Source organism: Anser anser (assembly GCF_964211835.1).
Source record: "Anser anser genome assembly, chromosome: 1".
Taxonomy (NCBI): domain Eukaryota; kingdom Metazoa; phylum Chordata; class Aves; order Anseriformes; family Anatidae; genus Anser; species Anser anser.
The window spans coordinates 62,182,431-62,423,421 of record NC_139720.1 but is presented as its reverse complement, the minus strand read 5'-3'; the positions used below and the strand labels follow the sequence as shown (position 1 = coordinate 62,423,421).

At 40.6% G+C, this 240,991-nt stretch overlaps 1 protein-coding gene across 3 annotated transcripts; it reads right to left on the bottom strand.

Moving 5' to 3' along the window:
- Positions 1 to 22,595: 22,595 nt before the first annotated feature.
- DGKI (diacylglycerol kinase iota) lies at positions 22,596 to 234,937 on the bottom strand. 3 transcript variants are annotated; one of them, XM_083801009.1, is made up of 34 exons: positions 234,752 to 234,937; positions 160,227 to 160,335; positions 149,751 to 149,846; positions 146,368 to 146,442; positions 143,642 to 143,698; positions 141,993 to 142,058; positions 138,102 to 138,173; positions 137,447 to 137,563; positions 131,909 to 132,004; positions 131,530 to 131,604; positions 130,728 to 130,823; positions 129,643 to 129,725; positions 127,333 to 127,393; positions 123,636 to 123,749; positions 122,909 to 123,046; positions 121,662 to 121,740; positions 117,920 to 117,975; positions 117,402 to 117,464; positions 117,108 to 117,181; positions 115,534 to 115,645; positions 112,412 to 112,611; positions 97,267 to 97,367; positions 83,852 to 83,931; positions 81,984 to 82,028; positions 76,617 to 76,686; positions 75,084 to 75,124; positions 73,324 to 73,451; positions 72,627 to 72,752; positions 52,611 to 52,636; positions 38,730 to 38,767; positions 37,026 to 37,146; positions 29,679 to 29,715; positions 27,787 to 27,886; positions 22,596 to 26,327 (listed from the first exon to the last, which is right to left on the bottom strand). In XM_083801009.1, the coding sequence occupies exons 1-34, from the start codon at positions 234,934 to 234,936 to the stop codon at positions 26,211 to 26,213; spliced, it is 3,054 nt and encodes a 1,017-aa protein (XP_083657135.1). In that variant the 5' UTR covers position 234,937; the 3' UTR covers positions 22,596 to 26,210. The 3 variants fall into 3 exon arrangements, with proteins under 3 accessions (XP_083657135.1, XP_083657133.1, XP_083657134.1); XM_083801007.1 differs by lacking the exon at positions 131,909 to 132,004; XM_083801008.1 differs by lacking the exons at positions 131,909 to 132,004; positions 234,752 to 234,937 and adding an exon at positions 197,299 to 202,617.
- Between the last annotated feature and the right edge of the window lie 6,054 nt (positions 234,938 to 240,991).

Below are 240,991 nucleotides of genomic sequence, written 5' to 3'. Positions count from 1 at the left end.
TGATCTCAGGAGCATAATTTGTCCATTGAATTTTAGAAGCATTGGCAATCTTTGACCAAACCTGCTTGCAGCTTTTCTCCATGCCTAGTTTTCCATAGCTCAGAAATTAATTTTCTGATGCTAAGTTTACATGCACTGAAATTAGTTTTGTGTGATATGGCTTGGCTCTTGACTCAAAGGCTAAACTAAAACTGCAGATGAGATTAACACTGCTGCTCAGGGAACAAATGGTCTGAAGCACCTAAGAATAAAAAAGAAAGTATCTCGGTCTTTGATCGACAAACAGCAAAGTGTCTTTTAATATTAGTATTATTTCTGTCTCAATAGCACCTTGAGGCTTAACCAAAGTTTCCGGTGCAATAAGCACTGTCCAAATGTAGAAAGATATTCTTTACCCTAAACTGCCCAGTGTTTGATGCCTTTGAAATTAATGGAGTACAACACTTGAATTTCATGACTGAAACTTTGCTATTGAGAGAGAACTTGTGAAGACAGAAGGAGGTTAGACAGTCGGTCAAGACAACAATTTTGGAAGGACCGGTGTAACTTCTTTTGCCAAGAAAAAGCTATCAACTGTATGTTAATCACTGCCTCAAAGGTGCCTGTTGTACTGGTTCCCAGTGGAAAAGAACAGGACAGCATGAAGGGATTGATAGAAGACAAGTCATGACCATTCAATTGCCACAGGGATATTTTCCTTATTGAAAGAACTGTGAAGTTGGAGAGGTTTACCTCAAGAAGTTCTCTGCTGTTTTGTTTCTCCTGACTTTCTTTTTTTTTTTTTTTTTTCAGCCAGGGCTTTTTCCTACATGATCTTTGAAACAACAGCCTAATCTAAGCTTCTTGTAACGTACAGAAAAATCCATACAGAAAAAAAAGTCTTTTATTATTATTTTCCTGGTCTGGATGCACAGATAACCTAGAAAGGAGAATTGCTTGCAGACTGTAAGTGTCTTTAACATCCTCAATGTTTGTTTACAGCTGCTGGCTCCAAAACAGCAAAAAACAAGTGAAGAATGGACCAGCAGCTGTGGAAGTCAAAAAAGCACTTTCATGTATCCCCTTTGCTTCCCAAAACTATAGCCTAATGAGCTGAATTTCCTTTTAAAAAGGAAAGATGAGGGCTAGGAGTATAAGAAGTTATAGAAGGACTTATTATTCATGCCACATGTAAGTGCTCTTGTAAGCAATCCAAAAGTATTGGATCCCAAATATTTCTATCTGTAAATGTTCAAGGCAGTTTTGGAGAAAGAAGCTCACAACATGAGATGCGATTTGTGCCAAATTTAGAAAGATCCTCATAATAAATTTCCTGTTACTGAGGTTTTGTTGTTGTTTTTGTTTATTTTTTCTTCCTTTGCAAAGTAGTGAACAATTCTATCCTCTGAAACTGTTTTTTTTTGTTTTGTTTTGCTTTGTTTTCTGTACTTTCAGTCAATCGTTTCACCAGCAACCTGAAGGAGACACTTGGATCTTGTCATCTTCTAACAGGAGTTTAGCACTTCCTTTCTAAGATGCCCTTGAAAAATTCTGACTCCAAAACTACAAAGTCAGTAATTTTCTCCCAAGAAGTGCTTCACTGGTTTTGGTCCCACAGCTGAGTAGAAGGAGGCTGCGCTTTTCAAAAAGCAAACAAAACCACTTGTGCACCAGTTAAAAGCTCAGCTTGGCCTGAGCTTGCTTTGTTTGTTTCACAAACACTGTAAGTATCAATTTCTTTCTCCAGCCCTCTCTAGCCATCAGCAACAGCAGCTCCAGGAAGATGTAATGTGATTCCAGGAAAACAAAATAGAGAACTGGAGAACAGCTTAAAGATTTTTTCACCTTTTGCTCCATTGTTGTTCCCAAGCTATTGAGCTGCCAAACCCTGGCAACTGAGTGCCCCGCATCCCTATTCCTCCGCTAAGATCAGATTTCCATTAGTGATACTGAATTATTTAGTGAATGCATCAAACATGGAAATCAACCACTTCTGAGCTGTGTTCCTTCTCACTCCATCTTTCATTTCAAGTCCACACAATGGCAGGCTTATTGTCACAGGGACTATCAACCCTATAATTAGAGTGGAAAAATCCATGGAGTTCAAAAATAATAATTCATACTTCATTCTCTAGTATAGGTTCTCTAGTATATTAAAAATCAGTTTTCCCAGATATATGCAGAAGAAGGCAAACAGAGAATGTGAACCCAGAAGAGCTATTTTTTCATGCACAAATGCTAAAATCTTTAGATATTTTAAAATAATAAGTCACTGTCCCAGGACTCGGTCTTATGCTTCAGTCACCAAACCATGAATACATGTTGCAACTTTACACATTTGACTGATTCTATTTTCTACAATGGGATTAAAGGTCTTGTGCTCAAAATTATTCATGTGCATATATCTGCATGTTGCAGTTTGAAACCCACAGACATAATGCAACACAGCAGGCCTTTCCAGACCCCAGCATTTAAAAGAATGCCATTCGTAAGTTGGGTCCTCTCACTATTTTCTTCTTTTGTGTTGGCAGTCCTGGGAATGGAAGTCCTACATATCCAGGATTTGAAATCCATTAGGTAGGTAGGTAGGTAGGTAGGTAGGTAGGTAGATAGATAATCATAGCTCTGGTAAAGAAATTGATGCTATGAGTAGATAGACTAGCACTTTTTCTTTTTTCTCATATTTAAATGAACATGCTCATTCCAATTAGTTTTACAGTTTGGGGAGAAGTATGAAACATAACATAACAAAATGGCATTTTATTTTGAAGGGCTGAGTAAAAGCTACTTTTTTCTTTTTTTTTTCTTTGTCACTGTATTTTGGAGTTAAAAAAAAAAAGTCTAAGCAAAATGCATAAACAAAATGTTCTTCCATTGAAATAGAACAAATAAAATTGACATTTTGATTTGGTTTCTAACAAATTGAATGCAAATTTCCTTTTCAATTTATCTCAGGAAAAACTTGATTTGCAAGTGTCTATTTTTTCTCAAGACACTATGTACCCATATGCCTAAGTTCTCTAGGAAAGGACTGGCTTTAGAAGTAGTGAAGGTAGTATTCATTACCCCACCAAATCAGTCCTTAATGCTTCTTTATGACAGTCAGCAAGCATTGTTCATAGTACTAAAGAGCCTTCCACTGGGCACTGAACTGAGACAGTCAATTTTATTCTCAGTGACAAGCTAGTGGTAACAAATTTCAGGCACTAACTACACATTGAACAAGTGATTTATAAATTAAAAAAAAAATAATAATAATAAAAAACTGCTATAATCATTTGCCTATAAGCTCAGTCATAACATGCAACTATTTTCCAGTTAAAAGTAAAACTACACTAATCAAATTTTTATATACAAAATCAATACCATTTCATTCAAAGTTTATACAATTTAAATAAATATTTCTTAATATATTCCTTTAGAAATTAATTACTCCTTCTGCGGGGAGATACCATTAGGCACGCCCTGAATTTACAGCTCTGAGCTGAATCTTTGAACAAAGAATTCTGCTTATAAAAATGTTCTCTTACCTTTTAAAATGATTTGTTTGTCAATTTGTAAAGGGTTCATCTGTGTAATTATGATTATGCTAAACTTCACATTTAAAGACTTAAGTGGTTTTGAAAAGTTTTCCTTATGTGCAATCAAATGATGAGATGTTCTCCTTCAGTGCAAGTGTCGAACAGACAGCTAAATCCTTGATTATGAAATTTAGTGAAATCACAGCAATAAAAAAGGAACACTGAGAATTTAATATCGACAACTAATTATCAAACATGCTCAGAAATACCATTATCAAGACTGGTTTATAGCTGGTACGTTTATTCTGCTGCAAATATCTTCCACGACTATACTGGTTCAGCCTCAGTTCACAGTTTAGCTTATCAGCTTACTATTTCAATGGATATAGTAAAAGCTTGCATATATTAACTGAGATTTTTGTCTTCAGTTTAGCTAGTAGCACTCACTGGAGTAAAGTCAAGCCTGTACAGACTGAAACTAACAGTCTTTAAGTAGCAGCAGCTCATCCATAAAGTAGGACATAATAAAAGTGGGGCCCTAAAAATGGTTGCTGCTGAGGATGATGGGGTCACAGAGCTATTCAAGTGCCAGCTTGGTAGCTAGATGTTTTCATAAGAATAAAATAAAAACTGAATTCATTTTAAGGTTAAGTAGTACCCTCTCCATGCTACCATTTTAGAAATAATTCTGGCAAAATGGGAAATTTAGGAGATATGTAATGTATAGACATAGACACACACATAATGAGTAACCAACATAAAGGTCTATTGTCAGAAATACAGAAACTGGAAAATGAACACCATTATCCTGCGCATGTGCATACCATATTAGTTAATATAATGGCCATGATTTTCCTCCATAAGAACAAAATTAGGTACATCTGTTCTTAACTTACTGGCAATTTCTTGCTTGAGATTTGAGCCAGTTGCATGGCCCTAATAAAGCACAATACATCTTTGATGGAAACTCCTGTGGGATGCTGTTGGCTTCAACGTCACCTTGATCTTGATCTAGGTTTTCGTGGTGGTTCTACCCAGCTGGGCAGCTGAACTCCACCACAACCGGTCTTTCAATCCCCCTCCTTCTGCAATGACCTTGGTGTCTGCAGGGCTGTTTCTGTCTACATTTTCTCACTCCTCTCTCCCAGCTGCTGTTGCACAGCAGTTTTTTTCCCCCTTTCTTAAATCTGCTCTCTCAGAGGCGCAAACATCGCTTACTGGCTTGGCTCTGCCCAGCAGCAGGCCCCTTTGGAGAAGGCTGAAACTGGCCCTTATCTAACATGGGGCAGCTTCTGGACCCTTCTCACAGAGGCCACCCCTGCGGCCCCCTACTACCAAAACATTGCCACACAAACCCAATACAGTTTTCACACTCAAGAGTTTAACAAAACATGGCATCATCATCCATAGACCTAAACCTGATTGTTATATAAAAAAAATGAATACATTAAAATCCTTTAGCACCCACATTAAAAAAATCATATTGATGTCAAATTATGGGGACTACTGTGGCTAAATGAAATGTGCTTTTCCCCAGAGACCTAGTTCTCAACATTATGTGATTGCATTAGACATGCATTTTTTAATAGCAAAAAATGAACAAGAGAACAATGGAGAGGAAGTCCTTGTTATTCCACTCCCACTTTTAAAGGAAAAGTTTGAAAATATAAATGTTAAATGGCTGTTAAAAATTCCAAAGTTAATGAAAATGTTCAATGTGTGTTAAAATCTGTAACATAGACATATAGATACACATATAACATATAAAACAAACATATGATGTAATATAACGTAACGATATGATAAACATATAAACGTTAAAATTTGGAAGCCTTACTTTTTTCACATTTTAAATCTGAATTGTCAATATAGTGAGAAAGACCTAACAAAATAGCCATACTTACATTCTATATTGGTTTCTTCTGGTTTCTCCTCCAGCATATTTTGCAATTCAGTGGTTCTTTCTTCATATCAGAAATGAGAAGGGGACAGAACACAAGGAAGGTATCTTCCTGTGCAGTATAAATTCATACATCTCTCTAAAGGTCCTGATTTTAGGCTCATTTTGACAAAACTACTATAGCTATTTCCAGTAATTGTTTTGTCCATATTAGTCATTTTTGGAGTGAAACTATGGAGATTTTAAAAGGAACTGGGTCTGATCAAACATTTTTGGTTCTACTTCAAGAAGTAGGAACAATCTGTGTAACTGTACAAAATCTATGGCTGTACTCATATTTGGGCTCATTATTACTACTAAGAAATGGGTATAAAGTAGGGTTTCATACTCAGTCTTCTAAGATCTATCAGGGATTTTATACCTTTTGATGACCCTGAAATCTTTTAGTGTTATATATGCAATGTTTAAAACAAAGGAACACAATCTTAGCTAAGATCTGTAGTTCCTTTTGTTCTATTTTTAGTATTAATGATAATTAGTATACTACATTATTGATGAAATTATATTAATAGGCTTGTAGAACGTAAGAGGATAGAGGAAGTTGTACCTCAGTAGCAATATTCTTTTTTTCTTTTTTCTTTTTTTTTTTAATTTGCTTTTCAACACTATAAGAGATTGCATATACTTTTACTTCAGAATTGTTTTTGCCTCCCTAAGCTATTTATTTTCCAATTACTCAGGCTAAACACTGTGATATAGCAAAGTAGACCTTTCAAAACAGTCAGATTGAGCTCCTTCATGCTTTCTGCATCTCTACGCTCTTCAGCATTCTTCCCTGCTCACTTTAAATATCTTGCATCCTCCTCTTTGCCTGAATGATACGTACAAGATCCTATTAGGACGGTGTAAATAATGCATATGTAGAAATTGCACCATCATGAAGGAGTTGAAAGCAGTAACATCGCAAGATTTATGATTGGAACCACTGTTAGCTGCCTGAAGATGGTATAATATATAATGAAATGTTCACAATATTTAAAAAATGTTCCTGCGCCTGGTATAATTTACCTACTTACATTTGCTCCATCATTTGTTTTTAGGAAATAGAAAACATGAGACTTCAATGAGGAGCTTGTACGTGTCAATGACCTTGCAGCACTGTTGTTGTCTGAACTCTTTCTTTATTAACATATTTTAGATTTTGATTAACTTTTTTGTCTGTGTTTGTGTGTGTGACATCTGTTTTGTTTCAGCTGTCTGGGGTAGGAAATGAGAAACACTTTAATTGTTGGCTTGCCTGTCTTTACTCTAGCATCTACAGGTACCATTCATTTTTCAGTTGAAATATTGTTTTGGAATGTTGTAAAATGATACTCCCCATAAGTCTCAAATTGTTCCTACAATGTTGGTCAAAAAACTGAGACACCTAATTTTGAAGCATAGTCATTGGACCAGGTCACGAGTGTAATTCAATGCTCTTTATATAATGTTTTTCCCTTGGTTGTTCTGATGATGAAAGAAGTGCTGGGAATTTATGAACTTGTTTAGCAAGTGTGTTTTCTGTGTTTTTTATTATTCATGAAATTGAAAAGTGAAGATGGGAGAGGTCCCTGCAAACTGATACACTACCTGATCTGGCCAGGAAAAAGTCATCCTTCATGGAGACCTGGTTTATTAATAGGAATAATATTTTTTTATTCAATCCTACACAAACCCTCACAGCTGGAGTTTTCTCTGCAGCCAACACTCAGCTTCATTTTATAAGAAACACCCAGGTCATACTACAGGCAGAGTACACAGACACACATTCAAACTCTTCTCGTCATGGTGCCTATTCTCACCTCTGATTTGCCCCATTGACATAATAAGCCAGCTGCATAAGTGAGTAAGAAAAATTGCCTAACACTTTGCTAGAAAAATTGATCTAGGAAAGGGGCTTACGGTAAGTTTTACTGGGTTTATTGTTACTGAAGAAAAAAAAAAAAACACCATGGAAATTCATTGGAATTTACACCTTCTTGGGCTGGGGTAAGAATGCGTTCAGAATACTTCAAGATCGCAGCTGCTCAGACTCACTGATCATCAAGCTATCACCCAAGTGTCACAAAAATGCTATTTATTTAAACTCTCCTCTGACTACAACTTTTCAAAATTCAGGTCTCACCCACTAAGATTATTGAATGGAATTTGAGAGAGGCCAGCAATAGCATTTTAAAATTCAGGTGCCTTGTTACTTGGGACATTTGAGAACAGGAAGAGCATTGTATCTGGAGCCACTTTGGAATCCAGATTGCTGTTAAGCTCAGGCTGTCTGAAAAATGAAGACAAATTAAAGAAAATGGAAAGTGATTTCCTGTTCCCTGTGTGCAGAATTACTTCACCAATATTGTGAAAACTATAATATTCATAACTGCAAAAGTTGTTAACCAAATGTCTTCCAAACTGATGAGGTTTCACTGAGATGTAGGAACATCTCATTAATACTTAAGATGTGGGACAAGACTGAATTTCTATTTTTGATGACAATTCCATTGCCAAATTTTGGAATATGACTTCTGTAATATATTTCTTAAATTAGCATATAAAGCAGAGTAAATTAGCCATTTCTGCTCAAGATTTGTTTCTCTATGGAGGATGGTAAATTATTTTTTATTGTTTTGATTGATACTTTGGGACTGCAGCTAAGAATGGATATATTTATTTCAAGAAGAGGTTGATAGATTGAAACTTTTTTTTTTAAAGGCTTAGAACAGAAATTTTACCTGAAGAATAATTAATTTTATCTAATTCTTATTAATAATGGTAGAATATTTCATCTGAAAATCTATAGATTCATCAATATTTTCATCCATATTTTGATGGTAAAACTGATGGTTAAGAAAAGATTAATCCAGCATTTGTTTTCTTTAAATTAGTAAGTGAAACAAATGAGTCTAAGTTCAAGCCGCTGGATGCTAGCTTGCATGTGTGTATATGTGTAGGATACTAACTGGATTCTCCCTACCACCAGTTTCAATCCATACTTTGTGCCTGCTCTGATCCCATGACAAACAGCAGTAGCACAGCTTGCTCTTTTGTCTTGTGGTTACACCAGACCTCATCAGACTTCTTTATTTTATGGATACACAAGTAAACACTGGTGACTGAATGACTGTGGTGTCTGAGACCTGAGTTAGATTGCTGAACTATGTCTACAGTGTTAGGTGGAGTGGTGTCATGATCAGAAACCTACACCTAATAGCCTTGTAGAAGAAAGGTGAAGAATGAATTACCTGCTTGTCTGGAAATTGCTCTTGCTTCTTCCAGGCAAACAAACGGCTTCTCCAAGGCCACAGTAAGGCAAGCATGAATGCAGCTGTACCCCGGAGCAGATCATTTTTTAATTGTTGTGCTCAGCTCACACTGAGATAAAACCATTTTTTTGTTGTTCTTGGCAGGTACACTGGTGTTTGAACTTGTGGGGTAAGCAACTCCATCTTATTCTATGGACTGACAGAGAACATCAGACTCAGGCTAGGCTCCATAGTGCATTATGCTCCCTTTAAAAGGGAGAAGAAAACAAAACAAAACAGAAAACATTCCCCTATCTATTGTTTTAGGGTCTCAGAATCAGACTTTTGCCTTGTGTAAATGCGTATCAATGGAAAGAATGTGGAAGGCTGCAGGCTGTCCCCTCCTTCTCCTCCTAGTTTCCCACTTAAAGGCCCAACAGATTCAAGAAGAACAAATCTGTTTCCTATTTTCTGCACAATAGGGATGCAACTTTTAGCTACAGGGAAAGGAAGGGAAAAGAAAAAAAAAAGAAAAAGAAAAGGACACAAAACAAAGTGCATAAGTTCATGAAACAAGCCTGGGCACAAGAGAGACTGCAGCAACTAGAAAACTCAATAGGAGACATATACTGCAATAAAATTTGCCAGATGTGAGGTTAAAGAAGTGGGAGACAGGGGACTTGCAGGCCTGCTGTTTTTTCTAACAGTGGTTTCCTGGGTGCCTTTAAGTAAATGAAAGAAACTTCTTGTTAGAGGGCTGTGGTGCTTTCAGTTCCTGATATGGAAGTCCCATACATTTAGTGTTGCCTCAGATTACCAAAGTGGGGGCAATAACAGCCCATTTGTCAATTCACGTTCCCAGCTCTTCACAAGTATTCTTTTTTTTTTTTCCCCGCCTTTTGCTTTTTGTTTTTATATAACACCAAGGAAAGCCTTGATCTAAATAAGGGTCCTAAACAACAATATGACCCCAAACACCCTGACCAAACTTCGAAGTTAACCCTGGTTTGAGTTGGACCAGATGTCCAACCCAACATAAATTATCCTGTGGTTCTGTGTTGCTGCAATAGAAATTCAGTGCATTTTAATAAGCAAACAGGTTGGTCATGAAAGTCTGCACATTGTCAAACTGCAGCTCAGGGAACCAGACAGCTTGCTACAGTTCCTAAAGCCATCTTGCTGGAAATTACTCACAGTGACTCCCACATTCATCTTGGGTTCAGCAGGCTCATATATCTGTGTATGGTTGGTGAACAATAACCCACCTCTCCAATCAAATAGGAGATGCAGTTAAGCCTATTGCTGATGTTAGATAACAAGAAACAGCAAAGACAATTCACGAAGGCAATCAGTCACCCAATGAGAGCTAGCCCTTTCCTTCTAACTTAGCTTAATTTCCTTTTATGACAAGATTACCCATCTAGTCAAGCAAGGGAAGCTAGCAGACATAATCATTTTGGATTTGCAAGTCCCTTCCAACTTGGGATATTCTATGACCCTATGATTCTCCTCAAAATAACCAGTAGAGTCACTCAGAAATGGAAAGGCTTTGTGCAACTCTCCCAGTAGTGGTAGAACTGGAAACCTCAAGAAAAATATTTACCCCTTGTAATTAAGGATCTCTGCTGTATTCAGCAGAAGGGGATACTGCATGCATTGCCTGTGAGGAAACAGACACTGGAGAACACACTGAATTTGTAGCATCCATCTCCTCTCCCATTGAAACAATCCATCAAGCGTGGATTAAATGCTGTGGCTACAGAACTTAAAGTGAGCTTTCTTTCCAGTTGAACAGAAAAAAATATCTCTTGCTGTATGTCCAAAGAAGGCCCATAGTCACCGGCTTTTGTTTGCTTGTGTTGTTTCTGAACTAGTGAGGATACATGGCAAAGGGCTACAAAAACTAAATGCCCCACATTGGTTAGAGTAGATGTGAAGCAGAAATAGGGAGGTTTGATATGTCTGGGTAAGACAGAAAGGCAGTTCTGAGACAATTATAAATAAGCATCTCAGCCTGGAAGCAGAAAGTTCATTTCTGACATCAAAAAGCTCCAACTCCCCAGGTATTAGGTAGAAAAAAAAAAAAGAAAAAAAAAAAGCTAAAGAACAAAAAATAAGAATTGCCTTTGTTAGTGCAATGATATTTCTGAACCCCCAGGTTTCTGAATCCAAGGCCATCACATACATACCACAAATTTTATAGATGTCATTTATGTCTGAGTTGCAACAACAAAAAAGGCTGACATTCAGAAGTATTCATGAGTCTGTATTTTGGAAAAACTAATATCAGTGTTTGCTAATTTAAAAAAAAAAAAAAGATTGCTGGCTTTTAAAATCAGAATACAGAAAAATTATAAAAATTATAGAAGCTAACCACTTTCAAACATGAGAATGTTAGAAGATATTAATATGCCAAATCAAACAACAACCGACAAACCTAATTACCCCTTATTCTCCTTTCCCCACATAAGCACACAGATGCCTAACTTCCAGCTACAAGTCTGACCTCCCTCATTATCAAAGGGAAAAAAAATCCAAAATGAGCTGCAGAGCACTGCAATACTCCGGAGGAGATCACTTTTTAGAAATGAGCACTACAAACACAAGTCAGATTGACTGGAAATCTAGTGTCAGAATTTCAGGCTGACTTGTGGAGTCATGCACTTATGCAGCTACAGACATACTGCTCATATGGTTTTATATTAGGGGACATTTGTTTCTGTCTACAAGCTTAAATCTACAATCTACAAACTGTCTAGTGGTTTATTGTAACTCAATTTTGGTTATATCTGTGAGCATATTCCAAATTTCCATCCCTCACTGCAACATTAGGTCATGGATAACTGAAAATTAAAAGCTCAAGTGACTGAGAAGACTGCAAAGAACTTTTAATAGCTGTATGACACTGAGAAACTGTTGGTTACTGAGTGACCCTTTATTCTGCTATCAACTCATTCAGCTGGACACGATTATATCTGTTCTTCCATCTTACATTTGGTGCAAGGCAGAATGGAGAAACAAGGAGAACGAGAAAACAGCCAGAATAATGACTCTCAAAAGTATATATGGAGCCTTGCGACCCACTATTACCTACTTACGAGAGGATACTGAGACCCATTAGCAAAATGCAGGTACTCCTGGAGATAAATATATATTCATCCATGGAATAAGAAAGACCAGAGCTTGTTAGAACATCATTAGTTCTGCCAGCAAAGAAATGGATGTGATACATGCACACATTAACAGAAGTAGGCAGGTAATCATATGCTATTTCTAGAGAACACAATCCTCAGGATGCTAGCTAAATATGTCAGCAACAAAACCACCAAATTTTAGACACAAAATATTAGTCTGAATCACACAATAGCTTTGTTTGGCTTGTTCAGACTGGATAGGGTTACAGGAGCCAAAATACCATTCAGAGCTACCTGTTTAGTCTTACTATTTCATTTTTAAATCTCTTCTTCATTCTCCTATCACCTTTAAAAAACAAAGGAACAAAAATAACCCTCCATCTACTATGTGTCCTCAACCTTTTGTCCAGGATAAAAGAAATATGCACCTAAATTGATCCATACCCACCCCTCAGTGAGAAGCCTTCTACTTCCCTGTAACTTTGACAGAATGCTGCATCCCAAAACCAAATACATCTCAAATGACAGTGAATTACCCCATACAGTTCCCTCTCAAGCAATTAGATGCTTTGGTAGCAAATGCAGAACAGATTAGGCTGCCGACAAACGTTCCTCTGCTCTTAGTACTACTGCTTTCTGTTAGCTCCCTCATTAGATAGCAAATTGATTAGAGATATTAAGCAGGGAGTGCTTCACCTGGTTTCCTATCAAGCTACAGATTGTCCATCAGAGTTTAGGTCCCAGTGGGTAGCTCCTGTTTCAGGTCCACAGGATACAAAATCTTTATTTTTCTGGGTCTTGGGATTCACAGCTCACTTTCCTACCTGCAGGATTGCTTGCCTTAATGAACGAGAGCAGCAGCACCCCTCATCCTTGTTTCTTTTTTTTTTTTTTTTTTAATTTCTCTGGTAGTAACCATGCAGTTGGCACACTCATAGTTAAACACTTGTCACTACAGTCAGTCCCTCACAAATACAAATGTGCACCTAGTGCCACGTAAGATTATAGATGGATGGATCAGAACGAGAAAAAGGGAGCAGCTCTGAAAGTTCCCCTGCCCTGTGATATGCCTGCTGTGAACTAATACGGCTTCAAATGTAATACCCATCTATCAATATCAACACTTCAACATGAAAATATGAGAGCCAACACCTTGAAATTATGGGACCACTTCCAATATTTACCTATTTTTAAACTTAACAACCTTGGCAACCTCTCTTAACAAGCACCACTACCTAGTTTAAAAGATCCCTTGCGAGAGGGAACAGCAGTTTAACTGCAGGGAAATACTGAAGTCACTTGGCTGAAGTGAAACTGCAGAGATGGGTTTTTGTTGTTGTTGCTGTTGTTTTTGTGTTGGTTTTGTTGTTTTTTTCCCAAAGCAAATGGTTCTCATCAGGATTCTTTCTTTTTTTCTCCTGAGAATGGCTTTTTTTTTCCATTGTAGTTGCATTCCTACTATGAGAGGCACAGATTTTTAAAGAAACCGTTAAAAAAAAATTACATTTCAGATGTAAAGGAAGGAGGGAATTCTCCACTTAAGAAAGTGCATGAGAAAGATATTTTTATATGTGTGTATGTGCATATGTTTATATGGATACATATATATATTTCTACAGCTTTATGAAAGATTTTTGTAGGGTAAGTTGTCTAGAAACCAGCTCTGAAGCAGCTAAAACAGCTGAACTGATGAGGAACGAGGGCAAATTACAATATATGAGTGAAGCAAGAGTTGGGCTCTCTTCAGAGCTGCATCCACATTCAAGAATTTGGGGTGCAAAGATTGTATGTGAAGCTGTACTGTCATTCTTTTAAAGGCAGGCCAAGCAGCTCTGCCTGCAGGTGGTGGAACACCTCCAGATGTTGCTGTAAGGGCAGCTCTGAGCACATCAGAGAGCACCTCTTCTCCGCAGGCATTCCCAGAGAGCAGCTGGCAGCCATTTGGCACAGCTCGTTACGGCAGAGTACCCCAGAGGAGCTAGTGCTTTGTACCGCAGCACTTATAAATGCCAAAGCTGTGCTTAGTACTGCTTTCATGCTGTGCAGAAAGGCCCAGCATAACCCACAACCAGACCAAATCCTTCGCTAGCTCCAGCCAGCCCTGTACAAGCAAAACATTTAGTCTTCTTAGCACCATTATTATTAATAATAATATTCTTAGGCTGTCTGAGACAGCAGGAAAAGGGCGTTTAAGATATCTTTTAACAGAGACGAGCACACAGCTGGCTGCTGGGAGCAGTGGTGAACATCAAAGGGCCTGGGGCAGAGGCAGGGGCCAGAACCATGTGCGAGGGAGGTGTATTTGTGGCAGGCCCTGTACCAGGCAGACGGGGCAGGGGAAACACCACAAAATGATTCAGGAATATGGTTTCAGGATGGGAGAGTGACGACAAGGGAACTGTGGGGAAGTATCACGCTGCACAGGAGAGGCCACAAGGATCTCGGTGCCTGAAACAGCACGGAAGCTCACGAGTGGGGCAGGCAGGGCAGCTGCTGAAGAAGGCGAGAGAGCAGGCAACGGACATGACAGAAATTTCGTCAGCCACACACAGCTGGGCAGAAACAAATGGCGCCATTATGTGCTCATGGGTTAGTCCGAAACAGCATTAAACCAAGAACCTAAACTAAACTGGGGAGTGAATCAGTGGGTGCACTGGCGAAATGCTCTTGGAAAGCATAGATATGGCCCTGAGGTGACCTATATGCCTGTGTTACAGTCCTGCTGGTCGCTGCTGGATCTCTCCTGCTAACAATTTGAGCATACTAAGGGACTGAGAAGATTTAACCCTTTTTGCTACCCCGAGTCTAAAGCTGGCCTACCCAAAGGCCTACCGCTCCCTTCCCATCCACTCCCCCCCGAAACACACACACAGAATTTTAACCCTTGCATCCCTTTCTTCCACTGCCCCTAACTCCTCACAGCTTTTGAGTCATGCCGGTTTTACAGCTCTGCCAGAAGCAGCAGCCCAGTTCTGCTGGCAAATAACAGAAGGAAACTCAGCCCAGCCACGGCATGCGCTTCTTCACTTTTATTCTGTACATTTCCACACAAGTCACAATACAGAAAAAGTGTCCAAAAGGAACAGTAACCGGCTCTTTCACTGCATACAGATTTCCTTCTTCCCCCTGTTTAAAATCTCCTTGTTTAGCAACACAGTGATCAAGATACTTCATATAAAGAGGAAATGCAAGAAAATCGGGGAAGAAAATACTTTCTTACTTTGTTAAAAAAAAAAAAAAAAAAAAAAAAAACTCCCCCTTCCCATGTCCTCCTTCACTGCTGGTTACCTGGACCCTAATTCTCTGTTAAATGTAGCTTCATTTCATGGGTGCTGCTGTGCGCCTCGGATTCCTTTTGCCAGCTGGCAGCCTCATGATGCACAGCTCCGGGGCATTATGCATGGGGTCAGACAGCATAAAAGAGCCCTTTGTGATGTTATTACTACTCCTGGAACAGATGTAGGTTCAGATAATAGGATAAGTACAAATACTGGAACTCTGGATGCCCATGAAATGTTGGCTGAATATGTGCATTTATTATTTTGCTTTACTATTCTGTGTAGGGGACTAAACACGTTATGGATTGGTCCAGATTCTGACCTCTGTCACACCTTGGTTCATCTGGACTGAATTCAGATCAGGATCTGTATTTTATCCTCTACCATCTCAAGGAAGCAGCAAGTGAGCATCCATTATACAGTCTGATGGAAAAAGCCTTTCCATCATGAGCGTGTTCATCAGCATCTCTCGTGACCACAACTCCTTTGATAAACCACAGTCTTAGCCTTGTTTTTGCAAGTGACATCCCCAGCTCTCTAGCTCTTCACTGACTCTTGTCCTTGTTCATCAGTTTTAATCTCTCACTTGCGGATGGCCAGAGCAGACACCAGTGTGAAGGCCAGAGAGTCTTCTCCCTCAGATGTTTGGCTTCCTTCCCTAGAAACATTTTGCATCAACAGACCTCGGTGGTGATTTTTGGGTTGTTGGAAAAGCTACTATGATACCTCCATGGTAGAACAGAGGCAACAGAGAGAGGTATTTTCTGAGACAAGCCCTCACAAATGAAACCCACTCTGCTCGATGAACTCAATATGATGGTATACAACTACTCTAAAATTCAGCAAAAAATCCTCTGGAGAAAGGGCAACCACCTGAATGCTTTTCTTGACTAGACATGTCACCTGAGGTTAAAAAAAAAAATAGTAGTTAAAACATGGAAATTTAGAATAAAAAGTGCGAATTAGCTCATTAGAAACTTGCCATCCTCCAGCACTCTTTACTATCTCAATTAAGTCAACTCAGCTAAAAAGCATGGGACTGCGCCACTCCCACCTTTCTTCAGGAATGATTCCAGATGAAGCTGGATATTAAGTGGGAGCAACATTACTAGGCACAATGAGAAACTGATGAATGGTGAATATAGAGAAGTTTTGGCCATGCAAAGCAAACCACCTTACTTGAACGTGTGGTTGGGATTGGTGGTGACATCATGCCTGTTATACAGAAAAGGAAACTGAGGCACAGCAAGGCTAAACAACTTGCGCAATAGAGACTCAAAGACAGTGGCAGGAGTGAAACCTCAGCCCCTTGATTTGTTACCCTCTGCCCTATTCCTTTAACCACAGTACCTCTGGTAAGATATGCTGATTAATTATGACACACAGTGTTTTCCTATTCTGTGACATGTTCATGTGACACATGGTTAGACTTGTAAACTACCATAAGATGGTAGCATATCATTAAACGTAGTGATCAATTTTTGTATAACCTTTATGTTTTGTAATAAAATAAGAGGTCGATTCTTGCTCAGAATAAATCCCCACTGAGCTAGCAGTGACAGCCTCATAAACCATCTCCAGCCCTTATGTACCTTGCATTTTCATTAGCATGCACTTGCAGCCTGATGAGTATTTTTATCCATAAGAAAATAATCTTTCCCCAGAACGCATCATGGTTGTTCCCAGTGAGAGGCTACAAAGCCATAGCTGTTGTAAGAGCTGTGCAGAAGAAAAGTGGCAATAACAGTGGCACAGAGGAAGGCCTGTAGTTTGTAGCAAAATGTTCTGCTCACTGACTCAGAGAGGACACTGAAACCTCCATGGACTGCCAGAAGGTTTGCGTGGGAGATGCAGAACACAAGTCCTCAGTTACAACATTTTCTAGATTTTCCCAAATCATTCACAGACTCCTGTTTCTAAAAAACTGGCTGCATCCAAAATGACTGGCACAGGGCTTACAGCACAAAATAATACAGATAGAAGAAAAATAACCTTCATTTCCCACTGTGAAAGCACACTTCACCTTGCAGAGCCTTCTAGAGAGATGCTGGCAGTCATTCTCCCCGTTCCCCTCCCCAGTGTACTGCAGGCCAGTGGCCAAGTCAAGCAACTCCCAAACCCATCTGGGGAGGGATTTTAACCCTTAATTATTTTGCTTTCCAGTGGAGTTGCAGGACGTGGAGCATATGCAGTCCTCAGTGTGAGGTCAGCTGGATGGCACCCATTACAAAGGGCTGTCCAGTGCTGGCTGCTGTGTGAGGAAATGGGTAGGAAACACCACCACCACCGGAGCTGCTGCCCTGTTCTAGCACTAGTAAGAGAAATACGCTTGATGAGAAGAGCTTGGAAGAGCCCTTAAGAAAGGAAGGCAGCTCCTACAGGCTTAACAATGTCCACATGTATTTTACATTCTCCCTGGCTCGTGGTACAGTGCTTAGTATACGTAGCCGCCAAAGAGGTGCTGCTTTTGCCAGTAAGATGATATATGGATTTTTCTGCACATCAGCCACCCCCTTTCCCTAGATCTGTGAGGTGCAGCACTGAGCTAGAGGGATGCAAAGTTCCCAGGGGCTTCTTCAGGCTTTGAAGGCTCAGCCACTTATTTTCTTTTCTCCCAAAGCTGTTGTGTGATCAAAGGAGGCAGATGGAAGAGAATCACTCTGCAGTGACATGCAAACGGAACAACAACAAAAACAAAAAAACCTGATAAGCCTTTGCCATCTCCCTGTGATTTTTCTGAGATGCAAGCTGAGCACAAAACAGTGTGGCAGCAAGGCCAGCCATTTCACACCAGAGACCAGCACGCTCGCTTGCCAATTGGAAGCAGCTGCCACTTCTTGCAAGCACGTCACAGAGCAGTATGGTCACATTTGCCTGGGCAAAGATTATTTAACAGAAAAAAAAATGGTAAAGAGGAGGAACATGACAGTAGACAACCTCCACCCTCCCCCCAAAAAAAGACTTTTTTTCCCCTCTTGATATTAAAACTAAGCCTGGAAATGTCATAATCAACCCCTCAGGTGTGAAATGCCCAAGCCCATCATGCTTCACATCTGCTTAATCCTGGCACATTACAGTTACCCTCAGAGGTGCCTTTAGTGCTGCATGTCTGACTCACTGCTGGCACAGCAGAATTTTAGTATTCCTACCCATGGTTGGGTGTGGTCAGAGGACATCCAGCCATCTGTGACACTGGTCAAGCAAAAGTGTCCCAGAGGCAAACAACTGAGCAGGGTTTTGACCTTTCCATCAAAAATCAGGATAACATGAGTTAAGGAAAAGAGCAGTGATCAAAGAAACAAAGACTTCAGTGAAAAGGGACTGAAAAGGACAAAGTAGGAAAAAAAAAAGCAAAGAGCATTCAAGATGATTTTAAATCAAATTTAAATAAAATTATGTTCCATTTCCTTCCTGCCATTAGCTGCCAGCAAGCTCACTTCTTTTCTTAGCTTTGACATGAACGTACTTCTCCCTCATGTCATGGAGATAGGGACACTATTACAATGGTGGCAAGACCACAGGAAAAAAAACAACCCACAGCTGCACCCACCTCCTATTAAAGCAAACATAACTAACAACAGTTATCCCATTCTGATCAAGAAAAAAAAATGGTGAAGAGGTCTGAAATGGAGAACAGTAGAGAGAAGACAGTAATTTGCTTTGTGGCTTGTAGTAGTCATGTCTTTTGTCACGATGTGGCCTTGTTTACATTAATTTGCAAGCAAAACCTTTGATATGGCTAAGGAAAAGGGAGAGGTGATGTGCATCACTTAGGGCTCTTGTATCACCTCACGAGGCCTCAAGACTTGCAAACAGAACAGTGAGTCCCAGAAGCTTGTGTGGTGATCCTAGCGGGGGCAGGAACAAGATGCCCCCTGCATATGGATGACATAAATATTGGGAGCAGTGAGCTTGGAGAAGAAATAGCCCCTTCTCACATTATTAAAAGTGGATAAATCTAATTATGGTGCAAAATTGCTCATTACAGTGATCTTCAACAACTAGCACTGCAACTCTGCCCAGAAAATAGCAACGACTATGGAATCCATTCTGTAGGGTCCCCATTCCCAAGGTTGAACTTAGTTTTACTTTTCTAATCTTGCCTTCTTTCATTTACTGTGTGAATAGCATACAATAATAATAATTAAAAAAGAGAGAGAGAGAGAGAGAGAGAGAGAGAAAAGAAAAAAAAGGAAAGGGAAGGAAAGGAAAGGGGAAGGGGAAGGGAAAATCCTAGAAAAGGCAAACTATCCATTAGAGCTGAATTAGCCAAGTAGAAATTGTTCATGTCTGTTGAATCATGCTCAAAACCTTCTTGAGTTTCTCCTCCATACCTACAAACCTAACTGGTTCCTACAGTTCCGAGACAGGACCCGCATTCCTGAATACCTGTAGGAACAGGGGCTGCCTTCTCCCTTTGCTTGGCCACAGGCTTGAGGGAAAAAAGTGATAATTGAAGGTCGTTAAGACAGTTGGAATCAGAAGGCCATTTTTCTCACTAAAATAAAGGGTAAGGCTAAGAAATGAATTGCGGCTGTGTTTCATGCATTAGCAGTTAGCTAATTGCTGCAGCACTTGTCATAATGGAGCACCAGATTGGCACCACACACACTTTGCTGAGTGGTAGGTTACACATCAAGCATCCTCCTAGACAGGGACTAATTGAAGAGCCAGGTGTTACACTCTGCCCGCAAAAGGAGGCTGGTCTAGATGAAGCAATTACATATGTAGTAACTGTATTGCTAAAACAAATAGTGCTTATTTCTTGCATGTCAAATTGCTACGGCTTCTGTGTGCTTTGTATATGAAAGCTGGAGCTGTTAGCATACTTGGGAACTCTGAAATAGTATTCCCAAATCAGAGTTCCGTTTCCAGTAGATGAGGGCAAAATAATATAAACCACTTTCTGAAGATTGTCTGTCATTTGCTCTCGCAGGTATTCACCTTTTGTATGTCTGTGTCAAGAGAATCACTGCTGCCTTAGATTCCCCAAATCTCCTCCACATAAGGGAGGCAGGATCATAAACTGAATGCTTTTAAAGGGCTAAGCATAAAATTCTTTCCAGAATTATAGATGTGTTTATGTCAAAACCTGCTTTTGTTGCAAGGCACCCCCCTGCTTAGACGTCTTAGAAGAAGACGTGCTCCATCAGAATGAGGAGTTTTAAAACAAGCTGCTTGTCTTCCCCACTCCCTAGGTAACTGGATACATGTGTACTGCATAGGATATATTGTCTTTAAAAAAATAAAAATCTGGGAAACAAGAAACTGCAGCTGAGATTGGAATGTGGCACCTTATAAATAAGGCAGGAGACAAGATGCACTCTGATGGCTGAACACAGTAAGGTTATTCAGCTCTAAGCCTGCCTAATCACTGAAGTCAAATGTAATGAAGTTACTGGCATGATCAAGGCCTGAGGCCTTGAGGGAGGAATTTTCCCCCTTTGCAGTAGCGGCACCATAGGCAGGCCAGGAAATCCCTTGGCCAAAGTGGGGGGCACTGCGCCAGCACACAAGTAGGAGCGGCAAGAGAATGCTGCTGTCTGTGGGCACCGTCCTGTTCAGGGGTGCTGGAAACGTGCTGGGGAGAGAAAGGGGGGGACCTGAGCTCTGGTACCTACAGAGGGCCTCAGGCAAGGCAGCTGGGAGCAGTACGGTGCCCCATGGCACAGCTTGGAGTACACTTAGCCACAGTCCCTGCTTTGACTGTCGGGTAGCTCATCCCTCCCAAGCCAACTTTGAAAGAGAACAGTAAGGGAGAAACTTCCCAGGTACCTAGCCCCCTTTTGGGCAGCCTAAGCCAAGCTGATGCAGTCTGTTGGCATTGGTAATGCCTCAGCAAATGCTGGGACATGCTGGCCCTTCTATATAATCTGTTTGCCCTGAGTGCTGGGTGCAGGGCCAGGTTATAACTCCTCTTGAAGCATTTCCACAGTGCAGCCATGCTCTGCCTCTGGCACTTCCAAAGGGAGTTAGAGCTCGAGGCCCATTCTCCACATAAAATTCAGGTCTTCATCAATATGCTGGCAAGTCACTTTTGGCACATTACTGAGTCTCCATTGCAATCAACTAATCTTGGCAGGCAGCTCTGGGATTTAAAAGCTGTAGCTATCCATTACTAAGAAAAATAGTTGTCTGCATTGTTGCTAAGAAAGCAAAATGAAAAGATGAGTACCACCACAGCGAACCCTGTAACACTATGTCTTGTAGCTTCACAAATATCCAGAAAGGCACACATTTATGGTAAGCTCTTTTAAAGACTGCTGAAATAACTGAAGATACTCACATTTGATTCTTTAGATTAATTAGGAAGCAAACAACCCAATATTGTTTTGGCTCAGATTCAGTCAGGAAAATAAAAGGAGGAAATAATGTCTGATGAATGGAAAAAAATAGATATAACGGAGAAAGAAATGTCACTTTCAACATGGTAGAAGAGCTGTTATACAGAAATTTAAACTCCATTCTTACAAAGTACTCCTCCATGGATATTAAGTCTGATGGAAAAGAAGCAAAAAATGGGGGAGAGAAAATTACACACTCAGATGGATCTGCATGAGAACTGCTCCCCTTTTGGAGTACATGAAATGCAAGAACAGAATTGTCCTTGGAGTGATTGCAATGCATTCATGTTTCCAGCACATCCATAAATTTCTTAAGTACCATTAAACACCTGCAAGATTAAGGCTACTTAAGGCTACCAATGTACCTTATACCAATGTACCTTGCCCATTTCATAGCTTTTGCCCAGACAGATCTTCTCCACATGTTCTTGACAAACTGGAACACATAAACGCACCCCATAGTAGGTATCTGGGATGGCTGAAAGGAAGATAGCTACCTTCCGGGTGAGGTTGGTGTTAGTGATTTTCATTACCATGCATGTCACTGTCACAGAAAAATAATAATTAAAAAAAAAAAAAAAGACAAAAATGAGCAAAAGACAAAAAATACTGCTAAAACAGAACTTCCACTTCCATACCACCAGAAAAAAAAAATGTATATATATATATATATATATATTCATCTACAACAGCTTCAGCTCTGCAAATACAACTGGGAAGATCAATGGCAACAAACATTAGTTTTGTTCTATTTTCTTTGTGCTTATGGTGCTTCTATGTGACGGTCCTTACGTAGCAGGGGACATCTCATGTAGTCAGAAATCCAGGCTACAGCACCATGAGTGGAGACTGAGCAATTCCATGTCTGCTGGGGAAAAGCAAGGGTGACAGGTGTCAGTAAAAACATCTACAGACATCTTAAAGTGCAAAACCATGGACAAGCCATCATATGAAATGGTGAAAGAGCCACTGGAGTCTGAGGCACATTTTGTAAGCCAGTGCAAATATTTGACTTGAACTCCTGTCTTATATGAGTCATTCAGACTCACACCTCACACTATTGAAGGATGCTATAATTAGTGAGAAATGTATGACACTATCATGCCTCGGAACACATAAATATATTTCTAGCATTGAAGCGTGAAATAATAAAAGTAACTGATGCTATTAAATAACAAAAGTAAGTTTATTTTATCAACATTATAAATACTTTATTTCCCTCCATTTAACTCCGGAATGAGATAGTCAAACCAGTACAATGGAACAATTCAGGAGCTCCTCAGTTCTACTGAAAAGGGTCCCCTTTAATAACAAATTAAAATGGAAAATGACATTTTGTCAGTACGGCGACCTCAGTAGCTGAGCATCCCTAGGTACTTTGTCATTCAAATGGCACAGTTCTAAAAGTGTGCATGAGTCTATATATATGCATACTGATATTCATAAATATACATATATATAGCAATATGCACACATAAATAGACACAGCCACAGACACTTTTAGTAAATCAAAATGTTTTACATGTAATTTAAGTGGGCTTCCAGCTGCACGCTGAAATCTGGGCCCTGCACAGTGTAGGCACAATGATACTGTACTAAGCTAAATCCCCAGTGCTCAAGAGATTCAATATGTATGTGTCACTGTTAACTGCTGCAGAGCCACTTGTGGTGGCTGTCCAAAACTGAGAATACAGTAGCACTGGGGAAGGAGTAGGAAATAACCCTGCAGTATCCTGGCCCCAAACTCCATCCCTTAGTGAACCACGCTCTGATATCCCTGGCTGTGTGTGAGCCATCACAGAAAAAAATGTGCGTGCTCTGTTATCTACACATACAATAGATTGCCAGTATCTATGCATTACTTGTGCAGTGCTTTGGGACACCTTGAATATTAAAAGGCACTACATACAGCCGGCTTCTCTCCTATCTCCAGTGCTGGGGTTCAATTTTCATCACACGGTAACTGCCGCCTATCACATACACACAGCAGGAAGCTTTCCAGAGGCATGACCACTTCACTCTGATCATAGCATGGCACTCCAGCTGCCAGGGAAGAAAGCATGCCAGGCTCTCATCTGTGCTCCAGCTCCTCTCAGCAGCCCGAATGGCACCAAGGAGTTCAGGAAATCTGACCATTCCTGAAAAGCTGCTCCAGAGCCAGCCCCTGCTATAGACTCCCCCCAGGAAAGAGGGACGCATCACTGAGGAAAGGAATACTGGGGATGGCGAGGGACCGGACCTGGCTCCATCATAACAATTCGCACATGGCCTCTGGAGGCTACCTGTGATCAGAGCAAGCCTTTATTGTTCCACCTTCTTCATGGGACTTCAGGACGAGGGAGCTGCAAGGTGCTCACTCAGCATCCTCAGCTTAGGCCCCAATCTGGCCTCAGCACAGGACAGAATCCAGCCCCTGGTATCTTTGAAGCTTCCTCAGTTTCTCACACCAGTAAAACAGCAAAAAGATACAACTGATACTAATATCATTCATATTTTTAGTCAAATATATAGAAATATTACAGTGTTGTCTTTCCTCACAGCTGGGAAATGATGCAAGGCCTACTATGAAACCACAGCATGAGTATCTTCCTTATGCAAGTTTCACATACACAAAAATTATACTCTGATGTTTTAACATTTGCCAAATTCTGTTCTAATATGTACACCTTTGCCACAAGCCCCTGGATTATTATCAAGGGAAGGAATTTGGCTTTCATATTTTATTTTTTAAACAAGAAAGGTAAAGATAGAAAATAAGACAAAATACATTTCATGTCACCATTGATCTATAGATTACAAATATATATAGTTTCCTTCCAGAGGAAGAAATACTAAAGAAATATTTTGCTCATATCAAATGAACTTTTGAAAACTGAAAAAAAAAATAATATATATATATATATTTTAGCTCTTCCCTTTCTGCCACAACAATCTCTCTTGTCAAGAAAGAAAGGAGGAGAAAAAGGGAGGGAGGAAGGGAGGAAGGAAAGGAGGGAGGGAGGGAGGAAGGAAAAAGAGAGAATGAGAGAAGAAAGAGAGAGAAGAAAAAAGAAAAAAATGAAAAAAAAATGAAAAAAATGAAAAAAGAAAAAAAAGAAAAAAGGAAAAAGGAAAACGGAAAAAAAAAAAAGAAAAGAAAAAGGAAGCAGGAAGGAAAGAAGGGAGGGAGGGAGGGAGGAAAAGAAAAAGGAAGGAATCTCATTCATTTCATTTTTACAACTGCTACTGAGGAAGAAGAAAAACTTATCTGAATAATGACCTGAGTTTTTTCCATGGTTTCCTAATTGGATGTAATCCTGATGATCACCATCTAATGGAGATCTTCCCCTAGCAATGCATGTGAAACCAAACACCACTGGATCTTTCAAAACAAAGAGCAAAGCAAAATTCAAAAATCTATTGCAAGAATTATGCCAAAAGTGGGCCATGAGGATCTTCATAAGAACTGAGCAAAGTGGAAGCTCTGCTATTTCTGGCAGCTGAATTGTCTTTAGTGATTGAAAACCTGAAGGTGAACATTTTGCGTATGTCTGTGTATGTCTGCTTTTTCTTCTTTTGTGGTTATAATCTTTGAGGTAAGACAGAGAACAGACGAGTACAGTAGACACAACTGGCCTTTATAGTGGCTAAGCAAGTTTAAGTTTCCAAGTCTATAGTAAGTAATGAGGCAAAGAGCTGCTGCCTGTCCTTCTCCGGGGGGAGAGCCTCTTTTTAAAACTTTGTTCCCCATCCCTTAGGGAATCAGGTAGTTTACAGGCTCAGCCAGAGGAGGTTTTCCTATTCCCAATATGACCAGGGCAGTGCCTGTTCATTTGTTCATGGCTGACAGATAGCCTTCCAGGTTTCCTCTCCCCATCGTAAAACCCATCTTGCCAGAAGTAAAAAATAGCTATCAGCTTTTAGATAGGTCTGAAACCTGAGCAAACCCAGTTGGTCGTTATAAGCTCAACGGTGATGCAAGAAACCTTAGGGGTAGATTTCTGCTCTGTCATACAATGCTTTATATCCCTTATAACTCCTTTCCATTCAAACGCCTGTCTCATGAGGATACCATAACCACATACCCAGCAACAATGAGGAGGTTAGATTTTGTTACTGCTGTAAATTTAACTGTGTCCCACACCCTAGAAAACAAGGCAATAGGCAGAATTCTCTCCAACAGTGAGAAAACTCCCCAGTGATTGAACACTGAGGAAGCAGCTTCTGATGGGACAGTGAGAGAGGGAACACAGCAGGTAAAAATGTTTTTTCGTAAGGGCATCCAGAGCTCCTCAAAATTTTTGCTACTGCCTGACCATTTGTGAAAACACAGAGATAACAGGTATTATTTAACTGATGACAAGTGAGATGAATGGGAGAATTAAAGGTATGCAGGAAAATGTAGGGATGAAGGAGGGCCTGGCTTGGTGTTTTAATGTCCCAGTTAGCTTGGTTCCCCCACACCAACTTCTCTTTTTTTTTTTCTTGTTTTTTTTAATAAATTGTACAGATGAACATGGGAGAAGTTCATGCTACTTGCTGGAAGCAATAAAGGTAAATTTCCGTGGCCCATGGATTCCACAGACCTTTGAGTGTCCCACCTCATCCATCATGGGCTAACTTATGGAACCTAACTGTTCCGTGGCAAGACTCAGTAGCCCTTAGAAACTGGTGGCATGTCCTCAGATATTTTCCACAAGAGCAAGAGACGCATTGATTCCATCAGCTTCTTCCTCACACGATGCCCAAGTGCTCAGGTGCAGCCTTGCTATTTCCAAGGATCCTCTTTGCCGTTTTCAGACATCAGACTGCTGTCTCCAGATCCTCATGGGGAACCATTTGGTAGTTCTGTCGACTCTCCAGGTAGGAGGCCAGGTCTGGGTCACCAGCTTGCTGAGCCCTGTCACGAGGGGTCTTACCCTAAAACAAAGAAACATGAAGAAAAAGTCTTGTGCCAAGATATTTAGAACAGATGAAAGTGCAACCCAGAGAAATTACTACAGGAAGTACAGAAGGACATCTGGAGAATTTACTTATTTATCCAATAAATAAGGTGTCCAATAAATTGATGTCAAGTTTTTCTGCGGAAGTCATGAGATTCTGAAGATTTTCAAAATCTTTGTGTGGTTTAGGACAAATAATTCAGCTCTGTAAGGACATGCTATTTGATACATCACACAGAAGGACTCACATGCTGAAAGGATCTGAGTTTTCATTCAAGGGCTACAGTCCCTCTGTGAATGAATATAATGCATGGTACTGTAGATAACACTTGAAAAGCATACTTCACAGACTACACACAATTTTACTAAGGATGTGGAGAGTGAGATTCCTAACATTAGAGATGAGCTCAATGTGGTTCATTCTGTCTCATGTCAAATTTTTTCATTTTTCAGTGCATCATTTTGCTATTCTGTTATCTCAGCTACCTTAAGATTACTGTAGAATTGGATAGTCTTGATCATAAACCATCAAAAATATTGAAAACACATTAATTTATCTCCACAAAACCATTCTTGCTTCCTGGATTTCTGTATAGATGAAAATTAACAAGTCAGAAGCCACTTATCTGGATTTCAGATGTTGCAGAAATTATCTTTTACAATGTATAGTACTCTCATATGAAAAAGTGATGATCTCTCTCTGGTTTATAGGCTACTCCATACAGCATAACATGGAATTTTTTGTCTTGTTGCAGTGAAACTGCTTCTTACTCAGAGAATCACAGAATCACTCTAGAACCCAGACATCCAACCAACTCTCAGATACTGCTCACAGGTCTCTTATGTTTAGAAATGCCAGAGGGGCAGCTTCTGTACCATGTTCCCAAGTGATCAGATTGTTGTATTGACAGGCTATTCCTAGGATTTATTTTTTCCCCAGACATCTTCCTCTGCTAAGCATACATGGAGAGAGGGTTGTGGTTAGCTTTGCATTAATGAACACGGGGGCAAGTGAGGGCAGTAGAAGATGGTTAGCCATCCTCACAAAGCAAGTCAGCCACAACAATCAAGCCTCACAGACACTATGCAATCAAAAACCAAGACTCCCCCAGGTGGTCCCTGCCCACAGGCCTCTCTTTTGACCACACAGGAGAAGGATGCTGCTGTGCCATGGAGATGCCTCATTCACACCCAACGCACTGAATAGTTTGAGGCCAGGCTCTCACTATAGTGAAGATGACCCATGTTGGGGACTGAACTGAAGTCTCTTGTACTTGTTTCAATCAATACAGTTTTCTAAATAAAAATAGCTTGCGTAAAAAAGAGCTGCTCTTGGCACACACAAGGAAGCCTCAATCATGCACACAGCAGGGACGGATGCTGATCAGTCTCGCTTGGCTGCAGTGTTTTATAACTGGTCGACTGGGATGGGTTACCTTGGAGTCCGTCTTTCTCAGCGAGGCTCCCGCATCCACCAGGAGCTGGCAGATGGCACGATGGCGTTGGCAGGCCGCCTTATGTAACGCCGTCTCACCCCTAGACCAAAGTACAGAAACCAGCAGTGAGATGCATCACACCAATGTACATTTATGAAGTATGAAGTGCAGTGAATAGATGATGTATTTCTGCAAAGTTGCATTTTGCCGGCAGAGGTGGACTTGTACCCTCTCTCCCTTAGCATCTACATCCTCTGATTCAGTAAGAAAGCTTGTAATGTGCAAATTGCAGATGGAGAACTTCCGAAGAGTAGGAAAGAAACATGCAGATTTTTTGTATTCAGAGGGCTGAACATCACATTCCCATCCAACCGGCAGTTCTGTTAACTGCTGCAAAGGCAAATCAGAGACCTTATTTCACAGTAGGCTAAACTGTAACAGCATTTTTTTTCTTCCTACTATTTCTTACCTGAGCCTCTTTCTTGGAGGCATACTAGAAAAATCATGCCCATCAAAGCCATGACAGCTACTTTTGCTGCCCCGGTTCTGACACCTGGCTCTCATGGATATATGAGAGGAGTTTTGTGGTTTTATTCTCTACCATTGGACTAGTAAGCTACTGGTGAAGCTTGAACACGTTATTCAAAACAGAAGGCTGTGTATTGGGTGCAGATTTATTGCAAAGCTCCTCAACTCAGGCCGGAGCTACATGTAACAGGATTCTGAGACTGACTGTGCTAACAAGGTTAAGCTTTGACTAGAAAGAAGAGGAGGTATGCTTTGCGTGGGCTGAAAGAGGTGTCCATAAGACTAGTGTCAAACAAGAACAGCTGTTATATATCCCCTAAGATAACAAATGACAAGAATTGCCTTTAGTAGGGCAGATCTTGCACATACCTGACCAGAAAGGAATTTCAGTCTCAATCCTTGACAGGGCAAGTTGAAATATTAATAGGCAACATTGCAATGAATCTCCCTCTGCTGCATGAGAGAATGGGGTGCTACCTGATTTCACACTGAGGATCAAAAGACAAATTCATGCTGGCAGATACGGCTCGAACCTTCCCTTTTCAAGAGTTAGGAGTAGAGGAACCTTTGTAAAGGGAAGACCTCACAGCTTTCACTTGAACTTTATTTCAGTGTCTGTGCTATTACAACTGCATGAGGAGAAGCAGGCAGTCCATCTAGACTCCATCACCCCTGTGATGTGTCCACCCACAGACCCTGTGCAGAACCTTACTGGCATTCTTCAGTAGCTAAGGACAACTGTGAGATGGGGAATTACAGGTTAAACCCCTATGAGAAAGGCTGTTTTGTTTCCCACATATTCCATATGCTTTCCAGGATTATTCATGGATCCCTCCCATAGTCTTTGTGATATCATGATTGTACAACAAGATATTGAACAGTTGGGAATTGGAAAGTAAAGGCTTTTTAAGTAATATCAGAGATGACTGAGGTTCTAAGTACTTGAGAGAAATCTTTGCACAAGCTGTGGCCATTTAGGACAGCTAAGGCAGAGCATTCTGGATGAACCAAAAAGGGACTAAAGAAAAGGCACTGAGCAAGAAAAGTTACGTCTTGACTTTGGAATTAATTCTTCATGTTGGTCCCTCAGCTACTAGATTCTGGAAACACTGAAGCACAATGCGGGACTTGTATCTCTCTAGAAAGACTAATGAGGAATGGGAAGCAATAGAGAGGAAAACCTTTTTGGAGCTCAAGAAACATTTGTTTTAGGCCAGAAAGCCACATGTGTTGCTGCTGTTGTTTGCGTTTGGGGGGGTTATGATGGATTGTTTGTTTTTGAAGAGATGTGCCATTATGAAAAATGAGAGAGGTCTGCTACTGTAACACATGTATTGTGAGGAGGTAGGGTAGATTGTACTTACGTTTCGCTGTCTGCCATGTCCAGCAATTCAGATGGACCTGCAAAAGACAGTCAAGTATGTCAGGTAGCATTTGTTTGCATAACTTTAGGAGCACGACTATCAGGAGAAAATATTCAGTGCAAATCTGTAAAAGAAACCAACTGAAAGCTCAGTTAGCACAAATATGCTAAACTTCAAGGTAATGTTTGCACAAGCCCTTGCACTAGCAAAATTCTGAATGCACAGTCACTGCTGGAGTTTCAGCGTCAGAGAGAAGCAGCCTCTAAATTATACTGGGAATGAATATTCATGGATTTTATTTTCTCACTCTTCACCTTGCTCAATTAAGTGGTTCACATAAGTACAGCGCATTGAAAATGCTGATATACTGGAAACCCTGATATATAACAAGTTAAAATCTATTGTTAGCATTAGACAGAAAATGTCATTAGGAAGTTGAAATTAGCCAAATTCTGTCGTGAATGACATCCCTGCGCTACTTCATTTAATAGCACTATACAGAATGTAGATCAGGGTGGAATATTCCCAGCGGTCTTTATATTGATATGCAAATCCTGTACTCTACTGGTCAGCAATGATCAGGAAAGTAAGATTAAGAAAAATAGAAAAGATTTTTGTTAAGTTGGACAAAATAATTAATTTACATTAATGTCCTTTTGTTCTTGATATTCACTTCAGGCAGATGTTTATAGCAGTAAATTCCATCATTGAATCACAGTGATATGGAAAAGCTAGGATCTGAATTGCATTTGAAACAAGAAGTACTTTTCCCTTTGCAGCTTGTGTTATTATTCTCCTCTCCACTGCTCTGGAGCATACCGCCAGATGGTATGGGGCAGTTAGCAAGGGGAACAGTGAAACTTTATAGGAATTTTACTTCCTGTTCATGAATATTTCTCTTCATCACACTTTGACTTTCAAACACAAGGGTCCTCGAGCTTACAGCAAATCTCACCTGAAACTGAGGAATTTCACACTATTTACTTACAAAGGCCTACACACAACTTCTCTTCACTTATTTCGCTGAACATGTGTTGAAGTGGATCAGTGCTGTCTGTCTCTCTCTCACTCCTTTTACAACATATACAGGCAGTATTGTCGGGTGAGCTGGCTGCCATGGCTCCTGGAACTGCAGATAGCTCCTTACCTTCATACTCCACCATTCTGTGAAAGAGGTGGTCAAAAAAACTAGCATGCTTAGTCCCCAGGGCACAGTGCACCTGCATGCCTACTATGGCAGTTCTCCAAGCTCATTAGTCTCTCTCCTTTTTTAAAACACAGTGCATTCTAAAGAAAATCACATTGTTCAAAAATAAATGTGATTCCCCATGGCTTACTACAACACCACATCCCAGAGGTGGGTAACAAGGAATGACCTGCAGTGTTAAGTTAATAATAGTCTATTTCTGTTCACAGATGGGACAATGAAGGTTGTGATGCAATGGTGGAGCACGGTGTCTGGACTGGCTGCATTGGACATAGAGGTACTTACCCTGGTAAGTGGAGGAAAACAGAAAAAAAGGGTTAAAACATTAGGCGTAGAGTGGGAGATAAGTTAGAAGAACATGATCTGAGAGGACAGAAGAGCTGGAGCAGAGTAGGTCTGGTGAGAGGGAAAACCAAGGATAAAGGAAAACTGGTCAGGAACAGGAAGAAACAGCAACACTAGGTCAGAGGAACCGAGTGCTGAGGACTGAGTGGGCTGTCCGTGAGTACAAACCCAAGCAGGTGCCACGTAAAAAGAGGGCTCTCCAGCAAACTGTTCCAAATAAAGCATCTCATGGGAGCAACCCAGTTCCATCCCAGACATACTTAAGGACTAGATATTTGGGTTACTCAATTTGCAGCAACATCCAGAATTCGTTCATTTCATTCCCTCTGCTCTATCTCTGAAATTAGATGGTTCCAACTCACACACAGTCTGATCTGTGCCCCGCACTTCTTTATTTTATTTTCGCTTGTGCTTCTCTTAAACCATCTCACGCCCTCCTCCTAATTCCCTTTCCCCTCTCTTTTGGACCTCATTTTTACATCAGTCTCCCTGGCGCTGCCAACCGACCATTCCAAATCCCCCTCTGCCCTGGGACAAAAGCTGCACAGATGTGGGAAGGGCTGGCACTGGGAAAGCTAACGGCACTGTCATCCTGACCCAGCAGGGAGGCGGCTGTTTTACTCTAGGACAAGAGGCAAAGAAAGAAAAGGGGACCAAGGCGCAGAGAGAGAGAGGACAAAATAACCCCATAGAAATCCGGAAGGGAAATGCATGAGTGAGATTTCTATCAAGGAAAACAGCAGGGGGGGAAATAAAAACAAAAGATAGAAATGTGTGGAGAGGTGGAGGGAGAAAAAAAAAAAAAAGAGAGAGAAAGAGAGAGACTTGGGGACTAAAGAATGGCAGGATGGGGACGCGGGGGGAGAAGTTCGCATGAAAGGAGCTGAAAAGCATGACGCACTGAGGGGAAGCCCAGCTGAGATCACTTTCATTCCTTAACATCTCCGATAGACTGTCTGTGTAGAATTATTAACTTTCTTCCTTCTCTCCTTCTGCCCTCTTTCACTCCACCAAAGCCCCTCTCCAGTTTCTCAGGAGGCAGAGAAGCCTAAGCTGGGGATGGGAGGAGGGAAGGGAAGGAGACGCTCAAAAGCAGCTGCCCTTTAGCTGAGCTCACTACAACATAAAAGAGAGGCAAAATGACCATATTTCTGAGGCATTTCCAAAATATACAGCACCATGCGGTACAAAAGGCCTCCAGGCCTGCAGCACACCCTGCTCTCTCTAATGGAGGTGGTTACAGCTACCCCCAGGAGACCCACAGCTATTAACCCCTGCCAGTCCCTTGTCCTGTCAGTCCCTCCATGGTAGAACCGAGGAAGAAGTGAATTTACTTTAAACAGCAATGTCTTCCATTAGCAGCATTTCTGGGTGTTTATCTGTCAAAAACCTCTTTGGTCAATAATTTGATTAAGGTTTTTATCTGTGGGACAAAAATGTATTTGGTTCCTTACAGTCGAAGAGGGAATATTTTTAAAATAGCAGTAATATGAAAAGGCAGAACTATTTCACGTCTTCCCCCAACTCTGCACTCCTCATTTTTACCTGATGTGAAGATTAATAGTGTCTGTTTTGTACTACTAGTGTCTTTTGGCTTTGAATTTCCACTGTAACATGGAGTGTAGTCTGATTATGGGATCATAGCTTCCATTTGAACAGTCTCTCACCCATGTTAACCTCAAATTTGGTAAATTTAGAAAGTAAAATAGACTATTTTATACCTTGTGCCTTCTAGGAAAACGGAGCTGTTTTCTACTTAGGCCCCTCACAAATGTCCTCCCACCATAAAACACTCTGAAAATCTAGAGATAGTAGTGAATGTCAGGCATACTCACTCTCCTACAGTGTTACTTTCTGATGGCTATCCAAATTTTGTCCCTGACATACATCTCTGTCACAGAAGAATTTGCTTTCCAGTCATAACAAAAAAGTAACAAAAGCATCTTCTTGCTTACTGGAGGATGCTGTCCAGTGGAGCAAGGACATTGAGATCTGAGGTCACAGAAATGTTCAGGATGAGATGCTCTACTAACTGACTATTCCACTAGAAGTTTCCAACACAAAATCCTAAGCAACTGTAATTAACTTTCCTCTATTCTGTTTAAAACTAATAGAGAATTCTTGCTTGTCTTTTGAGCCTCTAGAGAAGAAGAGAAAAGAAGGAGAAGATAAACCTTGGATTGTTTGTCTTGAATAATGGTTATAAATTATAAATAGTTCAGAACTGGCAGATGAAGATTCCAAGCCAAGTTTGATTCCAAATACAGATGTTGATTTAGGAGATCGTTTTTCTAACTGAGCTTCTTAAGCCTTCCCTCCTTCTGATTGTGTTAAGCAAGTAAATAGTTAACTCTTTTATAATGTGTAAGCATTGGGTTGTGAGACAGTTGCTGACTGCAGCCATAAGCAGATGTGGTTCTGATACCTACTGAGTTTGGCCCTCAGTTTCTTGCTAAGTGTTTCTTAGCCTAGCTACAGACAGATCTTAAAAGGTGACCTTCCCAATACAAGCAAAGGACCCCTGATTTATGAAGGCCCTCTTGAACAACATTTAGGTCTGTGTTTCTGCCCTTTGTACACAAAGGATAAAGAGAAACTGTTTTGCAGGAACAGCAACCAGCATGACCATTCCTGCAGCAGTAAGCAGCTGTCATTCCACCACCTACTACATCGGTGCTTCAGCTTCTATTCCAGGCTTGTGCTAGTCCTCTGATAAGTATCTGGCAACACTGCACAGCGGTCTGTGTGACTCATCTCTGCTTTTTTCTAACTTGCGAAGGGTTATTTTCCTCCCCTTTAACATCTGAAATCATTCTGATCGAGATCACAGAATAACCTCTTGTATTAATTCCCCTGCATGTTTGCAGAAGGCGTAAAGCCATCACCAAAAAGGACAGCCTCAACATCACAACACCATTTTTCCTCCTTCATAAACCCAGTCTTATGGATGTGGTGTGTTTGTTGGGGAAGGGGGGGGAGAGAATTTCCCACCCCTTTACCACATTTAATTCATGCCAGTAGCTTCGCACTAGGTAGTTAAAACTCTTGGTATGGTGGGTTTTGTCTTGCTGCTTTTGTTACTTTAAAATATATTCAGAAGGTTTTCCCTGTGATTAATAATAGATTTTCTGTGCTGTGTGCTGGAGGGTATTTTGCTGTGGAACTCCCATTAATGTTAATAATCTCCAGCCATGTATGGAAAGCAGACAAACTATGGGGGAAGTACGAGTGGGCAGAGGTAATTGCCAGAACAAGAGTAAGATCCATTTTTATCAGGGGTGGGTATCAGCAGAAATGAGAAGCTAGATAAAGGGAAAGACTCGGATATTAGTAGCGCTGGATTGGGTCTCATACACTAATTAATGTTGAGAAGATGCCAGGTGCCAGAGAACGCAACAGAAAAACAAGGATATTATGATGATGATGATTCAGCAAGAGAGCTCATTTGTGACTGAGAAGTACCCAGGGTAGAAATGAGTTTCATTAATTGCTTGGTAGGGGAAGAGAGAAGGCCTCTATTAGAGTATTGTCCCATGCACTCTCTGATCCCTAGAGTATGTTAAACAAACAATGCATTTGGAGAAGCCCAGAAGACATATGTCTGGAAAGCCGCAAAAGCTTCCTGCCATCCCTGGGGATAGAGGGGGGAGAGAGGAACTGAGCTGACATTTGCTCAACCTTCTGGTCTGTCTTTGTCTAGCAGTCCAAAATCCCTCACATTTCTCTATTCACTTCAAAAATTCCCATGGATATCCTACTCACATCCTTACCAGCTTAAATGATCTCATTCTAAACCTTCACCAAAGGAATGGTAACTGGGTCAGTTTGTAAACTAAGGCATGTGAACCTAAAAAAAATCCCGGAGAGGCATCCACGACAGTGAAGTGTCACAGGTCGTGTGCACTGAGAGAAGAAACCAGAAACAGTAAAACAATGTATGTGTAATTACACCTATTTACTGAACTTAGAGGCACATATATGAACTGTGACTAATGGGATAATCCAGAGGAGTTAAGAGGTAGAGTTAGTAATACTAGTTAGTAATATTAAGACTTCTTACAACTTGCGAGAAAAACAGCTAATATTTAGATATAAGGCCAACTACACATATCTACTCTTATGGAGGTATCTACACATAAAAAAGGGCAATTCAGATCCCCCTCAGCCAAATGTCTGGGACATAGTTCAGTTGCACACACTTTGTTGTTGTTGTTGTTGTTTTGTGCCATTTGATCTCTTGAACGGCAAGCCTCGGTTTGCATTTGCAATGACAGGGATGTTTTCCTGGCCTCCAGCTACCAGTCCAGAAGGATATGTGCCTTCGACAGGCCTTGTATGTTACCTTGCAGACCCATGCAGATGTCCTGGATGTTCAGGGGCAAATTACGTTAGACAGTTATGTTTAGCTAAATGAATGAAGCACACAGGTAGCTGTAATCTGGGTCACTTGCTGGGCTCCAGTGTCTACTTTGCCTAGGATCTCCCTTTAGCTACTCAGACTAGAAGAGTGCTCTGTTAAAGAAGCTCTTCTCATTTCCATCTGACACTGAAAGAAGATAGGTCTTCGCTAGTACCTCTATCATACAAGGACAAATGAACTAGATCTCTCTTGACAGTATGGGAACTTAGACCTATAGACTACGTGACACCTGTATGTAAGCACCTAAATGTTAGGAGTCAAACTGAAGCTAAATCCCACCCCAATTAAAACAAATATTAACAGATGGATTATTGCCTCTTCCTTTACTATGAGGAGTGGTTTTTTTCTCCTCTCTGTACAGTTTCTGTGGTAACTTTCAAGCATTAGCTAACACATTCCATTTGTCAGAGACGGTCTCTGTGTTTAGTGCTAAGACTTCTGATGAATTAATATATCTGATTGTGACACCCAAAAGTCAAAATAGCCATTGATATTTTGGAGAGGGATGAGAGAATACTTACAAGAATGTTTAAAGGACTCAGAATCATATCCTGCAGAACAAGAGGATGATCACTGGACTGTAGCTCTGCATTCAGAGCAGTAACACTGTTATTGTCTGTATCTGTATCATTTTCCAGCAACCACTGAACAAGATTACTGCAGTTCCAACAGGCAGAGACTCTACGGGGTGTACTACTGCCTCAAACATATGCACACACACAAATTGTTGTATAGCCCTTATAAGCATGCCTGCAATCCCATTACTGACAAAAATAAAGAGTCCAAAGGTAAAAAGGAACATGGCAAGATCATAGACTACAAATATATATACTTAAAATAGAGATCATAATTTTTGTTACGAATCTTGAATTTAACCGAGACATAATATTGGAAGGTTGGAGAGGAAACAAGTCAAATTTAGTCAAATGCACGGTTTCCTAAGCAGAGTATTATTAAATACTGAAATAATATCAATGATAGCAGGGGCTCTCCATCGCTGTAAATGTTTTAATAGAGATTAGATGCTTTCTACAACAGATGCTCTAATTGAAAAACAAATTAGTTCAGAGGAGTCCCATGCCAGAGATCAAGCTAGAGCATCACCCTGGGTCTTCACAGCCTTACAACTGATGCAACTGTGCAAATACCTATTCTCCTCAAAAAGCATAATTACTCTAGTTTCCCTTTATCTGGAGTCATCGCTGCCATTGCTAATACATTCCAAGCCTCTTGCTCACACATGCTGCAGATGGGCATTTGGCTGAGGGTGACCACAAGGAGTGCGGGCACTCCCAGCCATGCTGTGCTGTGCAATTTTACCTACTGACACTTGGCTGAAGTACAGCTCTCTGTGGGTTTGCCCACTGTGACTCACCATGCTCCAGGATATATTTCACAATCTCGCCGTGCCCAGTCTTGGCAGCATGGTGCAGCAAGGAGCCATGGTCGGGTCCTTGGATTAACAAATTGGCTCCTTTTTTACAGCATTCGATGAACTTGAAAAAACAAATAAACAAACAAACAAAAAAAATGCACACACAGAGAGAAAAATATGACAAGGAAGGAGAAGCAGAAAAATAAATATGCAGGCAAATAATTTTTTCATTTTTGTAGGAAATCAGTACAACAATGCAATGCAATGCGATGAAATATAATATTACTTTCAAGTCAGCTTTTAGGCCTCAATGAAAAATATCTGAAACTGGAAGTATTGACAACTATATGGGTTAATAAGACCAGGTCATATTTCCTGAATAATGAGGCACTGCTGCTCTACAAGCAGTGAGTTACTGCTTGCTAGCAATGCTTACAAACCCATGCTCAGTGAAGTTGTTGGGATATTTAAAAATATACATATTTGATAGGAAATGTTGGTTCATCTGCTGAAAATTCCATTTTTTTTCCTCACTAAGGGAGGCATACCCAAGGCAAACACTTTCTGAATAAACCAGAAAACTCAGAAATCCACAGGGAGCTGGAGTTGAGCTGCCCCAGATCTCCCTTCTCACACACTCTACCTTGTCCAGGGCCCTCTGAGGGGGAAACACTATCCAGGGTAAGAAGGGACAGGGAACACCCACTGGTTAGCTCTCAGAATTGCTGCAGACTCTGGGGGGGCTTCCAGTACAGATTAATGCAGAAAAGAGGGAGCAGCTTGTCACCGTGGGGCAATATTTATGATGTAAAACATGTGAATGAAGGCAAGAAATTTCCCTGTCAAAGCAAACGTGGGCAAAAAGCTTTCAAGAAGCAGAAACCGGACAATATTTTTATGACTGCTTGCTTGAGGAATGCTCCCTAGGTTCTGCAGCCACCACAGCCGAGGAGGAGGTATGGAAGGTGCACCTGCAGGCAAAGAGTTGGCCTAACAGCGCTGTCATTTTTACAAATGGCTCCAAGCTGGCTTTTCCCAGATAATATTGCAATCATTAATCACAGCCTTCATCCAAATTCTGGAGCACGTTTGCAAACCCTGACTTGGCTACTGAAAAACACAGCCTGAATAAATGTCAGACTTTGGGAACAAAACTTTTTAACACGGGTGCCTTTTCCTCCCAAAGCAGGGTACCAAAAACTGACAGTACCAAGATACTATCCATTTTGAGATGTCCATCAGACCATAAGACACTAAACTGAGTTTCACTCTACCTGATCCTGTCACTACGTAGGAAGAAGTTAAGATGCCTCTAACAACTCTAGTGACTTGGCCACCAATATCACTACAATAAAATATCATTTACTGTGTAAGGCTGCACCAGATCTACCCGGTTCAGTGCTGCCTCTGCTAGTAGAGTAATTTCCCTGTTAGTAACTGACACATTGCTCCATACAGTGCACTATGGATCCTAGGCTGAAAGGTGCTGCCTAACACCAGATCCTATTCACTCGAATTTCACACCTCACCTGACTGATGTGTTCCCCTAATATTCAAGGTTTCCTGGAAAGGCTGTAAAATGGCATTTGCCAGCAGTCCCTACAGCAGTCTATTTATGTTCTGAGCAGAGGTGTGACATAATTTACAGTATATCAGACCTGCAAATAGCTGTGAAAACATGTACACTCAGTGCTCTGTGCTTACCTTCAGCAGATCACCAGCTATGACTGCCTGTAAAAGTGCTGTAAAAGACAAACAGAAAACTAATGTTAGGCAGAAAGTATTCTGCATATAGCTTCACAGCTGAGAACATAGCTCACAGTATGTCTGGATTAAGACAAATGCCTCAATCCACTTGTGCACTCATATACTACCAAAATTGAAGAGGACCGTGGACTGACACGTGGGGAAGGCAGAAGGAAGATTGCCCATGTTGCCCAATGCTATATGGTTATCAAGGCAGTGTTTCCAATGCTGCCCTGGAACTTCATGCTTCTGTCTGAATTATTGCCTTGAAGCACTTTAGGGAATTTTCAACAGTGTTCACAGGGTGGGCCCGCGGCCCTGGCACCTGAGCCTTAATTGAGGACATCCATGTCAAACACGAGGAACCTGAAAGTCCATTCATAGTGATGGTGAAGTGGTCAGTCAGTGTCAAATACAGAGTCCCAAGTCACAGATGACTGAGGGGCAAAATAGAGCTTTCTTAATATTTATTTGTATTACAAGAACACGTTGATGTGCCACCTGACAGCAAGTCCCACCAGCTGGGTAGGCAGGGTCAAACACAGAACGGGAGTCAGCCCCCACCCTTTGTAATGTAAAGGGACGCAGAAGGAAAGAGAGACAAAGAGAGGAAAAGTAAACAAGGGCTCACAGCAAGGCAGGGCAGAGCTGTGAATAGAGCCCAGGTCTACTCACTGCCAATACCTGTTTGTCCCAAGTCCAGGAGAAAGAAGTTGGGCAAGAGCCTGGGACTCTGTATTGCTCTGGGTATAGGCTGCACTCAGGTAGTAACGCTACTGGTAGAAAGCAAGTAACCACCTTTTTTTCTCCTTCTTGCTATCATAATATTTATAGTAAAAACAATTATGACTAGTCTTTCTGGGAAAGCAGTTATTTGGTTTGCTGATGCAAAGAAGAAGGTGCAAAGAAAGCTTTAAACATTTGCCTCAGTTCATAACTTTTCAAGTGTGCCTAACTCCATTTCTACCCTCAAGTCTAGGCAGCGCAATCAAGTGAAGCATTTGCTCAAGTATCATCCTTGATAAAGGTGCCAAAAACTCAAGTAGGGAGGAACAAGGGGGAAAGAAAGCCATGGTATAGACTTGCCCCTGAAAAATAACACACAGGAACTGCACAGTGTGAATTTCATGAGGAGCTTGTTACAGCTCCATAAGTGACACCACATCCAAGCTAAACACTGCAGAAGAAGGGTATGCAAAGACGACTCAACAAATGTCCTTCTTTGAAAATACCTGGAGTTGTGTGTGGCTTTCAGTGGCCTCAGCAATGCCTAATGCCCTGGTTTCACAGCAATGGGAAAAGAAAAAACCCAGTCCAGCTAATTTCTGATTCAGGAAAGCAGGAGCTGCAATCACAGGTTATTCTTGTAACATTGGATTTTGGGCTGTTTTACAGTGATCATAAGTTAAACTAAGTCCTGTAAATCCCCTGGCATCTGTTGGGGGCTAGGGCACACTGCTTTTAGGAATGGAAAAACACAAACATCAGCAGGTAAGATAATGAACTGGAAAAATACATAAACATCTTTTCCTCAGATTTCATTTTCAGTGGGATACAGCTTTTTTTTTTTTTTTAGCTTTTTTTTTTTTTCTTTCCCAGCATTTCTAATACTGGCTCTGCACAAATTAATACAAGAGCAGAATGTGGCCCTTGCACCATTCATTTCATCTTTTTCCACCTTAAACACAGATCGGATCTCAGAGATACTGTTATTGGGTGGGCTGCTGCAGTCTAGGATTGTATAATTATTCTGCTCTCCTCACATGTGTAGAAGTCAAATGAATTGGTGACATCAGCTTTTCATTGCTATCTATATCCAGTATTTTAAGACACAGTTGCCCTGAAACTACTTGTTAAGAGACAAAGATGCACTTTTTCATGCAAACCAGAGCTGCTAGTTAAGGTTAGAGCTCAGAAAAGACAGGAATGAGATCTAGAAAATTATGAAGTCAAAACAAAAGCCTAACAATCTTCTACATTGAGTACTCATAATCAGAGGTTGGTCTGGTGATATTAGGATAAAACAGCTCTAAAACACATGCAATAAAATGAAACCAATCTTTTCCTATATTTTCTAAGCATCCAATCCAGCAAAGCATTTAGGCAGGTACTTAGCTTTGAGCTAATCACATTCTTGTCACCAAGCCTACCTTCAAACTTAATTTTAAGTGCTTTGTTAGAGTAGAGCCTATTGCATAAATGAATACATTACAGAGCAACAAAACCAACAGGCATAACAAGTAGATTAGACTACTGCAAAATAAGCCACAACACTGGAAGACTTGGAAGCTATTGAACTAGAAATGGGGAAAGGTTTTTCAGAACACTAACCCCAATAAATTCAGATGGGACTGCTGGGCATATTCAGGAGGAGGGTGAAGATAGCAAAAATCACCTGATTGTAAAAGAAGTGGTTAAAACAAGCAAGCAGATGGTATTGACAAGAGAGTTGAATGAGAAATTGGACAAAAACATTGTTAACATGCAATGCCAGGCTACCTTAAAATTAGAAACATTAAAATAAGAATGGTTTTATTTCTTCTGAGCAACACTGCACCACTCATGTAATATATAACATGAATTATGCAATTGTTTTATATCATAACGTACCTTCAGGTCTTAAGAAAGTCTCAAAAATTACTTGATTTAATAAATATTTAAATCAAGTCTTTTTTTTTTTCTCAGCTTTTCCTGAGACAAGCGTTTGTCATGACTAATAGAAATGTTTTATTAACTTTTTCATTTATTTAGCAAGCAGATTTATTGGTGATGAAATGTGTCAGCTTGACAAGACTGGAGACTCAAGTGTTCTGTCTATATAACTAGGAATCACTCAACCTGTCGTAGTGCTACACACCCTGGGCTGCCTTCTCAGCAAAGTTCAACCCTCTGTACCAGTACACCCCTACAGACAGCCTCTATCCCATCTCTTCAGCTTCACCAACCACTCTGCTGAAACAGCCAGCAAATGTAAATCACTGAGTGGGGTGATGGATCTTGACAGAGACACCTTACCTGATAGGATATGGACAGACAGAAATTCAGATTATGTGGGTAACAGCTGCTAGAGAGCAGCAACTTGGGGTGAATTTTGATACCTGGTTCTAACCACCTCTCTGGGCCAACTTACAAAAGGTGCTGCATTAAAAATAAAAACATAACGAAACATACATTTGACTCATAAATTAAATATTGAACCGTTACAAGTGAATAATGCACTAACAGGAAAAAAAAAAAAGCCAGGTTAAAAAGGCTGCTAATTGAATTCTGGTAATTCTGCAAACTAGTGCAGCTTGAGAAACAAAAATCACCTACCAGCACATCCACATAATAATATATTTCCTGTGGTATGTCTCGTTCATGCTATTTCCATGTTAGCACACACTGTTTCTATTGGAAACAGCTATTTTTATTTCCTATTCTAAAAATAAATTTTAAGGTCACAGAGTTGTAATAAACATTTTTGTTTCCTATTCATAGAATTAACCTACAGAGCCACAGTTGCTCCCTGGTTCTGCGTATGTGTTGGCAGCATTACAACTTAGCACTGCAAAACCAGTCATTAAACATTGGGAAGATAACAAAGGAGTGAAGTATTTGTACTCAGTAACTTCAGATGCTCTGAGATACCTAGAGGAAGCTGGTCTCACAGAGCTGCCTGGATAGCCAGAAGAGAAGTAATCCTTCAGGGAAAGCAACTGGGAACTCCTGCAATAGCTCCTGTTGTGCATCACCCTCCACAGACAATAGAAGTTTTATGGGAAATGACCTCCCAGCTTGCAGTACCTAAATTAAGAGCTGAAATGAGACAGTGAGGGGATCCTTCAGGAGTGCATTATCCCAGGAGACATGCCTGATCACCTGCAAAAACGGCCAAGAATGGGCAAAATGGGGCATCCTCCTTTTAAGTACTCCTTAAAATGAGGATGATACTCCTGGTACCAGACAATGCTCAGGATATTTAGCAAGTTAGATAAATAATCGTTAGTGAGACTGTGATACCATAAACATCTTCCAGATTTTAACAGTCATACTGCACACTTGATTTGACCCTTCCCTGATCATAGTTGCAACTGCTGAAATCGTACAAACTAAGCCCCAGTGAATACTGATAAAACCGTGTGGCTTCTTTGAAGCTATCACCATCTCCAGGGAATTCTTCAGTGAGGGTGTAAGGCGTGTCACTGGAGGGAGCAGAATTATTGAAAACTGCTTTAAAGTATGAGTACCACACAAAGGAGTTGTCACGTCCATGAATAAAATGCTGCCAATTTGAGGTATATGAATTAAATACACCGTGTGAGAGCAAAGTATTATTTATGATAATACATCTTAAAATGGGTTAAAAAATAGGAGGCTAAGCATGCATCTGAACAGTGTATAATAATAAATAAGGAATCATGCATTTAAGCACATGGGAAATTCTGTTGGGATTTACCTACTATAACTCCAACATGTAACACAGTTAGGGCTGATAAAATCGTTAGCTCTTTCAAAAGACACATAAGATAGCTGATGATCTGAAGGGATCAGGACCTTCCAGAAACTTCAGTCAGACAGTGCCTACAACTATCCATTTCATTCTAAGACACAGAACGTGGAATTAATATACCATCCACATTGTAGTACTGGGTATTTCTTTCTGGTTAGAGGCAGCTAATAAATATATTAGATGTTAGGGCTTTTCTGTCAATCCCCCTGAGTATGAATCTTAGTGTGCAACACCACTTCCTGCTAGATTTGCTCAAGGGAACTCTTAAGGATGACCTCCTCAAATACTGCCTCACTCAAACCTTGCTGAGATTATAATGATAAAGAAACTGCAGCAGAAGGTGACATCATCAAATTTCTTGACAGTTATTAAACCTAACTTGGCCTATCATTAGCTTCCAGAACATTTCCAGCTCTTTATTACTGTAGAAGATTGTGAAATTCATAGAACCAGAAATTTAAAGTAATTACTGTTTTACACATTGAGAAGTTAAAACCAGACCCAGACTAGAAGGGTGTTCTTTTTACACAGCTGGATTCTTCTGAGCTATTAAGGATCAGCAATACAAAAATGATAAGAAAACAAGCTCTTATTCTTAACTTCACACTAGTTTCATAGAAATCAATAATAACTTCTATTTTAATCACTCAAAAAGCTAAGCTCTCAAGTGAGCGTGAAGTCTATATAGATTATCATTCAGAAATGCATTGTTTTCTCTATAAAACAACAATTTCCTTGTAACAGCTTTGTACAATCCAGTAAAGATCAAATCTAATACAAAAAAGTGACAGTAACATAACTTTCCTAGAAATGTACAGAACTGACCCTTTTTCTACTCTAGCCACAATCTTCAACCCTGACTGGCAGAAGGTGGTCTGTGGACTACTTGCTTTCCAAAATGACTATAAAAACCAAGCATCTAAATTATACAGCAGAGCATACACATGACATATCTGAAGGGTCTGCCAGTCCCATAGACAGTTTTTAGGGATCCACAGCAAAGAAAGGTTGAAAAACTCTGCATTTGAGTTTTTACAAGCCAGTTACTTTATCCTAATATTTAATCTGCTTTTAAATTTACAGGGGGAAGGAAAAAAAAAAAACTTTAAAATATGTTTGCCAAATTATCTACAAAATGGAGAAATTAAATTAAAAAATTAATAATGCTTTGTTGGAATGACTGCAAGCTTGCAGGTCTTTGATTTATAGAAAGTCTCAAGTCTTACCAAAGCTGATGATGCTTAAACATTTCTCTTTGAAGCTAAGCTGAGTGGAAAGAGCAATTAAATGTTTGTTCATGTATTTTATGCACCTGCAAGTACTGGAAGCAACTACTGGAGATAACGAAAAAGAAAAGTAAATGGAAAAAAAGCCTTGTTGGTGGAGGGGTTTCCTAGATGCTGAGAAAAACAAACAAAAACAAAAACACACAGAAATAAACAGCTCTACATGGTTATGAGAGTCAAAAGACTAGCAAACTAAAATGTCCACAACAAAGCAAAATGTCCACTAGAAAGACTTGCTTGAACTTCTGCACAAGAAAATAACCTCTATATTCACTGAAACAGGACTTTGCATTAAGCAGCTGTCTGACTCTTACAACCAAATTTTCGTCAGCTGGGCCAAAAACCTGCACCAAGCCCTAGTAAGGGATGCCCAGTGATTTTGGAACCTATCATTACACTGGTGCGCAACAGAATGACTTTTTTCTTACCGCTGCATATAGGAAAAGCTGTGTTCAGGCGAAAAATGACCACTTTCATGAGAACACACTGTAAAATCTGCCACGGGAATCTGCCTGAACATAAAGCTGAGTAATGGTGTTTCATAGCAAGACTTTTGGGTGTATCTGTCGGTGATAACCTTGATCTTGTTTTCTTTTTATGCTGATTTTTACCTTCACATTGAACTAAAGCTCACATATTCCAGCAGGAAAAAAAAAAAAAAATCTTGCACCAAGCAGAAGAATATTTTTCTGTCGTTTTTGAACTCTGACAGTTTTGATGCTGAGCAAAAATATGGTTACCATACCAGCCTCACGTTTCAATACTTGAGAAAGAAGCTCCATTATAACCAAACGGGATATTTTGGCAGGGAATTTGATTGCCTGTAAGCCCAAAGACACATCAGCTTTTAAAGGTATTTATAACTAAAAATAATAATAATTAAAAAAAAAAAAACTCTCACTATCCCTTTTGAAAAGTTTATTCCTTACCAAAGGAGCAGTGTGGCATGGGGACTGGGAAGAGGCAAAGGTTTCTTGACTTCCTAGAGGAGTTATACCTCAGCCTAAAGACTGTTTAAAAACCATGATGGAAATAAGACAGGAAAAATATATAGAATTTAGTGATTTCTTGCCTAGGACACAGTGTTTCACATGCTGACTACAGCAAAGATTGATTGATTTTGAAACTTTACAAAACGTATCTGTTTGCTGCCACTATACAGTACCCAAAAGAAACTGATGGTAAACAAGATTTCCCCACAGGATTTCAGCTTTGGGAAAGGCTTAGGCTTCTTAGAGAATCTGAGAGTTTCAGCGCTGGTGTAGGTTGCTCACAAGAGCAGTGCTGTGAGGCACTATTTCCATGAAAGAAAACCAGATAAAGAGCCCGAGAGTTCAAAATCTTCCCAAGAGACCAAGAAAACACAATGCAGCAACCTGCTGCAACCAAAAGCTCAAAAGCACATCAGCTGAACAGCAGCCAGACAGCAGAAGTCTGACGACTATTCAGCAAGGGGAATATTATGAAGGCCTTCACACAGCATCTCCAGCTAATCCATCTGCACAAGGAAAAACGTGTGCATAAGCATATAGTCTCCTGTGGTTTAAGAGACACCTTTGAAGCATGCTGGACACCTGAATAAGTCATACTTCAATAACATTTATTTCTAGGATTGCACAAAGAGTTAGAAAGTCCTTCTAAACATTTTGGGTTGTCATTTAGCTACAGCAGTACCGCATCCTGTGCAAATCCAAAGGAGAGAACTGACACAGTTTTAACTGCAGCTGTTTGGGAATAAAACAAAAAACTTATCATGCAAAAACCATCCATTACTCAGGTGGTTATAAATATGCATTAAAAACCTTTTCCTTTTAAGAATTTTAGATTTAAACAACACACAGTATCAAAACACTGTTTAGAGAGAAAAAAAAAATAACCACACACAAGCTTGCTGAAGGAAAAGAAAGGCCAAATTCTCACTTACACAGAAGTTCCTTCATAAAACTCTGGAAGGATAAAGAGGCTTTTAAGCAGATGTAAATTACACTCAAGCTGTCTTTAAGGCCCCATTTGCACTGTCAGCCTAGTTTAAAGGTAATTTGATGCCAATTAGAGTCCACCCTGAATTGTTTATGTGGCATTGGTGCTGAGCTAAGAGTGCAATTGAAAGTTAGGAATGGAAGTATTCAAACCCTAATGCTGAACTTTTCCTGCAAGACCATTTCAACCAGTTTTACAAAGGGAAAGGATGACCATAAGGAAAAAGGACTTCCTTTATAAATGGTCCAAAAAACCAAAGAGCAGTTGCAGATAAACTAAGTACCATCTGGCAGGCATCATGACTTTTTTTTTTCTTTTTCCCATCCACCATTTTTATTTTTAAGCCAAGACAGGAACAATTACTGTCATTTTCAGGAGTGATGTGGTGGAAGAAAATGTCTCTGATCAAGCAAGAACACTGGGCAGGGAGACTTTGGCCGACTAATGCAGCCACTTTATCAGCGGAGTTGTATTACTTTGGCAGGAAGGGAGTTCTAGGTAAAATGATTAAGCAGTGATTTATTTTTTTATTTAAAAATAAGAAAGGGTAACAAAAAAGGAAGAGTGTAGGTCATGCTACCCATGCTATCCCTCCCCCTTCCCTAACTTGGTGGACCATTCCTATCACAGGCTCTCCCATTGCAATCCCTTCAGGTTTTTGCCGCTGCAAGGCTGGCTGAAGTGCCTTTGCCTAGGAATATCTAAGTAACTCATCTTCAGCAAATAGGTCTTCATAATAGGACTAAATAATCTGAAAGTCAATTCAAGCATTTACTTGCTGGAGGAGGCTTTGGGTGGGTGGAGGGAATTGTTTTCCTCTTTTACATTAATACGGTTATCCAACCACAAACAGCATCACTGCCTCCACCAGGAACAAAAACCAGGAGTGAAGTACATTGCAAGGTTACCCAGGGCTTCTGCTTGAAAACAGGTGCCCTGATCCAGACAACACTTTCATTGCTCCTACTTCCTTCTAAGAGGAAAGGAATAAAGACAGTGGCCATCTGGAAAGAAACATTTCCCAGTTTTCCTCTACTAGTCATTCAGATGCCTACATCTGCCAAACCTCTCCCTCCCAGCTGCCTACTGATCCCTCAGCCTGCTTAGATATAACAGGAGCTGGGGTGTGGGCACCTTTTAAAGATTTCAGACTAAGAGGATCTCCCTCATCCCTAGAGGAGTGGTTTGACAGAACACTTTCTCTTGCTCTAGGTGCCATGGCTTTACATCGATCCCACCCTCTGCTGAGCTGAGAAGTGAATGAACAAATTCAGAGCAGATCCCCACACAACTGTTGGCTCAGCTGGCCACAGACAGACTTTCAAAACACTGTCCAGGAGGGCTTTCTTCCCAAAGTGGCTAATTAATCAAAATAAATACCTGCAGTCAGGACCCCCACACACAGCACTGTCTTTGATTTGCTCAGTGAAAGCATTCCAAGACATCTTAATATGTTGCTAGGTAAGTGGCTGCAACATCACTCTGAAGAATATAGCTTCTCAGTTGGAGCTGTGCAAAACCATCACTCTCTTTTGATGGAATAGAGTGTATAAAACAGAGGTGCCTTTTTTTTTTTTTTTTTGATGATTCTACCAGCACTGAGAGGTTTAGGTTCCTCTGGAGTTATCTGCTCTTCCTTTTATTCAGGACAGCAGGATATTTAAAAAATAAGAAACACAAAAGACTCCTGAAAAGACTGTTCTTTTGCAGACTATGACTAGCAAAACTAGTGGTCAGTAACTCCAAAAATAAGAAAGGATATTGACAGTGTGAAGGCCAGCTTCCTAAGGTTTCCAGGGAGAACAGGAAATCCCCATGTGCCAGCAAGTGTTCTCAGCTCATGTTCTTTTCTGAGACTCCCACAGCCTTCTCCTTTTTCCACAGGTTCAGACTTCTCCTTAATGGGGCAGACAGTACTGGAGTACACTCCATAATGCACAGCACATCCTGCCTCAAAGGGAGAAGTTCATATTGGTCAGCAAAGCATTTTCCTGTATGGAATGGAGATGCCACCACCTTCTATACACACACTTGATCACTCCCTTCCTTATAATTCATACAGCAGCTCTCTTCATCCAGAGGGGCATCCAGAGACAGACTTGTATCTCCCACCCCAAGCTTCCAGTCTGAAATTATGCCAAGCAATCCCTGTGGAAAATTCCTTTAAAAATGTTAATTTGAAGGTCACCATTTAACCCCCCCTTCACTTCTAATGTACCCCTGGCTCTGCAGAAATGCCTCCTAAGGATAAGATATCCAGACTGGATTACTATCATAAAAGCATTCCCTGACAGAATCTGACAGATCTTTGGGTGTCTCCATTTTTCTTTTCAAGAAGAAAATCACTCTTCATCTTCACCCATTGTGGCATATTATGACAATGTAATAACCAACTGTCTCCAAAATATCTCCTTTGAATATATTTGCCTCTTGCCTTAATTTCTCACTTGTGCCGTACTCCCTCATGAATTTGGAATCTAATGCAGCAAAAAGATATTAAGTTTAACATAGCAGAGCTTGCTAGAAATTATGCTGATGCAACATAAACCTATCTGCTAGAAGAAAAGGCAAAAAGCTCAGTTTCATGGGCTTCCACCCTAAGCTCCTCTCTAAACTACTATGCTTTGAATTTTACTTAGCTAGTTCCGTTTTGTCAGACAATTAGGGAATTTGGGGTTAGCTTTTCTATCTGGTCTTTTTGTGTTTTGGTGTTTTGTTTTGTTTTAAAAAGAAAGTAGATGAATTTCATTCTTTAAATGCTCATTTCCTAAATACCTGTACCAAAGACAAAGACAAAAACCTTCTCAAAATCTTTAAGAGATTTTGTTTGTTTGCTTTTGAGGCTTGGGATTTTCTATTAGCACTGTTTCCCTTTCTGTGGCAATTAAAGTGGTTCTGTTTTGTAGCTGATAAAGGTGCCTTTAACACGTGTCCACAACAAGGAGCATTGTGCACTGTTACAATTGTTCAATAGATGCCCAGTCCCAGACAGATGGTGCTTTATCCTCACCCTCTCCTCAATACAGCACAATGCGTTGTCCTGTCAGGGATTAATGGAAGAGACACTCACATAAGATGCTAATTCTGGTAGCAACTCTGTTACTACACTACAGATGCTGAAACTACTGCTTACAACTAACATGGGAAGCAGGTGCTGAACACTGAACATTGAGAAACCAAAGTGAGGAGCACAATGCAAGAACCTGTTCACAATGCAACCAGAAGATCATGGACAAGGAGAAAGAGACATTTGAAAAGGAAGACAAGGAAGATGGGAAAGAAAAACACAGAAACAGTAGGGAGAAAAAAAAAAAAAAAAAGTACTGCAGATTAAAGAAGAAAAAACAAAGACCAGGAAGAACCAAATGGGAAGTTAATGTAAAAGATCCAACACAACAGAGAAAGTGTCTTTTCTCAGTAATGGCCAACACATCACACCATCAGTAAATCAGCACTAGAAAAGTGCCTCGTAATAGGGAAAAACAGATGAAAGAAAGTGATGCCACTGAGGTAGATTATTCTATGGTTGGATTTTAACCCGCTGTACACCCCAAAGCAATACTGGCTTATAAATCAACTTATAAATGTTTAACATGTTGAATAGGCACACAGTTGAGTACTGGTTATTAATGAAAATAAAAGCCCTAATAGTGATTCTTGGATCCCTACTCCAAGAAAAATATGCCAGTAAAAGTGTGCATAAACACTGCAAAATGCAGACAGTTCAGAGAGAAATTTTCAGCTCTGTTGTGGATTAGCTCATTTTGTGCTTAGATAGATTTCAGATCAAAGACTAATTTGAAATGCTTCCTCAGTTATGCTTAAAGTGGGCTGAGAAGCACCTAGGCTCAAATCAGCTTGTGCTACAGCACATCTGTCATGTTTTCCTTTTGGTATTGTGCTCATTTACCATGGTCTGCATGTGGCACAGCGGGGCAGAGGAAATCCAAGGTATTGGACCTCTCTTTCTGAAAAAATCATTGGGGCATGGGAAATCTCTTGTGTCTGAGAGACGTTCTTACATATTTAAATGTTTGACAAATCTAGCCAGATATGTCACAGTCATGAAACAAAAATTCGAATAACTAGCACTATCCCATCAGTAATTGGTCAAGGAGACACTGGCCTTTCATCCTACACTTCAGAGAAAGTTTCTTATAGCAGAAAGGGAAGAGTGAGAAAGAGGAGGCTACTCTGAGATGTTTATCAAGCCTGAAAAGCCAGACCCTGGCAGCAGATGGTAGATGAAAAACAGGAAGATTTTGAGAAAGAATAGAACAGCATAAAAATACTGGAAAGAAGGAATGCATTAAGATAGTAGAAAATACTGAGGTTTAAAGATATAGTGGGAAATACAATCTACATTGTCTGTTGCTCCATTAATAGATAAAAAATAAGCAATAGAATAAATAGAAGGGAAATGGAAAAGCAAGAGCAGTCTATCGCTAACAAGCTTATCCACTAAGAAGAAGATTAAGTCCTGATCTTGAAACAGTATAATAAACTGTAATGTTTCCAAATTTATTCTGAGGGCTAGAGAAATGGTAAATACTGTTAACATCTCACAAGTCTCTAGCACTTTGTATTAAAAAGATATGGTCATGCTAAAAAGCAGATGAACTATTAAATAAGAAAGCTACCTTTCGCTCACAAAGTCAGTGTGCTGCAAATCACTGGAAGTAGAGTGAGCAGCAAAGTCAAACTGCATGCATCTGCCATTCTGTTCTTGTCAGGGGATCCACCGCTATCAGGCAGTAGGAATGGGCTAGATGGATCTTTGGTCTAACTTCTTTGTCCATTTCTATAGCTTTCTTTACTAAGAAATAACATGTCAAGGAGATAGAAGAGAATTTATTAATGATGGTATGTTTGACAGCCAGTATACTGGATTAAAAAGGTCTTGGTTGAAGCCAAGGACAATGTAGGTCAATACCTAACTAGTAACCCCCCACTCCAAGCAAACATACATCAGTTACACTCTGTAGCATCTCTTGAGTCCCACAAAACCTGAATTAGTATTTTTATTGCTCACTTGTGTAGCACTCCACACATTTCCAGGCTCAGACTCCCCTTACATCCTCATATGCAATTGTCTTTGCTATTTCACATCTGGACCTTTCTTGAGTAATGTTTATTGTATTGTCTGGAAATTTTGCTGATTTTGTAACTGTATAAAATTTGGATGCCAGAAAAAAAAAAAAAAAAAGATATTTCTTTTGCAGTCCAAAATAATATTACAGATTCAGAGCTACATAATGAACTTTCCCCTCTCAATTTCAGTCTCCTTTTGCTTTTTTTTTCCCCATTCCTTGTGCAACTCTGCCAGTGTGATTCCCTCCTGACTTGCAGTATGCCTCTGGACTTCAGTATCAACACCACCTTACTTTAATGTCCTCTAAAGGGATATATGTACAACCTAGCTCTAAGAACGTAAGTTGGTCAAGTTATTAACCAGCTAGTCACTGCATTCTTCCTCTTTAGTCCATAGGGAAAGATTAAATCCTTCAGCCTTCTTCAGAACAAGCACATTACCATAACCTGCAACTCTTGAAACCTGAAAATCTCTATGACTCTTGCTACTCAAGCAATGATATTTTTACATGTAGAAGCTCCAAGCTGTGCTAAATTCCATACCCTGCTACCAATTTTATTTTTGAGGTAACCCAAGATAACTTAGGTTCAAGCCTTTAAAGCATAATCCACTCTCCTCTGTTACAAAAGTGCTGTCCTGGGAGCCATAAGAGATCAGTTCATCTTCGCTAAAACCATGTATTGTCCTTTAAGTCCACACACAACTTTCCATAGGTTCTCTGTGCAGTCATGTGAATAAATTGCAAACACTTTCAGTGGTTCAGGTTGCTTGAGCAAGATTCATTTTACAAATAACTCAGCATAGCATTAGCTTCTGCCAGGTCCAGCTAAATGAACAAGAACTTCATGTCTAGGTGTGAACGTTTGAGCAACATTGAACTTTCATTTTTATAAAGTCATTTTTGCCCAACATAACTGTGTTAAAACAGTTTCCTAGGTAGTCATTAATCTCATTTTTAATGTTATTTGTATACATAAAACAGATCTTACCTTGATCTTCTGAAGAGACTGGTGACCTGAAATAAAAAAAAAAAAAAAAAGAAAAAAAAAGTCCAATCAAACTTTGGCATGAAAAGGTCACAAAGAAGGTTCAAATCGTACTGTAGGGAATTGGATATGGAGGAATTGAAAGGTTTTATTCTTGGGCTTAGTTAGAAGGAAGGACTGGAAGGCAGCTAACAAAAAATATGCAGAAAAATGCAAAGATGTTCTCTAGCAGCAGGTCCTGCAGACCGGAGTAGCCATATTGAATCATGTTCATAAGACCATAGTCTCACTATTAAGCACTCAAGCCAATAGTTTCTTTTGGATACATGGCAAAGAACTTACCTACTACTGTTACTGTCAAAAATAGCTGATGTTACCTGTTGAGAAAGTCCCGATCCCCCAGAGATTATCAAAGGGACCATAATTAAGTGCGAGCCAGGAGGAAACCTCATGGCTAGAGGTGGTGGAGGAAATAATAGCCTTAGAGGAAATTGCAGTTACTAAGGAGGCCATTTCTCTTACTACTCATAATTAATGAATTCATAATAATAATAAGCCAATGCTGCTTTCACAAAGGCAACAGAAATGGACAAATAAAAAAAAAAAACAACACTCTCTGGACAGATGTAAATGCCATAAAAATAAACTCAACAGCACCAACACAAGAGTTAGAGGATACCCTACCAGTGACTTAAGCCTCTGACAATACTCCAAGAGCAAGGGGTTATAAAACATGAGGGACATCTCAGTGCTCCAGCTGATAAACAGAAGGTCCCCACTGAATTTCAGGGATCTGTATCACAGTTCCTCTCACTAAAGAACTCACTCCTCATCGTACTGCCCAACATCCATGGCAAAAAGAACATAAAGAGGTGCAAACTATTGGCCCTTCATTTTTGCCTTTGCTGTAGTAGCTTGGCTCAGAAAAATGGGGCTAATTGTACAGCCAAATCTGGGATATGCCTTGGTCATCGAGACTCAGCTTGACAACACAGTGGATTGGACCATTGCCTCAGCGCCTCCCTGACGATTTTCAACTGCATATATAGTCTTCCCACACACGTAACAAGAAGTTTGTTCCTGCAGTGAATGGAACAACTCATGCTTCCTTTCCAAGATATATTTAATTCTGCACCAATGTACAAAACTAACAAATTACTAAAAATTTAAAAAAGTTAGAGTTGTCAACAAATAGATCAAAGCTGGCATCTGAAAATCACCTAGAGAAGGGAGAAGGGAAAATACACAAGGAACAAAAGGGGAAAGAAAATACATATATTTAACTGAGTCAGCGGGGGATAGAGAGAAAGCAAAGGGTTGGAAATCCTGGATTTAGAGGAACAGAGGAGCTGGAGAAGGAGTCTTGATCTTATTCCATAACAGGGATTTGAAAGGTAAGGTTGAAGGATCATAGGACATCAGAAACAGATATGCACATATGTGGATGGAAAGAAAAGATGGAAAGAAAAAAAAATAAGCTTTCCTAATGAGGTATGCAGAATTTTATTTTTAAAAGATAAAATTGCAGAGAAAGAGATGAAAGAGTTACAGCATGGCTGGAGCAACGGTCACTGTGAAAGGAAAAATGTGATTACCTAATTAAGATTCTGACTGTGCTAGAAGCCAATGTATCTGTATGGATCAGAATTAATTAATTCACTACTCCCATTAAATCCTCTCACTACTGCTGCACATCATAACCATGTTTCCCACTCTGTTGCCAACCAAACCAGCTATGCCCTTCAACTTCAGCCATGTCTCTGGAAATATGGTAGGAATGCAGGTAACCCAGGGGATTAGTAGGCATCACTAGGACTCTCACAGCTTTAATCAGCAAGCCAAGCCTCGGCAGAAGCCCTTATGAGGGTCAAAACTCAAAACACAGATTTTCCTACAAGGTTACACCATGCAGAATGGGCCATATCAAAAGGTGTAATGTTTAGGTTCTTAAAGATATTTTTACATTCAGGAGTCATGCCAGGGTCCTTAGCTCACACATCCTGACACTAGACCCATTTCTAACACAGTATCCCACAGTATCTGAGGAATTTAGTCCTTCATTTCATTTCTTAATTGCACAGTTTCATCACCTTTTAGATCTTTGTGTGAAACAATAAAATAAACTAAACAGTTGGATTATCCTATAATTTAGATCATCATTATGTATGGTAAACTAGATGTCACTTGCTCCTTAAAAAATAAAGAAGAGATACTATCGCAATAGCATGACTATCTCCATTAAAACATTGAAGTGAGAAATGAAAAATATGTTTGTGCACATTTAATGTGCCCAAAATTAGAATGTATTTTACAAAATAGTAATCCCATTTAGTAGATCTTCTGATCCTTTTTTGCATTCCTTGAACTTAGTGGTTAAACAGTGAGTAATCTAACAGTTACTACTGTCGCTACTAGCGGTGTTTTCATTTGAAAAGCTTCATCAAGCATCTTTTCCATAGGCTGGTATCCTGAGAAAATAAGGTTTATGCACACACCAAGGTGCTCTGATTATGTGTGTATATCTCTGCCTCAACCTAATAAAATTTGAGCCAGTTGGCTGATTTAATCTATCGTTAACAGAGGGGGCAGAGAGCCAATTACTGCTTTCACACGGAAATGCAATAGCATGAGCTCAAACTTTCTGAGGTAGCTGTGAAGACACAAAGAGAGGTTCTGAATATCTCAGCCACAGGAAAGCCTCAACAAGAGCTTCCACAATGTGTGATACCAAAGGATGAACCACAATAAACTAGGCTTCCTTTATTCCACTACTCACAGAAAGAGTATTTTGGCAAAGAATAAGGCAGACTTTCAACACTCTCCTACAATTTCAGGCCATGCATTTAAGCAGGAGGAGAGATTTTTCCAAAGCATTCAAGCACTGGCCTAACTACGCCAAGGGGAGTCTTGCTTGTAACTCTAGCATAAGGAAGTGAGGCTGCTGAGTCCTTTTAGGGTCCAGGCTGATAGTGTTGGGCACTTCATGCACTGTCTGGGCTACCCCATGCTTATGACAGGGAGGAAGGAAAGAAAGGAAGCCTAATGACCTGCTCTAAACCACATCCACTCACTCCACAGTCACAGGGGGCTTGCCTGACAGCAAAAAATCTGGTGGATGCTCATATTTCCGGTCACACATCTTTCTTTCCGTTCTTTAAGAAGTGTGAGGGATATACTGTGGCAGCAATGGTCACCAAATGGGTGTCCTGAGAAGGGTGGATTCTCAGCTGCTAATGTACACATAGTAAACATCTAGCTGACCTCTGGCAGCTGCCCTCTGAGTATGATTTTAGTTGTTTTACAGTCATAAAGAGTCAAGTTATCATTCTCACAACTTCCATGTCGTAAAAAAGTAGAGAAAAGTCAGTGATATTTCAGAAGAACTAATATGCTGTCAAGATGTGTGCCCCTACCTGGATAAATACACTTTGCCAAATGGAATCGAGAAGAAATTCCATTTGTTTTTTTTTTTAAAAAAAAAAAAGAAAAAAACGCACAAACAAAAAACAGGAAAGGGATCAGGCACTGCAATATCCTTATCCATTATATATATATATATATATATATATATCTCCTTAGCCATTTCAGAACAGAATTGCTTTTTTTTTTTCGTAACAACAGTTACTTGTTTGTGCTCTTACCTTCTGGAAATGTAACTTGCAGAAAATTAACAGTGCTGCCAAAATTAGCTTTTAGGCTCATCACCCCACCACCCCATCCTTCTGCAAAAGAAAGTAAAAAGGATAGAATGTCTATGGCTGGCTACATTTTCAGAACTGTGACATTTTTCTACCAACAATGAACTTTCACACACTTAAGTGTGAAAGGGAAGCCCAATTTCTAACATTTTCACAAAAAGGTAATGATTTGACTTCTCCCCTGCCCTGAGTTGGCAGAAGCTTTATGAAGAGCTATTGCTTTAGTAAGTAGCTAGACAAATTTTACTGTGATGATAAGAAAGCGGATGAGAAGAGAGGAGGACGGAAAGCATGTTACCACCTCCATTTTCTTTACACGCTGTTTGTACCCCTCCTTTTGCTACAGGTCCTGCAATGGCATTCTCTTCCTGTTGCAGAGTAGCAAGTTCTGCTCAGAAGAGATATCAGCATTTGCAAGCCTCGGTCTGCAATGGAAGCTGCACTTTGCCTGCTCCACCATTCCTTAAGCAAAAAAAGCAGTACTTCCTGTTCGTACATGAGATGTGTAAAGCTCTCCCAGTAAATATTTAGCAACGCACAAAAAAGCCTGAATAACAATGTAAAAAGCCCCCTAATCATACATTCATGAGATGCTTCCAGGAAATCGGAAGACTTATGGTACTGAAGGCATGAGATGTGCCCACCTAAAACAGCACTGTACTTCAGAGTTCAGGGTCTGATCCAAAGTACACTGGAATCATTCCACTCTTACAGGCTTGGGATCAATTGCTGGCAAAACTCTAATCCCCAGTATAGCCAAGACAGCCTTCAGCATCATGCAAGCCTTCCCCAAACAGCCAAACACTTGCAGCTGTTTCCCAGTGCACTCTCCAATGTGCAAGCACAAGATTTATTCAGCACTAGAGGGTTGGAAGAGGGAATATTCATTTCCAAGGAAGGCAGGGCAGGGACTGTCACAATTTAGAGCCTAGTCAACCAAGGCTTAAGAACCTAGAGAAACACAGCCAGCCTCCAGCAGATGAATTCTAACAAAATTGCAGGAACTGGGTACATTATTCATGAAGACAAAAGCCTCTGGAGAAACAAACCCAGAGCTGATGTAAAGCAGCTATTTTAATCAATAAACCTGTAGCAGAAACCATCTGCACCAGGTCTATTTAAAACCAGCCATTTAGAATTTAAAGGCCAAATAACAATCCATGCGCAGCAGTTCTGCTGGGTTTTATGACCATTCCTCTTTTTCCCTGCTAAAGCAATGTATTTCTGCAAACTTTCTCATTCACTCTGACAATACCTGCCTGTGAGCAACGGAGGGGAAGAGCTTTTAGATTAAATCCACTCCTCCTCATTTTTTGAGTACACCTCTTTGGAACTGACAGTGGCATCCCTGTGGCACTTATTCACATATTCTCCAATTGTAATGAAAGAAAAGTTTTAGCACATTAAGTATTTTTCAAATAAACGTGAAGAAACACCCTCATTCACCACTCTGCATCAATCCCTCTGGGACTGGCAAGTTCCCTGCAGCCCTTGCTGCAGATGGTTCCTTGTGTCTTACTGGCAGAAAAGCAGAACTGCTTGCTTTCCTGATCCCTCATCATTTCCTACTTGGAGAGGCCCAGTAAGAGTTAAATATAGTGTTCAGCCTGGACACCACTATTTTGTTCGATGGCACTTAATGGAAAATACAAGTCTAGGAATTACTGAGAGCTTCCCCATCTTTCCACTTTCAACCTACACATGCCCAATTCTGAGTGACCCTGCCAGGCTGAAGGAATGGGTTAGCAAGTCCAACAAAGGCAGATGCAAACCCATGCGAAAAGGCAGGCTAGGGGCCTACCAGCTGGAAAATAGCTTTTCAGAAAAGGGCGTATGATGTTAGATGACCACAAATTGAATGTCAATCAACAACGTGATCTCATGACAGTGGAGGCCAACTGCATACTGTGCTGTACTTGCAAGAGCATAGACGTAAGGTAGATGGAAAGGACTTTTCCCCTCTACTCAGTACTTGTGAGACTGCATCAGGTGTATTGTGCTTAGTCTGGAGCTTCCCAGAACAAGACAGACATTGACAAACTGGAGTGAGTATCACAAAGATGGTGAGGGCATATGAGGAGAGGCTGAGGGAGCTGGAGTCATTCAGTAAAAGAAGAGAAGGCTCAGGGGAAATCTTATTGCTGCCTTCAGCTATCTAATGGGAAAGTATAAAGAAGCCAGAGCATTCTTGAAGTAAGAAGGAGGAGGAAAAACAGGATGAAAAACAACAGTCACAAGTTGAAACATGGGAAATTCAGAATGGATAATAGGAAAAAAAAAAAAAAAAAAAAGTTATCATGCAGATGACCAAAGAGGGGAACAGGTTGTGCAAAGAGACTGTTGAATCTCCAGCCTTGCAGACATTCAAAACTCAGCCGGACAATGCTTTGAACATCTTCGTCTATAACTGGACTTATTTCAAGCAGGGGTGTACATTAGATGACCTTCAGAGGTCCTTTCCAACCTATTTTTTTCAGCAACCTTATAAATCTCACTACAAGGCTTTCTTCTACTGTTAACCCAGCTTTCCTGTCATTCTCTTCTCTCAAATATTTCTCACAGGCAATAGCAACACTGTCTCTCACACGAGGGAAAAAGCTGACCAGCAATGCTCCCCAAATCTAAAAAATTCCATACAAGTTTTTTATTAGTTTGCAGAAATCTGTTCAGACATACCCTGTTAATCGGTACCAACAGCCTGGAGAGTCTAATTTTTTTCTAATTCTGATAAAGACAAAGATCAGCATACCATTTTTTCTGGTGTCTCTGTAGCTTCTTCCTGCAGCCTCAGTCTATACCTGCACATAAACTGCTGCCTCAGGCTGTTCATAAGCAGCCCAACATGCAGGAGTGTAGTCTGGTGCTTCTTACGAAAATGAAGAGAGCTCTGATGTATTCCTTATTGTGTCTCAGACATATCTGCCCCTTAAACATTCTATATCTTGTCTCACTACTAGCCATATTTTTACCTCTTAGCATTTACTGTATTTCTCTGTCCACTGTAAAATACTTTGAATGAAGGTGTGGAGCACCACAATGCTGCTATACCTGAAATTGTACTGACACCCAGAGGAGTGTCCTGGGAATTGCTGCTTGACAAAGGAATAAAAAATTCTCAGAACAAAATGTTAACCCAAGTGGGGAGGGAAGGGAAGGGAAGGGAAGGGAAGGGAAGGGAAGGGAAGGGAAGGGAAGGGAAGGGAAGGGAAGGGAAGGGAAGGGAAGGGAAGGGAAGGGAAGGGAAGGGAAGGGAAGGGAAGGGAAGGGAAGGGAAGGGAAGGGAAGGGAAGGGAAGGGAAGGGAAGGGAAGGGAAGGGAAGGGAAGGGAAGGGAAGGGAAGGGAAGGGAAGGGAAGGGAAGGGAAGGGAAGGGAAGGGAAGGGAAGGGAAGGGAAGGGAAGTTCTAACGTTCATATTAGAATAGAACGCTTTACCTTGGAATCACTGTCAAAACATAACTTAAGAAAGCTGTGTTGCATCCATGGAGAAGAAGGCATTTCCAGATGACCAGCATGATCACTTTAGGGTGATCCAGGTGATTTTTTTGTTTGTTTTGTTTTAATACTTGGCTCCTGTTTCTCTCACCACCACATGACACCAAAGTATCTCAGGGGAATATAAGACATTCAGTTTTAAGAAGTCTGATCCAAACCTCTTTGAATAGGTATTCTTCCATTTCCAGACTTGAACTAGATATTTAAAATTTTCACTGGCCTACTCTGAAAATTGTTGAACAAATCCGGGGGGGAGGGGGGGGGTGCGTGTAGAGACTGGAGGAGGAGAGGCAAAAGAAAGGCAGTGGCTGATGTGGTACTAACCCTAAAAAAATAAAGTGAGATCTAGACAGATCATGCAATATTCAGTTGTAATGACAGACTGTTAAGGAACTGGCTGCTGGATATAAGCACCACCTTAACTTCCTACATGAAATTAAAAAATAAAAAAATAAAAAATGTTAAGAGCAAGCAGGTAGCAAAACATCTGACTTCCTTTCTCAGTAACCAATCTGTGTACTTTTACATTTCTCAGGAAAAGAATAACCCAAATGTCATTTTTTGTGACTTTAACTTTTTGTTTAACACAAAGAAACAATTGGTTTTTGGTAACTGCAAAGCCATGCCAGCCACACTGCTGGCACATTAGGTATACCCTGATTAAGAAGTCACATCCCCAGTTTTGCCCTGAGGTTGGATAAAGGCAAAGCACAACAGCAGCTTGGTATCCTGAGACACCATCCAAATAATCTCAGGCCAGCTTTGGTTTCTAAACAGCTTAGAAACTGCCCTAAGTGGTGTGTTTATTACCTCAAAGCAAACCAGTGACTCCTGGTAAATTGCCTTTAGTGGTTTTGGGAGAAGGGAGACTGAAACATAGGAATCCTTTAGAAAAAGGTTCTTGCAATAATGTTCATAAGTAAGTGGCCTGATTTTCACAAGTGCAAAGCATTAAGGAAACCTCACTTGTTTACCATTAATTTAAAAAAAAAAAAAATCACTTCATTTAATGCACATAACGCACAAGTCTTTCTATAATCCTAGGCAGAGCAGAATTGCTGAGCTCTTTGCACTCCTGCTATGGGATAAATAATGAAGAATAAAACTTTGTAATGGGAGTTTCATATATGGTTTTGTGCTACACTTTTAGAGGCCTGGCAGAGAAACAAGAATCTAGGAGTCAGGGTTATACTGGCTCTAAGCCACCTCTGGCTCTCTGGTTTCAGCTCTTGGCATAATTTAGCCAGGTCCATCTGTGTCTGCTTGCTCATGGGCATCAACGCTGCCAGGAACCGCAGCAAGGCTGTGTGCTACAGCCCCGCTCCTCATGTATTTCCCTCCCAAACACACACCGCTGTGCCAGAACTGCTAAATGCTCACTCAGTCTCAGCTCCTGAGACAAAGCTGTGGGTTTTAGTGCTCCTTTCCCAGCACAGAGGGGCAGCAGGCAAGCAGGGACAACTTTTCTCCCTCTCGCCTTGAATGTTTTCCAGATGTCAGAATTTTCTCCTCTTGCCCAAGATACCCTTCATGAGGCTATTCAAGAACAGACAGTGTCTTCTACATTGTGACATATAAGCCTGCAGCCAGGGACCTAGAACATGCACCCAAGACATGGAAGAATAAGGGCAGTAATGCCAAGACACCCAGTCTAGAGAAAGGGCTTCCTCATCCTCAGCAATTTCCAGACAAACTGGAGAGTCTCTCCCCAGCCCAAGCATGCTAAACCCAGGCCATATTAACAAGTAGTTTCTTTTTCCACAAAGCAACATTTTTCCACAGAAATAAACCTCCAACACACACACAACTACATCAAGCAAAAACAGATCACCAAAATATTTTTCAAGCAGCCCTAGTGAAAAAAAAATCACTTTTAGTTCAAGAGTCAAGTGAATATTCATGTCAAAATATTGCTCTCAGCCTCATCAAAATACTCTGAATTTTGTGTGTCCAAAACACTAAATTGCAAACCTCAAACAATGACCTATTTTCATATGACTGTGCTTAGCCTCTAACTTTTTCTGCATAGTATTTTGACACTTGCCTTTCCAGTTTCCAGGCACAGCTGAAATTAAAACATGTAGATATCTAAAGTGTTAGAGAAAGTTGGCAAAAGTTTAACTTTTAGGAGTGTAACACCGTCAACTCAAAGTAGTGCTTCTGTGTGATGATTTAGAGCAGCTTTTTGGTTTGGTTGGGGTTTTTTGTTGGTTTTGTTTTATTTTGTTTGTTTTACAATATTATGTTTCTATTCTCTTTGCAAGCCTGTTAAGCCAGAACTTAAGAATATGAATAGGAAATCAATAAACACAGTCTGAATTCAAATTATGAGATGTCCTAGTGTGAAAGATTGGACACACTATGTATTTAAATGCATGTGTTACGTATGTACAGAACTATGCATCATACCCATGCCCTGAAGCTCTTAAAGCTTATTAGCCTTGGCTTTGATAAAGCTTAGTACTGAATGAGAGCACATTAAGAACTGGTGTCCTCTCCAAACAGATGGCTGATCCTTATGGCAGGGACAGAGAACAGGGACACAAGCTTGCTGCTCCTCTGAAATGCTCAGAAAACTAAGACCTGGATGTTGGTGGGTTTTGCTGGGGTTTTTTTTTTTTTTTGGTCTTACTTAAACTCTTACAAATAAAGAACAAGTATACACAAATACACACATACATGTTACCTAAGACAACAAGGTTCACTTCTTTTCCAGTGTTTATTGGACTGGAAGCTTGCAATGCCGGAGGATATTTATCCTATATTTATCAGAGTACTTAAAGCAAGCCCAGAAGAATACAGGCTCCCTTTCTGTCAATCATCCTGTATTACACAAGTAAACCCAGCTAGCCCTTCTTCCAGTGCCTGTAATGTCACTGGGGGCCCTGGGTCTGCTATTTCCACTCCATAAAGCCAAAGAGAGGGATATTCATATCCCACAGTGGCATCATCAGCTCCACTCTCTCCTCTACCCATCTCTTGCCAGTTACAGTTATCACATGCCTGACATTTGCAGGAAAGCAGTAGGCCTTAAAGATCAAATTATCAGATGTCATTTTCTTTTACCCAGCCAAACAGAAAACAATTGTACAAGAAGTGACTGCCTTGATATGTTCCCTTGTCTTCCATGCTATACAGCTGCTTTACTTCTCAGCATAGATTTTGCTTCTCACTCCAGGGACTAAACTAAGCAAGCAAGAATGGAAGAAAAAAAAAAAAGGGGGGGGGGGGGGGGGGAAGAGTTGTAATGAGAAAAGAGAAAAAAAGAAAAAAGAAAAAAGAAAGAACTTTTCTACTTTGGCCTTAGCAGTCAGCCAGAGAGCAAAAACAGATTTATAGCTGTTATGGTAAACAATTTAAAACTGAGGCACCCAGCTATCTGTACTCTGTCAACATCAATTTCATCCTTTAAATACACTCCAAAACTTCCATTCCACTTTGAAAACTCATTTCCCTTGCCTTATATACTGGAAATATTTGGTAAGTGTTTTCAAGCTAGATGGCAGTTGACTTTCTCAACATCCAGTAGGTAGGTCCCTTTGTCAAGCACCTGCGTATTCTGTTGCTTCAAGTCATAAAAGAAGAAGAGAACTGGACTGCTTGCATTTCTCTTTCGGAAAGTGGCTTGCCAGTCTAGAAGCAAGATCTCTCTAAGAAGCCAATTTGTAGTCTCATGGTGCATAGGAACACTTTGCATGTCACTGTCTGCCAAAATAACATGTTAGCAGGATGAATATCCTCAGCATCTCAGTTGAGATGCTACAAAATCATTAAGAGCCCTCATTCTGAGGGCTCAGGGGCAGGTGGGCGGGAATAGAGGAAGCTCAAATCCCACCCCATCCACTCTGGGGAACTACATCCTGAACAATAGAATTATTTGATAATAAGTACTGACGAGAGGAAAAAACATCCTACAGGATACAGTACAGGATGTACTCTATTTCTACCACATACTGAAGGGGCAGAAACACAAACCCACCTCTTCAGATGTGCCTGCTGTTGTTGAAACCCCTTAGAGTTGAAAGGGTTGCTAAGTTGAAAGGTTGCTAAGGTTGAAAAACCTTAGCAATTCAGCATCTCAACAGCACAGGCTGGAGACTTAATTCTGGAAGAAAAAATAAGCTCTATTTGCATTGCACTCACATGTACAAATAAGGTCAGACACATGTAAATCAAAATCAAATTCTAGTTTCTTCCTTTTCTAATTACACCTAACAAGAGCAGAAGCAAAAGACAATGTCCTAAAGCTCAGTATTCCTGGGAAAGGGGTTGTCAGGATGATGTGTCTAGGTTCTGTAAGTACCAAATACTAACGACTGTTGAAGACATTTTAGTAAGTAAAAAACATGTTTTTCTACACAGCACAAGTTCTCTGTAGATAAAGTTAAATTTTGGCAGTAGTGACATCAAAATCTTATTAATTAATAGGAGAAGTGGTGACTAAAGAAGGTCTTCCATGGATTCAATCACTTAACAGAGACAGCAGAAGTTGCTAAAAGTTCATATTAAACAATTTTCAGAATCATCTGATTTTCACTGTTTGTGGAGGTTCTCTCAGGTCTAGTGGGTGCAATAACTGTAGAGGTATGGTTCATCCCCTGATATAGCAGAGAAGGTATGTGGTAACTAGTTTCCTAGTCCTGTAACTGTATCTTCAGATGTCAGAGCAAAATGCCACGATTTCCTCATGCCCAGAACTGTCACCAGATTAGTAACATCATGGCCAAGGTCGTGCAAAGCCTCTTGAATCCTGAGTTGAAAATGACTCTTCTCAGGTTTAGCCTCACATGCGCCATCTGTGTGAGATACACCCGGGATACACCAAAAACATATATTTTGCAGGCCAGTCTTTGGAAAGATATTTTGGTGATAATATTCCTCTCCATCCCCCATGATTTTAAGCATTTCTTTTCTCTCTAAACTGTGTTCTTTTCTTCTGCAGTTTGGTCAAGGTATAGTTGACTGTATTCAGACACGTCTAGGAATCCCTCATCCTGACTATGATAGGGATGAGTATCACTACAACTAGATACATTTCCCAGGGAAAGTGGACATGAATTAATTAACAAGGTGGGAGAGGCTCAAGACTAACTTATGAATTAACGTTTTTCCAGGTTTAAGTCTTATTTCCAGTTTCATGACATGCCATTTAAGAAATTCATCTATACCCTGTATCTACAGCTGGATATGATCAAGCTTGCTGTACAAGCAGCACTTGAAGGAAAAAGAAAATTTCTTCTGGAAAAACTGTAAGAGCTGGACAATCAAATTAGCTTCCAGATAGTAATGGATACCAGCAGCAGCAGGTGTCCTTAAAGAAACTTTTGAAATCCCGCAGGCTACAAAGCAGCACTTCACTAAGCAAGATTTTTATTTGCTGTCAATCTGGAAGGAGTACGAATTTTACTGGGAAGTATTTCTATCCACAGTTCTACAGTTTCCAGATTGTTCTTATATACAGTGACTGTACCACAAAATAAAAATAACTATCCTGTTTTTGAGAATCTCTTTACTGAACTGATTATACAAAGAAAATAAGAGATTCAAGCAATTTCAGGCAGGCCTTGATTTTAAAAACATAGGGATGTCACATAGAAAACACACTCCTTTTTGTAAGCCAAATTCCACCATTTTAAGAGCCTTGCTATTTGTCAGGATGGAAAAAAAAATATCTTGATGGCAAGAAATGAAGCTTCAAAACAAATTATTCAAGTAATGCCACAATTCTATGGATTTCCATTGCTACATAGTAAGTTTTTTAAAGAATGTGAAAGGGCAGGAATATTTCTTCTCAGAACCACAGGCACCTATCATCACAGAAGAATTCCAAAGGAAAGCAATAATTGTTCCTTTTTTCCAACTGAAAATCTCCAGAGACAATGAAGAAGGCAAAAATATTGAAGTATATGGAGAGAATAAATATTCACATCAGGAGCATAAAGTACTTGAAATTCACTATTCACCATGTCTGGGTGCAAGAACATAGAACAATTAACAGGTGCCTTCTTTGTCAGGAAAGTCTCCAGAAATGGGGGCAATGGAAGATTTACAAGAGCAACTGAAGAAAAGATATCCTAATGATGAATAACTTTTAGCTTCCACCAGGAATTTAGGCAAGATTTTAGCTATTGTGACTGCACCACACTGACAGTAGTGAGAGCTTTCAAAATACAGGACCAGACCCCACATTCAGATACATCAATTTTTACTGCTCAGTCTTACTGAGGGAACTTACTTTCACTCAAACAATTTCTTACCCATTTGCTACATTCTTATAATTACATTTTTTTTTTTGCATTCTTCAAAGTACTTTCCTATTTAACCCACATATACCTTTCCCTGAACCATTCTCAGTTCTCTCTACAACATTTTTCCTTTTCTTTTAGTCCTCATCTTTCCTTTCACTAACACTTTTCATTTTCAATATCACTATCCTAGCAAGAGGTGGAGAGCTGATTTAAGCACACCTTTTTCATGTTCCATCTTAAGGTAATAAGAATGATGCCTGACAAGCTATTTGTAAAAGTGTCTAGACAACAGAAGAAAAAGGAAATGGAGCTGAGCACAAACAGACACTGCATTTCATTATATTCTAATTCTATTATAAGGACTACATGAGCATACAGTGAAAGTGAGATATGATCTATACCATCACTCAAATAAGGTTTCACTGAAAGCAATCACTACTCATGTAGCATCACCTGGGACTTTAAACAATAGAAGAGTCATTTGTACAGTTGTACACAAACGTGCATTTTACTCTTATGGCTTTAGCCTGTAAACTAAGTATCAAAACTCACCAGGACAGACTTCTTTGATTGTTTAAGAGCTGATGCGGAGTTTTCCAGTGCAAGAGTTTTGGGGAAACACTTGAATTTTTCTGTCCTTCACCAACCTTTAAATGTTCACTATCACTAGGCAGCTCCTGCACAATACATTCAAATGCAAGTGAACTCTTTATATTTTCCTAACTTTCACCAGATGAGAATTCCTTTTCCTTTCTGCATGCAAGCTTGTATCCCAAATGCTCTTTTCACCTTGTACCACATGAAAATTTCCCTAAAAAACAAACAAACAAAAAAAAACCAACAACAACAACGACGACGACAACAACAAAACTTGTAATGTCTGTACAGTCACACTGATTTCCTGGGCAATGATCTGATTCTTGTGGTTGAGTTAAAACACTTGGCATTTAGCCTTTTTCTTCTTCCCTCTCAGGAACTTGGTTATTATTGCCTCATAAAGCAGTGCCTGGGTGGTATTACTAGCTAATTAATGTCTATTTAGTGTAAAGGTCTTCCAGCCCCTTTAGCTGCTTTTTCTTCCTTTCCCTGACAGGGCCAGATGGCACTCTGGCCAACCTTCATCCACCCTTCACGAGCCATGCACTCAATTCAGACAATGAATCTAGCAGCTTTGGAACTCATTCCCTTCACATGTGTTAGGTGGGCAGGTGCTAGAGGAGTGGTTGTTACTGCTCCAAACAATAGGTAAATGAGTGACTTCACTTAAAAGACATAGGTTAAACATCTACCAAGGAATAATCACCTTTTCATTTTTGTATGCTGTTGTGTTAGTTGTTTTTATTTTCTATCTTTCATCATATAACAGGATGACAAACAACATACCTACAAAAAGAAATACATGTTCAACAATGAAACAGGCAACAGGGCAACAGGCTCTAAGGCAATGATTATGCCCACCTCACCATACCATTTGATCACAGGATAAATTAGGATGATGAACCCACTCATGTTCAAACAAAGAGTCCAATTACATGCTTCTGTGAAGCCAGCCCAGAGTACTTGGCTTTTTTCAAGATCAAGCACCAGTAATCCAAGTAACTGTCTTCCCCTTAGTGTTGTATGCACCTTTCACGCTGATTTGATGTTCTTATTAAGATATGATCTGCCCCAGCTCCAGATTACTGCATCAAGATGCTAATTTTCATGTCCTTTACATTCCACAAATTGGTCACACATCAAAGAGCCTTCAGAAAGGGTAAGGGAAGGAGGAACAAAACATAAAATATCATTAACCAAATGCCATCTGAAAATTAATTAGCATGAAGCTCACCTGATTAAAAGTGTAAATAATTTTCTCTCAGAAAACCACTGCCTCAAAAACATTACAGACGAATTGTTTTTTACCCCAAAAGTTTGTGATCAGAAACAATTCCAAATATCATCATTATTTTTAGATAACATATTCTCTTCTCTGCTTTCATTGAATTAAGTCATTTAAGGCATCTCTGTATTAGTAGACTTTGTCTTTTTATCTACATTCCTCACTTCTCAGAAAGCATTATTACATCTTAAAGAAATTAAATATATATAATAAATTAAATTTAGGTTAAATATATATATAACAGTGCCAGAGACACTCCAAGCAGCCTGCAGCCATGCTATGATCAGCTGTGGTCTAATCTGCTTTCAACATCTGAGGAGTGTCATTCCCGATTCATGTTTCAAAGACAAATGACTACTGAGAAAACAGCCCTAGCTGGTCAACTGAATGACGCCTTCTCTCACTGCAAGTCCCATGTCACTTGCCCTAGTGACAGGATATAGGGTCTCACACGTTGAGCTGGAGGTGCTGTGCAATATTTCAGGCCAAACATAAAACACTGGACACAGATGACCTTCAAAGGGTCCATGAGAACTCCATGGGTGGGAGGAGGCATCTCCTTCATGCTCTGCCATATTCCTTTTTAGGGAACTGTACTCCAACTGGTTAGGATCCTCTCTGCAAATTTTATTCGAAAAAAAAATAATCCGAAAGGACAAACCTCTGAGCTGCTTTCAGCTACCAAAAATATAAAAGAACTTTCTAAGCTTTTGCTTTAAAATGCCAGGTTATAAATGTTTGACTTTCCAACATAAGTTTGGTTGGAAAGTCAAATGCTTGGTTGGAAAATCAAATACTCAGAAGCTTGGAAATACCAGAGCTCATGTCATCTAAGCATCATGCTCCAGCCCTGTTGCACTCATACATTATGACAACCTTTAATTACATTGCCACATGCTACTTTCTTCTATTGGACTCTTGCTTTGATGTTTAAAAAGACCTGCTTAATATCCTTTTGTATTCTGTATATGCAGCACACAGCCTCAAGGTTCATTTATCCCACACTACCAAAACTGTGCACAGAATGTAAAATGATTAATTTTCTCCTAAGCATCTCTGACAGAGTCTCCCCATAATATCCAAGTTTCTTGTGACTGTGAAATTTACCCTCACTGTGTTCCTCTAAGGTGAGGTTGCAACATTATCTGTATTCCGCAGGTGGGAAAATGAGAGTCGGAAGAAAGAAGGCACAAACTTCCCATTAATTTTAGTAACACAACCTAAGGCACACAGAAAGCATATTACTCAGTTTCTAGTCCTTCGCTCTGTTTCAAAGTCTCCTTGCAATGGCCTCCCAACCTACTTCATAGCAGACATGCATAAAATGAGGAGCCTGTTGTTACTGGCCATTTGTGAAGTTTTTTTTTAAATCTGCGTCAGTCAGAAATTCTGTGGAGGAAACTGAGGAGAGAAACCAGTCCTCCAGAGTAGCTTTCAGCTGCCTCAAGTGTAATATCTTGCTTTCTCCACTGCAATCCTCTGCTTCATTTACAATACATCTTTCAGCTTTGCAGCAAATGAGGCAGTGTCTAAACATACTTCAGAGCTTGCCCACCTGAATAACGAATAATCTGCATCAGCTCAGAACTCTAGATTGTGGAGAGAAACAGCCACCATGTTCCTAGCCTGTCTCCTTCTCTTATCTATCCGCACCCCATGTTCTCCTCTTTTTGGTTTTCATTTCCCATTGTGATTTCGTCTGTTCTTTGCTTTCTCTGCTTCTCTCCAACAGCCCCGAGCCTGCACAGCAGTCTGTCCCTTCTCATATGTTGCAGTCCAAAGTCCCTGCAGGCTGACATTTTCTCCTTCACTTCCTTTTCCCATTCAGTGTCATCAGCCTTTTCCTCCTGTTCCCTCTTTCTCTCCCCCAGACATCTGACTGTGCCCTGTGCTCCTCCATGGCTACTTCCCATCCCCTAACCCTATTTCCCAAGTTGCTGCATACACTCCTTTTTTATTTTTTTTTCTACTCCTTCTTTTGGATTTTTCGTCCTCTTTTCCCTGCTCCTCCATACACCTTTCCCAACCTATCCCCATTTGACCAAGATTGTTCCTCCTGGCTTTTTCCTTCCTGCTGGAGATCAGCAGCACAGTGCCCCTCCTCAGCTTCTGTGGGCCTCCTGCAGCCAGGAGTAAGCACAGAGAGACCCCGCTCAAAACCTCCCTGAGCCATGTACAGACACAAATTTTTGAAAACAGAGCTCCTGAATCTGAGGTGTCTCCAACAGGCATCAACAGCCTCAGGGCAAACTCAGGAGCACAAGACAGCAAAAGGCATTTCCTCAGTATAATGGGGATACTTTTAAATGTAAAGCCTCAAAAACTTCACTGCACTAAGAGCACTAAAACTTCTCAGGAAACAGTTTCTGGATTTACTTAATTTACAGAAAGTAATTTAAAGCAATACATTTTCCCCAAATCTTGTCTTCAGAAACTACTGACTTTTGTTAAACTTTAAACTAGAAGAAAAAGAGAAAGAATTGAAGACTGAGTCTTACCATGAAAAAAAAAAATCAGCCAAAACAATTACAGTTTAGAGAAGCTTTCAAGGAAACAGTGCCTTACAGTAAACAGTGACAGGTACACTTTACTCTGGGCAATGCTACTTTGCTGATAATGAATAAACCTACCAGATAAACATAATTGTTCCAGCTAAACAAACATTTCCAGTCACACTGGCATAAATAAAATCATTTCTTTCATCAATTAGAAGCAAGTCCACGTGTTGTCACCATCTCTCCACACTGCCTAGAAGTGTCTAGGCATCATTTTTCCCCCAGCTTTGCAAGATCCAAATTTCAGGTTGTCCATTCCTATCTGTTAAAAAGTGCACCTGAGTTCGCTATCCCTAGCACAAAAACAAGAACTGATCCAGAATTCCCCCAGAGTAATGGGGGAAACCCTGGTGAGCATTTTCTGTCAGTGAAACTGCAGATCACCGTTCCTTTCCTCTAAAACTTCTCCTTTCAACAGCATCCATTTTGCTGGGAAGTTTCTGGTTTGTAGCCATGCAGCTACAAATTCCCATCCACACTATCTGCCCTGAAGCAGTACTCAGCAGGCACCGTGCAGCCTCAGTTTATGCACATCTGAGACAGAACACCTGGTTTTGAAAATCTAAAGCTGAAGGACCAAAAAGCTGAGAACCACTTCTAAAATGGGCTAGACGAATTAGAGGTACTCTTACACAAAATCTGAACAAAGCAAACAGGATCACAGAGTCCATTGCCCATCTTTTGAACTTTAAAACTTTTCCTCTCCTAGAACAATAGTTTTATTCCAACTGGAGTTTTTATAATTTATTATTCCTTAAGAAATATTTTTAAAACATACTAGTGTAGAAACTGATGCTCATTTTACTGAGTCTTTGGTGAAGACACAATTTTGTATATCTTATCAAAAGGACAAAGCTGCACATTTTATTTAAACATTTAATGGCCTAAGATAACATTACATTAAAAGCTATTTTACAAACATCTTGCTCAAGAGCTTTCATCATGGCCATGGCAGCCAAAAGGGCCAAGCATACCCTGGGGTGCTTCAGGCACAGCGTTGCTAGCCAGTTGAGAGAAGTGACTGGCCTGCTGTACTCTGCCTTGGTGCAGCCTCATCTCGACTGCTGTGTGAAGTTCTGGGTGCCCCAACATAAGAAGGACATAAAACTATTAGCATCCAAAGGAGGACTACAGAGATGGTGAAAGGTCTATGAGGAGTCGCTGAGTGGCTGAGGTCCCTTGGTTTGTTCAGCCCAGAGCAGAGGAGGCCGAGGGGATGCCTCATGGCGGCCTGCAGCTTCCTCACGAGGGGAGCGGAGGGGCAGGCGCTGAGCTCTGCTCTCTGGGGACAGCGACAGGACACGAGGGAATGGCATGGAGCTGGGACAGGGGAGGGTTAGGCTAGCTGTTAGGGAAAGGTTCTGCACTGAGAGGTTGGTCAGGCATTACAACAGGCTCCCCAGGGCAGTGGTCATGGCACTGAGCCCGACGGAGTTCAAGGAATGTTTGGACAGTGCTCTCAGACATGTGGCTTGATTTTTGGGTGGTCCTGCGTGGAGCCAGGAGTTGGACTCAATGATCCTTGTGGGCCCCTTCTAACTAGGGATATTCTATGTCTATCAGCAGCAAAACCACTCTTTAGTCATAGAATCACAGAATATCTGAGTTGGAAGGGACCCACAAGGATCATTGAGCCCAACTCCAGTCATCCTATACCTGCAATGATATCACTGGCTAAAGACAATATGAAAAATATTGCCTACAGCTTTGAAAGTAAGCAGTAATTGTAGAGGTTTCTGCTTTTGCATGTTGCATCAGAACTACCTTAACGGTGAGTGCATCAGTCTTTTTCATTACCAATTGCTGTGAAGGTTCCTGCTGGAACATCAGATATCCTAAAATAATGTATTTACTTTTGGAAACATGGATGTACATTTTTAAGAGAGTGGAGTGACACAGAGGGGGGGGAAATAAAAATAAAAAATAAAAAATAAAATAAACAAAAACACAGAAAAAATACCAAAGGCAAGAACATATAATAATGGAGAAAGAGGATGAAACAGAAGTGAGAAGAAGAGAGAAGAAGTAGAATGACTTCTCTTATTTTGGCATGTCAGCACAACTCAATAAGCTTAAAGAAGCCACTAGTCTGTGGTGATGGTGACAGCGTGTCATCAAGCAGAGAAATGCAGAGGGCTCTTACTGCAGCATATGGGTCTGGCTGGCGTCCTTTTGTTTGTCGGGTACCTCGTAGTGCGGGGAAATCTTGCCGAGGCCACTGTCGCTCAGCATCCTCTTTCGAACCGCAGGGTTCCACCGATCTGATATTCTAGGGAGGGAAAAATGAAGAGAAAGGCATTCAACTCCAGAATTTACTTTGCGTGCTCCACTTTGAAGCTCTTTTATGTCTGTTTGTCCCCACCATTTTTCAGCCCACAGCAAGCTAGCTTAGCTAAATTCACTGTGAGTACAAGACTCTTCCTACAGAAGAACAGGAACATTTCTGGTCTGCCCAGAGGACGAGAAGAAAGACGTTCCACCACCATTCTGACGCTCAAAGGACTTCATGGACTTATATACTGGTATCAAAGCCTTGACCATGCAGAGAACAGGTTTGTAACTTGTTAGATACAGATTTATGCCAGGGGCATATATGCTCAGAGGGTGCGAGGACATTGAAAGGTGCTGAAGATACCTCTTTAGTCCTGCTGTTTGCTTCAGGATGTGTAATAGAGTAGATGTTACTCCGCTGTCCTTCTGTCATTACCATTGCTGCACCTGATCCTTTCCCCAAGTCCCCACCCTTTCCCATAACTCCCACCCCCTTCAGAAAAGGGGACCAGAAAAGAAATGCCCAACTCTAACATGGCTGCTGAAGGCCAGATTCTAGCACCACTCACCCAGAGGCCTGCTCCACTACCAGATCAGGCATTCCGGGTGGCGTCCCCCCCTGCTGTGACATTACCAGCTCTGGGTCCAGAATAAAAATCTCGTCCTGCGAAATTTCCGTCACAAAGTGCAAATGTTCCTGTCGGAGTGATATAAGGAACAGATAACGAACCTGTGGCATCACTGGTCAAACAGAAAGCCCAACTGGCTATAGGAAACCTGGTGGTAGATCAGTCTGAAGAGCATTCATGTGACTCTGTGTGTGTATTTATTTAAGTGCATACATATACACACACAATAATAGCAATGCTACTGAGGTTGTAAATAAGCAATTCTTAGATTTTAAACAAAACTAGATTCCCAACCATCAAGCTTCACATTCGCAGCAACACTTAAAAGACTGTTGCTCAGTGACTCAGGTCCTGTCAACGCCATTCAACTGAAAACTGGACGTCTACCCAAAAAGCTGAGGTTTGCATTTCCAAATGAGGACCATCATCTAAGGTCTGCCCTCAGCTGACATCTGACAGTATTTTTCATAGTTTGCAGGTATTTTCTCAACCCTCAATTGCTTGTATATTCTGTTTTTGCATCTCCATTACCAAAGCTCTCTTTCTCAATCCCTCTTTTTTGTTATTGACACAGAAGTCCCATTGTCTTTCAAAAACACTGTGTGAGTAGGCCTGTCTAAGTAGGTGGATGGACAGGAAACTTCCGACATTTCGTGCACAGGGACCATAACATAGTATTGGTCTTTTGCCCACAGAAACATAGGGCGATGAAGTAGGAGGGGAGGATAACAATTTGTACAGAGTCAGAATTAAAGAAATGCAGAATAAACCAAACAGAATGACACTGTCCAGTTTAACCTGTAGCAGCATCTCCTTCATCTTTGCTTTACAAATGTTAAAGCACAACTTCATCAAAGCATGTATATGACTGTGTGCAAAGGCCCTTGGTGGCTATATGCAGACACTGAACCTGGGACCTCTGAGCTAAAGTCACAGCTTCTTCTGTTGAAATAAACCACCAGCTGCATATGTCCATATAATTCAAAAACTGCTTACATAGTTCTTAAGGGGACCAGGTGCAAATTACCAATAGGTGAAGCAACAGTTTACACTTAATGCTGAGCCACTAATTGATCTGTTCTGGCTACAAACCAGAAACACCAAAAGCTTTTTTGCTTTTGCAAAAACTTTTGCAAAAGCTTTTTTTTTTTGCAAAAAAAAAAAATTTCAGTGTCTTTCAGAAAATAAATTCAGATTGGCAGATCTACACCACAGGTTTGAATCTAATGAAACTACATGCTGCTTTGGGTTTCCTTGGGCATATCTGATACAGCTCAGTTCATCATTCTCAACTGGTAACATCGCATTAATTTCCACAGCTATTTCATGTCACACAAAGGATCAGGACTTCTGGTGACCAAAAACATTAGTGAAAAGATAAAATCAAATAAGCTAGTGTCACACAGATACCCTTAGTAAGACTTGATAAGAATGACAAATGTAGAAAATCCTGATTTGTATATCAGGTTGGCAGTTAAATAGAAAAGCACACCATCAGAAGATATAAATCTTCAGTGAGCTCAGTGAAATGATGTGAATTATATCAACTAAAAAAAGGCCCAGAAGTTTTTCTCTGATTTTCACAAGACATCAGCAGCATTCTAGAATACACGAGAACAATGGCAGATAATTCATTTTAAGCTGCATGTGGCATAGCTTTAAAAAAGATTTATAGAAACAGTAACCAAATAGAGATTTACCTGAGATCTGTCAATGCGGTAAAAACGATCAGCAGAAGTTGCTGCAAGGAAGACAAACAAGAAAGCAGCAGTGAAGCAAGTGGTCTGAGCAGGACTGCATGAACAAGATGGGCTGAACTGACATCAGCACCATGTAAAGACAATCTCTGTGTCAGTGAAGTGACATGGGTGTCATAAGAATATAATTTGATTAATTCATTATTTCCATATTTCTACCCCATTAAATGATGAATTTAAATGTTGGGCTTAACAAAACAATATTCACTGGAACTACTGACTTGAAATAAATAGTTAAAAATGCAAGAAAATTAGGTTTCAGGCATATAAGAAGACTTAATTACATTAAAATATGTGACAGAAAGAGCTACATTCTTCCAATGACAGTAGAGCAAGCACATCATAAAATTGATAGGTCTAATAGTATTAATTCCAATTTTGAATCTAAAAATAAACTGTAATATGCTTGGGACATCTTTGTAAATCAAATGCTCAAATATTCCACCTGAATTACCAATACACTCAGGAAAATTTATTCTGCTCATGAAAAACACATGTACAGAAGGGAGAATCACTAAAGTCCTAATATGAATCTTGGCACTGCCAAATAATCTCTATTGATAAAAACAGAAGTACTTTATCTCCTACAATACGCTTCATCAGATGCATTTTTTATTGTTGTTTTGTTTCTGCTTTGCATTTAGTTTGGCCAGTGAAATCACAGATTTGCTCATTCTGGGCTTTTGACACAGCAGTGCAGTAATACAGCATTGTCATTTTTGGCTTTGCTAGGGAATATCAAATACCTAAAGACAAAAACTGAATGCATCTACCCAACCAGCTTTCTCTGAGAACCAAACAGATCCTAAATGCATGTTTTATCAATTTCCCTCATGAGCGACAAGGAAAAGTGATTAGAAACCATCAAGGAGAAACTGGTTTTGTTTAGAACAATAAAAAATCAGTCACCACATGCTGAAGCTTCTGCAAAAGCAGATGCCATCCATTTTAGCTGCTAATTCTAGTGTTCTGGAGCCTGATGTAGAGCCCAGTTAAGCTGTCTGCTTTGGCAAAGTTTGGGTCAAATATAAGAGTTACACGACGTGCACTCTTACGGGGAGGGGAACACTTTTCCATCACCTAAACACTGCAGTACTTACACAGAAAAGAGAATGAAGAACACTGTCTTGCTGACAGCAGTGTGCTGCCACAACCATCTGCACTATGAGTCCAGGTACCGCCACGTGATAAGTGCTGCATCACAGCATAGACACTAATAACACAAATCCCAAGCCACACATGGAAGAACACACCTCCTGGGGGCAACAATGCTACAGAAGACATTTTGATTGCTAAATGAAGTCCCTGTTTCATTTTTCAGAGGAGAAAGGGGGGCTCACAGCTCCGTTTTCAACTGTTCAGCAAAGCAAGAAGGAAAGCTACCCCTTTGTGATGGTACTCTTAGATGTGTTATCCTTCACATCTGCATCAGAAGCAAGCACTATGCTAGGCACAACAGAAGGGAAATGCACTTACCATCTAGGAAGCACCATCTAGGAGAGAGCCTCTGAACAGAAAGCACTCTTGGGAAAGAGCTTTCTTGGTCCTGGATAGGGCAGGGAAATGACATAAAAAAAAAAAAAAAAATTCTTAAAAGGACTATTTCCTAGCCTCCACTTTTTTATTTTTCTCTACTGATATCACACAATTTGCAATACCTGCATAACTCAAATTCACTGGATATGTTCCACACTGACATCAAGGTTCTAATGTATTATAACAATTGCTATAATTAATGTATATAACATAATGTATTATAATAACTGTTATAATTGTTATAATTATATTTAATGTATTATAACAAATTTAATGTATTATAACAAGAGAGCAAACAATTTACTCTTTGTAAAGAAACTTCAACTACATCCTCAGCTATCTTCCCTTCAGCTCAGCAATACCAAAAAGTGTTGCATCAAAACTAGCCTTCTCAGTTGTCTACAGCTCCCTTTGTTTGTAGGGACAGGAAAACAGAGGGAGGTGAAAGAGAAGGTCAAAGATACACATCAGTAACAAACAACAGCTATGAACTCTAATTACTATGCTTGTTTGATGTGTGCCTGTCATTTTCCTTTATGCCAGAGCAGTGTTTTTACACCGTTTCCCACCTCTGTCAATCTGCCACTCAAAGCAATTGCCCACTTTGCTTGTTCCTAGTATGTCCCAAATGCACATCAGGGTGAAAAAAAAAATTATTCTCCGCATACAAAATACAGACAGTGCAGGCATGGGGACCACCATCAGCCAAGACAGCAGACATCCTGCATCAACTTGTTCCCATTCTGGCTAAAAAGACCTGCCCCTTGGGAACCAAGGAACATTACTTCAAGAACCAAACCAAATGGCTGGGGAGGAACAAAGGACTTCAGACAGCCTGCCCCTTGCTTTCTCAGCTCTCACTGAGCTGGAGACAAAAGGGATCTCAGAAAGGAGAAGGTGGCCATGGCTCTGTGCCATGCTGCCAGTGGATGGCCAGCTAACTTCCTAAAGCCACTGGAACACAACATCGAAACACAAACAGATTTGCACAGGACAAAACACAACAGCACAGGTTGTGGGCACCCACCCAAAATTTGCATAGAGCCAGATTCTATTCTTATTTACATCTTAGGCAGTAAAATTAGCACACCTGCAAATGATGTAAATTCAGGCACATACTGGCTCAAGATCAAAGTTTATTCTTCCTGAAGACAACAGGCTGTGGACGGGTATGCCAATGCACAAGGCAAGAAAATGAAAAGTGGAAGCAACGGGGAGGAAAAGTACCGCTATGCACAGAAAGCACAGGATGTGTGTATCCATATATATTCATAACATAGAGATGTGACCACAGACGAGGATACAATGAGAGCTCACTAGGATTTGCCAGAATATCATACAGAAGCCCACCACCTTTCTTGTCTGCAGGATGCAGGACAAAAAATTTTTGTATTGGAAATTGTACAGCTATATCTGGTGAGTAATCTTTTGAGGGTCTAGCATCAGAAAGTAAAGGCTGGCTAAAGGAGCAAGTTCCAAAAACAGATTTCAAACAATCGTGGGCTTTCAGCCAGCCTTCTGACAATGGGACTATGAACTCTTAACCACTAGCATAACACAGAAATCCACCCTACTGCTCGTGCCTCAAAGTTACCACTCCAGTCCGAACTACAGCAGACTTTTAGAAAGACATCTAGCCTAGGTGACAGACTCCAAGGGACACAAAACCCACCAATCCCTCAGGCAGCTGGCATCATGTCCATGGTTTGAAGGAGGAAAGTGAGACTGCTTTGCATACAAGAGGGAAATTGTAGAAACACCACCACAGAAAATGAAAGTTTACGGTACATCATACACATCCAACACACCTGGAACATTCATACAGATTCTCAAAGGTTTGAATTATTTTATATGTTTTACTCTGTTTTTACTGCCTGTTTTCTCATCATTTTCTTCATCAAAAAACCCTAGAAGTATTAGTTATTTCTCGTCAACTTATCTTACATTTTGCAAATCTGACATATTCCTAATCCATTTCTAATCCAAACTGCCATGCATCAGAAAAAGTTAAGAAAAAAAATAAAGAATATATCCAGAGAAAAATGGGTGTTTCATTGTCTCACTTCCCCAGGCTGCCCAGTCATGAGTAAGTAAGACTGAGAGGAAGAAGCCCATTGCTTTCTTCAACCTGAGGAAAATCTCAGAGAATACTGAAGGAAGTTGTCATTTCCATTTGAGTGGATAAAAAGATTTCTAAACTGATTACAGAGCAAATGATGCCCTCATGTGTCAAGAGACAGACCTCACTCTTTGATTTACATAAAGGTATCTGACACATTTTCAGCCATCTGAGGAAAAAAAAAAAAAAAAGAGGTTATGTTGATGTTGTATGGATACACACGAGTTTTTGGTTTCCCTATATTCCCGGTCAGCAGAGTGTCTGCATGCGCTAAGTATTGTTTTCAGGCAGCTGTGATGACAATTAGCACTTTAAATTTTGATAGATACTCATTTCACAGCCAGGTGAACTGATCTCAGTGCCTGGCATAATGCCATTGCAAAATGTTAACAATTTTATCTGGTATCATTACAGGTTTTGTATGATTCATCTTATTAGCTTCTGCCACTGGAATTGACTGAAACCTCCTATTATTGCCTTTCCTTTCTGGTTATCCAGGACAGAAAAGCAAAGACAGCTCCAGACAGCTCATGTGGCTTCTTCTCAGTGCCCTAGAATTTGGAGCTTGGCTATTGTCCTGGCAACAGATCTTGTCTGCAACGTTACTGCAGCATCTTAAAGATTTTGCTCAAGTAAAAAAAAAAAAAAAAAAAAAAAAAAGCCTTCTGATTCTTGATACCTGCATCTATAGCCACCCTGACAAAAATCAAACTTCAGTTGTGTCCCATATTTAGACTCACAGATTTTATTTGATCCCTTAAACATTGCCCTAATGTACTGGTTTTGTCTCCAACTTCTGTGCATTACAGGAGAGATGAAGAGGACGGCATAAAACTCAACAACATGAACTATTTCTGCAGATATGGACCAAAAAACATATCTCAGTGGTTGAAACATCAGATTTTAATCACACTTATTTCTTTCTCTAGTATGGGTTTACTGAGCTGTGGGATTTAGGTCTACTTCTATCACAGTCGAGTATAATGTGTGAGAATCAAGGACTTTCTGAAATCCACTACATTTGCTAACTTCAATATATCTAAATGCATGAAGCTGTATGTGTCTTAATATTTACCCCACTATTTGAGTAAAGGTTTGGGCTGGGATACAAAGGAAAGAAGAAAGAAAGCACCCAAAAATAATGATGCATATGAAAATGATAGATGATACGAACAGGAGACATGAGTAAAGGATTTCATAGCTGGCAGAATACATAATGATGGGAAAATGAAGATGGTGATAATGCTGGTAAATGTAAACTCCAGTCACGAACTGCATAGGCTCTTTTGACGAATCTGTTCCAGCTCAAAAGCAGAACTAGCTTGGGAAGTCTCAGGCCCATGAGAATAATATTTCGTATACATTTAGCTTGTTACAGAAAGAAAGAAGAATGAAGAACAACTCTAGCATCATTTTTCTCATTTGCACTCAGGCTTGCTGATATTGTTTTTGCTGACTCCACATGTGTTAAGCTGCAGAGGAATCACACAAGAAAACCATGTTTATGAGACCTAAAACAACCCACGACACCTTATTAGTGAGATAAGACAGTTTCATCAACTCAAGAACATTTTCATACCCTTTATCCCCTTCTGTAATTTATAGAGAGATGCCAGCAAATGCAGAAAAAACTTCAAATTGACCTAGCAAGACAGTTTGTAGAAACGACCTGCTGAGAATAAAGTAGTGTTTGAAGAATTCAGGATAAACAAGTACTGGAGACAAAACACAGAAGGGGTGCATTCAAAATGCGGCATCATAAAAAATTGATAGAAAGTTAGGGATTTCACACTGATGTGCACTAGAGGAAATGGCTGGGCAATTAATTTATATACTGCTGTAACTGCAGAGGTTAGAGCCAAGTATGGGGCTGATTTCTGACATTTCATTCTCTGTTTTGGCCCTCACCATATGCACAGATTTAGTTCTTTATTTTACCTCAGGCAGTTTCCTACACATGGAACAGTCAGCAGCCACTCAGGTTAATTTATAGGCAGTGGAACAGAATAATACATGCTGGTTTATTAGGCAATTCACTAGACAATAATGTTGTGCTAAAACTCAGTTCCAGGGCAATGATTGACACAAATGTCAAAAATATGAGGTTAAAGTTGGATGCAGAAATGCAGAAACAAACCATGAACTGGTATGAAAAAGACAACTTTAGAAAAACATGCCAAATCTGCGTTTTCTCATAGTGTCTTCCTGGGTTCAGCACATTTACTGGAAGTCCTGCCAAACTGGAATTCTGTATCACCCAGGTAATCATTAAACCCTGAGAAATCATCTACAGTTTCACCACTATGCATTCCTATCCACTGGATCTCTGCATGTTTTCTCAGTGAACACATTCCTGCTGATCCCAACAAGACTTCCATTGTTAAACCTAGGAAAAGGCTATCAACACCATGCAAGCTTAAGTCTTGTGGTCCCAGGCACTGTGTCAACTGACCATTGTTTGTGTCAAGTCTCTGCGCTAATGTCAAGTTAGCTTGGGAGTCAGTAGAGAGAGTCTAAATTAGTTTATTCCCAAATAAAGCATTGTGCAGTGCAATATTTTACTGAGAGTAATATGTGCTCTTGAACAATGTTTCCAACTATAAAGCCAAGTTCTGTACTGTATAAACTGTAGAATATAGCTGTAAAACACACAAAGAACACAATTTTGAAAACTAGCCACCTAGAAATAGAATGTCATCCCATACAAAAGACAGATTTGTGTTCAGGATGGATCAAAAAATTACTCTGAAGATTATGTTAAATGAGAGGTAGATGACTGTGGTGCACAGAATCATTAGAGGTTAGGCCTTCTAGTACACCTCTTTTCTCAGTGGTAGACATTATTTCTACGTCTATGCAATATAACATGTTGTTCCATTTCTCAGAGAAACAATTTTACTTTTGTCATTTGTCCCAAAGCACACATTTTCCCAATCACTTCAAGAGGCAAGGCACATCATGTTGTGCTAATTTTAAAGATTCCATAAGGTTGCAAGGAAAAGGATTGTCCTAGGGAAACCAGAATGAACTTCCATCATTCGGGGGTAAGTGATAATCGAAAATTCCTCTAACACGTTTTCTCATAAAAAGAAAATCTGGGTTCAAATGCAGAGTGCAGTTCACATTGTTAAGTGTCTTTTTTCTTTTTCTTTTTTTTTCTCATTTAATAAAAAGAAATTTCATCTTACCTGGTAGTGAACTCTCTGTGTAGTAGAAGATACCGACTGTAGGTCCTAGTAGGAGGATGAAAGACGTGCCAATGATGAAAAAGTTATTTGCAGTTCTGCTATATGAAGTGGTTGGGCAAACACCGTAAAATAATTTTGCAAGTATTTCTCACTGTTTTTAAGGGCATTGAACAAATACCAAAGAATAGCAGGTATAGAAAGCTCACTTAAAGCTTAGATTTGCATGCATTTGGTCAAAAAAAAAAAAAAAAGATGCCTACAAAAACTTATACAGAGGTTATGTTAATGGATCTTTACCATATCATAGATGTATTTGTTCCATAAAAACTATCTAAATTTAAAAATATCAGCAGCAAAATGAAATAAAAAAAAGCTATAAGCCCTAAATCTTTTTTTTTGCAAATATTTCTGAGCAATTAATACACTAAAGAAAACCACTGGATATTCTCCCTGTTTTAAGACAACCTCATGCCAGAGAGGTCATATCAGAATGACTGTGCTGCTTAGCAGACTTCAGGAATCTAATTTATTTTGACAGGTATTTTGTCATACAATTTTAGCTTATGATATAGCCTACCAAAAACCTGGCCTACAGGCTATAGCTCCCTAGTTGGCATGCAAGTTGGCAGAGTGCAGAAGGCCTTGGCACCTCCATTCCCAGCATATGGGACTGAGCCAAATCAAGCCAAATAAATAAATAAATAAGACCCTTGCAAAAGGCTGGAGAAACACAATTCCTCCACAACAACTGTGGGTAATTCATTTTCTAGCCATGCTTCCTCCATCGCTGCAGAACCACTCTCCATCAAATACTGTCCATATTAGGCTGTTCTGAACACAGTCAGAGATCACATGTCATTTGTAATCTGCTGTGAACACCATCCCAATTATTTTATTGTATTTTTCCATCGTCAGATACCTTAAGTATACATTGCTTTACAGTAAGTTTTTATGCCCAATAATAGTCATAAATCAGGTCTGAAATGCAAAAAAGGTGAAAACCTGTAGTCAGATACAATGGTCCATATTCTGGATGCAAGTGGCAGTTTCAAAATCACAGCAAATTCAGTGCCTCTCAAGTAGTTTAGGGGGAGAAATGAGATCCATAGCTCCCATGTCAATTGGAACAGCTATTTAGAAACCCATGTAAAGTCCTCACACTTGAAAATGGTTTTGAAAGATATCAGTAAAAGATTAAGAAACAGTGAGAGGTACTATGCTTATGAAAATACATCAGCTTTATCACTAATGCATACACATTTAAAATTACTCAGGTAATGGGGTATTTGGATTCTCCTTTTTCCATACTGTATTGTAGAATGAACTCTCTTATGGCACAACATTCAAGATGATAAAAGCAACATTGTTTTTAGTTTATCAGCATACATTTCTGTATATTTGGAAATTTCAGATTGATACCTAGTGTTGGTGTCTCTGTTTACTCCATAGCAGTGTTAGAGAATTACATTTTCATAATTAGATCCATTCAAATACTATGATATTTATCCTCACAAAACACACTTTCTAATCACAATTTTGCTTAGAAATGTGTATAATTTCAGCAATGTACATGAAGAATCCTAGTATTTTGTTCATGTTCAAGCAGAAGTAGACACAATAATCCATGTCAATTCTGCTATCATTTAAATGGTTTCAGTGTGATCTATTATTTCCTGTTCAGGAAATGATGTTCAGTGTTACTCATCTTTTTTTTAGCATATCATAACTCTAAGTTTTGCTTTCAGCAGTAGGCAAACTGCAGTACTCTCAATACAAGGTTGTTGCAACTATTAGACCTCTGCACGCGGGACTAGAAGAAGCAGAGCACAGATTAATAAATGACACTTAAATTCACAAAAAAAAATCACCTCTTGAAGACGGTCAATGTACATCCGACAGGTCTCCAAGTCACAATCTCCTCGTACAACTATAATTCCTAAGGGGATAGCTGGGAAAGCAAAAACAAAGAAAAAATGTCCTTAAATGAGGTCTGTTGCACTTTAAAAGAAGATTTGCAATATGTTTTGTTGTTGTTGTTGCTTTTAATATCCTTACTAAATCTCTTTGTTATCTATATCTTAACAGTCACTTAAAAACAGGAACATAATATTCATCATTATGATGAAAAATATCATTAGTCTTACCCATTTGTAATTATCAAAGATTCTGGCTTTCAACTGCTTTTCATCCTGAAGAAGCTAAAGCAGATTCAGTTAAATTTTGTACTTCATTGTCTAATGTGAACATCAATTATTTAATGCAAAGAAAAGAACACACTGCAGAACCAGAGTTCAGGGAGGTGTTCTTGTGCATTCAAATATGAGTGAAATTTCATTTTCAAAACTTAAAATTCTACAGAAATGATTCAAAGTATTGAAAAATAAGAAAAAAATACTTAGATGGTTAAAAAATAAATATATTCTCTAATTTATTTTTAAATTCTACTAGGATTTTGTTGTAAACAGTATTCTTTGGATTTCCTCTTTATTCTCCAGCAGATCTGTCCTGGAACTGCATCAACTAATATGAAAGAATAGGGCTGCTTCTGTTTTCCAGCCTGAGCTTGTTTATTTGTTGACATAAGTAAGGTTAGAGACATACTTGTTTTATAATTATACATTTACTTATTTTGGCAGGGAAAAAAAAAAAAACAAAAAAAAACTGCAGCATGGATATTACTTCACTTCATTTTATACTAGCATTTAAGGGAAAAAAAATACTCAGACGTTATCAGCTTCAGCTTTGTATTTCCAAAGCCATGTGACAACCATAGTAAGCAGCCACAGTAAAAGTCAACCAAAGTTAAAAGGTATCCCTGAAGTCACAGCCTCACTTAAGACAAAACTATCCAGCGTTGTACTATTTTGATGTAAGGGTGCTTTTAAATCAAAACAGGTATTATTCCATCTACAAACAACATTGACACATGTCCATATTTTCTCAGGGAAAAAAAAATATGTAAAAATACAGCAAATAATTTCCCTCAGATGAAGGCAGCATTTTTAATAACATGCTTTTCACAACCATTCCATTCCTGCAGCCACTAGGAGGAAAAAAAAAAAAAAAAGAGAGAGAGAAAGAGAAAGAGAAAACATATGTGAGTCTACAAGGAAGGTATCAGGAGAGCTGCCTACCAAAATCTCATTAAATAAAAAGGAAACAAATAAGAAAATCCTCAAGCACCTGAACGCCTGAAACTGAATCTCTAAATTAGGTTCTTTTTCCTCCCTGGAGGGTCTTTAATCAAACAATGCCCCCAAACATAGGGAAGCAGCAGGAGAGAGATTTAAATCATCACATGAAGTATTCCAGAAGGAGAGAAGAATATCATCTCATAAACAATTTTGGTAACTGAATAACAAGAAGCAACTTAAGGTCACTGACAGTACTGAGGTAACTAGAAAAAATAACTGTTCTGCAGCTCCTCCTGTCATTCAAAAAAAAGTTGATTAAGAGGGACCCTGAGATACTTATCTACTGAGAAGCTTTCCATCCTGATAAGTGAACAAGACAGTGACAAGAGGTAATGGGGAATGTCTCTGTGGCTCATGTTCTTGTGGCCCACTGAGGCTGGAAGCATACAGAGAAATTTAGTGGTGTCAGGGAGGAGAGTCAGGCAGCACCTACAGCTGCCAAGGTCATTATGCGCCTTAGAGGCCAGTGCAGGACTCCAGAGATACATCACCAGTGCTGCCAGCATCATATTCAGAAGGCAATTTAAACAGCAGAACAGCTATGAGTCTGGGAAAAACAGAAACAGGAAACAAACAAACAAACAAAACACCACCAAAACAACAACAACAACAAACAGCAGGGAGGGAGAAATGAGGAAATAAGGAAGGGCTAAGCAGAAAAACTAGGAAAGAAGAGAGCTGCCTGCACGTCTCCTGAAGTAACACTGACATCTAACAATGATCCCAATCCACCTGCTCTTTTTCAGAAAGGCCAGCAGGGAACAATGCTCATTGCAACCTCTAGGGTTTTTTCATTACACAACAGAGCTTGTGAGACAAGTGGAACGAGGGTCAATTGCCGGCTGGGTTTGTTTTACGTCTGCTGACACCCTGGGTTACAGACTGATTCTCTTTGCTTAGTGTTCGCTATCAGTTAACGTGCTCTGACAGCAGACCCTTAAGCTCTTTGCAAAGAGTACTTAATGACTATCTAGTTTCAATTCAGGAGATCCCTCTGCAGCCCTTACTGAAGGAGTGTTTGTTAAGATCTTTTATAGCACTAAAAAGTGAATTGCAGCAGACATGACTACTCCTCCAACAGTTACAAAGGCACTAGGGAGCTACACCACTGTCATAAACTGTCACCACATATTTTGTCTTGTCTATCGATTCCTTCCGCCATGAAGGAGTGTATGCACTTAATGGGGACCAGAGCTTTGACCCACTGAAACGATGCAGTTAACACAGAATGGCAATCTTTAACCATCACCGTTCCTGACAGCCCAAAACAGAAGGACCTTAGAAATATTTGGAATTCTAAAGAAATACACCAAAAAAAAAATCTGAAAAGAAAGCACTAGTATGCAATACATAGTTCAGCAGTGGCACTTCTGAGCCTTTTCCGCATGACTGAAGAAGCAAGTGATAATTCACAAGTGTAATTAAATTACATCACATCTGTTCTTGGTGGCTATAGAAGAATTTTGGGTCATGTGACTTTGCTCTTAAAAAGAATTGTGTGACTTCTGCTACCTGGAAACCCGGAACAAGCACAGCCTCTGGTTTTATGGGTCAATGGCTAGCCAAGAACATTGGGTGGGTCTCAGATGGTTCCATCCCGCTTGGTTCATGCTCGCTTAAAAACCTTTTAAAATGGATAATACTACAATATAAGCCAAAATTTTGCTTGCCAAAAGTTGCTTTTGGGGAGGGTGGGTTGGGGGTTGGGAGACCCATTTGTCTTCCAGCACGTAAAATGTTTCCAGTCCTCATTTATATCATAAACCACAGTAAGCATGCACAATACATTGTGCAGACAAGATTTTCAAAACGCTTCACAATAGCTGCTGTTTGGAAACAAAAGCAAACCCTTACAATGGGATTGAAAATCTGAGATTGTTGTTCCTTCTAAATATAGGGCAACACTGTGCTACAAAGCCAAAATGGGGTAAGTTATGATGAATCAGTTAAAGGCATAAAGTTAACCTGCATGCAATGCCTGGCATTCAGTGTCATTGTGGACACTTTCATTAGGGAATAAAGGGACTCCTACCTTTTCTGAATAGCTCAGTGTGGTTGAGGATGTGAACAGTACAAAACAGTGCTGTGGGACACAGTCATTACTAGACGTGTCAGGTCAGAGGTGGGAGGGGAAGACAAAGCCTTGCACGTGTTAAGATCACAAGCGCCGCAGATCAACTTTCCCATACACCCACACACTGTCCATTCCTGTGACTACATGGATATATCCATGTGTGGGAATATGCCAAAAATATCAGATAGTCTCAGATCACAAGCCAAGCCACAGCATTCAAGTGCCAGAAATTTTTCTCCTGAGGCGCCTGCTCTTCTGGCTGCTTGCATCCAGCTCCCAGCTTCTTTGTGTTCTCTAAATGGTGAAAAGAACTTTGTCCAAGAAGCTGTGGATAAAGACTCTAGTATTGCAGTGATGAGCAGCAGTGCAAGAACCCTACGAGATGAGACAGGCATGCAGTTGCTTCATATTCTGAACCAGCACCATGGAAAGCTTTTTGTTCCTAGCAGTGCTAACCACAATCAAGTATCAGCAGGAGGAGGGTAAGGTAGGTACAGCAGTATGGCTAATGTGATGCTCTAATGACTGCAAGATTAGTAGTGATTTCCTAAGTCTTCATGAAATTAGCTATGGAATTTATAAACAAAGAAAAAATATTCCTATTAACTGTCCATTATGTTGAATACCTAAAGCTATCGACCTCTTTAATAGTACTGAGAACATAAATGGAAGAAGCCTGAAAATATTGCATACTACACCATCAAGAAAAAGTAAAATTCAATTAACTTCCCCATTTATTGTTATGAAAGGATTCAATTTGTGATCTTAACACCCACACAAATCCCAAACAAAACAGCCCCAAGACAGATCATTAAGGTAGATATGAATGCCAGGAAAACTCACTCCTATTCTGACATACCTCAAGGGGGAAAGGGAAGATTAGACATTAGACTGTAAATGTTTAATGTAGCAAATAAACGATCCTCACTACTGAAGATGTTATAAGAATGTCATTTTCCTGAGGGGTTTCCACTGATATTAGAAGTGTGTAGAACCAAGTAAGTTCTTGTGAGAGAAATCTAAAATATTCAGACACTTAATTTAAGAGGTTTGACTTTTCCAGCATGGTTTTAATACAACTAAGTTTGTACGAAAGGATTTTCTTCCCAAACAAATCTAAGCCATGTGTCTCTTCAGATCTTTTTTGTTTATTCTACGGACAGAAATTAAGCCTCCTTCGGTTGGCTTGGCTGTTTGCTAGTTTTTTTCAGCACTAGTGATTCAATTTTAAAATCCTCATATGTCAGGAAGTAAAACACAATGGAGGTAGTTACCAGACCTGTTTTAGAACATTTGAGAGGGTGGTCATCCCCTCCAGGCCGTCAGTGACTTCTCCAACACCTTGCTACACCAAGGAAGAAGACCGTGAAGAGCTTGGAATTGAAACTGGTAAGGAAGAGGTATTAGGACTAAGATCTGAAAGAGGCCTGGCTGAGCAATGCATACACATTTAGCATTAAGAACAGGAACATGAGCTGTGAGATCTGGAGAAATACACAAAGATAGACAGGAAGGATATGAGTGGGACAGGACACCAAAGAGGAAGACCAGGACTGAAAAGGTAAGAGGAAATCACACAAGGAAAGTGATAGGAAACAAAACAGAAGTGGAATATGCACAGAAAAATCTCTCAGAAAAGTCTATGCCATAAAGTCAAACTATAGCATGATTTCCTGGAAAGTCTGCAATGGAACTTAGTATTTTGTTTCTCCTGCTCCTATGGGGTCAATATATATTTATGAAATGTACTGGAATACCACCCATCTCTTCTAGGTCAAAGGAGAGCACAGCCTTACACTTGACAGTTCCCCCACTAGCTCAAAAGGCAGGAGACTGTGTTAACTGTGGATGTTGCTCTGTGTGGAATCCACTCAATGACATAAGATGTAAATTCAGTGGTTTGGGTTTATTTTTATGCTGTTGTTTCTTTAATCCAGGCAATGACATACTCTGTTAAACAAATGTTGTTACGACTACAAAGCCAACAGCTCAAATTAGAAAAAGCCAAGATTAAAGTTGCCTATTTCAAAATGTGTGTGTATACTTATTGTGCTACTGCCTTTAATTATCTGATCACATCATATTTTTTCTTCTGTTGGACTCCGGTGTCTTTCTAATCTTTGAATACATCTGTGTATGCACACATGCATGCGTGTGTACATGAGTCAAAAAGAGAAATGTAATTTATTGTACTGTCTGGACAAAGCCCACAAGGTCTCATCCAAAAAAAAAGACCGAAAAAAAGACACAAACAATGCCTTTGGCAACTTCATCTTTGTTTTTGTCATTTCTGTTTCATTTATGTGATAAATTAGCGGGTGTTTGTTCATTGTCTTTAAAAGGAATTCAGAGAATCTGCTGAGAAGATAAGGTTTTGCAATTTACGACCTGTTAAGGGGAAGACTAAGCAAGTAGATAGTGGGGAGGGGGTGTTGGATAAACATCCTTGGTAAAACAAAGACTCTGAAATACTGCTTGCTGCTTTTGCTTTTGCTACCCTTGAACACGAGCACAACGCATGATCATTGAAAGAAACAGAACGAACTGCACAGCTTCAGAAGATTCAACAAGTCCTGACAAGCTGAAACTTGGATGCTGACAAGCCGAACTTGGATGCTATAAAACGGCGACACTGAAAAGGGAAAGTTGCGTGCTGTGGTGGAGCGGAGACTCCCCAGCCGCCCAGCGCTGTTTTGCTTGTACCTGCTTACTTAATTAATAAATTATCTTCGACCAGAAAATAGCGTGGTCTCGCTTATAACAATTTACAAACATTTATCAGTGGTTTACATCTGTAAACACCAGCATGAGAATCTAGGAGCACAGAAACAGCAGTTTCCAATATTTAACTCACTGCTGACTTCTAATCCTCTTGGTTTACCATCTTTCTAGGTGACTTTAGGCAACCCATTCAACCCTCTCAGTTTCGGATCTTACTACACCACTGTGAGAGAAAAATACATGAATTAGCTAATATCTGAACAACACACATTGAGAAAGCAAAGCTGTTAGAGCAATGTGGTGACTTTTCAGCTGAGTGAAATCTAGTAGACAGTCTTTGGGCAATGTTGCCTTTTAAAGAACCTCTACAAATAAGCCACCATGTACTCTAAGACACCTCCTGACAAGTGACCATTGGTACTTACTTTACAGGGCAAAAGAGTGGGTTTGTAGCTATGCAATGCATTCCACCTACACCCATTCATATCAAATAGCCTTCCAATCTGAGCACATTTCCTTAAGTGGCTAATCAGCCTTGTCCTGGCTTCATCTGCTAGATCAGATTTCCCTCTTTAAAATAGACACCTAGTAGAAGATCCCATGTCCTCTACATTATGAGGATTCAAGATGTAAATACCAAATCCTCAGCACTGACCTCTTATTATTTATCTTGTTGCTCAAAATCATATGAAATTCTCTCCAAATTGTATTCACCCACTATATCCCTGAGCTTTAAAGAATCAGAATACATTTCATAGATCTGGGATTCTCAAACTGTGCTAAGTACACCACCGGTATAGGGAAGCCACGTTATCTCTGTATATGTACACATCTCAAATTACTCAAAATCTTGTTAGTCCATGTACTCAATAAGAACTCATCAGATGACCCCCAAACTCTCAGATAACCTACAGAAATTGAAGGCAGTGACATATGCAACATAGATATTTGGCTAGATATAGTAGGTAAGGGACAGATTACTGGAGAAGAAATAAGAATCTGAGGTTGATGTCACATCATGTTACCCTCCATCCCTACACACACACACACACACACACACAAAGCAAGGAGGTAAAAGAGAAAGCTATTTAATTTACTGTGCCATTTTATTCCAGAGGAGATAAGGAATGGCTGGTTCTGTGTTAAAGATGGTGGTGTGAGAGACTCAGAGCTGTCACAGAGCTGAGACTTATTTCTGATACTGATGCCACTGTGGTTGAGTGTGATTCCCTCTTAGTGGTGTTGAGCTACTAAGATGGGATCTGCAGGGCTACAGTATGCAAAACATGTAAAGGGCACTAAGAACTGACAGGTTATATTAAAAAATAAAAACAAAAAATATAAAAAATAAATAAATAACATCGTGTGCATTTACTGCTGCTGGTGAGCTAATTCACCCCTCCATCTTCATGGTGTAAATCTACAGCAATGTTGCTAGGAAGGACAAAGAAGGTGTGAGGACCTCTTGAGCACTAATTAATTTATGGATGTGCTTGGTTTCAATAATTAATTTCTGCATATACTTCCATTGTCAAGAATTTCTTAGTGGAAATGGAATGGGGAAAATTGGGTATCATAAACAGAAAGATTTTGCCTTTTTAAGAACAATTGTCTTGTTCCCCCATGTTCAGACGGTTGTGCTTAGTGGTGTGGTCTAGTTGGAGGCCTGTAGCTAGTAGTGTCCCCCAGGGGTCAGTACTGGGTCCAGTATTGTTCAACTTAGTCATTAACCACAAGGATGATGGAGCAGAGTGCACCCTCAGCAAGTTTGCTGATGACACAAAGCTTGGAGGAGTGGCTGACACCCCAGAGGGCTGTGCTGCCATTCAGAGGGACCTCAACAGGCTGGAGGGTTAGGCTGAGAGGAACCTCATGAAGTTCAACAAGGGCAAGTGCAGTGTCCTGCACCTTGGTAGGAATAACCCCAAGCACTGGTACAGGCTGGAGGGTGACTTGCTGAAGTGCAGCTCTGCAGAGAGGGACATGGGAGTCCTGGTGGACAGCAGGCTGACCATGAGACAGCAGTGGGCCCTTGTGGCCAAGAAGGCCAACGGTATCCTGAGCTGCATTCAGAAGAGTGTTGCCAGCAGGTCAAGGGAGGTGATCCTCCCCCTCTACTCAGCCCTGGTGAGGCCACACCTGGAGCATTGTGTCCAGTTCTGGGCTCCCTGGTACAAGAGGAACACAGAACTACTGGAGCGAGTCCAGAGGAGGGCTACTAAGATGCTTAGAGGGCTGGAGCACCTGTCGTACGAGGACAGGCTGAGAGAGCTGGGCCTGTTTAGCCTGGAAAAGAGAGGATTGAGGGGAGACCTCATCAATGTGTATAAATATCTGAGGGGAGGGTGTCAAGAGGATGGAGCTAGTCTCTTTTCAATTGTGCCCAGCGACAGGATGAGAAGCAACAGACAAAAACTGAAGCGCAGGAAATTCCAGCTGAATATGAGAGGGCATTTCTTTACTGTGAGGGTGACAGCACTGGAACAGGTTGCCCAGAGAGGTTGCGGAGTCTCCTTCTCTGGAAATGTTCAAAACCTGCCTGGATGCCATCCTGCGCAATGTGCTCTAGGTGTGTTCCTGCTCATCAGGGGCATTGGACTAGATGATCTTCAGAGATCCCTTCCACCTTTGGCCATTTTGTGATTCTGTGATTTATAATGCTGCTTTGGATCAACTATCATATTGGGCAGGAGGAAGTGAAACTGGTGATTAGGGTGACAAGTGCTTGGGACATATAAGGAAGGTGTTAGAGTTGACAACTACGTTTGCAGCAACAAAGAACATTATAACATAAAATGAAGAGGATATATCCCTTTCCTAAGAGAGTGCATGGAAGCATTCACCCCCTCACAGAAGGATCAATAAGCATCCCTTGTACCAGCATCAATCATCGCACAGACAATACTGAGATGCTGACAGAAGAAAGAATGAAGGAGAAGAAGAACATAGGGAGAGAAGGAAGGGGAAATTCAGAAACAGTGTCTTGGTTAAATGGCAGCTGCAGTGCTAAAAAAAAATAATAATATAGAGAGCAACAGAAGAGACCAGGCTAAGAAGAGTTTTGACCTTCAGAGGACAAAACTACATTCTTTAATTGCTCAGAAGGTTTTAAAATGAGGTGTCTACCTCCAGTACAGTGAAGATTAATCTTCATGGAACAGTTTGTATGACGAGTTGTTAGATGTCAGGAAGTACAATTTCAGATGAAGCAGCTGATAGAATCAAATCAGTATTTCAAGCAAACAAGAGGAGTGAAATGTATTTACTGTGAGTTAAAGTGATCCAGATTATTACACTGATGTCAGAGCTTTCAAAACTCTATTATGTAGACATGTGACAGGCAAAAACCATAATAGCTTCTTTGCTATTGTTCCTTCAGGGATAACAGCATGAGTCGTTATTAACTGGCTTCCTTTTCCTTTTCAGATTGCTGTGGGATTCTGGTTTAGTTTTCAAAAGATCTGGGGAGGTAGAAGTGCTTTTAATTGGTGTGGGCAGAGAATGAATGGTAAGGCACAGTATTCTGGAATTAAGTTGCAGGTGTTCTGCCAAAGCCTTGACAGATATGTAAAGTGAGTCTCTTGTGAGTATCAAGAGAGACACACATGCACCTGAGAGCTATATTTGTGCTGCAGGAAGCTACCCCTCTTAAAACAGGCCTTGAAGAAATACTGCTGTAACAAGACCCAATGTGACTGCTCTTAGAATCATAGAATCACAGAATATCCTGAGTTAGAAGGGACCCACAAAGATCATTGAGTCCAACTCCTAGCTCCACACAAGACTACATAAAAATTAAACCATATGTTTGGCAACATATTGCCCAAACGAACGCTGGCAGGCTCGGTGCCATGACCACTGCCCTGGGGAGCCTGCTGCAGTGCCTGACCAACCTCTCAGTGCAAAACCTTTTCCTGACACCCAGCCTGACCCTCCCCTGTCCCAGCTCCGTGCTGTTCCCTCAGGTCCTGTCGCTGTCCCCAGAGAGCAGAGCTCAGCGCCTGCCCCTCCACTCCCCTTGTGAGGAAGCTGCAGGCCGCCATGAGGCCTCCCCTCAGCCTGCTCTGCTCTGGGATGAACAATCCAGGTGACCTCAGCTGCTCCTCATACACCTTACTCTCTAGATGCTTCACCATCTCCATAGTCCTCCTTTGGATGCTAATAGTTTTATGTCCTTCTTATGTTGGGGCACCCATAACTGCACACAGTAGTAAAGGTGAGGCTGCACCAGTGCAGAGCAGAACAGGACAATCCCTTCCCTCAACCAGTTAGCAGTGCTGTGCCTGATGCACCCCAGAATGTGCTTGGCCCTTTTGTCTGCCAGGGCACACTGCTGACTCCTATTCAACTTGACATCAAACACAGCCCCCAGATCCCTTTCCATGAGGCTGCTCTCCAGTCTCTCATGCCCCAGTCTGTACATATACCCACTGTTGCCCCATCCCAGGTACAGAATCTGGCAGTTACTCTTGTAAAACTTCTTACTGTTGGTGATTGTCAAGCCCTCTAATTTGTTGAGTGCTCTCTGCAAGGTCTCTCTACCCTCAGGGAAGTCAACAGCTCCTCCTAACTTAGTATCATCCTCATTGTATTTTGCTAGTGCACAAATATTATCTGTTTTAATTTTTGATTAAGACTGGCAAAATTTCAATCATTAACTTGTTATGGTCATTTATTTTGGACAGCAAAACTCTTTCTCCTCAACCCACCCTGCCCATTATAGACTCCTAGGTAAAGAATGAGAGTTACTTCTTATGCCTCAGCACTCCCTCTTCCTCCTCTAACCAAATAATTTCTAGTGGCAATGCTCCATGAAAAGGTTTGCTGATGAGGACTGAGACAGCATGCTTATTCCATAGACGTGTTTAGTAAATGATAGGGACAGGCAGGCAGTGATCTATAGACTTCCCATCAGAAAGCCATTTAATATGTATCCAATTATCTATGTCAGAAATACAATTAAAATGGCTATCTGCTCTTCTTAAAAGGAACATTTATGTGATTTTCCAGCTTCCTTCCTCAAAAACTGAGGTTGTGCAGTCCTCTAGTATAATGATTCAGCTTGATGTCTGACTACATCTCAGTTCCCAGAGGAGATACAAGCATTTTGCAGTAAGTCACAGGGAAGCTGGGATCTTAGTTCTAGAACCACAGGGATTTTCCATTTTTCTGCTTCATGGAATTCAAGGAGCTGGATGAAATTCAAGGAGTTCATATTTTAAACAGTTTGATTTCTGACTGTTTAGAGAGTGCTTCTCTTCCCATACAGGATTTTCTTCAGCCATAGTTAGCATTAGCTAGGAATCTTCAAATCAAGATCAGCCTCCTGTAAACTTGTTAGTCCAGCCTTTAGGTTGAACAATTCTGATAGGACACGATAGGATTTATGTCCAGAAAAACAGACTGATGACTATCAGTGTATGCTGTGAATTGTGTGTCCTTATACAGGGCTTTCCTAATATCTGCAGAGGGTAAGGTGAGATATATTTTCTGATTTTTTTTTTGTAGGCTGGTGGGGATATTATTTGCTTTCTGATATTTTAATGTGAAAACAGTAATACGTAATAATCATTGAGACGGGTAAAGAAGGACAGACGGGAAAAACAACTTCATGAACAGAGTCAGGGAAGAATACTCTAGCCCAGCTATATTATATTATCAATCTGATCACACACGAATTTGAAAAAGATACAAAAGGACCCCCCTGAAGATGGTCTGCCAATGTATGAAAGCAACCATTTTAACTTTTGGTGTGCAAACATCTACTTTTTGAATAAAAACCTCTTAAGCACATGATCAGCAAGTGATCAAATGTGTGTATAGTCTAAAACCAAATTTGAAAGCAGCTAGATCATTCTCTGGACTTTTTCTTTTTAAAAATGTTATCATTATGGTTTTTGAAGGTGACAAATAACAAATACTTATTTACAGTTGCAGTGACAACAGTGTAAAAGGTTGTATAACTCCTGTCAGACCACATAAATGGCTCTTAAGATCTATTTAATAAATACTAAATAAACAAAATTTACATCTGTAGTGAGTTGGATGAGAATAGTTGTCCTCAGCTGGAAAGGCATAGGAAGAACCACCAAAGGAACCAGACTGTTTCCAACAGGATTGAAAACACATCTATCCAACATGGCCCTAAGGATACTCAAGGTCAAACTCTCAACTTAAACCTGAAAGAAATTCTTCTCCAGTGAGCCATAATACTCTTCTTGTTATTATTCCTCTCAGTCCAGAGATGAAGGCTTAGATTGCTTTAATTATGGCTCAAATGTACTAACAAACTTCAGAAAAGGCTGTCAGAACCTCCATTAAAATTCAAACCATTTCAGTTCTTTTGTTGGATGGAGAGCAGATGAAATGAGAGAAGAATAAGGAGGGGTGGAACTGGAGGGGTGAAAGTGAAGCAGTTTAACTATCTTCCAACAGTAAGATAAGTAAACCAATTAAAAGGAGTGTCATCCTGTAATTACCAGAGCACTCTATATTACAGAGGGAGCTGAAGCTTTGTTACACAACAAACAGTCATCCTTGTAATTTAATATGAATAATGAGCCAGATGCATGAACAAGACTCTATTAAATTGTTATCACAAGCAGACGTGTCCCTCATTGATTAATGACTGTGTGTCACCAAGGAAAGGAACTCCATTTCTAAGCATGGATCATCATCATCAGTGTTGCCAACGCAACCGTCTGTCTGCTTTTGACTTACCCCTGAATGTGGCAATTAAACCATTACATGAGGAAACAAAACAGTGATTATTTTCTTACGTGCAAAACTGAAGGCTCTTAAAGAGTAAGGGAAACCAGATTTGCTTCTCAAGATAAATGCACCTGTGCCAAACCCATGTTCAAGATCAGACTGCTCTTGCAATATGAAATTAATCATGGTCATTCATTAAGTTTCAAATTTGGTACTAATCATAAAACCTTAATAAGTTTCATATGCTAGGAGAAACCCAGTAGAATCAACAGAGAGACGCAAATAAAATAAGAGGTATGAAAAACACTTATTTTACAGCAAATGAAATCAACTTGCAGAAGGCATAGTTAAGTAAGAAAACACATGAATTCTCTGTGTATGCCCTTTATACAGGCAGTATTTATATAGACAGAATGTATATATGCATATGCACAGATCGATAGATGAACATATAGTCCACATAGGACTCACTCAAAATGTGTGCTTGACCCTGTTTTGTTTTTGTTTTGTTGTTACTGCTAATATAAGATCTATACAGAATGCTCTACCAAAAGCAGCTACAACCTAGCTTCTTCCAACTTACAAGCTTCACGCAGTTTTTCCTTGTCATAAAGTAGCCCCTCATATTCTTGCAAATTAATCCGGTTCACTCTGATCCGCAGGCGATCTGGGATGGAATGAGGACTGTAAGAAAAGAAGAAAATTTCTTAGACAAGGTTTTCCATGGAAGAACAAAGAGAAAAATAAGATATGAAGAGATTTTAATCTTCTGTGAAAGAAGAATAAGAGCAAGCCTCTTCTAAACTGGGCCAGTTCCTCCCAGGCCCATCACTGTGTTTGTACAAGATTAGGACTACCCACCGTACAAAATACCTGTTACATCCTAAATGACAAGCAAGATCAAGAAGCCCATTTGCTGGCTGTGTGGTCTGGAATTGCACGGGCTTTTCCGAGCTCTTCAGTCTCTACATAAATAGCCCTCCCTGCTGCAATCTGCCTTTTTGCACATCTCTACAGACCTATTAAAGTCAGTAAATCCATGAAGCTTTGATTCAGGATGCAGATGATTTCTTGGGACATCTCTCAGGACAATTATTTCTCTGTCCATGAGACCATCCACCCAGATCTTCAGAAGATCCTGTTTCAGCAGCTCTGTCCTGGGGAGCAGGCAACAAATGTTGCCAAGAACTGGATTTCTAAAGTAGAGTCCCATACACAAACTACAAGGGGACTTAAAAAAAAAAAAGATACCTCTTTTCTACTGATTTAGATGATTTAGATGCCTCAGCTGCCTGCATACTTTTGAAATTGCCCATGGGTTCCCATCTATAAATTTGAGTGCCCATATGTTGACAGAAAGTTGTTCTGAAGAGCTTTGTTTTGTTTTCATATTTCATCTTGCTGTTACTACTTGATTTTTTTAACCAAATGCTATGTAAATTAACTTAATCACATTTGCATTTTACAATTCTAAAGAGAGAAAGATAGCTTCTGTATTATAATTCATATATCAAAAGTCTGTCCTGGCAGGTCTGTCCCATTTAAAAGTAGATTCTTCATTTAGTGCTTCCACTGAAAGACTATTTCACTATGTTTTATTTTAGTTAATGACAGAACACCTAACATACACACAGCCTTTTAAAAGTTAGCATTCTATGCACTGTCATAGACAGAGTTACTGTTCCCTTTGTTTCAGTTTTAAAATATTTGACCTACAGCATTTGCACTTCTAGTTTAAATACCAATGAGCACAATCCACATTTTTTTTTCCTTTTTAAGCGAGCCATTTTCTTTTTGGCCTGAAAATACTGCAGATCTAACACACAGTTTGTAACCATCTCTTGGTAAAGATTTTTTTACCACTGAGATGGTAATTAGCAAATATTTCAGACTTTTCTTAACTGCATACTTTTTGTCTGTCACTTATGGACAGCTCTGTCACACAGGGGCAGATGAAAGTAAAGATTAAAAATCAAATCCCAGTATAAAAAAAAAAGCTCTACTGGCACAAGTGCTCTCAGCCTAAAAAGTGATAAAGGATAATGAATTCAGGGTGCCTTGATAATTGAAGTGTAAGACAACATGTTACAAAGAGCTGCACTCCTTCTGTTCTGAACAGGAGTTTCTGTATTAAAAATGAAAATAACCCGAAGATACATGGAAGATAACTTAGAAATCAGTAATCCTTAATAGTAGCTCTAAGACTGATGCACCCAGCAGCACATAGGCTGCCCAATGTGTTTCATTTGCTGTATGATGGGGACTGTTGTGTAAAAGCGCCCCAAGATATAGGCTCATATATAGGTTCATATTTAAGGTAAGCTTTTGCAGTTTGCTTGACAGACACCTGGGATGGTAACTTCCAGCAGAGCTTCAGGGGGCAGCCTGCTAACTCAGGTGCCATTATATTATCCTACAGATCTGTGTTCTCCACGTGCAGACTCTAAAGCTGGCTCAGCAACCCAGGGAATATTATCACACGCAAGCTGGACAGAAAGGTATGTAGATGGAAGAAGACTAAATGCAGTGAGTCTGACACTTTTTTTTTTTCTCAAAAATAACTTTAATGTCACACTGCTGGATCAGAAATGAACATAGTCTGAGGAACTGTGTTCCTTCCCTTCCAAATTATACAAAATGCAAGTTTCAGAAATAAAAATCATGGGGGATTTTATTTTTAGCCAAGAAAAGATAAGAAAATGTTTAAGTCAGGAAACATAGAAATTTAACTGCATAGTCTTTGTCTGCGGGGAAAAAAAAATAATTCATTGCACTTAGTAAGGTTCATGAAAATTACAGACTGACAGCCTTGAAAAGTGAAATCTTTTATGCACTGGTACAACATGAGAAGAAGCTATGCTGCTGCTACCACATATTATTATGAAGGTAGCTCAGTCTTCCAGCAGATACGTTTATAACCTGGGGATTATCGGTAGGTTTGGAGGAGTGACTGGTTATGAATCACCTCTTCTTTGAGCTCAGCTGGGAAGAAACAGGGTGGAGAGACAGGAGAACTCAGCAATGTCTTATTTCTCCTGTAACACTCAACCACGCTATGAAGACAGACATCATTCTTGTTATGCCCTGAATTAAGCCAAGTGTAAACCCAAACCAAAAATTGTCTCAAACTGCTGTTTTGTCTGAAACCAGAACCAAATCTATATTATTCTTCTGAAGTCTGGACTACCCAAACTGGAACTGTACTGAAAAAAAAAGAAAAAAAACCACGCCTTCCAATCCCCAGTGAAAAATAAGCATTTTACCAAAAGCTCTTACCCAAGTAGGACTTCCTTAGCCCCGGACTGGTGATGTTTGCACTCCAAACCAGAACCATGCCATATCTGTTCCCTACTCACCCTTTTCCATTTCTTCCTTGCTACACATCTCATTAGTGTGTAATGTTCAGGCCTCCCACTTCCACTCTGTGACCCCAGCACTGCTCTCCACACCAGAGGGAAAACACTTCAGTACAGGTTTAGTTCACAACGTAAGCTGCAATTGTAACTCCTAAGAGATCACTTACTCCTTTTTCTCCTTGATTAATCCTTTTTGATCACACATAGTAGATATCTGACTGATATTTGTCCTTCTACCATATGTTGTTTCCCACCAGTCTGGTTCATCCAGCACCTGCTGGCGTTCTTCACTTTGAGTGATGATTTTTTTTTAATGTGTTTTTGTGTCTCTGCAATGTCTGTGTGGGATTTACTAAGGCTGTGAAGTCTTTAGTACTTCCTACTCAAAATTTCACTTCCTCTCTTTCCACACACTGTGTCCTTTCTTGTGTTCCTTGGTGCACAGCAGGACAGGAATGTGCCGGATACAGGCAACTGTAGACAAGCTATGCTCTATTGCAAGAAATATCGGGTGAATTTCCTGGTACATCAGTGCACTGCATATCTCTGAATTAGCATCCATGATGAAGCAAGAACACTATCTTAAATGTAATGTATTACTTGAGGAGAAATAGCTCCTTTCCAGGTCAAGTGCAGGAGCATAATCAGCTGAAAAGTGTCATCAGGGTTTCCTATTTTCTTCTCCTGCTCACCACCTTTCTTCAAAGACATGGAACATTAAGATAGTACTACATAAATAAGTCGTATGTGTTGAAAGATACAACTGAACTTGCCATTTTGCCCATTTGAGAAATTCAGCTATCTTACTCATAAAAGCATAACCTCAGAAACTACAGTTTCTAGACAAAATTAGCTATTTTCAGAAACATGAGTGCTCAGAGGCCCTTTCTAAGGGGTAGAGATTGTATATACTTAGCTAAGTCCAGACACAAGTAATGCAGTCACAACTCAAATACATATAAGTACATGTATGTGTATATATGCACAAATACATACACATATGCAAAAACATTTATTCAGTGGCTTAAATCTGAACTTTTGGGTATGATTTATTTCCAAATACTCTTTTCTCCATCAGAATATAGTTGTTGGCTGACATTATACTGTCTTACTGAATTTTAGACCTATTTAAAATAGCTTTGCCTCTGAAAATTCACTCTGTGAATATTCACTCTTTGTGATATCTTACGTGTTAGAATATTGTCCTCATCAACCAGCTAATTGACTCATTCAGTCACACAACTCATGAGCTGCATACAGAGCTCTCTTAAACACAGTTGAGCAAAACACTTCCACCATAAATACTTCTGTAATCACCACAGACACTGTATAATAATCCTTACTATTATACAAATTGCACTATTCCTTTTGTTTAAACATACTGAGCATATTCAGAAACCACAAAGCTCAAGGACACAAGCGTATCTATGCAAAAGCTAATAATACAGTGCTGAATGTCACTGAAAGCAAATGTTGACATTGTATTAATAGAAACTGATGTTTCTAAATACTGCATATAATAACTTGCCCATGTGTAAGGACAGGAAGAAAAGCATTCCAGATAGAGCAGTAGAAAATTTATAAATAAATATTTACAAACTGCTGCATTGCAATTCAACCTAACATATTTAAATTTCTTGCACCTATTATTCTTCAAAATAGTGTATTACATAGTCAATGAAAAGTAATTTAAAGTACAGATGAATGAATTCCATTACTTCCTATAGAACCTGCTTAAGAACCTCGTTCCCCAAGCAGGTCAATCCACAGAATTACCTTCTAAAGGTCATATGCCCCATGGGACCATAAGTACAGATTCCGGTCAACTGAAACATTCTGTTCATTCGTGTTGATTAGCTAAAATGGTTTCCTTTAAATACAAACCTAAATATCAAAATTCTCAAAGCAGGAGCATGGATAGGCTATTTTACCATATTGAATTTTATATGATGGACTTTTGATTAACATGGACCAGAAGTGCACATTTGAGGCATTATTTAATAACAATCCAAATGAGCCTTGTAGAAAAAGCTACGCACATTAGTTCATTGAAACAAACTATAAATGATTGTATGCAGATGTTATGAAGTCTTCTCAAAATTACTCTAATTCACCCTCATCAAATATTATGTAATTTCAGTAATAAAGAATTATTTTCTTTCCTTTTCTAGCTTGCAAAGTAGCTGAAAAGTACAAGGAAATAGTATTAGTTTCTATCAAACAAATAGGATTTCATTTTTCCACAATACAGAAGATGACAGATATTGAATAATTCTTAATTTAAGGAAAATGGGATGCTTTCTGGGAGCTCTTAAAACTTGTAGACAGTCATAAAAATAGTTTTAAAAAATTAAATGTAAATAAAGCATAAAATTGTTTGCTTTAACATAAAAATGGCATAAAAATAAAAAATAGCATAAATATAAAAAATAGCATAAAAATTGTTTGCTTTAAAGCCTACTCCTCTCTGAGTAGATATTCACAGAATGGCACACCAGGGTGCACATTGGAATTGGAACCACTCTTTGTACGGGGTAGCTCTTAGAAAGTCAGTGTCATGCTGAATAAACTGTTTATAAGGTGGACTCATTTTTAACACACACACAAACCCCCATACCTGCTGCAAATTGCTTACTGTAGAAGTATGTTTGCTTCCCTCCTACACCTGAGCCATAGCATTTCTGTAATTCTAGAAATGTTGAAAAAAATAAACAAAAAAAAACACAACAAATACCTTACAAAAATGAGAAGAGCTTTTTTTTCCCCCCATTCCATTACTTGTGGTTCTAACCCACAGAAGCAGTCGCGTGTACCTATTCTGAGACTGCGAGCTGCTCTACTTCCACTCGCCGATAAAACCTACTCAGCTTTTCCTAAAGCTGTGACTTCCTTCTCTCACCCCTATTAATCATTCAGCAACTGGCAAGAGGATACCAGCCAACTCACTTGGAGCACAGCTGTTTCTCTTAAGAAACGTGTTCCTGCATCCAGTCACCCAGGAAAGAGAACACAGGCAGAGCAAGTTTAGGTCCTGCCCTAGGCGCTCCTGCACAGCAGCTGGATAACGCTTCTGCTATGTCACCAGGCTGATTCAACCGGGAAGAGGAACTTTTAAATTATGTATGCCCTAATCCACATATTAATTATTAATAAACCCTGTGAACCATTTCTTATTTTTCGTGTCTGCGTAAAGGAAATAATGATGATGATAAAAACGGTCCAACAATTCTACAATATCCAGTGACAAATTTCTGATAGGCCTTCCAGAATACAAACCACATCAAACTACCCACATACAGCTTTTAATTTGATTAGGCAAAGAGTAAAGGAAAATAAAATCTTCTCCTGCCCCTCCCTTGCAAAAACTAAACTTTAGAAAACACCATATTCCTCTGGGGCACGTTTGCAGTGACAGATTAATAAATTGCCTATCTCCTAGAGAAGAAATAAACATGCAAAACTGATTAAATGTTCCAGTGTTTAGAACAATTGGAAAAAGGAAAATAGCAACCAGAGGAGAAAAAGAAATTAACCTTACTTTTGAGATCTCATTCACAGAGCTTGCAAATGATATATTAAAAATGTGTTTTTGACAGCTTTTCTCTGCTTAAAACATAAGTACTGGCGCAACAGACCAGAATAATCTAGCTTCTTCTAATGGACAAATTTCAATACTTCAGAAAAGTCCACTGCTATTTTAAGGCAAAGCTCTTTCTGAGCTTTTTACCAAAAATATATATATAAGTTCCACCAGGGAAAGACTTTTTTTTTTTCCTTCTGTTTGATGAGTTTTATCCCAGATAAGCCAGGTTAACCCAGTTGTACTAAACCTTTTTGCCCTTTTTTACCTCACACTTGCTCCAGCAAGAGCTCAAACATTTTGCTGTGTAAAAGCTAGACCCACCCATACACTTAAAACACTTGCCCAGGTGCCATGGTGCCATGTAGAATCCCTATCTTTGTTTTCCTTAATTTCACCAGGCTAGCTGTGGTCCTCCCATGCTTTGTGCTCCCAAGCACTGTGGATTCTCCAATAGTAATGATCCCACTAAACAGGTGCCCACTTGCTAAACAGGAAAATCTGTCAAAATAAAAATGAGACTCAATTTCTGATAATTCATTTAGCAAAGAAAAGGAAGATGTATACAAGCACTTTCATCTTTAATTATGCATTTGGAGAATAGCTCACTTTGTAACACTTTCTTCCTTTTGCCTCATTTCCCCCCGATCTTCATTAGATTCTCCTTCTATAGACAATACCCATATTCAAACCAACCCACAAAGCTGACCTCTACACACAAAAATTATTCCTTTCACCCCTTTTTTATTCACATAGCCTGCATGCCATGCATACAGACTCTCTAGGCACACCCTATTGCGATCAACTCTATTAATAAAATCTCTTTACCAATAAGGCAGTGTTTGTATTTTCATTTGTGCAGATGTTGTAATTTTTTAAAAAATCACGGTATATCCACAGTGTTTATTTTGATTGTAAAAGGACTGTACAACCTTTGTGAGTCAATTTTTAAATGGTAATTTTTTTCAGAACTTCTTTGAATTAAGCACATAATGCAGATGTACTATCATATGTATATCCTCCTCATCTCTAATGAACATCCAGCTGGAAAATGCAAGTCTTTACCTTCCTTTTAAAAGAGCCCCAGTTAAAAATTCAGCACTTGTATTTACTCATGCACCCTGTACAAACATTTCAAACACATCACACTACAGTCCCACTCTCTCTGCAACAAAGACCATATGTGCCTAATAATTTTGGCTGCTTCAAGTTCCCATGCCTACACTGCTGCAGAAAACTTGGAATTTATCTAATACAAGCTGTATCTATCTCCATGACTCTGAAGAATCCGTCATGCTGTTCAGTACTAACTATAACTCAGGCTTTTTATATATTGTTCAACAAACAAACAAAAAAAAAACGCATTTGAATCTCAAAGCCATCACAACCCAAATCGAATTTCCTTGATACGTCATGGGTTCTTATTTTAATTTGTCAGACACATTAATTGGCAGCCACAATACAGAAGCATGTTTAATCTATTTTTGTTTGTTTGTCTTTTACAGATTTTAAGATACAGAATATCTTTGACTTTCAAATTAGTTTGGGACTTATGAGTCTCTCTCTCTGTCTGCCTTATCCTGAGAACTGATATCAAATGAGATATTTAAATGAACTGTATCAAAACTTGGATGTCATTTTCCAAGGGATACCCCTCAACTTGGCAAAAATCCTCCTTCTCCCAGACTTACAGCTTGGTTAATGTTCTGTGTAAGCAATAAGGCATATCTCAAGTATTCTTAAAGGCTTGCTTAGGATACTAAATCATTGATAGAGAAGTTATTTGTATTATGTTTTTATCCTCAGCTGAGTACAGCCAATATGATACGAGGGTAAGGCACACTGAATTGGAAATCATTCCTTGTTTGCAAAATAACAAAGGAGGAACTTGCAGCTTTCTGAAATGTGACCGAATCGTTGAGGTTGGACAGGACCTCTGGAGGTCATCTTGTCCAACCACCCTGCTCAGGCAGGGACACCCAGAGCCTCTAGCCCAGGACCATGCCCAAACAGCTTTTGAGTATCTCCAATGAGCAAGACTACACGACCTCTCTGGACAGCCTGTGCCAGAGTTTGATCAACCTCACAATAAAAACACTTTTCCTTATCTTCAGATGGGACCTTCTGTGTCTTAGTTTGGACCCATTGCCTCTTGTCCTGTTGCTGGAAGCCACTGAAAAGAGCCTGGTTTCATGTTCTTTACACCCTCCCTTTAGATACTTAAAGATATTGATGAATCCCCACACCAAGCCTTCTATTCTCCAGACTGAAGAGTCACAACTCTCTCAGCCTTTCTTCATAGGACAGAGGCTCCAGTCCCTTAAACATCTTTGTCACTCTTTGTTGGGTTTCCTCCAGTATGTCCATGTCTCTTGTACTGAGGAGCCCAGAACTGGACCCAGCACTCTAGGTGTGGTATCACCAGTGCTGAGTAGAAGGTAAGGATCACCACCTTTCACCTGCTGGCCGCATTCTTCCTAACACAGCTCATGACACCATTAGGACTTCTTTGTCACAAAAGCATGTTACTGGCTCATGGTGAACTGGGTGTTCATCAGGACCTTCAGGTCCCTTTCTGCAAATCTGAGATTTGCTCTAAGTATATATATATATATATATATATATATATATATTCAATCAATTTTCCACATAATCCTTGACTGGCTGAAAATTTACATTGTCTATTGCACATACCCATTTTTTAGAACAGAGAAGTGTTGGTGTTTCGTTGTTGTTTGGTTTTGTTTTTTTTGTTTTACATAATCCATTGCTTTCTTCTATGATGAAATAAGAATTATGCTTGTAATCAAGTTTCTCTGAATATTTGGATGTATAGCTCAGCAATTTACTATTTTCCATCATGCACCTCCAAGTTATTTATTTGGTAGTCCCACTTGAAAAGATATCCAGCATAAGACTGGCAAAGCAAGAAGACAAAAGGGATGTCAATAAAAAACAAAATGTTTTGGTTTTTTTTTTTGACTGAATAGTCAGAAAGTATTTCTGAAGCCAAACTATATTGCCTGAGTTGACATATTAAGTTGGGATTTTTTTTTATTTTTTTTTTAAATTGTGCATACACAGATCTTTTCATAATAAAGCGTGTTCCCATAAAGGGGATGAATTAGAAGATACACACACATAATTGTAAAAGTGCCAATTCAACATACTTAAAAATATTAGTCTTTTCAATACTGTAGCTGCAATCTAGCAAGTTACTACATGGGACTTGCTAACAATCAAAATATTATTGAGGTGGGGGGGTGTCTCCATCTTCAACGCAGCTGCAGTCAATATCATGACACTTATCGTGCTACTCCTTTGGTAGACCAGTTTTCTGTTTTAATTTCTTATCTAGAAATGTTTTATGGCTGTGTTCATACCATGTTTTTTATTTAAACCAAAGGACAAAAGCCTGTCATCTAAACTTGTCCTGTGGGTTGTACCTGGCACTTCTCAGACGTGCCTGTCGCTATGGATTTGTCTGGCAATCTGTACTCTGGGCTGAATATAGTCACAATTACCAGACCTGCCCTGCTCACTTTCCTTAGGTACTGTGCGACTGCACCTTAACTGGCTAGACCATTGCTCCACGCCTGCCATGCTGTCTCCTGGGTTCCCATTTCCCCTTTGTTATTGGATTTTACTGGCATGTCTCCTGGTTGAACAATGCACAATGTAACAGCAACAAATTGTGGAACTTCAAAGGTAGAAAAAAGCCAGATACTCACACAGTGAAGGAGTCAGGGGGAGCTGAGACTCTCCTCAGGTCAGCAGACTGCACTTTATGGATACTATAGGCAGCAGGAAATGAGTGGCCAGGTGAAAGGCAGCACAAGTGTGGACAGACAAGGAAAAAGGAAGTAGAGAGAGAGATTGGAAAGAAAGAGCAGAAGAGAAGAAAGAAAGAGAAAGACATACAACATTTAAACAGAAACAAAAGGAATGTGTCACATAAAAGTTGAATGAGAGACATGCAGAGCTCCAAGGTCACACTAAGAAGCCAAAAGCAACAGAAGACATGCAAATGGAGAAAAACACTTCTACACAGCACTTAGGAGCTTTCTAAAGACATGAACGAGGAGGACCAATGACAAGCTAGCTATACAAAGAAGACTAGGAGCCCCAGGATATGTGTTCCACAGGCACTGAAACATTTCAAGGCAGCAGACTTTGGAAGCAAGTCCAGAAATGCAAACAAACATCAAAGCCAAGATCCAAATGGATGGAATTGTCTACAAAGACTGGTTAACTTTAGTTAACTTTTAAGAAACAAAAATACCCTTACTAGAGATTTTGTATCCACAATGAAAAATTGCAGTCTCCATTCTTCTTTCATGTACCTTAGGGAAACATGCATTTTATATAAAGTGACTCCCAGGACTGACTCTTGGTGTTTATATTCAAATGGTCCCTTTGATTTCTTCAAGGATATGGAACATCATTTTACCTATAAGCTGTTCCTTCTTCTATCTCTTCTATCATGCAGACCATTCTTCCTCAACCTGAACTAAAATCTATCCTTTGGGGTTCATACAATGATCACTAACTGAAACTTACTGAGCAGCATACTAAACTGTAGTTTCCAACTAGAAAATGATTCCTGTAAAATTGAGCCATGGCTTCTCTTGTTATTCCACACACATTTTACTTTTAATTCACAAGACCACATTCCTGGCTTGATCATAGAAAACCAAGCTCTCATGTTGTCTCTTTCACAAACTACCTTCACTAATAGAGATTAAGGAATCAGAAATCAGCTGGCAAGTCTTTTTAGAGAAGGAGAGTAAGATTATTATTATTATTATTATTATTATTATTATTATTATTATTAAAAAAAAAAAAGTCTGCTGATCTGACTGTAGCAAAAACTTGCTTTTGCTGGTACATTTAGCAAACACGATGGGGAAAACCAACAGAAGAGACATATGAGAAGAAAATAAACCTGCCTTTTTTGCCACAACCTCAGTATCTGCCTTGTTTCCATCCATAACCAAATGTCAACTGCATCACCTCATTCTTGCACCTACATTCCTTGCATCTAAAAAGGTGTTTCTGGATTGTTACACTTTATTGGTTTGTTACTTATCTCTATTTTTAATGCATTGTAGGATGACAAAGAGGTTGTGTCTGCCTTTTATGTTTGAACAGCCTCCATTAGAAACAAACTAGAACAAGCATTGTAACTGTCCACCAAGCAATGACTGTCCTCCACTGTGCTCCAACTCAAAAATTTAAAATTGTCATGAGAGTACAAACTGAAAATAGGCCATCTTCTCTTGCTCAAGAGTATGTTTATAATCTGTCATATCAACAAAACTTAACTTTCCAAAAGTAAATATTGAAAAATGAATGCTTGATGAACAATAAGAAGAATTCACTATTTGCAGCAAGTAGTCCGTAATTAATTTGAAATATTTAATATACTGAGAAAGTCATTTTTTGTTTGCAGGCAATTCAGCAGTGAAAGAAAAATTAACTAACTAAATAAAATATTAATTACCAGTAATTTGCTCAGCTCAGACAAAATTCAGCACAGCATATTTACTTGTTCCCTAGTAGCTTGAACGAAGCTATTCACTCTGTTGCTGCTGTCAACAGGAAAGGCAAGCTCCTTCAGTTCAAGTAACACCACAAAAAGAAGTGTTTTTTTTTTCCTTAATTTGATTGCATAGTCACTGTTTTAATTAATTATTTTTAACAAACTAAGAAATTTTACCCTGTTCTAAAGTGCTGCTTAATTTCCCTGACACCTTGAAAAGGTCATATTATTCAGTAACAGATAAAACAGAATCAACATAGAGGAATTTCAACCCTGAAGGGTTGTGTAGAACCATGTGAGGCAATGTCTGTGCAATTATAAGGTGATAGAAGCATAAAAGTGGGAAAATGGAGGGAACAAACATGTCAAACAAGGCCCAATCCTTTTCTGCTATATACAGGTGTCCTCTGTAGGAGCATCTACACATTTCAAAGGAGAGCAACTGAAATCAGGAAGATGGGCAACTCTTACAGTCTCAGAAGAACTATGTTTCTAAAGCCTTCTTGCTCCCAAGCAAGAAAAGGATGTAATCTCTGTTCCTTCTCAGCTACAGTAAATATGGGTTCTTCAATTTTAAAATACTATTTCTCCCCAGAAACTAGAGCACATCCACAAGGCAAATGACAAACTCACTATACTCTAAACACTCTCTCCTCAAAACTCCCAGAACAAAGAAGAACATAATAAGAAAACAGAAACAAAGGGTAAGGCATCTTAAAAACCAAATCTTTTTCCATTTATGACACTGGATTAGATAAAATTGCAAAGAGCTCTCCTACTTATTCTCCTCATCTATCAATATCCTTGTGGCCAGCAATAATAGCAACTCTGAGTTACTGTGATACATGATAATTTTATAATCACTTTCCTTGCAAGGAGCCCATGAACAGCTGCCTAATAATTGAGGGAGTAGCTCCAGACCCACTTACTAATCTCAAACATATAATATTCAGATGACAGTCTTAAGAAAAAAAATAAATATGTTCAATCAGATATAAGAATTTCTAGTAGATTTTAATGGAATGAGGAGACATTCTAGCTATCAAGTTAAGAAGTGTAGATAAACATATTTAATTGAATATTTTCTCTTGTGAAATGCTGCAATACAGCCTCATAATGAATGTACTTCTTAAAATATTAAATGCCTCCTAGAGTTTAACCTTTAACATGCCATTTACTTTTTGTCACACTAGAATAAGTAATTCCTATCTCTCATTCCCCTTCCACACTTGAGAGCAACGTACATAACACACATATATAGATATATACACACCATGAGGTTCACACCATGAGGCTGAAACTAAAATAGTCAACAGATCATTTGTATTTTTCCAGAACACAGGTCTACAGAGAAGCATCTCAGGCAAATCAAAAGACTCAGATAGCAACAAAGCATGTCATCATAACTTATCCAAGTCAAGCTAAACCAGAAAAATTATCTTCTTCACAACTGGCATACACTATGACTGTATTTCCCTATGACAGTTCAAATTCAGACATCAAAATCCAAGCCTAGCCATGCTAATTATCAGATCAAATTATCAGATCAAAATACCAGGAATTTTCTTTTTTCATTTGCATTAGCTTCCATTGGTGTAGAAAGAGATGCCTCAGGATTGCTCTCTGCCCAATTTTAGCTTTCACAAATGATTGAGCTGTAGTGGCTGGATGAAATCAGGCATCACTGCTCACAGGCTATTCTTTACTCTTCAAGAGCGATGAGTATGCCTTATGCATTTTCCTGACAAACAGGAATTGCACATTACAGACACGAGGGTCTACTGAAGCTTAAAGCATCAGTCTCGGTAAGAGAACACTAAGTGCTAAACTGAATAGGAAGATGTTGAAAGTAACCAAGGAGGCCTTGATTACGTGAACAGATTGACAAACAGAATAACAAGAAGCTCTGAAGGGTTGAAGACAAAGTTTGAAGAGAAACAATATCTTTCACTACATGACACAGACCGAAAACACAGACAACCTTTAAAATACCTAAAGAGAAAAAGGTGTGTCTGAGACCTTGTTGGCTTTTTCCAACTAGATTAGTCTAATGAAAGACATTATTTCTCTTCACAAGTGTTTCCTCACTTATTCCCTGACACAGTAACACCTGCAACAACAAAATCTCTCACCCAGATCCCCAGAAAAGTGAAATCTTCAGTGCATGGATGCATAAATGAACTGCATATCCTTCATAACTTAAAACTTTTAGGTCCGTACCTCTCTATATAATGGACAGACTGTTTTGCATCACTTCAAAACTTGATGAAAAACAGCAAAGGCACTTATCCCTCATTTTTAGCACAAATGAAGACCTCCTGTATGAAAAGTATAAAAATTAGGTCTACAAAAATAACCTGAGTTATTTTATTGAGTGAACATTTTCATAGGTTAAAATGAAAATATCTTTCTTCTATTAAAATATTTCTGTAATACAAATAAATTTTAATTATGAAAAGGAAAGTTAGTCTTGTATTTTCTTCTTTGTGTGTTCCTGGTTTCCAATTGTTTTTGCTTTTCTCTGTTCATCTTTACACTACTTGTGCTACCTCCATCTCATGCTATGTATTCTTATTTTCTGATCATCATTCCTTACTCTTCCCCTAGTTGCTGGTTCCTTAATCCACCAATCTAATCTTCAATAGTACAATCTACTGCCATTGAGCACAGGAGACTAGAAGAAGAGTTCTTACTTTTAGCTAAGTCGCACTGGATTTTCTCGTTTGGGTTTCTATACTGGAGATTCCCTATAAAAGTGCAAAAATCCCTTTCCAGGACTCCAGGACTCTCTCCTTTAGCAGTCCCAGGCAGCACGCTCCCACAGTACAGACTGCAAGATGTCCTCAGTAGCTCGTTTGTGGCAATTTGTTATAGTCTCTAATGGAGCTTAAAAAGCAGGCTGATAGAGCTCAGAAAACAAACCATAAGAATTTTAAGGGCAAATAGCATAGATATGCAGAGCTGCCATAAGCCAAGAGGCATACCGCTGAGCCTACACAGACATCTCTAAATATATAACTGAAAGATACAACACCTTTCTAAAAGCAAGACAGAGGAGAACCCAGAAGGTAAAAGAACAAGAGGAAGCCAGTAAATTAATTACAATACAGTAGAAAAAAAGTTCAGGAGATGTGATTGATCTTTTTTTTCTTTTTAAATGCACTGCAACTCCAGTACATGCAAAATCTATAACTGAATACACTGGCTCAAACAGGCTTCCTGGCATAGGACATGCACATATCCAACTCACTCATTCAGCAGAGGCATAGATGTTCTCCTCTTGCTTTTCTGCACCATGTTGGCTTGGTTCCTTAATGAGATCCGAATGAGCGAGGGAGCCAAACGACAAGGTTCACCATCCACTTGCATGGGGATTGACTTGTATGTTAAAAGCGTCACCTCACGGCACTGATGCAGCCTCTCTCCGTGACCACCCACTTGGAGAGCGGCCTGGAAGGGGGAGGGAGGAAGGAGAAAAATACACCTCAAAACAGATATTTGAGTCAGTTAACAAAATCCAGAATGCACTGTTTTGCTGACAGCATGAATTACACAGCATTATATGTGTAAGACGTTCTAATAAGGGACAACGGATGTACTTTGATTCAAAAATTTAAAAGGAGGACTTAATATTTTACAAAGAAAACTGGTACACAACAAGCAGGTAAATCAGGACAGGTACTAACCGTATATGCATCACGTCTCATCACCTTGTATAAGTCAAGGATATTTTACACAAACTTACAAGATACATACACACAAATGTATATCTGTGTTCATTCCTAAGAGTTTCAATATGTGTTTTGTTGCTTTGTTTTTACACTAACAGCAATGTTACATTTTTTTTTCTCTTTGAAACTACCACCATAATTGTGTAAATCTAGGAGACAGAAGGATGATTTCCCCTTCCTGAACAGAATAGAATCCTTAATGTGAATTAGATAAATCTAAAATCCTTAATTATGAGAGGTTACGCTGCAGCTCAACATCAAGACCAGACAGGCTGAAAAGAACAAGAAGGACCTTGTTAAAAACAATTACATATAGTGTTCAAGAATTCATTCCAAAGAAATGAGACAAGAAAGGCATGGACATGAGCAGATTCTTCAAGTTTTAGGCAGACATGTTTGGGCAGAAATGTATTTTATAAGTGAGGAATATGACCATTAGCTATCAACTGTCATATGCAGAAAAAAAAATTAAATGTATTAATGCACTATTAACAGAGAGCAGCCTAAATACTAGTCAGGAACTTAGTCTGGCTCTGTGCACATCATATTGTGGAAAAAATTATAATATGATTAATAATACAGCTTATGAAGTAGTTCTCCTCATTGATCTCACAGACCTTCTTGGGCATGACCAAGCACATCTGGGAGTCCTACAGAGCAAGTCAGAATTATGTGTGTGTTCTAGAGTTACATCCTCAGCACCACAAGCAATACAGATTTGTAGATAATCAGTTTTGAACTGATTTTCCTTCAGAAAAAAATAGCAGCTCAAAGGTCCATGCTTCTTAAAAAAATATAAAATAAATAAATATTCAGGGATGAAGTGATAAAAGGTTCATTCTACAAGATCTATCATGTTAATAGAATTTTTCCTACCTGTAGGTTATTTCCCTAACTCACTAGATTGATCAAAAATAGAAGCTGTAAAAGAATCCATAATATAAACGGGCTAATGATTGCTGGTCAAAATGACCTTTTACTTTTTCTCACTTTGAAGATCTGATTTGTCTAAATATATCTTTGAGGAAACAAACAACATTATCAGAGGTATTCACTGATTAAGAACAGGGACCTGAGGATGATCAATACAAATTTGCTAAGAAGCCCAGATACCTGGCCACATTAAGTTCAAGCCTTTGGTAGATTAACACAATTATGGCGATATCTACCACTGCATATAATCATCCTCTGAAGAAACTGTCATTGTGTTTGACCACTTTGATAGTAGAACACTGGAGTACTTTTGTAACTCAGCTTTAGATCACTTTAAGGACAGCATTGACAAAAAGTTAACTGCCAATTTAAAACTGTTGGTTGAATTTTCTTTCCCTAATGGAACAAAAAGAACAATATTACTCAATTTTCACAACATTTTGGATGGCCATACGGAAGTTATTACTATTCTATTTTCAGTAAATGGATTTAGACAATTATATAAACAAGAGTCACATGGGAGTGAGAAACGGTGATGTTTCTGGATACCAGTCCTATGTTGTCCTGTTATTTGGTATATTTATGTTATGAATGTACAAGGTGATGACCTGGTACTAAGACTGATAAGGGATGCTCACTCTTATTTGTGTACATCTTCTGTAATAATACATTAGCATCACCTTAGGTACTGACTTACAGTATAAGAACGTATTTTTAATGTCTGTTTTGGTTGATAATAATTTCAATTTAATATCTGCATTGGCTAAACTTATTCTGCCAACAATATTCAGAAAATTCTGATTTTCTTAATGCATTTTTTTTTTAATTCCCCAAGTGAAAAGAAAAAAGAATGTTTTTAGGACAGTAGTACAGGCAGTCAAATAGAACCAGTTAAGTTGTCAAGAATGACCCAGACTTAAACTCAGATTCAAAATGCAGACATTGCCTTCAAAGACTGTTAAGTCCCTATACTGCAAAATAAAAGCAGGATGCAGGTCACTTCTACAACCTGACGATCAACACTGATGCAGTATATTTCTTTCAAATTGTGTCTCTCTCTTTTGCTGAGAGAATGCATATGAGAATGCAAATGAGAATGTACTCATCTGAATAGCATGCAGTTTTTCACTAAGTACCCTAACCTTCAAAAGCAGATTTTCCAAAGTATTTTGAGATAAACACTATTGTAATCTGTCAAAACAGCTGGTTTTTAGGAGAAAAATATCTGCTAAGGAAAATAATTTCATATAGTATTCCATATTTTTCTCCAGAAGCCAGTTTTAGGAAAAAAAAAAAAAAAGGAACTTTTATGTCACGGATTGAATTATACAAAAGCTAGAAAGAAACAGCAGTAATTATTTGACCATAGAACATTCCCACAGTAAAAACATGCTTATATGCTGTTTGTTTCACTGTCATGATCTTGCTGTTTAATTTGAGAGCATTTTAAAGCACTGCTAAATATGTGTAAATTAAAAGTATGCTCTTTGCAAAATATTGTTATTATTAAAAAACACTTATTTACAAACTACAGTTTTTCCCCCTCATTAAAAACCTAACAGCAGAGCATATTTTGGCCTTAGCTGAAAACACAGAACTGTGGTGTTTTTTTCAGTATTTAGAACAAATTTCTCCTCTGTAATGCTACCCACAGAATTCACTGAGTCTGGTCCCACCTTCAGGAGGGCAGCAGCTTCCATATACTCACCAGTGAGGCCATTGTGAACCCAATGACTTCAATGTAGCCATCATCATGCCGCTGAGGCTCGAAGTCTCTGTGATCTCCAGGGTTTCCCCAGGGCATTGTGCCAGCACAATACCTATAGAAAGTTTGGAAAGCAAGCTTTGAGAAAACAGTTTTCCCTGATGGGTCCTGACTATTAGCTTGACTATTGGCCTGTTCTGATCTCCTCCAGAAGAAACACTGAAACATCTGTTTCAGGATGTAGTCGAGGGACAATTAAAAGTTATGTTGACACGGAATGGACAAAAGGAGAAACCTGGTCTCTAATTTCTAAGCTGGTACAGCATCCACAAATTTAACCATCACAGTCTTCGGAGGGTTCCTCCCCAGCAGGGAAGTGGGAGAAACACTAAGCAACAGGCAACAGAGCAGCACCATTTTGTTCTCCCTATTTGCTCTGCTCTCTGCAGATCAGGAGTTGAGCTTCACTGGCACCTGTGATTTGCCTTCCTGAAATTTGCTTATCCCCTCTGCTAGGAAGGCACAGGGGTGCAGCAGCAGCCCCAGCCTCAGAGCTTTGTTGCTTCTCTCTCTGCTGGCTCATAAGCTCTGACAGCATAAGGACTGCAAAACGTTGCATGGCTTGAGGAGGCAAGGGAGAAATAAACAGGAACAGACGCAGCTGTCATATATACCTTTCCTACCATTAAAGAACAAATGTAAAAGTGATCTAAGAACAGGAGGGAGCTTCGGACAGGAGTCACCAAATATCTCCTTACAGCAAGGGCAGTGCTGGACTACCAGGTGTTTGGGCTTGCACACGGAGTAAAGAGGTAGGCTCCAAAGTGTGGGGCACAAGACAACCCATTTGAGGTGCAGGAAGAAAATATTTTTCGTACTGTTAATAAATAAAACTATTACTTCAATAGTGTTTATTTCATCTTTGTGACTTCCTTTTCTAATTTCTGTTTTTGTGTCTGTTTTATAATGTATATATTAGTATACTAATACATGTATATAAGTTGTAAATAAACATATATATTCATGCTCATTTTTTATTTATTTTTTTAACATTAGGGGTGCACAAACAAAAAGTTTTGGAGACCACTGGTCTAGAGAGCAGGAGACAGACAACTTTTAAAGATACAGACCTATTTCTATTTGGGCCACCTTCTACTATATTAAGAAAAAGCATTTATTTCAACAAATTTCATGTTTGTTTCTTGAAAAATATTGATTTTCTTTTTCCACGTCCCACACTGTTTCTAATTAGGCAGAAGACCAGTCATCTTTGTCTGGTTTACTATCTGGTTTGCAGGTTAGGCGCACAACTTTTGAAAGTAAGTTTGTTAAACAATCCTTTCTACTAATTCCATATCAAAGGATATTCAACTTTTTAAAGAATATTGCTGCACCCTGAACTCCCATCCTATTCCATGTTGCTAATTAACAGTATTATAAGCACCTAGCTCTCGGGAAAGCAGCACAGTAGCAATACACTTCCTGCACATCCACCCAACCTAGGACAACTTGCAGATATTGATTTTATTATTAATATTATTTTCTATTATAACTCCAAGCATCTGTCTTGAGCTTACCTGGGAATATTTAAAAACACTATACACTGGAACTTCAGCTCCTGGATCTTTGGAGTCAGGTCTGTACCATCACACTACAAAGCCAAAGTGACAGAGCACAGAGAAATTGCTGAATGGAGCCACAGACAAGAGAAGTGTTGCTGCTTTGTAACAGCTTTCCCAAGACTTTCCTTGGAATGTGATGCAAATGTCATGCTCAAAACTGAAAAGTAACAGAGCCATTAAACTCTCACCTCACTCTTTCTCCATTCCCCCCTCTTTCCACAATACTATGACACAATTTCCTATACTTACCACAACTTTAACGTGCTTGGATAAATCTCTTGAGCTTCTTTGCAGAAAGTCTGAAAAGGCTGCCTACAACAGAAATAACAGTAGGAATCATCATCATTGTCTCCTCTCCTCTATTTCCTCATTTCTTATCCCACCAAAGAGCTTATTACCAAATGCCATTATTTTGTCAAACCTATTCTTTCCTGATGTCAGGAAATATGATTTTTTTTAATATATATATATAAGTATATATATATAATTGTAAAAGTTATGATACTTCTCCTTTTGAAAGGTTAGCAAGAGAATGTCCTTGGGTAAAATATGATCAGTACTGTATCCAAGGGAATACTGTAATACAATCAGCACTCTCCAACAGACACGTGTGTGATTGCCAGAAAGAGTATATGTGTGTTTCTAACTTGCAGCAGGCAAAATGAATCGGTACAAACTGCTGGTGTGAGAATGGGAGGGAGAAAGGATATAGTAAAACATTCAAGAATCTAAAATAACATAATTCTGTAAAATGAATCACAACTCACCCCTGCATAAAACATTTTATTTCTAAATCGGCTATTGAATTTCTCTGGATTTGCTTCTGTGAAAAGATACAAAGGAAAAATATGAGCACCTTAATAAATTGAGTAGATTCCATTGTACTTTCAGATTTTCTATGAACATTGTAGTGCTTTCAGCACACATCACTCAGTAAAAGTATTAACATGAATACATTTTTCTCGTGTGAGGTTTCTGCATCCGTGCCATTATCTGCTATCAGATTCCAAACATTGATATTGAATTCTTCCCCCTTCCTGTACAGTGAAAATAGATGGAAACATGAGCGAAGAGGTAACAAAAAAACAACCAGCTTGCTTAGCACCTCTCAGACTATTCATCTCACGACCCCTCCGTACCATCTGTGAGACTTCTGTTTTCACCAACATAGAACAGATTTCTTTAAGAGTTATTAGAAACCTGTGAAACACTAACCCATGCTCCAAAGCAGGACTAAATTGTTAGTAAATTATGAGACGAAAAAGAAATTCTGATGCATTACAAAGAGGATATCCAGAAAGGTACTCAGGAATTGCCATCTCTACCCGAATATTCCTGCAGCAAAATATAAGTGGTTATTCCAAAACCTATTTAGAGAGCTGTTTCATTTTGATTAGACTCAAAGGAATAGGGAATTTCAGTAGTCCAGTAGTAATGCCAATGCAATGGTTAATTATTCTCACCATTAAAATAAATCTGTGGATCTTTTTTTCTTATTTTGAATGTTTCTGGCTTCTACTGCTAACCGCTAAATCTTATCATATTTCTCTGTCCATTAGATTAAAAGGCCCTCAACTATCAGATATCTTCTCCCTGAGTAAATACTTATGGGCGGTGATTAAATCTCCTCCTAACCTTCTCTCCGATAAGCTAAATGGAGCTCCTTTGATCTTCCAGTATACAGCATATTTCCCAGAATACAGGTCACTTTCATGCCTCCCTGCGGACTGCTTTCCAAGTCTGCAGCATTCAGAGATTTCAGAAGCAGTCCTTCTGATACTGTATACAGCAGTAGAACCATTCACCTACTCTTGCTCAGTGATTCTCTAGCAAAATCATCCAAGAAGTGACCTTAGTCTTTCTGGCTAAAGCAGAACACTGGTATAAACACTTCCAAATTACTTCATCTCAAATGACTATTTGTAACAACTCATCTAGTTCTCTTTGAAGTCACTACATCTCACAATATAATGCTCCATTTCATAAGAGTGAGTTACGTTGTTTCTTGTGTGATTGTCTGCCCCACTATTGTCTCATGCATATGTTCTGTTGTGTAGTCAGGGTCACCTCTTCTTAAAATTATTCATTTAATTGCGTAAGTAAATCTCATCTTTTATTCACTTACTGAGCTGACAGTTCTTTACAGAAATTCTCAGAACCCCATTCTAAGAAGTGGGTGGCTCCCAAATGCTCAAGTCCCCATGCTTCATGTTCTCTGATGTGGTTATCCCCATTGGCAGCAGCCACCAGGGTACTGACTCTTACGCAGATCTTGTGACAAATATTGACCTGAATCAAAGCCCCAGTTTGGAGCCAGCTAAACAGAAAAGGAGACTTTCTGAGGCCAGGGACGCAGCAGTCTTTAAACATACCAAACTGCTCCTACCACTGACATGGCAGATGAGCATGGGCAGGGAGGAAAGACTGTTTCTACCAAGCTGAATAGAGCCTAAAGTTGACTAGAGTGTGAGTTCCGATTGTAGAAGCAAATCACTGATTGCGTATTCAAAGCTCACTCCATCCTCACCCTTCAACATTAACAATGTCAACAGGGATGAAGTAAAATGCTTAGTCCCTGCTCCACCAGAGCATAAACATAACAAAGGGGTAAACTGTGGCTCTGGAAAGAGTTGCTACCCGGAATGCTTCCTGAAGAAGCAAAGCTTGGAGCCAACCCTCCAGGCTCAATCTCATTAGTCACAAGAAAAGTGTAGAGGTTGCCATGGAAATAGCCACAGTCACATACAGGTTCCTCTGAGACACTGCAATCACTGCTTAGTTAAAATATAACAATTGAGCAATCTCCATAGCATAAAATGGCCCAATAGCCTGAGAGTTCAAATCAATCTTAATTTATTTTGGATTTAGGTTTTCTGTGTTTTTGTTGTTGGTTTTGTTTGTTGGGGGTAGGGGGAGGGAGGAGGGGAGGGTTGATTGGTTAGTTTTTGTATGTTTGTTTTAACACTACATGTGATTACAAATTTTCCACATAAGAAACTGCATACAACCACTTGTCTTATCGGGCCAAGTGCAATGGCCATGACAGTGCTACAAGTTTTCCTGAATCCATTGACTTCTAGAGTTTCTCTGGATTTTCATGACTTGTAAAAGAGGTCAAAATCTGTTCTGCATTGCATAATTCCACATGAAACACAACAAAACCCATGCATCAACAACACCTCCAAAGCTATAAGCTTTTCTCTCCTACAACATATAGGAGTGACTTCATATTTTTTAGCATTCAGGAGGGTAAGGAAACACTAACAGAATGACTTGTGAGAGCAGGCACTAGTGCTACGAAAAACTCTTCTGTCCATACATATCCACTCACAGATAGACAGCTTTCTCTGCCAAGTATTTTTCACCCACATAAATTTTTAAAGCGCTGGCATCTCTGGAATAACATTCATTCTTTATAGGGCTCCATAATTTCATTATTAAGTAATGCCTCCATTAAGTGAGAAAGTAGCCATGCATTTCATCTGAACAGTATATTCACAGTCACATTAGCAATTCATGTTGATATGCATTCACAAAAAAAAAAAAGCATACAGCTGTCATCATTTCATTCATGTGCCCTTTTATGCCCCCTCATTATTATTCCTAAAGCTTGAAGCAGTCTTAAACATTATAAAATATGCATTAGCTCATTCCATCATGTACTCTGCTCTTTATTTAGCACGGCATTCAGGTGCTATCTTTTCATTTTGTAATGACACTGATAATATGAAAGTGAAGATAAGGGAGGCTGCTGTTCAGAGGAAAATCATGAATATGAAGCTGAAATGATCAAAAAGGGAACACAGGCAATTGGACAAGGTCTGTTTATACAAGCATGCTTGCCTAAACCATACAAATCTAACAGTTCACATCACTCCAAGGTCTACCTGTTAAGCCACATGTGGATTGGGTGGTAATAACTACCATCAGCAAGGGGACAAGCAAGATTCTGCAACAGCTCAAATTGCTGACAGTTTGAGGACTTCATTAAAGCCTTTCATTTGCTGAGATTTATTCTGGGTCTGTACCAAGTCCAATGACATTATGTTATACTCATCCATAGGTAACAGTTGTTCATTTCTAGATCAGCTATCCTCCTGCTACCCTGCTACCATCCTCACTGATCTTATCCTTTCTCCACCTTCACACTGTAGGAAACGCACCTGGCTTTTGTTCTTTCTGCTCTTATTCTGACACTTGTATGTCAGTGTAAGCTTCCTTTATAATTGTATTTGGCATCTCCTTTAAAAGGTCAAGAAATATAAAATCTCCCCATTTAGCCATTTTACTCCAGTGAATGCCATTTTTTCTTGTACTTTTTTCATTTTTAAATCACCAAATCCCTTGGAAACTCATGATACAATCATTTCCTTGCTACCTGTGGTTTGTACCTTGGGTTTGTATGTCCCAGCACTCTCTGAATTATAAGAACATAGCATTAAATTCAAATCCATTTGTAATTTATAAAATAACTGTCCAAGGTTAAGAAAAGAAAAAAGCTCCTCTTACCTCTGGATTCATGGAACTCCAGTGTAACATGTGCATCAAACCCAAGGCTGAAGTAATTATTGAAGACACTGAGTGGAAGCTATAATTGGATAATAGAAAGACGTGTAAAAATAACACAAATTAATTATTCCATGACACACCAGGCATTAACTACTTTAAATCTGGCACCTCATGAAAAACTAAGGAAATGGAATAATTCAGGGAAGTGTATGCAGAAGTTGTTCTGAAGGCTAGTAACAGCTTGTGGAAGATATTCAAATACAAAAGCCTGAAGAACACAAGCACATCTACAGAGTTTTATGATCATATAAGTGTCTTTGTAAATACATCACAAGGTTCTTCATTTATTTTCTCATTGAGATTTCCCTGAACATTGCTCCACTTAACATGTCAATACAAAGGTTTTCCTAATGGCTGGCACTTCAAGCTCAGCATGGCGAATGAAACTCAAGCTGTGTTCTTCCTGCTTCATATATAACCAGGAGCAATGCAAGTCCCAGACAAGAAGCCCTAATTCTATTGAGGACACATGAAGCAGGGAAGAACACATCTGGCCTCTTCATCATTATACTGGCCCAGCAGGGCTGTAGAGAGAGAACAATAGCATCCAACAGATAAACTGGAAATTATAACTGAGAAGAGGAAAATGGTGCACAGAATCATTTTTTGATGACAGAGACACTTTCAACATCTCCAGTCCAAATGACATACCACTACAAATGTGATCCCCTCACAAAGATTTTACTGTTCTTCAACTCTCAAGGTACACTAATGGAGATCATATGGAGACCCACACACAAAGATGTTAAATCCAAACATACACTACTCCTTGCTGAAAAGAAGGGAACAGTTGGTATCCATCAGCAGAATCCTAAGGAATATAATTCTACATCATTTTTTAGATGTGCCTCTAATGGATGGTGTTCACAGTGTTCCTTCTCCTGCCACCTCAGGTTAACTAGAGAAAAAACAGCGACCTTTTAGATAAGATGCCATGGGGGTTTTGCCAGAATTTGGTTCTTAAGATAAATGCTTGAAATCTGAAAGTATAACAACAAATATGATGGCTGATATGCATTATGGTTCACATGTCACTGGAAGCACTGACACAAGAAAAGAGCAAAAGGTGGAGATGCAACTAGAAAATTAAAAAGTTTTGGAACTTCCCCACTCATACATCTTATGGTGTATCCCAAAAATGCTCTTAAGCATACTACAGTCTCCCTGGGAAAAAAGAAGGCTCTAACCTTACGAGCCCCATCCTCCAGCTCATCCTGTGGCAAATCTGGGTTGCGCTCAACCTGGAGATTCCACCGGTCCAGCTGGACAATGGTTCCATCTTCTACATGGCACAGGATCTTGGACACTGGCTCATCCGTGTAACCCTGGCAGCGGAATGAGTGTCACCAGAATATCAGCCATGGATAGACAAAACAAAGCAAGTCATTCATCAATTACCTAGAAGACCTCCCTCCTTTCATACAGATTTAAAACAGTGGATCAAATGTTCTTTAGAACACCTCAAAATATTGCTAGATTTTGATATATAAAACATTTTGGAAAACTATTGCTTAGGAACATAAGTCTTGGACAGGCATGGTAAGACCATAATGAGAAGAAATAGAGTGTGTTTGCCCTGTGTGAAATAACTCCAGTGTGTAGTCAAGGATAAATATTGAGAAAAATAAAAGTTAAATATATGCTTAAATTATAAGTCTACCTATCATTCTCATTATTTAGCCTGAAATACCAGACAGATACATCTATGCTCCCTTTTATTACAACAATTACATCATTAATAATTCAAGCCACCAAACTGGAAACTGAACTGAGCTGTTGTGTCCAAGTGAAGCAGACCTTGCACAAAGCCCCACCAGCTATTTTAGCCAAAAGGAAGTTCCACACTACTACACCACTAAATAAGAGCAGCAAGTTGAGAACCCACATGTAAGGGTAACCCCAGTCAGTGCTTACCCCACCCCAGTTGAGGGTGCGGGCAAGGTCATTCCCAGTGCCAAGTGGAAGGACAGCCACAGGAGGCTGGGGGTTGAGCTGCAGTTCATCTAGGATGGAGAGGATCCACCCAACCTATAAAACCAGAAATGCAAAAAACTGTTAGTCATGATGATGAAAAGGGAAGCAATGAAGGAAAAATGCATGCTTTGATTGTATCCTCACCACACAAAAGGTCAAATAAAACAAAAGGGAGAAGGAAAAATAAGGATATCTGAAATTTAACTCTGCAACTGCCCCATCCAAGGTTTTGCCTTCCAGAGAGCTAGTAAAGAAGTCTTCATGAAGCTCCTGTGCAAGCAGAAGCAATAGAATGTAAACACTGGCTATTGTTAATGGCACACAGAGATTCTGAGGAAAGTCAGCAGAGAAGTTGCTATTCTTAAGAAATGATAACACGTAGAATCACACCAGGTATTTGTAAGGCTGCCTAAAAAAATTTCTCTGAAAAATATGGTAAGTTAAAATTAGTGAAGAATGATTAACAATGAATTAGGAATAATATGGACAGTTCAAGCTAAATATTTTAAATTACCCTTATGGTAAAGGAAACTAAATCTTTGAGAACTGCCAACTCAAGAGATGCTTTAGAACAGCAAGGTATCTCAGAGCATGTCCTGGAATAAAGGGTCTAGATCAGATCAAGCACTGAGGTCCAGAGGTCTCCCATTCCCTAGATGAGAGACCTTAGTGCTGAATTATTTCACTGTGACCAAAACATAATATAAATATAGATAGACAGATAGATACAGGACTTGTCTTGTTAAAAAACTATCTAAACTATAATGCTCAGGACTGAACACTGTGGGTTGGAAAAATGAGTCTGGATCTTTTGCACCATAAGCAATTTGGTTATTTTAGAAAGCTGATTCTCTCTCTTCCCCTACTCTGGACTACATAAAACTTTTCAATACAAATCTGGCCAAAAGGAACAAAGTACCATAAAATATTTTGGTTTCATTAAATGGTAATTTCCATCAGTGAAAGGAGTGTTGCTGAAAATATTCTCAAGCATTTTATGACTGAAGCTCTTGCTATAAGAAAATAGCACCATTACTTAGATTAATTCTCAAATTAAAAAAAAAAAAAGTTGAAGGAATCTGGGGTGCATTTTAAATAATGAATTAAAAAAAAAAAAAAGCAGATAAAGATAAGGAAAAAAAACGATTTTTTTTTCCTGATGCCAGTGTTCAAAGAGTTCAAAGATGCCATCTGTCCTTAAAACGTAATCTTTTAAAAAAGACATAAAACTACTGACTTCACCTGGATGGGACTTTTCCTCTTCCAGCTACTATTTCTGTGATTTCAAATAGATTCTTACCCCAAACTGGAATAAAACTGGAGCTTCCGGAACTGCAGCTAAAACATGAAGTACTGGAGAGGGAGTGGCCTGGTATTACAACCACCACCCTATTTGGTATTCTAAGGTAAATTTTTTTCCAAGTCCCTTCACAGAGAAATTTTATGTTGTATAAGTAGCATTTATCACACAATTATTTATGATAACCTACTGCCAATTGTTAGAGTGTCCATATGGGATGCAGTCCTACATTAGAGTTCATTGTCTAACGGTCATATGAATCACTTAAAACTCACAAAATTGGATGTTACCAAAGGTACTTGAGTTTATCTTAGGCACCATGGTACAACTAAGTGCAGTCCTTAATGGATTGTCAGAGGTAAGTAACCTTCCAAAAACCAATCCTCTGGTATTGAGAACAGGATACATTAGAGACCTATACAACTCCAGAACTACTTAAAGAGCCCTTTGTCATTGCCATTGACTTAATCCATACATCTGTACCTCTGTCTCCCACTGGGACAGGTAACATTACAAATACCAGCCACTTCTGTAAATGCTATAACTGATAAACTTCAAATTACTAATTTATATTTACAACATTGCTATTTAATTTGAGGTCATTTCTAAACCTTGTACAATCAAGGATGTTTTATAGTCAATGATGACAAAGAGTATCACTTCACTCTAAAAAGAAAGCTCCTGACTGCTTCGGAAGCAAAGTTTTCCACTCACACCCTCGAAACGAACAACAAGCAGCGATGATGGAAAAGTTACAATAAGTTCTGACTCACCTCAATAATGCAAGATAACATCTGGTCTCATTGAATATTCACGAAGTCCATTTGAGTCAGATTTCTCATTTCTAGATGTAATGGCTTTGGGAATAGCTAGATATTAATTTGCTTCAAACTGAGAAGCAGCAAAGGTAATAGTGGAGTGCTGCTCATACTAATGAGAAGGTGCTGCCCCCTGTTGCTTGCACTGCTCAGTGAAGAAAAAAGAGAGGATGCCAAGATTCAACATAGTTGTATTAATTTGTATTTTAATATTTTCAGAAACAAGGTTTTCCTCCTATTAAAATTCTGGCTTCCTCAGACAGCAGCTGCAAATGCTTTCAGAAACAGACTGAAAACTTCTCTTTTTTTTTTTGCAGCTATATCTTCTGCTGAAGGAATACCTCACAAGTTTCTCAAGGAGTGTTCCCAATTCAGTGACAGTAATATTTTATTGTCCCAGGTACCAGCATGATGGCACTCAAATCACATTTTTTCTTCATTCTTTCAGGGGAAGCACTAGTATTAATAACCTTTACATCTGGGGGTTTAAAAGAACCCACAGAAGCTGAACAGAAACTTCCCTCAGAAATTCAAGCAGAGAGTGGTTGAGAGCAGGATGAACTCACTTATTAAAAACAAAAACAAAAACCAAACAAAAATAAAAAAATAAAAAAATAAAATAAAAAATAAAAATAAAAAATAAACAAAAACACTGTTTAGGTGCCCTAAACATCTACTTATATATATATCCTGGCCAGCCATTGCACCTTTCAGCCAGAAATGCATTTTCCTTACTATAGGGTTATGAGTATTATCAAATGTATGTCTGGGGAACTGAGCTTCACAGAGACTAAAGGTCAGTTTTTCAACTGTTTTTTGACACTTGGTGGCACAGAGTGAGATTTATAATATTCTTAAGTACTGGTAAGATTAACACAGTTGTAATTACTTCATTATCATTCTTGGCCTCCAGGCCCCAAAACTGCAAGAGCCCATCCCCATCTGAAGGTGCCTAAATTCTTTAAAGATCAGATCCTACTCACTTACACAAGAACACATAGAAAATCAATAGCAAGGAAACTCCTGAACCTAAATCTGCCATATCCCAGGCTAGTAGTATGACCACTTCCTCACAGTGAATTTTTAAAGAAAGTGAGGAAACTTGAGGCACAGAGGAGAACCCCATTTGACTGTACTCAGACATCATGAAGACAACAGCAGAAAATTATAGAAGTTAAGATTTAATGACCCCCAGACACCGATTTAACCTGCTAGATCCTCAGATCTGTGCAAATAGTAAGAGAAGGCCAACAAATAAGGTCTTTATTTTTTAAGCTGTGCCAAATCTTTATGCATAAAGCAGATAGAACCTAGGACATTAGATATAAGAATATAGCCCCATCATTAAGCAGGCCAAATCACACAGAAAAGAGGAAAAAAATGAGTAGATTTAATAAACGTAAGGTGGAGATACAATCAAAAATGTTCGCTACAGGCACCACATGGTGGGAAACCCATGACTGTGACCACTTTCATCTCTAGGCAATGACCAAAGGGCTGCCAGGCACTGGTCACCTACCGTCCCATCCCCACCACAGGCCAGGATCCGCAGGTTTGGCACTTTTCTGTACAGCTCCAGCCTGGCCGAGGAAAGCAAAAACAAAAAAAAAGTGGAAAAAAAAAAAAGTCAACAGAACAATGTAGGTAATATTTATGCATTTTGCTGAGTGACAGTTTAACAGCCACTTATTTTTCTCTAGAATATCCATTATCAGTGGCATAGGGTGGAGTTAGAAAAATAAAATTAAAAAAATGACATGAGGCCTTCTTTCACAGTTAGACAACCCCTCCTGAGAAGTATTTTTTCTGTTTAACATGGGAACATGTAGCCTGAAAGGCCAGGTGCTCATCTCCCTCTGGAGATGATAAAACCTTCCATTGTCCTCTTATCCTAAGGCAACAAATGTAAACATTGGGGTTTTTAAACCAAACATAGTGTTTCTCATCAGAGTTTGCTGAGCTCTGTTTCTGAAGTGTTTAGAGCATGACAGCTCCTTCAACTGATAATTGTATTTCTTTAATACCACGGAAGACAATATCACCTAACAGAGCTCTTCTTTGGCTATCTGGTATAAGATACCAACAGGAAAGCCAAAAAAGGCCTGTTCTATCAGTTGCGTGAAAGAGAGGCCTAGTAAAATGTCTCCCAGTGGAGGGGATCTAATTCTCCTTTAACTCCATTACACAGCTCTGAAAACTGTAAATCTACTTTAAAGCTTCTGTACATCATGAGAAGAGTGGCAGGTGTTTCAGCAGGAAAAAATAAATAAAAATGAGTGCTTTAGAATATGAATAGCAAACATTTGGTCCATTCTCATATAGGTAAATATATGATTTTAAATGATTGGTCCTTTTGTGCTGCCCAGATTGTCAAAATATCACTGAAGAGACAGTTAAGTAAAGCAAAGATCCTTGTCTCAAACAACAAAGAAGGGTGGTCTTTTAGCAGTGAGAATCACCCCTTTAAAGACAGGTCCTCCTGAGGGACACTCATCCTTCAACCACTGCCCAGATAAGCAGCATCAGTTAGTCAGCAATCAAAGATAGTTTCATGCTGCTGTCATCTATGGAAATATAAAAGCAGCTTCACCCCTTTATAATGATCAGCCACTAGGAAATGGTCAGGCACTGTGGGATCCGCAGCCCATAGACTCTACTGAGATTTAGGCATAATGTACTGTTCAATGAACTCCCTACTTAGACTACCTGAATCTGATCAGCCATGCAATTGCCTTCAGTTGGTGCTCTGTTGTACATTTTAAAGCAGTAACTATGAACAAGATTCAAAGATGTTTTCCTAATATGTGATTTTGTGTTAAAGGATTGCCTTCTACAGGTTTGTCTTACTTCTCTTGTAGACAAAATTCTTAAAACATCCTCTATGTATCTATTTACAATATGAAGATCGTGTAACATCCTTTGTCTCTGCTTCTGTCACTTGCTGTGGGCACTCCCAAGCCATTTAACAAAAGGAACAACAATCAAAATCTGGCCAATAGAGGGTGCTCCTTGACAAATGTAAAAGATCATATCTGAACAACAGAGCTGCCATACCTCTCACACATCTATTAGAATGGTGTATATGCCATCCCCATCTTGTTTCATATGAACTACCTTTTCCTGAATAGGTATCACCCACAATACCAGAACGTCAACTCCAATTGGTTGTCTTCACACATGTATAAATGTATTTATTTAGATACATATATTTATACGTGAGGATGGAATTTGCAGACAACACAACAGAGAAAATACAATAGAAGTAACCTCCTATTTAACAGAAAACCTATTAACTTGTCATAGTCAATCACAGAATAACAAGACAATTTGAGTTTGAAGGAACCTCTAGTTCAGCTCCAGCTCAAAGCAGAGTCAACACTGAGATCAGACCATGTTTCTCAGGGTTTCATCAAGCTGGGGCTCCACATACGAAGAGAACCTGTTCCAATGGGTAACCGTCCTCACAGTGAAAAAGTCTTTCATTATATCCAGATGGATAACCTCTCATTTCAAGCATCTCTTTGGACAATTTGTACATTGTTTCTTGCCCCTCCTGCCACAGTGCTGTAAAGGGTCAGGCTCTGTCTTCTCAATAGCTTCCTCATAGGTATTTAAAGCTAGTGTTAAGACCCCCAAGCCTTGTCATTTTCATTCACATGCTGAAGCACCTTATCTGAAGTCATTTTAAGGGCTTAACTATACTCTGAAACTGATTCTGGATAACATGTATGAGCATCATTAGTTTACCAATCTATCCAAGCTAGATGTTCATCTGCTTTCCTGATATAAAAAGAATTATGGTTCACATGGTGAGTGCTTGAGAACTTACGCATCTTTTGGCCCTTCCTGAGAGAGATCAAAGACTTGGCGTGGATTCAAATACCACATAAACGTTTGGAGAATCTTGGTACCCTGGGAAAAGAGAAAAAACAAAGGAAGGGAAATTATGAATTGTATAATGATTATTAGAAATAATAGTGCTCATTATTCACTATATTTGGACTGCTTTTCCTTCCTCTGTGCTTTATAGTGCAAAAATAAACTAAGAAAAATACAAAATAAAAAGTGGTGTAGCTGATGACCCCCCAATAGAGACCCAACAATTCACGCACAATGCACATGTATACATATAAATTGAATTTAACAACACAGATCACTAACAGTTCATAAGAATAAGAACTCAGGTTCAGACCAAAGATTTATTTCCTACAGAAACCTGTTCTCCTACCTCTGACCACATGCAACTATAAACCTCTGTTATCCCACTCATCCTCAGCCTGCCAACCATGACAGCAAAAAGATGAAAAAGCTTGCAGGCAAAGTCACCATAGTGAACAGTGTCCTGCCCATCATTCAAGCAATGATGCTTCTTTGACACCCACCATCACCACCATGAACACTTATAACCATAAGCTTCTACTATCTTGTGAAGCAGGAACCAAGGACTCTGTGGGCAGTAGCTGCACCACTGCTCCCTCAACTCAGTGCAGAATGGTCAACCTTTCACTGAAATACCACCTGGTTCTTTAAGGTATAGTATAGGAACAGAAGTGATTTCTTAAATGCCATAACAATGTGGCATTTCACATTCACTGGGCTTTCCTTGTAAAATTACATCATATTTTGCATAAAAGAAGTCTTAGATACTTCACCAGGAATCTAAAATTTCTGTGGAAACATGAGTTCTGAAAACTTCCAAAATAACATTTCAGATTCCTTTCAACTTGAGACAACTGCTCATATATTCAAGTATCCTTTCTTTCCACTTCAGTAGAATTAGATGGAGGTATAAGGGGCATTCTACAGCAAGCACCTCTTCTAGGAGACTGCAATTCAGTTGCATAGAGTTCTTATTCATGACTGACTGAAAACTATTCTTATCTGCAGAAACACTGTTATTAGACTAAACTTTACCTGGTTCCCTCCACTTTTTGGATTGACAAAAACCAGCAATGGTTTCATGAGTGGAGAGGAGATAGGCTTTATCACAAATGGCCGACCTTTGTTATCCTGAGGAACAGAAGCAAGAAATAACTTTAGTAAAAGCTATGGAAAGGGTAAGTTTCACTGGCACAACATGCAGAAGACCCAAAACAGCTCTGGCAAAACTACTTTGGGTATTGGAAACAGTATAGCCATGATAATATGGTGCTCAGTTGAGACTAAATGTATCCAGCTAAGACAATTCAGTAAGAAAATAAGTAAACCTAACCATAGGACCATTAGTATGATTTTTTTCTCTGTGGCCCAACGTCAAATTTCACACAAGTAGAATATCTCCAACTGGAGATCAACCAAGGGAGAAATTATCCAACTGGACCTGCAAACCACCCCAAACTGAGACCCTTGCAGTCAATACACTCATCATGGATTTCACAACCCCATTTTTACAATCCTGTTCCACCTAATTGAACCCAAGTGTCTGAGCTGAGTCTTTCACACCCCAAGGGAATGCTGTTTCATTAGTCTGCTGGTAGTCCTGGAGTCTGCTATGTTGTTTCTTGAAAAAATTAATTCAGCAATTAAGAGACTTCTCATATGAGTTTTTGACAAAACATGTCTTTTCTCACAACAAATTCAGTAATATGGAATTTTCCAGTAAAAAAGAATATTTTTTTTAATTCTATATTTAAAAAAAAAAGAAAAAAAACTTTAAAATCTGCAATTATACATTCAAATAAAAGGAGACTGATTTTCAAAGCTCTGAAATACTTACTTCATTGCCTCTTTTGCTGGCTTTTCTTTTAAAAGATGTTCTCTTCTTTCGTCGCGTTGAAGTCTTTAATGAGTTCTATGTCAAAAAAAAAAAAAAAGAACACATGAAAAGCAAAACAAAATTGAGAAGACAGGCACAGACAGAGCCCCTTTATGAAGCTCTTCCATGCATGTCCACTTGGAGAATGATAAGAGTATTTGGCACATGCTCAAGATTTAAATCACATGCGCTGCATGCTTTACACTTCCACACCACCGTTTATGGAGAAAGCCACACACGGAGACCAGACTGGTGCTTTGGAACTGGAAACTTTCCCACGCTGTGAGGGGGGAAAAAGATCAGATGCTCCCATAGACTCACATAACACCACATGTTGTACCTGCCAACCCTCCCAATAGGGGTAGGAGACGCCCATTTCCCCTTCGGGGCTCCAGTCTCCTGCCCAATCAGGCTCGTCTCCTGGTATGGAGACCACCTGCATAAAGATGTAATAAAAAACATGATAAATGAGATATTTTTCATGTTTTTTTTTTTTTTTTAGGAAAGAAAACAACAAGTTTTAGCTCTGGCAACCACTATGACTCAACATAACGTAGGCACCATGGTGTATGATGCTGGCACTGCAGAGTCAGTTCCAGCTTGTCAAGAAGCTTGTGTGATCATCTGGTGAGGAACAATGTAAATTGTTAACATTTAAGGATTTGTGGGTTTTTTTGTTTGCTTGGTTTAAATAATATCACTGAACCACAGGAAAAAAAAATGGAAAACTGCTTGTATTTTTGCAGAAACTAAAAAAAAATGCATGAAAGCTGTTCTCCAGGCTGGCAATAGCCTACTTAATAATACTGGACCACAAAGGTCTTCCGGTTGATAAGAACATACCAAAAAAGGAATTATTGTTTTTCCTTAAAATGCAGTACCTGATATCATATCAGCAGGAAAATCTTTCCTTTTCCATATGAATGAGATTTTGTATTATAGGAAATACTGTAAATATTTCCTAAGTATTTCAACTGTTGGTCTGTGCATTACTAGGAAAGAAAGTAACACAGGAAATTAGAAGAAAGTTAATTGACTGTTTTCTGACTTCAAGAGGGAAGCAAGATCCACTCAGCTCATCCAGAAGTTAATTTCTGTCCTGATGTTATTCAAAAGTGTATCATTAATGAAAAGAAATTAATGATCAGACATCACCAAGTCTGTAAGTAGTGATATGTCCCTACTTAATCCTGTTCACTAACCAGTAATGCCATTACGTTAATAAGAAGAGTTACTAGATTCTCCCTTGGTATACCTAATACCTACTTCCAGAATTTCAAAACCCCAGTACAACACATCAGATGCAGAAGTTAGTTTTTCCTGACTTCTCTGAAATGTGGAAACATTAACAGCTATCTAACTCAAATTGCTAAAGACACTATCCTCTTCTTTTTCAACCAGACCAAGAGAAGCCTGCTGTAGAGCAAAAAGTCCCAAACTTTTTGTCACCTCCCAACTTCTCTTGTGGACATTGATGTATTCATGCCTCGTTGCTTACTGAAAATATTAAAGACAATATGGTTCAGCAAAGGAATTCCTCGGTACTTGCCCTCTTATGTCATAGTTTGAGAAACTATCTAAGAAGGCATTCTTATTCTTCCCTACTCTGATACAAAGTGATCTTGAAAACACAATAAATCATGAAGACTGCACTGACCACAGAAGTGGATGGACAGTATCACCTTCATAGTCTTTCATTGCCCTACATAAAGAGTCAGATTGAAGGTAGACAAAAGTCTTTATGTCACTATAAAGGTACAGTACATTAGCCTCAAAGGTCCAGCAGGCAGCCGCGAGCAGTAGGGTTCTTGGCCTATTTTCTCAGCTGATTTCTGCTAAACAATCCTCCCTGGCGTGGGGCAAAATAGGACAGATCAGAGATTAGTCTATCCACAGTCTTCCCAGCTATCTGCTGAAAGGTCATGGGCATATCAAGACTTTTCCTTGTGCTCCAGTCTCTCCAGGTGTAAAATTTAAAATACTTATCTTATTAGTAATGTGCAGTGAACTCTACTGGCAAATCGTAGACTGTAACTCAAGTCAGGTATTATGTCAGGAAAGTACTTAATTGTACGACTTGAAGGACTGTACATGTTAATTCGGCCTCCACAATAGATGGACTTAAGGCCAGTGAAATTCTTCTGGAAAGAGTAAAGATAGTTCAACAAAGTATTGTCTACTTTAACAAATAATGTAAAGACTGTTTAAGTGTAGCTGTCATTAAATCACATCATAGCATAACTCTTTTCTTGCCTATGGTTGGGATGGGAAGAGGCTATACAACTATATTAAGGAAAGAGTTTTAGTCTAAGCCTCTATCATAACATTTTTTGATTTCTACACTCAAAAAGCAATAACATATGTTACAACACAACTATGTTATTTTGCTTTTCTTTTTTTTTAGCATGCTTATTTGTATAGTGTTAAGAGAACCTAAATCTTTGTTATAATAATGATAACTGCACATCTATAGCAGATGAAAGGCAAGAAGCTGATCAAACATATGCAGGTTCTCTTTGCAAACATGCAGAAGAATAACAGCCAAGAGTAATCATCAGTCTTCACACATGGAACTGAAGAAATGGATGTGTACTACCTTGTCCACATAACAAGGTGATGAGTATTTTTACAAACATATAATGTTATTCAGCATAATACTTGATAGCAAGGCATACCTTTAACTGTGCACCATAAGTAAATCCTAACTTGCATCTAGAGAGGAAACCTCTCCTTTGTGGATGTCAGTTTGGCCATCTTCAAAGAGAGATTTTTGGTATTATTGCATGGTCACTATAGTTCTAAGCAAGCTTAGCTAAATGAACAGAAGAATTGGAGTCCTTGCATGGTATTGGTTGGTGTGAGGGCCACAGACTATCTTGAGCAGATCTTATGAACCTGTTCAACCTTTTCCTTTGCAACATTTCAGTCTTCATTTTCAAAGGCTTTTAACATGTTGGGCTTCAAATGATGTAAACAATTAACAGCTTCTGAGAAGGTCAATCTTAACCACCTTCTGATTGTTCACAAACCGCAGTCGGGCAAGACAGCTGCAGCCAGCAATTGAGGAAGGGAAGAAATAAACCCAGAAGTATAAAGATTCACTAACACTTTTTGAAGGTCCTTGAAGGAGGAGTAGAAGGAGAAAATACCATGTTTACTCACCTTGAACAGGAAAAATAAAATAATAAAATAAAATAAAATGGAATCTTACAGTCACTGCCTTTGCCTTCTCAAACAGAAGACAGATTGAATTCTAAGTACATCAGCCAGATGTACACCTTCTCATTGTCTTCTTTTCTCACACAGCAAAAGCATAGCTAGTCTATTCCTAGCACTAACACCACTTGGGCTACCATGCCTGACTTATAACAAAATGTGACAGGGCAATAGGGTTGACAGCTTTCACAAACTAGAAGACAGAACTGATTTGAACCCTAGGAAATCAGAGATGGTATCAAAGTGCTGCTAACACAGTACATAAATACTGGAAATCAGTAAAAGCATTACAGAAGTGGCTCACATTATGAATAAAATGAAATTGGTACCGGGAATTTTACATTTATGAAAATGGGTCATTACAGACAGGGCTACCACCTATCCCAGCACTATTTGAACCATTCGTAATATTCTTCTACTTGTAATCAATTGCTTGCAAGCAGCAAAAGCTCCCCGCTTAGAAAGTAAACGGTGTAAGCAGAGATTTTTCCTTAACCAATTACATCACCATGTTTTACTACTACAATATTGCGGGTAATCAGAGGGGGAGTGTGCTCTTTATTCAAATCCAATATCTGAAAGGTGGTGACCCATGTTGTAGCTAAGCATGGGAAAACATTTTTCAATAAAAAGAAAAAGAAAAATCAAAAATCAGGACAAGGGTTTGCTACAAAAAGCCACCTTATTTGCTTGAAATTAAAAAACAATAAAAAGGATGAAGGCACAACTAAAATCAGCTTTATGAGTAGGAAATTCATTTCAGGAGTTGCCCGTGATCAATGTGAGTAGTTAACTAGAGCTGAGAAAATAATTTATAACCAAAAGGCTTCTAGCCAAATTTATTCCAATTATGGAATACGTGAAAAACAGATTGCTCATTACACATATTTATTTACTATCTCAATTTACAAAAACTTGAATATTGTGTTTGTATTATGTGGACTGAATGCAACCATAGTGTTCACCAAACACACATATAGGGTTAAAGGGGTCACAGTACACAGAAGTAGAGCTGGCCAGAAACAGCAGGAGGGAAGAAAACTTCCTAAAATAATAATAATAATAAAATAAGAATAAAAGCAAACAAGATTTCTGCTAAAAATCTAAAGATGCATCTGAAAGATGTGTTAATATTTTCCACAGCAACAGATGCGTTCCACAAAACTAATACTGCACTGGGTATTGTTGTTCAGAAATGTTGTGGAAACTTGCCCATCCTCTGTGCTACATATCATTCCAATTCATCTAAAGCTTCAGTTATTCAAGGTAAGATTTTTGCATGCTACTGACCATGAATTTCAAGGACTTGACATATGATGGGAGGGAAAATTGGACTGAAATACTTCCTCTCCATTCATGACTCAGGCACACAGAACTAATAGACACTTTCAGTACGCCTAACATTTAAAACACGCATTTAAAGTACATTTTTCCCTATGAATTATAATTAACTAGATCAGATTTTCTTTTGAACTTTTCTGAAAAAATAATGGACTAGAAAACAAACTGTCTAAAAATATTCTAAGAAAGTCATCCTTTGGGCAACCACCAAATCAGGAGAAAATTACAAGTGCAATTTTTTTAATATAAAAATAAGAAAAATACAAAATAAAAAATGCAAATACAAGCAAAAAATTAATAGAAACCCCAAAAAATAAAATAAAATAGACAAAAATAGCTTAAAAGATTAAAGAAAGACTTCTTAATTAGTTCAAATATGGATACTATTGTTTTTGTTAGTTTATTTTCTTTTTATTAAAATTAGTATTTGTTGTTTTTAATAACCTTTTCCTGATTTTGTTTAAAAATAAAGGTAACAGTAGTGTATTGTTGGCTCACAAAAAAAAAAAGGGGGGGGTTAGTAAGCTAGAAATTATATCACAAATTCAATAATCTTCATGTTTTTGTAAGAAACTATACCAAAAAGCATATGAAAGATGCTTTTGTTCAGTGTGTGTTCGTCTGTTTCTTTTCTACCTAGAATCAAAACAACAACAACAACCACCTACTTCTTGCATGACGGGAATCTCCTTTTAATTTTTGGCCAGTTTTCTTTTGGATACCTTCTCTCCCTATTGCGTTGATTAGTGAATTAACCTCTCTAAAACATATCACATCTATTGCAAAGCTTTGAAGTCTTGTCCTTTTTACCTGCAACTAAATGAGCATGTGGGCTTACTGCTGGCATTCAGCAAGAGCTGATGTGAATAAGACATGATTGTTTAAGAGTCCTTTGATGAAAAATTCAGAAGCATGCCAGACCAGCTACAGTGAATTCTTACTGCAGTTCAAGTGAATGTTTGTTAACAGTTTTTCCCCTGTATTTGCTCAGCTCTATTTAATGGAGCATGCTTGACCTCCAACACAGTGTATTGCTTGCAGTATGCTAGCTGAAGTCACAGTTAAGAGGAACAAACCCGAGCTGCATTGCTCAGAACAAAAGTCATGTTTGCTGCTAATCATCCCAAAGAGAGAAACCTACTGATGGCTAGATGGAAGGGAAGGAGGGTACAGGTTCATAGTCACCATGGATGTATGCTGGGTATCAGGGAGAGAGACAAGGTTGAACAAGCATGCCTTAGTGGAGGACTACTGAGTGCCGAAGCCAGGCTGGCCCTGTACAGCCATACAGCTTCAGAAACAGACATCAGCATGCAGTTACCTGAGGTTTCTTCACCTTAATGATCCAGGTGGGAGGCACAATGACAGCTGCGTGAGCCCCCAGGGAACACGGCTCCTCGATGTGGTGTAGCATGAAGCAGGTGACTTTGTTATGAAACTGGAGAAGAGCAAATGAGTAGAGTCAATAAGGAGGTCACGAAAGACAAAGGCGGAGAGGAAGAAGAGAATGACACTGAGAAAACTGGACCAATGCTCCCAACTCTGTCATCCTCAAGTTCCCACCTCAAACCCCGGGAGCTTTAAGAACATAAAACTAAAGATCACCTTTCTTAGCCATGCTTTATACCAATGGGGAAAAAAAATCTCTCCTATGTAGATAAACACAGATTAAAGCTCATAAACCAGCCTGACAGTGCTAAATGTATTAAAATCCCTTTGACTCTTTGAGATGGCAGCAGCATTGTGTTGATGGTAGGTAGCCAGTGACTACACTGGGCAGCAAGACTCTTCTCCTGGAAGGATTCATGTGTTAGCCAGCTAAAATTATGGTGGTTTTGAGCGAAAGGAAAAGAAAGAGTAAAACTGGGGGTGATTCACTGAGAGAAGAAACCTTGAAAGCAGGGACAAACAGAATTAATTGCTTTGAGGCCACTCAGTGAAACTGCTACCACTTGCCCTGAGTATTGTCCACTTACCGCCAGCTTGCACCAGGAACAACTGATGGCCACAATCTCTTTACTATGGAAGGAGAACTTCTGCTGAAAGCCCTACAACAAACAGGAGAAAAAGAAATAAATTGCTCTTGACTACAACAAAATTTACAACTTGAGCTCTTGTCGGGAAACTGTGCTAGGCTAAATCAGTTCAGTGCAGTCAGATACTTTGGTCCAGCCTCAAAGCTCTTAGCCATCAAACTGATTTTGTAGGGATATAATAATAACAGAATTCATGGAGAAGGTTCTTCAGCTAGGGCATGTGCGCACTTCTCTATCTCACTCTCTCATATCCCCCCCCACCCTCCCCCCCAGTCTTTAGAGACACAAACATTTTAATGCATTTTTAAAATTGTATAGTTAAAGAGGGAAAGGAAGAAGAAGAAACAGACAAGGAATTACTATTTTAATGGGTTTCTAGAGATATGACTAAGATTCAGATTTTCTGTGGAACAGAACATTCTTTCTTTGCAGTCTTTTTTGCCCTAAATACATATATATATATTAAAAATAAAATAAATTATTTTTTTATTATTGTTATTATTTATTTTTTTAATGCACAGTTGAATCAACTACCATGTCTGTCTGGAAATGTTTCTTTTGGGAAATTAAGTTTGTTTTATTAAGCTGACTCAGATCAAAATCCTTTTAGTCAACTCAAAAAAAAAAAACAAACATTATCTAATTCAAATAAAAAAGTTATTTGTATGTATATTTTTATAGGTTTAAAGAGAAAAAAATCACCGTTATCAGCAAATACGAGATTTTGTTCCCTTACAGAGGAGTTTCATTTTGTAGAATGCTATTTCAGCAGACATATCTTTTTCCTCTAAATTCTAAGTCTGGAAAAGACCATTGGGTCAAATATACCCTTCTTGCACATAACACAGGTGACAAAGTGTAACTGGAGTTATAGCCTAAAAATTTTTGTTCACTTAAAGCTTATTTAACCTGAAAAAGAATTGATTTGGGTTAATGTTCAGCACTCCACTGAACAGTTTGTCATAGACAACTTCAATGTTAAGTCTAGATTTATTTCAAATTTGCAGTTGTCTGGAGCCTTTGTTCTTTGTCGTTTATCAGGCCTTTCTTTACCACATTAAGCAGCCCTTCAATACCCAGAATTTTCTGCCTAATTGGAAGTCTCTCTATCAGGTCAGGAGGTTATGAGTCAGTTTACTTTTTGACAAGCTGAGTACTACCCAAATCTCCCACATGCTAGTCAATATCCAAGACCCAAGGAAAAGAGTTATAGTAATCTGATTTAGTAACATCTATAAGGACATATCTTCACTGCATCCATAATTAAGGTCCCAGCTGCTGTGGAATGAGATGGATATATGCAAGATGGATACATGCAGGAAAAACGAGACTATTAGGACACTAATGGTGTGCTTGACAATGACAAACACAGCAAGGAGAAATAAACAACCAAAAACTCATCCAGAGGTACAATGCTGTTGTCAGCTGAGAGACTGAGCTACAGTCTGTCCATAAGCAGTAGCTGAGGACAGCCCTATCAATACACTGATGGGGAGGAGGTTCTCCCCATCTACCTGCTGTGCAGAAATACACATTGCAGCTAGTTCTTCTGGTGTCCCCAGAGCATATTCAAACCAGCTTGCCAATAGACCACACCACCAACATAGGACAAGTCCCTAAGCTTTTAGCTTGTGCCACTTCTGTCTAGAATTTTTTTAATCCTTACGCTGGTATCTAAGGTTTTAAGAAAAAAACTCAGAGAAACTCAAAGAGCAGGTTCTTCATAATGAAGGTGATTTAGTGTGTTCAAGTTTAGTAACAGATCATGGCTAAATGGCTTCACAAAGACAAGCCATCCAGCTGCTTCTCTCTGGGCAGATCCAATCTTCTATTCAGTACAAAAGCATTTCCAGTGCACAAGAGCAGAGTGACAGTATGTATGACAAGTGCTGAAACTGGACAAAGTACTTTATTCTTATTCACTTAGTCTAGTGCTTCGTACTGTTTCTTACAAATCTTACTCTTTTTTGTCCCAAAGTATTAAAAATAATCAGCCTCTCATGGTCATGAAATGTTTAGTTTTGTTCTGGTTTGTAACAAGCAGGAGAGAAATCCTCTCCCAAAATCTCTACTAAAAACCTAAAATTCAATACATTAATTCCACAGCCCATCAGTGATATATTTTAAACATACGGACTGACTGAGCAGCTCGTCTCGTTCTGGATGGACTGTTTTTCTTTTATTCAGTAAACCATTTGTTTTTTAGGGAGTCATAAGAGAAAATGATACAGCAATAAAAACATATTAATGATAAGTAATAATGAAACACTTTTCATCCTCAACTTGCATTACAAATGTGAACTAATTCTTCTAAAGATATATAGTTTGAAGTAAGATAATAATTATTTGAAAGCTAACTTTTCAAATAAAGGAAGTGATGAAATAAAGTGATGTGCTGGAGGTCACAGTGAGATTTGACATGGACTATCAGGTTGAAACACTGGGGGACCCCATACTCCACCAAAAATTCGCTCTTCCTCCTTTCCTCAGTGAGAGAAACTTTGTGAGAATATCAGCCTATCAGTACCTGATTAGCCCTGATTCACTGGCAATCAATTTCTGTGCAACACATGAAATTCCATGCTGTGAGTTGTTCCTGTGGAAGTAAATAGTTGTGTATACCAGAGGAAATACATTTGGAGGAAAAGAGCACCTGAATCCCCAGTTTGAACTGGTTATTACAATCTGCCTAAATAATTGGGATCAAAGCCCCCATTAATAAAGGCACTCACACACACATACACAGCACATAGGGTTCCATAGCTCCAGCGTATTTTGGCTATATCCTTTAACCTGTTTATCATGACATCTGCAGAAAAATACAATTCCTTCTGAACTTCCCCCCACCAGTAAGGACTGATAGGAATTCTAGGACAGACTGGTTACACTGGCCACATGCATGTAACCAGCACAGGTCTTAATGTGACAGACTGCAAGAACTCCATATGTAAAATGAAATCCTAATGCCTTTAGGGGAGATCCAATCTAGAAGGGCAAAGGAGGCATGCCATAAGAATGCTGCCTGTGAAGTGCCTCCTTGCAGTGTTCACGTCACTTTTTATAAAAGGGTACCATATTCGTATGGTGTGCCTTGCTGCAGCTGATAATCTACATCACTATTCAGATACAAATCTGATTTCTTCTGACTAAAGTGCCACGCCATGGAGATTAGACACAATCTTTCTTACTAGTTGATGGTAAGACGGAAACAAAAATATAATACAGTGCTAGAGAAGGGAAATCAAATCCCTGTGTTATTTAAATATCTCTCACCAAATTTCAGGGGTTCATAAAATTTCGGAAGAAATGTCCTCAGGACATAAGGCTCTTCTTACTCCTTTTTATACCTTTTTAGAAACAAACTTTTGTTTTGCCACATAGATAGTGAATGTGAAGCAGTCTCACAAATCCTAGAGTCTGCTGAGACAGAAAGAAAGCAACAGCCTTTCTTTTTCCAGAAGCCTGAAAAAATAGGCAATCACAATTTTGGTGCAGAGAATAGTACTATGAGAGCACAATATTGGCACGGGGTTGGTTTAACCAAGAAAAAAGCTCAAGGAGCCACTGCCTTCTTCCTCATCATTTTCATTGGCCAGTGCAGCGCAATGGTCCAGGTCATAACATATGCCATTCCTGCACAGATGCAACTGCCTTTTCTCTTCCCATGTGTGAATCAGGGCTGCTACCACTCAACACATCAGTCTTGTCATTTTCTGCTTAAGAGAGGCTAAGTATTTAGCAAAGAAAATATTCCATGACTGGAAGTAGCTACTGACTACCCTGAATGCATATGTGCCCAGTGTTGTGTTTGTGCTGCATGGGCAGTCTTACCTTTCCACACTGCTTACATTTCCCCTCCTGTCTCCGCCTGTGCACCCAGTGATGTCGGACAAAATTCTGCAAGAGAAGGACAAAGAAAATGTTACAGGAAGTGATGGCAGCATACATTCAAAAGGTACCATCCACGTGAAATTGATTTACAGAGATCAAAGAAAAGGTCCCTTCAGCCAAGGCAATCATTTCTGGAGTAAAATGCAGTAGTCCCCCCTTGAAAACCTCAGACACAGCCAAAACCACATGAAGAAAAAGGACAAGATAGGGTTATTTATCCATGTCAAAATGTGTCCAGAACTACTTCCTTGTTGTCCTCCTATAAAAAGAAGAAAGTATATTACATGAAGATAAGCATCACCTACATATATACTCAGCCACAACACAGGGCCTTGTTATATTCTACTTGGAAATACACCCTTAAAAGGCAAAAATATTGCAAGTCAATGCAGTTAAAGGGAAGGCAGGGAAGGAGGACCAGTCACTGAAGTAGTCTGGAGTCCTTACACCCTGGATGGCGTCAAGAGGTGGGCAAGAGAATGGAGGATGTGCAGGACTGCAGTGCTCCTTTTCTGGAGGCAAGGGTGTTAGAAGAAGCCTTACTTGTGCCCTGCTGTTATGCCAGCCTGCACAGCAGAACTCATGTGGCAGGGAACTGAGCTACCTCTGCTAAGAGCAAGCCGTGACATGATCCTACCAAAGAAAGAGGAGGAAAGTCTCTGAGTTTCCCCATCTCTGCTTTTGGGGAAGTGAACAGTGGCTCTTAAACAAGTAGCGTTCTATTTCTCCCCCATAACTAACAAAAATGAAACAGAACAACACGCAAAAGCAGTCACTTCCAAGTCTTCTTCCATACTGTGATTACTCATGGAAAAAGGGCTTCCATAGTACCAGACTGGCAACCAAAACAACTATAGCAGTTAGGGTTGTGGTTTTTTTTCCCCTCTTTAAATAAAACAAGAAAAAAAAAAAAAAACACCACCACAATCTAATGTGTAAATAAGTTTCAACAACTATCTATTCTTTTTTGGTGGTGGTGGTGGTGGTGGTGGTGGTGGTTTTGTTGTTGAGGGGTTTGGGGGTCAGGGTTTTTTATTCATTTTTTTGACCACTGACTTCTAACTCTGTAAGAGATACATAAAAATAGCTATAAAAATAGCTATAAGAACAGTAAATACCCAGTACCTTCAAGGGAGATGGACTCATACAGTAGCTGGATGCAAACCACAGGGTTTTTGAATGTTTGATACTTTGACTAACAAAAATCTTTGAACACGAGAGATGCTTGAAAAAAATAAAATTAAAAAAATGAAGGGAATGTTCAGCTGAAGCTCAGGGAAGCACAGAAAAGCCAAAATACTAATTCAAAGGTCAGAAAGAAAAATGAAATGCTACAAAAAAAAAAAATAGAGAATGGCTGAGTGAATGGGAAAAGAGACAGCAGAAAGACAAAATGGTTCCTGTCAGTATAAGTAATGCAGCAATTCAGCTAGAATTCATTTTACATTTATTCTGGGGTGAAGAACAGATCCCACAGGGAATCAATACTCTAAGACTCCTCTGAATCTAGAAGCACTGCTGCAGCTCCACACCAGGTGAATCAGCCCACAAATCAAATGAAAAGCAACCATCATTTGTCCATTACTTACCTCTCTTGGAGACCTGGAGCCCCCTTCTCGGAAAGTTGGTTTGCAGCGAAAATTAATCTGGCATTAAAATAAAGGTGTTAGAACTGGAACTGAGATGAGAGATTATTCCAATATGTTGATCTAGGCCACATTTCCAAAGTATTTGTTACTTATTATAATATTTATTTCATGAGTTGAAGAAAGTAACTTACCTGGATGTCAGAAAATCTCTTCACATGCCACAGTAATACTCCTTGCTAAATCTCTACAAAGCCCTCACCTTCATTAAAGCTACTGCTGCCTTCTCGGTTCCATTATTTAAACCATCTCTCCCTTGCCAAGACGGCAACCATTTCATCTGTGTTTTTTTTCTGAAGAATGTCATTTGCAACCAAAGTGGACTTAAGTTCTCAGAAGTTAATAGGAGCTGGAAAGCTAACTCTAAGACCTTTTTGCACATCCCTTATGCCTTCATAAGCAAAAGCTGTGCAAAAATCATCTTAGTTTACAGGAAAAAAAGTGTACATTATTCTAAATTTCTACCTTTTGTTTAGAACACTTCCCCAGTCACAAGCCATTTGGTGAATATAAAACTGCCTCATGCAGTGGTATTGTCTCCTTAAGATGGGGGAGGAAAGGCAAAAAGAGGACAACAAGAACTTCAATGGAGAGAATAAATTTTTAGGAAGTCAAAAAGAAAAAGCATAAAATAAATAATGAGGGGATCCTATAAGAAAATCCTAAATAATTTACTAGGGACTGTAGTGATAAGATAAGGGGTAATGTTTTTAAACTAATATTAAGTAGATTTAGATTAGATTTTAGAAAGAAATTCTTGCTATGGGGTGGGGAGGCACTGGAGCAGGTTGCCGAAAGAAGTCTGGAATGTCCCATCCCTAGAAGTGGCCAAGGTCAGCCTGGATGAGGCTTTGAGCAACCTGGTCTAGTGGGAGGTGTCCCTGCCTATGGTGGGGGGTTGGAACTAGATGATATTTAAAGGTCCCTTCCAACCCGAACCATTCTATGATTTTATGATCTTTTGAGAAAAGAAAATCAACAGAAATGTAAGCAGGGGAATATATAAATATATATATAAAATATATATTGAAGAAGGGAAAGAGCCAGAAGAAAAAGACAAAGGATAAGTGGAATACACTAAATTGAATGGATTCAAACTTAAGCTCGAAGAGTAAAACCTTAAGGATACTGCGCAGCCATGCTTTTGTTATGAAAGTAGAAGGATCAAGTTTCCCCAGTTTTGAACACAACCCCCTACTTCACACAGAAATAAGTTTTTATTCTCATATAATCATGGCTTTCAAAATAATAGCTCAAGGGAGAAAAAAGAAAAAAGTGAATGACATACTTATTACTTAAATCAAAGCCATAGCACAAACCATAGTCACAGCCATTTGTCTTCCTCCGTTGCTCCTCATGAGGAATTGCAATTTATCATTTCACTGCTGGGTCCTAGCAGGTTAGAAAGATCTCCATCTCTTAAATTCATTTTACTTACAACTTGGACTTTTGCAGAGAAAGCCAAACTGAAGACTAATGTACCAGTTTTAAACTCCACAGAGTTTAAGATGAATGCAAACTTAATAACCCTCTGCCAAGAGGTGAATTTTGTGTTTTCTAGAATAGCATAGACAAGCTCAACAGAATGGGTTTTATCTAAGTGCTCATTTGCTACTGCTGGCAAAGCCACTACCTTACTGGGCTATGGAGAGCCAGCATCCCTGATGATTGGAAGTCATGAAAAATTCACTGGTAACATTTTGTGCTGAAAGCATGTGCTAATGCTAATTTCACTGTGGGTAAAAGCATTGGGGGTGGAAATGGTACCTCTCCAACTTGGTATTATGGCAATCACTGTGACATTTGTCAACACAACCCCAAATACTGGGAAAATAAAAACCCTTTCCAAAGGGTTGCTGCTATAAATTTGTTTTGCATCAACTTCTTTTATGGAGAACAACACTGCAAAACATCTAGTAGTGAAAATGAAGCTCTAATGAAATCCATGGGTATATTCCCACTTGTTTCATCACACTTATCCCACCAAGAATGAAAAACAGCAGAGGGGGAGGATTCCTTTTCCACGTTCCCAGTTAGGTGTAGTGAACAAGAAACACTGATGGGAAGCCTGAACCCTGTAATCAATATTCTATAAGCACTTGGGGGCAAAGAGGGCTCCTTGAAGAAGCTGATAAGCAGAAAAGATGTTCATAGAATTAATGGCACTATAAAGGAAAAGTTTCATGTTTCGTACTTCAAAAACAAAAATTTTATTTCTGAGTCTTTGAGGAGGAAACATCATAGTCTAGTAAATACAGTGGAAAATATTCATAGTAGCACCTTATGCTGCATTGCTCATAATAAATATAGCTGTCATAAGACGAATTATTCTGGGTTTAGCTGAGGAATTTTGAAAGGCCAATTTTGCACATGGCAGGATACTGCATTTTCTAGTTTCAATTTTCAATCTAGAAATAAAGGGAAAATATCTTTAATTATAAAAATGTGAAAGCATTCCTTTTTTTTTTCCCTAACAGTTCACAGGGTTTGAAGAAATCTATTTTAAAAGATAAGCTGAATTTTTAACTCAACTTTTTAACAAATACATTGTCAAAACAGCTATGAAAACCTAATTTGGCATATGGTGTTTTCCAGACTGAAAGCTCAGTATGAGAATGAAATAAATGAGTGTTGTCTGCATCATGCTCCAGAAGATGGCAATGTCTTACCTTCTCTAACTGCTCCATGCACGCATTGTGGACCACAATCTTGCACGCAGCACACTTCCTCCGCAGAGCAGATTTCTGCAAGAGGAAAGGGAGAAGTATGTGGATGGAGGTGCACTATTCTCCGCAGGAAAAAAAAAAAGTTAGCTGTGAAACAGATGTTTTTCTCTTTATAGAATACATATTTTTTCATCTTGGTGTTCTCAGCTGTCCTGTATATTGAAAAAGGATTCTGAAGCTCTTCCAGTTAAAAATTGGACTTTGTGAAAGACAGAAGATAGTGGTACTCCAGTTTGTGAACTAACAGTACAAGGCTCATTTTAGGTAGCAGATAAGGAGGTTACAGCACAGATCATCACTCTGAAAGGAAGCAGCCTACAAAGATGATGGGCAGAGCCAGTGAAAAGAAGAGAAAAAACATACAAGCAAATCAGAGGACTCAGACCAATTAGGAAGAGCATATCATTACATGTTTATCATTCAATATTGATTTTGATGGGCTTGACCACTGCCTTGCAGAAAAAAAAATGAAGTCATCTGAGAATGATAACCTTCTCACTGAATGTTCTTAAATGTTTACGAAATGTTACAACAAGGACAAAATTCTCAACCTAATTATGATGGTTAGTTTCATTAATTTCAGTAGGGCTTTTAAAATAATTTCCATTGACTCCCATGGGCCAAAGCATATCACAGAGAAGAGAATGCATCCAGGAGAGAGAGTACATTTATTTTTTCTATTTTTTTTCATTGCATATACTCAATTTAATAAACCAGATGAAATTAATTTTATACAAATTTTAATTTACAGACCTGCACTTGAGGGACAGAAATGTTATAAACACACAGTACATCGAGACTGGTTTAAGATTTTTACATTCTTTTTTTCAAGTTAATTTAAATTTCTAATAAATTATTTCATTAGAATTTTCAGTAAATTGTAAATAAACTCAAGAAGAAGCAGGGAAAAACACAACTTTGCCTTACATTATAATCATTACAATTTTATGGAGTCTCATAATTAAATAAAAATACCTTCATTCTGTGTGCTTGCCTGTATGTTTTAATGTTTCGCCAGAAGAACCGTGGCACTATATAACTCTCCAATATTTCATGTGTTTTGTGACATGTTAACTTTCCAGTCTCCATATTTACCAAAGAGACTGAGGAATAATACACAGGAATCAATCCCTAAGATGAAAAACTGCAAAAATCAAATAAAGATCATGCCTTACAAGCAGCTACGTTTGAATATCTTGAGTATGTTGCTGGTGGCACTATGAGTAGTTACAGCCATTTATGTTGCGAGAATAGTAAAAATTCAGACTTCACCTTTTATACTACTTCTGACCTATTTGATTTATCACAAAATTTCAGCTCCATATTCCAAAGAATATGAATTAATGTTCTGTATATGCTAACATTTTCTACAAAGTCTTTTCTTTTATAGCTTAGCTCTATTTTTGGCCATTTCTCCATTAAAAGCCTCTGGTATTACATAGGACACATGTAAAAGAGCTAAGACAAAGAAAAATCTGGATAGATGTGAAAAATTCAATGTCTTCAAATGATTCCAAATGGAGAAGCATTAGCTTTTTGACAGTTCAGATTAAACCATCCACAAATAATATTAACTGCATTTCCACCTCCATCTCTCTAAACTAACAAAAGCCTTTTGCACTGTAACATGTTATAAAAACAGATACCACTTTTCCCAAAGGGAGCCAATAGTACTTAAAATAGAAAATAATCTCAGTCAGGTCAAGCAAAGGCCAGGCAATTAAAAACTGAGCAACTTTAAACTCTGCTGCTTACTAAATGTGACTCAGTATCTCCATGCCTATTGGCTGCAAAAGCTTGCTGCCATGTAAAACATGCTCCAACATTACCAAATAAAAGTGCAAGTCAGTGGGTGTAATTCACCAGCTATTGCAGGCAGTGTTTCCACCTTCCATAGAGATGCTCCTCTAAAAAGCAAAGTCTCAGCCTTACAGTCATATGCAACACATTATTACATTTTCATGCTACTCCCAGTAAGCTAAATCATGAGGAAATGTTTACTTGTTCTATTCATAACATAAGAACAGTCATATTGGCAGACAAAAATCCTGTCTCCTGCTTTTGCCCAAACCCATTGCCTCAGGACCACTGTAACTGCAGGGCAAACACATGATGCTTCACTTGAATATTACCCCACAGTAAGTAGTCTGTTACAACTGGGACTTTGCTTCAGCAGTCTTTGTAAACAAGAGCACACTTCCCAGGTTTGGCCTTCACGTTTTACACTGTGAAGTAACTAATTTGCTTGAGAAGTTATGGGAGATGGATATTAAATTAGAAATTGGAAATTCCATAGAAATGGAATTAGAAATTCCATAGAAATTGGAGCTACATAAAGCACTGCTGGTCTGGATCAAACAATGTGCTGCTAATGCTGGAGGTAACTGGTAAATCAAAATACTTCAGTTTGAATCAAGTGATCTGAGTTCTTGTAGCTTTTTTTTTTTTTTTTTTTTTTTTGGAGGCAGGCAGCAGGGGCTTAAACAAAGCAAAAAGACAGCATCGCAGAAAAGCAGAGGCACTATTCACAAACGTCACACAGACGGGGGACTCCCATTACATTTTGCAGTCCAAGAGCCAGGAAACTCACTTGGGCATTGATTCAAAGCAAGGGTTTGAACACAGGATCGCCACTCTCTAATAAATTTTCTCACCTTACCAAAGGAAGTGTATTGTTTTTTTCATTTCTTTTCATCTTTTCTGCTGAAGCAGTTTAACTTAAATATTAGGAAAATGAAGAGTTACTGAAGAAAGCAGAAAGTATAACAGCGACTCCATAGTCAAAGAATAGAGGAACATGAGTTAGATCCAATGAAATTTTTTAATATACAGCAGAAAAGCTTCAATAGGAGAAGGCCAACTTTGAATCTTCTATTCATTGCTGATGAGTGCACTCAAGAGTTCAGAAAATGCAGTTCAAATACTTGCAGTGAGAAAATCACAAAAATGTGATCAGAATCCTGCTCAGACATCCCAGCAAGCGATAACGTGTATATATAAATGAAATAGGCTCATTCATCTTAACATTTCTGAAATATCTCAGTACCTTAGCTTTTTTCCTTGCCATATTAATCAAAACTACTCATTAAATTCACTCTCATTGTGTAAATAATCTGGGTCATTCAAAATTGTTTGGGGCTTTTTGTTTTCCATGCAATGAAGTATTTAATCAGCAGTCTTTCGTCTTTTTTGCATTCTTTCTTTCAGAACATAGGCATCAACAACAAAAGCAAACAATTCAAACTACCAAGCTTCCAAGCAGTGCACCAATTTGAAGTCAGGCTCATTACATCAGAAGCAGAGAAGAAAATCTGAAAATAACTCACTGAGAATTTGACTTGGCAGCTTTCCTCCCCCAGGTAGCAGAGGTCCCCAGAAACATTTGTCTCCAGCCACAGATGCTCTCCATTCACAGCATTTTCCTATGAAAAATAAAAAGAAAAAAAAATAAGAAGAAAAAATAGAAAAGATAATTGTTAAACTGGTCTGTGAAATTCAGCCATGAGGACAGAGAAGGAAAAAACGTTATATCCGATTTTCACCATAAATAAAATAAATAATAAATAAGTAAACACACCATGTGTTGTTTTGGTTTTCTACAACACTAAGAAATGAAAATATTAAGCTAGCTGAACACCGCTCTTAAAAGTCATGATGCAAGGAATGATTTGTCACCAGTGAGAACCAAACTATTTCACTGAACAGCACAGAAAAACTTCACCCATTTTCTTCACACTGTGCCTAGTTTAACTGAGACTCATCAATGGATGCTTATGAGCTTATAAGATGTATACAGAATTCTAAAGAAACAGAAAGCAAGAGAAATAAAACTAAATGATGACTAGTGAACTTTCAATTACAAAAGATCCAAAATCCAAGAACTGGCCCTAGAAATGCAAAAATGACATATTGACTATAGCTTTAGGATGACAGGATAGTTTAGACAAGGAAAAATAAATTCTTTAAAATGGATGGATCAGCACATGCTTATGAAAATGTCCACAAAATATGAACTATCCAGAAGAGACCAGACTTTAAATTTCTATCTGAAAGTATGATACATTCAACTGAGCAATACTCTCAGAAATCTACCTAGCACACTGATAGTTATTAGTGATTAACAAGGCAATCCAATTTTCTTCAGCAGTCTCCTCGTTTAACCAAATCTGCCCCTTAATTCTTTAAAAATTCTTGGTCTGAAGAAATTTAGTTGTAGAAAGACTATGGTTTTCACTCTACTATAATGCTGGCTCGACTAAAAAGACTAAGAAGTTTACTGTACACTATTTGAGCAAAGTGAATAAACAGGATTTCTGCTCAGCCAGAATTAGAGCATGATGGAAAACGCTTTGACAGTCTCTGACATTTGGTTCCCACACTGCAGAAGTCACAAACGATGACGCTTACCAAACAGATGGCGTCCGACAGCAGGATGCTCTGAAATAGCCATTTTGGTTAAAATAATTTATTTAAAATTCCACTGACAGTTTCAAAGTGACGAAACGATAAAGTTTCTCTTGCCATGTGGATTTCTTAAGTAAAACAGAGAAGCAGAAGTGGCAAAATTCTTTGTATTCTGGAGTACACGTGCAACCACAAAAGCCAAGATCTAGACAAATCTGCACGTGTGCCTACCACAACTGTGGTGCTCACTTCCAATAAACCAAAAGGAAAAGAACAATACAGGTTTTTCTGGTGAGAGACCTACCTGTCCACAGGCCACCTAACTTCACCAGAAATTTTCCCATTAATGTCATACTCAGTATTACCTCTCAGCACTAGGAGCTGGATGAAAGCAAGACACGGATTCCAGTCTACTGCCATTGCACTAACTAAACTTCAGTTGGCTGCACACTGTTCTGTACCTTCATTTCTTCTTATCCTATCATCTGCCTGAATCACAGGCTCTTTGGGACAGAGATTTTCCAGAACTGTACTGTTCAGTACACAATAGCTTAGAGCTGAGGCTTCAAAACTCAAAACAGCCTCTAAGGACTTGAACTCGCTTAAAGTTTTCAAGCCTTACTCGGATGGTAAAAATATATTGAGACTGGAAATTCTTTCCCTTCAAGTTTATACTTATATTAAAGCAGTTTTCCCTGGCAAGAACTGTACCAGTTTTACAGCACTTCATGGAAGCCTAGTCACATCATGCGAATAAAATTACTATGCCCACAGTATTGCCCAAAATATTAAGTTCCTATCTAGTTTATGAGGAGCCAGATAGAACGAGGACCAAAGCACGAGGATATGAGCTCAGAGTGTTTGACCTGAGCACATTCCCTGCTGAAGTAGCAATGCAAGCTCACATTACAACCCAGAGTTCAATTTTACAGATTATAAAAGATGGTTAGGAAGGATCAACTTGGGAAGCTAAGTAAGAAAACACAAAGCTCCTGGGACATAACTTTTAATCAGGAATCAAAAATTCCATTAAAAAATAGATTAAATACCCCTTCATACAGACTACATGCACATAACTTGTCATCCAGGATTTCTAAAGATAAAGTGGCCTATTTCCATAACCTAGTTTAGACTGATTGAGTTTGTTCTCCATTGTTCCCAGGCTCTGTCATAGATTCACGTCTGATTTTCCATCACAGTGTAAATAAAATAAGTAGTCTATAGGGATGACCTTTCTAGTTCATGCAATGAGAGAGTTCAGACAAGACTAGATAATAAAAGTGTAAATAACCTGATCTGTGCCACTGAGAAGTGGCACACCTCCAGATATCCACTGCCACAAACAATTTCACAGCACTGTGTAAGAAAACTCACAATTTCAATTCTAGCAAACTGACATTTCAAAAATCTTTTCATCCTGAATCAGAGGGGGGGGGGGGGGAAATATAGATTTCCCAAGGAACAATGCCTTCCCCCAAAGAGATTTGACTGTCAATTACTTTGTCTCAATAAGATCAAAAGGAATTATTTGGACTTCACCATTTTGATTTTTACAGGGCACTGCCATTTATATGGTGACACGTTTTGTTACTGCTTATGAAAATCAAAATTATATAGTCAAAGGAAAATGCTTTGACCTTTTCCAAGCTCAATTTTTCATTCATTTACAATAGGAAGATTTAACAAAAATCAATAAATTTATACTGAGCATTTTGACTTCAGCAAATCAGTATTACCACTCACTTTTAAAGGCAGCATTCCACAACGTACGGGACAAAAGGGTATCCACCTGCCAACACGTAAGCTGACAGAGATCACTGGGACCACCTCTAGAATGAGCTTCTGCGTAACACAAAACTAAAGCACAGTAAAGTCTACATCATCACTTGTGGATTTTGACAGAGATTTTTCCACAGAAGATTCAAGTTCGGCAACCTTTTCAAAAATAATTTGCCAGTTTAGTTTATTTAGCACTTGATGTTTTTATGTTGGGTTTAGTCATAAATGGCTGCTAACGAGACAACCATCCTCTTTCTGTCTCTGACCCCAGAGACCCCACTCTCATGCTCTTGCCATTTCCCTCGTGCTAGTTCTGGTGGCTGCAAAGCTATACGTGAATCAGTTCTACTGCTGGGAAAAATAAAAGATAAAAAAAGCAACTAAAACAGATAGACAAAATGACTCACCCTGTGACCCCACAACTGCTGGATCTGACACAAGGAGTGGTGGGTTAAGGGTGGGTTAAGTATGACCAATGCTTGTGGTACCAACTCAGCATTAGAACAGATTAGCTGATGTGTCAAATCATGCTTTTAGGCTGACGTGCTTTGCTTTGACCTGCTCTGTAGAAAAGAGACACTGTTCATCATCTTGGATAAAACAGGAATGAGCATGGCCTGTTAAAAGGAGGACTGGGAACTCTGATTCCTCGCCTGGCTTTCCAGCTGTTGCAAGTGTGTGCAGTGCCCTGGGTCAAGAAAGAGCCCCTGCTCACTGAGACAGAGGCAGCATTGCTTTCCTGGCAAATGCAGCCTGCCCCACAGGGGACATGCAGACTCAACATGCTCTCCCAGATGGAGACCTCCCATTTGATTGTTCCTGATCCGCTACCACCTTATAGCACACTAAAAAAGTTTCAGTATGACAAACATTTTTTACATATGAAACAAAAAATGTGCAATCCCCCCCCCCCTCCTCCCCCCCCCCCCCCAAGCAAAAGGGAAACAGGAAATCATGGACTAGGAGTTTGGGAACAACGTAATTGCATGCGTCTGATCATAACTTGCTTTGCACATTTCACTAAGTCAACTTGTTTTCTTTGTTTAAGTGACCCAGCATGGTTAAATGACAGAGCAGGTGTTACAGTTTTTTTCTAAAGCCCTCCAGTATCTCCATACCTTACTGCTCTTCAAGCTGCAGTCATTATGGTTTCAAAGGCAATGCAAACAAACTTGAGGAATTTCCTGTGTTAAGGATACATGGACATTCAGCCGAACAGATTAGCCAGTCCTCCCAGATTTTTAGTTTAAAGGACCTGTAAAAGCCCTTGTAACATGAGTGGAGCTCTAATCCACTCCTGCCAAGGCTGGCATTTGGAAAAAAAATCTGTAAGATAGATTTCTAAAATAAATAAAGATTTTTTTTTCGTTTGTTAACACTACAGTGACAGAGATTAATCTTCTTACACATACACATTTGGATGATAAAGTTATGATTAATATATAATTAATGTTCATTAATATAAATTTAATTAAACATATTTGCAAGCAAAAATGATCAGATTTAGCCCTTTTCTTGACAAGGGCACTGTCAAGCAGAAACAAGTTTGTTTGGATGTCTTTTTCCCAGCTGTCTGTCTCTTATACTTGGCTTATGTTTTGCTCTAAACCCTGAAATTCCTGAGTTGGTAATGCTCATGTTGGAAACCAAAATATCACAAACATTTTTGTTGTTGTTGACTTATACTCTTAATTTTAACTCCATCTTTGCACATTTTAATTTGAGAATATTTTTTATGTAGAAGTCACTTTTTCTTTAATTATTACAAGTGTAATGCACAGATATGAAACAAAACAAAGCCAAAAGCATCAGAGATATGATACTGTATCATTATTTCAAAACAAAATATTAAAAAAAAAAAAAACAGCCTTGAAGATATGAAATCTCCAACTTTCTGAACTATTTTAGGGAGGTTCAACTTTTAGGTTTAGGTTCACCACATTCTCTAGCTGTTTTCTGCCATTCTTGTTTCCCACCCCACCACGCTTTCCCATGTCCCTGCATCCATTGCCCACTCCTGTATTCTCTGCTGAGCTTTTGAGATTGTCATTACCATCATCTGAAAAATTATCTGTATGCAGAAGCAGAACAACAATATTTGTCTTCATGGAGGAGCAATGTCCAGATGCTTTCAACTGAGATGATGATTCCCTATGCTCTCATGAACCATTATTTTAGCTGACAACAGCTCAACTTCAGTCTTTTGGGCAGTAATGGGAAAAAATATTTTAGAAAGGGCACTTCCTGTAATATCATTCCAAAATTACAGATAGCCACCATTTTGAAATATGACAGCCCTCTTTTTCTCTTTTGATCTCTCTAGAAAGAACATTAGTTCTTTTCCAAGAAATAAGAAACTGCAATGTAGGATTATTGATCCTGAACACATTGCTTCAAAAGTCATCCGTACACAAAATTTCTGCAATTTTTAAAGTATGCATGGGCTTGCACTCATCACTATTTCAGTGGAACTAAAGTTCCCAGTGCCTTGTCATGTTTTTATGTGACTAATGAAATACCCGTACTCCAGGGTCCTCCCTTTCTCATGTGAGCATCTGATGATGTACATCTCTTTTCAATTGAATTTTCAATTCCGAATTACAAAACTTAGTCTTGCAGAAACTCTAATGAAAGGGAAATATCCTTCAGTGTAAAAATGAGTATAGCTTTTAGGAAATGATGATACAGAAGCCAAACCATTCACATGGAAAAAAAATACATTTATCTATGTTAGTGAGGGAAATACTTCATCATATGTAGAAGACATATTAATATATTAACGTGTGTTAATTATCTAAAGTGTCATATATCACTAGGCTCTTACACAAACGCCCACTGTCCATGAAAATAAGTAGTCAACACTACTGATTAATGTCAAAAAGATTCAGAATACAATGCAATAGATTCTTTGCAAAGTCACATTCACTGATTACAATTTTATCTCATAGGCCAGCTCACTGTATTTATCTAGCCCATAACTCCATCAGTTTTACTACAACAATGTTATAGGAGACAGTGTTGAAAGCTTTGCAAAACTCAGTGTAACAGCCATTACTCTCCTCTCATCTACCATGACAGTCAATTCATTATAGAAGGCTGTCAGGTTGGATGGGCATAATCTACCCTCCATAAATCCATGCTGCTTACTCCCAATCACTTTCTGATCCTTAATATTTTTGGAAATGGCTTCCAGGAGGATTTGCTCCATCACTTTCCCAGGAATCAGTGTAAGGCTGATCGCTGTAGCTCCCTGGATCCTCCACCTTCTTGAAGACAGGAATAACACTTGCTTTGTTGCAGTCCTCAGGAACATCCTCTAATTACCACAAATTTTCAAAGACAGTAGAGTGGACTTGCAACGATATCAGACAGCTCCCTGCATGCATTCCATCAGGTTCCTTGCTTCAGCCACTAGTCTCAGGGGTCTGGGATTCCTGAAGGCAGGTCTTAACAGTAAAAATGGAAGCAAAAAAAAAGCATTGTACACATATATTTTTTCCATGTCTTTTGTCACCACAACCCCTGACCCATTCAGCAGTGGCCCAACATTTTCCCTAGCATTCAGAATCACAGAATGGTTATGGTTGGAAGGGACCTCTGGAGGTAAACTGGTTCAACTCCCTGCTCAAACAGGGACACTTAGAGAAGGTTGCCCAGAACCATGTCCAGGCAGCTTCTGAGTATCTCCAAGGTGGGAGACTCTACAGCCTCTCTGGGCAACCTGTGCCAGTGCTCCGTCACCTGCATAGTAAAGTGCTTCCTGAACCTCTTGTTCTCCAGTTTGTGCCCATCGCTTCTTGGCCTGTCACTGGACACCACTGAAAATAGCATGGTTCTGTCCTCTTTTCATGTTACTTTGTTCTTACTGTTATTGATATGTCTACAGAAGCCATTATTATTGCCCTTCTTGTTCCTGCCAGATTCAACTCCAGATATGTTCTAGCTTTCCTTAATCCATCCCTGTGCAACTGGGCAGTGCTTGTGACTACATTCCTCCTGGCTGGCCTGACTCTGCTTCCAACTCATAGTGTGCTTTTTTATGTTTGAGTTTTTATATTTGTTTTTATGTCTTAGTTTTGTCTAGAGCTTTTTGCACATCCATGCAGGCCTTCTGCTGCTTTTGGTTGATGTACCATATGTGGGGATGGATGATTCTTGAACATGGAGGAGGTATCTTTGAGTATTAACTAGTTTTCTTTGTCGCCTTTTCTCTTCAGTCATATCACACATTATTCTCCCAAGCAGGTCCTTGAACAGGTCAAAGTCTGCTCTCCTGAAGCCCAGGGCTGGGATTCTGCTGTTTGCCATGTTTGCTTTTCTCAGGGTCCTGAACTCCACCATCTCACAGTCATTGCAGGCAAAATTGCCAGTGACCTTTACAGTTCTTGCAAGGTCTTCCTTGTTTGTAATATGGGATCCAGCAGAGCACATCCTCTCATCAGTTCCTCAATCGCTTATGTCAGGAAGTTATCAATGTATTCCAGAAACCTCCTGGACTGCTTGTGCCCTGCTCTTCCTCCAGCAAACTTCAGGGTGGTTTACATCCCACTTGAGGACCAGAGCCTGCGAACGTGAGGCTTCTTCCAGTTGTCTGAAGACCTCATCACCTACTTCTTCCTAAAGACATCTGTAGCAGGCACCCACAGCATCACCTGTGCTGGTATGCCCTCTAATCCTGACCCATAAACTCTTCATAAGTTTCATCATCCATCCCACAGCAGAGCTCCAAGCATTCTTGCTGCTCTCACACATGAAGGACAACTTCCCCTCCTCACCATCCTAGCCCCATCCTTCCTAAAAAGTCCACATGTATACATTTTGACATTCAAGATGCAAGTGCTATTGTACCATGTCTCTGTGATCTCAGTGAGGTCATAGCCCTACAATCTTCTATTACTTGGTAGAAAATAGAAAAAATATTTTTTCCTTGGATGTTAAAGCATCCTATAAAACTAAATAGACCTTCTCAACCAATTAGTTTTACAGGAACAGGTAAATGTAAAACCTCCAAAACTGGTATCTCATATTACTAAACATTATAGCTTTTAACTTCTACTCATCTGCATAATGTTTTTATTCTTGTTAAGACCTATAAGTTTGTTTTATTTAACATATGTAATTTATGGTTTGAGGTTACAATATTTCTCCTCTGAAGAGCATTCAGTTTGTACCTACATAACTCTGTTGTGCATTCGCAGTACATAAAGTACAGACCAGTCTAAAGTTTTCTCATTGACTCCAAGAACAGAAGCTGCATGCTTTCAAAAACCCCTTAAGGGACATAATAGTTATGGGTCCTGAGGCTGTGTGATCATGGTCCAATAAATATCTACTAAAGAGAAGATGAAAGTTTAACAAATTAACAAATACATGATAGACAAATACAAGAAAATAATGACACAGCTTTGGTCAGTTTCATTAATATCCTAGTGACTGTCAAGATTTTTGTAGACACCAAAAAGTAAAAGCTATAAGGCAGCATTTAGAAGGAAATTACAAGATGACTCCGCAAAAAAATTTATGGTTATTTTCCTTGGGGAAAAGTGGAAGTATGAAAATAAACAATGACCAGGATCCTCAATGATGTGCAGGTACTGTATGAGGTGCCTCAATCCACACTTACTTGAGGATATGGGCCAGAACTGCTTAGATCATTATTTATTTATTATTGCTTACTTTACTATTATTATTTTGTAGGATGGTTGCCTGAAATCATGGAGAGTTAGAGAAGGGATTGGACATAATAAACATATCATAGGGACAAGCAGTTAAGGTGGTTCCTTTTGGTAAGGCATCTTCTGCATTGTCCTCTGGCTATAATATCACCTACTCCTGAGAATATATTCTGTAAACTGCTGTGAATAAATAGCATTTATTAATTAATTAAATTTGAAAAAGAAGCTGCAAGTTAACTTGAATTAGGTGTAGAAAATATGATGAAACTGGGTATCTGTAAGTATGTGAGAGAAAATAAACCTCAGGGATGATAGATAGTAATCAGAGCAATGCAATAATGTTGTTTCTTATGTAAAGGGTCTTTTAAGACACCAGAATCATCACCTCCATTCTACAGCTAGATCATCTGGTGTTCCAAGAGGCAAAACAATTAATCAGCTCACTCACAAGGTCAGTAGCAGAGCAGGGAACAGAAATCCCACTCCCTGAATCATTGTCCCGTTCACAAGGCCATCTGATAATGGCAAATCATCTGCAAAGAATAATCAAAAATGGAGAATATAGCCAGGAATTTTTTCATCATTACTGTGAAGATAAGGACAGATTCCTACTGCATTTTCTACTGTAAGGTCAAGCAACAAGTTATGTTCATGCCACTTAGACTTTGGAAAGATCTCCCATCATGGGTCCTTGGAGAATCATGTTGGAAATATCAAAGAAAGAGCAGGATGATATAGATGGAAATACAATATGCACTGCTTAATTATACCTTCCAGTGACTAGCTACAAAGACTTCCTGTCTGGCTCCAATATATCTTAATGCAAACAGCCATTCACTTTACAAAATACACCTCAGGAAATAAACATCAGTATTGAAAATTTAATATATATATTTTTAATTGCCATTCACTACCAATTATAAACTTCCATCCATTTTAGCTTCTTCACACCTCCAAACCACCTCCCTATTATCTCTTTTTCTTGTGCTGCACCTCTGATTTGCAGAAGTCCGTTTCTCCCCCACGTTCACCAGTTACTACAGCTGGTCAGTCCAGGTTCCTCCCAGCCTCAGATGTCTTCCACTCATATCCTGCACCTTTCCCCACATGCCTCACTTCTCCAGTCAAAGTGTGAAGTAAAGCAGCAGTGCTGATCTGAGAGACTGGAAGAGGTGAGAAGTTGAACTGATCAACATCTAATTCACATGCCAGGAAGTAAAATGCAAAATATAAGTATTGGGATTACAAGAAGAATCACCTGGCAAAAAAATGAGTAGCAGACAATGGCACCTTTAAGAGGGTTGTTTTTTTGTTTGTTTGTTTTTTAAAGTACAAATTTGAAAGGTGTTTAATTTAGACCTCCTGGCTTAAGGCTCAACTTCTTGACACACACCAGCATATAACCACATGAGAAAGTGCAGACAGTGCTAAGCCAGCCCCTTCTGAACTGATCCAGAAATAGAAGCAGGAGAAGCAAGACTGGGGAGACAGAAACACACTCTCTCTGTGTCTATAGCCCAGCTTGGACCCAAACAACGTTTTGCGATGCTTGCAAAGCATTATGAACAAAGATTTCTACTACTGCTCCTACAGACCCAGCAAACCCAACATGTATTCTGAGTCTTAAATTTTGGCCCACAAAGCAAAAGTACAAAATCCTGCTGTGCTAAAATCAGTTCACCTTTGGATGGCAGACCTTGTCAAGAAGGCAGTGAGCAAATGTAGCCAGACAGTTCCCAAGGTGGAAAGTCTAAACCATTCCGTCCTGTGTTGCTCAAGTCACAAGTTTTCAGGTCTCTGCCATGTGCTTTGTTTCATAATAGAAGTTCCTAATAACCAGCACTAATTCTGATAGCGATGCAATGTGTAATGCTGTTTTAAGGTTGGAGGGAGCACTAGCCAGAGATACAACTCAAATACATTGCCATAGAAACAAACACCTACAGTCCACTCTAATGCTGCCCTTGGTTCCTTCACAGGTCCATTGGAGACTGCAATGTTGAGGGAATGCACAGGAGCCAAGTGCTGGAGGCCTGACCTGGAGATTGCTTTCCTGCAAATTGAAAAGACAAAAAAAGAAATAAATGGTGCATATATCACATATAATCATCCAATATTATTATCCGCCCCACCCTTCTCCAGAAATCAGAAGAGGAAGCACAGCATCTAATTTCAGATTGGGTGAAATGGTGCTTGAATGCCATCTTCTGCTAAAGCAGTTTAGGAAAAGCATAAAGTAATCTGATCACTGAAAATTACTGTTTAATGAAGATCAGTTACTCATCTGGCACTAAACTGAAACATCAATCCAGTGGGCTGCATATGGTTCTGTTTGCCAGTTTCAGCGGAGTCCCCATTCATTACACTTATTCTTTACATACCAGCAGAACCTGCTGAATCAATTTATGCATAATTCCAAATAGCTTTTATTGGAGGAATGAAATATGAGTTTATGCCAAAAATGCAACATCTGGCAGTTTTACTTTGTTTGTAGGCTGGGGAATGTCTTCCATTCAGCATCAGAATATGTAAACATGACACTGGGACACCGCTTAGGAAAGAGAGTGATGCACTACCCTTCCTAATCGTATCAGCATGCCCTCAAGGTATTACAGCTGCTTTCCACTTATATTTCAATTCTATCTTTTTATTCCAAAGCCCTTCTTGAGACATAAATACAGCCTCCGTCAAAGGTCACAGATGTTGACCGGAAGCACCCCTGGAGCTCACAAGGACTGTGAGCGTTTCCACCAAGCTGTTTCCCCAGCTGCACTCAACACTGCAAAATCAGCCTTGAATAGCAAGACATTAGGTAGGAGCACAATACACTGCTGATACAAAGTTCAGCTGCTCCTGGATGATAGGTTTCATAAAGCTCCATAACACTATTGTGTTTTATATTTTAGCAGCTGATGGCAGCAGCCAAAACAATCTTACAGATCCAGCAGCAATGATTTAGAACAGGGCTTAAAAATAAGCAAAACCAAAAACCAAATCTCAAGGAGAGATCTCCTTTCATATGCCCAATGCACTCATCCTGCACAAAATGAAGTGACAGTCTGTTTGTGTAAAGTACATTTTTGCGATACCACTCCCACAGTGCAACAGCTATTTATAGCTATTTATAGCATCTCCTAATCTTACTACTGTCCCATGGCAATAAAGGTCAATTGAGCCTGTGATGACAATCCAGGTCAGCCATATGCTAAATAAATCTTTTCATTGTCCTGAAAACATACAGTGCAGTACATATCCATGGTAAAGGAGCTTGGAAGCGTCGTTGCTCACAGCATATGTCCAGAAAAACCAAGAAGGCTGTGTCAGAATGTCTTAAATTCCCTTTTTTGTGGGTAGCATGAACAACTCAGCACATTAACAATAGCCTCTGGTCATCCAGTGTTCCCTTTCCACTTAACAGTGGGAAAGACATTGACATTAAAGGGTTTTTTCCAAGATATTTTACATTTGACTAAAACCCATTAGAACAAGGGAGCCAATGAAAAGACTGTCACTACTTGGCAATGTATCAGGACTGAACAATTAAGCCTAAAAGATTTTATGCCATATATTTCAGCACAACATAATCTAACATACCTTCTCAATGACCAGATGAAGGCCTTAAAGAAATGAACCAAAAGAAACTACAAAAATACATTTTCAAACATTTCTAAAAAGTGTCCAATATTTGGCAGTCTCCTTCCGTGTTGTTTTGCTATCAATTTAGTTATTAATTATACCTAAACACAGTAGTACATTCTCCTGTCTAGTCAGTTATAACATTACAATTTGTTCTGGTGAAAATGGGGCTGTACCACATTTTCCATCCTGCATCACTGACAGTGATAAACCCAACCAGTGGTTACTTAGTCCTGCCCTCATAGCAGAGGAAGTTTCTACTTTGTGCAAAGTACTTAAGCAAATGTGGCTGAATAGGTGTTAGCAATTAATCTTTATTTGATGAAAAACACCAACATTTCAGCTAACTCTGCTCGCAGTCTATCACTTGTCAGGCAATACAGCCAGTAAAGTTGGATCCCTCCACTACAAGAACTTAATAAAGCAAAGTTTGCTATGATTATTCCATGAATAAATTCATCTGACCAGTCTGAGGACAAGGCTTCCAGCTGGAAGGCAAATTCAGCAGACTTAGGTAAATATGTCTAATGAATGGCTACAGGCATCACAGCATCCAGCTTTCGACACTCTTTCAAGACAGAATTAGAGACGTGCAAGCCTCCTGTAGCAGAACCCACTCAAAGGCAAGCCGAGGTCAATGAGTCTTTTGGGGGAGACTTGGCAGAGCTTTGTGCAAACAGCCAGCCCTTCCTTCACATGCCAGGCTGGATCTAGGGCTTTGGCTGGAAACACATAAAACACAGGCATGGAAACACTTTTTTTTTCAAGTTTGTTTGAACACAAAAGCCTTAAAATGATCTCAGGGATCATGATATTGCATGAACTGGGCAGAAATGACACTTAGACCCAAGGGCAAGCTAAAAATGCCTACTCCCACACAGGTTCTTATCAGAATTTTGTCTTGGGACAAAGAGAGACAACAGTGTGTGCACCACAAAAGCCAAAAAAAAAAAATAGTTGAACTAAAAAGCAAGCATGTGCATTTCTAATAATTTTAATTCAGAAGAGAGAGGGGAAAAAATAGGGGAAAGGGAGGGCAGAATAAATTCAATAACAGAGCAGATGCTGAGTATCCAGGTGACTATCTCATATTGCCCTAACTAGCACATCACACCATCTGGCATTTTTCCAATAGAAAGGTAACACAAGAGGCTTTCAGTTATCTTCTCCAGCAATTTCATCTCTACTGTTCTGAGTGCATGAATGAAAGAAGAGGCTCAACAGGCAGCCTTTCCCATAGAAGTGAGAGTAATCGCCATTCACCTGATAAGAGATAGCCAGGAAAAGTGAATCTGTGCCTTCCTAATATGATCTATTCTTCAGACAATGAAGTCCACAACTTTGCTAAAATAGGCACACCAGCCTGCTTGCAAACTCAGGAGAAGAAACGAATGTGGCAACAAGCAGCAAGGAAATGCTGCATCATAATGTAATGAGTTGTATTTTCGTAATTACTTTTACAGATCAAGTAACAGTAATTTGTGATAGATGGTATTATCAACTCATTTAACACACTACTACTGTGAACAAGCATAGGTGTACATACACATGTATGTCATTAAAAATACAGCATACAAAAATTTCTGATACTAATTCCACATCTGATGCTATTACGGAAATTCCAACACAGAAGCCAACTGCCTTGGAAACCAAAGGAAATCTGGCATTTAAGCTAGGCAAGTATAACAACTGCATTAAAACAAACAAAAAATGCATTACATTTTCATTTTGCTGAAAAGTCAGGCAAGACACAACCTACTTATTAGATCAAAGGATATATACTTTATTAGGGGGAGATTTGAGTTTATATCCCAGAATTTGGCTTTACTGAGCCTTTTCCTCTACCTTGGGCATAAAAAAATCCTCCAGTGCTTGGTTTATACTGAATAGTTATGCCCAAATCCTCAAAGACCACGCAAGACAACAAGTCAATAGTGTTTATCTCATTTAAGTGTTAGGAAAAACTATCTGCAAATGAAAGAGTACGGTAGAGCTGCACACGGTTAATAGGTTTGAGCATGATTTCAGCCGTCACTGGGGTTGGAGCTCCTGCATTTCCAGGCTGGGGTTATTATCCTCCTTTTCACAGGGGTGTACATTAGCATTAGGACAGTCTCTAAAATGGAAGGCTGAGTAATCAGAAGAATACAGGGACTGACTTCCACAGGGTCTATGGCAAGGACACCCACCAGGAGGCAGATTTTGGGCATCTTTTCTCAGATGGAGATAACCTAGATATTTAGCAAGAAAAGAACAGTCCTTTGTATAACAATGTTTAAGTTACAATGCTCTCCTTTTCTTAAATATTCAGTGTAGACAAACCCTATGCTTGCAAGCTCTCAGGTCTGCCAACCACAATTAGAAAATACCTGCACACGGCCAGCCAGTACCCGCACTCTGTATGAACAATTTACGTGTGCCAGAGTCTGTTGGAGGCGGTTTTCACTCCTGCAATTTGGTGCTTATGAAAGTCATGAACAAAATGTACTGGATAAACTCTGGCATTATTTCAGTTTTCCACATGCATCTCCACTGACTGCACAGCACTCCTGCAACCTGCTGTTCCCAGTTTGCCTTCAAGGCATGTAATGTTCTCCTTTGCACCTAACCACAGGACAACATCTCAAATCCACTGTAACATTCAAGATTTCCCTTTTTTTTTTTTTTTTCTTTTTTTGCATTACATATGAAAGGAGCCACCTTCAGTCAAATAAAAAATAATAAAAAAAAAAGTTGTCTGGTCCAGTATTACTTTTCTGGCAACAGCCAGTAGCAGGTGCTTAGAGAAGCACTGGCACAAATTGGGTGATCCTTACCCTGACATAGTTCAGTCCCAGCTTCCAGTAATCAGTAGTTTAAGGACTTCCTGAGCTGGAGGCTGCTTCCAGACCTTTGTGCTTAATAGCCTGTAATGGCTCTTTACTCTAGGAATGTGTTGGTCCTTCCCTGAACCATTTATACTCTTGGTCTCCACAGCAGCCTATGTAATGAGCTCCACAATTTGATTATGGGCAGTGTAAAGTACTTCCTTCTGTCTGTTTTTAAAATTCTGTTTGATAATCTAATCCGCGTATCATATTGTGAGGAACAGTGAGTAATCATCTGCCTCTCTACACCTTCTGTGATTTTATGAATCTCTGTTCAGATACCCCTTCATTCACCCTTTTTTTTTTTTCCTTCCCCCAACTTGAAAGCACTCTACACCATTTGGGCTTTTGCTGATGCTGAAATTCTTCCAAATTTGTCAACCTTTTCTAGCTAAATTATATCCTTTTTTTTTTTTTTTTTTTGTAGGATTGCCAGAACAAGAAGTATTCAAGATCTGGCTGCACCAAAATTTATTCAGTGGCATCATCAAACTTTCTGTTTTGTTCTCTTTTTCTATTTCCTTCATATTCTCAGCCTTTTACTTGCCTTATTATCACTGTGAGCATGAAATTAATCATTTCATAGTACTTATTTATCCAAAGATCCCTTTCCTGAGTACAAAATGCTAATATGAAGTTCAAACTTTTAGACTTTCCCCACTCCTTCAGGTGCACGACGTTTCCTTCATCATTCTCACATTTCAGCTGCAATTCGTGGCCTTCTTCATCAGAAGATCCTTCTGTGACTTACCGGTTAGCCTGTGGTCACCCCAAGTGGCTGTGCAGAGCAGCAGCAAGCTTGGCCCCCTCACACTTTGCTCTTTGCCAGGCCACTAATGTGTGTGTTGAACAGCACTGCTCCCATCACAGATCCCCCGTGGTCCCCACAGGTAACCTCTCTCCACACTGAAAACCATCCCCTGGTTGCATGCTACATTTTAATTGTTATCTGAGCACATGAAGACCATCCCTTTTACCCCTACTTTCTGCACCAGGAGCTTTTCCCCCACCTCAGTGGAAGCTGTGTGTACTCCCTCAGTCAGACCACCCCAGGTCATGGTCCTGGAGCCTCTGCCAGCAATGTCTGCGAGGCTCATGAGTCCTGGCTTCCCTGAGAAAAGCAGTGCTGGCTCTCCTCCAGCACATCACGTTCAGTTCTGTGTTTACTAATCCTGCATTTTATCAACAGCTCTACCAGTTTTCCTCACAGATTAAAACTTACTGCTGGGCTACCCACAGCAGCACTACATAAGCCCTAATGTGATCACCCCTGCTCATTTTGGACTGAGGATGATTTAAAAGAGAGATTATAAAACTCTCTCAGCTATTTATTGTTTGAATTCCTTCAGAATACTTAGCAAAATGAAATCCTATTGATTAGTTATTGGCCCTTTTGTCAATGCATTCTTTAGCCTCTTACATTAAGTCTCCCATTTTCCTCAGGTTCATCCACACAAATAGCAGCTCAGCCTACTACACTCTCAGGCATCCTCAGTGGTGAACACTGATGCAAGAAATTCAATTAACAGTAAGGAGAAATAGACTTCTCGAGAAATACCCACTTCTGCATGTCACTGACTGCCCAGGGAACAGGGTATGGAAAAGCAGAGATGTAGGTAGCTTCCCAACCACTCAATGGGAACATCCCCAGCAGATCTTTCCTCCCTCACTCTCAACCCCTCGACACACAGATCAGTGCAAAAAAAGCTGCATGGAAACTGCTCTGTCTCCACACAATGCTGCTCTGACCAGCTCTGCTTGCAGCCTTCAGCCCAGCCCTCCTCCACCTAGTAAGACAGCTCACGTCCACAAGAGACCAACCTAGAGACAATGAAATAAATTTCACTAATTATCTAATTAAGGATTTCCAGCAGCAAACCCAAAGCTGGGAGGCAACTACTGTATGTCAGATCCCTACATAAGTTCTGGTAGGAGCACCCAGATTATCAAATAAAACACCATACCCAAATTTGAAATTTAAACAAATTTTAGTTGACCAAAGAGAGACACCCAGACTTTCTGTCATCACTTCTCCATAAAGCAGCAAATCTACTAGAGACCAGGTAATACATGGGACTCCTGGGAGAGTCTCCTAAATAAGAGAGAAAACAAAAGGAGCATAAGACCTGCAGAAAGTTTGATCAGGACAACAAAGAGCATCTAGCACATGGTGTTGTGTTTTCAGAGCATACACATCCATTCCTGTATTCTGCACATGAAGAGATACTTCTTTAAAACGTACTCTTGCTCCCCAAACTCTGGGTACAAAAGTGGTAGGTTACTTTTCCTATCCCAAATAGATTATGAAACAATCTGTGTGTTAAAAGAGGCAATCCTAGCCTGCATTATGAATATGCTGGTGGGTTCTTAAACACAGACATGGAAATTGCCACTGCCCTGCAGTTATGCTTGGAGCTTAGGTTAGTGTCAAACAGCACAAGTCAGAGTAGTGCAAATGCCAGCCAAATTTCTCCAGCATATTAATTTCTCTATTCTCTGCTCAGCTTCACTTGTAGGCATATATTAAGTGCCATATTTTACCTTCTGAAAAGTAAATTATGGATTTAATTAGATGCAGGGTTATGCTAAATTCCTCAGTTCTTTAAATCTTTTCTTACATCAAGAGTCCATCTTCTCAGAAGTCATTAAAAGCTTAAATCATCTTATCAATTCTTGCCAAGGGGACACTGACAGTAGAAGACGACTAGATTTTAGGACCAACAAGGTCCTTCCCAATCTTTATTTAAATATGCTGTTTCTGAAATAAATACTAATGTGGCAATTCCTCTTATGGCAAAAAGCGACAGTCCTTGAAGGACTCCTTGCCATAACAGAAATGTCAACTTAAGTTTGTGTGAAGAGGAAAGGAAAGAAATGATGCAAGTGGTAATCTAACAAAGAAAAAGAATGCCCTTTATCCCTGTAATTCACCATGAGAGAGACTAATAAAGGAGCCTAGGAAAGCAGGAAGAAAGAAAAAAATGCTTTCTTGAACTAAATTACTTTGCTTTGTATTTTTCTGCAGTCTTCAGTGTTCAAAGCCTTGAATGCCAGGTTTGGAAAAGACCTGGAATTTTTTTTCTTCTCTGTTAGGCAAACTTATCATATGTTTGCATTCATGAAGTTATCAAGACCCATCTATTTAGTCCATTTGTTCCTTCTTTTTTTATTTCTACTGAGAATCTATGCCAGTTCTCCACTCCTCGCATGATTAATTTATTTTTTTTTTTGAATTTTCATCCGATATGTTCCCTGTACAAATCCTTAAATTGCTGTTGTTAGGATTTTCACATTTTATCCAAAGAGTTAAAACTGAATCTACAAGCTCCAACTTCTATATGACCCTCCTACAGAATAAAAAGGTCTAGATCAAGGCACCCAAATGCCTTGATCTAGAAATCTTGAAATTCTTTGGTCAAAACTCTTTGACTGAGGTTATGTTAGGACAGAGGCATGCATAGAGATTTGGAATCTCAAATTTCAGAGATTCTGGAATCAAACGAGCAACTGGGATGATAAAATTTAATCACTGTCTTTCCAAATAAACAATGAGAAACGCTCTAGGGAACTCTGAGCATAAATGATTTCCAGCTGCATCACAGACTGGACATCAGCATTACAGAAGATTGATATGTTTTTACTATTTCAGAAGCAAAGTCAGTCTGAGTGTGAAGTATTTTCATGAACATACATTTGATCCAGACAAAATCATACTATATTCCAGGACCTGTGTGCCGTAGTTCAACTACAGGTACAAAATGACAAGCAAATTGGATGGAGATGACTATGGTATGATTATGCTATTTATTTCTTCTATCATATGCTAAAATCATATATACTGATTTTCAGAAGGGGTACTGATAATCTATAATACCACTCTGCCAACGAGAGGAAAATAAGTAAAGACTGAAGGTTTTTTTTGGGGGGTGGGGGTTCTTGGTGGCATCAAATATTCATTTGATCTAGAAGATAAAGAATGGGTGGGGGGAAACAATGAAAGACAGGGAGGGAATGGTACTAAATCCTCACCAATTTGGAACAGCAAATTTAAATTTAAAAAGAAGAAGAGGAAAATATTTTTGTTTTTATCTTTTAACATTAGTCCTGAAAATGTTTTCTTGCTCTCAGATGCTCGCACATTGCTCTCAAAAATAAACTAATTTAAGGTAATTTCTCTATCAGACCTGGATCCTCTGCTGGCATAAGCTATTTACACAAGCTGAAATGTCATTATGACTCAAGAACTATATGGCCTCGCACAAACTATGTAATGAAGTATTCTGATTTTCTTATTTTCTACAAATCAAATGTGTGCCTTGCAGTTTTGCATTGCAAGCTACAGACAGTTGTTACAAATGTGAATTTTTTAGAATCTATTTCCATAAGCCTGAATCATTAAGTGTTTTTCCCTTCTGTTTGTGTACTCACTCTTCCTTGGATATGGAAACAATCTGAAATTCTCACTACCCATCTCCACATTTGTTCCCCATTTACAAGCTTCCATTTAGTAAATATAAGGTATTCGTGGATCAAAAATAAAGATCTTCCTTTTCTGAGTATGAAAACAAAAATTGAAATAGGGAATAAAGATCCATAATCACTAGTCAAGTGAGAAATATTTCAAGAGTTTTTTAGGTTGTAGATTAAATAGAGGAATATTGTATTTTGTACCAGAAGAATTCTGTTACCAAATATTGATACAAGAATCAAATTCTCTTCCTCCAGGATACACAAATACCTAGGACTGAAGGAATGATCGAGAACAAAAGCAAACTTTAAAATAATCTAGGAAAACAGTTTTTCTAACAAAAGATTTTCACAGCACACAGGACAGAAAAATAGTCTTTCTTCTGAAAAGCCAGTTAGACTTTTGAATTCCAAATACAATTTTTACAGAAAGGAGAGAATCTGGATAACAGAGCAGGGATAGAAGCTCAGACTTCGCCTGCATGGTTCTTGAGGGGGGAAAAAAACCAAAACCTACATTTACTTTTCATTAGAGTGACACTTGAGAAAGGCAGATAAAAACTAAAACTATCTTCAAAAAATAAATAAAAATAAATTCTATTTTCTCTCTAAGGAAGGAAGCCAGTGACTGAGATATGACAAAGCTTTTGTTCCACCCTCCCTCTCCAGGATTGTATGAGAAATAAAAACAGAGACCAAAAAAAAAAATTCAATCAGTACCTTTTTCTTTTCATTCCTCACCACAAAGACTATACAGTTCAATATACAGTTCAACAGCAGACAGTGCTGTCCTTAGGCAGCCTTATGTTTTGAGCACCTGGAGCAAGAGGTACATTCCTAATTCCTGGCAGGGAAATTAGGGGAAATTCCCCTAATTCCTGGCAGGGCTTACAGCAGTGGACAAGCTCTACCATGCACCTGCACCTTTGTCCCCTCCACAGCGTTTCTGACTTCCATTTCCTCTGGCATGGTGTGCATGGCTCAGCCTAAGTCCCAAGGAAGCAGACACATGCCCACTGCTCCCAATTCCTGTGTCTGAGACAAAGTACAGCACATGGTGGAGAAAGAGGATGGAAGGTAAGTAAAATGCAGACAAAAACAAAACAAAACAAAAGTAAGTGAGATTCCCCAGCAAGTCTGCATAGCATCCTGCTCCTGCAGGGCCCCATCCAAAGCTCATCCAATTAAATCAAAAGGTTTCACCTATTTTTAATAAGTTTTAGGATGAAAGACTGGAGACTCAGGGATAGCTCTTCAGGTCTTCCTTTTTGGTTTGTGGGACTTCTGCCTGGACAAGGAACGAGGGATCTGGGTAGCAAAATTCATAATAAGTCACCACCTTTCTGACAACCATCCCACTCCTCAACAACTGACTGTCAACACCAAAGTAAAAAGAAAAAAGCACACCTGATATCACACCTGATGTGACAATATGCTCTCGGCCACTTTCCTTCAGTGCAGAGAAAGCAGAAAACTTAAGAAACTGCTTAAAATAAACTTCTAGAGATGGAGGAGAAACAGAAAAGGGCTTGAGTCAGGGGAGCATTAACCTCAGAATACCCAGCGTGTTTATAAAACATCAATTCATACTCATTTAGACCTGAATAAAACATGACTTGTCTACCAAAAATACTTATGTTCTAAGCTTATTTGTGATAATCAACTTTGCAGTTATGTGTAACCATTCACAAATCAATCTCTTTGTACCAGGCTCTAACATTTCTGCCCGGAGGAGCATTTCACATCAGATTAAGAAAGTATCGTCTGTGTCATGTAACGTTACAAATCTCCCTGGAATTATATGGAGGGCCTGCTGTCTTCAGCATGCTGTGGGCACTAAAGCAGTGCCCTGGTGATGCTCCAAGGCACCACCAGCCAGGAGGGAAACTTCTGCACCCCTCTGACTCCAAGGGACAGCTGTCGTGGGGCCGTGCCCAGGTCTGCTTTGAGCCTTCATTTGGGGAAGCTTCCAGGGTTACACCATGGCGAGGAAGTGCGGATATCCCACCTGCTAGAGCAATGATCCTCATGGCTGAGAAGAAAGTGGGGGTCTTCAGCAGTCATTGGCAGCTCTGCTGGATTTAATTAAAAAGATGTTGTATCTGGAGTCTTTTTATTTGTTGGAGCCAATTTCAAAAATGCTCATTTTTCTCATGACCTGCCCTTTCAACAGTTTCTCTTTTTTCATCTAAATTCTGTTAAAATATACATATGGGCTTTTTCTTCTTCCCTGTTGACTCACCAGTTGTATGTAAGCAAGCTAAGAGAGACAATACAAAGCACTGTCAAATGCACATAACAAGCAAACAGCAGGGAGGAAAAGATTTATTTTCCTCTAATATCTTTTTGGCTACTGTAATGCTAGGTGTTACTTCAGTAGTGCCTATACATCTCTAAAAAAAAGCCAGTCAATTGATGGTGCTCCTTCAGGGTCAGATAAATCTCAGATGCCACGACTTGACAGCAGCCTTGCAACTCCAGCACACCTAGAGCTGGGACAGATCTGGACATTAACCTCGTGGTGGGTCACGCCACACTACTTGGACATTTTTTTAATCTGAAAGATTTTGACAGTACAAAGGAGACTTGTAATGGCATGCTCTTGGCTCCTGTGTTAGTGTATTATTTATTTGCTGGAGTCATTTGGAGAGAAATACTGATTTGAATTGAAGTCACTGAACAAGACCGCCATGGGATCAAAGTAAAATAATACCCATTTATGCATTGTTTTTATTATGAAAGCAAAAAGACCAGTTTCTGAGGCTTCCTTCTACCAGTGAGCATTAAGATGTGAAGATAACAGGATGGAAGAGTAGAATCCTTCACCACTAAATTACCAGAGCAAGAGGTGTCAACTGTACAAACATCCTGCCCACTTTCACCCTGCAGTGCCTCACCCTCAGCACAGAAGTAACACTTACAGCATTGAGAAAGTAGGTCAACCACCAAAGTCAATCCAACTTTGACCTTATAATTTTTCATCCTGTGTGAAATAAAAATACACATCCCCTAAGATTTGGCCCATGTGGGAATGTCTCCTCATTTTACAACTGACCGGTCTGGCATTCTCAACCAGAAGAAACTCTGCTGCTTAAAACCAACAAGAGAAAGGTGAATGCTCACAAGACCTTGAACCTTACGGTTACTTCTTATATAATTTTCCCAGAAAAAAAAAAATAATAATTAAAATTTAAAAAAAAAATCTCCCCCAAGCTCCACTCTGTATATCCTTTAAATAAAAAGAGTTTTCACAAAATAATAATGGAGAGCAAAGATGGATAGAATGTGAGAAAAGACATATTTTAAATACATTTATATTGAAGTGGTATCATTGCCCCCCTTCCAGTGATATTCCTGATGTAACACAGCACAGCTTAACCAGACCTGAGAATCAGCCCCACAAAGTACAAAGCAGGAAGACAGGGCAGCACAGTGAAGATGAAGGAACCCAAACAAATGCCTCATGGCAAAAAATAGATAAATCATAAAATTTTAAGACGAGCATGCTTAATTGCTGCTCCACCTAGGATTGAAATGTACTTTTTAGTACAGATTTTTGCTGCTCTCAAGGTGAACATAACAGTCAGTACTGCTGGGGATAGTGGAGGGTGCCCGCTGTTAATACAGACCAGTGAGCCATAGACCATAACTGTGAAAAGCAGCAGCATGGTGCTTTGTGCATGGCAGGCAAAGAGTGAATGTACTCACACAACTACATCTGCAACTGGGAATGAGAGAGGCGATTCAGGGCTTCCAAATTTTGCAAGTACCACCTAAGTGGCAAAGTTACTGTGACCACAAGAGCCATCCTTACCCACCCGTCATCGCAGCAGGTTGTCCTGACAACTCCACAGGCATCACTACCTCCCAACAGCAGTGTTCAGGCTTTCAAGCCACAAAGTGATACTAAAAGGTTAAGAAAAGTTCCTACAGAGAAAAATCCACCAGAAAGGCAATTACAAACACTCATCAGATCCCAGCAATTGCACCAGCAAGGTCACTTCTGTAAAGCAAATTTTCAGGGAAAATTAAAAAGATAAAGAAAACTCTCCAATTCTTATTGCTATTGGAAGCATGTAAGCAGATAACTTTTAGGAAGACAAGAGCTAAGATAATATTATAACCCAAACCAAAAAAAAGCACAGAACCCGGAGAAAGACAAACACCTTGTTTACGTAAGAAAATTGCAGTGCTTCAACTTAAATGAGTGTTTATCTACTTTAGTCTTAGTAGTGCAAATTGGAATGTGGAAATGACTTCCTCTTAATAACACCTTATTGTGATTGAGATCGAATCTGTGCCTCTTGGATTTAAAGTAACCTTAAACAACTGCTCTGAGTGCCTACAGAGGAAGCTGTGAACTTGGATGGCTTCAGAGCACCTACCCTGGCAGGTGACTCAAGTACAAACTTCCTGCTTAGTAAAGCTTTAAGAAAAAGGAAACAGTAAATCATGTACAATAAAAACTGTCCAATCTACTGTGGAATGAATACTAAGTGACAGACTCCCACATGTCCTCCAGGACATCCATATATTTTGTTATTCTGACTGCTTGGGTTTTTAAGGCATCTGGTTGCAAGGAGAAATACTGAAACCACAGCCCATACATAATGCAGCAATGACTGCCTGAATTTGTGAAGAAACTGATGCAGTAATTTTGGTTATAAAGGGGTCATGATTCAAATGCCAATGACATTACTTCAACGCTGTTGACAATGCACTGCTAATTGAAGCATGTAGGAGAGATGAGGATGAATACCTACACAGCCTATTTGAGTGACTGCTCATTTTGAGTAGGCTTTTAAAACAACATTGCTGGTAGCAGCGGTACTGTAAGTTTCATTTTCTTGGCAGGTCAGGATTCAACTTCCCAAAGTTGAGAAATGCTACATTAACTGATGAAGACTGTAATTCCACCTGGGGGAATGAGATAAATTTGAGCTTTGTTCTTGTGGTCTATCATGTCACCCGAAACCTTTGCTGGAGCTACAGAAGTACTGCATGCAGATGAGAGTGCATTACTTCATCAATAAAATGTTTCAGGAGCTTTTCCAGAAGCAGCAGAAGAAATATAAAGAGCAATTGAACCTGGAGAGAAACTATTTGTTCTGACTTATGAGATAATTTATAATGCCAAAATATACTGTTATTAAAATAACAGTGTATTTGTGACTTCATTTTAAGCTCAGTGACAAAAACAACTTTATAGCACTTTAACTTGTGAAATTTCATTTCTATAATGTTGTTCATATTGTAGGTTTCAAAATACATTATAAAGCAGGGAGTAAGCCAGCATTATGCAGACACGAACCAACAGAGAGATCTGTTTCAACCACAGTCTTTTTCCACAGAGCTCTGGATCCCAGAATCAGATTTGGCCAAAGTAGCTAATATTTTCATTGGATTCTGAGGATTAGGATTTGCTTTTTTTTTTTCTTTTCAAACAGAAATAAAAGGAATTTTCTATCATACCTCAACTGAATGACTGCATCTCAGATGTAGAGCTGTGTCTTAACCTTCTAACCTATATAAGACTTTGCTCTCTGACCATGTTCATTTTAGTGTATCCATTATCACTGGCTTCAAATTCAAATGAGAAGGGAAAGCGCTAACAATTTTTTTCTGAGAAGTACTTCTAGGGAATATCTTTGGGAAAGGGAGTAAATGGTTACTTGACATCATCATATTCATCGTCTGTCTCACTAACATTACCTTCTTCCAAAGGCCACCTGAAAACAGACTTCCCATTGAGCTAATTGCCCCTAATTGCACAGCTCACCAACTTCATCTCTCCCCATAAATTCACCTGACATGAGGCACTCACAAGAAAATGAGGCCAGACCCTATGCAGAGGCAACTAAACTAGAAACTTACAGAAGTAGGTTGCCCAGAAATAAGCAGTCTGTCACAGGTGCTTTGAGCCTCTCCTGCATCCCCCACATTTCGGAATTTCCCTCTGTCGCACTGAAGAAAAGCAGCAAGCCTGGTGATAGTCCCCCCAGCTGGAACATTTCCCCCCAGACACCTACACAGCCCTGTCTTCTCATAATTTTTAGGAGCTGCTTGACACTGAAGCAAAAGCAGATACGCTTGCCATCTTTGGTTCAGCTCCGTATGTGATGTCCTACATTCAAGGAGCTCAAAGCGAAAATATGTTACCTCCCTTCAACAGCAAGGTTCAGGGAGGCAAAACTTGATTTTGTCAAGGTCGCAGTACATGAAGGAGTCAGATGGAAACAAAATTAACACCACTGCTGAATCCAAAGCCACCTCGGTGTTCTCATTTTACTATTTATAGGTGATGCCTCACGCAGGTATCTTGTCACGTTCTAGGTTTAATCATCTGCACTGCTCCTTTGCCATGCTGGCAAGGGAGTAAAGGGACATTTATGTATGTAGTTCTCATTATTCCAAACAGTTTTAATATTTGCGGTTGGAAACTTTTCTGAAGGTTGTGACAGAAATGAAAGAAGTTCAGATGCAGCATAAACAGGAACAGTTTATATTCAAGTGGAGAGAGAGAAAGAGAGGATGTTTTTAAATCAGACCAGGGATTTCTCTCAGATATGGAAGAGATTTGGTGGTTTGTGAGGGAAAACAAATGGATGTATAACGTGAAATACTTTTGGTTGAACCAGATTTCAGTTAAGACAATAGAAACATTACCAATGATATTGACTGGATTAGTATTTTATCACTCAACTTCAGTATATGGGTTATTTTTCTATACCACTTAAGCCTTCTTAACCATTTCCTTTATTTTGCCTTTTGCACATTCCAGCTTTCTGTGCACCGTTCAGGTAAAAAGTATGTTATACAGTATTTTATTGGTATTTTGCAGTCAATATAATGCAAATACCCAAAAATATGAATTATGAAAAAAAAATATTCATTTGTATGTCTATCATACTAAATGGCTACCACTATTGACCTAAAGAGAAAAAAAAAAAAAAAGAAAGAAAAAAACTGTTTGCACAGTTACTAGCTTCCTTTGACACTAAAAAAAAAAAAAAAGAATTTAAATAAAAAAAATTACATCCTTTAGATGTTAGATTTAGTCAATCTTACATCAGGAAATCAGAAAAAAATGTTTTAGATGACCCTGTTCATTCTGCAGCAGAAGTAAGACATATTTTCAATGGTTGTTCAGGGATTTACCTTGTCTAGGTTCAACTTTCAATCAACCCACAGGGTACCAGAGCTCTGGGACAAATCCCTGGCTGTTGCAAACTGGTCTAGTACCCCTGGCCTCAGTATTGCCAGACTGATTTCCACCAGCTGATACATACATCGTTACAGCATTAGGGAGCAGAGAAGTTAAATGCCATCCGTTTTTATAACTGTCCACCTCATTTAACATGGTAGCTCTTAAAACATTTCAGCATTGTAGGTTTCTTTGTTTTAAGTGCTTAAACAGGAGACAAAATGCTACCCAATAAATAAGGGACCTTTAAGTCTCCAAAGCCATTTCCCCATGTTTCCATGGAAATAGGGACCTACCTCCTTAACCAGGATGACATTAATGATCAGGTGCCTGCAGTCGCACAAAAGAGAGAAAGGGGACAGAAATTACCAGCTACTCAGTGGTGTGTCAATCTGCAGCACAATCCCCCCAGTTAGGGGTAGGATCTGATGCTCCTTTTGCACCCTCAGAGCTTCAGCAGAAACAGAGCTCACAGTGTCAGAACAGAGGAGGGTTGCTGCTTTATTTTTAAAGCTGGCTTGCTAACTAAGTTTGCTAACTATAGAATTAAAACAAATAAAAAAAATCATCATCTGAAGGAGGAAGAGGAGGAGGAGGAGAAAGAAAGGGCAGCTTTAATAAAAGCAACACTATAAATGTGTGGCCACGCTCCAGCCCCCTCGCAATGTGTCTGTATCTTGGTTTAACCGAGCACTGCCACCCATGGCTAAGTGCTGGGGACTCAAAAGGACTGCCCTAGATCACTGTGTTTGAGATTATCAGTGTTACAGCATGACCTGAAACAAAAATCAAGGATTTCTGAGCTAGGGAAACATGCTCTAAATAAAAGACCCTGCTGGGTTAAGAGCTATCCATCTAAGCAGAGAATGGAAAGGAAGCAGAGGGGTGAAATGGCTCGTCCAGGCTCACAGCCTTTGCCATGGCCAAGACCAGAGAACCAGGTTTCCCCAAGGCCCATCATATTCCCCAACCACTGGGCAGCGCTGCCACTGTGCTGTGTGGAGAAGACTCACCCTGGCCAACCTGAATTGTGGATGACTCCATGACTCCAGTCATTCTTTTGCCTTGTTCATTTGCTTTAACACGTCCTGAGTCTCCATTTGTCCTAAATGGATTATCATTGTTTTCCACTGAGCAGAGCTAGAGCTTCTAAAAGGTTTCAAACAAAGAAATTTCAAGATCACTTTTTCACAGTGCCTGCCCAAAGGAGAGGATTTGGGTAAAGATTTGCCACCCACCACAGGGGTGGTGAAATGTCAGGGAAACAGTCCCCTACACATGGGCCAGAGAGAGCCTTCAAGTGAACCTTCAGATCCAATAAAGGGAAAAAAAAAATAACAAAACACTACATAGGACAAATAAAAGTTGCATGTCACACACACTTGGAAAACGTCTGTCAGGTTACTGTTTTTCAGGACATCAGAATTGCATACCAAAACCTACATAAGTATTTCTATGTTGGATCCTCTTCTCCCATCTCCCTTCTCCCATCTCCCTTGGGGTCACTGGGACCAACCTCTGCCACTGAACTTTGTGATTTTCAGCACAGAAATAATGCTAATAAAATTCAATGAAGGTTGGGTCTGAAAGCCATCATGCCAAACTGTGAAAAAAAAGAAACCAGACCTAATTATTAATGTGTTCATCTAGGTATGCAACACCACAAAGAGACAACATAAAGAAAAAAACATTCCTTTAGCCCCCCCCAAAATTTGGATCCATAAAAGAGAGCAGCTCCAAGTCAGTCCACAAAGCAGACCTGTCCGGTATTCAAGTTGTGAAGTCAAACACTGGAGGTCTGGGGCATCAGATCTGGAAATCGTGGACTTCTCTCATCAGTTCTGTACAGAAGTGTGGCCCTGGTCCCTGCCCATATGTGCTCAGGGCACCACAGGGTAAAAGGAATGCCAAAGGTGATTGCTTTGCATAGATTAGAATAAAAGCTTGGCAATCATTCAGAAGTTTTTAGGTTTGTTTGAACATGAAACCCTCAGTAGATCCCACTGTGAGTCAGATACAGAGAAAATATATGCAAGGCAAACCTCTTATACAGAGAATTTCCCAAATGCTGCAATGATTCTACACATTAATCTGGAAACAATTACCATTTTTCATAGGTAATTCAGAACACCTATATTAATCGCATGTTGTAAAAAGACCTGGAATTCAGAGCAAGACTAATTTTCAGAGTAATATGCATTAAATATGCATACAGTACTACCTGCAAAAAATGTGTTTTTAGCAAAAAACAATATATTTAGATGACTCATTTTACAGTTGTGTTGTTTTCCTTCCTTTGATTTGAAATATGGTCAAGTCAAAAAGCCCTAGGGAGGTCTCTCAACCAACCTGATCCTAGACTGACCATCATGTAAGGGCTTTAAGCCTAGTCACAATGACTCCAGCCCAACTATATCACATTGAAATAAGACTCTTCAGACACTTTGATGAAATGGAGGACAATGCAGATGGAAAGAACAGTTAATTGGTTTCATTTTAAACCGTACTAATCAAATGTAGCCATGCTTTGCCAACTCAGACTCCAAAACTCAGCTTTACAAAAAGACCGGGACTAGAAATAACTTCATGTTTTGGGTAAACTCAATGAAAACAAAATATAAACACTAAACACAATCTGTGATATTGATTACAATAAACGTATGAATTATGGTGTCATATCTACATGTCAATGTATTTTATGCTGGGATTGTCTCTGAAGCTAATATACCTGTAAATCAATTAAAATATAACCATCTGAGTAGAACAACAATCAACTTATTTAGCTCTCACCACATATAACTATTTTGGCATCCTCCAGCATTTATTGATTTTTTCTAATAATGTCACCATGAGAAAGAGAAACAATAATATTTTGACTTTTAGAAATGAAAATGGAAACATTAGTGTTTTACTCAACTCCCTACAAAATCTCAAAAGCACTGAAGGAAATGAAAGCGAGAATCTCACACCGTTGCCTAAAGACCCACCTGTTCTTTTTCATTTCTACGACTGCTTACCAGGAGCAGACTGCTGTGCCTACCTACCAGCTTAGAGAAAGCTGATGGATGACATTTAAATCTTCTCAAAGCTGTTCTTACAGCAAACAAATGGAAAAATTTTACTAAAGCAGGCAAGGCCAAGCACAATGTGAAAAGAGATGGAAAGTGGGTGTAACAACACTGTCTTTCCTGATCTTTCATATTTCTCCCCCCTGTCATTCTCTAAGCATTAATTTAGGAAGTGGCTTGGGACTTTATTCTGGTACAGATATCTCTAGAGAAGGTTTAAAAACCACATAGAGATAATAAAAAATAAAAGAAAAAAATAACAATTTACTTTAAAAAACAAGTAAAAGCCAAATGAGCAGCAGTTTAGAATAGCGTACAGTTTTGGGGGTGAAAATTACAAACCCACAGTCCATTACAGTAATCAGCACAGTTATGGATGCTGAGAGGTAAAGTAATAAAAAAGACCAAGCTGCTCACGATATTCTTCTTAACTGTATTTATAAGGCAGAATCTGTGCTATCCGAGCAAAGTCAAAATTACAAAGCAGCAAAGACATTTTTCTAAATAACTTCCCTTTCTTCGTGCCTAAACCTAATGCAGCTAACTGCTTCTGAAAGGCACTGGAAGAACACCTCTTGAGAACTCAGTTTAAGCCTACGCTGCAGCATGCCATTCCATGTCAAGGTGCTCTGGCACAGGAGGATATACAGACACATTAGCACGACACTGGGGCTGGCATAACCCACCCTGGCAGGAAGCCCAGGGCTGCTGTGCTGTACCACAGAGGTGCTGCAGCCTGTACCAGCTGCTCGTGTCTCTGCGCTGCACCGTGCCATGCATGGCAGCTGGCCACTGAGGAATCTACCGAGAAACAAAGCCAGGCAGGAGGGGAGGCAAAACCTAGGTCTGGGATCTGAGGTGGGAAATCAGGAAGATCGGAGATAAGGAAATCAGAAACACTTAGCAAGGCTGATTGTCCAAGGAGACTCAAAGATACTCGGTGTTGTTCCATTCCCAGTCCACAAATGGGGACAGCATGGCATCCAGGATGAGACAGGGCCACTGCAAAGAGCGTCCACCAAACACCACCCGCTTGTGCTGTGGTAAAGACCAGCAAGGAAATAAAAACCATGTGGCCATCAGCAATTCTGCCCCCGTTGCATGGCCTGAACCATGTCATGAGAAACCACAAGGAGGAAACAAAATATTGAATAGCTTCTTATTCAAGCAGCAGTGGACATCCTGTGCACAGAGGGACGCAGGAATTCTGTGGAAAAACAGCGTGCAACTGCGTAATTGAAGGCTGAATCATAACACGTATGTGCAAGCGGGTGGGAAAATTAATGTCCTGGCATTTCCTAACTTTTGCACGTTTGATTTTGCAGTCCTGATGGCACTCTTCTTCTGTAGGGCGCGAATGCGTGTCCAGTATGTAAACGAACACTCAAGGCTGCAATTTAGCATTGTGCTCCCCAGATCAAGTGCTGCACCCCGCTGAACCACTTCCGCACAGGTGCGGCTGTCAGTCTGTGCCCTTGCATCACAGCGAGGATGGCCATGACCTGGTGTACAGCTACTGGGTAGAGTGCCCAAACCTACAACAGTTTTCCCTTCACACTATGAGAATATCCTGAAACAAAATTAGAAGAACAGGTCCATTTCTATTACTTCTATTTCTACCCCCTGGGAAAAAAAATAAATATATATATATATATACACACATGTATATACACATGTGTGTATATATATATATATATATACTGAAGCATTAACTGGAAAGGTAATAATGCAGGGCAAAGAGTGGGTATTGCAAAAACAGCCTTTAAAAGAAGACTGCAGCCAGTGCACAAAGACTATCACATGCACGCACCTTACAGTAACTCAGGAGATGGGAACCCAGAGGAACAGAAGTCAGCCGCTAAGGGAAAAGCTTCCAACACCAAGCTGTCAAAGGATTGTTGCAGCATCATTGAAGGGGTGGGGGAAGAAAAGAGGAAAATCTCAACAGTGTCTCCTTTTAAGGGACTTAAATTGGCTACAGCCACCTAACCCAGCTCATATGCCACACTAGTTCAGGCAAATTCTCCCCCTTCCTCCCATAACTCCTGCCTGCCAACAAAACATGTGATAATGAATAATTGGATTCCGATAGTCTATTTTTTGCCACTTGAAGCACTACGTGGGCAGTTCAGAGGCTGTTGATATGCATTGTTTCCTCCTCTTGCAGAGATATGCTTTGGGTTTAAATTATTCCACCTCAAAGCCAACGCAGTGACTCGAGGACTCCAGGGGCTGACTGTACTGTACTCACTTCCAGAAGAAAGAAAGGAGGAAGGTCAGATTTTACATTTGGATTACCTATTGAAAAGCTTGTGATTCTTCCAGCCATTTGATATTAGGTGTTATTTTATAACAAGTGAACTATGATTTTATTATGTAGCAAGTTTTGTAATTTTCACCTCCTCTGCCTGTTCACTGAATGCATGTGGAGGAACAGGGGGAATAGAAAACAGCTATCAAGAAACAGAGTACCATTGTGTTCTCGGAGTAGCTGCATCTCTGCCCCCACTCCCATCTGCTCATCTCTCTGACCATTCTTCCTCAGGCAGCACTGTTCACCCTCCTCTCCCACGACACCCCATCCTCAAACTAGGTCCTGGGGCACACCAGCATCTCTCAGTAACCACTCCTATCATGCTGATTCAACTAGGGTTAGCTAGCTCCTCCCCTTTGAAAAACTCAAGTCATGGACCACATCAGAACAGAGCATCATTTAAGATGAGTCCTAGGAACAAAGCACAGCAGAGTAAAAAGCCTGGGGAGAGGGGACATGACAAGTTGTCTTGCTAGTACGATCTCTTTACAAAGCCACAGGCAGATGTGCTTTAGCATCTGGATAATATGGGTGTCTGCCTTTTCTCCCTCCTCCCTGTGCTTCAAAGGCCATCTTAAACCCACCCATAACACTTCCCAAAGCACCCTGGGAAACTCAGCAGAGGATCAAGCTAGATCACAAAAATGGAAGTGTCTTTGGTGCTGTAGGCATACAATGGATCCATTTCATCCACGGAAGAGCACACGCTCCATGACAACCACCTTACTACCTTCACAAAAACACACGGTAACATGTGCAATAACCCAGCCAAGACTCCATTTTAACAGACCATCACAGTCTGTTCTAAATCAACTGCACACAGTTTGCTCAGAACATTCCCAATTAGTTCTTCCCATATCTCCTACTATGTAGCATGAAACAAAGGGTTTGCAGCTTTGTTTCCAAAGCTAATCAGCCCTCCATATTGTAATAACACATACAACGAGGGACAGACTAACAAAATGACAGAATATTTTCAACACACACACACACACACACAAAAAAAAAAAAAAGTGCCTCTGTGCCTCAAGTCAATTTAATCCAAGATTATCTCAAGAAAAACATATTTTTCCTGTGCCTTGGGAGCTACAAATTCACATCAGGGCATCAATTCTGATGCAGAAGTTCGGCTCGGTCTCCCCAGAAACATATATCTGCAGCTGGTCCACGCAGACTGCTTCAGAGGAAATAGAGAACAGCAGCAATAGTGGATGTGATTCTTTCAGACAGCTCTGTCGCAGGTAGAAAAATCCCAGCACAACTCGAAAATTTCCATCCCAGTCCCATCTGCTAACCAATTTATGCCCTCATTCTTGAGATTTCCTTCCCTTCAGCATTAACTCAAATTGCTGCAGTTAACTGCTTTTGGGCTAGTGCCCTAAGTTATATTTATTTATGCTTCCACTGCCTACCACCAACAATTCATGCTCAAAGTTGAACTCAATATACAAATAAATCTGGCAGTCATAAATGCTAGAAAATAATTTCCAGCAACATTTCATCTACTACCAGTTAACTTCAGTGAGTGAATCGTGGTTCCACTAGAGCAGAGCTCTGGTGCACAATTTGGTTCATTTTAAAGTACTATTTTGAAAGAGGTGTTCTTTCTTTATTTTCAAAGAGGCTTTGAAAACTGAGAACAGTTTTCAAAAATGCTTAATAACTTGAAAACCTAAAAATAGCCTTAGAAATTTATTGCAAGAACCATGGTTTGGCAGTCAAGTCTATAGTTAGACTACAGATTGAAGGCAGAGGCAGGAGACGAGTGTCAAAGGGACGCAAACTGAAGACAAGACACACACTCCGCAGGGAATGCAGTGGGAGAGGAGGGCAGAAACCCGTGCCGAGGCCACACGGGGAACAGAGGGGAAGCAAACACCTGGAGCAGGGCTGGAGCCAGCTCTACTGGAGGCTACACCATGTGCTCAGAACCCAGTGACGCACAGAGAGCAGTCTGATCTGGTGGCCCTAATACGTCCATGTCCTGGAGATTTTACTCTGGGGACACCAACGGACAGTTCCTGAAGCTCCTGTACCTCCACCAGGTGCTGCAGAGCTGCCCAGGGAGCTGCTGGCTCCTCACCCATGCCAGTAAATGAGGAGACAGGGGATTCAATATAAAATGAAAGCTCTGAAGTCACCTAGGTATTTTTTAAACAGTTATATGTGTCCAGCTAGGAAAGCTCCATTCATTTAAAAGTGATAGGAGAACGCACATACTGTGTGAAGCCCTGGACTTGGATTTAAAGTGTTTCCCTTAAGCCTGGCCCTGATAATCAGCTGGGGCTACACTAAGAAAAGTAATGTCAGTAAAAATATTGGTGTCCAGAATAATACTGTGAATTTAAATTTACATCAGAAGTTAAAATGTTACGTCTTCCCCTCTCCATACAATCTTACTTTGCCAAATAATTTGTCTCCTTAATCACCTCCACTTCTCTTTTCTTGGGAAATTCCAGAAAAATAAATAAATAAAATAAAACAAAAACCTCCAAATATAAAGTGCATCCTTCTGCATTTAGAAAAGCAGAGGAGCAAATAAAGCAAGTATTTGCAATGGTAATGTGAAAGAGAGAGAAAACATAAGAGCTACTTTGACACGTAACATCCATAATCTGTTGGAGTCATGCCTGGTTCTGTTCAGCTGCTTCAAACAAATGAAGTTAGTCCATGCAGGTTGGGAAGTTGAAGGGGGAGGAAATTCTCACTGAAGGGACCTGGACTAAAATAGTCTTGATTCTCCACTTGGGCTCTAATGAACTCCTCATGCACAAAAGACTGACAAATACACATACCGCATAAGAGGTCTGAAGTGCGTTCCCTCCTCCACAAAAAAAGGGTTTCTCATCTTTAATAGAGGCACATTCAGAAAAAACAGTCTGTCAAGTTTATCTAAATTGAAATGAAATACTTTATTGACAATATGATCTTTCTTGCATGTGGTATGTTTTTGCACAACAAAAATGCAATAAATCACAATTTAGTTTCCTTATAGGCCTCTTTACCAGCATCCTTCCAAACACATGAGCAACTTTAATATTCTTGTTATTTTTGTTACTTTACTGTCCTGTTATCCACCACACAGATTAGATTCTATATCCCTTGTTTACTTCCTGTGCAAGTTTAAATGATTATCCTCTTCCCTTTTAAATCCCAGATGAAGGCCTATGTCTCCTGTGTTACATATAAGAAATGGGCTCAGCATGGTCTTCCTTCTCTTCACCTAATTATCATGTGGGCCAAGAGTCAAAGCAGGGGAAATGGGGAACTGAAGTATAAACAATGTTGGAAAAAGAGGAACAGGGCTCTTTTTAAAAAATAAATACATAAATCAAACAAGGCAACAGCTACTGAACTACATGCCTATCACTTACAGGCATCGTTAACAAACCATACTGCTTGCACCACCTTTCACCCCTCCCAGGCCTTTCAGTTTCAAAGCAATGATTAAATTTCCCCTGGGTTTGGACAGTGCCTAGTATGCACCAGATGTTATCACAGCTTAGATATAAAGAAAAATCTTTGCCATAACCCTTAAGTAGGCTAGCCTAATGAATTAAAATGCAAAATCAGCACAGATAGTCAGGAAACTTTTTGAGTCCGTGGACGGAATGAAACCCAGATAATATTTTTCCACACCTACTTTGAGATTTCTAGTACACCTCCATATTATTTATTGGTTTATTTTCAGTTCATCTTATAATGTATCGGTTTTCACAGGTTTTTTTGGTTGGTTGGTGTTTTTAGTCATCAAAATTTTTGCATGTGTCAGATCTGTGGAAAATAAAATAGAGAATATTTTAAGTATTAGAATGAAATTTCTTCCATCCTCTTCAAGAAAGAGTTGTGGAAAATATCCTTCATCCATTCTTCTCCTCTTCTCCCACTATAAACCAATGTGGAGTGAAATGGCTTTGTGTTCTCTGCCCAAATGCCTCTGAAGAAGAAAGAAACAGGACTTTCCCTTCTGTGTTAGGGCAAAAATCCCAGGTTCTGGAACTGTGTTGATACTGCATGTTCTGCTAGTATAGAGTTAGCAACTAAATTGCTTTTGTGGGATTGTTGTTTTTTCGTCATTGTTTTTGGTTTGCTTTTTTTAACATCTAACCAAAAGAATGGAAAGCAGAAAGGTATGTTGCTTTTTTTAGTGCAGAACTTTCTGTCAAAGTATGTATTTTCTATTTGGTGCATTACCTTGCGATACATAATGTGCTAGGAAGTCGTTTTATGCACTGGGTACACCTCAGAAGGGTTCTGAAAATAAGCAGCCAGAAGGGCAGGTCCTTGTGTGAACTCAGAGTCTAAAAAGAACAGAGGGAACCCCATGCAATCAATCTTTCATGTGAATTCTCCAGGTTGCTCATTTCAGGCAAATCAGGATACCTTTATTACTTGTATTATACTTATGACTAACAAATCCCACTCAGCTGGCACCCCCACCGTGAAGAAAAGAATTAAACTCTCCCAAAACTTCATTTCCCCGTATCTTAGATAAGATTGATATTTAACAAGACCTACAGGGCTTTGTTTTCTTTTCTTTTTTTTTTTTTTTCCTTCCCTCTCTCTGAGCTGAGCTGTCTGGGTGGAAAATGTCTCTCCAGCCAGCAAAAGCAATAAGCTGCTCATTCACCATGCCCCTGCTGCTGGAGCTGAAAGGTGCCAAGCAGATGTACGAGATACACAAGAGCAGGCAAAGGACACTGCTCCTTTGGCTGGTAGTTTCATCCAGGAATGTGTCACCACCTGTTGTACCAAGAAGGTGCCACCACCTGCATCATTCCTCAGCTGTTCCCAAAACCAGGACCGAGACAGCTCGCGTAGCACCAGCCTCCACTGACCCAGTTCTCTTGTTTCCATACCACACGCATAACTTGTGTCTCTAAAGAGCTGTACTGAGCAGGAGTCACCAAGCCGAGGGAGAACATCCCAAGCCTGAGCATCCTGGTCTGCTCAGAGGCTGAGAAACCACTTGTTCCAGGTTAGGAAGGCCAGCCCTGGACCCCACAGAGATTGAGGCAGGTAGTCTTCCCCACATCATCCCAGTGCCAGGAAAGGCCATTTCCCATGGCCAATCCCACAGACCAAAGATAATCCCCAAAAGACCAACACAATAGTGCAAAGACCTCCTTGAAGTGAGGCAAATAATTCTGACCCCTGCACCTCATTTTTAGTTCTTTATACACAATTAAGAAATGATTTTGTTCTTCAGAAAGCTTTTCTTCTCTCCCCCACAGTTCTTTTTGTTAGACCCGCTTTCTCTGTATTTTGGGGCTGGGTTTTTTAGTTTGGTTGCTTTGGTTTTTTAAAGGTTCTTTTCCTCTCCCCATAAATTGCTTTGCAAAGGCAAAGCAAAACATTTATTTTCTCTAGTTTGCAAGAAAATCGCAGATCCTTGAGAACAAAGGTAGGTAGACTAAGGTACTTGAAAAATCACTTAACCCTCTGAAAACTTTTGTTTTCTTCATGGGAGCCACATACTTCTTGGAGTAGGACTGGGGGGACCACCTGGAATTCTCCTTTAACCCCAGTTACGAAGAGTCACGGATGAGATTCAAAAACTTTTTTTTAAAGGAAGAAAAAACAAGACGTCTGAACTGGAAACTATAGAAAAGAGACGAGATTTACAAAAAGCCAGTGTTTTCTTTCTTTATACTACATTACTCTTCCTTAATGTGACAGCCAAGCCTCAGAGGACTGGTGGAGGGCACCGTGTACGCATACACAGGAACTGGAAAGCACTTTTCATTGCTTTTCCTGGAAGCTATATTCCAGCTTCTGCAGAGAATCTCTTTTGGCATGGATCTCTAGGATGCCACATGCTGAAGGACAAGTGGATATCAACTGAGCTCATTGACTTCAACGATACCACCTTGTGAAAACCCTTCACTATAACTTTGACCAAAAAGCAACTGCTGAGCTCCTCACACATCAGATTTTCTGCTGATACAAACTGCAATAGCACAACTGAGCAACAGGAGCGTGCAGTGGCCCACATCATTCTGCACAGCTCTGCAATGAGGACTACAGCATCAGGAAAGTGAGCAGCTTCCATTTTTGTCTCCGTTTGTAAACACAAACAAAATCTGACTGATGTGACCATTTCTCTGCCTGGCAGCTCAGACAAAATCCTTTATTCCAGACTGATCTTTATGAAGGCTGAGGGATTTTCTGAGCATGGATTACACATCTTCTGCAGCAAAACTAGAACCAAGTGGGTAACACATATTATTTCCAAGCTTAGTAGTTCTCTGTAGTTCCTAGTTGTTTTTAGGCTATTAAACCACACACAGGCACAGTGAAAATTTTAGCTTTCAGCACAAGTCAAAACATAGCAGGAACCACCCATTAAATAAAAAAAATAAAGAAAGAAAGAAAGAAAAGAAAAGCTTGAGGCATGAGAGGACTGTTTTCAAGCAGAGTTTTGCAATGCATAATTTTTAGACAACTGGCCCCAAGTTAAGAAATATGGTCTCTCTACATGTTGTTTTATGGAAAGGAATTAGGTTCCCCCAAGCCACATTTTGACTAAGCTGGCTAGTACAGAAAGGTCAGGAAGATGTGGCAAGGGAAGCCTCCGTCTCCGCTCAAAACTCACACACGGTCTGATGCCTCTGCAGCAGCAAGCCCCTCTGCATCTGTACCACTTGCACATGGAAGGTATCAGCCCACTCAGCACCACCAGCCCTGCTCTGAGCCAGTAGGATCAAGCAACCTTGCTGGTAGAGCTTTTTGGATCAGTCTCAACACAATGAGCTGGATTTGGGGCACAAGCTCACAGCTGGTGCTAGCTCAGGGCAAGCAGTACAAGCAGCTCACCTCTGTACGCTGTAGGCAGAAGCTCCAACTAGAACAATCTTAATGAGACAGAACACGTGTTTACCTAAGCCCATAGTTGGCAATGGATGCTTACAGAAAGAGCACGAGAGCAAGACAAGCACAAAGGTATATTGCCTTCCACATCACCACCTTGCCTTTAGCAAAGCAGAGCTACGTTTCCCTGAAATGGGTTGGGTCAAATCCTCCCACTTCATGCTCACCACTGGATTTTTACAGTGTTCCTTTGGCTGGTCTTCTATCATTGTGTGCCAACGAGTCCCACCGCATAATAATGAATTGTGAACAAAAATAATTCCCTTTCTTTTAAACCTGTTTGATAAGTTTATGTGATATTCTCTGCCTCTTATGTCATAGGAGAGAACGAATTAGCAGTCACTATCTGCCTTCTGCTTGCTGCTTATGACACAGAGGCTGGTGAAACTTTTTATATCAAGTCTTTTCTCATCCATACACTGTTCCATTTCACTGACCAAATTACTATTGCTCTACTTGGCTTCTCTGACTACTGTTTGCTTCTATGAGCAGGAAGCAGAAATATTCACAGAATTATCTACAGTGACTACTAAATCTCTTTCCAAATGGGTAATAACTAATGCACAGTCCCTCCTTGCATGTGAGTACTGTTAACTGCAAAGTAATGCAGATGGAGAAAAGCAGCCCCTATCAACGCAGGATCACTTTCTCCATTTTACAGTCCATTCATTTGCTACAAGGAGATCCTTCTGCGACTCGGCAGTTAATTTTCACTTCAAATAGCCTAGATACAAGTTTCATCACCCTGTAGTTCATTTCCTGTTTCCAAACTGTTTCCAAGAGTGCATTTAGCAACAACTATTCTAGCTCTAGTCCCTGTGGGAATCACTGATAACATCCCTGTAGAACGAAAAATGATAGTTTGCCTCTAGTCTTATTCTTTAATCAGTTTAGACCAAGAATCTTCACTCAGGGTCTGGTACAGCTGAGTTTCTTCTAGGCTAAGATGAGGAATGCTGTTCAAAAAAAGAAGAAAAGGAAATGCAATTACATTATGTCAATCAGATCATAAAATAAACAAACAGCTTTGGCAGAGGAACCAGAAGTACTGTGACTAAATACTGCCACTTCAGCCCATCATCAGCCTTGAGCATTCTTACAGTCAGGCTAAGGGATTTGTCTGCGTATCAATGGTAAATCCAAATCCCCAGAGGATTCATGGTTATCTCAAAGCTCACATGTATTGGAAATAAAGCATTAGCCACTCGCCTCTACAGCTGAAACACACCACAGCTCTCACTCATGACAGTGGGTTAGTGGTGGTCCAGAGGAGGTAGCAGTAAAGGGGCAATGCACTTGAAGCCTCCTGGAGCATTTCTGGAGGCCGAGGTGAGAGGGAATAACATTTTTTAGCTACTTGCAAAATAAATCTCTCACTTTCTAAGGCACACAACTCAAATACTCTTTGCTACAGAGGTAGCAGGCTTGCTCAGCATCCTCTTTATTTTTAGATTAAATACATTTAGATGCATTTCAATTAAAATGCAATCAAAGTGTGCCTCAATAGCCTCTTCCACTGCTGCCACCAGACTGCTTAGAGACTTATGTTGCCTTTCAGCTGCCAGTTAACTCTGACAGAGCAACTGCCCAGCACTGCTTCACCAGCAAGGCCGGCATGTCCCAGGTGCCTGCAGGAAACTGGGAATGGCTGCACAAAGGAGAGGAGGAGGGAAGGAGTTCACAGTCTCTGTGGCATGGAGCTTGATAGTTTAGGAGGACCCACTAAATAAGCTTATATCATTTTAGCCCACTAGTAAGGCTTCACAAGCAGAACTCACAATGAAGAAAGAAGTCTGGGAGCTCTGCTGCATGTATTTTCTGCTCGGTTCACTGGGCTGTGCAGACAGTCATTTTCTATGCAGCCCAATAGCTCCATTTGTTGTCTCAGACTTCTTCCAATTTCAAGCCCTGTAGACCTCAGTTTTGTGTTGTTTTGTTTTAAGAGAAGCATTGTAAACCTATTCAAATCCACACACATCTCTAAATAAAGTGCACTTCTGAAGCCTTTCTCATCTTCTCCCCTTAAGAGCGCCAACATCCCTAATCTGAGAGAAAGAGTACAACCACAGTTCTTCTGTATCAACGATTTTGATCACAAAAAGGACAACAGAGATTGAAATTTGCTATCCATATATATATGTCTAAACACAACAAAGGAAAGTAGTCATAAAAACAAACAAAGAGGTCCCTCTCTTACAGATAAAATGTGAAGATTGTCGCTGGCACAGTTTTCCTAATGTAAGCAGTACAGACATGAAAACTTTATTGGAAACTGTAATATAGGACATAACTGCAACAGAAAAGACCACCGTGCTAATTAACACATATAAAACCTGGGTACACCTTGTGGAACAGAAAGTACCGTGGTTAACCATGTTTGAACTTTGCAAGGCTGACGTAAAGTTGAGGAAGAGGTCCGAACGCAAGCCAAATCATTAATAAGAGAACTGAACCTAATATTAACCAGGACCAAGAAGTGCCAGGCTATAACTAAGCCCCAGAACATATGGATTTGTTTTGTGTTTAAAAGCACCAAAGAAGATATCAGCAGAAATGTTTTTCAGAAAACCATCTCCTTCCCATATAGGGAACGGCAGAAAAGGATGCGCTTCAGAAAATGTCAGCATAAATCGATTCAAGGGTTTATTGACTCTACAATGACAACAGTTTTGTATCTTCCCACAGAACATAATCATAAACTGCTCGAGGTGTCACTTTGTTTGAGTAAGGCCCTTTCTGCACTTTACGGGAGACAGCCAGATATTTACAAGTTCACCAAAATATGAATGGACCCCAAACGTCAGTGGGCTTTTAAGCAGTAAATAACAGGGAATCCATTTTGCTCTGCAACTAACTTTAGGCACACCTTTTGCATAAACCACATCACAATGCAAGGCCAAAGCTGTAACAGGGTGATTTATATCAAGACCAAGGAGAAGAAAGCTCATAAATGATAACACTGCTACCAATTTTACAGTGCTAATTTTCTCACCTAAAACATCCTGCAGAGTGCACAGCACACCTTAGGTAAAACAGTTATACAGAAAGGTCATCTATATTCCTCTGAAGCAGGTGAAATGCACCTGAAAACGCACACAGGACCTTATAGGAGTGAACCAAAGGATGCCAGGAAGCACACAGATACTGTGCTGAGCTGGGCTCCTTGTTTGCCTGGAGGAGTGCCTCTCAGCAGCTACCCAACAAACCCCATTTGTTCGGTCAAGAGCTGACCCCACTGGGAGCCTGTCCTAGCCCCTCTCCCGTCATTCGCCTCCCTGCCATAGCTCACCCCATCTCATGCAGCCCACGCGCTCGATCCCGGCCTCATCTCCGGGGAGGCGAGCGGGACATTGCTCCTACACGATGTTGCTGCACTCAGGAGCAGCTAAGTGCTTTTAATAGCAATTTGTACCAGTCACGCTCATTTGGACACCACCTGCTGCACACAACAACATGAGACATGTTCCCGTTGGAAGCCAAGCTCAGACCTTGCTCAGCTTCTCCCCGTGAGTTATACAATGCTCTGCCTCTGTCCCTCTTTTCCCAAAAAATCCAGATGCCTCGCTATTTCTCTCCTACGGAGAGGCATAAACCCTAACCTAGAGCTCAATAAAGGGTTAAATATGCCAACCCCTGCTTTCTCCATGCCCCCGCACCTCCAGTACTTCGGCTAAATGCACGACATTCACTTTTAAATAATCTTTTCAAACCTGATTTAAAAGTAGCAGTTTCCCACTCAAATCCAGGGCCATGTGAGCTGCTTTCAGTTTTTCACAATTGCATACATAATTGCCAAACAAACAAAAAAAAAGAGCAGAGAAGAGACAAAACAAAACATTTCAGCTGCTTTCTTTAAATTAAAATAAAAAATAAAGGCCTTTGGCGGTGCAGCACTGTGCTCCTCATAGGGACTCCCCTCCAGCCAAAGGACTCCAGTGATTCATTCACAATTCAGAATGATTAGAACAACATTTACTACCCTGAAGCTGAGGAAAACCTTGAGTTAAGGGAATTTAAGTAAATATGGAAACACCTGGAGAGTTTCATTCAAGATCTGTGCAGGCAAGGCAGGAGTAGGAGTGAGGCAAAGGTTTCCTACCTCGGTGCTGCTTTTGATTAATTACAGTGGAAGTGCACTCTTTCATCAAGTATTTGAAATTAGAATAAGATTATTGCAAGAGAGATTTATCCCTTAGAAATTGCAGAAGACATGGATGAACACAGATTTATACATCATTTATACAGAAATTTGTACTTTACCTTCCCTGTGTTACTCAGAAACACCCTCCTTTTCTCTCTCTCGCTCTCTCCTTCAAACTGCAGTAACAGTGTAGATATCCTCACAAAGCTATCCACAGTGGCTTTTATTCCTTGAGGAACCCCACAGCTTCATAGCACATCACTGTGTATGAGTTTAGACCATTTTTGCTAGCTCTTATTACCTGACATTTAGAGAAGTTACATTCCGAACATCATCGTGATGCATAGACCTTGGTGCACTGAAATCTACCAGGAGATTTTTGTCATCCTTTACAGCCTCTACCAAACACTTTCTTGTCTCCCTTTTTTCACATTTGAATTTATTGCAAATGAAAACTGCCCTGCTGATAGGTCTAAGCAATGCTCCACTTCTCCAGTGAACACACAGGGGAGAAATGGATGGAAGTTTTTACATTCAGCTTTACCTCAGGATGCTGATAGCATCATGCCATGGGATCACTCCCAAAAGGAAGGGGTGCCCAGGGTGTAAAGCCCAGGGAGTTTTTCCATTTCCTATTTCCAATGCCAGTTGGATTACCGTAAAACATCAGGGCTGACAGCAGGGGGCTGTGGTGGCATCCAACCACTGTGAACCATGCAGCTGCTTCCAGACTCTTCTAAATGAAGCCACAGCACCCCACATGCATTTCATGTGCTTGCAGCATGCTGCATATTCACAAATCCTCATCTGGAGCTTTAAAAAGTATATGTCCTGACTGCACTCATCTTTGGGAATTTGAACGTGTTTGTTTTTTGAGACTGTTCTAGCATAAGTAATATTTGATGAAACAGCGCACTGCATGCAGATCTCTCAGAAACCAAGGATTAAGAATACTCTGGTGAGCTATGTTCAGCCACCTCCAGGGTGAGATATAAAATGTAAGTACTGGTTCAGACCAAACCGATTAGGAACATAAGAACCTACTATCTAAAATAAGCATTTCACTGGCAGAACAGAGACAAAAGCTGGCAGAAATTATATTAACTTTCTAATTGTTATCATCACCATTTCATGATTGGTATTCCAAGGCCTGACACTTACTCAAAGTCTTCGGAAAATGCTAGTAACTCAGGTCTACTGCACTCTATAGCCCTTATTCTGCATTTACATGCAACTCCACATCTGTGTAATTTCATTCTTCACAGTCTGACAGGTGTAAGACTCCCCTTTTCAAATGCAGTGGTAATTTGACCACAGAGTCATGTCCAGCCAAGCACGGCACAATGCTGTCCCAAGGTTCTTGTGCAGCCCTCCTGCGACTACAGGGCAGACAAACATCTCATGATTTCCTGTGTCTCGCCACTCCGTTTTGGCGTTAGATCCCATGTTGGTGGGATTGGTGGCCAACTGTCACGAACAGCTGCTGATTTTTCAGGATGTATCCCATGTCCTCATCAGTACCTCTGCTATTTCACACTTTACTCCCTGCAGTAACCCGAGATGAGCAGCATCCGGCCTAGATGGCTGGCTGCCCCTCGGGTTCTCAAGTTGCTTTATATAAAACACAGGAACATGCAGATCAAAATCCCAGAATACTAAGAGTATGTAATCAGAAGTAATGTTTTGATCCTGACGGAAAAATCTTATGTTTGCTTGAAACAAGTATTTCTATATGAGGCTAACACCTTGATTTTAATTTTAATCCTTTACGGTGAAAAAATGTTTTCTCAAGATAACCACAAACAGACACAAATCAGAGTGTGCTATCATGAATCCAGCCATGAATTGCTGTTGTCTGAAAACTTTGAAATACGAAAATATAATGAAGCTATACTTCTCACAAATTAAGGAATCCCATCAGACCTCCAGCTCTCTCACTGGCATTTCTGGTCAATTCTCACAAACATTTCGAACAGTGGAAGGATGAACCAAGGTACTGGGCAACCAAAAACTGACAGAAGAGCTTCCAGTCTAGGGCAATTATTGTCACCCGTAAGGAGCTATAGCAAATCTGACTTTCAGTTAGAGAACAAGTGAACAAAAGCCTTCCAACTGCCTATACAGTTGCAGATAAAAATTTGACTCCTGATTTTGCTGTCGATCAGAGGAGACTGAAGTTATCAATATTCAGTCTAAAAACAACTTAAGAAAAGTTGATCATGATTAATATATATATATACATATATGCATTTTATAGATGAGGAGGCGAACAAATAAATCCCATTATCCAGGCAGCGAAGCATTTATCTCCACGGAGAAAAGCACAGCCAGCTGTAGTCATCCTAACAGATGTGTATTGGTCTACACATCCCAAGGGGACCAGCTTTCTTCAGGGCTCCTTGCTACTTGGCTTGTGACTCCTCAGCTCTGCCTGTGTAGGTCTGTGAAAACCTCAAGGGAACGTAGGCAAAGGACTGTGCTTATAACACAGGGTCCCCATGCTGAGACAGAAAGGTAGAGGGACAGAAGCAGAGAGATAAAAACAGAAAACAACAAATAGATAAACTTTCTAGTACTGAAAGGAATGATTTCTAATTCCCTAGAGATGTTTTGGCAGTGAAAGGAGGTTTGTTTTTATCTTAAGATGACCTATGTATCAATATTAATTAGTAGTCATTAGATAATATTTTCTACTGGAAACCAAATGTACTTGAAATAGAACTTTGTAAATACTATGAACTCAGAATGAGACACAATGTGTACAAACACATAACACAATTTTTTCCATTGCCACATAGATCTTATTTCACAGAAAAATGACTGAAAGTTCAAGCAAAAACTGTGGCTTCAGAAGTGCAGCTCTTCCATGTATGAATGGCTATTTTCCCTACTCCAACAAGTACAAAATGTGAAGGACACTGCAACATCCCACGGTTCTGCTAGTTCAACTGTTACTTTGTTCTGGAGAACTTGTTTTCAAAAATAACCCAAAAGCCTAGAGGTGCCTTGCTGCAAACAGGATGAGATCCTACACAAGAACTGGAACTAGGATTGGAAGATAAGTCCTTTAATTGATTGTTGTCTGAAGTATTCTACTTTTACCAGATCAATCCTAAACCACTAGCTGAGGGTCAAGAATTATTCCCTTGCCTCCTTTAGAAGTGACAAATGAGAGCAATCTTCTACAGTGGGAATGAGAGAGAAGTTTTCAGTTTTCATCGATACATGTCAGTATGATATTAATACAAACCTGTCTTTGAATACCTCCACAAGCAATCTCAAAGAGTTAACAAGTGATTTTTCTCTTCTGAGGGGAATAAAATGCACTTAGTAAAGATTGCCGACTAACTAGTTTTTTGCATAGAAATCTATCTCCAATTAATGTGATGAAGTTCTGTTGCTTTCCTAATTAAGGAGCATTATTCAGTATGAAATCTTTTCTTTTTATTATTTCATTTTAAGTGCAATTGATGAAATCAAGTGCAACTGTACAACAGGATTCTTCTGGTCCATACTCAGTATGATGCAGGAATTGTTGTGAAGGTCACAGGCAAATAATTTCCTGCCATTAGCGTGCGCCTGGAAAAGGAGGAAAAAGGTCTACTAAGGCAAGTGGAGGGGGGGTGGATCCAACCACAAAGCAAAGCAGAATTTCACAGCAACCAACGAGAGCTATACCTGAGCCCAATCAGAAGCCCCCTGCAGACGATGGCAGGCTTTCCAGCTCCTTCAGGATGCTCTGAGTCAAACCCTCATCAGGGCATTATACAGCAGTGCCTGGCTCTGTCACAGAGCCTGCAACAAGCAGGCAGGTTGAATTCAACACCCCTCGTTTGGTAAGGATGGGGAAGAAGATGGTAGAAAGACTGTCATCTTCTGAAGGGAGTCCTATTCCTCCGTCCTCAGCCCATTTTTGCAACAGAGACCCTTTCAGATGGGGAGGAAAGGGTTATGCATGGGCAGGAGGAGGAAATCACAACTCTCAGGTGTGAGAGCCACCCAGATCCTGGTTTCCAGAAGACAATTCAAACATTGCCCTACCACCCCAAAATGGCATAATGCTGACTGCTGAGGACTACAAGCAAAAAAACTGGCATTTCTGAATGCCTACTGTGCCATCCACCCACCCTTCCCAACGCCCCTCTTCTCCCCCCTCCTCACTCCTCAAGCCATTTCCACAGTGCTGCATGCACACAGCTCAGGATGCCACGAGCAAACATGACCCAGTGCAGTCGGTGAACTGTGCTGAATAAGGTGCATCTAAAAACATCAGCAGATACAGCACAGCACCGCGCGTGATGGTAACTGTCACTCTTCATGTATTATTAGAGGAAGGAGATAGAGAGATCTTGAAACGCGTTCAGTGCTTGCAGACGGCAGTCAAACAAGACTGGCCATTATGTCACTGAACAGCTCACAATTCAATGGCTCCTGCAAGAGCCCACTTACCAGCTATCCAAGGAGCCTGGCACGGACAATTTACACCTGTTCTGTTTCCTGCTGCTTTTGCAAAAGAAATCCATGCATCCCACACTCATAACTTCCAGGAAAAAGAGAAAAATCTGAAAATCCTGCTCCTCAGAGAGCCAGGCTAGGTAGGAAAACGGAGGTGTTCAATTTTCGAGGAAATCTTCTCCAGTGTCAGTTCATACGCCCCTTCCCCTGCCTCCCACCACCATATGTCAAACTGAATTGGGGAAATCTAAACCAGGAGGAAGAAAAGAAGAAGCATCAAAGGCCAATTCTCATAAAAGGAGTGGCGCTTGCGAGCTGGTCAGTATGAGCCTGCCGAAATGATGTATGGCTACATGGGGAGCGTATATGTGCATGCACATGCACGCAGACGTCAGCCCCTTCCTTGGAAGTGGATTAAGTGGCAGATGGTGTCAGAACCTGAGCCACTGCTGAGAGCAGAGTTCACGCTGTCCTGCTTCCCTGTGCTGAGGGAGGGGACCAGCAAAGGTGAGCCATCCAAAAACGGCTGACAAATAGCTGGCGATCGGCTTTGTCATCGGCAGCGAGTGGAATGGCAGCCCTTTGCTTGCTCCCTTCTCCCCCCCACAGTCCCTGCATGCAAAATTCTCTCTGAAATGGAGACAAAAGAGGAAACAAGCGTAGATGTGCAGTCTCCAAGCCTGAGAAAAACCAGAGGCTCAGTTTTACACAGGGAAACTAGAACCTGCTATTACCAACCCAAATACCAGAACCTAGGACAGATAGTGTGGGGGGAGAACACCCAGCTTAAGCTCTATTAAAAGCAGAGGGAGAACAAAGATGAAAAAACCACTGCCTTTGATTGCCAACACAATGAAAATAAATGAGGGAAATAACATTTGGGAGGGACGCACCAGCTGAAAGCAGTCACAATGACTTTGTGCAGGCACCCCTGTTATTAATAATTATTATAGATAATAAGGGTTTTCAGACTGAGCAAAAGGATCTTTTTTCAGTTCCTGAGACCTCATCTCTCCCTGCCCTGTCACCCACCTCCCCTTTTTCTCTCTCCTCTGAGCACCTGCTTTACATAGTTTTCCTTGTATTATCATCAGCTTCATGGATAATTGATAGCCGAGCTCGTCCAGCTGATGCTAAGAAAAGAACGACAAGGTGGTTCGACACACGCCTACTATAAATAGACACACAACATGGCCAGCATTTGCCAACATCTGATGACGCTTTCCTCCCTCCTGGGTCCTAAAGTTAGCTAGTTTCTGAAAGTCAGGGAAGCAAATGAGAGCAAGGTAAAAATGCTTTCAATTAATTTTGCAGAGATTGAAGGGATAAAATAAGAGTGGGGCTTTATATTTTTACGGTGTGCTAAAAATACCCATTTTAAGAAACCTTAGGCATAGTTTGCAAAGCATGGTTTAATTTCCAACGCCCCCACCCCCCCTTTTTTTTTGCTTGGCAGCAGCCACGAAGCTCAAAATACTTAGCTAGTGCCGAGGTCTCAGGAGGTAGGGCCAAGAATGGTCACAAGCAGATCTTGCTGCTACCACAGCGTTCGGGAGCTAGACAGAACACAGCAAAACTCACAACTGCGCTAAACCCCGAGGTATCTCTGCAGAGCACAAGTGCTCCTGCTCAGCAGTTCAGAGGGCAGACTCGGAGGGCGAAGGCTGTCAATCGGCCAGCACAAGGGAATTGCAGCTGCCTCCGCATGGCTGGCACCAGGCACAGGCTGCCGAGGGCACTGAGTCAGCAGCAAAACCTCCAGCCCCACTGCCAGTTCGGTTCTGGACACCGGGGCAATCTCCTGAGCTGTCCTTGACAGGAAATGCCAGAGGTAGGCTTCCAGCTGGAAAACCCTTAGTCGCGCTTGGCTTGTACACCAGCAAGTGAGGCAAAAGCTGGGAGAGGTTCACTATTCCTCCATGCAGTCGCTCTTCAGCTGCATCTTCGTGCTGAAGGCCCTCCCCATGGCCCCGTCCAGCCCCGCAGTACAGGACCGTCCTTTGCACTCAGGCTCCCCAGCATGCTCACCCCAACATACAGCTCACCTCTTGGCTCAGTCGCAGAGCGAGCACACAGCAGCCTGTCCTTCACAAGGCGGGTGGCACTTTCTGCCTTCAAGCAGGGCAGAAATGATGGCAGAAAGGTTCCCCTGAGCATTTTTACCTCTAGCCATGGAAGCTGAGCACACGATGCTCTCAGCATGCTTGGTGTACCTTTTACCAACAGCTAACCCAACATGGCACAGGCTCCAAATTGTTCCTGGACTGGAGCAACTGCTCATCTCTTTTTGTCTTAGTCATTGTGTCCAGTTGCATTAGTTGCATTTTGCTGATCAGATCTACTTTTTTTTGGCTCATGCGAAATGCTTATTTCTGGAAATTCTCAACGCTAGCATAGGCTTTTTCTGTTTGCCAGGTCTCACTCGCTGGCAGCCAACTAAGCTTCACCAGTACAAATAAGGCAAGTTGCAGTTTAAAATTCATCCTGCCTAAGGAAAGCGGCTGTAGCCAGGTGTTTGCCCCAGCATGTGCTGAGGTATCTGTGTTGGTTTTGTCCTCACAGTAACTACCTCTCTTTTTGGAGCTGATTGAGTCGCACATGACACATGCACTCAGGTCTTTGTCATTGTCTTTCCTGGTGGTAATCTCAGCCTGAAAGCCATTTTAAACTGCAGGAGAAGCGCTATGTGAAAATAAACAATTAGTTCTAATTCTCAATCAAATCTTCAGATGGAAAAAAATGACATTTCCAATAAGAGAAACTGTTTGCTTCCCACAATTTTCCATAGCCGAGCTGTCATTACACACAGACAGTGCCCAGTCATGATAAGAGCTCAGAGTACAGGGAAGAGAAAAAGAAAAGAATCTAAACCAAACGTCAGCGCAGCTCTGTGCCAGGCAGCAGGCACACAGAAGGAACAGTGGTACAAAGCCACGCAAGTTTGAGGAGTAGGAGGACTTTTTCTTAAAAAAAACTCTAGAGATCTGCATAAGGTGGAGGTTTCATCTTGAAAAGCTCGTAGCCCAGAGCTACCAAGAAAAGCTGCATCAGGAGCAACAGAAAAAGCTCCCTTTTATAAAATTGCTTACCTCACCAGTGCTGGAGGGCAAGCACTGTACAGGGGAAACAAAGGATTGAAACAATTTTTCTTCTCACCAGCCAAAGCATACATACACCAAAATGGAAGCTTTGAATATTTAATGTCTAAAACAAACAAGAGAATTTCCCCCAAACGAGACTGCTGGTTCAACACAAACCAGCAAGAGTCGCAGTAAAATTAAGAGAAGTTTTAGACACAGCTGCAATAATACCAATGGGAGATTGATAAAAACCCATTTAGAGATAAAAAGAAGCAGCTTCCCTTTGCAGCAGGGGAGAGCCAGGGATCAGGCAGAGAACGACTGACCTTCCCTGTCTTTGTCAGGCTTGCACGAAGTGGTTAATGCCACCAAAAGAGTGGGAGGCAGTTAGCAGGGATCAGCGCTAGGAGTCTCAATAGATTATGCTATTATTTTGAGATTCTGTAAGAGAACAAATTAACCTTCTTTATAACTCTTGGCTCACTTTAATAGATTTAATGGATGTCATAGGCTGGAAATACCATCTTACATTCCTTTAATTTCCACACTGATTGTCCTTCTTACAATGGAAAACCACTATTTGAGACCTTGGGTGGGGACGCGGGTGCTGTTAACCGCACAGTCAGGCCCTCGGCTGCCTGGCTGCTACCTTGCTCACACACCCATGACTGAAGCAATCACCACCCTGGCATCAGGAACGCCTTTTTCCCACAAGCTCAGAGCAGCGGAAGCCATCAGGATTATTCTGCCTTCCCTTATAACAGACGGCACTGTGCATCTCCTCAAGCTCAGCTGGGTACCTTCACCTCCGGATCCCCGCCACTGCAGGGACCCAGGAGGCTGGCAGTGCCTGACAGCCCTCTTGGTAGCTCCTCGTGGCACTTCTGTGAGTTTTTCAGACTTGCTGCTAAATGGCTTAATCTTAGCACAGGGAAATAAGTGTTCCTTAGAATTTGTGATACACAAAAATTTAAAATATTTTTTCCCTACAAATCCAGACTCTGCTGCAGCTAAATGTTTAACTGTGCTTGCAGGGATGAGTCCCAATGCCCAGCACTGTCCCATCCAAGCCTTTGCTCCCCTCACCACAAACAGACCTTTCTCTTTCCCCCTTCTGTTGTTTTCCCCACCATTGTTTCAAACATTTTTTTTTTTTAAATGTTGGTTGGTTTGTTTTTCACCTGTATACAGGCCTGTACAACTCCCACAGACAGAAAGGTAGAAGGAGGCTGAAACTAAGCCTGGGAAAGGAAACCTACCTTATAAACACCAGTATCAGACTCCACACAAATGGCTCAGCCAGAGTCCAGCAGACACTGTTTGGCTGAAGCCCCCTGAGGCCTCACCCTGCCCATCCACCACTTACTCTGTTAGCTCAATTTTTGACTGTAAATAGCAGAAACTTATAAAGGTTCGGGTGGGCAGTGGGGTGGCACAGCTGCAACCCCCTCTAGGAGAATTCCTTCATAGTTCTTTTGAATTGGAGCATGTATTTGACATTTCCACGGGAGGCACTTCCCTCTCTGACAGAATTTAGCCACAAGTGAGTGCCTAGGGTACATATCACAGCTTTCCTTAATGTGCTGTTTTGCAGGCAGACCAGAAAGATGGAGAAATAGATGCCACAGGCTACACTTGTGAATTCATTCGAAGCGTGAGATGCTGCGAGGTCTGGCGTAGAAATGGTGGCATTTTGAGACACTTCACTGTTGCTGCAAGAACTTGATGGACCCACAGGAGAATCCCACACATCCCCTGGGTTTTGCCATTACCGGCTGTCCAGCTCCAGTTAACAGCTTTTCATCGCTGCCCTTGAGCTAAGGCAAGTGATGGGGAATTATGATGATAAGCTCCATCCCAAGACTGTTTGGGCATTGGTCACAGGATAGGTTTTGAGCATTGCAGGGTCATGTACTGCGTGGTTCAGTCTGCCAGCCACTCAAGATGCACAAATCACATCTGCTTCTTGACGACAGCATTAGCTCCTGCCACCATACCCATTGCACCTCTGTGCAAATCACTGAAGAGCATGTACATGACCCAGGCAGCAAACACAAAGGGCACTCTTTAAATGGCAGGAAGGCACTGGAAACAGGAAATAAAGCGTGCCCTGACCCTAAATTTATGTTGTAAATGTACGGGCAGAGGTGGCTTGGTGGACATTTTTCTTTGCATGTCAAGACGGGCATACCCCATAGCTGTGGAGATTTTGTCTCCTTTGGGAGAGGCATTTGTGCCCTGCCCGCCTATTTAGGTGGAGATGGGGTTTTTACAGACTCGGGGGGGGGGGGGGGGGGGGCGGGGGAACAAAGATAAGCTGGAAAAGCGAGTTCACAGCAGCATGTTTATTTGAGGAGCTCCTGATGGCACAGTGTCTGCAAAGTAACACGCACTGTCTCCCTTGGCTCTTGCTTCTTTTTTCTTTCTCCTTTTACTTTTCCCCACACTTTTTCTTTTTATAGCTCTGTCTTTCTTCTGACATTTTTGATGTCCACAGCTCTCTGCAATTAACCTTTTTTTTTCCCCTCGTCTTATTTTTAAATGAATGCTTTGTCTCTCTAAAAACCTTTGCTTTCCCTAGCTAATAAGACTTTCCTTCCTCCTTTTTCCTCCTGCACCTTTTGGTATCCCACCCCCCTCCCCACCTCCTGCCATGCTCCTCTTTCTAATTCAGTATTCTCATTACTTTACACTTATTTTCTTTCCCTGCCTTCTACTTTTTACTTTCTCCATCAGTCCCCCTCCCTCCTCTTGCCTTAAAATCTCTCCCTGTCCCACCCAGCTCATTTTTCTGCAAATCATTCCTCCCTTCCCCTTTTAGCCTGCTTTCTTCTTACTCCCCCATTTCATTCCTACCCACACAGTGCGCAGCATGCCCTTTCTCCCCCCATGTATCAAACCTGTTCATTACATTTCACTTTCCAGATTTCAGGTTCTTGCATCAGCCTTCTCTAGGCTCAGATGTTCCCTTCTTCATGTCACTGTGTATTTCCTGTTGCCTACCCTTTCCTTTCCCCATATGTTCCCCATCCACCCTCTCCCCCTCTTAACTGTCCTAGGATACATCCTCTTATTAACAGGAAAAACCTATCAACATTTTGGACACAAGTTTTTCTGATCAGGACTAAAATCCCTGACACTGGGGGCTCTCCCAACACTCCTCCATCCCCTTGTGTGTCTACAAGATCCCCACGCATGCCTCAGTCCTGCTACAGTCTTCTCCTGTCAGTCACCCTCAATCTACTTTCCTAACCTGGGGTAAACCATATCATTTAAACCTGGATAGCCAATGCTCACAAAGACAGGCATGTATTATGCCATGCAACTCTCACAATCATTCTTTCTGGTGGGACAAGCTTACAACTTGCTACTTAACGCACGGATACCAAAATCATCCCGATTTTAGATTTTACCAGCAGTACGCTGATGGATAGGCTGCCTGTCACACCCTTGCTGGCATGAAGTGGTGTGTGCGCATGCACATCGGGATGAGCAGGGAATGCTGCCCTGTGCCCACTGCTCAGCAGTAACACATGCTCTAATGGAAGCTACAACAACCACCAGACACCAAAGGAAAAAATACAGTTCTTTCTCAGCATGAAGTGTGTTTTTCAGCAGACAGAAGGGCATGATTTTAATGAGTTATTTTAAAAAAGTGAGATCAACAAACAAAATCCAGTTAAGGAAATCTCTCAATCAACCTCCCAGGTCTGGGGTTGATCAGGGAGCCATTCAGTAGGACCTCCAGTACAGAAGCTCAAGGCTGTACAAAGATGGTTATTTTCCATGCTGTGCTGATCTGAACAAGAGCTACACTTAACCTCCTCCAGCCTCCTCTCACTCCCTGAATCGAGTGACTGCAGGCTTTGGTGTTTTATTTCCAAACGGGAAACCCACAATACCTGGTGAGAGATGTTGTTGTCAGTAGGGGGCCTGGCAGTGAGCAGACAACACAAGCACCAAGCACCCAGGCTCTTGGAGCTACTACGGCAATGCAGCGAAACAAAAACAAAAGAATCACCACAACAGCAAAAGACTAAGTCTTCTGCTGTAAAAGCAAGCTTCCGCATACATGTATCCTTCTGATTTTGAGATGGGGTGGTGTGAAGGCCAGAAAAAGCTGTTCTTCAGGCTTTTACTGGATCAGGAGAAGGAGCCATGGCTCCTAAGAAAGTTGTGCGGAAGCACTGCTACTGAGACCTCCAGGAGAAGGGGTGATGAGCAGACATCACAGGCCCTAACTAATGCCCCTTCTGCACTTGCCACTCAGTCCCCAAGCTCCCACTATCTCCCTCTCATCACCTGCCATTTCTCACTCCTCCTTCAAACCACACAGAGAGGGAACTTAGCCCAGGACCACCTGTGAAATACTCTGCATCGTGACCTTAAGGCCTAGCTGAACCCACGTGGAGAATTTGTCCTCTGCCTTTGGTGCAGATTACACAGAAGGGACGTTCCTCAGCAGAGCTGCTGCTGCTGCAGCAGCTGGGAAGAGCTCTTTTAATCCAAAATATTGGGGCCTCGTGCTAAACTATTTCATCATCCCCCCTCCTCCCCAAATCCTTGAGGTACCTCTGCTGGTAGCCAGTTGCCATAGGAACCCTAATCTTTATCTGCTTTGCTTGCTAAATAAGCGAGCATCAGTACTCTCCTCCATGGGCTGCTCAGTCCCTCTCCTCCCTTTAACCCTCCCTCCCCTACAACAGGGATCAAAAGGAGGAGATGTGTCTGACAACCCTCCGTGCCTCTCCTCTGCCCTTCTCCATGGCGCCTGTGAGCTTTCTAAATCCAAACTCCAGAATTTGGCAGAGGCAGCCACCATAGTGCAGAGAAGTGAACTAGGCCTCTGTTTTCCAGATTCAGCAGATAGGAAGGGAAGCAAAGCCAAGGCAGATAGCAACAGGTAACGTAACACAGCTTGAAAGCCAAACACTACAATGGCAAAGACAACTAAGCCTAATTATTTTAGATGAAAGCTTTCCAACTCTTCCAATGACACTTCCCATCTCCTGCAACCCACAACATCAGTGTTGTCCTACCTTCCTCCATTTAAGCAATGCAATTTTAATGCCATTGGGGAGGGGACAGCTCTGAAAAGACATTTCAGAGCTGTAAACTGAAAAAGGAAAGCAAAAACACCTAAGAATACAAGAAACACCAAAAAGAGAAGGTGTCTGCCATGGCCTAGAGCTCTTTAACATGAAGCAGGTTTTTCCTTTCCATGGACCAGAGATCCAGGCCAGAACTATGTAGGTCGCAAGCAAACCTTGTTTCAGCTGGTCTTAAGCCAGCTTAGAAGGTGATAGCTCCCACTCAAACACACTTTTTTTTTTTCCCTCCATGTGTTCACTTGAGAGATACAAAGAACTGAAATGGTGAGGGATGCTGGGTGAAGGAATAAAGCTGTCTGGCTTTATGTCATGTGCAATAGTCTAGCCATGCTTTCCGTCTCAGTAGGCATATGCATATGGCAAATGCACTGATTCTGAAGCTGTTCTTCCCCTCAAAATATTTTCTAGCAGAAAATATATATATATTATCCAGAGAAAGAGTGATTTGATCTCATTCATTCATATGGAAAAAAAAATAAAAGACCTAGAATGTTACTAATGTCAAGATGGAAAAGAAGAGGAGGAAAAGAAAGCTCAAGAGGCTGGATTTATGCTGCATACAACACTGAAACAGGCTAGCAAACCAGAATCCTGATTTACCCCAAACTGAAACACCTCGGTAGTCCTTGGTTCACACCAACACACACCATGGCAGAGGCATTCGTTTCAGGATCATTTGGGCACAGCCAGGCATCTTCACTGGCTTTTCACAAGTGTATGAATCCTGTCCCCACGGAAGATTTTGTAAGGATCAGCCTGCTCCCAGAGGGTAAGGGGGCAGCTCAAAGAAGTTGAACTGATGATTTCCAAATAATTCCACCTAAAACCTGGGCAGATCTTAGATTAGTTGAAAGATTTGGCAGCTCAGGCAAGCCAGAGACAGAGAAGTAGCTGCTGTTCCAGCAGCTTTTACAATTAGTTGCCTCATTACTGCACATAAGGATCCTTTACTTGCCCAACACGTATGGATGCTCTTACATCTCTGTTTAGCTTGACTCTAGCTAGGCTTCCTCTCCTTACCCACCTCTTTTAGATATATAGTTTCTTGAATTAGCCACCCTTAAATTTGAGATGCACAGTATAGAGTTTAGGTGCAGTTCAGGAGAAGAGTCAAATATCCAATTCTGGTAATGCAAACTGTGTCCACACTAGCCCATTCTCTGCCAGACTGCAGTCTGTTAGGATCTGGACCTCTCAATATTCCTTCTACTTGTAACTCCCAGAGGGTTGGGAACAGCACTCAGACACCCTTCTCTGGAGATATTTATGCATGTGTGGTCAAGCTCACAAACAGAAAGAAGAAAAAAGTGAATAAAACAACATTAACTGAAAGTTCTGCTAAGGTTCATTCTTATTCTGGTTGAGGATGTTTGCAAATTTATATTTTAAATGAATCTGCCTTCTGTCAGAAGTTTCTTTTCCTTGATAGACATGGTCTCTGTTCTTCAGAAATGCAATTTTTAAATTCATCCTTTCTTTTCCCCCTTATTTTATTTTTTAATTTCTCTGCGAGGGTTGCCTTTTTAAAGAGGTGAACGCAGAAATCCCAAGTAGCTTTTCTAGCCCCCTTTCTGTAATGCTTATTCCAGGCTGGCAGAGTGCACGAATCAGCATTAAAACATTGTGGGGGTTATTTCTTCTGCTTCAAATGCCGTGAGCCTCCCACCTCCAGGTTTGCTCAGAGATTCACAGCTGAACAACCTTAAAAGAAACTCAGCTAATACAATTGAGCCTCCCTGAGTTCGTATCTGAACTAGAAAGAGGTGACCAGGGGACAAAGGGAAAATTGGGTAAGATTTATCCAGGAAGCATTAATCATTTGCTGTTTATTTGAAATTAGACTTCCAGTCACTCAGGAGTTTTGCATGCTCTGTTTTCACAAACTTCATAAGGCAAGCAGCAGTAATGAAATAGGTGGGTACTGCAAAGAGCCTGAGGGCTTCTCTGCGAGAGCTTGGCACAGAGCTTGGTTCATTGCTTCCCCTCCCCAGCGCATCCCATGCCCACTTTCACAGGGTCCTCCTCAGTTTACGGATTCCTGCTGCACTCAGACTTCTCTGCCACCACCCCCACTCTCAGTGACTCAGGCTTATTAAGATAACTTCTCTTTTTCTAGTTCCTCACCTCCAACACACACTCAGTGCATTAAACCACGCAGTCCTGCACATATGTAAAATCCTCCCCCGACCACCCTCTCTCATCCAACTTTCCTCCCACAGTTCTTGCACTCCCCCATCCCGGGATGACAGAGCCAGTCAAAACCCACCCAAATGAGCTCAGCTTTTATCCGTGTGCATGGCTCTTCTCAGGTACCTTGGTGTGAGCTGGTAGACACCAGGACAAACAGGACTGGGGCGTGAGTACAGTTCTCTCCTTCCCCCGGTGCGGCTTCTGGTACGGTCAAGGTTTGTGACACGCAGAATAACAGCCGTGACCAGGCACGTGGTGGGGAGAGGACACAGCGCTCCGCTGCAGCTAGGTGTGCGTGCTGCATAGGAGGCCTGGCTCTGACCTGCAAGCTGCATACAGGCCACTGACACAATGTGCCACGGGCTGCTTGTGCAACCTACTGCCTCCTCGGCAGGCCCAAGCTTTGTGCCACACAAGAGGGATTTGTATATCACTATTTGCTCCCCCTTTAAAGAAGTTTCAGGCAACAACAAAAGCTTCTCTTCAGGTTTTAGGGCCAGCAGGTACCCTAAACTCTCACCAGAGCATGGATGCTGTGCAGGCAGCGTGTAATCACTGCGAGTGAACAGGATGCTGAGGAAAGACAAGAAAAGAGCTGTTCCGGCCCCAGCATCCCACTGCCTACGCTGGCAGCAGCAGGACCACGAGCTGCAAAGAAAAATTGGTACTGAAGGAAAACAGACCTTTGCCAGAGCTGGGGCTTTGCTCAGATTAGTAGCTCTGCTCGCATTCTCGTGCTTGCTTTTGTTCTTGCTCTTCCATGACCGGCAACAGGTGGGGGCAAGTGGGATGTGCATGCAGAAGGAGGACATGACAGGAGCCAGCACATGTGTTTCTTACATTCAGGGATGTGTGCAGGGAGCCTTGTCTGCCCAGATCAGAAAGTACCTCAGAGACAGGGGCTTGTGAGCCACAGGTCACCCGGGTAGGAACAGGGACAGACTGCTAATGCTGGCAGCTGACAAGGGAATCTGCATCCTTAGCACCAAACATAGTTGTTCTTAAAATCTTCTGTCTCACTTTTGTACTGATTAAGAGGCAACATTCACATCAGAGGCATACTTCTGTGTGCCTTCATTTCATAACCACCACCAGCCTGCTAGAAACACCGAGAGCAGGGCAAACGGCTTCACTTTTTTGCACAAATGGCTCTGCTGTTTCCCCAGTCAGCACAGCTGTGTTTGGCATGCACCATTTCTTCCTACACTAATATCAAGGTCTTTTTTCAGCAGTGACTTTCAGGTCCAACTGACCTGTGATGTGCATAAGCGAGTGACCCTGCTGGAGACCTAGAAGAGGATTTGAACTGCATCCGTCTTGGGTGAAAGATCCCTACGTTAATTGCATTGCAGCCCTTTCAACCACCGTCTCCAGTTGAACAGTTTTCTAATTTGCCCTGCACTATTCTGCTTTCTGGAAAACAGGAGTTGGATTCACTTTGTTCCGCACTCAGAGCATTTATCTTCCTCTCAGTGTCCAAATGTGCAGCGTAAGCATCGCACATAAAACACCATCAGAGGGAAACAGAACTAGGGAGAAGAGGCCCAGAAGAAAGAGAAAAGTTACCCTCTTCATTTCTCCAGGTTTTTCCAGCAATGCCAGTGGATTATTTTGCTCAAAGAGATGTTTGAACACTATGCTTATGGGATGTTGTAAGTGGGCAGAAGACTTACAAGTTCACTACTCAGACAACAGCAAGACATCAGCAGTAACAGTGACAGCAGCTAAGCCACCCTGCCTTGATGCCTTATCTTTGAGCATGAAGATATCACTCCTGCCAGAGAACAAGATACCGACATCTGGACACACACAAACCTGGGCCTCTGTCTGTGATGAGCTGCCAATAAGTGCCTCAGCTCTTGTTAATTATGGTGGTGTTTCTACAATGATGAGACCACTTCTCTGTGGAGAAGAGCTCTCATCAGGAAATTGGTTCTATTGCAATTAACATCTTTGAATATCCAAATTTAACATCCTCCTTGAGCCTTCTCTCTTATTTCAGGAAGTTTGTGATCAATCAAGTCCTGAAATAGAGATGGAGATCTGAGATTCAGAGGATGGTTGGAGGAGGGGAGAAGGAGAGGAGAATTGTATGGTTGGCAGGGGGGTTAAGTAAATAACAGCTTCAAAATCAGCTGGTTGATGTCTCTAGCAGCATTTCGACCTCCCATCCCCATAGGAATTATTTCTGAGAAAGCTAACATCATCAACATGGCCTCTATTTAAAGTCAGAACACGCAACACATCCAGTCCCTCAACTCAGCCCTGTCTTCTGGTTCAGCTATAGAGCAGGCTCTGAGACAGAGCTGAAAAATCTTGTCCTCGGGAGGTTCAAACATCACCTACCAGAAAAAAACAATATAGCACCCCCACACAAAACACCTTTCCCCCACAAAACACACAAACTCACCACTTTCTAGGGCTCACACTCCATCCGTCCCTACCTGCTGCATCTCCTCAGGAATCTGAGTGGAGCACAAGCAGACACCTAAGCAGAAAACAAAAGCAGCAACGCATCTTGCTGATCTTGCTCTGGACCACAGTGCATCTGAAGCATCCTATCTCACAGGAAGAGGCCAAATATTTATTTCCAATATACCTACATTCTGGGATGAAGGAAAACAGGTTTTCTGTCCCAGGCATACTCGAAGAAAAGCATACAGACCTATCTTCTTTTACCACAATAACAAATACGAGTAGTAAATGCATTTACTTCATATCATTATCAACAACTTTTTCCCCTCTGTGTGTAGTAATTTTCCCCAGTAAAAACCTCACTGCTAGCTAGCTATTACATTTTTTAAAAATAAAATTAACAGCTAATGCCATCAGAAGGCTGAATTTTATAGCTTTTGGGTCGTAACTATGAAATACATTTTTGTTTGTTTTTGTTTTTGTTTTTTTTTAATTATGAGAAAGACCCTGAAAAACTTTTGTGGCATTATATTCAGTTAAATAAAATGTGATTTCTTGCTAGATGGCATTAGACCTTCAGCTACTTTAAAAACCCAACAAACACTGACTGCTTATAAACTCAGCTAAGCAAATCATTTTAACTTAGGGAAATGTTACTTTCAGTGAAATTAAAATAAAATGTAATACCACTTTTAAGTTCTACACTGCCATCTCTTGTCACAGCTGTACAATAAATAAGAAATAACAAAAATAAATAAGAAATGATAAAAAACACTTTGGTGAAACTTGAAAGTAAGTATATGTATATGAGGGACATAAGCAAGTTACAGTCGTGGGCTACAGCTAGAGCTGCTCATAGTCATACATATCTATCCAAAAAATCAACAAAATATGCTCTAAAACCACAGCTGGGCAGTAGGGACCAATGTAGTAACAACAGGAATAATTGGGAATCTATCTGTCTTAATGGACATGAAAACAGACATGACTTGAGCACAAAATGGAATAAATTGATCCTGCAATTTTTAATAATGGGTCAGTTTTCATTTTGTTTGTAAGCGGCAGATGCTGCTGAGACAGAATGAAATGGAAGGAGACATGGATGAAGCCTGCTCAAACTAGTCTAAAAAACAGAATAAGAAGTGGGCACTAGCAAGCTGATGGGGAAATGGTGCACAGCGTGACGGTTTAATAGCTGAGAACACAGGACAGAGGGTACTTGTGATGTTCAGTGCCTGGCCGGGAGTGGGTTCAGTGAAGAAAGGCCCTGAGGCAACAAAGCAAGAGTGTCAAACCTTCTGTAGGGCTGCATCTTCCAACTGAGCAGGTGAGAGAAGACAATGAAGTTATCAATTCACATTTATGAAGAGCTACACCCAATATTATGAATAGTCAGTGAAAATTAAGAACTAATAACTGGGGTTCCCTTGTCCCAAATTATTCTGTATTTAATACCCTCTGTGCAGTGGTTTATCAGGAGCTTCCCTTCTACAGACTCACCCCTGTCTTCCAAATCACTGTGATATGGCTGCAGTAAGAGTGGAAAACAACCTGTCCACAAGGAGTTTCAGAACACATCAAAATTTTGTGTTGTAAACTGTAAAGTTTAGGGCACTCAAACCCAGGTTTATTTTAACAAAAGAAGGAGGAAAACAAGAAATCCATGTCTAGGGATTTCCACCCACTGGTGGAAATCAAATGAGGAATAACCATTATACGTGAGCACTGGATCTACCCAACCAAGTAACCAAAGGGAAAGGCATGGAGTAAAGTTTGCTTCAATGCACCAAAGCTTTCATAAAGTAACCCAACTTTCTGAGCCTGCTGCCAGTGGGTCAACAGCAGAGAGCATCTGCCATGCTCAGCACATCACACCCTCATTGCATGAGGAATGAGAACTGCAGAAGCATTAAAGCAAACATTATTCCCAGAGCAGGTCAAATTTGGGTCCTCTCACCCTTGACAAAACCCCTCAAAAAATTTTTGCACTTGAAAGCATACATTCACAAGAGGTTATTAGAAGTGTAACATTATTCAGAGCCTGCAAAGTCCTTCGTCACACGCCAGCACATCCAGTGTTCCACACCATCCATCTACAGCCACTTAGTCCTTGGTGACATTTCAAGAGAAAATTCCCCTTTAGCTCCTCATTCAAATTGCCATGTCGAAAACCAACAGGGTGAATCGTTTAACCTTAAGTAACTACCTTGTTACTCTACTACATAAACTCTATTCTGGCACACATACGGACCGCACATTGACACCCACATTATGACAACTTGGACCATATAGATCTGCACACACAAGTATATATAAAAGTTTCCAACCTCCGTGTATTCCAAGGATGCTTGTCTTTCCACCGGTCCCACATCCCTGAGGACTTTTGCCAGCTCCTGCACCTCCTGCCCCCCAACACGTGGTGCCCGACTTTCTTGCTGACTGCATGAGCTGCCTGGCACAACAGCATGAAAGCAATAGATCCCGGCAGGCCTGAGATGCGTGTGCCCTGTGGCTGCCTCAGTGGGCTTGAGTGGAAAAACAGATGGAGGGGAGGGGAAGAGGTGGCTCCTGAGATGTCACTGGAACTGCTGCCATATCAACAAGTTCCACTTCCCTCCCCATTTTTATTTTTATTTTTTTATATATTTAGGTCAAAGCATGAGTAGCTGTTACTTCTAAAAGGAAAAAAACACAGCCTCCTTAGCTTATTGTTTCCAAGGAGGACCTGACAATGTTTGAACATCAGGACAGCAAGTAAATTAAGAGCAAGAAAAACCCACACAATTTCTAGATCCTCTTGAAATCCTTATTTTAAATAACTCCAAGGACAGTAAGCATCAAGAGTTAAGAGTACAAAATCAAGAATCCCTTGCCTTTGCTTCAGATAACAACCATTGTGACTTTGCTGAAAGCTCTAAGTGTTGTAGCCTTTCATAATAGGTAACAAGGTCTGGCAAAGCACATAACACTTACCTTTGTAATAGTATAATAATACACTTCCACATTTTGCTGGTACATCTTTACAAGAGTAGGAAGAAGCTACTATATTCATCTTATAAACATTAGGAGCTTTGCTTACAGCCACACACAAAGTCAGATTGGACTCAGAAATAAATTTACTTAATTTACAGTGCACAGCAATACTTCATATCCCATTTAATTGCAACTCTTCTGTTTTTTGTCAATTTGTCCTTTCTGTTGGGAATTTGGATGGCTGTTTAGTTGGTTCATTTGCTGTTTTGTGTCACACATCATCAGTTCCTTACTGCTGGTGTTTTCCAGCTTTACAGCTGAGAATTATCCCTTTGGGCTGATAGTCCCTATTCCAAAAAGGCAAAGCTATGAAATATGGTAAGCAGCAGGTATAAAAAAAAGATGCGGAGTGGAAAGTGCTTTCATAGATATCTGTTAACTCTTTAATCTTTCCATTCTCTGAATACACACGTCCTGTTAACACCTCCTACCAAAATGTCTGAGCTTCTGTGCACACACAAAGAAATCTCCCTCCTGTGTGTTGGTAAGACCACCGCCTCCTGCAGACTTCCCAGATTTTGCTGGCCAAAGGGCAACAACAAGCCTCCATGGTCACTTGTTAACCCACAGCCCCAGCTCCAAAGGCCACTGAGCCAGTTCAGCCAGGTAGCACTGTAGTCTTCTTCTCCTTCCTCGGACATTCCACTAATGATATTTTTCTGACACCTCTACCGTGTAAAACAAGGCATCCACTGACTTGAGCTTGCATCGCTGACCTTGATCTACTCCTTCACCTAACATATCTGCTGTTTCTGCTATAAAAGACTAACCCAGGACACTGGGCACAATACTCCCAAAGCAGCAGCTTCAATTTAGAGTGATCTCATCACTACTACTACTTTCAACGCTTGCTATCATTTCTGCATGGAGATAAATAAATCTCCATTTCTATCAGAGACTGAGATTGTTCTGAAATATTTCCATTCAGCATTTTTTCCAAACTGCTTCTTTAAAATGTCTTTTTTTAAAACCAAAGCTGACTCACTCTTTAATGCACGATAGTCTCTGACTCACATTTAACACTTTGATCTCCACAGATCATTTTGGTCAGCAGCCAGCCTAGCCATACCCTTGTACTACTTGTAAGGGGGTAAGAAAGGAGAAAGCAAAGTGTACTTTAAACATTCATTCAGTTCCAGACCACTGAGAAATGTTCAGGATAAATCTGCAGAGAAAGGAAGATTGTTGCAGCACCTGGAGACCTATTACAAATTAGAACACAAATGAATTTTTTTCAGCAAGAGACAGATTTGCGCTTTCATGTTCCTAGATTCAGATGAAAAGGGGGCTCAGAAGAAGAGATATTTTGCTAGAGGGGTTTCTCTTTCTCATTTAGCTTCATCAAAATCCTCCTGATAAAACTGAACAGCTCCATTTCAGAAATGAAATAACAATCCGGAAATAATCTCCTGTTCACACACAACTCGCAGTGGAATTTATTACTTAATACTGCTAAAGTACCCAAAAAGGAGAGCCCTAAAGAGTGAGGCACAAGCTTATGCCTGATATAAACCATCACCACAAGTCGCCAGGCCACCAGCCAGGGCAGTGCGGGCAGAGGCAGCGTGAACACCCCATCAGTCACATGGACTTGACCCAGGGATGGCTCCCATGAGGTGGATCTGATCCAACAGCCTACAACCCTTTCCTAGAAAAAAGGAAGAAGCTGGAGGTAGCGGGGGGAACAGATCCCACTGACAATAGGGTCCAGGACATTGCTTCTCATTAACACTCGTTGAAAGATCTCTGGGTTAGCGTCAGTGCCTATCCTTGACCTTGCTGTGGAGACAGCTAATAAAACCAAAACAAGGTCTGCACCCACAGAAACAATCATTTTCTGATCAAGTCAAATGAAAGATTTTTACATAGTGACTGAAGGTTGATTTTATGCGATGAAAGGTGGAACAAGCTTGGCTTACAGCCACGTTTTGGAAAGCACGGTGTGCAGACCTTGAGGTACCCATGTATGCACACACAATAAAAGCAGCTTTCTCACGATTCTTACCTATATATCAACAGACAGAAAAAAATCCCCTTACTTAGCATATTTCCCCTCTGCTCGGGCTGACATCAGGGCCCAGACGGCTGCACCCACGCGTGCCTGAGCTCCACCTGCACGGGCGCCTCTGGGGTCGGAAGGACGCACCTCCCACAGGCACCCTTCAGCCGGGCCATGGCCTCTTCCCCACCTCTGAGCTCTGCACAGACTTTGAGAAAAGCTGTGCTAAATCGCACACACATCTTGTACCCCACCTGAAGGGAGCAGCGGCCCTGCCAAGTTCCTTGCTGCCAGCAGAGGCCCACCATAACGCCTCCTGTCACGAGAGGCACCTCCTTCACCAACCCCAGCAGGGGAGCGAGTGAGCACAGCTCAGTTTTTCTCCAGTATGAGGTAGCCAGAGGTCCAGCTTACCATGTGCTTGTCAGCTGCCTGTGATCAGCCATGAATCATGTTCTCCTGACGAGCTCAGAGGCATGTACCATGCTCCCCCACTGACCGCATGCCACACGCAGGCCAGCACACTTCTCCCATTCTCAGCTAAGTTATGCTCACACAGTGTTTTACACACAGGTTAAGGTATGAGAAAGATCCACATCAGACCATCCAACAAAATTTTTGTCTTAGGTACACTGACACTTTGCCTCCTTATCCCCCAGCATTAGGGGGTGTCTGCGTAGCGCACCTGCCAGGTGACAATGCAGCATGCCAGGTGACAGCCCTGCCACCACACTAATGCACCATCCACCCCTCCTGCCCTCACTGGGGCACTTTTCCATCAAGCTGCACACATCACCTTTGTTGTTACCGGAAAGGGAGGAACATGGAAAAGCCTGTTGAAAACAAACAAACAAAAAAATCCCTCTGATTTCACATGGGCAATGACGTTTCTAAACCATGTAGGACTTAAGTGGAAAAAACATCTCCGAGAACAAGGCAGGGCTGAGCTTGCTCCCAGATGCACTCCCTGACCTAGCAGCAGGCCTCCACAGCCAACATCCCTGCACAGGCTGCTCCAGGTCCTGGCACAAACCTGGGGTGGGGGAAGCCTGGTGCTGAGCTAAAGTATTGAAGGGCAGGGCACAGCTCTGCACCTCCAGATGTTCAGGGTACAGTTTGTGGGCTTCCAGATGAGCACACATGGGGAAAAATTAAAATAACAATAAAAAAATACATAGTCCCTTGGGTATCACAACCTCCAAGTGACTAAGATGCATATCCAATGGTGAGCACACCTCCCTCAGTCTGGAGGAGCTAATCAAATTGCTAGTGCCCTCCTAGCCATTCCCCAAAGAATTACTATTCGGATCTGGTAGGAAACTCAACTAGATCACCTGTTCTTAAAGATGTCCCTGCCCCTGGCAGGAGGGTTGGAATTAGATGATCTTTAAGGTCTCTTCCAACCCAAACCGTTCTCTGATTATAAGACAGCTGAAAGACTGTTCGAGGAAGGCAGGAGTAAGTGAAGGAACAGCCAAGCCTGCCTGCATAGCACCCACTGAAATCTGCAAGAATAGTAGGAAAATCCTCAGCCTGACTAAAACGCAATAGAGAGTCTCTTAAGTGCCCCAAGCTCATCTGCATCCCCAAACACGTACCCAAAAGAGCTATTTACCCCTCTAGCAAACTTCTGGAAAATTCACAGTTTAGCCTTTATTCCTGAATCTCATCTCCTTGAGGTAAGACAATAACAACTTGCTCCCCTGCCATCCCGGTGGTGCTGCGGTTATTAATTTATTTCTGTATGTTGTTCTGAAAACCACAGTAGAAGTCCCCAGAATTTTCCATTCTTCTCAGAAAACACCTTCAGAGAGAGGCTCATGCCTGACCAGCCTCAGCCACTGGTGACCCAGCAGAGCATCACAGGGATACCTGGCGTATTGGTCACTGCCTGCAAGTTCTGACAATGGTATCCATGCACTGTGACAGAAGATGCAAGAGCAGCTATGCTTGAGCATTCAGCAACAATAACCGGACAGTGCTGTTCTCATTCCTCTTAGAAAGTGACAAGAGACCGTATCACGGCTAAGAGCAAGGATCCCCCAAAAAAACTCAGGACTTCTGTCATTAAGCTCCCTCACAGACAGAAGAACATGCTCTTCTCTGGCAAAAAGAGAGAGAAGGAGAGAGGCAAAAAGAGCTAAGCAAATGTCACAAGAGCAAGCAACAAAACAAAAGCACCAACTCACACCCACACACAAGCCTTCGGGCAGTGTCTTGCCAGCAATACCATCCCCAGTGCTATCCTCAGCTATTCACACCACTTTCTGTCCCCTGCTATGTATTAATAATTCTTGTCAATGGCCCTTCTGCTAATACATTACTGACTGAGTGGCTCAGGTCAGAGCAGTAAACAGCAGCAAAAAGAGTCGAGCTGAGCAGTTCCTGCCTGCCTCCAAGGGAACATGCAAGAACACCAGAGAGGGCAAAGTAGCCAGCACAGATATTAATGCAGAAATAATTCAGCGTCTTCCAAAACTTCGTTCACAAATTGCATGCTGTCAACAGCAATTAAAAGCAAAACAAAAGAAAAAGAAAACCACAAACATAAAACAGAACTTCCCACTCTGTAAATGTCAATAGACCCTCCCAGCAAGATAAGAAGTTACATAGATGGTTAGTGAAATTGTGTAAATTGACCATTTAATACTGTAGTACGGATCCCAGCAGCTTGGGCACTAGATTCCTGTTTGCTTGATTTAGTCTGCTCCTTGCTAGGAAGCCCTCTTAGCCTTAATAGCACAGGCAAAAGCTCAAGTACCAGTTCACCTAACCTGAAACATTCTAGCTCCAGAAGTCCTGATTTTCCTGACATGAACAAATCCAAAAACAAGCCATGAAAATTTGAAACACCCTTACCTAGCAAGCAGTTAGGTTGCTACAAAATTTGTTTATCTTTTAAATTTCACTACCATCATGTTACCTATGTTTATTTTTTTAAACCAGCTAGAGTGAAATATTAACCACAATTGCACATAGTCTTCCACACTTAAAACCTCAACAAAAAACAATTCATGGAAAGAAAAATTGTGGATTGACACTTAGAATAAGTCCATGTAAGACAGCAGATCTGTTGCTCATTCTAGCATCTCTCTATATAAATGAGATTTCTTTTTTAATGCAGCATCCTGAGAGACCCAGAAGCTTAGAGCAATATCCTTTCGGATACACAACTGTTCCTTCAGAGCACATTTACCAAATTTCTCCTAACCCATCTCTCTTTATTTGGAACAATATCTTTATGCATAAAAATGGTAGCTTTCAGAGGAGGCAAGTGTTATTAGAAAGTTCATCTGCTCCAGCTACTTATTCCTCACTTAAGCTCATAATTAATCCTCTTTTTATGACACCATAATTGTTCCTATGGTAACCAATTATGATGTCACAAACAGGATCAGAATTTTAGATAGGGGAACAGAATTAGCTCCTTCGTTATTTGTTTAAGTCCCTAGTGGCTGTCATGCCTGATCAAATCACTGGTCCCTGAATTGAAAAACCCCCTGTTCTATAAAACACCAATACCTGGTGTTTTAAGGGAAATCAAGCAGAAAAACAAGCAGCAGTGTGCCCATTGAAGGATGGAAAGTTGCCTTGCATGGAGATAATCCCTTTCCAGCCCTGGCAGGTGATTCGTTTGCCCCCTGAAGCAAGAAAACATTGGCAACACTTGCAATAATGTGAGTATACTCAGTAGTCAGACTTGCTATGAATATGATTCATTTTCACATAAAAGCCTAATCCTTCTTTGGATCCTACTAAATATTTCCCTTCTATGATTTCCCACGGCAGTGAATTCCCTATTAAATACACACAAAACAGTCATGTATGGCAAGTAAAGGAAAAGCCCCTGGGCTCACTTATTTCATCATATTTCCTTCTACTAAAACTAAATAACCGCAGTCTATCATCTCTCTTCCTGCAAAATAATCACAAATTTGCTTGAATGCCTGAAGTGATGTACAGTACTGTTCTCTAGTCTTTTTTCATGTCACCTGCATATTTTTAAGCTCACAACAAATGAAAGAAAGAAAAAAATAGGAAAGAACAAAAAGGTTAAATATCAGCCACCCAGGTATCATTCAGCACATCATCAACGTTTTGAGATGTAGCATATTCAAGACAAAGATGCTGTGTCTCTATTCCTCCCCCCACAGATTTAGTTTGCCTAGCTCTGATGAGGTGAATGAGTTAGGGTGCCAGGGAGAGCTAACATCAAGGCTCAAGAAAAAAGAAAGGGGGCTGGCCTCTGGAATGAATGCCAGGAGCTGCACAGAGACACCAGATCCCCTCTAATAAATGCTCCATTCACCAGATGGTGGTATGTCCAGGTCTGCCTTTAAACTGTTAAGGAACGATCCTAAGAGACCAGCATAGTCATGAGCAACGCATACATTTTACTTTCCAAGTAATTTATTGTAGCTCACAGAAAACATGACAATGTGCCCAGATACCACAGATAAGAGAGGCAGAGGGCAAGAGATTTACTTTGGTGTTCTGCACTGGGACTGAAATACAAAACAACTGCCTCCCAGCTGCCCTTGCAGCTGGCAAAGGAAATCCTTTTAAAGATGCAGTTCACAGCAGGCAAAATGGCAACATCTCCATTTGGCTGTAGAGCTACTGCAGCAATTTTTAAAATTGACGTACTTGCCAGCATCCACTAAAAGAAGTCACCACCTCCACTTCAAACCAGATTTATCTCTTGCCAAAAAAAATAAAAAAAATCCCCCAAACTCTCACCCTGTATTTTTTACAAACAGAGTTCCCATGTTTTGCATTTTCTGTTTGGAAACATTTTTCAAACGTTAACGAGCACATGCATCTATTCATCCTCTTTGTAGGAGGGGTCCATATAAAAACTAATTTTAGCTTTGTAAGACTGTTCACCACAGACTGCCTGCAGTCAATAGAAATGGGCTCTTCCAGAGGACAATTTGGAGCCAGAGCCTGAATTAGGCTGGCAAAATTGTCCTCTGGAGAAGACTCTCTTGCTTGCTAATGACTATTGAAGACACCAAGGGAAGGTAGCCTTCTTAGCCCCAAATTATCCCTCAAGAATAGTTCCTCCCCTCCTTATATTGACTTCTTCACACATATTAGAGCTCACATTTTTTTCCAGAGCCAGTAAGAAGTGACACTTAACATCAATGCATACACGTGGGGACTGATTCATCACAACAGAGCCATTAGAAGGAAATGCATTAGTCTTAATAGCAAGAACTGCACACACACACGGTCTCTTCCCAAGAAAGTTCTTAAATCCTGAGGGAGTCAGATGTCGGGAACAGCAAAACCAGCACAAGCAGACACTGTTCTTTTGACAGACAAGTCAGCAATCTATTGCCCAGACATAATGTATTATAATAAATACCATTCCTGCTATCCTGCATATCATCTATATTCCTTTTCATGCTGTAGTTATCAACACCCTTCGGTCTCAAACAGAAGATGGTCAGTGACCCTCCACCTGTAGCCATTAAAAATATGATGGTTCCCTCCTCCCCTACTGCCCAGATTAGCTGGATGGGAGCTCCTCCGTCCTGAAAGCCAAATCTGACAGCAACTTGGCTTCTACAAAACCCTGCTGACCCGAGCAGACTGTGGCACAAGCCCAGAACATGGAGGGATACAGTACCATCTAGCCAAGACCCACTACTCTGCCACCCCTCAATGAAAGTGTAGATACCAATCTGACTGCTCCGTGGTCAGAGGGAGAAAGAAGACACAGACATGCAGGAGGAGAGGAAGCAATGTTTTCTGAAGGCAGAAGTCTTTCCAACCCTAAAAATCAGCGATCACTCTCATTTTCTGTATAAGACAAGAGTTAATATCCAATAAGTGACTGCTTGGGTTTTAATATTACTAGGTGCATTCTGCCAGTAGCTCTGGATGCAGGTGCAGAAGACTCTCAGAAAGAAAAGCAAAGAACAAAACAAAATAAAACAAAACTAACTGCAAGTCTTGTGTACGTTCAGCTTTCAAACCCCCCTGGAGAATGACCTCCCTGCTTATCCATAGAAATGTGGACAGCCATCCAGTACCCAATATTAGCCCATTAATATACTTTAATCATGACATCAAGCAGCTCCTGCAAGCAGTCAGAGGACAATTCATCTTTCAGGTTCTAGTCTCTGATCCTTCAGAGGAGGCTAAGTATCATTTCATTGATTAACACTAAATATGGTTATTACAACACAATTCTATCACAGAAGATTAATCATGACCAAGCTAGTTTCACAGATGCTAACAGATAACTTTGGCTTGCCAAAACTCAGCATTTCCATTCTTCGGGAAATTTTGATATTTCAAATCAAAACAAAATAACTTCTTCTGAATCTGAAGGAAAACAAAAATTATCTGAGCATAAAGATATTCCAAAGATTTATAATATCAACTATTCTGTATTTCAGTTAATACGTTCAGAAGTTATGATGAATATTTGAATGTGTTGCTCATCTATTTTTTGAAAACAAAATTAGCATCGTCCCCAGAAGATTTCAGTTGGAAAACATGCTTATGTCAGCAGATTAAAAAATGTTCCACAGGATGTATTTCAGCCACCCTTCTCCACTGTAGAAGGACTGAATTACAGGTGAATATGCATGTTGTGGTACCTTCAGAGGTACTACCTCATATCCAATTTTCCTTCTCTTCTAATTTAGAATGAGAGGCCACTATTTTAGGAATGGTAATAGGTTTTCCCATTGCTGCTGTTTGAACAGCTCTCTCACGGAAGTCTGTGAAGCCATCCTCACGTTTTTGCATGCACGCGTGACTCAGGATTGAACCCTTCAGACACACCTGCTTGTTTGCATCACTGACTTGTTTGTATTCCTCTGCCATTGGAGTTGTACACCGACATGTACTATTGTGCCTGCAAAAGCTTAATGATACCTGGAAAAGATTCTTTAAGATGATCTCACTGTTTTGCATTTATCCCCCTATTATTTATGTTTTCACACATAATAGAAGCTGCTTTGTCTGCATGTGTAGTAAATTCACCTCATTGTCTTACAACCTCACTGTGAAAAGCTGTTAGATTTGATTCACAATAGGGCCAACATTTCCATCAAGCAAATATCACTCTCAGCACCTGACAAATTGTGACACTGTTTTCAGAGTGACTGAATCAGAAACAAAGCTCTGGCTGGGTGCTGGGGCGGCAGGGGAGGGCTTGGGGAAGGGGGTATCTGGCACAGCCTCTGTGTAGACACGGAGGGCAAGTGCCCAGGCATGGCTCAGCCACAAGACCCGGGAGAGCCCCACGCTCTTTGGCCACTATTCCCAGCATGAGGGGGTGGGAAAGCTGAATTGGCAGGGAACAGCCTTTTGAGACAGCAGGCTGCTTGTTTCAGTGGAAGGGATTTAACATCTTTCTTCTTTCAGCCTTTGGATCAGAGAAGGGAAAGTCGCGCTACAGTTTTCCATCCCAGCTTATTTCCTCCTCCTTTTCTCTGTTTTATATCACTAATGGCCTCTTTCAAACATGGGAAATTTGCTGTGTTAAAGCATCATCTAGCTGACTGTAAGTCATACTTCACACCATCCCTTCCTTTCCTCATCTCAATTACATGTGACCCAATGGAAATTCCTGTCTTTGGTCAGCTAAAGGGCCCAAATGTATGACAGGGGCTGAAATGATCAAAATGTATTTTAATGACCAGCAGATCCCTCAAATACAAGCAGATGGGAGAAGCAAGCATAGCCTGAGCTTCCAGACCCAACTGGGAACCACATCCACATCCTCCAGGAGACCTTCAGCTGCAGCTTTCATTTAGGACATTGCGCAGCTGCAAAGAATAGAAAAATAAGGTCATTGGTGGCAGAAAGGCAAGGCCATCTGGTGTCTTGGCAGTTCACGTGTGAAAGAGAACGATCTCTGAATTTTAGGAAGCAAAAGGCATGAGTAATCTCAGGATGAAGGCCAAAGACCAAAAAGAAAGTGAATTACCTTCTGTTTCTGCTAAGTCAGGAGAGAGGTGCAGTCTGCACGTGATGGAAGACATAGCTGCTGCTCTCTGTGCTACAGCTTTCCTTGGATAAAAAAAAGGCCTTTATCAATTAGGGGGAGCTAGGAGGTAAGAACACAGCTCTTTCACAGACATGGGTCCCCAGTTTTTTCCATTTCCCTCCCAAAATTAGTCATTCCCTTTTGTGTTCCAGCAGAGAGACAGCAGGAGCTGTGAAGAGAGAGGAACCCTACACAGGGGTTCAGCAGCTGTGGCTCACTCTTTCTTTGTATTCACTTTGTATATTTGTTTTATCTGAATTCTGTACAAAACCAGGTACTAATATGAATGCTAAGCTGAAACACTTTCTTAGAAAAAAGGGAATTGAAAATGTAAGCAGCTATTGTATGAACAGGCTGAAGCTATTTTCACAGCCCTATCAGAGCTGATGACAGAATTATATTTGGTTACTTTCCCTCCTGCACTTAAGGAGGTGGGGAGAAGGAGAGAAGACCATATTGCCCAACCCAGGAATTAAAAGAGGCTTTTCTTTAAAGTCTTCTGTTATCTCATCTCTCACATTTTCACCAGACTAGAGGTAAAATTGGGAAGAATGCATTACTTGGTCTTGAATACACTGACACTGGGAGGCTACGGCTGAGGAAATTAAAAATATTTGTGCGTCACACTGAAGATGTCTTCTGGTTACGAGTAATTGCCATCAGAGATAGCTTAGCTCTGTGCCTTTCATAAAAGAAAGAAAGAAAAAAAAGGAGCAGAACTGACTTCATTTACATTTAAAAAAAAATCACGTATGAGATTCTTTTAAGACATGTTCTTCAGTAATGGGAGAGCTCACAAGTTCTCTGGGTCCATCCTGCCCTGGGAAGCAGTTCACAAAGTGCTTCCAGCTTGATTTTGCCTACATGCTTGAAGGAGCACATGTAATGCTTGGAAATGCAATACCTAGCTTTTGTTGATGGCCATCACACTCCCAAGAAGGGTGAGACAGTGGTCTGCACAAAAACTTGCTGTGGGCTGGAAGAGTCCAGGCTATTCCCAGGGGAAAAATACATGCAATATCCTTTCTGGAAAGCAGAAAAGCTGTGCTCCAGCCAGCCCTTCCACTGGGGGGCACCTACGCTCTCCAGGCCAGACTGTCAACAGCCACCCCTGCTGAGGGTTAGCTTTTCTCCCTTTAAAACGGAGTAAGGTTTGTTAGGAAAGGAGATGTTACAGGACACAATTGTCACTGCTAGCTCACTTGTCTGAATCCTGGTCAAACTGTTGTTTATGAACATAGCGCACAAGCTTTGTGAGGGGACATCTTGACTGTTATATTGGTCTCAGTCCAGCTCATAATTGCCCCAGCATCACAGCCAACATTAGTCATCCCTCCCACTATCCACTGAAAGGAAAGAAAATAAGAGCTGACAAGACAGAGACCAGATAACCCAACGCTCAGTAAGCTTGCTGTTTACCCCGGATCATAGCACATTTGTCAAGTGATGATATGGCCCACGTCAGACTCAATGAAATGAAAAAAACATTGTTCCAGCCTGAACAGCAAAGAGCAAATCAAGATTCGCAAGGCCAAAAGAGACCATCCAAGCATCACCATGCTACCTTGTATTCAAGCCACTGTTAGTCTACTCCAGTACTATTTGTCATGTATCAGCAGGGTCTGCTGAGCACTTTTCAGCATTCCTTCAACAAGTTATGAAGCCTGAAAAGCTAAAGAAGGCAACTGTTTCCTCCTTCCTTTTGCTATAGGATTGCAGTGACTCAGAGAAGTCCAAGAACTGTCTGTCTATATATCCAATTGCACTTTAAAGATGTACTACTTTGCAACCACTGCAACATATTCTTCCATGGTAGAGCTTGAAAAACTCCAGTACTACAGATGGAAAGGGGGAAAGGAAGCAGCTTATCATGAGTGTCTTGATCAGAGATGCAGCAGCAGACTATAAAGCTCACGCTGGCCATGGCAGACAAGAAAAAAACCTGTCGGAGCAAGCTGAATAATTTAATCCTAACCTTGTAGAATGTGAAGCACGGTGTTTATGTAGCTGTGTGTTCTTCATTCAGCGTACATGCACCACGCAGATACATAAACCCACACAAAGCACCAGTGTATTGGCAGGAATCAGGAAAAAGCCAGAAGCATGCTGCAAGGCTGAAGACAGGGCAGCAAAGGCAAGCTACAGAATGAGAAGGGAGAAAGAGCAACTCACAAAAACTAAAGAGATCCAGGAATTCTATTTCAGCAAAACCTGGCCAGGGACAACGCAGGTACAGTGAGAAATGACCTGCTTCAAAGCAAAAAGTACTGCTCTGCAGAAGTGACAGTTGCAACTGTTGGCTACCTGCAGAGGTAAAATGAAGAATCGCTTAAGTTGCTCTCGGCTAATGGAAGGCCACCTGCAACCAAACATGCCGGCTGCATCACTACAGCTGCTAATTCCTTCTTCAATGTCTTTTTAAATTAGGCTGAAACCTGGAGGTGACTGCAGCACCAGCAGCCAAGGATTCTATGAGCATAAGCAGCTGGCAACACACTGGTACTGGATATCCCTGAAGGCAACAGCAAAGGCATTTTTCTTTTGTTTCCTATCTAGACAGGTTTTTAACATGAGTCTCAGTGTCTCAACTTCCAACTAACCTCAAAACTCATAATGAAACTTTATTCACATCACTGGCATTTCACTTGTTCCACGGGAGAGTCCATTGCCCTCTAGGGCATCATCTTGAAACCATAAATCAGGCTAACATCAGCAATTAATACCCAAGGACCTAGCCTTGCATGCACCTACACATGGCATTTCATTGCCTTCAGAGAACCTGCAGGATGCGGCGCTCCAGTTGGAATGAAACTCGATGTGTTTTCACAACAAAAGGATGTCCTCCTGGGATCATTCACTAATTGGATAAAAGCATAAGAACTACACCATTACCATCCCTAGAGGAAACTCATTAGCAACCTAATGAAATAAAGTGATGACAGGAAGGTATTTTCTCATCATCTTTTAATGCTAACAGGCTTCAAAGCCATTTCACTTCCTCACCCTCTCCTATGGTGCCCCGAAACCCCACGGCACCTCTCAGAGCATCACAGACAGTCCCCTCTCCTGCATATTACACAGCATCAGGGAGCAGTTTCAGAGCACAGAGGGATTCTAAGTTGTCCAACTCATCATCTTTGATGAATCTGTGCAATTGAAGCTTAATCCCTGCCCCACTTGGAAAATGTTCCCCAGTGGGTCAAGTTTCCCGATGAGTCATACAGCTTAGAAGGCATATAATCTGCCTATTAGGGGTTTCACTGTTTGTTTTTAAGAAAAGTCAAGCTCAGAAACACTAGAAAGAAATTACAAATATAAAACAAGCACTGCATAAGCACAACACTTTTTTCTTTTCTTTTTTTTTTTTTTTTATATAAGTGTTTATATTAAATGAGAATTTCATTTTCTCCTCCTGTAAACAGTGTCAGGTCATACTCCCAGACACTTGTGTATTGTAGATCTAAAGTATGATTGGTTAGGGCTATACATATTAAGCACGTTATTTAGTAATGTAAAGGGAAAAATGAAGAATTTTTAATCCATCTGAAGAAGATAAAGCAAGACAGGGTATTCACCTACCACTTTCACGCTATATGTACCTACATCTCTCATCCCCAGAGAAACAACTCCCTCCAAGTCCCTGAACATTCAAAGAGAGCCCACATCTTTCCACCAGGGGCTCTTACATACCGTCAAACAACCGAAGCCATCAATATTATTCATCTCTGCAATGGATCTATAGCCTAGCTGAGGCTATAGGGCAGCTAGCGGCACCATTCCCTGATCCCAGTGAGTAAACTCATTGCTCACAGCATATGCCTCACTGGCAGCCTGAGAAAGTAACATCCTACAGCTACTCATACCCCATGTTTATCCACAAAGATACGCAGGAGGAGCAATGATGCAGAAAGTTAGTGTATGCCTCAATTAGACACCTCTATTCTCTCTAAATATGTGGCCATTTGTCTACGACAATGGGGATTAGTGTTACGTACTATGGAGGGCCAATGATCTGGAAAACCTTCTAGGAAGAACTGGAAACTGCTACCCCTCAAAGTGCAGACACACCAGATGATGAAAAGCAGTTTCCCATCGTGAACTGCAATTTTTGAAGAGAGATAAGCTTTCGAACAGCTGTTAATCAGAAGGGGAGGCTGGCAGTGCCATTCAGAACTGCACTTGAAGGGAAATCCAGGACTGAAAGGTTCAGGACCTCATTACCAAGACTTTTTCTAGAAAGAAAAAAAAAATTTCAATCCACCATGTTTCCTCAAAAACACAGTACAGAAAGGATGGGATAAGTATCAAGCTCAGTCCCAGAGCATAGACAGACCAAACCCTACACCTACTTACTTTGTCAAGAGTGCTGTAATTGGTGACCACTAGAACAAATAAACTCTTCCCCACCACCACCACCCCTTATCTACATTTAAGCAGAGCCATTTTATTATGTTAGTTGGAGGTGCTAGGAAATCCAGGACAATCAGTTAGTGCCCTGTGGCAGCCTCGGGCTAGCACAGCTCTTTAAAAATGAACTGTCCCACTTGCTCCATGCACAACAATTCAGAGGCAAAACTTGGGAATATCTTGTGTTACCTGCTTAGGAAAGCTTGGGTACCTGCTCAGATCAAATCACAGTATTCATGCACAGATGTCCTCTGCTGCTTCCCCAAATTTCAGGTTTGCTCTGAAAGTTGCAGTTTTGATCCCTCCTCCTCCCTCCCCCTTCTAGAAGGGTGGCTTGCTGTTAGAGCTAGGGTCAAGGACTGGTTCCCAGTTTAGCACACAGACTCCACATGCCATCTTGAATAGGTCACCATCTTCCTTTTTCTCAGCTTTCTCCATCCCTAAGGCTGTAATCTGTAAGTGGTAACATCCACCTAACAAAGACAGTGCAGAATTTGACTATTTGTAAATCCACTTTGAAAAACACCATACAATGGACAAGTAGTAGATTTCTGCTTAAGGTAAGGATCTGACCAACAAACCAGATTTTTCATGTTAAAAAGCAAAGCATTGTTCCTTGACACTATGCTGTCTCCTACTCCATTCACAGTTCTCATCTGCAGACAGGGAGACTTAGGTCTTTTATAATTGAGACACAATTCTAGTGAAATTTAAGGTGAAATACCCCTCTTCTCTTCCTAACCACAGTCGTCCCAAGCCCAGTGTTATCCTCAGAGAGATATTCAGGCACAGTCTGGATAGGGAAGCTGTGCTGTGCAGGATCATGGCCAACCTGTGGCATGTGCCAGCTAGCACACACTAGATGAGGTGGTGTGGGTGCGAGGGCTGCACGTATCTTAATCTTGATGGATGTATTTTTTCTTGAATTCAATTAATAAGCAAAAAGCAGCTAGCACATTTCCAGAGAGGTTAGGGGAAGCCTTTATGAGTTGACTGGATTTCTATCATCTTCCTTGCTGGCAGCATCAGATGGATTGGACATGCATCAGGGATAGCCTTACCAGAAGCTCAGGACAGGAGAACTGAGGGACTGCCACTACATGGGCGCCAGGGCAGCAGCTGTACACACAGGCCAGCACATCTACACTGAGAGAAGCAGGAAAGAGAAATAGAAAGAAAAGTAGTCTAGACTGAAAATGAGAGCTGAAACTGGGGCAGAGAGACCTGGGGGCTTTAGATATGGCTACAGCTCTTTCAGACAGGCCCAAGGCCTTCACCATGAGCAAACACCTAAATATTCATAAATACCTAGTACCTCCACAGAAAGACACTTAAATACAGGGAGAAAAACTGCACACAGTATACTGGAATTAGTAATATAACAGCAACCCTTCAGCTTATGTTCCTGCACATTTTCACAGAGCAGACAAAAAGAGAAGTCTCAGCCCACACAAAATTATTTACTAGAAAGTACAGGTGATATTCCCACATAAACGCAACCTGGAAAACACACAGCAGAGTCCTCCATGTCCCTGTCCTGTCACACACCTTCCTTCGCCCTAAGGTTATGCACCATGACATCACCTTACCCACACATAGCCAGCAAATACCCAGCACTAGCCCACATGGAGATGCCTATGGACACATACAAGCTTCTCCCAATGTACTCTTACACCTTTTTTCATACACACCATATCCCACACAAGTGCGTAACTGAGTTAACACATCTCCTCCACTTACAAAGGGTTAATAAAAACTTGGGGTTTGGGAGGGTCAGTGGGAGAGAGAAAGGAGCTCCAGCTTTCCACATCCATTTTACTCCCAGGTGAGGCTCTTCATAGTTCTGAAACTAAAAGAAGTGGCCACAACACTGCAAGCCTCCTTTACCCAATTCCTCCCCCCTTCTTTAATATTTGGAGAATCCTTCAGCTGATTGCCAGTGTCTCATGCCCAGGCTGTAAAGCACAGGAGCACAGAAGAGTATTGCATGTAGGCATCACCTCCCCGATATCCCATCTATGTTGCCAAGTTGGCCAAATAAAAATCTGCCAAAAGCCTGGAGAAGCTTCAATCAAATCATTTAATCAGCCCCATGACCAGCCCTGGTGAGATCTGCCTACCTGCTCATTTCTTCCCAAGGAACGGCCAGAACAACACTGCCTTTCCACCTTATCGAACTCACGTGGCAGCTGATTCAGCATTTATTACCTGATAACATTTTCCATCTGCAAGAGTCCCAGGGCAATCTGAGCTTACAGGTCTGTGCCAGTACTACATAACAGCTTTGTCATGCGCTCGTAGAGGCTCCCCATTTCAAATCCCTCAGGTGTTTCTCTGCTTCTGAGCACATACGTAATGCCTCCGCAGCACACATGCAGCTTTACTCAGAATTATCATTCATAACGTGTCTTTTGCAAAGTACTGCTAACTTCATATAAAAAGGGAGAATGGAAGAGGTGTGCTCTAAATTCAAAGAACTAGTCCTGTTACTTTGTGTGACCTACAGACATCGATGGCTAGCCTTGCAGCCATCTCTCTAAGTCAGTAGGGAATTTTAAAGGCAAACCTGTTTTTCCTGTGGTATTAGTCTTTGTTTCTGAACTATCCTAGCCTTTTTCTGCATTTGTTCCAGCACAACACAGGGCTTCCATTTCTTTCCTCAAAGCTTTAGACATGAAAGCCAGTGTTACAAAGGTCCCTTCATGTACCTAAAAGTGAGAAGTGGTGTCCTTTGGGAGAAAACGAAGTGGTGAGGGGTGTTTTGGGTGACAAAGTAAATTGAGTCACTGTTGTGCGAGTGGGTGGTACCAACCCTGTGCAGAGCATACCCGAAACTCTAACAAAAGAACGGCGTAAGCAGATCTTACAAGATTAAGCCAGAGCGCAAGCATTATTTTCTTGACATTTGATAGAGGATAAAAATAAGTCCATCATCTTCATGCAGAACAACCTTGCTAATTTATAGAAATAGGACATATCAAGATTCAAGGAAACCTGAATATAAGAAATAAACAAAAATCAAAAGATCAACGGTTTGTGTTGGATGTTTTCGTTTTTACGAATGTCAGTCAGATTTAATTATTTTAAATGCTACACAGTACACTAGTAAATGCTGTCATATTTCATAAAATAATTAAGTCTTAGTAATAGGAGACACCTCTACCATCCTGTCTGTATTTAACATTTGCTGAGAAGCGATGTGAGTCTTATGATTATTATCACATCTGTAAATAAATGAAGCAAAACTCAAGGATGTTTCCTGCGCTTAAGTTTCTATTTTGGTCCAAGGATTCATCTGTAGTCCCAGGTACTCATGTTCTCTGTCTCATCCAAACACATCAGCAGTGACGAGGCCTGTTGAATTGGGGAACTTCCCAGGATTTCTCTGCCACGACTTTTCCCCTGCAAATGCAGGAACAAAACCCACTCTGATTATCATTTTGGCCCCTTTTTGCCAGAACTACCAACCATGTATTGCTGATGGTGCAGGCAGAGAGGTCGGCTTGGTTCTTGGCTTGTTTGCAGACCTACCCACTTAACATGGGAGGGCACTGAACAGCTTTTCATGGCTGGTCAGAAAAGCACCAGGCGTGGAAACTCAACCCACCCGTTTCAGACAGAGACACCTCTGAGCGGATCTGGGCTCCAACGGACACGGCAAGCTGAGAAAACCACCTCTGGCCACTTCTATTACTAAAAGTGAAACTCAGTATCTCCATCTCAGGTGAGCCACCGGAGCCAAAAAAGCACACCACCAGCCTGCTGCCTACCAGCATTGGGCCACTCCATGGGTCTCCTAACAGCCCCAGTTTTGGGAAACTAAGTCACAAACGAGCAAGAATCCTGAAGTCTGCTGTGCACAACATCAGGCAGGATTCCTCCGCTTGGTCAAAGTGAAATTACATTTCCCTAGATAAACTGTCCCCTAGTGACAATCAGTTGCCAAATGCCACTTGAGCTCTCACAAGAGAGCCATTAAAACTTCAGACTTACTTTTTTTTTTTTCTTCCCAAGGCCACTAACCAAGATTCCCTGGATTTCTAGATAATAATTATTAAGAAATTAAAAACCATTTGCATTATTGATGGTTTGAGTTCGTTTTTAGCTTAGGTTTTGTTGTTGTTGCCGTTGTTTGTGTTTTGGACATTTTTAAGTAAAAGCTTAATTTCTCTTTATTTCAAAAATTATTTGGAGGAAATTTCATGTGTACTTTAGCTAAAAGAGACCGTAGAGTTCTTCACAGTACCCTGCAGTGACAAAAATAATGATAAAAATTTAAAGGACAGAAAATTTTGCCTATTGCTCATGTCACAACATCTAGTACACATTCAGCCAGGTCTAGCAACAGGGGAGGTAAATACTATTCCAAGAAGCAGTCAGTCTGCAGAGAGCATTTCTCTTTAGCAGGGATGCTTATTTGATTCATTTTTCCCCCTTCTCTCCATTTGCCAATTTCTTTGCAGTGACTTTGAGTTCTATCAGTTTATGAGAAAAACATATTTTTCACTCTGAGCCCATGGTTCAGATTTGTAAGCAGGAAAGCCAAAGAGTCTTTAAGATGCTTAATTCCACATCTGTAGGGTAAAAATTAGCCCTAGACATGGCTGCTTATCTGTTGGCATTCTGAAGTTAGCATGCAGCTCCTACATAGGCTGTCCTCATGTAAGTGGACGAGGATGAAAAGGGCAACCATTTCTCTGAGTTTTCATTCGGGCTGCACGGGGACCAGCTCTGCAAGATGCCCCTCACCAAGGAGGGGACACCCTGGGTTTCCGACCACCTCCCTGCCCCTCAGTGGGACAAGTGGTACCCTCCAGCCATGGGCTGAGGTGCAGCAGCACCGCCGCTCACGGCGTGGTGTATCGGGAAGGGCAGGCACCCCGTCTGCAAATTAAGATCCGCTTAAGTAATGTGTGTTGGCAACACATAGACACACACACAAACAGGCACGCTTTAAAGCCATTAACTCACGCACAAGCACAGGTAAGTGGCATATCCCCACTGTGTATGTATACATAATTATATCACATTACTGGGAAGAAAACAGCAAGCAGACATCTATTCTTAAAGGAATTAAGACTGTTAGGTGCAGGAAAAAAGCTTTGGGAGCATGGGATGTAAGGTGGTATGTGATGGCTGGGAACACAGCGAGGTCAATGGGGCTTGGGAGCTCCCTATGCAACACACCTGTAGTATTTACAGCATTACAGCATAGCAACAAAAATAAGGGAAAAATGGATAATACTTTAAGCCAAATTCAAGTAAATCACGTTTGCATGATAGGGAGTGATAAACGTAGAATTGGTACAGGAAGCATATTTCTTCACCCACTTTTCTTCCCCCCCCCCCCGCCCCGTAGCAATACCTTGACCTCTCTTTCAGCCATCTACTTCATTTCTTCAGTTGTCAAAAACAGAATTGTTACATGCATTTGCAGAACTTTAAGCAAGTTCTAATTATATTTTTTGTTGGTGTTTTTTTTTTTCTGCTCATATAAATAAAGATATATGGGTGTTTGTCAACGTAACATACATATGAGCTATGAGCTCCTATATGAGCTGTTTGAAAGGCAGTGCAAAGCCTTGAATAACTTCTACTGTACTAGTGGATAAGGGAGTCCAAGTACCAACATAAATAGATTTTTTTTTAAATATAGTCATTTACATTTACAAATGTATTTCAACACCATAATTTACAGAGATGATGGTAGCAATTTGAGGAGGCTGGGGGTTGTGGGGTGTGGAGAGCTCAGCAGAGGTCCTTTATGAAAGTCTTCCATTCTTCTATCTACTCCGATCATTCCCATGGATAAATGAGAGTGCACATATTATTTGTAGAAAACCAGTTCCAATAGAAAAAGTGTGGAAGTCTAAGGATACAAAGAAAATGTACTTTCTTGCACATAGTCTAAGTCAAATGGAATGAGTAATGTGCATCAAGAGGTGCTTAGGAAAAGGCTTCCTTATCTAAACATTGAGGAATTGTCGTACACCTCCCTAGCTGGAGGAGGAGAAAGGCAGGAGGAAGAAGAGAAATAAACCCTGCATTTCTCCTATTAGCATTTATTTAAAACTCTTACAAATATACACCATGCAAAAAATTTCAATACCACCTATAGCTTCAGCACACTTCTAGATAGTCTAGAAAGCAGGGTACTACAGATTTTAATATCTCCCCACCTCTCCTCAGAAGGGGAAGATGTCCAAACCAACGAAATAAAAATGAGAACATACAGCCCGAGTAGAAGCATCTCCAAAAACGTGTGTTACAAACCCCATGCCTTCTCTGCCAAGATGATACCCATTAGCAAATCTGCCTTGTTAACCATTACTTCAATAGCCCACCTACGGAATCTGCCTTTACCAGCAATAGGCAACACACTGCTAAGTGGCGTGTGCTAGAAAAACTAGCGGGATAGAGGTGCAAAAGTACTGAGAGGTTACTGGTATAATATAATGCCCTCTAGGTGTTCAGTAAGTTTCTCCTTTTCACATCACTCACCTTATGGAGTCCTGGATGAATCACCCCAAACTTTACACTCACCACCGAGACCATCACCCTTCTGAGGAGGTCTCCCTGCATAGCTGAAGTATTATATAAAACTTCAGCTATGAAGAGTGTTTAATTACATCATTCTTAAGCCCTACCACATGCAGAGACTCAAACCATTACTAAGCTATCTCAGATTTAAGCTGACAGCATGAACACGTTAAAAAAAAAAAAAAGTAACTCCGTGTCAGGGGAGATTCTTCTCTTGCCTACCTAAGCCTAGAAGCACTCTTTCGCTGCCGAGACAAAACAAGGAGCACCTCTGTGCTTCCTACCCTCTCGGCTAAGAGCGCTCATCCCTAGCACGCTGCAACACCAGTAGCTGATGGCGTGCTGCCTCTGCAGCCAGAATTAGGTAAGACCGAAGAACTTTTTTGCATTAAGCATCTCAGACAGCGATCGCTGGCTGTCAGCAGCTGCTGACCGTTAGCAGACTGCCGGCGGTAGCAGCAGAGCGGCCAAACCCCGCCACCCACTCACCCGTACAGGTGCGTTCCCAGGAGGAAGGAGCCGGTATATTGGTTATCGCGGGCAGGGGATAAAGGCACAGCGGCAAAACCGCAAGACCCTGGTTACGAAAGCAGCGCCCTGCCCGGGCTGTGGCACGCCGCGGGGGGGCTGGTGGCAGCGGGCACGGGGAGCCGGCACCCACCTGTAGGACACCTGCTTCCTGAAGGTGAGGCTCCGCAGCTTCTCCTCCAGCGACTCCTCGCCCGCGCCCAGCCCCGGCTCCTCCGGGACCCCCGCGGCTCCCGCCGCCTCCCCGCCGCCCTCGGCCCCCCGGCAGCCGCCCGCCGCCCCCGGCTCCTCGCCGCCGGCCGCGGCGGGGGGGTTCATTGCGGCGGGGGGCCGCGAAGGACGAGGAGGAGGAGGAGGAGGAGGGGGGGGGGGGGGAGGAGGAGGAGGAGGAGGAGGAGGAGCGGGAGGGGGGGGCGGCCGGGGGGCGGCGGGCGGCGGCTGCAGGCGCTGGGGCGCGGCGGGGGCCGGGGGGGCGCCGCCGCTGCCGGGGCCCCGGGGCGCGCTGCGAGCCGCGGCGGCTGCAAATGGCAGCGCGGGCGCGCAGCATCCATCGGCGGCCGCACCGCAGCGGGGCATTGTGGGAAACTCCCGGCCGCGGCACGCCCCCCCGGGACACGCCCCCGCCGCCGCCCGCCAATCGGAGCGCAGGGAGCCGCCGCCAGGCCACGCCCCGGCACGCCCGGACACGCCCCCGCGGGACGGGGACCGGGACCCCGGCGGCCGGGGGGGGCAATTATTTTAATAGAATGAAAATATTTAATAGAATATTTTATTTAATAGAATAAAAATGTTTTATTTCATTTTATTTTATTCCATTTTATTTTATTTTATTCCATTTTATTTTATTTTTATTTTTATTTCTTTTTCTTTTTTCTTTTTTTTCCTTTTTCTTTTTCTTTTTTTTCCTTTTTCTTTTTTTTCTTTTTCTTTTTTATTTTTCTTTTTTTTTAATTTTTCTTCATTTTATTTTTATTTCTTTATTTTTTTTTGTTTTATGGGAATCTGCCATTACGTGCTCGCAGCCCAAACAGCCAGCCCCACAGAGCTGTCTTCCATCACAAACCTCACAGTGTCTCATAGTAAAATGACTTGTCCTCCCACCACATTAGCCCCCCTAGCCCTCTGGGGGAAATGAAGAAAAACTTTGGAGGTGCATACTGTTTAAGCACATGAGCTACCAGTGAGAATGAGACTAAAAAGAATGGAAAAGGTCAAGCTCTGGGGCTATATGAACGTTATAGCACAAATTATGCTCTACAAGTGCTTTATCTTCTGCATCCAAAACCTGTCCAAGGCAAAGTGATGGAAAGCTGTAAGAAAAAATAAATAAATAAATAAATAAATAAATAAATAAAAGAGGAGAAACCTGAACATCACCACTCTCCTGAGAAGGCAAGCCCTACAGGAACAGATTTCATGCATTTTCATGAATTTCCATTTCCCTCCCTCTTTGCGATACCTTTGCACCAGCACAGGCAGTGACAAAGCCCAAAGGCACACAGGCAAGCAGCATTTACATGCTGCCGTAGGCACCAGAGTTGCACCAGATGTTGCAATACCTTGGGTGTAAGTGAGCCAGCCTTAAGCCATTCAGTTGGCTCTTTAAACCTGAGCTTTGCTCCTCCTCCAAGCCTATTTAAAGTTTCAGCTTATCCGTACTTAGCACACATCATGTGTACATCGCTTGCCTCGACTTCAGTAATGACAGGCTCCCCGAAAAAAAACAATGTTTTCCCATCCCCTGTTGGCAGGAAAGAAGGGTGATGAAAAGTATCTCTCTTTGCTACAGTTCGAGCATTTTAAAAGTTTAGCCAACCTTCAAAATGATATTCCATCCATATGCATGGATGATCTATGTGCACATGCTTCCTCCAATCTGTACATAAATTTCCTCCTGCAAACATCAGACTACTTTTAGTTACTAATGAAGCACATGGAAGAAAGCACAATAAAACAATGTAAAACATGGCTTCATAGAAGCAAAACTAAAGCTGTTGTGCAGAGCTGTTAAATAAAGGTCCGGATCCTGCTCTCAGCTGCAGGCAGAGAGATCTGCAGGCCAGCAGGAACTCTGCAGGCCAGCAGGAGCTCTGCTGGAAGCATCCCTGCCTTTTCCATGGGACCTCAGAAAGCCTCCAGACGAACTTGCAGGGAAGCTAGCAGCCAGTATTGCTAGTGAAAGCATCCACTTTGAGAGCACGTGGCCACTCTTTTCACAGAAAGAAGCTACAACCTTTTGGGATGGAACCACCAGAGATCTGTTTGGACCTATCCTGAAATCCAGCTTCAGGGACACGGAGCATTGCCGTAAGCCCTGCTCGAGTCATTTAAAGTGCCTTTGAGCCTTTGGTGTTGTTGAGAACCGTATGTGCTGTTGCTCTGGAAAGATGCCAGTGGCATGTGCAAAAACACTTCGGTTCCACACGAGTTTTGCACTTGGAGAGCAGAACAGCGTGCACCATCCACAGCCCTGCTCCTTTCAGCCCCTGGTCCATGGCAGAGCAGCTCCGTGGGCTGTGCCCCTGCAAACTGCTCCAGCTGTCCCTAAGCACTGGTGCAAAGCCCAGGAGCAAACAAGAGTTTCCTAACCCTCCCTTTGGCTAAAATCCAGGCCAGCGAGCCACGTGCTCCTTCCCCAGCAGGAACCATATCGTGGCTCCTGCTTGTCGGCAGCAATGTTGCCCACCGTGCACTGGGATTACCTGCTTTAACTCCAGCTGCCGCGATTTGCATGACTCATTTGCAACGTGAAGTGCTAAAGCAACTTCCTATACCTTTCGCTGAATGTGAGCAATTGTGAGCGAACCCGAGGCTGGGGAAGGAAAGCCCTGCTCACACAGCCGCACCTGCGGCACAGCTGGCAACCCCGGTGCTTTTAGACAGGCAACAACGGCAGGAACTTCCTCGGGTTCGCTCACAGACGTGCCTGCAGACCTACTGCTGTACCGGGGGCGAATGAGGAGCACAGAGAGAGATTTCCAGCAGGTTTTGCCAATATCTGGGAGCGCTGTGCTGGCAAAAGCCTGGATTCCCACAGCAGGTGTCTTCTTCCTCAAGCTGGCTCAGTGGCGGGGCCCCCTGCTCGTCGGGGGAGCTGGCGAGCTTTGGTGGGTGACAGGCACTTCTCCTGGAGGGACCTTACAGCAGGTGGATGGGGGAATGGAGCAGGAAATGCTGAGGGAGGAGGGAATTCAGCCTTTTGGAGTCAAGCCAGGAGGAGGAGGTTTATTCCGTCACTCAGATGCCTGCTAAAGCCCATCCTGAACACTCCAGTGTGCACAGGCTGCTAAGTTGTATGCAATGGGAGGGACTGAAAATCTGGTAAATAGGTGAAAATATGAAAAAGAAATGGGAGTAGGGAAGAAAGGGATGAGATAACCTTACATGGTTGGTGTGCCAGGCTGGCCAGGGAGAAGTGACTCTACTAGGAATGTCCATACTCCTTAGGGCCATACCAAATTCACCCTCAAGGTAACACAGATAACAACCCTTCACTTGGGGTCAGCGTTTGAATTTCAGGCACTGCTTATCCCGCAGGGACTGATGGTGGCTGAGGTGACACGTGGAGATCTGCCCTCACCTACGCAGCTTCTCTGCTGGGCAGAGCAACCTCACCGCGCAGCTTGCCAGTGCTCGCTCTGGTCAGTTATCTGGTGAGCTTTGGCCTTCTGCTACTTTTATTTTTTTTTTTTTAAAAAACGAATTTTCAGCTATTTTGCAGCATTGCTGCTCCCCTTCCTGCACGCAGGCTGCCACAGCTAGAAGTAAGCCCTGGCTCCTGTTGCTGAGGTGCTCCGTGGCGGTGACGAGGGCCTGATCCTGGCTTGGAAGCGCCTCGGTGCTGCACCTCACAACCTCCACAGTCCAAGCCCAGGAATTCACCAAAAGGGTTTAAAATGGAGGTAACCAGCACCCCAGCACCACTTTGACCAAAGGAAGTGAGACAACCCAGCAGACATGGGCTTGCTCTACAGTGACTGTTTTTTTGTCAGTTGTGTCACAGCAAAGATAAAGGCCAGACCGTGCATCTTCCTCCTTACTGGAGATAATCAGAAAAGATCATTTTATAGCAACATTTACAACTCTTGCAAATACAACTTAAGATTAACTCAGTTACAAAAAGTTAAACAAGTCATTCCTTACAACATGGCTCCTGTGTGGAGTGCTTGAAGCCCTTGTGAGACAGCACCAAGAAAATGAGAAATCAAGTCATTTGCTTCAACTTTTTGAAGCACAGATCAGAGGGAGACAAGGCACACAAGCATTATGCGTTCTATTTGAATCAAAATATGATCTTGTTTTTAATTACTAGCTCCACTAGATCTCCTTTCTTTGGTTTATCTTTATGGAGAGGAGAGAGCCACCACTAGCCCCGTTTCACAGACCACGAAACTGAAGCCCAGAGAAGAGTCAGCCAAGTTCCCCGCACACCATGGGCAGGGCTAGTTCCAGGAGCTCATTTCCTCAGTCCCTGCCCTTGCTCTCTGCATGACTACCGCAGAATAATTTTCTTTATGGCAAAGGTGTAGGCTTTTTCTCACTGCTTCTAAATTCCTGTCTAATGGGGCCCATTTTTCTAAAAAGCCCAGAGCAAACAAACAAGGAAAGAGAGCACTGCTAATGGATCCACCACAAAATATCTGCCGGGTTGGTGAAGTCCGTGTGATTATAAAATAGGCATGAGGCTTGTACAAGAGCAAAGGATGGAGATTCACTGCCCAAACCATGCTGGGATAGGCATGTGCAAGCTGCATTGCATCCTTCCTCCTGCCTTGCAGAGGGAATGAGCCGGAGGAAGAGTGTCAGTGCCCTGAATCCAAGCAGAAGCAGGCTTTCCAAGGAACAGCATGTACCGAGGGGTGAGAGGTAGCGAGCACGACAGCTTATCACCCAGCATTGCTCCACTGGATGCGTGGGTTTCTTTTTTAATCACAGGCTCCCTGCAGCTTCGCCCGCTGTATGATGCTGTAAGGGCGATGCTGAGACCTGACGAGGTTTCTCACCAGTCGTTAATCACCCGTTGGTATTTGGTATTCTCGGAGGAACTGAGCTCAGATAAAACGAAGCTGAGGGTAACTTCCACGAGCAGTCACGGTCTAATGATTTCCCTGTAAAAATGTTTTGCGAGGCTCGATGCTGCTAACAAGTGCCCTGGATCGATAGCTCTGGCCAGTGGAATCGTCTGCTCAGAAAGCAAGGGGCATCCAGCAACAGAAAGGCAGCAGCTGCAGCGATCTCTGAAATGATGAGAGCAGAGAAAAGGAGCGGGATGCAGATCTTCAGGGACAAAGCAAAACCCTTCTCTCCCCACCTCCTTCATGAAGGAACCAGGCTCCACCTCAGAGACCGTCCTCGTAAAGCGCTGCACAAAGACGGCGTGTGAGATGGGGCAGACCAAAAGGACAGGACAGACAAAACGATGCCTCTCACTCCCATTTCCTTCTCTTCTGATATTAGGTGGTGGTGCACAGCAAAGGCAGTCCTTGGGTTAAAGCACCGGTGTACGGACCAGGAGAGAAGAGCTATTTTTTGCTTCACTGCAGATTTCTTGTGCTACCTTAACCTCTCTGGCCCCAAATCAAAGCATTTCTGAAAATCTGCATCAGCCACAAACTCAGTGCAGGTCCAAGTGTTCCCGTGTTCATGGTACACTGCCTTCCACAGCCTCTAAACAAGCTGCTTTAAGAGGCTCAAAGAGGAGGCACCAAACCCATTTGTCATGTTCCCATGGTCAGTTCAGCAAGATTGGAACCGTTATTTCCATCACTGGCATTTTCTGCAGAGGACGAGCTCTTTGTTGTCATTTTAGAGATGCATGCTACTGGTACACGTGGTCCCTTTCCTGGTAGAAAACTGGCAGAGTACAGATGACTACACCATTTGTGAAAGCAGCTCTGCAAATGGTGATAGTCACATCTGCACTAGGCCATCCGCTGCCAAGTTCCCCGGAGGGCCAGCACAGCCAGAGAGTCCCCAGCCTGAATGACACGCTGGGGTTTCTTTTTCCATGTCTACTCAGAGTAGCAAGGGTCAATGCCATCCTCTGGCTGGATGCCCCTTCTGGACCACTCATGTGGGCGAAATGGCAGCTTTCTGAAGAGCTAAGAAAGCTCCTGAGCTATCTTGGGGACCTAGCAGAGGACCCAACACCTAACAGCAAAAGCTGAAAGAGCTCTTTAGGAGTTCACATCAATTTCCGCAATGAGGTACCCAGTATGAAGTCAGTGAAGGAACGGCCTTACCTTCCAGAGAGCCATTCAGCCAAGAGAAATTAAGCCTTAGCATGCTATAGCAGACCGGTATCACCAGGCTGAAGCCCCCTTGAGCATCAACCTGCCCGGATCCCAGTTCTATAGAGAGAGAAGTTACTATT

Bases quoted from the DNA above. Each gene is read 5' to 3' on its own strand.
- DGKI (XM_083801009.1), bottom strand. From the start codon at position 234,936: ATGAACCCCCCCGCCGCGGCCGGCGGCGAGGAGCCGGGGGCGGCGGGC. The intron at 83,932-97,266 runs GTAAGTTGGAAG...TTGCTTTCCCAG, and splicing joins GGAAAAACTGCGTGAAGCTT to CTATCCCCTTAGGAATTATA. The intron at 72,753-73,323 runs GTGAGTGGTGCT...TTCCCTCCCTAG, and splicing joins GTAGTGGAGCAGGCCTCTGG to AATATCAGATCGGTGGAACC.